A 288,358-nucleotide genomic window follows, 5' to 3' on the forward strand; every position below is an offset into this window, starting at 1 on the left:
CACACTAAAGTAGCGTTAAAAGCTACTAGTGTATTTATTTATTTGTTTTTGAAAAGAAATCACCTACAGTATAACAAGTTACAGACGCCAGTTTGAAATGATGAAATGTATTAACGAGAGCTTAACAAGAGCTTAGATAATCACATTACTAATACTAATTACTTTTTTACTAATTATTGGATCCATTGGAAGACAAGTTCTTTTTTCCATTTCCTGAAAAGTAACGGTTTTGGATATACAAGGTTTCCGCCTGACAGCAACGATATTGAAGTCTTAATAACAATGCTGAAGAACATCATCTTACCAACACTACCCATGACCAAACTAACTAATTTACGAACTTAAGAATGTACTGTAAATAACCCCATAACAAGGCAATACACAGGCCATATTTCATTTTAAAATGCTTTTAATTTTTTTCTTCATGGTAAAATTTTACAGGTTATACATATTCACATATCCCTTACAAAAATGCTGAGACCATCACATATTTAAATCTTTATAAATATAATATTACATTTAAGAATATAAGCCTTAAAACATAAGATGTAACATTGTGTGGGTTGTGTGGGGTTTTCTGATTGAAAAACAAAAAAACACTTGGACATTGTTATGATATTAAGAAAACAATCCTTGATTTGATAAATCAATAGTGCATTTTGTTTTGCATTGGTTATGTATGGCATGGGTTTAATTAACTTGGCTCAAACCAGTTATGGTGCTAATTGGCTTAACAGGAAAATAATTGCAATGCATAACAACATTCCAGTTATGCTAAAACATTTTCAAATCAGCAAATACTTGCAGAGCAACATACAATGCATCTCTGCAAGAAATTGGAAAACCAAGCCTAATACGGAAAAAGTAGAATTTCGTAAGACAAAACGACTTTGTTTTGGATGCCTTGGAAAAGGCCATACAAGTAAGAACTGTGAAAAACACATGATTTGTCAAACATGCCAACAGAAACACCCCAACGACGTCCTACACATCAATGCTAAGAAGTTCACCCAAACATCTGGAGATGCCCCGGCAGGGGGAGCCGAGTAAGCCAGTATGTTGGCTATTGTACAAGTTAAAAATGGTTAAAGGAAGTAAAACTGTGAACACTTATGCGTTCTTGGACCTGGGTAGCTCTGCTACTTTTTGCACAGAAGCATTAATGGAAGAACTTAAAGCATAAGAATACAAAACAGAAATACTTCTGACAACCTTGGGACAGAAAAGGCCGGTTTACAGTTACTTCAGAAAGACTGTACATGTCTTTGGGGCTGTCTCTTCCAGCTGTGCAAGCTTTGCACTAAAACAGACAGCCAAGGACAACCAGTAGAAGTATCCTGACAAAGTCACCGGCACAGTAAACAATAACTTGTATGTGGCTGACCATCTTAAATCTGTAGTGTAGAGCAGGCAATCGGTCTGTATAAAGACCTCAAGGACCTCTATGCAAGGAGAGGATTTGGCTTCACAAAAATGTATCAGCAACAGAAGGTCTGTTCTTGCTTCCATCCCAGTGGAGGAAAGGGCCATGGGGGCTGAAAGAGTTGGATTTGGATAGAGGACATCTGCCTGTCAAAACAGCTCTTGGTGCTCCGTGGAGCACTGAGGAAGACATTTTCACCTTGGGGTGAAGGTTCAGCTGAAGAAGTCAGCAGTGAAAGAGCCCATAAAACCTGAGGGCTTTGATTTGCACATTGAGAACATGCTCCCGAGTAGTCAAGACGTCACGCGGCCCTCAAGTATTAAGAAAACATCATCCTTGATTTGACAAATCAATAGCACAATATTTTGGCATCAGGTATTTATAGGTTTAATTAACTTCACTCAAACCAGTTAAGGTGCTAATTGGCTTAACAGGAAAACAATTACAATGCATAACAACATTCCAGTTATGGTAAAACATTTTCATATCAGCAATTAAAGTTGATATTAATGGACTTCAAAGCAACGTATGCAGATAATGCTCTGAAGACATTGTGGTCTGATGTTACATTCCACCAAGTGCTCATTCAGACGAATCAAGAATAAAGATCATGCCATCATTGTAGAGCCCGACCGATATATCAGCCATTATTTGACTTTTTTGACAAAATCGGTATCGGCAATTATTCTGCCGATGTCTCCCAATTTTTAACAAAATTCTAAATATTTCAAAAACAGCCAATCTATAAGCTCACAATGTGTTGTGAGCTTGTAGATCGACAATTTCTGATTCTTTTTTAATCGGGCTTATGTGGTGAAATAAAATAAAGTTTGCTATATTACAGTATAGCATAACTGGATCATATATGATATACTCAGTACAGTATATATAGTTCAAACAAGTATATTTATTTGTTTGCTTGTCATTGTATTATCAAATTAAATTAAATGTTCTTTTCATATATTTAAGTTTATGATATCATTAATGAAACATTTTATCTATCAAAACGTTATTTGTGTTTATTTCTTATTTGTTTGCTTAAGTTAAAAGTAATCAAATAAAGGTTTTTCAAATTGATTAGAAAATGTTGCACTTAAAACATCGCTAATCGGTGGTCTATGTCTCTCCAAAATCAGGATCAACATGGGACCCAAAAATACAGGCATCGGTCAGGCTCTCCATGATTGACATGAAAACAATATTACCACTAATATCAGAAATGCTTGCCTGCAAGAGATACTGATCAATAAATACTGACACGTTCAGATTCTACATTCAAAATATTTTCCACGAGCACTTTCATTCATCCCAGATTCCCAGCATTAAATAAAATTGAGAACAGCATTCGTACATCGCTGTAAGTAATATAAAACATACAGTACTACAGTGACCCAACACACAGTAAGACACCTTGTGTGAAATACTTATATTAATATAACTAATAAAATAGTCAATCTTTGAATATAACAATAAAGAATAATGTACTAAAAGCACCCTAATATATTTTTCTTTCTTTAAGACAACAGTGACAAGTGCTTGTCGGTTCTTCTACACAAAAAAACGATGCGACCTGATTGTCAGGACCAAGTACCGGTACCCTTGTTGTCGGACGGGAAGTTCCGATTCTCTGCAAGACAAAGTGTTTTCAGTGCTTTACCCCCCCATTATGGGGGGGCATTTGTCACCTGATTTTCAGTTCATGGACTTATACGTACCATACGTATCAAAATATAACTGTGTTTAGCGTTAGACGGATTGTTCTTTCCCTGGAGAACATTTAGCAAAACAGTTTTGACATTAAGTTGCAATGTCTTTGTAAACAAATACAGATCGACGTAATGCTCAGCTGTCCTCCTCGGGGACACCTATATACTGCACTGAATGTCACCAAGCTTATCGTCCCTATGGCGGGGTCTTAACATCCAGGTCTTCATTTCTGGAGTGATATAAGTCATTGAAAATGGAGTGGTAATGATGTATTGGAGCAGTGGGTCCTCCACGGACCCTCTGGGTTCTTTGAGATTGTTCCAAATGGACACTAACAGGTCCGTAACTCTGAGAGTGTACAAATGGAACCTTCCATTTGTACACCCCCAGAGGTATGGGGGTTAGAGGGATATCATCTCCGTGCAGCATCCTGCTCAATAGACCTGATGCTGTGCTCTAACCTCTTGGTAAACAGGTGGCTGGCTCTCCCACAGTAGGTATGGGCCGTGTCCCGCAGCCTTGCTTCCAGCGGCAGAAGCAGGGAATTCATCATGTCCTCGCCAAATGGGTGCTGTGATAAGAAAATAAAATGGAAAGAAATCACACGAAAACCACAAACCGTTACCACAGCGACATTTGTCATTGTCAGCCTCAGCACAATATCATTGTGCTGTGTTTGATTCGGATCAGTCGAGTTCTGGGTGTGTTCGGATAATGAATATCAATTACACATCAAAAGCGGAGAATGGGCTTAATACGGCGTGATGGCTTTGCTGAAAAACTACAGCTGAAGCGTCGGAGATATGCTTGACGATGGCATGATTTGTTATGTAAATGTCACCCAAGTCAATGGCGAGGAATGAAAGCCAACACTGATGCTTAATGTTACAGACAGCGGCACTTTAGACAAGTTCATGAATAAAGCAGCAAGCTTTTATTATTATTATTATTATTATTATTTTTACTTTCTAAGGCTGCACCCCTACTTTTACTGCCCTCATAGTAAATGGGAGCAAATCACTGTTTTACGACGTCTCCTTTAATTCCAGTTTGGCCGAGCATTAGGTCACCCAAAGCACACTTTCTTTATTATGTTCCATACACAACAGCGGGGCAATAAAGCACCATTAACCGTCTCCCATCGATTTTTATGTGGATGCTGGTGGTGCGTTGTCCGCAACGCCATGGCGTCTCAACATAGCATCAGCACTAAACATTTTACAACTCTGCTGTGGGCTTGGCTGGGTAATGATGGGAACCTTTATTGCGAGCTCCTCTGCTTGCTGGGATAGCCGGTCCAGAGAGACTGACCGGCTAAGGAGCTCTTAGTATAGGCGAGAAATTAGAGTTTCTCGTAATATTGCTTATTGCTCTAGGTTTCACGACCGCTGTCCTCAAAGGACTGATATGGGATATATGGGATTCACTCGTACTTCATACAGCAGGCCCACCGAGAGTGAAGCGAGAGCAAAATGGCTGCTGTGTGGATATGGTGTAATATCTGTTTATCACAGTGGTTCTCAAAGTTGGGTACGGTAAACATCAAAATCAGTTTTCTTTAACCCTATTTTACACTTTGGCTATACGAAAAGAGACGATCTACAAGCTCACAAAACGCGTTGCGATGCCATTTCTTAAAAATTAAGAATCATTTTGAAAACTTTAACAGCACAAATCTTCCCTGGCACAAAACCTTTTCCGATGGGGCTCTGTGGCCAGATACACGAAACATGAAAATGTTTGAGAACCACTGGTTTATTAAAGGCAGCAACAAACGGCGCTTTCACCTTGATTAGCCATGAATCTTGATGAAAGATTCGGAGAGAGTGGACCGTTATGTATGGACCGCTTTGGACAGCGTACGTACGTGGGACTGTTTATCCTGTCTGAGAGACGGATGGCGGTGGGTGGGCCCAGGCCCCCATAATGAAGGCTGCTCGTTTACTTAATGGCAGAGAACATTGCCTGTGCTGATAGTGGCCAGTCTGGGGGCCCTGTGGCGGTAATGGATGGAGATCAGCTAATGAACCTCACTCCCTCCCTTTCCCTCTCTCCCTCTCTCTCGCCAACATGCCGACCGGAGTTCTGAAATCAACAGTGAGCGGATCGAAGGTGGGCCGCCAGACAGTCCAGCAGTGCAGTCAGTGAGGGTGTTTCCCACCGTCCTCCTACTAGCCTCACGTTGATGGATAGGAGGCGTGGGGTAGAAGAGTAATGCTTTAACCCATTAAGACCGGGAACGCATCTGTGTCATTTTTAGATTGCTTGTGCCGCGCTATGAGCTTGTATGTCTGCTATTTTTTTTTCAATCGAGAACATTTGTGCAAATCTTTGAATATATATATTTTTTAAAGTGAACATTTGTAACTCAAATCTTTGCTTCTGGGGGGTCCCTGGAATAAAACATTTTGAGATGGGGGTCCGCGGCCAAATACATATCATTTTGGGGGTCCTTGACATGAAAAGGTTTGAGAACCACTGATTATAGCGACAATAGTTTTTCAGAAAACTGTTAGGATTTAGAAGACATTTTGTGGAATCGGCCTCAGGTCTTAATGGGTTAAACATCACACACCGTCTGGACTCAGTACACTGGACAGAGTAGAGCGAGAGAGAGAGGCTTACAATCGACTTAAGGGGCGAGCCGAGGCAGAACGACAGGAAAGTTAACTGGACTATCGATTAAGCATTTTCAGTCAGGTGAGCTCCATAATATTGAAGCAGCGGCCTGGAGTGCCCCTGATGATGTAATTGAGTCCCACGGTTCGGTCTAATGCCGCGAGGGTATTGCAAGTGGGCCCCCAAATAATTGGAAAAACGCTACAATTTCAATGATGATATAACATCAATATGTAGAAATGGTATTTTTCCTTAAAACCTTTAAAAAGTGAGTTTTCATCGTGATGCCAATAAATGAGAACTTAACGCATATACTACGTTAGTTCCATTGATCCAAGTCGGAACACAATCGAGTCATTGATCATTGAAATATAAACATGCACTTTTTTGTTGTTGCTTTTAATACGTTTCAGGAGTTCTCACTGTATGGTGTGTGTGATATGAAATGTGAGCTTTCTATAATCACAGTAATCGTTAATCATATTCCATCATATTCAAGGGCTTTTGCTGAGAAAAGAGACAGACCCCAGTCACGTTCAAATTAGAGCAGGTGTGTGTGTCTGTGTCCAGCTGACACTCGTTGACGCTCGTTAATGTTATAGGCATAAAAGCAATTATGCTTCTGCACTGTCAAATAGGCCAACATCTAATCTAAGATTAGTGGGACTCACCATATATATTTTTTTTAGATATTATGTTGATATTATAGCTATTTTATTTGATTAGATACTGTATGTGATGTTGCTGACAATTATTTGACTTTAGGTGAAAAAGCCCGCATATATCGGTATCGGTTGATATCGGTATCGGAAATTAGGAGTTGGACAATATCGGAATATCGGATATCGGGAAAAAAGTGGGGTGGGTCTATGATGGACCCGCCACGCACAATAGTGGTGGTCCCCAGGTTGCTCTTAGTCAGGATGGTGGTCCCTGGGTCTAAATCAGTTGAAAACCCCTGGTCTAATTCACAGCCTTATCTAAACAATCTACAGGAGGACACAGAAGAGGTAGATCCGCTCCCTCCACATTTTGTTTGTTTGATGAACCCATTCAATCCGGGAACGCATCTGTGTCATTTTAGCTATAGCCATTATTTTATACTTTGGCTAAATCATGATTTTTTTTGCAAATCTTTATATAGCGAACATTTGTAACTCAAATCTTTGCTTCTGGGGGGGTCCCTGTAACAAAGTATTTTGAGATGGGGGTCCGCGACCAAATACATATAATTTTGGGGGTCCTTGACATGAAAAAGTTTGAGAACCACTGATATAGCAGCAACATACGGTTTTCAGAAAACTTGTTAGGATTTAGAAGACATTTGACGATGCGTTCCGGGATTGAATGGATTAATGTATTTTTGAAGCATACCCGTGAAAATACATAGAACAGGAGTACAGGGATTAAAGCAAAAACAAATCTCACAACTTAAATTTGTTTGTTAGGCCAAGTCCTAATCTGTGCTTTGTGAAACAGCGTGAAAGCAGTCCTTCACACTAGCGCTGTGTTTCCTAAATAATTATCACAATATGTAGAATTATGTCCCTGCTGTTCTACATACAGCCAACCAGTTGAAGAAATGACAGATTGGGGCTTTAACATTTGCCTTTATGAAATGCCCAAGACCATTAGGGTTTCATGGAAGATGCTCTGAACATCAATTTACAAGTTAATTAATAGAGTATGTATTCTATTGCTAGTTTGACCCATTATGATACTCTAATCTCATAAAAATGGACTGAAAACTTGAATCCATGGGGGTAAATTGAGTTCCTGCCCGCCACCGTGAAGACTAGGGTTTGAATTATCTATGGTGCATCTGGCCTGGCCGGACGCTCCAACCAACACAACTGGTCATGTTCATAGCTGCATTATTAACCCATTAACTGCCAGAGGTATTTTCATATTTTTTTTGCCAGTGCCAGAGATTTTTCATTGAAAAAAAAAAGTACTCAGGAGCCGAGATATAGAATTTTTAAGTTTTAAGTTAACAAGGAAGTGGATAGGAGTCTAGATCTTCGAAAAATCATATCTCCTTGGTTCAAATTGGAAAAAATATATAAAAAAATATATATATATATATACATATATATTTTTTTTAGTTCACGTAGATCTACACGACTGGCACGTGGCGGCTTTAAATAGGTTCGCGTATATCTACGTGATTGGCAGTGAATCAGTTAAAATAATACAAAAGAAGAAAAAAAAAATCTTGCACTTCGCACGTCTCCAAAGCCTTTAAATACGTCTGAATCTGGTCTTTTGCCACAGCACTCACTGGATCCAGGTTTGACACAAGCCACACAATTTGGACAGGTGTGATGTCACCGGCCGGCCACCAATCAGAGCCTCACTAAAGACATGCATTGGTCAAATTCTGGGGGAGGGGAAGGTCAAATGAGTAGCGATGATGATTATTATTAATAATTACATGAATGGGATTGCGGGGGCATGCCACATTAGCATATTTATAGACCCTTGCATACTAAACTGGGGCAAAGACAGAGGTCCTCTAAGCTCTTGTAGGGATTTTTTTTGGGGGGGGGGGGGACACTTGAATAATTGAACAGAGATTGTTTATTGTTTATTTGCGTCTGAAGCTTGTTCATTAGCTATTTTCACTATTTTTGAAAAAATAAAATAACTTTTTTTTCGCGCTATGACATCTCCAAAATAGGGTTGGATTATTTCAATAAATGATCAATGTATTGTTTTAATAATCGATTAAATTGATTAGTTCGATTAACTGTTGCACACCCTATACCTTTTGAATGGCCTCGTAGACGGCTCGGAACGCTGGCTGCTTGTCGTCATGGTAAACACCTCTGTTACCGTGCAGAATGAACACGCCTTCTTGCTCCGCTTGGTGACAGTTGCTGCCATAGATGCAGTGGTCAGGACGGTAGTTCCACTGACAGGGGAACACATATAGGCTCTCTGCATGACAACGACAAGACAGGGAGGGTGGTTGAATGTTTATTTTAAAAAGAAACACAAAAAAACACATCAGCAAGCATGTGTCAGCCAACACAACCCGTTATAGACTGGGACATTTTGACGAGTGAATGTACAACAACAAAAAAAACAGTGCAGTACTGGATTCTAAACGATTGAAATAAAACCTCATTAAAGGGCTGCCAACACTGAAGGAGCTTAGGCGGCCTAACCTGAATCCTATTATTCTATTGTGAGGAGGACATTTGAAAATGTGACATAAAACTTCCCCTATGGGTTCTGTGTCTCCAAAAGACAAAAACTCTGCTAGCCTATATAAAGACACGAATGCTTTCTGCCAGATAACACCTTTCACATACTGTAGGCTGGCAGAGGTTTTTTTTTCTTTTTCTTGAAGCACTGAACACATTGGGAAGATTTATGTCACCCTGTCGAATGTCCTCCTCACAAAAGAAACATAGGATTCAAGTGCAAATGCACAAATCAGCGAACTGAGCCTTTAACCCATTAAGACCGGGAACGCATCTGTGTCATTTTAAGATTTCTTTGGCTATAATTAAAAAATAGCAGATCTACAAGCTCATAGCGCGGCACCGAGTGCCGCACTATGAGCTTGTAGATCTGATATTTATTTATTTTTATCGTGAAAATTTGTGCAAATCTTTGAATATAATATATTTTAACTCAAATCTTTGCTTCTGGGGGTCCCTGGACCCCAAAAATACTGTTAGGTATTAGAAGACATTTGTAGAATCCCCCAGAAGCAAAGATTTGAGTTAAAAATGTTCGCTTTGAAAAATATATATATTCAAAGATTTGCACACATTTTCACGATTTTTCAAAAAGAAATAGCAGATCTACAAGCTCATCACTCTGCTATTTTTGAATAGCCAAAGAAATCTAAAAATGACACGGATGCGTTCCCGTTCTTAATGGGTTAACATCAACCATCCACAATAACAAGGGTGTCCAGGTAATACATACCCGGGTTATGGTGGAATATGATGTTGAGCAGGTCCTGGTCACCCCAGGTGATGTTGAGTTTATACTTCTGGAGCAGGGGCATCAGCATCTCCTCCCACCGGAGTGGAACTGATGTCATGTCATTCTGAGAAGACCAGTAATAAGCAGAGAGAGAGCATTTGTTATCTCAGGTTTTTTGTTTCTTTGTTTGTTTTGTAAATGTTCAGCCGGAGCTCGAAGCAGCCACATCATTGAGAGGACAGACACTTTTTTCACCCATTAAAACAATTGGCTTTTTGCTGTCAAAATAAGAACAGTCGTTCACAGTATTCATAAAGGAATGACAACAGTGACCTCCATTGGTCAATGCCGGTGGTACAGGTAGTGAACAGATCCTTAACTGTTCAGTACTCAACCATATTGAATTGTAGGTTAGCCAGCATGAAACACTACAATATAAACATTATCATTAAGGTCTAGTGCTACATTAAAAGGTAGGGTAAGTGATATTCTTTTGTTAAAAAGGTTAAAGGACTATATTCTGATAGTAATCATTGCTACAGAGCGTTTGTTCGGTCACAGTGGTCTCTCCAGCTCTTTAGTAAACAGAATATACGTACATTTTCAGGTAGGTGACAAAATGTGAGACAATCAGGAGAGAGCACTGAAAATGCATTTTCTGTTTAATAAAGCGCTGGAGACATGGAGAATCCTTTTACTGAACAAACACTCTATAGCAATGAGTACTATCAGAATATAGAGCTATTTAACATTTATTTTAACCAAAGTAAATCACTTATTCTACCTTTAACATTTGCACAAACTCAGTTTTTATTTTATTTTATTGCACACAAAATAACTACAATAACTACATAAGCCTCTCACTACACTTCCTGTTACCTTAAAATGTTTATCCCTGATACGCGTCATGTTCATCAGCATGACCCCTGAGTTGACGCCTGTCTTGCCATAGTAGGGGTGACGGGCGAAGCGGTTGTACCAGGCAATGCGTGGCTCCTCGTGTTCAGGAGCCATGGCGGCCAAGTGGGTGGAATTGAAGTGGTCGAGGAAGGCCCACATTCTGTCCAGAGGCTGCAGGAAAAGAATGTCCGTGTCCACATACAGCAAAGAATCCACATCCTTCAGGATCAGCTGGGAATCAGAGATAACATACAGTACTTAAAGAAGTAGTTTATCACGTGTATGAAGACTAAAGTGCTTCAGCAGGCATAGGATGTAGAAATGAATCACTTGGGGGTGTTAAGACTAATTTATGCTTTGGCGGAAAAGTGTAGTGCTACAAAGTCGCTTGACAATAATGATCCATTTATTGTGGTGACACTTTTTAAGTTGAAAATATGTTGTGACACTGATCGCATGATACTATTCTGCCGAAGCATAAATTTAACCTAACAGCATACCTGGGTGAATGGCTGTATAATGTAAACTCCCCAGTGTTCATTTATACATTTGTAACTCCGAGAGGGTTTACATTTTGTACACTCTCAGGCAGTGTGTTAAATGGACACTGAGGTCTTTACTGTGTAAGCATGGATGATGCAAACGCACACTTACCGGTAAGAAGAGTCTCTGCGAGGCACACGGTTTGAAGAGCCTCTTCCACTCCTTGGCATTGTCACTGGGGAAAGTGATGGGATAGGTTGTGAAGTTAAACCTGGGATGGACAAATGTTGGCCAGGAGACGAGCTTAAAGAAATGACAAACAAAAGGTTAGGTTTTAGTAACATAAAGTAAGTGTGTGTGTGTGCTGTATATATAATTTCATTCTTTAAAATGGACTGCTTGTTTCTTTGCCTGTGGGTGCCCCCAACAGGCAATCATAAATCACTGTGACAAATGCCTGCAATTCTGGAAAACAAATCGCCACACATAACATTACGTCCACACACTCACAGCATCCCTGAAGCCGGCATGCAGATGGTCCTCTGCAAAGATATGGAAGTGCAGTGGCTTTATGCTGAAAAGAACCGCAGACTTCAGCATGGTGAGGGTCTCCTCCAGCCTGGACCCACAGGCAACCACAGCCAGGTGCATGGTCTTATCTCTACTGGCCTCGACAGCAGAGACCAGGCTCTTTCTAAAGAGACAGCAAGAGACACATTATTCATTAGACTGTCTCAGTAACCCAATGCCTAGATTCTGTCAAGAGATGAATGAAGCAACCCAATGCCTAGATTCTGTCAAGAGATGAATGAAGACGAGTCAAGTTATGACGAATGTGTCAGCCATTTCAGCTGACTGGTACTCAGTCATAAGTAAGGCTGGAGTAATTCACCAAAACTATATTAAAAGCCCATATATAGAACCAAAAATAATCTTGCTCATGTAGGTTCATTGAATAACCGAGAAGCAGGGTTAATTTTAGATATATTTTTTTGATGTATTTTATATTAACGAATCGACATGAGAACATTCTAAGAAATTGTTTTTATAATAGACTAAATGGATTAGTCTGATTAACCACAATTTACAACACCTCTGGGACTGGGTTCATTTTAACATCTACGTTGGCTTTTGTGTGCACCCAAGACAAGTTGCTTGATTCAATATTTAGATATTTGATATTCATTTTATCAGACACACACCGCTCCTATATGAACCCATTGAACTTCATTTTAACCATGTTTGACTCATTGAAAATACACACTTCTGGTGACTGATATTGTCCTTCTAATGTGTGAGGGGTAATTATTTTTTAAATGGTAAAATAAAATAAATGAAAAGAGTAATTGAAAAACACAGCCCCCCTCACACTGTCACACATCAGGACAATATCAGTCACAAGAAGCAGGGGTGTGTGTTGTCACTTTTCAATGAGTCTAACATGCTTAAAATGGAGTTTGAAGTTCAATGGATTTACATAGGAAGTTTATATGGGAAGCGTGTCAATATCAAATATTTAAATACTGAATGAAGTAACTTAAAAACGGTCTGGGGTGCACCCGGTGCACACAAAAGCCTGAGTAGATGTTAAATAATTACTCCAGAAGTGAATTAAAGTGAAATACCATTTTAACCCTGTATCCGTGTAGCAAGCTCAGTTGGTAGAGCACTCGCCACAAGGTCATGGGTTTGATCCTGGGCACTGCCAACTCAGCGTTATGTGCAGCATGTCATACGGTAACTACTGGGAGCTGATGGGAGGTGTTGCGCTCCACCTCAGCAATCCATCTCCCAGCGGTGTAGTGCATTGTAATGGGGATAGACTGCCACGTTCTTGGCTGACAGTGACAATAAGCCTCTACAACCCTACACCGTCACTTACTGTATTATTATTATTACAAAATACAAAAATGTCCAATCTACACACTCACAACACGTGAGTTTGTAGATCTAGAATTGATTCGACTTGTAGATATTGATTTGAAGTCGTAAGTCGTAAGTCAGAAGTGCCATTAGGCATTATATAACGATGTAATACCGGTATAATGCAGACAAAATGCTGTGTAATGTTGTTATATGTTGAGTAACGCTTTATGACAGATCATAGTACTACTCTACTATCTGGACTGAACATAGGAAATAGGTGAGAGGTGTAATAGGCTTGTTGACTGTTATAAAATAATTAGTAGATAGTAGAGGCCATTGGAACCATTAATCAATCATACCTAAGAGATGATTCCAATAAGCAGTTCACTCCACAAACATCAGCAGGCAGTCTGAGTCTCCAATAGGGATTCCAGTAAGATACTGACACTGACTTACACCTGACAGGATGAGAGCATATGATCAGTGTGCCATGTCCGCTTAAGCAACTATGGGCTTGTTTTTCTGCAAAGTTGCTTGTAAATATTGGTGGTTGCGTTTTCTTGGGCTTCTTTCAAGTGCAGTTGCTTATTTGGGCTTTTTTTTGCGGTTTAATGTTTAAATCGGTGGTTCTCAAACATTTTCATGTCGAGGACCCCCAAATTAATATGTATTTGTTCGTGGCCCCTTATCTGAAAATATTTTGTGCCAGAGATCCCATATAAGATTTGTGTAAAATGTTCCAAAATATTTCACTTTTTTTCTCCAAGATAAAAAAGAAGAAGAAAGATAATAGGTTTAAAGTGCTTGGTCTATGTCGCTTCTTTTGGGCTTGTTTTCATAAACCCAGGTTGCTCATTTCTCTGTCAAAACCTGGCAACACTGCATATGATCTGCATAGCCATGCATCAGAAACTGCTTTGATGTTTTAAGTTCTGTCTCTTGATGTTAATAACAGTTAACAGATGGTGGTGCATCTTAATCCAGGGCAGGCATGAGGCTAATCTAGCCGAGAAGTTAGTATGATTACCGGTGTAACCAATTAGTTAACAACTGATTATCGCCACTTAAAATCACATTGACTAACCAAAATAGTGAGCATTTTGTCAGTGACAGATGAGATAGCAACCAAATACTGCATCAATTATAGCGTTAGTTTGCCTTGTTAGCTAACATAGCTATGGCATAAAGTAACTGATCCTTATCCCTGTCGTATTAGCCATGGATCACACGACGGTGGTCTGTCACGACAGTCATGGATGAACTTCAACGTTGTGTTTGCACTTTCTCCATTAACGGCCCGTACATCTACTTAACGTAGATATATACAATATAAAATGCTTACCCCATGGCCACGGATGTTACCATTATGTACGGGCCCTCAGAAGTACCTATATGTTCCGTATTGTTCAATAAAAAGTATTTTAATCCGATCGGTGGCCATTTTCTCATAGTTATAATGTCTCAGAGTGCAATAGACCATATTCACACGGCGGCCATATTGGAATTTAACATTGAAAGTGCCGCCACCCGGGGTGGCTACTTTCATTGACTTCATAGAAACATGGCCGCCGTGTGAATATGGTCTATACACCTCCCAACCGATAGTGTCGCGTAGTTGAAATTCTATGGCAAAAATAAGGAGAAAATGGCCACCGATCGGATTAAATTTTCAAATTTATTGAACAATAAGGAAGGTACAGGTACTTCTCAGGACCCGTACATAATTGTAACATCCGTGGCCATGGGGTAAGCACTTTATATTTGAAATCTGAACGTTCATGTAGATGTACGGACCGTAAATGGAGAAAAAGCAAACACCAGGTTGAAGTTCATCCATGACTGTCATATGACTGAGTCTGTCATGATAGTTTCAGGGCTAATAAGTAACTGATGCTTAGCCCTGTCGTGGATTAGACCTAACAGCAGGGGTGCACAAGTGCAGTAGTAATTACTGAAAATATCAACGTTTCAATCTAAACAAATTGCGAACGAACCAGAACTATAATCATCATGTTACCCTGTCTGTTGGTCCCCAACCCGGCCTGCCACAGCCACTCCACCGGCCTGTTTCCTGAGCTGGTGGCCGGCGCCAGGGTCGCTCCTCCTGGGTGTCCATTCCTCGGTTCCCTCCAAGCTGGAGGCCAGCTGACTGAACACATACAGCAGGGAGAAGAACGCGAGGACCATGCACAGCAGAAAGGCATGGAGGTAGCATCGCATTTTGCGTTAAACGCTTATGGAGCTAAACTTCAACATGTTTTGACACTTAGCTGTCACAGTCTAGCTTTCCTGAGTTTTCTCCCAAGCTCAGCTGCTGTGTTTACAATCCTCAGCCCCGCCCACTGTGTGGTTACTACTACAGTTGCGCGGTGTCGCGCAACGGGTAGAGTTGCAAGCTGGTTGCAAGACAAGAGGAGGTGGGTGCACTTGTTCAACCCGTTCGCAGAATGGATACAGCCTAGGATAGGTGGGCACTAGGGATATCTGGGCACCTCGATGCAAAATTGGCTATTTTGTCCAAAATTATTTATATTTGAAAAATTGTCGAATGTTTATTAAGCATGTTCTCATCGTGTATACTTTACTTACTAAAACATTTTCCAAATATTTGATTTTTTTACATTTTGGAAAAAATAGCCAATTTAACACAAGGTGCCCACCCATCCTGTAGTTAGTTACCCGCAGGATTGTCTTGCGGGGCCAGACTGTTGCCTCCCACAAATTTCAAATGTTTCCTGTCATAGATTGTGGCGAGACTATCCGCAGAATAATGTAATGTAAAGCAGTGGTTCTTGAAAGAATGCTCATAGTTTTCACTCTCTCAATTGTTAAGTAGCCTACCATTTTCATAATAATTCTGTACCCAAATGTAATCAAACTAAAATCCTCACTTTTGGGGGTCCCTGGCACAGAATCTGGGTCCTTGACATGACATTTAAGAACCATTTTGTCATGTGAAACTCAGCAAGGTATCATTGAATTGCTGATTATTAACCACTTAAGCCCTATATATACTTATGACAAATGGCTAAAATAGCTGATGCACAAGCTCACAACGCATAATATTGCAACATGGTGTGAGCTTTTAGATCTGCTATTTTCACTATTTGTAAAAACATTTGTTAATTTTTAACAATCACCTATGACATGCCCAAAATATGGATGCCAGGCTTTAAGTATGTCCTTTAACCAGATTTTCAATAAAGCATCAAATTTGATACAATTGCAACACTATTTACAATGAACAGCAAGATGAAATCATATCTGTATCCATAGCTTGGTTTTTATTTCATATCATCTCTACATCTTACATTATAAACCACTATTGATCAAGTCATGCTTAACTCTACAAAGTGGAGAAGCATACAATAATTCTTCCATAAATTTTACTCATGTTAGGCGGTAAAACACAATAATTGAGATGCCCCAGTGGCATAAAATTAAAGGGCTGGATATGAGCCATAAAAGCAACATAATTCAGTAAAAGGATTGCAAGAGTGGAAATAATGCACATAATAATAATAATTCAATCATTCATTAGGACACCGTAAGGTCCAACAAGTGCAAATGTTAACAAAACCCAAAAGGAAACCTACAATTTCTAAGATGGGTGCTTCTTCACATTTTCTTTCATAATGCTTTATCTGAAATTCATTCTTTAGTAGACAACATTGTGAGTGACCTCGACAGTCCACAGTGGGAAAGACTGAAAACAAGAGCTATGAGTTGTGACATCAACATGACACTGACTGAGGTGTTATGACACATGCCACCATCCACAACATATGGACCCTTCCTCCGCTTGCACGTCCACGATTCACCGCTACTGTGACTTTTTTCAGTTCACTCATTGTGACAGCTCTGGCTGCAAAAGGTTTGTCGACTGAATGGAGGGTTCGTTCTCTCAACAGTCCCAACTCCTGAATCCTTGCTCATCGTGGGGAAGGCAGATTAGAATCCATCCCCACTAGAGCTGAATGTTATTACATCAGCAGGCATAGGATGTCGAAATTAATCACTTTGGGGTGTTGAGGGTGCAACAAGCCTATAGCTGAGTCGCTGGGGTTTGGCGGTTTGTTAGTTGAGTCTCTCCGTTGATCGAAGAAGCTTCCCCGCGCGGCGATGAAGACCTGGAGACCACTCGTTCGGTGTTGTCGGAACTCGAGCCACTTTGACTGTGCTGGTCCACGGAGGCAGCGCTTGCTGGCGTGGTGGGTGTGGGCTTGACTTTCTCCTTAAAGTCTGTTATTATAACGGTCAAGTCGCCAACGGTGACTTCTAGATGCTGGGCACTGCTCCTGTCCACATTTTTTAATCTGGGCCTAATGAAAGAGGTGGGCAGAAACAGGGGTGGTATTTACATAATGCTTGGGGAAATCCTGAATAGGAACCATAATAATAACAATAAGTGCTTTTCTAGGTACTCAAAGATGCTTTCCAAAACAAATAACTTAAAAAAAGTTAAGTAAAAGCAAAACAATTAAGTAAAACATAATTAAAAGAAATAGGGAATACAAAATAAGACTATCAACAGTTAAAAATAGAAGGGTTTTGAGCCAAAACGTGGCAATGAAATCAGACGGCGGAATATTGTAAGCAAGGATTACTGGATTGACTTTATTACCTAGTCTTTTTATGGCTGTTCTTCTTAAGTGTTGTGTCTTTGTCACCCTTGTCTTTCTCTGGCTTTTCTCGCTTCTCTTTTTTGGGTAGTGTGGGAGGTGCAAACTGCTGATTCACTTGCTGTGCCAGCTGTGAAACAGGCCGAGGTTTTCTGAAAGAGAGAAATAGACATCAGTGGATTCATGGTCAAATTTGCATTCATGACCCCGTCATTAAAATGGCTATGTGGGTTGCACTGACGTGGGTTGAACCGAGTACCCACTAAGTGCCACGAGGTAAACACTCCGTAGGAAGACAATAAGAGGGCACTTTGTAGGGTATATCCCCAAAGTGTGAGAGCCCTTTTTGTTTTAGCTTTCATCAATTCTGGAGATGTTCATGAATAATGAAGATGGATATTTAATTTTTCTCTTACTCTTACCTGTACCTATCCTGTGTTTCATTCTTACTGCTGATGCTGCGATAATACCTGAATTTCCCCACAGGGGATCAATCTCCATCGATCGATCAATCTCCATTGATCTATCCAACCATCCATCTTTTAGAAGAGAAATTAAGGGAATGTCCTGAGGTCTTGTATGTCTATATTCTGTACCACATACATAATTTGTCATATTGTGACTTTATATGGGCTGGACCCATTGCAAACGCGTACTTCCAGAGCTGTCACAGCCATTGTTTCTTCAACCTTACATCTCAGTCTCTGCTTTATCTACAGTGTATCTGTCTCTGATTGTATAGTGTCTCTTGTTCTGCACCAGGCAGGATGTTTGTATACTATAGGGTGTATACATCTGTATACTTTATTGATATTTTTTTGAAGGAGTATTTATTGTAATATTATTTTTCTGTACCTGTATTGTATTTCTTTATCCTTATCTGTAGCTTTTACTGCTGAACTGTATCCGGCGCCTGATCCCTCTGCGGGATCAATAAAAGGTATCTATCTATCCATTCTATCTATCTAAGTTTACGAATTTCGTTTATTATGAATATTGCTTTTTTGATTGGTTTTACAGTCGTGGGCTACAAGAAAATTTCTCATGAGAGACATACATGTAGAATACTGTCCCTGCTATGACTACAGAATGTTTCACATAAGGAATGTCCCTCCCCCAGTCTCTTGGCTTCAACCAGCCTGTCAACATCAGGAACTAGTTTCCGAGAAGTTATTTTCATAATGTAATTTAGATGTCTATGTGTCACCTGCAAGAGATTAGATTTATTAACGTTAAATTACAGAGCAAGCCTGCTCACAGAGATATGTTGTCCCTGACATTTTGATCATCATGAGACTCCCGACTTTAGATAAACGAGGATTGCTGTTTTTTCAGCACTGCTCGTAAACTTTTGTGTTCTGTATCCTTCTATGAAGTTGTCATATATTTTTCTCTGTGTGACACTCATGCGTGGTGTAGTTTTATGTTGTATTCCTCTGCAACAGCCACTTGTTTTGAGCATGAGAGACAGAATTTTGCAGCAAACAGTATCAGCTTAGCTACAGGTGATAGATACTTACTACTCTGTGTGTGTATACTGTGTCTGATGGCGTAGCTTATACGAAGTGAAAGGTAACGGCCCTATTCTTATGCTGTTTACACAACAAGCTCGCCTGTGAGCACGGTGTTGGGAGACAGGTACAGACAGCGGGAGCGGCGAGGTAATTGCGCTCTATTGTTATGCTAAACACAACAAGCTCAACAAGCGAGGACGAGACAGTTACACGGGAGCGGCAAGTGGCAAGGGCGACAGAGCGACTACATAAGTAAATGGCCGTTTTGGGTCGAAGGAAGCTGAAGATGGAGCTGCCAGGCAAGAGGAGAAGAGGAAGGCCTAAGAGGAGGTTTATGGAGAGAGAGGAGATGAGCTTCTACATGTTCTATCTATATTAAGCTGATTGTGATGCTAAAAGAATCGCCTCTCTCTCAGGCATCATAATAAATACCAAAGCAGTTAAGAAAATGAAATGCTTCCCAAGGGAGCGCCTTCCCACAAGCCCAGCAGTGCCCTTTTATCCACTTGGGTCTGCACCGGTAAATGTACTAATGTCATGACGTTATTAGGTTTAAGGATTAAACATTTAATAGCATACTAAAGAAGCTCTTGGCGCAGGAAGTAATGCGTGTTTACAATATTCACACCGACTGAGGAAGTAAGTTATCCGTGAAACTAGGTAAAGGCAGTTAAAGAGCGAAAGGTTGGCTTGAGAAACATACTACTTTGCTGACAGCCACAGGAGTTAATTAACTCTGGGAATGTACAAATTGTAAATTGCACACTCTCATGAGTTAAATTAAAGATGCAATCCAGAAGTTCTTTACTTTAACCAATCTGTAATGCAGAGTATTATGTATAATACAATATAACTATAGCATGCCATATCTGCAATGGTTGGAGGTGGTCTCTCCCTACACTTCCACTGAGAAATGTTTAGACCCTCAGGTGTCAGGAAGGACACCCCGTCCCCCGCTTGTACTGCCTGAAGCTCATAAGCTTAACATCTCCCCTGCATGGGTGACTGGGGAAGCCTTGCGTGAGTGGTAAAACTTTGGTCCATCGTGCACCATGCGGGCAGAGAGGCCTGGGTTCGAAATGATAAAAGTTATAGCCTGGGATCCAGCCTGCTTCGCTACGTTCGGCGGACTTTTTTTTCTCTCTTCGCTTATCAGTCTGGAAAGCCTCCCATTGGGAGGTTTTGCAGAACTACACTGGAACTACATATGTTACGTTGGGCAACGTCGTTGCTGATTGGATGTTGTTCAAATGAATGACGAATCACAACGATCACACAGTTTTTTTGGTCCCGCCCCGCACCACAGACCAATCAGAAGCCCCAGGTTCGATTCGAAGCTTGTGGCATGTCCCGCCTCCCTTGGAGATAGGAGGCTTTCCAGACTGATAAGCGAAGAGAGAAAAAAAAGTCCGCCGAACGTAGCGAAGCAGGCTGGATCCCAGGCTATAAAAGTTATGCATTGCACCTTTTTAACACTTTCTACACAGTTGCATTCAATCCCTTCCGTCCTTACCGGGTGGAGGTCCCCTTCCTGACGTCGCACATCATGCACTTGAACGCCTCTGCGCTGTTCCTGAAGGTGCACACGCTGCAGTCCCAGTACCCATCATCAGAGGACGGCTTCGGCTGTCGCTTTGGCCTTCACACACACACACACACACACACACACACACACACACACACACACACACACACACACACACACACACACACACACACACACACACACACACACACACACACACACACACACACACACACACACACACACACACACACACACACACACACACACACACACACACACACACACACACACACACACACACACACACACACACACGTCCACATAAAGGAGAGACATACAGGGACACAAATATTATAGGTGCAGTAAGGTTACATTCACAAAATCATGGCATATGTCTCCATGATACAATAAGCATATCATTCAGTACTCTATGGGAATAAGTAACAGCGTCTCCGCCATATGAGGCGGCTGCCAGTTATAGCAGAGACAGCACAATACTTTGCCAGCCTTTTTGCCTCCTTTTTGGGCATCCCATGTTGTTGAAGCCCTCTAACAACCAGTCTGTGGGCATTAGTGGGATAGCTTAACAAGATAATCGAAACGAAGCGGATAAAAGCGCCACATTTTTTATGAGGCTTCTTTAGGACCTACTGATGGATTCTAGCCTTGGGTACCAAACTTTATTTTGAAAAGTATCCATACAATTATCCATATCAATATCCATAAAAAAAAACAGGCCGATTCTTTTATATATATATTATATATACTTTTTGCCCTATAACTCTTGAGACTTGAACCGTAGGTCATAGCATCAAAAGTATTTTTTTCCTGGACTCCTTGGATCATGACGCAACTTCCCATATAGGTCCTGCCCCTTTTCCGATTTCAAGATTTTACGCCATTTTGCGTTATCTTCAAAACACATATTTTTCTATTACTCTTATAATTTAAATCCAAAATTCACACAAATCGGCACACACTGTGTCTTTGGTCATGTGACGTAGATGTATCAGTCCGATTTCTCATATTCCCCTCAGATTGGCTACGATTGGCTTCTAAAATTTGTGGGAGGGTCCGTTTGGCAAAAAATTGCACAAATCATGAACACGCCGTCCTATCTGCCCAAATTCGTATCATTGATGAATAAACTAATAAACACAGAGCCAATGCTATTTCACTTCCACCCATAGGGGGCGCAACAAATTCTACAAACATTGCAATTTCCAAATTTTATTTGCACATTTGCAGGTGGAACAGTCCCCTTTACAAGAGCATTTGATCAGCTCTCTGCATGCTCTTCAGACTTCTGGAATTGTCATCCAAACTGGCACCCATGCCTCCGATTCCTTGGTCCATCCATTGGACCAAGGAATCAAACTTGTTCTGTTTGTAGGCTGGTCGCCCAGATGCCTGCTTGATAAACTGCCCGCTTAACATGCTGAAGTAGTGCATCTTGGGTGGGTGGCAGTTTCTCCATCGACCTTTTCCCATGACAGAAGAGATCTTTTCTAGTCTGGTTGATGGAGATCAAAGGACTGGATTTGTCATACAGGATAATTGTCAGTCTCTCAAGCTTCTGGAACTGCTGACTGTCAACATTCAGCAGCTGGAAGGGATGTTTGGCCAGACTGACAAGTATCTCTGTGACATCATCATAGGCTTGCCAGGCATGCCAAGCTGACTTTTTGCCCTGACTGTGGAAAGCAGATGTTGTGTCACAACCTGACAATAAATGGAACATAGGCAGAGCACGAGATTTTGGCTCCCCCAGAGATTTACACATGATGTTGATGTGGTAAAATCTGTATTTTGTTGCCCATACCAAAAGCTACCCAGATGTCAGCCAAAGATTGAATCGAAACTAAATCATGGAACAAGCCTGCAAGGATCACTATGACATCAGTGTCCACAGTACGCACTAGGATCGTTTTTGCTCCTTGCTCCAGTGCATGCCGTACATGAACTAGAATCCTGGTGTCTGCCTCTTCATGATTGCAACAGGTCATGGTACTACTGGAACCAAAAGACGACACAGCTTGCCCTGATGTGACATACACAGCTTTGGATGGTGGCCAGTTGAACTTTTCAGTTCTGGAAGTCAAAAAGGCAAACAGCTCCCTCTTATTTGCTGGGTCACGAAGAAAATCCATCCAATTGCCTGGTAGCTTTGTCTGACCTGACACTTTCCTGCGAACACCTTGTCCTCTCTTTTCGTGGGTGGACTCCTTCAAACTATCTGGGATGTATGTGTCCCATGCAACATCCAACCGCTTGGTTTCCTGCAGCTGCTTCAGCAGATATAAGGCATGAAAACGTCATCTGCATACTCATCAAATGCTTTTTCTTTGAAGCCAATTACAGGAAAACAGTATGGAATATCAAAAGCCTGTTGCACGGTCATTGTCACATGACTCACAAGACCATTTGTACTTAAGTTGGTGCAAAAACAGTGACATTTGTAGAATTTGTTGCGCCCCCCTATGGGTGGAAGTGAAATCGCATTGGCTCTGCGTTTATTAGTGGCCCCTCAATGATCAACATTTGGGACAGATAAGATGCTGTGTTCATGATTTGTGCCATTTTTGCCAAACGGACCCTCCCACAAATTGCAGAAGCCAATCGTAGCCAATCCGAAGGGAATATGAAAAATCTGACTAATAAATCTTGATCACATGACCAAAGACAAAGAGTGTGTGCCGATTTGTGTGAGTTTTGGACCAAATTTGTAGGACTAATAGCAAAATATGTGTTTTGAAGATAACGCAAAATGGCGGAAAATCTTGAAATCGGAAATGGGCGGGACCGATATGGGAAGTTGCGTCATGATCCAAGGAGTCCGGGGAAAAAGACTTTTGATGCTATGACCTACGGTTCAAGAGTTATAGGCCAAAAAGTGAATCGGCCTGTTTTTTTTATGGATATTGATATGGATAATTGTATGGATACTTTTCAAAATAAAGTTTGGTACCCAAGGCTAGAATCCATCAGTAGGTCCTAAAGAAGCCTCATAAAAAAATTGGCGCTTTTATCCGCTTCGTTTCAATAATGTAAAAAAATGGGGTTAAGCTTCTACACTACATGTCCTAGGCTGCCAAACATAAAAACAAATAGTCTGCACCTACAGCCCAGCTCTGAGATGGTATGTAGGAGTGGTTGGTATTTAATGACCTTGGTCATAAAGGCACACACACACACACACACACACACACACACACACACACACACACACACACACACACACACACAGAGGATGCAACTCTTTTTAAAATGAGACCAACACTCAAACTTGCACGTTTAAAAACGTCTAAAAGCATGCATAAAGAAAGCAGCATCAACTTAAAAGAGTCACTTCAGGAGGAATAGGGGGTACGGGGGGCTGGTTGACTTGAGAGACACACACACACACACGTTTAAAAACGTCTAAAAGAATGCATAAAGAAAGAAGCATCAACTTAAAGAGTCACTTCATGAGGATTAAAGGGGTCAGGAGGGGGGGCTGGTTGACACACAGACCCCATTAAACCACCACTTTCAACCTGGCGTTGAGCTGCATGACCATTTGGCATTTAGAAAGGGGCGAAAATGCTCAAAAAGCTCCAGAAATGTTCACAATTCTCCCAGAAAAGGCGAGATAATAGCAGACCTACAAGCTCACAAACGCGTCGCATCGCGACGCGTTGTGAGCTTGTAGATCTGCCATTTTCGCTGTTTGACTTGATACGAAGTATATGAGGGCTATTAAAGCAGCCAAACCGTAGCCTACTAGCCGCCATGAACACTTCACTAGACGAGAGGGTAGAGATCCATTCTCTTAGCAAGATTTGCATCCGGGCCTAGAACGGATACGGAAATGGTTTGTGTGTGCACATAAATGTGAGAGTGTAAATGACCGGATACAGTAGGCGGGCCTTTAGACCGGATCAGCGCACTGAGCAGTAAATAGAAACCAAGGCTTTCCACAGGTACTGCGGAAAGCCTGGCGATGCGAGGTTAGAGATTATGAGTTCTGTGTGTAAACGACCCCCCAAGAGCCTGTCCTCTGGTGAAATATTAATAAATTAAATGTATTTTTTACCTCGTGGGACTCTTCTTGTCTCCCATGTTTCATAAAGCCCTCCTCATGTGTCGTTAAGGTTGTATTTTTTAACGGACTAATATTAAAAGAAGAGAAGACGCTCGAGAGTCTCTCTCTCTCTCTCTCTCTCTCTCTCTCTCTCTCTCTCTCTCTCTCTCTCTCTCTCTCTCTCTCTCTCTCTCTCTCTCTCTCTCTCTCTCTCTCTCTCTCTCTCTCTCTCTCTCTCTCTCAGCTGTCGTGGAAACTCCACCACTCTTCCGAAGCTCGAGACACGTGGGGTTGGGGTTTATCCAATCACAACCGAGGGAAATTGCTACTATATATATGAAAAAAGTAAAAGTACAATATTTGCTAAAAAATTGTTTAGAAAAAACAAAACAAAAAACAGTGAAAAGAAAATGAAGTGAAAAATATAATTTATATTTATTGATTTTTACAATAATGCCTAGCCATGGATCACATGACGGTCGTCTTTCACGACCGTCATGGATGAACTTCAATTTTGTGTTTGCAATTTTCCCTTTTTAGCCCGTACATCTACATAAACGTTTTGATTTCAAATATAAAGTAATTATCCAATGTATTAAGGATGTTAGAATTATGTATGGACTATTGGAAGTACCTGTATTTCCCATATTATTCAATAAAAAGTATTTTAATCCGATTGGTGGCCATTTCTTTCTGGTTTCACTACTTGCTTTAAACTAGGCAATCCTATCGGTTGGAAGGTGTATTGCACTCTGATACATTATAATTCTCTTAAAAAATTACCACTAATCATAATAAAATGCTTTTTATTGAACAATACTGAAAATACGGGTACTTCTGAAGACCCGTACATAATATTGACATCCTTGGGCATTGCATAAAAACTTTACATTTGAAATTTGAACGTTTATGTAGATGTACGGATCAAAAAGGGGAAAGGTGCAAACACTATTTTGAAGATCATCCAAGACGGTCATGAAAGATGACGGTCTTGTGATTCAAGGCTAGGGTGACCAGACGGTGGCAGCACACGTGTTGGTCACCTGCCTTTTCCAGTGAAGAAGAAGTAAAAAGAAAACGAGGGAGGATATGATGGTGGTTTGTTTATATTGTTTGTTTACAGATATTAACAGTAATGTGACATTATGTAAACATGTGTAAACATGTGTAACGTGGCGTAAGACGAGGAACATCCAGAGCTCCCTCCGTTGCTTTGTTTTGGTACGTTTCTTTTTTCAAATTTGACTGAAGTTGTGTTATTGTATATTATCTACAATGTTATATTAGTGTTACAACAAACCTCGTGGTCCAGGCGCTCGTGCTAGTACGTTATAACGTTCATTCATAACATTTATAATGAACATTTATTCAACCATCTAAACTTGTGCAGTTTGAACCTTCAGAGCCAAAAAGTGACGTTATTATCTTTACACGATGGCTTTAAAGGTAGCATAGCTCCAATCGGAAGCCTACCTTAGGCAGGGTACGTGATTTTCCTTGGTTAGAATTATTGTTAAACAGCTCTATATTCTGATTGACTCATTGCTATAGAGAGGTGTGTTCAGTAACAGGGGGTCTTCCTGTTGTTGTCTTGTTTAATATTGTATGTCTTTAAATGCAGTGGTGGAAAGTAACTAAGTACATTTACTCAAGTACTGTACTGAAGTACAATGTTGAGGTATTTTTAACGTTACTGGAGTATTTCAAACGTTCAGTACTTTTACTTCTACTCCACTACATCTCAAAGGCAAATATTGTACTTTTACTCCACTACAATTATTTGAAAACTTTAGTTACTAGTTACTTTGTAGATTTTAAACGATTCTGCTATTTTCAAAATATTTTTATACATTTGAAAACTGAAAATGGGACGTTCTGCATAATGAATACTTTTACTTTTAGTACTTTAAGTATATTTTGATACCAATACTTTTGTACTTTTACTCGAGTAAATTTTGAATTCTGGACTTTTACTTGTAACAGAGTATTTGTAACATTGCAGTATTGATACTTTTACTTAAGTAAAGCATTTTAAGCTGAATTTCAAATTTTTTATTTAGATTTTTATTAACGCGAGAACAAAGGCTTCTATTATTGCATTGCAACTTTCCAGGAATAGAAAGCCTGCAGTTTCTATTAGCTTGGATTCCCCATCGATGATGTCACTGGTAGACGGCATGTCTGAACTGTCCACAGCCCTCCTCTGAGACACAGACTGAATAGATAAAGAAATTATCATTTTATCATGAGCATTAGTGAGGACCAAATATATGAAGTTAGGTTGAAAATGGGTGAAGTCATCCTTTAATGAATTGAGTACACAGGACCACAATGGAAACAACAAGCCCTTATAGGGCTTTTTCTGTTATCCCTTTAACACTCGTTGTAAACCGTACCTCTGTACAATCTGCAAGCTGTTAACAAAGTATTCAATCAATAAATCAATCAACCTGTCTCTCCAGCTCTTTATTAAACAGAAAATGCATTTTCAGGTCAGGATACCAATTTTATCCAATCAGGTTAGAGAACCCAGACAGGAATCAGGAAAAACAAGTTAAACAAGTGAAAATGAGCAGACAAAAAGGGAACTGGAACACTATATCCACCTGTTTCCCCGGGAATTTACTGGGGCACAGGCCCTATGCAGAGGCCTGGTGGGGGACATGCATATGTACCGTATAGCCGACAACCGGAACTGACGCCCACCCTCCGCTGGAAACTTGTGGATAAATGAAGCTGATAAATGCGTATACTCTCTCCTGATTGGCTGAAATGTTGTCACCTACCTGAAAATGTATTTTCTGTTTCTTAAAGATCTGGAGAGACAGGGAGACCTCTGTGACTGAACAAACACTATATAAACCGCAATTAGAAGTTCAGAGTGGACTAATGTTGGTCCATTGAGCTCAGTAGCAACGTTATCCATGCCACTGATGTCTCTAAATTAAAAGATCAATACTTGGTGCTCTTCATTTCAATGGGGTTGGGGCCATTAACGGTCCCACCCACGACTAGACTGTCTTTAGATTTAAATCGAAGTATGCCGTTAAGTTGCCCGCAGGGGTCATCATCGCCATGCTGGCTTGTGGTAGACATTATTGTCAAAAAACATACAAATGCGTGGACAATAATATGACCAGAAACACATAAAGAGCTATAGCCGTAAATTACCTTTACAGGTCTGTAACTCTGAGAGTGCACAAATCCTAATTTGCCATAGTATCATACGTATTCTGAAGAAAACCTGGAGACTGACTATCAGTAATTGGGTCTTATGATCAAAATAAGAACATTATAATATGTAAAAATCTAATATTTGCCACGGACAAGGTCAAGTCTTGCCACGGACACATTTGTCCATGTACGGTCGGACACATTGATGACCCCTGGTTGCCCGCCATAGTGGTGAAGAATCATTTGAAGAATAGATAACGTTACACAAGACTAATATTTATTCCTCCTCTTTGTAGGTACATCAACCCTGTCTGAAACATCTTGGAACGTACAAAAGAAGAGAAAGAGAACCAATTCCCCTCTAACAGTAAGTGTATTGCCAAATGCTCTATTTCCGCCCCATACTTCATGTTTTCTTCTAACAACCATCTGCCACTGTCTTATAAACTGTCACAGAGGAGAGACAATGTTTTGTGTTGAATACTTAAAACATGTTGGGAAAAAAAACATGGAAAAAAACAGAAGATCCGAGCACTCAGAACGTTAAGAGGAGAACGGGCTGGTCATTCTGCTTTTATCGACTTAAAACATGTTGTCATTTCACAGCTCACCAAATGTGCTGAAGTTAATTGAAGTTAATTGGGCAGTGTGGAAAAAGACAACTTGTCCTCCTTTTGTTTTGTTCTCTTTCATAGGGACCTCAACAGAAGCTACAATTGCAAGCATGTACACTATTCCCAAGCCACGTTAGCTGCTAGGTTAGCGTAGCCCCAGTCCAGGCTAGCGCTGTTTAGCTTAGCGCCTAGCTAGCCTCGTTAAAAACAACACCGGCTTTGTTAGCCTCCTCACCATGAGTAGCAAGCGAACCGTCTCCACGTTCGGTGGCCCTCTGCCACCGCGACGGTGTGGACTCCTGGACTGCAAGGCCATGATCTCCGGTGACGACCCCCACACCGTCTGCATCTCCTGCCTCGGGGTAGCGCATGCTTTCAAGGCGCTGAAGTACCCCGACGGCCCAGACCACTGCGACACATGCGCTCACTATTCTGAGAGGTTTCTCAGATCCCGCTACGAAGCGGCCAGAGCCTTTGCAGGCCTTTCTCCCGAGCCACACCGTGGAGACGTCGGGGCCTACGAAGCTAGCGGCGCTATCGGTAGGCCTGTCACAATTATTACATAATCGTCTAATCGCAATTATTTTATATAATCGCAATACTTTTTGCATAATCGTCATAATTCCATGTTAAAAAATGACATATATTTTCAAAGAATATCAAAAATAGTGTAAATAGCAGATCTATAAGCTCAAAACGCTTCACGATGCGACGACTTTTGAGCTTATAGATCGGCTATTTCCACTATTAATTTTTTAAGGATAAAGTAATTAAATGTGTTATTTGTCATATCTGCCCTGTGCAACTGTTGTTCCCGAAAGCTAAAAGCCAAACAGAAATGTAATTTTTATTCATAGTGTTCTATTAATTTTCAACGACAGAAACACAATTAAATCGTTAATCGCAATTATTTGAGTAATGATTAATCGTCAACTTAAATTTGTAATAGTGACCGCCCTAGCTAGCGGTTCTCGCTCAGCATTCCCGACCCCCATCTTCGGCCTCAGCAGCGCCTCACTATGGCCCCACCATTGACCACAGCCTCTCTGGGTGGCGGACCTAGCCACTCACAGCGCCACCACGGTAACTTCTAGTTCACGTGATAATCAACCTTTGACGTCAACGCGCAAGTATTAAAAATGTATTCAAAGTCATGAATTTGTTGTAAAACCTTGCGCATATTCAAGACGTTGTGTGAATCAAACGCGAGCGCCCCCCCCCCCCCCCCCCACCCAAAAATTAAAAAAATAAACATTGGCTTGGGAAAAGTGGCTGTTAGTGAGCGACAAACTTCTTCCAATATATTGAGCTGACCTTGCAGCAGTGATCATTCCAAAACGTCTTCTCGCTTCACACAGAAGCCTGAAATAACTATACAAGAAGAAGCAACTGCTAACTTGCCCATAGAATTGAGCACATACTTGGTATTATACAGTTACGCTAGTCAAAAGTAGCATTTTTTTTAAAATCACATCTAGAAAACATAAAAATGCTTATCCACGAAGTAACAGTACTTTTATTTTCAGCTAAAACGAGATTGCAAAGTTGTTGTTCACTCATTCAGCTTAGCTAGCCAATAGCCATGGCTATGGCTAATAGAAAAATAAAAATGGCCAAAGAGGATGAACCCCAGCAGAAACTCTGCCCCTGTGGCAATATAGTGTTCGGTAGGGACCCTCACCCGGTGTGTACGCATTGTCTGGGTCTGATGCGCAAGAGAAGACGAAAGGCCAATCAATGTAGAAGAAGAGAGAAGAGAGAAAAATGTCTTCCTATTCAGACCTGGCAACCTTGTTGAAAATGGCCGATCCACAAGCTCATAACGCATCACGTTTTGATGCATTGTGAGCTTGTAGATCAGCAATTTTCAACAAAGATATTTTGGTGAAGAGTGAAAAAATGTCTGCAGTCAAGTCAAAGTATGTAGGGTTTGAATGGTTAATGATACGGGAAGAGCCTGGAGAAAGTGGAAGGAGTTTGATTGCTAACGACTGATGAGCTGGCTGTGGTGGGAGCAGCAAAACCATGTTTATGATGTAGTAGTGAGAACCAGCCTGTTGAAATGGCCCGCTTAGTTGTTCAGCTGATTTGGCTGCACTGTGATTGGATGGTATATGGACATGTGACCATTCTCACATGTCCGACTTCCTGAACTATTGTGATACTTCATTTGTGTTTTGAAATCATTATACATAATTGGTACCATATGATCGGTATCTTGATTGTCTTGCAGTGGCATATCGACGAGACCGAAGACCAATCCGGGAGGCGTTTGATGACCACCCTTCCGCACAAAGAGAAGTAAGAAGGAACATGTTTTTAAATAGCCTGAGGCTCTCATTGTTCACCTTTCTTTGAGCCCATGCATTTGTTTTGTGATGCTAGTGTCCAAAGACCATGTGAGCAGTAATACATTTATATGTATTCTCTGTTCTATATTTGTATTCACTCCATGTCTCGCTATGGGAGAGCGCCCCCTGGCGTTCTCATAGAAGCATTACTTGATACACTCCAGACGATCCTATTGGCTGGACTCTGATCGCTCCCTGACAGGAGGTCCCACCCTCCTCGTATATTAGTCAGGGGCGTATCCATAACTCCAATTTGCTTTTTCTTCTCGTTCCACGTAGAAGTACTTGATCCCTTCGTCCACCTAAAAGAGTCGAGCATGCTGAGAAGGTCTCACCAGGACAGTATAATATTCTGGACCGCGAGGCGCTGTCGACCGTAGGTAATAAGACGATTACAACAAAACCGCTAAGTAACAGATTACACGGTCTTCCGAGAGCAACTTCGTAAATTCTCTCCGACTAGCTTACAAGGCTACCACCAGCATAGTCTGCTACCAGTTAGCCTAGCCAGGGGCTGCTGATTAGCTTAGTACGCTATCGCTAGCTCCACGCTTCCGCCGACTGTGGTTAGCCACAAGCTACATATCGGACAAACACACCTGCATAGTCTGCTCAACGTGTGGTTTTGTCTCCGGTACAAACTTCATAAGTTTCCACGCATCTCAGCGGGCCATCGCCATATCACGCTTTGTAAGCACGGTATGAGCATGGCACCCGCACCTTCAAGACGCTGGACCAGGAAGGCCCCAGTCCCACAGAAGGATTATGAGAACTGTGGCAACAGCTTCTGTTTACCATGCCTGGGAAGGAGGCATGCACTCCACGGACTGGAGGAGGGGTCAGCATTCTGCTGGGCATGCGGAATGACCGAACCCAAGTTCCTCAAGGAACGGGTGAGGAAGTTCGACAGAACACCCGCGGTCGTACCGAACCCACCCGCGAGAGAGCCCACAGCGGTCGCTCCAGCGGAGGACGAGCCTGGGGATTTGCAACCCTCCAGGCCAGAGGCTGACGAGATATAGTTTGTCACACCACAGGGTTACAGTTACACAACATGTGTACGCAATGTTTTGTGAGCTTGTAGATCGGCTATTTTTGCCACGCTTCACCGTAATGTAGTACGAATTGAATTGTCATTGCAATACATTTGCCAATATCCAGGTTATTCCCTGTCAGCGTCCTGTGTGAACGGCACGTTATTTAAGCCAAGGGCAGAGCTGAAATGGTTGGATGACAGCACTGCCGTTATGTCATCAAGTCATAACTCATAACTCAGATATAGTGGAAAAATCACACCCTGTGTGAAGTGGGCGGTGTCTTGCTAGCTAATCACAATACTGAATGGAGTCGATCAATCATGTACAAAGGATAAATACATTTATTGAAACACTCTTTATGATGGACAAAACCATAACTTGAAAAAAACCAAATTTTGGTTTTTTTCAAGTTATGGTTTTGTCCATCATTCAGGACTGTGATTGGCCAGTGTCACATGACACATGTGCATAGCCCTATATAAGCAACCATAACTTGAAAAAAACCAAATTGAAACTTGAAAAAAACCAAATTTTGGTTTTTTTCAAGTTATGGTTGCTTATATAGGGCTATGCACATGTGTCATGTGACACTGGCCAATCACAGTCCTGAATAGGCTGTGATTGGCCAATCACAGCGCTGGATAATTCTACTAATTTCCTGGGCCCAGATCACAGCGCAGGAAAATGTACATTTTTCCAAATCTCACTTATAGGGGCGGTTTCACCGCCCAAAAAACTGTTAAAGTGGCCTAACTCCAATTTCGTAAAACATATATTTTATATATTTACATGTTTTCAGCCATGACTTCTATAATGAGACATAATTGTATAATGTAATGTGTTTAGAAAATCATAACATTACCTTTACAGGTTCTTTAAAGGGGTATTTCACTTTCAAAAAAACTTTTGGTCATTTTATCGTCTACTCAGGCTTTTGTGAGCCCCCCAGACAGTTTTTAAGTTGCTCGATTCAGTATTTATATATTTGATATTCATTTTATCAGACACGCCCCCTTCCTGTACAAACCCATTGTAACTTCAAACTCCATTTTAACCATGTTAGATTCATCAAAAACACCCGTCCTTGGTTCTGGTGACTCACCCTGCCCTCCTAATGCGTGAGGGGCCGTGTTTTTCTGATTATTTTTTTCATTTATTTTATTTTATTTTTTCATTGTATTTTATTTTTTCAATTTTCAAAAAGAAATATTTAAAATAAATGAAAAAAGTAATTGAAAAAACACAGCCCCCTCGCGTATTAGGGGGGCGGTATGAGTCACCAGAACCAAGGACGGGTGTTTTTGATGAATCTAACATGGTTAAAATGGAGTTTGAAGTTACAATGGGTTTGTATAGGAAGGGGGCGTGTCTGATCAAATGAATATCAAATGTCTAAATACTGAATCGAGCAACTTAAAAACTGTCAGGGGGGCTCACAAAGGCCTGAGTAGATGATACAATGACCAAAAGTTTTTTTTAAAGTGAAATATCCCTTTAAGTATAGCATCTTGAAGTTCAGGCTTAATCAATGTAAATGTAAAAAAAAAAGTAAAACAATCGATAGGTTAATAATGATCTAATTGTAATAGATCCCTATTTTGGGCATGTCATAGGCGAAAAGCTTCGAAACATTTTAAAAAACAATGATAGGTGAAATAGCATACCTGCTATTTTAACTGTTTTTGCATGACACCGTTAAATAAAAATAAAATAACGCTTAAGTGGTTCATCGATTCGTCGATATAGAAAATGTTTCAAAAACTAAATAAAACGCTTCTCCACTAATTGATTAATCTAGAAAGTAATCAGTAGAATAATCGCTAATAGAAAGTTGCAGCCCTACAATATAACAATAAAAATGGAATGATCAATAAACCAAAAAAAATTAATTTTCATAAACACCAATTAAATATGACATTGCAAATGAGTAGTAAGAAGGGTACACTTATATTTATTATTATTTCTCACCTACACATCATCAAATTATACTCATACTGTATATACATGTATATCTTATCTCAATGTAGGCTTAATTATCCAGTGAAATGGTGATAGTATATTGAGAAATATTCCTCCTATTCTTGATTGCACAGTTGGGTAGGCATTTGTTGTTCCTAATAATGTACATAACGATGAAATATCAGATATTGCCGGCTTGTTTCAGTTTCACTTTATGGTAAAATGGTGTCCTTTCAGGTGACTTACCAGCGAGTTGTCAATGTTGTTGAGCGGAGGACGACCACGAATCGCTCAGAAGTGTCATACGATAGAGGCTATGATGATGATGACCAACGGTACTACAGCTCTCGAAATGCACCAGACCAAAGAGGCTACCGTGGAGAAAACACGTACCCATCCGATGACCGTAGCTACATGGACGAACACCTCAAGCAATACCCCAGTGCACGCCCCATACCACAGTTGGTAAGATGGAGCTGTTCAGTGACTTTGTTAACTATTCTCTGCAGTGGTGTCATTTAAGCACATGTGAAGTTAATGTTATTTTATCATTTTTACCGCCAATTTGGGAACGATGCAAGTTGGGATTGCATGCCCCACCCGGTTACGCAATACCTGTTTGTACCCATTGTCAGCGTACCTGTTGTACCTGTTTGTCTGTCTGTGTCCCTTTTATGCCCATATATATTTTCTTTTAAGATCCCTCCTGAGGTTCCTTCCATTTGTTTTCCTTTTTTGATTGATTGTCCAAGCTTTTTGTGTTCCTTTGTTAAATGTGGGCCTATAAAGCCCTTTGGGACTGTAACCGTGATTAAGGGCTATACAAATAAACTTGACATGCGGTGCCCCGGTGGATCACTGAGTAAGAGCGCATACCATATAATTAAGGCTATAGTCCGTCCCACAGCTGACCCCGGTTTGAATCCGACCCAAGGCTCTTTACTGAATGTTATCAGATTTGGTATATGGTTACAGTACATTAAGGGACGGTGGTGTCTGCCAGAAGTAGGAGTAAATCGAATCGGTGTCTCAAATACAGCCAGCCATATTAACCACATGAACCCTAGCGTCCCTATTCTGACTTCTGTGCATGACATAATAGGCGTACATTCAGCGAAAATACGTGAACATTCTGTGTATACAAGCTCACAACTTGGAACTCACTTATTGCGAGAGCTTTGGCGAAGAGGGAAAAATGGAGTGGACCAAGTACAGACCCCTGGGGGAACCCTGTCAGCAAAGTATGGTTAAATTACTTAAAACGGTGCACTGTTGTGGCAAAACATACCACACAACTACAACCCTAATATCTTTGCTGTTTTCATCCATCTCACCAAGACACTCTTGTCAGGTTACTGTACAGGTTACTTGAAAGTGAGGAAATAGCCAGCACACAATGAATGTCCTTTTCACATGGTTTTATTTACCTCTCATGGATGGAACAACGGACGCGTTTCAACCAATTGTATATGATGCAATCAAGTCCAAATGAATACAGGTGCCAACTGTTATCACCTTGAAAGCTAGCAATGAAGACTCGATATTATTCAAATGGTACCAGGAAAGGACAGATGCCATGGGAAATACTAGTGTCTAATAGGAATAGTAATAAAGTACATATACAATTCATAAGATCACACAGAGCCCACTCTGTAAACATAATACAGGCCACTACAGGGCGTACTAGGTGCCTGAAAGGTTAGTCAACCTGACAAACAAGTGACTCGTGAGATTCAACAGTACATACTATGACGGAATCAAAAATGATTTTTTTGGACTTGATTGTATCATATCCTATTTATAGCTCACTTCCTGTTGTCTTGGCACAACTATGAGGAAGACCTGTTTGGTTGAAACGTGTTCGTTGTTGAAAAGGAGATTCATTGTGTGCTGGCTATTTCCTCACTTTCATGACATTGAGCCGTGCACCGTAAGACTACACAGGCCTTCTGCTTTGCAGTCATTTCTCTCAGGTCACTGTACTTGACAATTAAATCAATTGTAATTTTAATATTCTTTCCAGGAGGAACCCCCCTATGGTTCACCCAGAGAGGATTTTCTTATAAGGCGACAAGTGGAGATAAGTTCTGGGAGGTAAGAATGGTGTCTTCCTGTGATGTTTCCACAGTTTACCAACTTGATATACTGAGGTGTGTATTATCAGCTTTTTTTCTGGGGTCATTGTAAGGTTGCCAAATTGAGAACTTTGTCAGGTGTTGCGCTATTTCTGTGTGGCTGCAACAAAAGTGGAAAAGTGCAATGCAAATGCAATGTTTGAAACGACCACTTGGAGGCAGCATATGCTCTATTTTACAAGCATTATAATGAGTTCGAAAATGGTTTGTCTGATACAATGTGTATTTCTTTTGTTGTATGACTGTTCTCTAGTAAAGTAGTAGTTTGTGTCAAGGTCAGATAATGTCATTCTGCTCCAGTAAAGTTTTGATTAGCTTTGTTAATTTCTGTCTCAGTATTTCAAGGCAACTTCTGCATGAAGACTATGGTCAAGTGGCTGTAAATTAGGTCTGGGACGATATGGACAAAATCAATTATCACAATACTTTTGATACAAAACCGCTATCAATATTGTGAGTATTGTGATAATTTAATATAATTGATAATTTTCAAAACATTTGTGAAAAAGAATTGTGAACAAAAATAGTGATAAAAAAATTGCTATAAAACGAGGCTTAAAGTGATAAAAATCAAGAAAAGACAACTTACGCCATATCACGATATTATGATATCCAATCTAGTCTCCTATCACAATCATATCACAAGCCCAACCCTACTGTAAATGTTAGAAATGGTTGCCTTGGGAAAAAAAAATCTGAGGTTCATTCATGTGCTTTTGCTCCGCTCTACTAGAGGTTGTTTGCTGCAGGAAGCTCGGCAACACACACAACACGGCTAAATCCAGGGGTCTGTCCCATAAAATAAATGCCCAGAAAGCTGTCTTGCCCTAGCCATTACAGCATGCCAACAGCTCCTGCAGGCCAAGGCCCCCCCCCCCCTCCCCTCCTCCCCAGGAGTCACACAAGGCTAGAGATGGGGGGGGGGGGGGGGGGACAAAGGGCACCAGTGTCTACTCCCTGAGCCAAGGAGCCAAACCCCCGCACCAATACCAGCTGGGCCACTCCCTCTCAAATACCTACACACACCTCTTAGACTTAGACACCCTGAACTATCTATGCCCTCCTCTGTCTGTCTTTATTGACCAATTTACTGTATATCAGGGGTCTTCAACAGGGGGTCCTCAGAGGTACTACAGGGGGTCCGACAAAATCTTTGTGCGATGGGGAACATTAGCCGAAAATAGCAGATCTAGAAGCTCACAACGCCTGCGAGGCGTTGTGAGCTTGTAGATCTGCTATCTTCGGAGAGCTGGTGTAGAGGGAAAAAATACAGAGCCAACGGTCAAGTTGACTAAATCTTGAGGGTTTAAAAGGTTAACTATCTGAAAAAGTTTAATCTGCAACGCAATTTTATACAATATGTAGGGTCCCTGCTTCATCTCTCTCTCAGCCTGAAAAATGTTGAAGACCCCTGCTGTATATATATCATGGTGTGAAATTGGCCCTATGACGATCGTTGCAGATGTTCAGCATTGTACTGCAATGCAAGGTCTTTGGCATGGAAGTCTTACACCAGTGCCTAAGAGAAAGCATTCTGCAGAGAGATTTGTATCCGAATGTCAAAGTTGCTGTTGGACAGACGGGACACTCATGATGATACATGTGTGTGAACATGACCGTTACTGTGTCTGTGCATCAGGAATAGCAACTTGTTAACATCGCTGGAGCCCAAAGGAGGCCCCATCATGCTTTAGTTTGGGGAAGTCTTATGCTCAGGTTTCAGCGCTTGCGGTCAAGACGCCGCAGACAGCCTCATCGTCGCCTTAAGTGACAGACAGGAATCATTGGGCAGGAAGTCTTTGGAGGGTGTCCTCTTGCACAAGGTGTCTGTAAGCCATGTGCAAAAGAGTCCCAACATCTTTCCGCATGCACTCAGTCGCGCCACCAGGCTTTCCACCATGGAGGAAAGTCTGGTTTTCATTCTAAGACTGGGCCGTGTGATCCGGTTTAGAAAAAAATTGATTCCTGTGGTGGGTTCCAGTTGGCAATAAAAGATGCATGTACCATCTTTACCACCTATGTCAGAGTTCATGTTGATAAAGACTAGAAGAACTTGTGTGTGTGTGTGTGGGTGTGTGTGTCAACAACAGAGGCGAGAAATGGATTGTTCAGTCTGCTCCGTTGTGGAACTATTGACCTCTGATGACAAATGCCAGATAAGATGTAAAATGGGAGCCTTATTAAGTTGGTGCTACTATTGTACAAGATAGTCACTTATTAGATGTCCCTCAAAAGTGTCTTTGCTGAACTAAGCCTTTTCTTTTTTTCTTTTGTAAACCATCTTTTTGCTCAAATGACCTCAGGCAAACTTGAAGCATGGTCACAATGTTTTGTTATTGGGGCTTTATCAACAAAAGCAAGGAAGTATGCAGTGACAGGTTTTCTGCAGTTTTCTTAGGTTTTGCTTTACTTTAGCTCCATCTGGGGCCCAGGGATAATTTTGAGCTTCAGGTGATTTTCCAAGTAATTGCTCGGGGCTTAAAGTTAATGTGCCGTTTTGTTTTTAGTGCTCAGAAGATATACTGCATAAATCTGTGCTGTATTTAGAAACTATCCCTTTGTCTTGTGGTGTTTTTTTGTGTCAGATGTTTAACCTCTAAAGTGCTTGATTTGTGCTCCCATCATGTCAACCGCCTGTATGTACAATGTATAGCAACTCCTTTTCTTTCCATAGCCGTGTGATGTTAGTTTAGCAGGGCCACTGAAGTATTACGATGGCAGTTAAGTTTATTTGGCAAAAGGCAAGCTGAGCCTTGGCTACTTCAAACAGGCCATGCGTCGTAAAAGCTGTAGGCCTTGTTAGGCCTGCTCTTTGTTTTGGATGTGACTTAAGTTCAGGACGAGGTCAGGACAACCAGGTGTCCATTCATTTATACCTCTGCTTGGCACTAAAGCATGTTGTTCAGGCTCAGGCATTCAGTCAACAAACAAACAATTACCTTGCTAAATACTGTACTTGAGATTACAATTAAAACAGCGTATCATCGCTGTCGGGCAGAAACTTTGTATCTACAGCTTTTTATATCGTTTTTTAGTTTTTTCATAATGCTAATGGTCATCTTTTAACCACTTTAGCCATCTTTTATACTTCGTAGTACATTTTTTGAAAGCTTTTTCTATAATGCTATGCCCAAACTAGGGATTCAGTCTGTCTGTGGGTTTTTATAAATACTTAACCAATGAAAAGTTTTAACAAGAGCTTGTCACTAAATAACGATTGGAACAATTTATTTCCCGAAAAGTAAATACGTTTTGAGATACAAGGGTTTCCGACCGACAGTGACAATACATAGGCCAGGATTTGAGTTGACACAATGACAAGTGAGTGTTATATGCACTGGCGTCGTAAAGACTAAGGTTTAGCCCAGGCTCTAGATTAAGTATTTTCATAACAAGACTGAATACACTAAGCTAGGCCAACCCTTTGACAGCAAGGCTAAGTGAAATGAACGATGGTGCGGAGTGCAGTTACCTTTTTTGCTCCCCCATATATCACAACTTTTTAATATTTATAGCAGGCCTTTCACAAAAATAGCATTACATGATGCCAAGGGTACATGTCACTAAGAGATAAAGTGTGGCTTTCATGAATATGACTTACATTTAGTTGAGTGGCTTTTGGACTAAATATACAGTTTGCTGCTGCTGCTGTCGGATAAAAAAACTAATGTATCATTGCTTTTCTTTATTTACTCAAAATGAACGCTTTTCGTTGTCTGCAGAGCAAAAGCCCATTCAGAAACCATTTTATAATTGTTGGGGAAAAGATAATAGTACAAATTTATATTTATTTATTTATACTCTTATTATGTGAGCATAATGGGCCAATAAAGAGATTATGATTCTGAAAGCGCTCAAATCGTCATGCAGTTGAGACATTAAATTGTGGTATTAACATTATTGTTATCATGGTTATAATTGCAAGGTAATGAAAATCATCGACCCGACAGACAGTGAATTTTTTTCTCAGTCTCTGTGTTATTTCCATGATGTTTGGCAGGGACAGAGCTGCTCCGTATGTCAGCAGCAGAGGTCAAGGGTTAAGCCCTCTCATGACAGTGACACGCATGTCAGACAGAGGAGACAACAAGCTGATGTCATCACATTCACACGCAGCCCGGGGGTATGTATGCTTTTCTGTTACGTTGGCCGATCAAACTAATTGATTAAAAAATATATATATTGATAATCTTCATTAATCAATTAATAATAAATCCCTATTTTGGGTATGTCATTATAGGCTATCACATTATAGGCTATCGCTTTTATATCACTATACAAGCTCACAATGCATCGCGATGTGACACTTTCTGAGCTTGTAGATGGGCTATTTCCACTATTTGCATGAAACTGATGTTAATGTTGGTCCGTCAGTACGTCCCATCCAACATTTAGCTCGCAGTGAGCTATGAGCTTGTATATCTGCTATTTTTGAATAGCCAGCGTATAAAATATGGATGAAATGGTTAAAATTATTGTGCTGCTGTTTTAACAAATTTAGCTGGGGACCCCCCTGGTTTTAAGAACCGCTGGGCTATAGCAGTAGCAGATCTACAAGCTCACAACGTGTCAACCTTGAACCTTCAGTCTTGAACGTTGCACACAAAGTTTATCTCATAAATAATAGCCAGATCCAGATTGCGTGATGAACTCGTTTTGTTGGCAACATAAGAGAGAGAGAGTCTTCTGTCTTTTTTTGGTCTTTTTTCTTTTTACCAACTACACAGAATTGTCACCCGAATTTTGTTCTTGCAATGTATACAGTATATGAGCCAGTGAAACAAAAATAAATATACGTGTAATGCAAGTGTAAAAAAAGGAATCGCACATTGGAACTGGATATCTATAGGAGTAGGTAGGCATACGGTACACACACTTTTTTGACAAATTATGCATCACCTGAATTCATTTTCAGTGATGGCAGTGATACTGACAACCACAGCAAGGCATTCATTATATTTCATGGGAAATGTAAGATACAAGCTGTACTATAATAGTACAAATTGTTTGTTTTGCTAGTAGGATATTCTCAGCTGGCAATTTGACCAGTATGTCAATTCCATCAGCATTATTTTGCACAAGGCAATTTTTACAGTCACGTTTTTATTTTCCCATTGTTCACAAGCTTTCATCACAGATGGAGCGTAGGGAGCCGGGAACTAAATACCGTGGCCAGGACTGGATTTGATTATAGGCCTGTCACAATTATTACATAATTATTTGAGATCCTCACAACATTTTTTGCATAATCGTCATAATCATTTCCATGTTAAAAAAGTTGAAAAATTGTGAAAACTTGTGCAAATCTTTGAATATATATACTTTTTCAAAGCGAACATCTGTAACTCTGTGCTTCTGGGGGGGGGGGGGTCCCTGGAACACAATATTTTGAGATGAGGGCGGTCCCCGGCCAAATACATATAATTTTGGGGGTCCTTGACATGAAAAAGTTTGAGAACCACTGATTATACAAACATATTTTTTTCAGAAAACTGTTAGGATTTAGAAGACATTTTGTAGAATCGACCTCAGTTCTAAATGGGTTATTAATTCTTGCGTGTTTGTGTTCCCCAGGGACGACTATGACGACTACCCGCCATGGAGAGAGTCCTCGTTAAATACGTCGCGCGATCGCTCTCCTCCTCGCGATCGGTCTCCTCCTCCTCCCAGGAGGGAAGTCCAGACGTGTGTGGTACCCAGTGCCCAGGGTTCGGGGTCCAGCAGTAGGAGCTACACCCCTGAGAGGGACACGGGCTACACCTACCAGCAGCTCCAGCAAAGGCGTAAGAGCTCATCATCTTCATCTAAGCGAGACGCGTCGCATTATCAGCCCGTAGATCAGTGGTTCCCAAACTGGCAGTGGTGGAAAAAGTACTCAAATGTTGTTTTACTTAAGTAGAAGTGTCAATACTGCAATGTAGAAATACCCTGTTACAAGTAAAAGTATGGAATTCAAAATTTACTTGAGTAAAAGTACAAAAGTGTTGGTATCAAAATGTACTCAAAGTGCCAAAAGTAGAAAGTAGTCATTATGCAGAATGTCCCATTTCAAGTGTTCAAATGTATAAAAAATCTTTTGAAATTAGCAGATCTACAAGCTCACAATGCGTCGCGAGACTCGCGACGCATTGTGAGCTTGTAGATCGGCTATTTTCAAATGGCTAAAATGTATATAGGGCTGAAGTGGTTACTGTATGTTTTGTAATAATAATCAAAATCTTCAAAGTAACTACCGGTAGTAATTAAAGTTTTCAAATAATTGTAGTGGAGTAAAAAGTACAATATTTGCTCCAGTAAAGTAAAAATACTCAAAATTGTACTTAAGTACAGTGCTTGAGTAAATGTACTTAGTCCCCAAATATATCTTTTTTGCACATAAAGCTCATTATAGCTTTATGTGCAATAAAACAACATACAGTGTATACAGGGTATCTGCACATTTCTAAAGTGACAATTTAATGACGTCTAAGACCTTTTTAATACCAAATTGGCCAAATTGTAAAATATTACGTAGGAAAGAGGAAAACGTGAAAATAGCTACAAGCTCACAGCGCCTCGCAGTTTTCACCATATTTATCTGTGGAACTGAGTCAAACTAAATGTAATGCCTGAAATTCCAAGTGCTTGTCAGGGTGGGTGGTCCCCAGTTTCACGCAAAAATAACTAAATTAGCTCATCAATAACCTCATAACACAAAGTGATGTGATCACCCATTTTTGCTATTTTCACTATTTTTGTCATTTTTGAAAATGTTGATTATTTTATATAAATCGATCTGTCTTTTTATAATCGATTTATTAAATTGATTAGTTTGATTAACTGTTGTACTCCTTAAGAGATTTTCACCTCGCGATAAGCATCGCATGTTAGCCTGGAAACCAAACGAATCTGCTATTGCAAAAAAAGAATTGCCCTCTGCAGATATGGTCTGGCACCGCCAGGGTTGCGTTGGTCACGGGACGGGCTAACAACGCCGTGCAACCACTATGTTGAGCTGGAGCACGCGCAAGCAGTGGCATAGATTTAAAACAACCTTAAATTCACACCTCAACAAAGTTTAACAAAGGCTGCCGACTGGCGGTTGTCACAGCAGCATGAATTAACATAGGATTAACATATGAATGAGCCTAGATGCATATCAATTGTCCATTGTGCGACCTGTAGTGTAGGTGTTAAGCGGCGTGCGCGTGACGTCATTAAAATAGAGTGCAACCACTTTCCAAATCACCCATGCAACCCTGGGCACCGCTCAGTTGTGATTGGATTTCACTCCCTTCGAAGTAGTGAGGGACCAATCAGGGTTTATCACCAGAGGCGTTTTTTGAATTTGCCCCTTAGAAACGCAGGTTCCACACAGAGATTCCAGACTAATATCGCATGTAGCTTTTGTCGCATGAATAAATGGCGTATAAATTAGGCTTTACGAGTTTAAAAAAACGAATCATAAATTATTTTGTATGTATTAGCTGTCATTTGTTTTGATTAGTATTGATTATTGAGTATTGACTATTATATATTTATTTATCTTCCAGGTTATGAAGATCCTTTAGGCCATAAAATAGACCGGGGTAAGTTTATAAACTCAGGAACTATCCCTTGGCTTTCAGGTTAGCCAATTGGTCCCCTTCTCCTTGTATAATTAGATAATTGAATTACTAATATTATTATTATTTTAAGTATAACATAATTGCACTATTTTCCAGTAGAAAACTACGCATGCCTTTTTAACACACTAAGAAATGTCATCATGAGACAAATGGATTTCCAATTCCAAATCCATTGTTTTCATGCTGGATTTTCCATCCTTTCTCAAATTTTAACAATACTCGCAATGGTCCTGGCCATTTGATCTTTTCCCACGGTAGATAGCGTGTCCCTGAACTCTGTGACTCCCTGTGATTGGCTGCGACCCGCGAGAAAGCTGAGAAAGCATGTCTAAGTGTGGAATTGCTACAGTAGCACTATGCATTTCATCTGGTCTAAGCAGAAAATGGCATCAGTGAAGGGGGGTATACATGAATGTGTACGCATTATGCAGAATAGGAGGAAGAAGGGAGACAATAGGCAGCCATATTGGAAAGAAAGTTGGCCTCTTCCTTACTTCCTTCACAGGTGTTGCCAATGATGCTAATTAAGGCTCTGTTCCATTCTGGCCCAACAGAGTCAGGGTGCTGATATTGTGCATTGTTGGCTTGGCTCACTGGAATGACTCTGCTACACCAGACGTGGGTCTCAAGTGTGGTCCAGGGACCCTCGTGGTTCCTTGAGGGGGTTCCAAATGGCCCCTTCACGGGTGTGTAACTCTGAGAGTGGCCCAGTTCAGGTCCTCAACTGTCTCAGAGCTTGTGCCAAAACAATGCCAAACAGTCATCAGTTTTCCCTTTCTTACTAAAGGGTGACTTAGTTGCACAATGAAAATAACACTGTTGTGAGCTTGTACATCGGATATTTCCCGTACGTGAAACCAGTGTGCAACTTAAAGGGATAGTTCACCCCCAAAATGACTATCGACTATCGATTAGTCACCCCATGGAGACTTGAATTAATGGATATTTTTTGTCGCATTCCTAAGCCAATAATTTGATGACCGGCAGCAGTTCCAGTAGGAGACACAAAGAGGCTCCTTTGCATCTCCTACCGGAGCCGCTGCCTACCGGTCCGCTAGTCATCAAATTATTGGCTTAGGAATGCGACACGAATTCAAGTCTCCATGGGGTGACTAATCACTAGGATTTTATTTTATTATTTATTATGCAGTAAGTATGCCTCAGAGTCTGAAAGACAATGTCAGTAAAGTTTCAAAGAATCCGACAGGGACCCGTCCTTTTTAAGCAAAGCATCTGCTGTGAGACTTGTGCACCGTGAGAGCCCAGGATGTGCTGGAACATGTTAAGATGCTAATTACACTCAAGCAGCACACTTGCTGGGAAAACGATAGCCTTGGTTTTTTATTGTGGTGCTTTGGCTTTGGATTCAAGGTCTGACCTTTCCTTGGTGTGAAAGTAGCGTGCACAACTGACGGAACAGATGTCTTCACAATCACACCACGCCAGTCCAGTTCTGTAAGTCTTCAGATGTTCTATCTTAGAGCAGGGGTTCACAAAGTTTGCCATGCCAAGGACCCCCAAATAGCCATATCCTCTGGCTATGACCCCCTCCAAAAAAAAACTAAGACTGTGTGTGTACTAAAACAAAAGAAGCACAGTAAAATTATAAATTAGATTTTAATTGAAATTATTATTACCCTGTTCTAATCTAGACCAGTGGTTCACAACATCTAACATTTTCAAAATAATTGAAAATAGCCGATCTACAACCTCACAACGCCTCGTAACTGAGCTTGTAGATCGGCAATTTTCACAATATTTATCTGTGGAACCGAGTCAAACTAAATGTAATGCCTGAACTCCTACATTCCAGCTTCTCAGGGTTTGGTGGGGGGGGGGTCCCCAGTTCAAATATGATTATTTTGGGGGGTCACGGCCTGAAAAGGTTGAAAATCTTGAATTTTTTTTTTTTTATTGAAAAAAAAAAAACTGTTAGGATTTAGAAAAAAAATTAAGAATCGCCTCAGGTCTTAATGGGTTAACTCTCTCAGTGCCAAGCCCCGAGTTATCCCGAGTTTTTTCTGAATGCCCTCAGTGCCAGAACGAAAAATGTTTTTTAATGTTCAGAACCCAAGATATCATTATCTGAAGATGTGCAGCTCCATTCACTCTTTGTTTAACTTATGACTGAAAAAGGCTGTATCTCGCTTCCTAAGCACTTTTTTTTTACTTTGAAAAAAAAGAAATTGCTAGCAGTTTAGAGAACATATTTTTTTATTTAATTGGCACTGAGAGAGTTAATAGGTTGAATTGTACATGTTGTGACATGTTTCTATGTTAAAGTGCCTTAATTTCTAAGTTGCATAAACATGTTTATGTTTCGTAAACTTCCTCCCTGTGAAGACGCAATTAAATGTTGAGAAAGCGGAGTCCCGCTACTCCATCTGGGACATGAATTAGTCCAACACAAACTACACAGAACTGGTAATGATGATGATAAAGAATACACAATACACTTACACATGGGAGTGCCCCCCCCCCCCCCCAGAATGTTTATAACAATACATGTACATTATCTTATCTAAAAACCTAGATGTACTATTAACAACATGAACCAAACCGTCCCTATTCTGGCCATGTCATAATAGGTGAAAATAGCAGATCAACAGGCTTGCGACGCATTGTGAGCTTGTAGATCGGCTATTTTCTGCAAAGAGATGTGTCTTTAGCCTTATGCCTAAACTTTTTTGACATTTTTTACTATTTTGAAAAACATTTTAAAATAGTTCAAATAGCCGATGTACATCGGCTATTTGAACTATTAAAAAAAGTAAAAAATGCCCCAAAAAAGTTTAGGCATAGGGGTAAGGCAAGATAGGGCCTGTGGTGTAGAGGGAAAAAAGGAGGTAAATATAGACCCCTGAGGGGTCTCCGGTGAACAACGTATAATAGGGTTTGGATAGTACATGGGTTTTTCAACAGGATGAAATGTTATCCAATTAATAATCGTTCATGGCTGCCATAGGTCCGTCTGTTAAGAAACCTGACAATTGTGGAAGTACAGGAGGCATTTGGAGCAGTCCATCCGTCATGGCTCAGTTGCAAGCAGACTGGCAGCACAGCATGCCCTGTGTGCCCGATAAGAAAAGAATGCAGACTGTGTTTGTCCTATTGAACAGCTGTCTGTTTGCAGTTCTACCTCAGATTGACTAGCCTCAGATGTGTGTGTGTGTGTGTGTGTGTGTGTGTGTGTGTGTGTGTGTGTGTGTGTGTGACTAGCCTCAGATGTGTGTGTGACTGTGTGCGTGTGTGAGTGTGTGTGCGTGCGTGCAAGCATGTTGCCAATGCCAACTTGCCCACATGCTGTATTATGTGTTAGGAAGCACTTGAATCGTAAAATATTCGTTTAATAGAACAAAGCCATAAACTAAAATAGACAATTGTCTTCTTTAGCTATCAGCAGTCAGGCAGATCTCCATTTTTCTAGCTTCATTACACATTGGGTTTTAATATGGACCCCTGTATCGCATGAGCTATAAATGTCTGTTCGTTATAATCTTTCATGGGTTTTCACGGTTCTCTGCTCATCATTGATTTGCAATTCATGACCATCTGCTGCAGCAAATTTTCCATTAATCATTTGAATTACGCTTCTTGGTAATTCGCCACAGATTCGGTGCGTGGCAGCCTGGCAAGCATTGTAGTGAATATACTGTGCATGTATATTTGATCAGATATTCTTTACCAGGCAAACAAACAGGCTTGTTCTTCATGTTAATAATAAGAGAAAAGTTTTGCGCTCTTGACTCGAGGCCTGTCCATGAGCAGTGGTGGAAAAAGTACTCAAATGTTTTACTTAAGTAAAAGTATCAGTGTAGAAGTACTCTGTTACAAGTAAAATCCCGGAATTCAAAAATGACTTGAGTAAAAATACAAAATTACTTCAAGTACAAAAAGTAAAAGTACTAAAATGTTTGAAAATAGTAGTTAATAATAGTTGTGAGCTTGTAGACCTAGGTATAAAATAGGGCTAAAGTGGTTAATGTATGTTTTATTATGTAATCATTTATATCTGCAAAGTAACTAGTAACCTCAAAATTTTACTTAAGTACAGTACTTGAGTAAATGTACTCAGTTACTTTACACCACTGCCAGTGAGTGGGCCAGGTGTGAGGTGCCAAGTGTTCACGATGTTCAAGTTGATGTCTTCATCTGGCCTAGATTTGAATTATGTTTTTTAATCTAAGATTGTATACAATTGTACTGCACAGTTTGGCTGTGGAAAGTTCCACTGGGGTGTCTCTCACAACCTGACAGCACTATTATTGGTTAAAAAACAAAATCACAACTCCACAAGTGTTTTTAATTTCACCTTGGCTCAGTGTAGGCTCATCACCATGGGAGATCCCCTTTAACTAAAAACAAACATCTGCAGCCTTGCAATATTTGTTTTTTTTTATAGACATATCGGAGCCAGCAGAGTACAGTACTTCAATTTAGTCACAGCTGAACGTCTCGACCACCATTGTGCGGTAGGGTAGACTCCAGTGAACGAGTAAACTTTTTAAAAAAAAGAAGCAATTTATACTCTTCAACAACAGCCTCGTATAGCATCTCGTCCTCTTCCATTGTTCACTGTACAAGCGGGCAAGTAAATAATTGCTTGGTGGCTCCCAGCAGATAATAACTGATTGTTCCTTAATGTGTTTTTCCTATAGGACACACTCAAATAAAACAATGCCGTGGGCGAGCGGCACTGATGTGTTCTTTATTAGGATTGCACTCTCTTTAACCCATTAAAACCGGGAAAGCGTCTGGTGTCATTTTAGATTTTAGCTATGTATATAGCAACATAAGTTCGTTTTCCAGAAATCTCTTAGGATTTAGAACAGTGGTTTAGAACAGGGGTCTTCAACGTTTTTCAGGCCAAGGATATATTGTCTATACTTTATATTGTATAAAATTGTGTTTCAGATTAAACTTTTTTATGCTGTTTTTTCCCTCTACACCTATACCTCTTTGCCAAAAATAGCTGATCTACAAGCTCACAACGCCTCACAGTGCAAGGCGTTGTGAGCTTGTAGATTGGCTATTTTTGGCTAAAGTTCTCCACAGAAAGGGATGTTAGGGTTCAAGTGGTTAATGTCACACAAAGATTTGGCGACCCCCCTGTAGTAACTCTGAGGACCCCCTAGGGGTCCTGGACCCCCTGTTGAAGACCCCTGGTTTAGAACAGTGGTTCTCAAAAATAACAGATCTACCAGCTCACAGCGCGCCACTTCGTGCCGCGCCGCGAGCTTGTACATCCGCTATTTTTGAACATTTCGGAAATATCTTGAAAGTGTTTGAATAGTTTTGAATTGTTTAACGCAAATCTTCTCCTCTGGGGGGGGGTCCCTCCCTCCCTAGCACAAAACATTTTCAGATGGGGGGGGGGGGGTCCGCTGGCTAATATGTATCCATTTTGGGGGTCCTCCTTGGCACGAAAAAGTTTGAGAACCACTGATTTATAAGGGTATTTATTTGTAGAATCGGCCTCAGGTCTTACTGGGTTAAAAAAAACAAAAAAAAAGTTTCCCCTTGTTCAAAATGCCTCTGTTCACCATAAACATCTGTGAGTGATTGTTCTGTTGGTTTTACTAAATGTTGTGTGTGACTCTCTCTCTCTCTCTCTCTCTCTCTGTACAGAAAACCCCAGAGTGCCAGCTAGTCATACTCCTCCTCCCAGTGGTTCAGCAGCCGGGTCTCCTCCTCGCAGCTCAATGGCCGTTCAGGTGAGAACCAGGTTCTTCTTTCTGAACCCATTCAATCCGGCGGGAACACATCTGTATCATTTTAAGATTTGGCTTTGGCTATTCATAATTAGCAGATATAGCAGAAACTCCCCGTCCCTGTCGGGTGATAAGAAGCGGGCCTGCTCACTCCTCATGCATTGAAGGACGCATGAGCTCAGTTCGGGACTCTCCCCAGGCTGGCAGAGGGAGAGTAGGGCCCAGGATTACAGCTTAAGCATTGGCAATGAGTGAAAAAATGGGTTACAAAATTTGTGAAAACAAAAAACAAGCTCATAGAGTGCCGCACTATGAGTTTGTAGATCTGACATAACATTTTATGCAAATCTTTGAATATATATATATTTTTTTAAAGCAAACATTTGTAACTCAAATCTTTGCTTCTTGGGGGGTGTCCCTGGAACAAAACATTTTGAGACCACCCAAAATGTACTTGGCCGTGGACCCCCATCTCAAAATATGTTGTTCCAGGGACCTCCCAGAAGCACAGATTGGAGTTCGCTTTAAAACATATATATATATATATATTCAAAGATTTGCACACATTTTCCACAATGAAAAAAAAATAGCACATCTACAAGCTCATAGCGCGGCACTCGGTGCCGCACTATGAGCTTCTATATCTACTATTTTTGAATAGCCAAAGAAATCTTAAAATGACACAGATGCATTCCCGGTCTTAATGGTAGCGAAAATAGCTGATCTACAAGCTCACAACACATTGGATTGCGGCGTGTTGTGAGCTTGTACAGTAGTAGATCGGCTGTTTCCGCTTAGTATTGCAACTGTGAGTTCATAAAAGCAACCCTTACTGATTATGACGTATTTCCTAGACATGGCAAATGGAATTCATCATAAATAATTGTTTATGATTTTATTGCCTAGAAAGAAATAGAGCCCACACACTATACCTCCTATTAGTACTGTAGGGGCCAAAATGTATATTTTGCTTGTTATCTTATTTTTGTTAGTTTTTTCCCACGCTTTGGTTTGATGTCCCACTTCCCACAGTAATCGACTGATTAGCTCCTGCTGTGTGTCTGTTCATTACCTTTTAGTTTATTTCAGGTGTGTGTCTCAGGCTGCTGGGTTTTCAGTGAGAGAATGGGGGTGAGCTAGGCTCAATATTTTCTGTTGACCGTTTTGCTTTATACGTTTAGGGCGTTTAGCCTACATTTCATTAATCTAATTTTCAGTAACATTTTTTGGACCATATTATTTTGTATGAATAAATCACCTTTAACTGCAATAAGTTTTCTGGTTTTGCTTGGAAACGCGTCACACAGTTCCTGCCGAAGCTCAGCCTCATAGCACCACTTCTAAATGGTTTTTGAATAGCGGGAAGAAGTAGTTGCTACAATATTGTCAACAGAAAATAACCCGCACCACGACTCATCTATGGACCAGGATTCAAATGGATTGGAAATGAAATGAATGGACATTTGATCGTGGTGTTTTGGGGTTAAATGGAAAATGGATCAAGTTCTGAAATGAATGAATTTGGATCGAAACATTGGAACATGATGGAAATGGACATCGCAACATTTGGACTTTATGTTGCCCCTCTGTGACTCTGAATGAAGCCACATTGACCGCGGCTGCGGTGGAAATGTTTGTGTGACAGCAGCAGCGCATCACAGCCTTGAGCCTTCAGAAGCGGTGAGAAATATATTCGCATTGCAGGTTCCTTCTGTGTATTTGTTGTTCATTGTTTGAACACAGTTGGAAGTGCTGCCGCTTGTCCATTGGGGACTGTTGTTGTTGGTTGTGGCTGTTGTTGTGCGCGCTGGCTGGCAGCGAGGATTGCGTGAGAGTCGGACTGGGTTTGGCTGCTGCGCTCCATATATGGGCGCTCCTTATAAGGCGCCGCTGCGCTCGTTCCACTGTGTGCTGCTCTGTTGGATTGGAAATCGCCTTGCCAAAGTTGCCAAGGTGAATGTGCATTATCTGGGGTGATGTTCAATTGTTGCTGTGTATTCTGGATGAATTGTACATGTTGGAAATGTCAAAATGAGTGATATAAACGTCACAAAGAGCGACAAAAAGGAAATGGATCTGGAACAAATGGAGGAGGAGTCACGGAGGACGGTCAAGCTCACGGCCAAAGCGCTGGCTAATAAAATTGAAAAGGTGCAGAAAGACCGCCACTCATGTGTGAAACAACTTCAAGTGCTCACAAATGAAATGAAAGGGCAAATGAAAAATGATGAAAATGCAAAGGATGTGCAAAGCACAATGAAGGATCTGAAAAATGTATATGAAAATGCAAAAGCAGCACATGATTCACTCATTGTATTGATTCCACAGGAGGAATTGGAAACTCAAAATCTATGGTTTGCACGTGTTACAAAACACAATACAGATTTCATAACTGATGTGATGCTATGGCTTGTTGGTCTTGAAATGTCAATTCAGCAAATAAGTACTGCTGATGAATCCATTCCTGCAAAGGCAGATACTGAAGCTATTGCAACTGAAGAGGAAGGCTTAACTGTTGGGCAGCAGGAGGAAAGTGAAGCGCTACCTGTTGAGCAGCAGGATGAAATACCACACACTAATGCTCAACAGCACCCTTCTAAGTCACATAAGGCAACATCTGCAATATTTGACCTACAGGAAACAATTCAACCTGAGGACAGTGCGTCAAATATAAGCAAGAAAACAAAGGGATCTAAAGTTTCGAGTACAGCATCAGCACGTTTGAAAGCTGAGGCAGAAATGGCTGCTCTCCTTGTTCAGCAAAAAATGATCCAGGAGAGACATGACCTGGAGGTACAAATGGAGCAGCTAAGAAGACAAAATGAGCAACTAAGAAGGCAAAAGGAGCAGCTGGAGCTGGATACAAGCATGGCTGCTAATGTAGCAAAAATGAAGGTGCTAGGTTCAAGGAGATCTGGTGTTTCTATTAAGTCTAAAGTGACAGATGGAATGATGTCATATTTTGAGAGGGGACAGCAGGCAGCTGTTTCCACACCACATTCACAACCCACACTGGGACAGGTCTCCTCACAACCCAGTGTTGCCAGGCAGGCACCAGCACCAACTGTAACAACCACAGGTGGCGCTGTGGCTCCGGTCCATTCACTGACAGCCAACACAACAACAATGGCTGTTGGGGCATCAGTGCCAGTGGTCACTGCCACCGGGGGAGATGTGGCTCCGCCCGTCCGGTCTCGCACTGCAGCACCCTTGGCAAGCCAGATGGGCACCACAGGTCCAATTGAACAAGACAACAATAATATATATTCTGTCATGGAGAAACAAAACGAAATCACAGCTTTACTCGTACAACAACAGAGTCTGTCTTCTATGCCCAAGAAGGAAGTTTACATTTTTGATGGTGACCCACTTCAATATCACACTTTCTTAAAATCATTCGAACATAGCATTGAAACCAAGAACTCAAATCCCACAGATTGTCTCTATTATCTGGAACAGTACACCCGAGGACAACCAAGGGAACTTGTGAGGAGTTGCCTACACATGATGTCGGATAGAGGTTACAGGAAGGCTAAGTCTCTACTGAAAGAGCATTTTGGCAATGAGCATAAAATCGCTACAGCCTTCATTGAGAAAGCTCTTTCATGGCCGTCAATTAAACCTGATGACACTAAAGCTCTGCAAGCATATACTCTCTTCCTACGGGGATGTTGTAATTCCATGGAGGATGACAACTACATGCATGAGCTTGATATGCCTTCTAATTTGTTGATAATCATTAAGAAGGTGCCCTACCGACTAAGAGATAAATGGAGGACTGTGGTATGTGATTTCCAGGAAAAACACGACCGAAGAGCAAGCTTCAAGGACATTGTCGTTTTTCTTGAAAAACAAGTCAAGATCATAACGGATCCCATTTTTGGTGACATCAAAGACACTCCAGTGAGTAAGGACACAAGAAAGTTCAGGTCACAACCGCTTCCCAGAACAAAAGGAAGTACCTTTGCAACCACTGTGATGGCTGCAAAAGAAAAAGGAACGAAGGAAAGTCAGTTTACTGTGAAGAGCTGTTTATTCTGTGACGGTGGACATGCTCTTGAACTGTGTCCACAATTGGAAAGGAGGACACACAATGAGAAATGCACTTTTCTAAAAGAAAATGGAATATGTTTTGGCTGTTTGTGCAAAGGACACATCAGTAAAGACTGCAAAAGGAGACTCAGTTGCAGCGTTTGTAGTTTGAAGCATCCCAGAATGCTACATATCTACCAAAGAACCAAGGAATTTAATAAAGACCCAGCTGAAGGGAAGGAAACCACCAAAGACAGAGCCATGGCTTCCGTGCTGACAAGTGGTCTTACTGGGGCCGGTGAAGACAACTGCAAGCTTGCAATAGTGCCGGTTCAGGTAAAGGCCAGGAAAGGGAACACAACAGTGCATACATATGCATTCCTTGACCCAGGTAGCACGGCATCGTTCTGTACAGTGGGGCTAATGGCTAAACTCAACCTTCAAGGAAGAAGATCGAATATCTTGTTGAGAACTATGGGTCAGAGGAAGGTTATTGAAACACACATTGTTTCAGGCCTAGAAGTGGCTGGACTGAACAGCAGCGACTTTTGTAATCTTCCAGGCATATATACGCAGAGGACTATGCCTGTGAACAAAGGAAACATCCCACAGCAAAATGACATCGATCAGTGGCCTCATTTAAGGAATGTTCACTTACCTGAACTTGACTCTGAGGTAGAGCTGCTGATTGGCTCAGACGTACCAAAAGCACTGGAGCCAATAGATGTCATCCGGAGTGTGGGAGATGGACCGTACGCTGTAAAAACCATACTTGGTTGGACAGTTAATGGGCCATTAGATGGAAAGAGTGATGATGCTCAGGAGCAGTCAGTGATAAATGCCAACCGGATATCAGTTGTGAAACTTGATCAACTGTGGGAACAGCAGTTCAAGATTGACTTTCCTGAGTGCATCAGAGATGACCAAGAACATTCAAGAGAAGACCAACAGTTCTTGAATTTAGTCTCAACATCTGCTAAACTTGTCGATGGCCATTATTGTATTGGACTACCTTTAAAGCAAAGGGAGATATGCATGCCTGACAACAGAAGTGTTGCCGAACAACGCACACTGAACTTGAAGAAAAGATTCAATAGAGATCCTTCTTTTCATTCTGAATACACCAAGTTCGTGTCTGACATGATATCTAAAGGTTACGCTGAGAAGGTACCGGACGATGTCTTGGAACGCAGTGACGGAGGAAAGTGGTATCTACCACACCACGGGGTTTTTCATCCACAAAAGAAAAAACTCAGAGTGGTGTTCGACTGTGGAGCGACGTTTCGAGGGGTTTCACTGAACTCTCAGCTCTTACAGGGGCCAGACCTGACCAGTTCTTTGATTGGAGTCTTGGCCAGATTCCGTAAGGAACCGGTTGTCATCGCTGCTGACATAGAAGCAATGTTTCACCAGGTGAAAGTACCAACTGAAGATCGTGACTTGTTACGATTCCTCTGGTGGCCAGATGGAGACTACTGTCGGAACATGGTGGAATACAGAATGACCGTACACCTATTTGGAGCAACTTCCTCGCCCAGCTGCGCAAACTTTTCCGTTAGGAAATGTGCTGAGGACAACGTCAACCAGTTCACTGCTCAGGCCATAAATACCATCATGAACAACTTTTACGTTGATGACTGCCTGACGTCAGCAGCTACAGAGGAAGATGCAATAGCACTGTATCATGAACTACGAGCAATCTGTTTCAAGGGAGGCTTTCTACTTACCAAGTGGATGAGTAACAGTCGTCAAGTCTTGGCTGTCATACCTGAAACGGAGAGAGCAAAGGAAGTGAAGAACCTTGATTTAGATCATGACGATCTGCCTGTGGAAAGAGTGTTAGGAGTACAATGGTGCGTACAATCGGACGTCTTCAAGTTTAAAATCCTCTTGAAAAACCGACCTCTCACAAGAAGGGGAATTCTTTCTGCAGTCAGTTCAGTGTATGACCCCCTAGGAATGTTGGCACCGGTAGTCTTGACTGCAAAGAAGATCCTGCAAAATTTGTGTAGGAAAAAGATTGGTTGGGATGATGCAATTCCAGATTCCATTGCACAGGAATGGATGAGTTGGATTCAAGATCTTCATATGTTGGAAGATTTCCAGGTTGACCGATGCTTCAAACCCACCAGCTTTGGAACAGTAACATCAGCTCAACTGCATCATTTCGCTGATGCTTGTGAAGACGGTTATGGGACTGTTACTTACCTTGTACTGCATGACAACCATGGTCAGGTACACTGTGCTTTTGTGATGGGGAAAGCAAGAGTGGCTCCGTTAAAACCAGCTACTATCCCTAGAATGGAGTTGACTGCTGCTACCATGGCAAGCAGAATGGACACACTATTGAGAAAAGAGCTGCAGATGGAACTAGCAGACTCTGTATTTTGGACCGACAGCACATCTGTGCTCAAATACATCAACAACAAGACTGCAAGATTTCGAACGTTTGTGGCAAACAGAGTTGCTGCAATCGTCAAAGTCTCACATGCACCACAGTGGAGATATGTGAACTCTGTTAACAACCCAGCAGACATGGCTTCACGAGGCTTGACAGTGAAATCCTTTCTGAAGAAAACCATATGGGTGTCAGGTCCTCAGTTTCTTCTTCGTCCCAAGGAAGAATGGCCTCAGAATCCTGACTGCTTGGAAGAAATCTCAGCCAAGGACTCTGAAGTCAGGAGCATAACTGTAAATGCTGCTCAGATAACATCTGAAGAAGTGGATGCAACAACTCGCTTCATCCATTACTTCTCATCCTGGACTTGTTTGAAGAAGGCCGCAGCTTGGATGCTCAGACTTAAAGGACTGCTTCTCAACCGTAGCAGAAAGAAGAAACAAGCAAGCAATGTCACTGCTCAGCTTCAGAAAGATAACATCCATCAGAGAACTCTGAGATCTGCACAGAAGGAGACAAGAAATCTTGAGACCTACCATGGTCTCACTGTTGAAGAACTGGCTACCGCTGAGATGGAGATAATCTGCTTTTGCCAGAAGAAGAGATTTGCAGATGAAATCTCAAGTTTGAAAAATGGAATGAATGTCAAGAGGACTAGTCACATTCATAAACTCAATCCCATTCTGGACAATGATGTATTGAGAGTGGGCGGCCGACTTAGCAGGGCTGCAATGCCAGAAGAAACGAAACATCCTGTCATATTGGCCAAAGAGTTTCACGTTTCAGAACTAATTCTTCGGCATATCCATGAACAGGTGGGACATGGTGGTCGCAACCACATGTTATCCAAACTACGCCAGAAATATTGGATTCCTGGTGCTACTGTTGCGATCAGAGGAATCATGTCAAAATGTGTTGTTTGCCGCCGCACAAATGCTATACCTGGACAACAGCAGATGGCAGACCTGCCTCTGGACAGAATCTCTCCTGATGAACCTCCATTCACGTATGTTGGAGTCGATTATTTTGGACCCTTTGGAGTGAAACGTGGCAGGAGTATTGTGAAACGCTATGGTGTCATATTCACATGTTTGGCTATAAGAGCGATTCACATTGAAGTGGCATCATCACTTGAAACAGACTCGTTCATCAATGCCCTTCGCCGTTTTACAGCCAGACGTGGTCAAGTGAAAGAACTGAGATCTGATAATGGGACCAATTTTGTGGGAGCTCAACGTGAGTTGAAGGAGGCGATTCAAAGTTGGAATCAAGCCCAAATTCACAATGCAATGCTCCAGAAAGGAATCAATTGGATCTTCAGTCCCCCTGCTGGCTCACACCATGGAGGTGTTTGGGAAAGACTGATTCGATCGGTGAGAAAGGTGCTCAATTCCACACTTAATGTGCAAAATCTTGATGAGGAAAGTCTGCACACCATTCTATGTGAAGTTGAAGCTATCCTCAATAGCCGACCGATCACCAAGGCTTCTACAGATCCCAATGACCTTGAAGCACTTACCCCGAACCACCTTCTGCTTCTGAAGACTGCACCTTCCATGCCACCAGGACAGTTTCAGAAGGAAGACATATATGCTCGCCGCAGGTGGAGGCAAGTTCAATATATGTCGGATTTATTTTGGAAAAGATGGGTCAAAGAATATCTTCCCCAGTTACAGGAAAGACAAAAATGGTCTAACATCAGACGCAACTTCACACCAGGAGACCTCGTGATCATAGTGGATGACTCAGCGCCTCGGAACTCCTGGCTAACTGGGAAAATTGTGGAGACCATTCTGGACAGAAGAGGACTCGTACGTCAAGTTCGAATTAAGACGAAGACCGGCTTTTTGAACAGACCCATCACCAAAATCTGCTTGCTACAGGAGACGGAAGATAATTGAAAATTGACTTTGAAATTCACCTTTTTACCCCTTGCCCTTGACACTGACCTTTGCCCCTTTTTTGCCCCTTGAAACACTATACTGATTCACTACACTCACTACACTATACACTGTTCTTGAAGAAAGAAGAAAGAAGACTTTGCGTAAAAAAAATCGCTTTCGTATTGCTTTGAATGCCACTTACGATTGTGTAATTATCATTTGTTGCATAATAATTAGGGGCCGGTATTGTAGGGGCCAAAATGTATATTTTGCTTGTTATCTTATTTTTGTTAGTTTTTTCCCACGCTTTGGTTTGATGTCCCACTTCCCACAGTAATCGACTGATTAGCTCCTGCTGTGTGTCTGTTCATTACCTTTTAGTTTATTTCAGGTGTGTGTCTCAGGCTGCTGGGTTTTCAGTGAGAGAATGGGGGTGAGCTAGGCTCAATATTTTCTGTTGACCGTTTTGCTTTATACGTTTAGGGCGTTTAGCCTACATTTCATTAATCTAATTTTCAGTAACATTTTTTGGACCATATTATTTTGTATGAATAAATCACCTTTAACTGCAATAAGTTTTCTGGTTTTGCTTGGAAACGCGTCACACAGTTCCTGCCGAAGCTCAGCCTCATAGCACCACTTCTAAATGGTTTTTGAATAGCGGGAAGAAGTAGTTGCTACAATAAGTACTTTAAACGGACCCCCTGTAGTAACTCTAAAGACCCCCTAAGGGTCCCGTACCCCCTGTTGAAGACCCCTGCTATACCGTATAAGCACCGGTTGTTCTCAGTCTTTTATTTTCCACCCAAAACACATACAGTATGTTTAGATCTTCATGTGCATTGACTTACTTAATCCTCTTTACTCCGTTGAGGGGCATAGGGCGTTCACCAGAGCTGTCCATCTCTGTCTCTCAAGTGGGAACGGTTACTTCTGCTTTCAGATTCTGTAATCTTTGTTCTTACGGCTGGGTGGGTGATTGGCCCAAGCAGTCGCACTTTATGTGCATTACAGCCCACTTAATTCATATTGACCAAGTGTGACTGAAATATTTGCCATATTTTACTATTTTGAAAAAAAATATTTAACTAGTTAAACTAGCCAATCTACATCGTCACGTTGTGAGCTTGTAGATCGGCTATTTGAACTATTATATATTTTTTTATTTGAACTATTTTATTGTTTTTCAAAACAGTAAAAAAATTGCAAAAATGTTTAATAATAATAATAAACTTTATTTGTATAGCACCTTTCATGACATGAAATGCAGCTCAAAGTGCTTTACAGAGCAAGAATACAATTACAGTTAGAACCAATTTAACAATAAAGCAAACAAAAATAAAATAAAATAAAATAAAAGCAAAGGCAAAAGCAAAGGCATAAAACAACATTAACACCTTTACCGCCGGGCCCGTAGTTCTACGGGCCGTTAAATCCAACGGTTAAGCGCCGAGCCCGTAGTCCTACGGGCTGCGGTCTTTTCGCGCATGCGCGGTCCGGGTGCACTTTCGGAATTTTTTTGATCCACTTCCGTTTCCGGTTTGATGACAGGAAATAGAATTATTTGGGATCCGGTTTCGACGATCACGCCCGCTCCCATTCTACAGACGAAACTGAAACTCAATTCTCTTCCTGTAGTTTTTTCTCCTCGCATTTCACTGTTTAACGTAATCCGCTCTAACTACAGTCATGGAAGTCCGTTTGACATGCGGTCTTCACTGGGAGATCTCGCGGATGTAAACAGACCGTTCACGGCTCAATCTTAAGGATTTTAACAAGATCTATGGCGACATGAAAAAAACAAAAAAACAACAAAAACACCTTGGCACTGGTGAGTACATTATGAGATTAACCTCTGGCGGTGGATGTGTTAAAATAGGGAATACAGTGAGGAATTAAAAATCAACCAAAGAATCAGCTAAAAGCAAGAGTGAAGTAATAGGTCTTGAGCTGTGCTTTAAAGCTATCGACAGAGGCTGCCTGTCTTAAAGGGATACTTCACTTTCACATAAAATAAACATAAAAAAAATATATAAAAAAAAAATGAAAGAAGTTATGGCAAAATAAAGGCCCCCTCACACATTAGTAGGACACTCTAATGCGTGAGGGGGCCGTGATTTTTCCATTACTTTTTTCATTTATTTTTAATATATTTTTAAATGTTTATTTTATGTGAAAGTGAAGTATCCCTTTAAGTGTAATGGGAGTTTATTCCACACTGTCGGTCCGTAAAAGCAGAATGCTGCTTCACCGTATTTTTTATATGTCATTGTAGGCACCTCGAGCAGGTCAGCACTTTAAGACCTGAGGGCCCGGTTTGGAACATATCTCTCTAGGCAGTCAGAGAGGTAGGAAGGTGCCAGACCATTTAGAGCTTTATAAACTATTAAAATAATTTTAAAATCAATCCTAAAAACAACCGGGAGCCAGTGTAGTGAAGCTAGAACTGGAGTGATATGTTCTCTCATCCTGGTTTTAGTTAAAATTCTGGCTGCCACATTTTGAACAAGTTGTAATCTGTCAGTTGTTTTCTTTGGCAGGCCAGAGTAGAGTGCGTTGCAGTAATCAAGCCGAGAGAAAACAAAAGCGTGGATCAGCGTTTTTGCATCGTCTAACGACAGATAGTCTCTAATTCGCGCAATATTTCTAAGATGAAAGAAAGCAATCTTGGTGACATGATTAATGTGTGTATTGAAATTCAATTCAGAATCGATAATCACCCCCAGGTTCTTTACTGTGGTGTTACTTTCTACAGCCAGGTTACCAAGTCTACTTGTTATTGATTCTCTCTGCTCACTGGAACCAATTATGAGAACTTCTGTTTTATCCTCATTTAGCTTAAGAAAGTTCTCACTCATCCAGCATTTTATACTGGACAGACAGGTCAACAATGGGTCTAGAGCGCAGGGGTCGTCTGGAGCTACTGAAAGATACAGCTGGGTATCATCAGCATAGAAATGGAAGTTCACTCCGTGATCGGCGATGAGTTCTCCCAGCGGTAGTATATACAGGGAGAACAATAAGGGACCCAGAATTGAGCCCTGTGGAATACCAGAACAGATGTTGTGTTTGTCTGAGTCAAAGTTAGCTAGACTGACAAAATAGCTTCTGCCTGTTAGGTAAGAGTGAAACCAAGACAAGGCTGTGCCTGACAAACCAATCCAGTACTCCAAACGCTGTAGTAGAATTGTGTGATCAATCGTATCAAAAGCAGCGGTTAAGTCAAGGAGTAGGAGAACAGATAAATTTTTGTCGTCAGCGGACACCCTAAGATCATTAATTAAAAAATGCTGTTTCTGTACTATGACCTTTCCTGAAGCCAGATTGGAATTTGTTATGAACCTTATTGTTCTGTAGGAACACATCCAGTTGATGAAAGATAGTTTTTTCTAAGACCTTGCCCAAAAATGGCAGATTTGAGATTGGTCTATAATGACCCAGCACCAATGGATCAAGGTTGTGTTTCTTGAGTAGCGGCCTGACTACAGCCGTTTTCAGTGAGTCTGGAAAGACGCCTGAAAGTAGAGAGCTGTTTACAATTCTTAGGATATCTCCAATAACACTGTCTAAAACCTCTTTGAGAAACGGGGTGGGTACTACATCCAGTGAGCAAGATGATGATGTCATCTGTGATATAGTTTTACGGAGTTCCTCTTCATTAATTGCGCAGAATGATATTAGGCTTCCTCTGGAGGGATCTACATTTTTGCACCATGCACCATTTGCCGCATTTGCAGTGCTAGCAGCAGCATTCATAATACCAGCTCGAATGCTAAAAAAATTGTTTTCAAAAAAGGATGCGAACTCATCACACTTAGCTTTAGAAGCAGGGAGCGACTCCTTGTAAGCCTGGGGGGGGTTTAAGAGATGTTCAATGGTAGAGAATAAGACTCTGGCATTTTGCTTGTTGTCATTGATAATGCGTGAAAAATATGCCTGCCTTGCCAAGCGCAGTGCTTTGTTATAGGCCACTGTTGACTTCTTAAAGATCTCTAGGTGGACAGTGAGTTTGTTTTTTCTCCAAATTCGCTCAGCTTTACGACATTCTTTCTTGAGTGAGCGCATGTGCTCGTCGATCCAGGGTGTTACTCTAGAGTTAAGTTTCTTTTTAGTTTTCATAGGAGCCACTATGTCGAGAGCCGACTCTAATTTGAGATTAAAATGTTGAACCATATCATTCACTGAGGGAGCATCAAGTAGGGGGGGCACCTGCACACACGTCAGATGACGAGGAAACTCGTTTGCTGCAGATGAGCTAAAAAAACGTTTTTTTATAGTATATTCTGTATTGTTTTTCCCTAGATCAGAGACAGTCATATTAAAACACAATAAATAGTGGTCTGTTAGTTCGGGCTTATCAATAATACTGACAACAGTGATATTCAAACCTTTAGTGATCACCAAGTCCAGGGTATGGCCATGTTTATGTGTTGGCCCAACAACATGTTGAATAAAGTCAGTTACAGATAAGGGGTAAGGCAGCGCGCAAGATAGGGCCCATAGTGTTTGTATTTGTTGATGACATGTTATTGTGTAATTTCTTTATGCTATGTTGATTAATTGAATACATAGGACCACAATGGAAACAAGTCCCCAGGACTTTTTTGTGTTATCCTTTTAGCCTTAATGTCCGACTAATAAAGTATTCAATCAATCAATCAATTACTCTCAAATTCAGTCGTATTTACTTAAGTACTGTACTTAGGTAAAATTTCAAGGCACTTTCGCTTTCCTGGAGTATTTCCATTTTGTTACTTTTTACATTACTCAGAGGTAAATGTACTTTTTTCTACACTACATTTAGTTGACAGCTCTTATTACTAGTTGCTTTGGACGTTTGGATTATTAATAGAAAATATGCTGAAAATACCCGATATACAAGATCACAACGTGTCGCATGATCGCGAGCTTGTAGATCAGCTATTTTGGGGGGGAAAAGGACACACTTTGAAAAGTGTTAGTACTTTTGGTACAGTAAGTATATTTTGATGCCAATACATTTGTGCTTTTACTCAAGTCAACTTTTCAATATAGGACTTTTACTTTTACTAACAGAGTACTTGTTGCACCACTGCTCAGCTTTGATGTGAAATTCAGTGGTGGAAAAAGTACTTGCATGTTTTACTTAAGTAAAAGTATCAATACTGCAATGTAGAAATTACTGTTGCAGTAAATGTCCGGAATAAAAAATTTACTTGAGAAGGGTACAAAAGTATTGGTATCAAAATATATTTAAAGTACAAAAGTAGAAAGTACTCATTATGCAGAATGTCCCATTTCACAAGTTTTCAAATTTGGCGACCCCCCTATAGTAACTCTGAGGACCCCCTGTTGAAGACCCCTGGTTTAGAACAGTGGTTCTCTAAATTAACCAGCTCGTTAATTTAACCAGCTCGATCTACAAGCTCACAACGCGTCGCATCACGAAGCATTGTGAGCTTGTAGATCGGCTATTTTCAAATGGCAGAAATGTATATAGGGCTGAAGTGGTTAATGTATGTTTTGTAATAATAATCAAAAACAAAAAAGTAATTAGTAACTTAAGTTTTCAAATAATTGTAGTGGAGTAAAAGTACAATATTTGCCTCTGAGATGTAGTGGAGTAGAAGTAAAAGTATTGAAAATTGGAATACTCTTGATAAGTTCAAATAACTGAAAAAAAATACAGTACTTAAGTAAATGTACTTAGTTACTTTCCACCACTGGTGAAATGTATACAGGTCAGAGCTTTAATGTTTACTGTGTGCTGCAGACTTTGAAATCAGAGCCCAATTCTAAACCAGGTGACCTGAGCTCTCTTGACCCTTGAACTTTAACCTTTTGGCCCGTCAGGAGGAACTCCCCGCATCTGTAAAAGAACCAGAGAACGACGTGATGGTGGTGGCCAGCACGGAGCCGAAGCTGACACCCGAGGAAGACTTAAAGGCCCGTCGAGCCAAGGCCATAACAGCTAAAGCTTTTGAAATCGAGAAGGTAATTAGTTTTGCGACCGTCTTGACTGTACTCTTTTTGCAGTGAGTGTTTTTATGACTGTGCTTTGGCTTTCCTACTGTTTATCTCAATCTTTCTTTATTTTTATTTTTTTATTATTTAAAATTTTATCCCACGATTTTGCAACCCCATTTTTTTCACCCAGTGCCAATTGTCTTAAGTAATCCTGGGCGCTACATTCCCTCTGCCAGCCTAGGGAGAGCCCAGAGCCGAGGTTTTGCCTCCTTCAATGCATGAGAGCCAACTAGCCTTCTTATCACCTGACAGGAGGGAGTTACCCCGGTAGGACGTAGCGCGTGGAAGGAACACCTTATTCCAACCAGTTCCTTTCCCCTCCATCAGGCGCCCCGGCTGACCAGAGGCAGTATAGAGACCAGGATTACTGCATGTTTTTGTGAGGGGACACAGGGAGAACATGCAAACTCCACACAGAAAGGCCCTTTCGCCAACCCCACCTATGGTATGGGTACTGATGATGTGGAGGAGAGGATTTTGTATGAGAATCCCTCCTACCCTGAGCGCCACACCTTTTTTCAAAATCGCAAAAACAATGATGTCATAGTTTTGGACAACTGCGATAGCATATAGCAGTGGTTCTCAAACTTTTTCATGTCAAGGACCCCCAATTTAATGTGTATTGGACCCCCCCATCTGAAAATAGTTTGTGCCAAGGACCCCATACAAAATGTGTGGTGGTAAAAATGTCAAAAACTAATTCCAACATTTTAAAGAATGTCAAGATGTATTTGAAAATAGCTGATGGAGATAGGGCCATGGGGGTCCCCGGACCCCACTTTGAGACCCCCTGTATTCGACCACGGACCACCATAACCCTGAGAGTGTACAAATGGAACCAAATGGACCCCGTAAGGGTCCATTTGGTTCCATTTGTACACTCTCAGAGTTACAGCCCAACAAGGGTCCATTTGGTCCCCATCTATCCATCATTTGTCTGGGGACCCCCTGGAAGCCCCTTGAGGACCCCTGGTGGTCCCCGGACCCCACTTTGACCCCACATGCCTGAGAGATAGGCAAGTAGAGATTCAGCGAGTGTGAGAGAGAGAGAGTGAGAGAGAGCTACTTACACAGGCACTTAACGAATGCACATTTTCTCTTACAGTCTGGAACAGGCACATTTCAAAGCCCACCAGCATTTCTTTCATACACGGTCCAGCAAGCCATATACAGTATATACTAGGTTTAGATTCAGTCTAGTCTCTTTATTGGGTGGTGAGAAAGGAGGATGAGTCTGCAGGAAAAAAAGCCCTATAAGCACCTCAGGTCGTGATGAGCCACACGGCCGCCTAGCATTTTGGGTCCTGCCCTCCTCTTCCCTTCCCTTCCCTCCCTCCTTCACTGCAGTATGCCACAGTACCACTTATCTGTTCCCGTTAAAGCAGGGCAGGAATTGCCCTGCAGGATGCAAGGCGGCCCACCCACAGTGTGGTACGTCTCTTGGCATTAGCACACGCATGCTTACCCTGCTGCCATTCCTAACCAGATTACAGCCGCGGTTGGAGGCACCAGCCTGTAGTGTACTGCCTTTTTTTTTTACTGTAACATCTGCCCCAGGCTCGGCTAAATACGCACTGATCCATCACTGTGCAGTGGAGGAGAGGAGAGGGCCAGGCTGACAGGGGCCGAGACAGTGGGGTTGATGATGGTTGGGGCAAGGAGCTTGGCACAGGGTCTGCAATCCTACCAAGGCTGATGAGCGATGGCTCAGATCCCAATGCCGTTACTCAGCTCCATGCTGAAGGGGCAAGCCTGCCTCCCACACATTGGAACCTCGATGCACTTTCACTCCATTCTCTGCTGGATCTCACTTTAACCTATTCAATCCTTGAACGCGTCTACAAATGTTTTATCCCACGATTTTGTAACCTGTTTTTTTGCCAAAAATTCAGTGCCAATTGCCTCTGTAATCCTGGGCGCTACTCTCCCTCTGCCAGCCTAGGGAGAGCCCAGAACTGAGCTCATGCCTCCATCAATGCATGAGGAGCTAGCGAGCCACTTCTTATCACCTGACATGCCTTCTAAATCCTAACAGTTTTCTGAAAACCGTATGTTGCTATAATATCAGTGGCTCTCTAACTTTTGGGACCCCCAAAATTATATGTTTTTGGTCGCGGACCCCCACCGCTAAATATTTTGTTCCAGGCACCCCCCAGAAGCAAAGATTTGAGTGACAAATGTTCGCTTTAAAAAATATATATTCAAAGATTTGCACAACTTTTCATGATTTTTCAAAAATAGCAGATCTACAGGCTTGTATATCTGATATTTTTGAACAGCCAAAGTATAAAATAATGGCTTTAGCTAAAATTTAAAATGACACCGATGCGTTCCCGGAATGAATGGGTTAAATGAGCGTTTTACCGCTAAGACGGAGCGTCAAGGGCCAGATACACACCACTTGTTAGTTAGGATTTTGGCACTCCTCGAGTGTGTGTGGGAGTGTTTTCAACAACAGTTGAGTTCACTCTGTCACTGGGCTTGCCGTATAATGTATAATTTCTGTCTGTGTTTTCAGTGTTCTAAAAGGGAATAAGAACCAAAACAGAAATTATGCTTTGACACAGTAAATTTGGCTTACTTGACATACTGCCGTAATTGCACAACTGATGACAAACTTGGTTGGGTTTATATTCCTTCTTTGTCATCAAAATCCTCCCTCTCGTGTCTGTTTGGCGCCACATGTTTACCATTTTAACATTTGATTTGGTATAAATTTTAAGTAGGTGGAGAAATATAGAAAATGCAAACCAGTTGCACGCCGTATAATCGCGATGTCATGGGTTTGATTCCAACTCAAGATTTGTGTCGCATGTCATTCTCTCTGCCTTCTTTCCCTCTCCCTTCATTGTGTGTGTGCTATCGTAAGATCATCTTTTGATTATTCAAAAATAGCAGATCTACAAGCTCATAGCGCGGCACTCGGTGCCGCGCTATGAGCTTGTATATCTGCTATGAATAGTCAAAGTATAAAATAATGGCTATAGCTAAAATCTAAAATGACACAGATGCGTTCCCGGTCTTAACTCATTCACTGCCAGAACTTTTTTTTTTTGCGTTTGCCCACTGCCAGAAATGTTTCAATTAAAAAAAAAAGTACTCAGGAGCCAAGATACAAAATGTTTAAGTTTTAAGTTAACAAGGAAGTGGATTGGAGTCTAGATCTTCAACAAATCATATCTCCTTGGTCTTTAGGTTAAAAATTAAATAAATAAATAAGAAAAAAAAAAAAAAGAAAAAAAAGATTTTTTTTTTTTTTGAAAAAATTAAAAGTCGTTTTAGTCGTTCTTGGCAGTGGGGGCTTAAAGGACAAAAGTCGTTTTAGTCGTTCTAGGCAGTGAATGAGTTAATGGGTTAAGGCCCTCTGTGATGCTGTCTCTCCAGGGCCCGGTCCCCGTCATGTGTGGCCCTCTCTAGTATCAGGCTTTGGGATCGGACCCTCCTGCTGCTGAGAGGTGAACTTAGGCAGAACCCTTCCCACAACCTCGCCTCACAACATGCAGAGCTCGCTCAGGGTCAAATGCGTCCCTTCCTGTTTAAGTAACAAGGGAGGAGTTCTCTGAGAATAGCAGCCTGTTAGGACACACTCCTTCCTAGATTCCTTGGTATTATTATAATAAATGTGGAGTGATGCTTTTCCTCTTAAAAACATATATAAATAAACGTTGCACACATACTCCTGTGCATATACAGTACATGCGCGCCCATGATAGCTCGCAGTCTTTCAACTACAGTCGAGGGAAATCACTTAATTTGAGTTCATTGTTCGTTACGACAAGTCCTTTTTTCCTCTCTCCCTTTGAAGCTTCAAAGTGTATAAACCAGTGTATATGGGACATAATGAGGTGAAAATGTAATCAGTGTCAGCACAGCCCTGTAGCCTGGAAAAAGCTTAGACGAGGTTTTGTTTTGAAAGATGGCAAACATAATCAATTGTAAGTGATTGGAGGGGTGCTTGGGCTATGGGACATGCACCGCATACTTTTGTCTCGTTTAGAACCATGTTTCCTCTCACATCTTCAAACCTGGAACCAATTTTCCTTCCGCCACAATTATTCTCAGAGTTGGGCGAAATGTTTTCCGACGGACGGAGTTTACGCTCACAAGAAGGCATGGAGAGTCGCCCACAGCCCAATGTTAAACTGAGGCGAGAAAAACATCCAATATAGCCTTAAAAAAAAAAGACCTGACATGTTGCGTGTGCACAGCAAAATCCTGAGTGCTGGGTGTTTGAACAGCTACAGTACATCTGCCCTACACCCAACATTCAGTTGAGCAGTTTTGTGATTTCAGGACCGACTGGAGTGGAGGAAGTGCAACATAATTAAACTCAACTCCCTATCAAGGATACTTACATCATCAATACACATTTAATTTAACCATTTTACAGTAGAGAGGCTTCCTGTCACAGCATTGCAAATACCGGTATGTCTGATTTTAAATGCCAATTTACAATGTTCATTTATAGGCCAATATTGTACCATGTTCTGGCAGTACAGTGTACATCTAGCAGCTTACTCTACTGGTGATGTTCTGCTTGCTTTTAGGGTCACTTTTTAAATGATCTTATTTCCATTATCTGTTGCCCTACCTTTATCAACTTAAGCCCTTTATACTTGCCCAATGTGACGCGATGTGACACGTTGTGAGCTTGTAGACCAGCTATTTTCACAATTCTAGGGATGCCAGGTTGAAGAAAGTGGTTAATTTAACTCTTGAGAGTGTAAAGATGAACCCTTTTGTGTCCATCTTTACACTCTGGGGGGGGGTTAAATTACTCAGGTTGTTTTTGTGTGAGCACAAAAGACAGGCTGTGTTGTTGGAAGAAACTGACCCTGGGCTCACTCACACACGCACGAGTCATGAGTCTGGAGCTTCCTTGCGGTCCGTGTTGAACACTATGATTATGTGGGGCCCGTGGATTTGCTTGACATGACATCTGCAGACATTAAAGCATCGGGCTGAGTCCAAACATCTCCCACAGTCGGAGATATTTCTGTCAAGGTTCTCGTCACTCTCGCGATCGTGTTTTTCGTCTCCCTTTTCTCCCGCGTGTTGTACAGTGGGTGTTTTTGCATAATTTTTCTGCGGTGCAGTTTGTCCAGGCAGAAATATCATGCAAGTTGATCATCGTAAGTTGGAGTGAATAGTTAGATATTTAGTTGTATAGGCTCTGTGTATATACATTAACTGTAGTCCTGGCTTTCCTGAGGGTGGCATAGTACCCCGTTTCTGGTCCTGGTTCAGTTTCCCATAGCTTTGCTTGATTGGTGCGGAAGCGGATGTGCTTCCGGATTAAATCTGTTGCCGAGCCAATCGAGCGCAGCGCTGGGAAACTGACCCGGAAACAGGTATGCCACCAGGAAACCCAGGACTACAGGTATGCACAGAGCCTATTGCCAGTTTCTCATTGTAGCCCAGTATCGTCGGGCAACACATGAAGGCATTTCTTAGTGTTCTTAGTGGTCACAGGGGTAATATGATTATGTTGGGAGGTCACAGCCTGAAAAGGTTGAGAACCCCTGGTATAGAGTGCATAATGTGGGCCAGGGATGCAGGGATGAACCTGTGTACTGTGTGTGTGGTGGTAACTATCTGAACATGCTGTAGCTAGTTCAGCAAGGCTGTTGTTTGGGAAGATGGAGAAGACAAGGTTATTATAGTTTTAAATTTTATTAGTATTTCGTTTTGACATGGGCCTAATGTCATATCTTGTCATATGTGTGTCAGTTTCGGTTAGTTTTAATTACCTTTTAAAGTCGGTTTGCCAGTTTATTTTATTTTATGAAAATGCTTTGTTTTAGTTTAGTTTTTATTAGTTTTAGTGTTAACTATAATAACCCTGGTGTGAGAGAGACATGAGATAGAAAGGGAAGGTGGGCGATCTTCAGACGTCTGAGGGCTTAGAGGCACTACAGTTCTTCTAATTTACTCTTAAGTAGCAGGTAGAGCAGAAAATGGAGACCCCCTCATTTTCCCCCTCGGGGCAGGTACTGTATAGCGGAGTGTGGAGTTTCACTTCACCTTACCGATCCCAGCCCCTGTCCCAGTCACACACACCTCACGGTGCCTGATTTGATCAGATAGTACGCACAAGAACGGCCCGAAACAACCACCCGCCCATTACCCCTACTACTACTACTAATCTCACACAGACACGTATATGTGCAAACACGATCTCTGCATATAGTATACCTTCAATGCAGAGATCGATATTGACTCCCACATAAAATGTAATTAACATTGAAAGGTGCTTCATTGTAACATGCCGGACAATCAGCCTACCACCCTCATTCAGTCAGTAGGCCTATAAAGAACAAGCAGGACACGACAGCATTCATGTAATGTTTACAAAACTGTGCTGCATCTGCTGATTCCAGTCCACTATTTAGGGCAAAGGCAAGACCAATTAATTCCTTTATCTCCGCCGCATCATACTAGACCGGTGCACAGCCTGCTTTGGGACCATGTAAGTTAAGAATGCATACCTGCCCAGTTATGCGATACCCGTTGTACCTGTCTGTCTCTGTGTCCCATTTAAGCCCATATATGGAGATTTCTGTATCTGTCTGTCTGTGTCCCTTATATGCCCATATATGGAGTTCCGTGTCAGACTTGCCCAATTATGTCTAGACTATTGTCTATTGTCATATTTAGGACATCAGCATACTCCATATATGGGCAGTGTGGTTTTATTTATATTTTTGGGAGATCCGCTAAATCGGACCGACTTCCTGCTCGGTGCGTCACAGCCTCGGGTCCTCTGTGATATGCACACAGTTTGAAGTCGGTCGGTCCCATATATGGGCATACGTATCTGTCGGATCGGCGGTTCTGGGCAACCGCCTATTCGACCGACTGACGCTAGGTCGTCTGCGACGCGCACGCCAAGTTTAATGCTGGTAGGTCGGACACGGACAGTTCTCGAGATGCGCGAACTACAGACTCACACACGCACACACACACACAGATTTTGAGCATTTATAGTTGGAAGGTCAGTATATGTCTAATGACAGCAACACAGTGAAACAGCCAGGGCAATACGTTAATAAGTTATTTGAAGTTACTTTTTCATCTCCCAGTGGTGTCAAACTTTCAGGAGTCTCTGAATCGATATCTATACATTAAAATTGTGTGTGTGCGCGTGTGTGTGAGTGCATGTGTCTCAATATGCCCAAATATGGAGCTGACTGACATCATAGTACTGACATCATACAGTAGATGACTGACATCATAGACTGGCTTCTGTTCTAAGTACTCTGACAACTGGTACCGCCCTAGTCAAATTTAGAATCAGAAGAGAATAAGGTATGTGATTACACGGTGTGGGTCATGGTCCCATATCACGATCTGTTTCCACCCTTATTGTTCTAAGTTGAATGTCAAATGATTGTCCCTCTAACCTTTTCCCATTTTTCATTTGGAGTCTTGGCACCACTCCGTTGTGCTACCTCCCTGAGTTTGGCCTTACATTGCACCGTGATAGTTGTCCTGGCTAGTTTCCTGTTTCATATTAGGATACTGGGGAATAGGTTCCGTACTAAACTAGGCAGCAAAGTTACAGCTACATTACGTAAACATCCCCTTTTCTTTAAATATTGTACCAGTCTTGTGTTGTTCCTCTCCTCTCCTCTCCCTTGTCCTTTTCTGTTTCCACATTCTCAACACTCACACACTTTGCCTTAACAAATCAGATTTATTACATTATTGCAGAAACACCATTTATATGCATTAGAAAATCATCAACAAGTAGTCAATTTAAGAGTTTGGCTAAATTTTGTGGTTTCTAAAGTTGCCCATTACACTGACAGGCTGCTGGAATTTAGCCTGTTTTAGTGGTATGGTTAACCTCACATCCTGCCCCAGCCCAGACACTGATGTGAGCCGACAGGCAGCAGGGTTCTTAAGGTCTTCAAACATAGGAAAGCTGCTAACTCCTCTTGTTAATGTCCGACGGAATGAAATGGGATCATGTGCCACTTCTCTTGATTGTAGAGGAAAAGGAGCATCTCCAGCCCACATTCCTAAAGTAGCTCTGGGGTCATCATAACATGACACTATTATTACCTCTAAAGAAGCTCAGTGCAATTTGTTTAAATCACACCGTTGCAGAAGTCTCATCTCTCGCTGCTATAGTCAAATTGAAGTAAAGAGTTTGTTACTAGTCTACTCTGTACTACCTGTTATTAAAATTTGTCAAAAAGCTTTTTACGGCATGGCTCTGCAAGGAGTCTAGCCATCTATAAGCGGTTCGGTCTGTGTCTGTCTCGTCTGTCTGTGTGTATATCTGGAGCTGATCTCGCAAACTGCTCGACCGATCCATGCCAAATGTCTCGTGCACACTGCCAGTAGGCCACAGAAGTACCTAAATATCTTTTATACTTTTTCAAAAATGTAATAACATTTTATAATGGAAGTCAATGGGCCCCGGATCGGGCTGAACATTGAACATTTCCCCAAATTGGAGTCATTATGTCATAGATACTATGTCATAGTCCAGACGACTGACCTCATAGGCTGGCCACATGAAGTACGAAGCACATGAAGTCCACATTTAAGCCACGCTGTTCCCACGTGGATCCCGATTATCCACGCGATTTGATTTTTCACTTCTGGATCCCTGACTGACTGAGTTCTGTGCCGAGGCTGCTCTGGAACTCTAAAGTAGGCATGAAGTGTCCCCACATTACTTATGTACAGCATCACTGGTCTTCAAATTTATGAAATGAGTTTCTACACAATTTGGTTTAAATTGGCTGCGTTCAAATCATTGCAAATTCTGAACCCAGTGACCTACGTGCCATCATACCATCTACAGGTATAGTGTCACTGTTTAGGGGTGCAACTGTTAATCAAACTAATTAATTATAAAAAATAATCGATATGCAATTTTATGTAAAGTAATAGATTTTGGGAGGGAAACATTTAAATTGCTTTTTTTCTCCTTTATTTCTTTTTCAAAAAGTTACAAAAATGGCGACGTGTGGTGGGCTTGTAAATCGGCTATTTTTCTCTGACACCATGTATGACAAAGTATAAAATAGAGCTTAAAGGGGAAGACCACCCATTTTCAATATTTAACTATGTCATTAATATAGCATAAAGGAGTTGTGTGGAAATAAGAAATTTTTTAAATGTTAAAAATTTTAAATGTTAAACCCAAATTGATTTTGGGTTTAACATTGCAAATTACACCATGATGAGTCATCACGGTGTAATTTGCAATGTTAAACCCAAAATCAATTTGGGTTTAACATTTAAAATTTTTAACATTTAAAAATTTTCTTATTTCCACACAACTCCTTTATGCTATATTAATGACATAGTTAAATATTGAAAATGGGTGGTCTTCCCCTTTAAGTGGTTAGTCAGAATAACAGATTTAGCCGATTATACAAATACATAAGAATTGTTGATATATAGAAATTATAATAAATGTAAATACACTTCCTGATTATTCGATTCATTTCAAAAGTAATCACTAGAATGATCGCTAGTTGCAGCCCTAATAGTGTCAGGATCAAATGAACCCTGGAGAACCCTGCTGTCCCAGACTGCTCTTTGACTATATGGCCATTTGATAGGGTGGTGTGAAAGCCGGGCCAGACGACCGTGCCCTCTAGGGGGGGATCAGATCACGGGCCCACATTGGGCCTTGCTGGCCCCAGGTGATAAAGGCCTAGTGAGCTTGCACCTGGGACACTAATAAAGGGGTTAACAGCCGTTTCTGCCAAGCAGTAAAACCTAAGCGGGACCTCAGAGCTTGTTACATTACGGTGTGAAAGAACTTTGCAGTCCCTGCTAACATACTCTGACACCTTGGCTCCCTTTTTTTCTCCACTGTTCTTTTCAGACAAACGCACACTTGCATGGGCTCGCACACACACTCACACCTGTTTAATGGAAATACACCTACTTGCCAGGAGTGAGTTCGCAAAGTTCACATTTAAGTGTTGGAATGAGAGTGAGTCTTGAAGGGCGTTTGCTGCCTGTGTTTGGAAAAGAAATGATCACTTTAGTATTGTCAGTTTGACCTCTTTGGGCTCTTGATGATAACATGCTTTTTCTAGGGCTGAACAATATATTCATATTCTTATTGTGTTATGAGAGAGAGGCATAATATGTGTATTACAAAGTTTGCAATATGTACTGTAGTCGTGGTGCTGTATGGAAGCTTTTGGGGACTATATTAAAATGATGTAAATTTGAAAAGCATTATCATTTTCCACGTGTTATTTGAGTAAAGTGCAATAAAAATGCAATAATCCATTGTGTATTTTATGACCATATTCAAATTGAAATGGAAAACCTGTTTGACATTTAATTTTCAAAGCCATAACCCGTTGTACGGTGCATAATATTCAGCATATGACACATTTTAATTCAAATTTGGAATAATATTAACTCTTTCACTGCCAGAGTATATACATTTATAAACTCACCCACTGCCAGCGTTTTCATTTTTTTTAACCTTTTCAACTGGTCACAGAAAATTTAGATCCATTATGATCTATCTTTGGATGACGTTATTTCTGTATCCGTGTGAGTTAAAAGTGAAAGTGGTCACTCGGGCGATAGAGAACAGCGCGATCTTTTATAAAACTACGAAACAACAAAGTATCGTCCAAACTCGTCCGTGGGAATGTGAGCCTTTACACAGAATCTCGGACGGGAATTCCCGTCCATGGCAATGAAAGAGTTCAAATGAATTGAAAAATGAATATTTTCCCATTTATGCAAGCCACAACTCACGACACTTCAAAAAGCCTAGTCTGTGTTAAAGTTTAAGTTGTCTGTCTGCCTGTTTGTTTGTCTGAACATAATTTGCCCAAATAAAGAGATAAGCACTGACATAGTGCTGACGTCATAGATGACTGACATCACTGACTGGCCTCCAAGTACTTTGAGCTTTTCCACGTCAGTTTGTTCACCAATCCCAGATTCACATCTCAGCTGGTTGATGTATTGAATATGCTCTCACATTTTTGGATCATTTCGTGAGTTATTGAATCAACAGTGTTTGAAGCCAGTGGTTTCCATGAACTGGGATGTCTGAGAACTAATCTATCATTGTGAATTGAACTTTGTCTTTATTCACCTGTTGGTCAGCTAGTTGCTAGCTGTCAAGCTTGCTTAGCATTAGCTGCCGCCATCTTGGAAATGGTACTCGCAACATACACAGTAAGCAGGATGGTGGAAAAGAACATCTACATTGTCAAAGGTGAGATTAGTGCAGTAGTTGGTGCCATCAAGAGAAACTCTAAATGGAATACCCACACTCCATTGGATGAAGAACAGGACCCATTACTTAATAGCTTCAGGCAACTCAAAGAGACACTCAACAACATAAAAGTGTTGTCTGATGTGGAGCCCAACGTGTTCCTGAGACCCTTCCTGGAAGTGTTGCGGTCGGCGGATACCACTGGACCCATCGCAGGCCTTGCCCTCACCTCTGTCAACAAGTTTATGTCCTACGGCCTTATAGATGCCAACCATGAGGCAGCGGCAGAGGCCATTGAGAACATGGCGGACGCTGTCACACGTGCCAGATTTCATGGAACAGATTCAGCCAGCGATGAAGTAGTCCTTATGAAAATCCTACAGGTCCTCGGGACATTGCTACTGACACCAGTTGGAGCCCACCTGTCCAACGAGTCAGTTTGTGGGATCATGCAGTCTTGTTTACGCATCTGTTTTGAGATGCGTCTCAGCGGGCTCTTGAGGAAGTCCGCCGAGCACACACTGGTGGCCATGGTCCAGCTACTATTCTCCAGACTACCCCAGTTCAAAGAGGAGACCAAGAGTTTTGTGGGTGCCAACATGAAGAAGTTCCGTGCCGCTTGGATGAGTGAGTCATCCAAGGGGAAGAAGATCAGGCGCTTACTGTGGCTTCCTCAACACACAGTGAAGTACCCCTCTTATCAGATGGAGCAAACTCAACCCACATTGCTCCGCAACAACAACCTCTCTGATGGGGTCCCGTCCCCCTCCTCCACGCCCACCTGGAGACGACGCTCAGACAGCACTGGGTCCTCTATCTCCTGTCCCTCTACTACAGAGAGTGACCTGGACACATGCTCCAGGGACACCTCCAGGGAAGACCTGTTGGACCTGGTGCAGAGCAGCTCGACCGCCAGGCTGAAGGCACAGTCTAAGGGCAAGCAGGTAGAACATGTCCATTCAGCATCAGTAGAATCTATCCCAGACGTCCTGGAGGACAGAGAGTCTGTCGCAGAGCAGTCGGACGGAAGTTCTGTACATGACATGGACTACATGAATCCCAGGGAGGTTCCGTTCACACAGAGGGATGGAGCATCCCTCATCCCATACAGCTTACCGTGCCTGTGGGAGGTCTTCCGCTTCCTCATTTCACTGACTAACCCCCACGACCGCCACAACACGCCCACCATGATGGACATAAGCCTACAGCTGCTGACTGTGGCCTTGGAGTCTGCACACATCGCCAACTACCAGTCATTCCTGGGACTGGTCAAAGATAAGCTCTGCAAACACCTCTTCCAGATGCTGAGCGTGGAGCACATGAACTTGTATCCAGCCTCATTGCGCGTTTGCTTCCTGCTTTTTGAGGGCATGAGAGTACATCTAAAATTCCAGCTTGAGATGTACCTGAAGAAGCTGATGGACATCATAACATCAGAGGACATGAAGACGCCTTATGAGATGAAGGAGATGGCACTGGAGGCCCTGTTGCAGCTGTGGAGGATCCCCAACTTTGTGACGGAGCTCTACGTTAACTATGACTGTGACTTCTACTGTTCCAACCTGTTTGAGGACCTCATCAATCTGTTGTCTAAGAATGCCTTTCCGGTGTCTGGACAGCTCTATACCACGCATCTCCTCTCTCTAGATGCTCTGCTGATTGTGACTGACAGCATTGAAGCCCATTGCCAAGCCACGGTGCTCAACAGTGCCATTCTGCGGGACAAATCAGAAGTAGCACTAGCAGAATGGGAGGGTTTAACTCATAACACCAAAGATACAGCAACAGACACTGTATTGGGGTACCATGCCATCTGGCAGAATGTTACAGAAGTTGAGAGTGCTGTATTATGTCCGCAAACCAGTAGACACTTGATGGTTGAAAAGATGAGACTGGGCAGACAGGATCAGGATGAGACGGATACTGCTGGGAAGAAAGCACTGATAACACCTCAAAGATTCTCTTCATGTCTCCCAGATTCCCAAGAGTTGAACAACATTAAAATCAAGAAGAATTTGCTGATCTCTGGCATGGAGCAGTTTAACCAGAAACCCAAAATGGGGATCCAGTTTTTGCAGGAGAAAGGCCTCCTCAATAATCCCATGGACAACAACCAGGTGGCCCTGTGGCTTCGAGAGAACCTGCGACTCGACAAGAAGATGATCGGGGAGTTCATCAGTGACCGCAAGAACATTGAGCTTCTGGACAGCTTTGTCAGCACATTCGCCTTCCAAGGGCTGCGTATTGACGAGGCCCTGCGTCTCTACTTGGAAGCGTTCAGGCTGCCGGGAGAGGCTGAACTCATCCATAGGCTCCTGGAAACCTTCACTGACAACTGGCATAAAGTGAATGGTTCTCCCTTCATGACAAACGATGCTGGTTTCACCCTGGCATATGCTGTCATCATGCTGAACACTGATCAGCACAACCACAACGTCCGCAAGCAGTACATTCCCATGACTGCAGAGCAATTTAAGAACAATCTGAAAGGAGTGAATGGGAACAAGGATTTTGACCAGGACATGTTGGAAGACATCTACTATGCTATCAAGAATGAAGAGATTGTGATGCCGGATGAGCAGACCGGCCTGGTGAAGGACAACTATGTGTGGCGTGTGCTCCTCCACCGCAGTGCCACACCAGAGGGCGTCTTCCTCCATGTCCCAGTCGGCAGCTATGACCATGACCTGTTCACTGTGACCTGGGGCCCCACCATCGCTGCCCTCTACCATGTCTTTGACAAGAGCTTGGATGACACCATTATCCAGAAGTCTGTCGATGGTTTCAGGAAATGTGCCTTGATATCTGCTCACTATGGCCTCAGCGACGTGTTTGACAGTCTGCTCATCTCCCTCTGCAAATTCACTACTCTCAGCGTTGAGTCTGTGGGGAACCTACCTTCAGTGTTTGGAAGTAATGGAAAGGCCCAGGTAGCGGCGAAGACTGTGTTCCACCTGGTCCATCGCCACGGTGACGTTCTCAGGCGTGGATGGAAAAACATCATTGACTGCATGCTGCAGCTCTTCAGAGCTGATCTGCTGCCCAAAGCCATGGTTGAGGCGGAAGACTTTGTGGCACCAAATGGAAAGATTTCTCTTAAGAGAGAGGAAATGCCCTCACATCACAGTCAGTCAGCGGTGCTGAGTTTTGTCAACTGGCTGACCCTGAGTGGAGCGGAACAGTCTGGTCGGACAGGACCCTCCACAGAGGACCTGGAAGCCACGCAAGCTGCCATCCTCTGCATCAGGCAATGTGACCCGGAGACGTTGATCACAGAAAGTAAATTCCTACAGGTGGAGTCACTACAGGAACTGATGAAGGCTCTGACCTCGGTCAGCCCCGATCAACACTATGATGAAGAGGATGCTGCCTTCTGCCTGGAGATGCTGCTACGCATCGTTCTGGAGAACAGGGACCGCGTGTTTTGTGTATGGAAGACCGTGCAGGATCACCTCTGCCACCTCTGCGTCCGTGCCCACGAGAGCTGTTTCCTGGTGGAGAGGGCTGTGGTGGGACTGCTCAGACTGGCCACTTGTCTGCTACGACAAGAAGACATCAGGTCTCAGGTGCTCCTCTCACTGCGTCTCCTGCTGACGATGAAGCCCCATGTCCTGTCACGGGTGAGACGGGAGGTGGCTTATGGCCTTCACGAGCTTCTCAAGACCAATGCTGCCAGCATCCACTGTAAAGATGACTGGGACACTCTGTTCTCTCTGCTGGAGTGCATCGGAGCTGGGGTCAAACCTCTAGCCTCCTCCCAGCTGACCTCCACTACTACAGACAATTATATATGTGCTCGTTCAGATAGTGAGTTGTCATCCCACCACTCCTGTGAAGTGAGTCTGGAGACTCTGGACCGGGGCTGTACCTCTGATTCTGAAGTAAACACAGAGCACGGCAAGTCCATGATCCCTCGCTCTACTACTGACGTGGATGTCGAACGCAGTGGGTGTCTGGTTGTTTCTAAAGATGTCCTGTACGTCGCTAAGGGCCAAGGCCAAGTGGTGAGCACCAAGGCTCCTCCCATGAACCACCAACTAGTCAACCAGTACAGTCTAACACTAGGTCAGGAGCTGGGCCAGCACGACATAAAATCCTTCATGAAGTGTGTGGAGACGCTGTCCTTTATTGTCCATGATGCTGCCCACATCACCCCTGATAACTTCGAGCTTTGTGTCAAGGCTGTCCGCATGTTTGTGGAAGCCAGCCGTAATGGCGGTTATCATGACAGTGACAAGAACTCTTCCAAACCTCTCAGGAAAAAGGAAGGTTGGTGGGAGAAGGAATGTGGAGTCACGCGGTGGGGTGGCAGTCGTGCCCCCAGCCGGTGTTCTTCACGCTCTGACAGCGACGATGAGGAGCCAGCCAGCTACCACACGGTATCATTACAACTGTTAGACCTGATGCACACATTGCACACTCGTGCCGCTAGTATCTACAGCTCCTGGGCAGAGAAACATTGCCACCTTGAATCTGCAGGTAGAAGGATCGAGCCAGACTCCCAAACCTTATGGACCAGCTGCTGGTCTCCACTGCTGCAAGGCATCGTCTGTCTTTGCTGTGACTCTAGACGTCAGGTCCGTATGCAGGCTCTGAACTACCTCCAGAAAGCCCTGCTGGTGCATGATCTGCAGATGCTAGACGCTACCGAGTGGGAATCCTGCTTCAACGTGGTGCTGTTCCCCCTGCTGACTAAGCTCCTTGACAACATCAGCCCAGCGGACGTTGGCGGTATGGAGGAGACCAGAATGAGAGCGTGTACCCTCCTGTCAAAGGTGTTCCTGCAGCACCTGTCACCCTTGTTGTCCCTGCCCAACTTTGCTACCCTGTGGCTCACCATCCTGGACTTCATGGTGAAATATATGCATCCTAGTTCCAGCGACCTACTCTTAGAGTCCATTCCAGAGTCACTGAAGAACATGTTGCTGGTAATGGACACAGCAGGGATATTCCACAGTGCACCACAGGACAGACTACTCTCATAGTTGCCACTTATTATACGAAACTTTGGGCTTGTTTTTTCTGTAAGGTCAGAAGTAGTAACTATTAGTCGCCCCTCCCCGGACTGTCACTCAATGATGTGAGACATTTCAAATACAAAAGACTTAATAACAGTGTCGCTTCATGTTGGCCAGTCTATGACTAGGGGATGTGAATGACTCGGTATGTTGCTGGTCAACGTGTCAGAAGCCTTTTTAAAGACAAACCGATCTACTTTACTGTGCTTTTTTTTGTTGTTGATGAACTGCCACCATCATATTCAGACTTTTCCTAATCAATTCCTAGGCAATTCCTTCGGTAGTTATAATTAGCTGTTATAATTAATTACAGTGTTGCTGCCTGAAACAACAATGAGGGGGGATAGCACAGCTTCACTTTAATCATGTGCTGAAATCCTGCATCCTTCATGACTGCATAGGGCTACATATTGTATGTGTAGCTATTTAAACCCCTCAATACTTTAGTTATGGAGTTTGTGCTGTCTGAGCTCTGAATCTGAATGGGTGCTTTGTTTTAACTGCTGCGGGAAGAAGGATGTGTTCTCTCCTATCTGACGCTCTTCTCCTTGGCGCTGACATCAGACACACTGGGGTGATGTCTTCATAATTGGGGTCATATTGGAAGCAGTGCCGCGAGGCGCTTTCAGAATCTGTACGTGCTGCACACATTGACCATTTTATCCAACGCTTTTTTGTCGCTGTCTTAGGTAACGCTACATCCGTAAAGCTTGATTTATATGTGCCTAAAATTGCATCACATGATTTAATATCACAGACGTGGGCGTGTGTATACAAATTTTACACTGCATATTTTGTAATGCACCATTTTTTCTTTAACATCTTTTAATCTAGTTTTGTCAAAATCGTCCCACACCAGTACACTTTACTGTACTGTACCTTCCTTTTTATTTTAGAACGTTTTTGAATAAACATTTTATAATAATAATAATACACACATTGAAGAAAATAACAGTTTTTGTGTTATCCGTTAATAGACAACAAAGAAAAATATATTATACCTAAACACTAACATTCATTTCAATTAAACAATCCCCATATATAGAGTACCCTTTTGTCATTAATATGATGTCATAGTACTGGCCCTGGAGTAAAAAAAGTTATGATTTTTTCCCATTCCAAGTGGCTATGAATGCCTTCCAAAGTTTGCGGGCCCTGGGTAGACAACCCGGCCTGGCGGAGATCTGCGCTCTGAGGAGGATCGTTCTAGTTAAGGCAATCAATTCTACATGGTTCAGCCCTTCAGTAACTGTTGTCTTGCCTTCATTTGTCATACATTGCAGGCAACACACTTGTGCTCAAATACGATCGGCTTCTGCTTGGCAATTTGTAACGTGGTTCTAGAACGCTGTTTGAATATTTAAATCCAGCGTTCTCCGCCACTGAAAAGGCGAGTCGCATGTCACCCCGACTAGTGTGGAGGCTTTTGCACTACTGGTTTGCTAGTAGTAGGCGGCCGGATAAACGAAGTATGCCTTCCTCTATTAGGGTGGCTTGATTAGAAAACTTAAATGATATACTTGGTGCCATCAAAGCTAATATGAAGCTAATATGTAAGCTTATATGAGAGAACTAAAACAAATAGCCTATAACTGTACTCATTCCCAAACAGCTAAACAAAGTAAACTTGGTTGTCTGTGTTTCTGAGTAAGTTAAGGGTGACATGTACTTAGTTGTGCGCCAGTGTTAACTCTTACCCTGCCAGAGTTTTTTCAGAACAGTCTGTAGCCTCTGCCAGGGTTTTGACCGATTTTGGTACCTTTTCGCATAGCCACAAAATATTTTTCTCAAGTATGATTGATCCCCAGAAAATTTCTAATCACAGATGAGAATCAGGTGTGGTTTCACAAATGTCAACGAAGTCAATTTGACCTCGTTGTCATGTGTTGTTTGATGTTTGAAAATAGCTCAAAACCAGTAGTTTCAAACCAAAAAACATTGTGAATTGTTTGTCCGTTTCAATTTTAACATTGAAGTGGATGGAGCAGCAAATCTTTGGAAATTGTTATCTCCTTATTCGTTTGGAATATCGAAAAGGTGTCAATACTAAATAATTAGAGAATCTTTTTTTTTTTTAAACGTCTTTGGCAGGCAACAGCTAATTTCTCAAAGACGTTTATAAACGTCTTTGGCAGTTATAGAGTTAAAGGAGAATTCCGGACAAATTAAGTGTTATCTTTCATGTCTCGTTACTCACCTAGCGACGTAAAAAGTGGCGTTCTTTTTTTTCATATATTCCCCTGTCGTCATTTTTTAAACACCCTCCGTTGTTATAATGGGAGCGAGTGGGTTAGTGAAGTTCGTCTATTATAACCAACGCAATGTTATTTTTTTCTCTACTACGATTCATTGTAGAGTCTCATGATAGTCAAACATGCGCTGAAAATTCCTGCGAGCCTGCCGTTAATGGCGAACGATTTAACACTGGTTGCTTGTTTCCAGAATCTGGCAACACGAGTTGCCAGGTTCTGGAAAGAAACAAGCATCCAGTGTTAAATCGTTATAACAACGGAGGGTGTTTAAAACGGAGGGTGTTTAAAAAATGACGACAGGGGAATATATGGAAAAAAAGAACGCCACTTTTTACGTCGCTAGGTGAGTAACGAGACATGAAAGATAACACTTAATTTGTCCGGAATTCTCCTTTAACACCAAAAATACAGCCCAACGCTTGTAACGCGTTGTGAGCTTGCAGCAGTTATTAAACTGGACCTGAGTTGGCTCTGTACTTGCACAGTTTTTTTCCGTCTACACCAAATCTAAAAAAAATAGCAAATCTACAGGATTGTTAATGTGAGAGATCTGATATTTTGGGTTAAAGGAGGAGTTCACCCCAAAAAAATCTTATTTTCTATCAATTGCACACCCTATGAAGTCTTGAATCCATGGATTCTTTTTTGATTTTGTCGCATTCCTAAGCTAATAATTTGATTCCCGTCTCCTCCACCGGCTAATGCTTTGTGTCTCCTACCGGAAAGACACACGGTCATCAAATTATTGTCTTAGGAATGCCACAAAAACAAAAATAAATCCATGAAATCAAGGCTGTTAAGGCTGGTGTGTGTGAGTGACCCAAGCGCACAGCAAAGAGGAGACGTAGTTTAGGTGAAGCCCGTGGGCGTATTTATTCACAGTTTGGGTGGAAAGGTAGTGGAGTGAGTGGAGGTGGTGTGGGTTGGTAGCTCCGTGGTTAGCACAGCTCAGCTGGGGATCCGGAAGACGTAGACTGGTTAAGATCTGGCACGGAGTGAAGTGCAGACTGGGCTCTTGTAGTGGCAGCAGTTGATTGTGGGATGGAAGACAGGTGCGGCGATTGCTGAGGGAGAGCAGGTGTGCTGAGTTGAGCCATGGAGTAGTCAGTGAGGGGGAGGGGCCTTGAATGTGAAGGTGAGGAGGAGTGAGCCGTAACAGGACCCCCCCTCCGAGGGGCGCCTCCAGGCGACCGCCCGGGGGCGTCGGGGTTGGCTTGGTAGAAGTCCCGAAGGAGAGAGGGACACATGATGAGCTTCTTAGAGATCCAACTGCGTTCCTCAGGGGGGTAACCCTCCCAGTCCGCCAGGTACTGGAAACCCCGACCCTGGCGTCGCACCTTTAGCAGCCGCCGAACCGTCCACTGAGGATGTCCGTCGACCATCTGAGGAGACGGAGGAGCCGGGGCAGGGGGCATGAGAGGACTCGAGGAAACAGGTTTGACCTTGGACACATGAAACACGGGGTGCACCCGCATGGAGGCAGGGAGCTTGAGACGTACCGCCGCGGGGCTCAGGACGCGGTCAATCTCAAACGGACCGATAAACCGTGGAGCCAGCTTCCTGGAGGATACCTGGAGCGGTAGATCAGCAGAGGAGAGGTAGACCCGTTGCCCAACCTGATACACCGGAGCAGACGTGCGGCGACGGTTGGCCCCACGACAGGAGCGCTCGTTGGAGCGGAGCAAGGCGGTGCGGACCTCCTTCCACACGCGCCGACAACGACGGAAGTGGGCCTGGACAGAGGGGACAGAGGCCTCAGACTCCTGGAGGGAAAACAACGGGGGTTGGTAACCCAGCGAGGCCTCAAATGGGGACATGCCAGTGGCCGAGCAGGTCAGGGCATTGAGTGAGTACTCCACCCAGGGCAGATCCTTGCTCCAGGAGGTGGGATGGAGAGCAGAGACACAGCGGAGGGCAGACTCCAGGCTCTGGTTGGCCCGTTCAGCCTGGCCATTAGTTTGTGGGTGGTAACCCGAGGAGAGGCTAATGGTAGCGCCGATCTCCTTACAGAAGGCCCGCCAGACCTGGGACGTGAATTGGGGTCCCCGGTCCGAAACAATGTCGCAGGGAAGCCCATGGAGTCGGTAGACATGCTGGGTGAGGAGTGCAGCAGTCTCTGCCGAGGACGGGAGTTTAGGGAGCGCCACCAGGTGCACCGCCTTGGAAAACCGGTCCACCACGGTGAGGATGATGGTGTTACCATGAGAAGAGGGAAGACCGGACACGAAGTCCAAGGCGATGTGAGACCAAGGGCGGGTGGGGACAGGGAGAGGACGAAGAAGACCAGCTGGTGGCTGATGTGACGCCTTGGCACGGGAGCAGGTGGTGCAGGCAGCGACAAACTCCCGGACGTCAGTCCTCATAGACGGCCACCAAAACCTCCGGCTCAGGAAGGAGAGGGTGCGGTGGAACCCAGGATGGCAAGCGAACTGGCTTGTATGGCCCCACAGAAGCACTTGGGACCGCACTGAATCGGGTACGAAGAGCCGATTCGGTGGGAAGAGCCGGTGATGGGGAGCATTGTCTGGACCGGGTTCGGCGTGTTGGGCCCGCTCAACCTCCGCTTCGATGTCCATGGTGACCACCCCAATGATACGAGAAGCAGGAATAATGGGCTCAGGCTCGGCCGAGGACTTCTCAGGTGCATGGAGTCGGGACAAAGCATCAGCCTTGGTGTTACTGGAGCCAGGCCTGTAGGTAAGGGTATAGTTGAACCTATCCAAGAACTGAGCCCACCGTGCCTGGCGAGAGTTGAGGCGTTTAGCAGCACGGATAAAGGTTAGGTTCTTATGGTCAGACCAGACAAGTGTGGGCTCTTCAGCGCCCTCCAGCCAGTGGCGCCACTCCTCAAAGGCTGCCACCACAGCTAGCAGCTCCCTATTCCCAATGTCGTAGTTCTCCTCTGCAGAATCAAACCGGCGAGAGAGAAAGGCGCAGGGGTGTAGCTTCTGGTCCTCCACTGATCGTTGAGACAAGACAGCCCCTAGACCTATGTCAGAGGCATCTACCTCCACTATGAAAGGCCTGGAGGGGTCAGGGTGGAGAAGGATTGGGGCTGTGGTGAAGTGCTCCTTGAGGGTAGCAAAGGCGGTACAGGCAGCAGGTGTCCAGACGTAGGGACGTAAGGTGGAGGTGAGTTGAGTAAGGGGGGCCGCTATGCGGCTGTAGTTCCGAATGAAACGGCGGTAGAAATTTGCAAACCCGAGGAATCCTTGGAGCTGTCTGCGGGTGGTGGGTTGAGGCCAGTCAACGACGGCTTGGACCTTGCGGGGGTCAGGACGGATACAGCCATCCTCCACAATCAGTCCAAGGAACTCCACAGAAGACGAGTGAAAGACACACTTCTCGGCCTTAATGAAGAGCCGGTTCTCCAAGAGGCGCTGGATGACCATGCGGACATGCTGGATATGCTCCTCGAGGCCCCGGGAGAACACCAGGATGTCGTCTAGGTACAGGACCACGAATACCTCTAGCATGTCCCTGAGCACGTCGTTCATGAGAGCCTGAAAGACAGAGGGGGCGTTGGTGAGGCCGAAGGGCATGACCAGGTATTCGTAGTGTCCACGGGGGGTCTTGAAAGCGGTCTTCCATTCATCCCCCTTACGGATACGCACAAGGTGGTACGCGTTCCGGAGGTCCAACTTGGTGAAGATGGTAGCACCGACGAGGGGTTCAAAGTTAGAGCTCATGAGGGGGAGAGGGTATTTGTTCTTGACTGTGATGTTGTTGAGCTGTCTGTAGTCTATGCACGGCCTCAGATCCCCACCCTTCTTCTTGACGAAGAAGAACCCCGCAGCCACCGCGGACGTGGATGGGCGGATAAGACCCTCAGCCAGACAACCATTAATGTAACTGTCCATAGCCCCCTTCTCAGGCAGAGAGAGATTGTAGAGGCGACTGGCTGGAAGCTGAGCATCAGGATGGAGCTCAATGGCGCAGTCATAGGGTCGGTGGGGGGGCAGGGTACAAGCACGCTCCTTACTGAATGCCTCACCCAAGTCGTGGTACTCGGAGGGAACCTTGGTGAGGTCGGGGGGAGCAGGACTGGGTCGTTCCACACTGGAGGGCATCTGGGCGGACCGGAGGCAGCGGGCGTGGCATGGAATGCTCCAGCTGAGAATACGTCCCGAGCTCCAACAGACGTGAGGGGTGTGAAGCTCCAGCCAAGGTCTGCCCAAGATGAACGGCGTGTCAGGTGAGGTGATAGCGTAGGGGCGGATGCTCTCCACATGGTTTCCAGAGACCGTGAGGGTGAGAGCCTCGCACCGGTGGGTGATGGGACCCATGGGATGGCCATCCAAAGCGAAAGCTGAGAGAGACTTCTCCAGAGGCGTAATGGGAAGGCCCACCTCCCGGGCGTATCCTTGGTCCACAAAGCTCTCATCAGCCCCGGAGTCGATAAGTGCAGGTATGGTGAGAGTCTGTCCCGACCAGTTAAGAGTGACAATAAACCTGGCCTTGTTAGAGTGGGACTGGGGGTTAGATAGGCGGCTCACTCTGAACCCCCAAAAGGGTGAGCCCTGTCTTTTGGCAGTCGGGCTGAGGAGGGTTTGGAGGGCAGGAGGGGACACGGTGAGTCGACTGAGTGTGCTGAGCTGGCACAATACATGCAGAGCCCCTGTAGCCGTCGGTGCATACGTTCAGCAGAGGTTAGGCGGGCTCGGCCCAACTGCATAGGCTCCTCACCAGCAGAAGTTGAGAAAGCAGGGAAAGCTTGGACAGGCCGGTTAAGGCTGACTGGAGGAGGTGGAGATGGCCTAGCGGCAGCATGACACTGGTGAGCCCTCTCACGCTTACGCTCCCGGTGACGTTCGTCAAGAGAAATAGAGAGGGAGATGAGCAGATTCAGGTTGGGAGGCCTCTCCCTACCAGACAAGGCATCCTTCACGGGCTCTGCCAAACCCCGCCGGAAAGCACTGAACAATGCGGCCTCGTTCCACTGGCAACGGGCTGCGAGAATACGAAACTCTGTGGCATACTCCGCCACAGAGCCAGAACCCTGCTGGAGGGTGGAAAGAGCTGAGTCTGCATCCTGTCCGTGGACATCATGATCGAAAACAGTCCTGAACTCATCAGTAAATGCTATGTAGTCTTGCATGTAAGGTGCAGAGCCCTCACGACTAGCCATAACCCACCGGCGAGCCTGCCCTGTGGTCAGATTAGCTATGTAGGCTATGCGGGCGGTGGCAGTGGAGTACATACTAGGTTGCAGATCGAAAATGTACTCACACTGCATAAGGAACTCCCGACAGAGAGTGAAGGACCCGTCAAAGAGAGCCGGGGCCACAAGATGGGGCTCCCGAGTGGGAGGTATGTCTGGTACAGGGACTGCGTTCGGCACAGGAGCTGGTTGGACAGGAGCGGGGGCCGGATGGCCCGGAGGTGGAGTGAGTCGAGCGCAGAGCGCGGCGACCTGGTTAGAGAGATCCTGGACCAAAGTAGTGAGTTGATTTATCTGGGCTTGCTGCTGAGTGGCCTGGGACTGCTGCAGAGTTGAAATCCCCTGGAGCTCCTGTTGCACATTAGACACGACAGCAGATGCTTCCTGTAGTAGGCGGGAGTGCTGTGCTAAGACCTGTCCCTGGGCCTGAAGCGGACTGAATGCCGGTGGTTTTCCTTCCATGCTGGCTGGGTCCAGATGGCCAGATCTTACTGTTAAGGCTGGTGTGTGTGAGTGACCCAAGCGCACAGCAAAGAGGAGACGTAGTTTAGGTGAAGCCCGTGGGCGTATTTATTCACAGTTTGGGTGGAAAGGTAGTGGAGTGAGTGGAGGTGGTGTGGGTTGGTAGCTCCGTGGTTAGCACAGCTCAGCTGGGGATCCGGAAGACGTAGACTGGTTAAGATCTGGCACGGAGTGAAGTGCAGACTGGGCTCTTGTAGTGGCAGCAGTTGATTGTGGGATGGAAGACAGGTGCGGCGATTGCTGAGGGAGAGCAGGTGTGCTGAGTTGAGCCATGGAGTAGTCAGTGAGGGGGAGGGGCCTTGAATGTGAAGGTGAGGAGGAGTGAGCCGTAACAAAGGCTTCATGGGGTGTGTAATTCATAGAAAATAAGTCATTTTTTGGGTGAACTCCTCCTTTAAAGTTGGTTAACAAAAAGTGTCTTACCCATATCCAGATCGGCTACTTTAGCTATTTTGTAAGAAAAATATTGGATACTGACAAAGACTAAAACAAATGTTTTAGTTTTTCAATTCTAGTTTTCATTATTTTGTTAGTTTTAGTTTACTACAATAACCTGCTCTGAAAGAGTCCAGCCGATTGTGTCCAGATTTGGACAATCCGAAACCCACTGATTTGTGAATAGAAATTAGTGGGCTACTACGTTAGCCTTGTGACAGTGTGCAGTGAGATTAGCTCTAGACAGACACACAGACACACACACAGAAGACCCTCTTACAGACGGTTACCTCTTTCAAAAGCCATGCTGTAAAAAGAAAATTACATTTATTTTCATATTTTTTCGTGTGATACGTGTGCTTCATTTTATCTCGATAAATGTTCTTACGAATTCTGGGGTAACCTTGTATTTATTTATTTTCCTTTTGCATTGCAGCTGTACAGGCAGGACTGCGAGACGTTTGGCACGGTGGTGAAGATGTTGGCAGACAAGGAGCCGGCGTTGGAGCAGATGCTGAAGGCCCCGCTGACGGAGAACCTGCTGGAGATAAAGCAGCGATGTCTAGATGACCTCAGTCACTTCATCAAGGAGCTGGACCAGGCTATGGAGCTTGACCAGGCCATACAGCCGTCTGAGGTCATCTCTGTGTAAAGAAGCAGAGACTGGACCAGGCCACACAACCATCTGAGATCATCTCGGTATAAAGCAGAGACTGGCTCAGGCCATACAGCCGGGAATAAAAGCCTAGTTTACTATACCATCTTGTTGAAAAGATCTGTTCTCTCAGTGATTATTACCGTCGTACGATGGAGTATAAATTAAGGCAGAGACTGCGATGCCAAAAAGAATAAGGACATTCTTGCTGTACTGTTTGAGTTACAGCAGTAACGGCATTTAGTGTTGAAACTTCTTCCTTTTTAAGAAATAGAACAATGTCTAAAGGGCTGTTCACACAAAGCATTATAACTATAACGGTAAGTATGTCAGCGTCCAAACTGATGAGCGATAACGTTCTGTAAACAGTGGCACCTGATTGCATCCCAGATGTCCAAACATGGGAAACATCCAAACAATGACATACGTATAGTTACCGTCATACTGTAGTAGTTATTGTGCTTGGTTTGAACAGCCCTTTAGGGTTGAGATGATTTCACTCGTTTTCCAATATCATATTTAAGGAATTCTCTTGTAAACAACAGACATTTCGCATGTCTTTTTACTTTATTTCCCCTGAATTAATTGATTTATTGATTCGAGTTCAATGATATTACAGTGTTTTGGGAGGAGAGTTACAAGAACTACTGAATTAAATAAGCTCAGACATTTCAACAGCTCAAATGTAAAGCTGTAAGCTACATTTTTGACAATGGCATGATATTGCTAAATGTGTGTTGTTTTTTGTTTTTATCATTCTAACGTCACAGAAGGAAATTGAAAGATTCAACCGTTATCACATTAGGAAGTCAAAAGATGGTTAGTCTCATATAGCCACATGATCAGGGATGGTTTGAGAAGCATGGTGGTACAAAGAGAAGAGAACTCAGTTAAAAGGTAGAAGGGTGCTCAACAGGGACAACTTGAAAGAGAGACTACCCAATTAAAATATTGGAGCACTATACTGGTCTGCACGTATCTATAATTTTGCAGTGGTGAATAATAAATGCGTGCCCCTGCAAAATAATAAATACGTGCAGACCGGTCGAGTGCTCCAGTATTTTATTTGGGTAGTCTCTCCTGAAGTGCCCAGGTATTATTCTTTCTTATTCGGTTTGAGAATCATGTTGGTGATGAGACTCTGTGGTAGGTTAACCCATTTACCAGATATCGTTTAAAAAAAAGAGGATAAAATAAAAATAGACGTTCTTTATGGCAATATCACGATATCACGATATTGCCCAAGCCTTGACTTCATGTCTGTTAACGTTGCAATGTTTCACCCATAACTGGGTTTGAACTATTAATTGTTGAATTATTCTAATCCTTGCCAATTTAGGGACAGATCTATAGGAAACGGAGGACTTTCAGTTGTAGTTATGGTGAATGGTACTGTACCTCCAGTATCCAAGGACCAGGCTTTAGACCTAGTACAGTATCTGTATAATTATGTATCTTATAAGCACCAGTGATACCGTCTCTAACACAAGGGTTTTGAATGCTACCGGTTATGTCTATTTTATATATAAATGTTTGTTGGTTTTATTTTTGTCGGTTTAAATGTTCTTACTATTTTGTTGCAAATAAAAAAACGATTTATTGAAATAAGTGAAATTCCTTAAAGTACTTCAGAAAGAAACAGACGTCAAATCATTATATATTTTTTATTACAATTATCAATCTGAGCCTTATATTCCAGTTTGTACATTTATACAGATTACAATGATTAGTTTACAATAAAACATGACCTATATAAATAGCCCGCTCAACCAGGTGCTGTAATAATGCTTAATTTATACTCCGCCGTACACCGACGGCGTGACAAACGTAAAACGGATCTATAAGCTCACAACTGTGACATGTTGTGAATTTGTAGATTTGCTGTTCTCGGTCAGCAACACTGTAGTTACGACGGAAGTATTAATGGGGCTTAATGCATACACTTTTCCTCTTCTGTTAGGACTGCAGAAACCTTTACCAAAGAAACACATAAAAAGCCCAGGTCAAACTATATCATCTCAATTTTAGCACCCTGGTGGAATTAAAGGTTATGTAAACAACTCGCCGACAGTTTCGTGTCCTCGGGAGGGGTATAAAAATAACCATTTGGTTTTTTTGAACTCTACAATATATACAGTAATATCTGCAAATGTTAAATAACTATCTAAAGTATGCTTTATAAATATGTTTTACTCTGAATTATGGTATTTGCTACTACAGTACATTGGCATTTTGTGACATTACAGAAGCACATACATTATGCAGAATCGGAAAAGGCATTTTGCTTCTCCTGACAATGAGTTGTTAACCACTTAAGCCCCTGTATACTTCACCGAAAATAGCGTATCTACAAGCTATTGTGAAGCTTGTGGATGTTCTATTTTCAGCTATTTTTTGAAAACTTTGAACATTTTTGAAAACATTTCTACAATTTTCAAAAAGAATTATAGTCTATAATGACATGCCCAAAATAGGGAGGCACAGGGTTTATGTGGTTAAATTGAGTGCTGTGTTGACATGTACACTACAGTACTTCCAACTGGCAGGAGTTGATGCATTTATTAGCAAGCGGGGTGTTTTGGTAATACAAACGGTGGCTTCGAGAATCGGAGAAGATGTCCCAGAGCATTATACAAAACTGATTTAAGCTTAATTCATACTCGTGTGCCGAAAAGAACCGATCTTCCGAGCTAGCAAACTTGTCGGATCAGTTCTTTTTCGGTAAGTGTCACCGTCGTATACGACGGAGTATAAATTATTAAGGCTTTAAAAAAGAAAGGGCTCGAGTCTTTATGAAATGATGCAGTTCTTCCCCTTGTGACCTTTCTTCTTTTTGGATTTAGTCCGTACATGCGGGCCGGCGTAGCAGGCAGAGGGGAGTCCTGCCACGGGGCTGGGCAGGTCATCTGCATAGTAGTGTCTGTGGGACCTGGGCTGGGGGATGGGCTGACCCAGGAAGAAGCCTTCCTCCTCTGAGTCGGAAGAGGAGGAGGAACAAGTGGAGCACCAGTCATCGTCGTCATCACACAGCTCAAGAAACCTGTCCATGGCCGGGCCCTGCTGGAGACCGTAGCCTGCGGCTGTGCGGGAGTTGGGGTTGGGGGGAGGATGGGGGAGCGGTTGGCCGTAGAAGGCCTGCTGCTGCTGCGGTCCCTTGGCACCAAGGGCAGCAGGGCCGGGGTGGCCTCTGTGGTGGTCCTCTCTGTGGTACGCGCGGGCCGCCCTCTCTTTGGGCACGAGGTGAAGAGCGTTGTCCGAGCGAGACTTGCGGCTGCGGCGCCTCCGGTGGTGGTGGTGGTCGTGGTGGTGTTGGCGTCCGGAGTTAACGTCCTGCTCTTGGTCGTCAAAATGATACACCCTCCGCCGAGTCCGTTCGCTCATCGGGGGCTGGCGCACCGGCAGATCGCCATAACCACCGCCACTACTGTTGTCCACCACGTCGTCAGAGAACTTGACCTGCTGTGGCCTGGACTGCGAGCGGGTCCTCCTGAGCGCTGGGAGATGAGGGGGTTTGGCTCTCTCCTCGGGGAGAGGAACCTCTTCCTCCTCTGGAACATTCTCCTCCGCTTCCTCTTCCTGCTCAGATATGAGGCTCTTCAGGGAGTTGGCACTTCTGTGTAGCATGGAGGAGTTGAGGGTTCCCATGTTGCTGGTCTTCTCACAGTCCTCCGTCTCCAGCTCCTGGAGGTTTTGCATGGAGTACATGAACGGCCGGTCTCTGCTGTCCCCGTCGACCGAGGCCCCTGAGAAAATAATGACAATGACGGAAAGTTAGCACAACGACTTCTATGAAAAATATATCATAGCTCTATAGTAGATCTCTAATTGAAATAAGTATGTGTTGTGTGTTAATAAAGCGTTTAATGGCTGGAGCATTTTTTTTTTTTTTTAAGATTTATTGTTGGGCTTTTATGCCTTTATTGACATGACAGTGGGCTGACAGGAAATGGGGAGAGAGAGATGGGGAGTGACATGCAGCAAAGGCCGTCGGGATCGGGACTCGAACCCGCGACATACTGTCAGACTACACTGAACTGGACCACTACGCCAGCGGTCCAGGCCATCTATAACTTTTTTGCCTCCTGAAATCACTTCTTTCTGATGTCATTGTTTGTTACCCACCGGTGATATTGGAGAGAGCCAGGGAATCCATGGAATCTCGGACGCTCTGGTCCGTCTTCTTGAGCTCGCCTGCGATGCACTCCAGGGAGTCGCTGTACCACTGCTGCTCCTTCCCCTGGAAGCCCACTCCCCCCGCCCCGTGCTCCAGCTCCAGCTCCTGGATCTTCCTGCTGCTGGCGGGCCCCGGGTGGCTGCCGTACGCCGAGTCCCCGAGCCCGTCCTGGGACTGAGCCCAGTACATGTCCGCCTGGTACTTCTTACTGGCCAGACTCTGGCTGCCCCTCCCTTGTCCTTGTCCTTGTCCTCGTCCTCCACCTCCTCCACTCCCACCGCTACCCCCAGCCTTGGAAGAATCCTGCTTCATCTTGACGTCCGTCTCGGATATCCACAGGTCGGCGGGCCGGGTGTCGTCGGCCTGCTGGAAGACGCCGTGCTCGCCGAACTTGAGCAGGAGCTGGGTCATGTAGTCCTCGTGCTCGGCCCACTCCTCCTCGCGGTCCTCGGGGGCCTCCGTCTCCTCGCCGCGGCCCTCCCTCCAGAAGCGCTCGTCGGACAGGCCCATGTGGGCCAGCTTGTTGGTCAGAGTGTCGTCGGCGTTGCCGCCGCTGAAGCCGAGGGACTTGTAGTTGACGGAGGGCGAGAAGAGCAGCGACTGGCGGCACTGGTCGGCCGAGCGGCTGCTCTTGCCCATGCGCACGCTGCGGCGGGACTCGCGGGAGCGCGCCGACTGGAAGGCGGAGTCGGACGAGTCGGAGGCGACGTGGACGTCCTCGCCCAGGCTGCAGGTCTTGGAGCAGTAGATGCGGCCCTGGCGCGGCAGGAAGGGACAGCCCAGCAGGGAGGCCTTGCACTGGGCACAGCTGAAGCAGCCCTCTGTGGCGTGCCAGTGGAGGCCGTCGTAGGTCATCTGGGCGTGGTCCACACCTGAAGCGAAACACACAGGAGGAAATATGGTGTAAATACATAGTAAATAACAACAACGACAAATTGACAATGATCTAATTGGCGAGAAAATTATAAAAACGTTTTAAAGCTACAATCCAGGACATAATCTAATTTATACAATGTTATTTAAACCTATTTGTATGGTAGAGTATGTTAACACAATATAAGGTCAATACAGAAATTTGAAGCAGATTGGACACTAGATGAGACAATGGACATAAAACTTATAAAAAACTAAAAATAGCCAATCTTCAAGCTCACAGCGCATCGCGTTGTGAACTTGTAGATGTGGCTAATAATGTCAATTTGGGAGGTCCTTAACATGGAAAAAGGTTGAGAGCCACTGGTCTTTACCTATGTGTTCTCCACAGGCCTCACAGTACTCTGCGTAGAGCGACTCGAAGCAGCCGCAGCAGTACGGCCGGCCGTCCTTCATGATGTACCGCTGGCCCCCCAGGATGGTCTCGCACTCGAAACAGGCAAAGTGCTTCATGTGCCAGTGACGCCCCTCGGCCTCCGTGCACTCATCAGCAAAGATGATCTGCAAACAATTACACACACTCATTTAGATGCTTTCATCTATCTGTATCTAATTATGGTCGTTCTTATCAGGGAGTAACATTCAAGTACGTTCACAGCTGTGGTTTTCAACCTTTTTATGAGCTCTGGACCACACACTGATGATAGGTTCTTGGTTTACCTATGATCCTAGATTACTATTTCTATGCATTTGATTTATTACCTTGTCCTTGCTTACTGTAAATCGCTCTGGAAGAGCGTAGACCTGCTAAATGCCTAAATTGTAAATTGCAATCTTACTAGCATATCGTTGCTGTCAGGCAGAAACCTCATCTCCAAATCTCCAATGCAATGAAATATATCAAGCCCTTAGTCAATATTTGATTTAAAGCTTTTTTCCCGCACTATATGCCTATTGGTTCAACATTTTAACTTATGAAACCAAATCATTAAATGTGTGTGTGTGTGTGTGTGTGTGTGTGTGTGTGTGTGTGTGTGTGTGTGTGTGTGTTTTTTTTTACATTTACATTTTTTCCCCCATGGACAGCCTGTGATTATGTCACGGACCACTAGGGGTCCCATACAGTAGCTAGTTACGTTCTCACCTCATCGCAGGCGGAGCAGCGTGGCTTGAGGAGCTCGGCGTGGTGTCTTCCACAGTGGATCTTCCCCTCCTGGAAGAAGTAGATCAGATCCACCAGGAGCTCACTGCAGGTGGAGCAGGCGAAGCACGCCGGGTGCCAGCAGAGCCTGCTGGCGCCGGCCCTGGATGCAAACACCGCCATTTCTCCCCCGTTGATGTTCTCGCCGCACTGCAATATGCAAATGTGACATGGCCACAGGTGATGAGAACGTAGCGCGCAGAATTTGCATAAAAGATACAACATACCATGAAAGTAAAAGGTCAATCGACTGCTAAGACGCTTATCCCTATAATCCTTATTTGTGATCAGGCCCATATACAGCTGTGTGGACAGCATCGGTATGTGGTAGATAGAGTATGTGGCATCTGTTCCCGAGGGGAATTATGGTCAACATCCAGCCATCAACCACGGTCCTCAATCTGGCCAATGTGTTATGCTTTATTGTCCATTTAACTTAACCACTTTCAACCTGGCCTCCCTCCCTATTTTGGGCATGTCATTCCACGTGAAAATCTTTCCCCCCAAAAAAATCTGAACTTTTCAAATATTTTCCAAGATAGCTAAATATAGTGGCGCATTATGAGCTTCGTGGATTGCCTATTTTCGCCATCGACACCATCGTACGACTTAGTATTAAATTGCGGCTTAAATTATTAAAGCTGTCCATTCACAGAGAGAGGAACAAAAAACAGCTTTATCCGCTGGACAGAGACGATGGAGGCGTAGTGGAGAGCTGCAGATGTGCAGCTATGTTTTGAGAAGGTTTAATGATCACTCCTGTGGCTGCTGAATGATAATATTGTAATCATAATATTAAACGGGAACAGAGGCACTGTCCCAAGCCACTCTAAACGACAGTAAGAGAGGGAGAGAGGTCTGCCTGCATGCATGCATGCATTGGCTGCAAGTCTGTTTTATTTGCATGGCTGATACTGAAATCTGTAGTAGAGTATATGTTTTACATGTTTTATCTGTAGTACAGTGGATGTTTTACATACTGTGTAAGCTGACCTCTGGCCTCTGAATTCAGCTTAATTCATACCTCATTGTACTTTAGTGACTACGTTAGTGACAACTAAAACTTTACTGATTCTTGGACAGTAACTAAGTACTTTTACTTGAGTACTATACTTATGTTTTGAGTATCTGTACCTTACTTGTGTATTTGAATTTTTTGGATACTTGTGACTTTCACTCCACTTACATTTCTGGGAAGGGAAAACGTACATTATGAATTAACCTCTTTTTCAAATAGCTAAGATTTCTGGAAGTCTATACTTTATCCGTACTTTGACTCAAGTTCTGGGGTTGAGTACTTTGTCCACCACTGGTCGTACTAAGGAGTCTAAATAAAGCCTAATACGTTCTGTGTTGCTGTGTAATGATAGGTAAAGACCGGGGTCTTACATGCTCGCAGACGCTGTGGAGGAGATTGCGGGGCAGCAGTTTGAGCGTTCCCCTCCCCAGGGCCTCCTTCTTCCTCTGGACGCTGAACATGTGCAGCTCTTTCTTCTCCTCCTCGCTGAGGGACTGGCAGTAACGCACCTAAGGTACGGAGAGAAGTACAGAAGGGTTAGTCACGAAAAGGTCACTTTAATTCACACACCAATAAATGAGAGCTTCTCGTGTTTTAAAAGGGGGCCTTACGGCTGACACAGATGTTTTTTTTTATGGCCGTTGTCCATTGAAGATGACATTTTGGTTTGGAATATCCCTTTGACTTTTACCCTAATGCAAATATCAGGCAGTGGATCTAATAGCCATGACTGTCACTCATCAAAAGAGGTTATAAAGTGAGTTAAGTATGGGAGAGGGCAGAGTGCATACCAGAACATTTTGGAACAAAGGTAACATGTTTGACCCCCGCGTGGCCTTCCTACCCCCTGCCTCCACACCCCCGCCCACAGTCTCTAGATTGAGAACCTCATCTTTTACAACGGCCCTTTTTTTTCTCTCCTGACGTCTCCCAAAACCCTTAACAAGGAGGAAAGCAGACGTTTACACAAACAAGGCCTTGTGTTTGGAGTGAAATCAAGGGGACGGGGCATACAAAGGAAGCTGAGGCATGCGGCTTTCGGTACCACCGCGGTGGTGGTGGTGGCATCACATAAAGACCCTTTCAACCTGCGTCCCTCTCTCCCGCGGAGCTGTCCCCCATAAAAACCACCGCTATGACAGGAATCCTGCTGGTGGGCGCCCCCCCCCAGCAAACATCATAAAATCATCAAGTCAAAAGTCACATTGTAGCCCCCGCGCTACAAGGCTGCAAAATTGCCCGAACAAAAATCCCCTGTTGTGACGTCAACGTGAATGCCAAGTGCTCACGAGGGTGCGATGGATGGCGGCCGGGGCGAAATGTATGGCGAGGTTGTTTAACAACTCTGTGGGCTTTTAGCAGGCAGAGGACGGACACAGCTACTCAAACAACATGAAGGAGGGAGGGAGCCGCAGGGGTCGTGGTGGGAAAATGGGCACTGGCCGGTGGGATGCTTTGCTCTAACGATGGCTTTAATTAGACGGCCCGCTGGGTGGAATTTTATGATACTCAGACGTTGCATTACACGCACAAACATAAATACAGCAATAATTACGCAGGCGTACACACACACACACACACACACATGCACGGCCATGCACTTATAATATTAATGCATGGACACGCATTTATTTTTAGATCATGTGAAGGCAGAAACTGTGAAACACACTCAAATGCAATGACGTACGTACCTCATTATCATGCGGCGGCAGTTGATAAAGAAGCTGTTTGATTCTGTACTTCTCTCCTGGACTGTTGACGTAGGGAACCTTGTCCTCAGGCAGACACGAGAAATATAACTGGACCTGGAGGAAGCACAAGATGGAGCAAAAAATAACATTAGGCGTCGGAACAGAGATCTAAATGATAAGCTTGAGTTTGGGTGTGTTTCTTAAGCCTGTCGACAAAATCATATGGCTGCTGATGATACATAAACTGGAGTTTTAGTGATGCTTTTGTTTGTTTACTGTCTACTGTAGGTATGTTTCATGTTTCACGACCCTATACGCTCTGGGGTCTACAGTCAAAACAGTTGTCATGGGCCCTAGGCCATAAAGGCCATAAAGTTTCACTGTTTATAAATTCCTCTAAAGTTTTGTTTTGAGAAACAAGGTTTGCTTGTGGCAACAGCAGTATTATTCTTATGATAGTCAGCAATCCAACCAGGATTTGTGAACCTGTCTTTCCCAGGAGAGGAGGGTGATGAAGCCCACAATGTACAGTGAGAACTAGATCGACTAGTGGAATCGAGTTATACGTTTGTTTGAGCTTTTAACCCCCAATGAGCTTTGTTTCATGGTGAAATTATTGCTACCAGAAATGTACACATATCCCCAGAAAATCCCCCGGATATACTGCGGTAGATACCCGTTCTCTTTTTATTAAATCTAGATTGATCCATCCAAAATGAGTATGTGAATACCATCAGTATACTTATTATAGGTCAGAATGGGATATGTGGGATGTGTCATATTCTACGGACCAGACAAAGCTGGGTGTCTTGAAGTATCTCTGTGGCACTTTGACCCCTGAGGGCTAACCGAAATTTGAGGGCTCACTTTACGAGGGAGGGGTCATTACAGTGTAGCTGGATAAGAGTGGTGGGATGTGCTTCTTCTGTATAAGGGAAGACTTCCTGCTGCTCAGGCCTGTTTTGGGGTCTTGGGGGTGGGGGAGGGGGGGACAACCTCAATTTACCCTGACAATCAAACTAACTTTTGTCACCACCGTAAATTATGCACATTTCCATGTCGCTATTGCCCCCTCATCCAGCTTCCCTGGGGGGCTGGGGGTTGGGGGGTGGGGGGACAGTCAGCTCTCACCCACAGCCCTGAGTGTTTCTCCACTGTAATGATCACCCATAATGCATTGCCCATTCAGGGCAACGGCTGCAGTAAAAAGCACTACAGTTTACCCACACCTTTTCACACAAAAGGGCACCACGTATGTGGGGACTTTTTAGGGCTCTCTGTTGCTGGGACCCCCTTCTTGTACCCATCACCCACTCATTGCTTCCATGTGTTAAAAAAAAGTTGTTGGACCATGGTAAAGAGAGAGAGAGAGAGAGATAGAGGGGGCGGAGAGAAAGAGTCAGGGACGGAGAGATAAGGAGTGAAAACTGAAGGGCAGAATGAGAGAGAGAGAAGAATACTAAAGAGAGAGAAAGTGATGCACAACAACATGTCCTTGCGAGGTGCAGACCCAGGAGAAACAACAGGAAAACAAAAAATATGCAAAGTTCCAGATGCAATTTTTATTGGACTCACGTTTCAGTCCGAGCCTTCGCCGGGGTCTCGAGGGTTTTTAAGACCCTGCCGAAGGCTACGGTAAAAATGTTGTCAACTCTTCCTTCTCGTTTTCAGATAAAGAGGGGGGGGGTGCATGAGAGGACCTGTTAACCCTGTCGTTTCTATTTTGGGCATGTCCATAATAGGCAGAAATAGGTGACAATTCAGAGAAAACTCGTGATTATTAAGTGAAAATAGCCGATCTGCAAGCTCACAACTCTTTGCATCGCGGTGCGTACTATTTTTGTCGCTATTTGTCACACTTCAGTGGTTCAAAACTCTGCGTCCTATCCTGCCGGCAACAGCAGGCTCCATCCACTGAGAGATCTCATCTGGCATCTGCCAGGTTTCTGATAATCACAAACAGACTTCACCACACCGCAGTGTGTAAATAAAAGATACACACATCCTGCCTTTAAGTGGCTGTTGGAGAAAGCCCGACAAATCTGCCCTCAAAAGAAAAATAAAAGAAAAAAGAGCTAGACTCATGAAGTACGCTGGCCACCTCCGCCATACGTTCTACTATCCAGAGGCTTGTAGTTCGGGATGTTATTCATGAACGTGCTAAATAGCCTTTATCTGGGCCAGGGAAGTGGGGAGTTAGAACCAGGTCATGGCTGTTTTTATCCTCAATCAGGAGTAGTATACACCACAGCTTCATTGTAGTTCATCCAATTAATTGCAGCAATATGTGGTTGTTTTAAAAAAGACAATATCGACGAGTCTAATTACAGTGGTTCTCAATCTCAACCTTTTGTGGAGATTGAGAACCGAGATTGAGAACCGAGTGCCGTGCTATGAGCTTGTAGATCTGCTATTTTTGAAAAAATCATGAACATTTTTCCCAAATCTTTGAATATATATTTTTAATGCGAACATTTGTAAAATATTTTGCTCCAGGGACCTCCAGAAGCAAAGAGTTACAAATGTTCGCTTTAAAAATATATATATTCAAATATTTGCAAAAATAATCACGGTTTTTCAAAATATTGGCAAATAATGGTTAAATAATGGTTATAGCTAAAAAATCTAATGCTTTCCCGGATTGAATGGGTTAAGTTCTTATTTATTGGCATCACTTTTTAATATTCATATAAAATGCAAACATAACAAAACTGAGCTTGCCTGCTCGACACTACACAAAGAGTTGTCAAAGTTTGCCTGGAAAACACCTAGACCCAAAAGAGACATTCTGGTGTCTCTCCAGAACCCAACCGTACAAAAATACATCATGAATTAACCACTTGAGCCCTATTTCAATTCAAAAAATAGTGAAAATAGCAGATCTACAAATTCACACATGTTGCACTGCCATGTGTTGAGCGCTTGTAGATGAGCTATTTTCACAATTTCAAAAAATGTTTTAAAACACTTTTGATTTAGATTGCTTTGTACTTTTCAGAAAATTCTCATAAACGTTTGTTAGAGAAACTGGATATTTACTCGTACCCCATAAAAAACTGGTTCTGCGACTCAAAACGGGGTCACGCCCCCATGTCCGGGAAACGCTGACCTAGATCATAGGACTGTGTCACGTGTCGTCTGACTCACCTGTTCAGGTCTGAGTCCAGGTGGGACCCAGGCGTACTCCTCCAGGGCGCAGCCCGAGTCATCGTCGGAGGTGGAGCTGCGCTGGAAACCAAAGGTCAGCTTGCTGACTTTCTGCTCCATCGCCACGTCACGCTGGCGCGCCCCACCTTGGTAACCTGCTGCTGCCACGGTCACACCCTCCAGGCTCATCAGATGCTCCTTTTACTGGAGAGAGAGGGAGACAGAGGGGGAAAGGAGAATGAACAAATGCATCATGGTGAGGGGAGATAGGGCAATTATGCGATGGGAAGGCAGGGCGAGAATTAATGGACAGAGACCGGAGGAGTAGTCGAGGAGGAATAGCATACAGGGAAGGGAGGGAAAAAGAGCTAACGAATGATTACACAAGACTAATCTCTCGCACAGTGCTATCGTCACGCTGTCTCATGCATTTCTACTGGCTGCCTTCCCATCACCACCAGCTGAATCACACCACAAGCTCTGCCCCATATTTCATGTGGGCAGAACCCCCCCCCTGTGTGCCCGTCCCGTTACGGTATCTGAGCAAGCCTCTCTGGGGTCCCCAGTGATGACTCTGCCATTTAAAGACACTCATAATGGGAACTGTAACCCTTTCCCTGCCGCTGTGGCGAGATGTCACCCATCTGTCCCTTTTCAAGTGGCTTTCCTGAGGGGTTTTAAGGGCCATTAGGAAATTCCAGAAGCTTTCTCGAGGTGAAGTCTGGACTTGTTTTAGTGACAAATAACAAGCAGCTTACCACTCATGATTATACAGTAAATGCAGAAACGCACAGATTTATGTGCAACGTCTCGGGCTATGATGGAATAGACGCCGCATTCTTTCCGCATGCTGTAATTTGGTTTCCCCCCCCGACACGAGAGAGTGCAACGCCAGACGTTGGCCAGTCATCGTTTCAAGGTTTCACCTTTTCTGCGCAGCACATGTCCCGGTGAGCAATCTTTTTTTTTATTCCACCGAGGCGCAATGCAAGGGGTCTCCCTGGAGGGACTTGGAACACGTGGGAAATGATGATGACGGCTTGATCATCGAAGCCGGAGATCTGTGTAAACATGGGCCAGGCCGTTAGGGAAAACATACACCCTGTGGATAAGACGCCGACGGCCATATGGGGAATGTCCACAAGCCTGCTCCCTCCCTTCATCTCCCTTCTCTTCTCCTCTTTCCCTTGGAGCTGTTTGTTTTCCAACCTGCCGCGGCCGAATGTCTGATCATCCTTTCATCTTCTGGACAGATAGACCAATGCCAAACAGGTGAAAGGAGGGAGGGAGGGAGGGAGGGATGGATTGAGGGATGAACGGAACGGGTGGACGGATGGGGTCGACCCACACTCTGCTGGACACTGACAGCAGAATGGGGGGATGAAAATACGGCAGAGAGAGATCAAAGCCCGGCGGTCTGGCACAGCGCTGACCTACGTTAGATCGGAGCCCACACACCACCAACAGCATGTTTTTGTGCAACATTCACACACTGACTGAAGATTACAGGGAGCAATTAGGCTGTGCAAAATGAAAAGGCAGTGTGACATGCCTGGCTGTCACATCATCAGATCACCATCCAAGAGCTATTAGGACACATACAGTAGGTTTGGGCACACCATCTCATTTTAATTTACTGTATGTGTAACCTCGTCTGCAACGTGGCTTCACTGGCTTGGGCACAACTAAAAAGGGACGCAATTAGTTGAGTTCAGGTGCTTGTGTAATCTGAAATAAAGTTCTATCCCTGAGGGACAGTCATCCAAAAACACTCCTGACTGTGTTTTCTATAAGCCTCTTGCCATTCAAATATAGGTGGCAAGTGTTTGGTTCAAAAAGTCACGATGAATGTGTGTCCAGTTGTGGTCATCTCTCATGGACCAGGGGCTCTGACTGAGATCAAATGGGAGCCCGGGCTAGTGACCGACCAGGAGCCTGGCCTTTGCACCCTACCCCCACCCCCGCAATGGCCAGTGAGGGCGCACGGGGCTGCGGGGAGACAGCTGAGAAAACCCACCACACTTGACTGCAAGCCTTTGAAGAACGCAAGACAGTAGAGGCTCCTGAAAAGCTGCGCTCTCCCCTGGAATGTCATATATGCACGGCTCCCCGGGAAGCGTACGACTCCCATGCGCGCATAAAGACGGAATGTGCGCATTTACACTGAAGGACACATGGACGCGCATAATATGCATGCAAGCACACACTATTGCGCGAACAACGCGATACTGTGGGGCTACATTTATATACGTAGCTAAAACTATGCATACCCAATTACCCATTCATACATACATATAGGCCCCCAAACTGTTGGCTACATTTAACCACTTAAACTCTAGAAAGTATAGACTTCATTGAAGAAAAACCTATATACTTAGTTGGCCGGAGCCACCCAGGGGTCTATACTAGCTTGGCCCCCTCCTTTTATCAATCTACACTGCATTTCTCCACCAAAAATAGCCAAACAACAAGTAGATCTGCCTTTGTCGCTGAATGTTCACCTATTTTCGGTGGTTAAATGGCTTCAGTTACCCAGGGATCTCTACTTGGTCCCCTCCTTTTTTAATTCCTGAAAATAGCTGATCTACAAGCTCAAAAAGTGTTGTATCGCATTGCAACGTATTGGGAGCTTGTAGATCGGCTATTTTCGTCGAATGTCCGCCTATTTCCGCAGAACGTTCGCCGTATTATGACATGCCCGGAATAGGGACACTACGGCTCAATAAATACACTAAGGAGTACACACACACAGTGTGGGGTGTCAGCTGTACGTTTCTGCACCCTGTTCCTCATTAAGCGACAACTCTTTCCCAGACACTGTAGTGTAGTAGCTAGCAGCATGCCAGTGCACCCTGTGGAATGATTAACTACCCCACACACACAACGTGGCATGGCAGGCCAGCCACCAGCTATTCATACCAACTCATATCCCTCAAGGACGAGGCAGGCTGCACACCCCCGGCACCATATCTCATGACAACAACTGGTCAAGCGGAGCCTGCCAACTCTCTGAGTTCCTCGTGGACGACCAGCGTGATGGATAGCGGCGGAGGCAAATCTCGGGGGCCGCTCAGTTGACTCATGAATGCGTCGTTGCCCACAAAGCGTTAAGTCAGGCGCGTTGGCTTATGACACCTCCCATTAAAAGGCCTGTGATGCCCCGAAACAAAGGCACCTTTGTGTGTGAATCAACTGAGGGCTTGTTCCATCAGGAGCCTGTTTATCTCTCTCTCTCTGGGTCTTCTTCCTCCTTGAAGATGCGGTCTGTTATCTCCCACATTCATGACACTTAAAAAGCCCGCAAAGCCAGATAACCTGTCTTCAGATGAGCGAGAGGGGCGAGAAATAAGACACCGTTCTATTCACATCCATTGACTTGCAAATGGGGAAACCGAAATAACCCAAGCAAAAATGTGGCCTTGTTTTGAGGGCGGTTTCACAGGGGAGAGATAGCTAAAGATAACTATAGGCAGGTTCAGTCTGGAGGAGCCAAGAGAGTCTCTCCTCTGACTTCTCCATCTAACAGTATTATCAGGCCAGGTACACACACACACACACACATGCTGCACTTGTGCGCTACATTTGCTATAAAGATGTTCACTTTCACGTGTCGGCCAAGTCTCCTCGATGATGTCACAAACCTGACACAGAGGAATGTCTTGGCTTGATTTGGAGCCAAATCTACAAAGTGGAATACAGGATGTACACCACTACTCAACGTCTCTCTCTCTCTCTCTCTCTCTCTCTCTCTCTCTCTCTCTCTCTCTCTCTCTCTCTCTCTCTCTCTCTCTCTCTCTCTCTCTCTCTCTCTCTCTCTCTCTCTCTCTCTCTCTCTCTCTCTCTCTCTCTCTCTCTCTCACATACAACCACATCTGCTAGTATGCTAATTTCCCCCCTCCACCGGGTCATTTCCTCAAAGTCAACTTCCTTAACCTCCTGGGTGCCAGAACCATTCACACAACTAACTTAACCAATGGAATGTATTGACTCACCGACCACACTGTGACTCGTCACGTTTGTGCTTCTTTTTTTTGTGTTGCTCTGGCCTTTTAAAAAGTTCTGCTTCTGCAACAAGGGACCAATGTTTTAGTTTAGCGTTTTAACTGCCTCTGTCGCATAACCCCCCCCCCCCCTCCCCCCTGCCCTCCTCCACCCACACTGGCCTAACCCCTGCGGTACTGAATGTTTAACAACCCCTCTCTCTTTTGTAAAGGTGCTTGTTAACATGGCTTTGGGAGCTCTCTGTAGCTTGCATATCTGACTGATCTGCCCACAGACAGCCAGAGGGATGGGGGGGGGTGGGGGGAGAGGGGGGGAGGGGGGGGGGCAGAGAGTTTAAGAGGAGTGGAGCAGCAGAGATGATGGGGGTTGATATCAGATCAAGACCATAATAATGAGATAACTGGCGTGCATGAAAATGTTCATATGGCTCTACAAAAGAGAGGAAATTGTACGTCAAGTATCGATGGATCAAAGATCCACAAGGCAGCATGTGGATCTGCTTTAAAAAGAAAGACCTGTATACTTAGTTGGCCAGAGCCACCCAGGGGTCTGTACTAGCCCAGGCCCCCTCCTGTTATCAATCTACACTACATTTCTCCACCCCAAAATAGCCAAACTACAAGTAGATCTGCTTTTGTTGCTGAATGTTCTGTTCACCTATTTTCGGTGGTTAAATGGCTTCATGTTAGATGGACTGATATCAATTGATTCACCAGTTTATATGTGCAACATGAAGAGGCCATGTATTTTTCCTAAATAAATAGTAAACATATAGTTCGGAAAGACATGCTCAAATTATTGTCCTTAAACAAGCTTGTTAAGGATGGGAATAGTATGTTTTGTCTGTCTGTCTGTCTGTCTGTCTGTCTATCTATCTATATAATGTATATCTTAGTATCTATTTTGTAGTGTTTGTTTCTGTTGTAAAAGAAAAATGGGTAACTGTGGTTTAATTCTTGAGAGTCTTGTCTCTGTTGCCCTGTATTTTAAAAAGGTAATATGTAAACAAGCTTGTTACCCACTTAAGCCCTATTTTATACTTGTTTAGAAATAGCCAATGAGCTTGTAGATAGTTTAGCTCTGCTTGAAACGAATGAACAAAACCATTTTGCATTTATTGTCAATAAAATGATGATGTTTACTGATTTCTTCCTGCCTGTCAGGTCGTTCAACACCGTGCCAGGCCTCATACTGGGCCTCGCATTCAGACAAGAAAATACAGTGACATTTTTAAAGAGTATTTGACCAGACTTATAACCAGAGGCCTCTTACAAATCCAGACATTGGAGCCATGGATTAACAGCCCTTGAGAAGTGAACAGGAAAAATAAGCAGCTCCTGGTCTGAATTACTGTCTCTATTCCACTAGGAAATGGTTGATGGACATGCACGCAGGCCAACACAGTGCTCTCTGTCAGTCCGGACCAACCCAACATGTTTTGCTTGGCTCACACTGGCCTAGCCGTGTAGGATAGGCTCTACTTGAAGAGAAAACAAGATATTCTGTTCAAAGTCTGCACTTTTCAGAGCTTTTCAGAGCTCTGTCGAGTCTGTTTTTCACCCCAAAAATTAGATATTTCTCAGCTTAAGGAATAAACGGTACATTTAAACTCATAGTCAACCAACTCATTTGTACTTAATACTATGTTTATACCGCGTGCGAATAATTATCCTAGAGTGCATTCTAGATACGTCATCATGTGACAAAGCAGATTAGATCTGAACGACACTTGTGTGACTAAACTGCCTCACGTGACGTAACCACAGTAAATCAGTATTTATTACACCTTGAACTTGTTATTGATTTAATCCAGAAGCCTGGCGAAATGTGATATCCTAAAACTATAAACAGAACATTTTCCACATTCATTCATGGTATTCCTTTCCATGACAAATGGTTTGACAGCATGATGACAACAATGCCAGTGCAATTTAACACGGCTGACAACAGAAACATACGAGAGCTTATGCAGTGTTGAGGTGCTATATGGGGAGGGTGTTTATCCAAGACCAAATGGATGGGAGAGTGACACTGAGAGAGAGAGAGAGAGAGAGAGAGAGAGAGAGAGATTTCCTATGGATGTATAACTATTTTTGACAGAAAATTCAATTTTTATAGTTAAGATATAGTCTTCCCTCAAAGTTGCAATGTAACACAGCTCTGTTTACACTTTTAATTTATTCCCATTTATATTCAATATTAATTTGTACATACATTGTTTTGTTTTGATTGTTTTGTTTCACTTTTGCTTTGGCAATGTTTTCTCATGCCAATAAAGCACCTTTTAATTTAATCAGAGAGAGAGAGAGAGAGAGAGAGAGAGAGAGAGAGAGAGAGAGAGAGAGAGAGAGAGAGAGAGAGAGAGAGAGAGAGAGAGAGAGAGAGAGAGAGAGAGAGAGAGAGAGAGAGAGAGAGAGAGAGAGAGAGAGAGAGAGAGAGAGAGAGAGAGAGAGAGAGAGAGAGAGAGAGAGAGAGAGAGAGAGAGAGAGAGTCCACCTCCATGCACTCACTGTCCTAACCTGTACCCCGACACATGTTGCCGGCCTGTCACATAGCTGACATCAAATAGTATATGTATCCCACCACATTCAAAGCACACACACACACACACACACACAGCACATCTGTGGTCAGGCTGTAGAGTAGAGGTGATCTTAAATCAGCTCGTTTGTAGTTAGTGGCACCCTTCAGACCATCTCAGACATGGCTACAAGAAAAAGCTTTTGAAGAGCTGGGTTTGAGCCAAGCCTGGTTCAGAAGCTGAACTGCAGTGGCAGAGTTCCATCTAATGCCTTACTTTAATGAAATGGCAGGCTCAGCATCATGGGTCTTTACTTGAATCACGCAACAACTCCTGATGAATATTACTACGTGTACCCCTGTTAGAAACCTCTAGACGTGGGGCAAACTACATTATAAAAGATTTATTTAAAAAACACAAAAAAAAACGAATCTACATTAGACATGCTAATTAATTTAGTGTCAAAGGACAGTTCACTGTCAGTTAATTGACAACACATCCACATCTCAAGTGACATTCCACTGTAAACCAGACTACAGTACATTTCCCTTATAAGTTGCCCTCAGCAGATCGCTCGGTGGTCTTACCTCCGTGCAGGGGGGGGGAGAGATCTCCTGAGGCGATCTGGAAAACGGGGTCTTATCACCACGATAGCCAGTCCTAGATTCTGTTCCAGGCTCCTTGCTCCATGTCTCTCTCTCAGCCTTGCCTTATCCTTTTCTCTAAGTCCAGAATGGCAGCAGCACACAGGCTCCTCTAGCAGATCTCTCGGCACAGCTACAACCCATATCAAAGCTCAGACTGTAACAACCTAAGGAGGTGTGTGTGTCAGTCTGAGTGCGTGGGAGAGTGTCTGAGAGGGTGTGTGTGTGTGAGTGTGTGGACTGTGGAGGAGCCCGCAACCAGATGGCTGGTTATTCCACCCCTCTCTCTCTCACCCTCCCACCCCCCACCCCCACCCCAAACTCCCAGTCCAGCCCATTAACCTCAGCCCAGCCAGTCAGGGCAGGGCATGGCAAGGGCAAGGCGTCTCCTCTCTCTGGAGATCCTCCCTCTTCGTACTTCAAACACAATCCCAAAATGAGAACCATCAGTAAAGACTGCGAGCATGCAGGAACTGCGCTTTAAGTGCTTTAAGGACCACATGAGCGATGCCACATCTTGCTTTACCACATCGACCACCTCTGTATCCACAACAGCCTTCGTATGACATTCCTCTCTTTCCCTACCTATCCGCTGCTCAACGATGTGACCGACAACTTTGGCTGTGAGTGTGCAAATTAGTGTTTGTTCCTATCATACTGTGAACAGCTCTCAACAGTCTCAAAACAGCCCCCAGGTCTGTTCCAACGACACCGGCGGGGCTATCTGTGCAATCTACAGGCCCGGTTTGCATACAGGAATCAAACAACATCTCTATGCAAAGCAGTCACTTCCACTACTAGGAAACGGTGTCGGTAGCTGCCTGACAGAATGACGGGTAAAAGCTTTGAACTCTGATCTCAATTCCAAGTGCCTCTGACACGGTGCATGTATAGCGTCCAACCACTTGCAAATAATAGCCTGAACATCTGTGCAAATGTCTTGGAAACATGGAACAACATCCTACAATACATAATAATCGCTGACACGCCAGAATACCACCACTACCATTAGGGTTAATTTGACTCTGGGTTAAATGAACACTCTGGATTTCACAGTGTAGTCACCCCAACCGGTGGTCGGGTGAGTTGACCTTTCCCTCTCCTTCACCTCCAGAGGAATGTCAGAAGGTGAGGCCCTGCTTGTTGCCTCAGAAAACAAAAACGCGACCACGTTCGGGTCAAACTCTGGACAGGCCTTTTAGCTTGTTTTGTGGTGGGGCTAGTTACAATGTCAAAGTGTTACTTTCTCCCCGTTAGTCCCCAAGGGACCTGTTTATGGGGTACGGTGACCAGACGTCCCGGCTTTGGCCCGGAAATGCCTCAGTTTCAAGCCGGGTGTCTCAAGTCCCGACAAATATCTGTAAAACACTAAAATGTCCCGGTTTTCAACATTCACTGCCAAACTGTCCCGGTTTTGACCACAATTAAACTAATAACACTTATTTTGAGTGCTTACAGAAAATAGTTTATTATTGTATGACTATGTTCTGTTGAAAGGTGCAGTCAGAATCGAGCCAGCCTGGAAGCAAATTCAAGGCTGATCAGCGCGGTTCAGTGCGGTTAAGTTCGGTTCACAACCGAACCGGGCTGGGGCGGAAACACCAGCAGAACAGCACAGAATCGAACCGTATCGTGCTCAAAATGGAATGGAAAGGCCCTATTGGTGTGATAAGTGCTAAATTGTCCCTCATCCTAATGAAAACACCAGGAGAAAATTAAAAAAGTAAAAAGCAGCAAAAATAGCTGATCTACAAGCTCACATGTCGCATCGCGACTCGTGATTATGGGTCCAGGTTGGGTGCTTGAAAATATGGTCGCCCTAAGTTTGGGTCAAAGTCTGGACAGTTTAGCAGCTTTAGCTTTTTTTGTGGTGGGCTATAGTTACAATGTCAAAGTGTTACTTTCTCCCCATCCCCAAGGGACCTGCTTATAGAGTCCCTGTAGAATGTGTCTCGGAGAAAAGTCAAGCTTGACCTTTTTCAGTTCTAAGTTTGGCTGCGTAGTCGAGGGTTTATGCACATCACGTCTGTTGAGGAAAGTACAACATTTTACTAGGAAACCAGGAATCTATTAAATGGTTAGAACGGCTTCCTTTATTAACACTTCAGCAGATGTTTAATTTAGTGGAAATGACCTCAGTGGGTTCTATGATCCATGTGCTTGTGCGTGCGTGCGTTTGCGTGGACAAAGACTGTGTAGCAACCAAGGCCAGAGCAGGAAAGGCCCATTCACAACAGATCCCAGCACAAACCACAGGCCTTTTGTGCTGGTCCAAAAGACTGAGTGCCCCCCACTTCATTAGCAAGTCTTAAAGGGGTGGGACAACTGGGCATCCTGCCTGGGGGGCATACAACAAATATAATGTGACAATGAAAAATGTACTTACTATCAAAAAGTTGGATAGCCAATCTGGCAAAGCCAGCATGACTGTAGCCAACCGGTACCCATAATGATGCCTTGTTGTGTCCCTGCTTAATTCGGACACATTTGTAGCTCCCAATTGAATTGGGACTGAATGGAAGGGAAATTGAATTCACCCTCCATTCACAGTTAAGTTGACTGGATAAGAGTTGACTAGCAGGTTGTGTGAGTTCAAAGAGACAATATGCATTGTGACCAAAGAACTTTTGAATAACCAGCGGTCACACAGGAAACGTTCATGTTCCAAACGGAATCAACAACTTCCACCTCCATCTGTGAAAGCCACAGACAGACAAATCCACATCTGAGGCAGCCTTTGGCAAGGGCCTATTGTTTGCTAAACTTCAACTACATGAATGAAAACATTCTTGCGTCACCCAAGCATCCAACCATTTACTTAGTCTTGGCATAATTTGCTCTAGCTACACCCAGAAAGAACACAAGAATGTCCATATGGAGAGAACAATGACTAACATCCTGTAACTCTTCTTTTGACACTGTACCACTCTATTGTTAGTAGCCGGGGAGCCTCTCTGGTTTCACAGTTCAAGGTGCGCCTCAGATAGTTGGGAAATATAAAGTTGGACGAGCCGTGCATCCCTGACCCCTTGGCCCTAGAGAGCACCAGATGAGCCATAAATATCTGGCCCTTACGGAGCTTTATGGCCCATTCCCCCTGTCATAGCTACAACGACCTGAACAGCACCTCACACCTGGTCTACACCTTCTCTCCGCTATAAAAAAAAAAACACCCAGCAGCAGCGCGCTCGCCGCTAGGTACTCTGTGGGCCAGCGTGCCCTGACAATGACAGGACAGGGATGGTCCTCATCTGAGCAAACAGCAGACGATCAAGCTGCATTCCTCTCTGGTTCAAACTCGTCCTTGAAAGCGTAAACGAAACCATGACCAAGCAAGCCATGATATTGCATGGTCAGCAGGTCAGGAAATACTCTGCTGTGCAGATTACTGGCATGAATACATGAGGATTGATTATTTATTTTTAGAAATAGCCTATATACAAGCTCACACGTCGCATTGCAACATGTGAGCTTGTAGAGTGGCTATTTCTTTGTCATTTTTGACATTTTGAAAAGTTTCGAAGATTCATTTTTAAAAACTCTTTAAAATACAAAATTAAAAACTCTTAATGACATGCCCAAAATAGGGGTGCAAAAGTGGAAGTGGTTAATGAACCTCTGCATGCATCAGTCAAATCTTGGCCCTGAGACATGCTGTAAATAGTGGCAGCAAAGGGCGCTCGGGGAAGGTCAGCCTCTCCTAAACAGCCCCTGCAGTCTGTAGCAATTTACTGTCATTGAGGGCCATTGTTGAGAATATAGCACCCACTGGTGTGTGAGCTACCTTATCATAAAAAGGAGGCCTGTCTCAAGGCTTAAATGACCTGACAGCGGGTATTAGCAGAACACAGGCCAAACAAAAGCCCCAGTTATAATGGCCAATAAAAGCCTATCACTCTACTGTAATAACAATCCCTTTTACGCCTTTGAAAGAAGGAGTAAAAGGTCAACTGGTGGAGCAGTCAGTGCATTGATATTGACTTAGCTAGATTGGCGCTGAAAAAAACCTCCAGGTCAGACCATGGGCTTGTTAGCCTTATAACCCTCACATAACCCCCCTTTTACTGTTTCACACTGACACACCGGAGACAGCTGAGGGCAGAGCGCAGACCCATGCCCAGTTTCTGACAAAACACATTCAACCGTGTTTTGTCAGAAACTATGAAAATTAAGGGGAACTTATTTACACTTGGCGCTAGACCTCGCTTGAAGATTACATGTTTCTCCAAGCCCTGTAAAATTCATATGGACTGATTCAATTATTTTCATCATATTGAATGGTTAACCACTTAAACTCTATATTATACTTCATTGGCCGGGGTCCCCCAGGGGTCTGTCCTTGGCCGCCCTCCTTTTCCCCCCCGCTACGTCAAATCTCTTTGGTGAAAATAGCCGATCTACCAAGCTCACAACGCGTTGCGGCAACACGCGTGTGAGCTTGTACATTATGATTTTTCATCGAATATTTGCCTGTTTTCACTGAATGTTCACGTTCGCTGGATGTCCACCAGAATAGGGACGCTAGGGTTTGTACGGTAAACTGGATTTTGGCTCCATCAGAACTTTTCAACCGAGACCGCTTCCTACACAATGGCAGCAACATAACGGAATACTTCCAAAACAAACTTTATAACACACATATAGGGTCATTCAAAAGTATCTCGCCACGGGTCATTCAAAGTGCAAACAATTATCTAATTCTCTGGGCTTTACTATTGGATTACAACCTCTAATTGTGTTATGTTATACAAATAAATAGGACTTTGTTCGGAAGGTGACGTCAGCACGGGAATTCCCAATCGTGCGGAATCGAGATGTGAAAAGAGTCTACTCTACTTACTGTTCTACCACTCTTATGCGATCGGCTCTATTTGACTTGATTGGAGTCCATTGTGTCCTGTGTAATGTAATTTAAGACACATGCGTCAGTTTCCAAGCAAGCGGCTGCCCACCGGCCGTAACACATTGCATAAATCAGTCATACATAACGCATCTCAGTTAAACAAAGACAAAGTGTCAGCAAGCCCACTGGATGTTTCTTCAGTATACAGACAAACACAAGAAGAAGCACTGCTTCCCTCAAACGTGGCTGAGATGTCGGATGGGGGGACAGGTCATCGTATTTCACCCTCAATTTGACACCCTCTCACCCACTTGTAAAAGCAGGGACCTCATTGGGGAACAATGGGAAGTGGAGTGACACAGCTCCTGGGGCTGTTACAGGGAGGAAGCCCCTTTATTTGAGGACACTATAACTCCCACAAAAGCCTTGTGGCAGTCTACACACAGACTGGACCCAGGATGGATGTGCTGCCTCATTACACTACACACTCGCACTCTGCAGTGGTGTAAAGTAACTAAGTACATTTACTCAAGTACTGTACTTAACTACAGTTTTGAGGTATTTATTTTAGCTTTATTGGAGTATTTCCAATTTTCAGTACTTTTACTCTACTCCACTACATCTCAGAGGCAAATATTGTACTTTTACTCCACTTTTTCCACCACTGCTCACACTGACCAAATAAGTGCTTGGATTGACAAACGTGTGGTCTCCTTTTCTACAAACTGGGAAGGCTCAAGATAGATTAGACACGTTCTAAAGTTACATTACTAACCCTTTTAATGATTAAAATGATATTTTAACTAGTCTGTATGTTAAGAGTTTGTTAATACAATATAACTAGCACATGATGTGCAGTCAGTGGTTGGAGGTGCGGTCTCTCTACTCTTCCACTGAGACATTTAGACCCTGGTGTTGGGCAGGACACCTACTGGGTTGATGACGTCCATAAAGTTATTTGAAGCAGACCGCGCACCAGATTGGATACGAGATGCAGTTCGGACATCGTTGCTATTACAAAAGGACATAAAACGTTTGGCTTGTAAACGTAATTGCAGTTGCATAAGAAGCCCTTACTAACAACCCGACAAACATGCTGCTTTCTCTGTAACGTATTATAGCATTTTGACCTTTTTTCTTTTCTTTCAGAATTGCATCTGGATGCTAAGTGATGTTTCATAAGACCAAGAAAACTGGATGAACATCAATGAAGAAATGTTGATTAAAACACCAATGGTTCTCAAAGTGAGGTTCCAAATGCACCCTCAGGTCTGTAATTCTGAGAGTGTACAAATGGGACCAAATGGACCTTTAAGTTCCATTTGTACACTATCAGAGTTATGGGGGTCCTTGGAATGGAAAAAAGTGTGAGAACCGGCCCAGACCGCTGGGGTAGCGGTCGGGCACTATAGGCTCCAAAGTAGCCTGACAGTGCATTGCGGGTTCGAGTCCCGATCCCGACGGCCTTGGCTACATGTCACTCCCCATCTCTCTCCCCATTTCCTGTCAACCTACTATCCTATCAATAGGCATATAAAAGCCCAAAAATAAATATTAAAAAAAAGGGGGGAAAAGTGTGAGAACCGCTGGATTGGAGCATGTGCCTGTTGCGCTCCTGTTGAAACACCACATTGCCACAGCATCCCAGTTCACAAGGTGAAGCATCCTCAACGCCAATAACCTTTGACACCCATGCCGAACTTCAGTTGAGGGTATGACCTCCGCTTCGCAAAAAGTCTGACACGCCAAACCCCTTCGCAACCCCACACATCTGCGCCTTCCTCTGAAAGTTTCCTTCGAGTTCAACAGTTTAGCCCCCTCTCAGAATGGTTTTCCTGTGCATTTCTATAGCCCCGAGCAAAAAAAAACGAGGCATGGAGCGGCGGGACCGCCCCCCATTTTGCAACGCGGGCGCTGTGCTCGGGCGTGAGTGCTCGGAGGCATAGTCGTTGCAGAAGAAGAGGAGGATGCAGTAAAACAAAAAGAGTGAGAGAGAGAGAGACTGGCCACACATGGAAGTGTTTTGCTCAAGTTGAGGGGCTTCAAAAGGCAAACCGTGGAATCTGACAATACTCTTGGAACAGTTATGGAGCTGCTCAGTCAGGATCCCACTAATGATTAACATTCCTGGAGAAGCACTTCGTTACAGTTCTTCTTTAGAGCGCTCTAATTAAGCACATGCTCCAGCGCCGCCGCACAGAGCGAACCCTGGCGACCGTGGAAGTGGGGATGCTTCTTTCCAGCCTTGTTTAATTAGACACAATTTAGCCTTGGTCATTAAGGTGGCAGTAAAACGAAACCGTAGAAAGAAAAGCAATTGAAAAAGAGACCCAAGCACGGTCCTGGCAGCTACCAAAGATACGGTGACCAGACCACGTCCCGGGCTTGGCCGGGATTGTCCCGGTTTCAAGCAAGAGTCCTGACAAATATCTCTAAAAAACAATGTCCCAGTTTTCAACCTTCCCTACTTATCCCTAATTATCCTGGTTTTCACCACAGTTGGTTTGAGTGCTTTACATAGATGAATCATTAATCATGTTCTGTTCTGGTGAAAGGTGCAGTCACTGGGTATATTAAGTGCTCAAATAATTGTCCCCCAATCCTGATGGAAAATAAAGAAAATTGTCAAAAGTAGCAAAAATAGGCCCGGGCCATGGCGGTCCGGGTACCCTAGGCCGCAGTGCCAGCCTGACAGCGTGTCGCGGGTTCGAATCCCGAAAGCAGATATACAAGCTCACAATGCGTTGCAATTCAATGCTATTTTTGGAATTAGATTTAACTGATTAAGGATCCCTGTTTGGGTTTTTGAAAACATGGTCCCCCTAACCAAAGACAAAGAGTTCCCTTTAACTCGGATGCAGTTGACCCTTTCACCTCTTCACATGGTTAGCAGGCAGGCACAGAACAGTGAGGTCTACAACACTACAGGGCAGGAGGAACAACTATAGAAGTCACTGCCTTCCTTTTATTTAACCCAGGGCTGACTGAGACCTCTTACACTGGACACTTAGTGCTGGCTGGCTGAGCAGAGCTGGACACTTGTTTGACCGTGGCCGTGGGGCTGGGGTTCACTCTCTCTCTTGTTACCCCGGAGACTATACACCAAACTGGGAGGCCCATTGTAATGTGGACAACGTTAAAGGGACTACTGGCTACTGTTGACAGAGAGAGAGAGAGAGAGAGAGAGAGAGAGAGAGAGAGAGAGAGAGAGAGAGAGAGAGAGAGAGAGAGAGAGAGAGAGAGAGAGAGAGAGACAGGTCTATTGTGTGCATATGAGTGTTGTTGACAGTATCTACACTGGTAAAGCAACAGCAGTGCTTGAACATACTACTAGGGCAACCATTTTTCTTCGAAATTCAACTTATATTTTTTTAAGATAACATAATACAACAAGATGAGTTTTATGAATGACAACCCTGAAGTTCACGTCAATTGAAAGAGGCACGGCACCAAACGGGCAATGGTGGATTTCTAACTCAGGCCTGTGGTGGGGGAGATATTTTCGTGTGTGTGTGTGTGTGTGTGTGTGTGTGTGTGTGTGTGTGTGTGTGTGTGTGTGTGTGTGTGTGTGTGTGTGTGTGTGTGTGTGTGTGTGTGTGTGTGTGTGTGCGTGTGCGTGTGTGTGTGTGTGCTCAGGTCTGGTTGTTGGGGCCTGGTTAGATTCCACTGAAGCGCATGGAGGCGTCAGCCAGGATACGAGACCCAGGCGCACACACAGACCAGGCTTGCCTCATTAGTACCCTGGGATCTACGTGTGTGCTGAGTGTGGTGTGTGTGTGGTGTGTGTGTGTGTGCTGTGAGTGTGCTGTGCGTGCGTGTGCGTGTGTGTGCGTGCGTGCGTGTGTGTGAGAGAGTGTGTGTAGGCACACGTATGTGTGGAATGGAAAGCAGAACACCCCTCGTTGTCTTATCACCCTGCAGATTAAGGAAACAAATGCCCAGAACAAGGTTTATTCTTAGCAGCCAGACCAGACCCTCTAATGTGTCCACCTCAGTCAGCATCTCTGTTGGTGCTAATGACAGCTAAATGATTTCATCTGACTTCCTGAGCTGGCATGGAATGGGAGAGAGCATGTGACAAAAAGCTGGGATACAAGCTGTGTGTGTGTGTGTGTGTGTGTGTGTGTGTGTGTGTGTGTGTGTGTGTGTGTGTGTGTGTGTGTGTGTGTGTGTGTAAGAGTTTTAATCCTTTCCATGACTCCTTTTAAATGGAAAATAGTTGCATTTCCTTCCATCTGGTACGGCTGTCCTGTTTCATTCCCCACATCATGAAACATCTGCAGATCTCCCTGATTGGCCGAGGTTGTGTTTGCCTGCGGACGGGTGTACAGACAAACACAAACACCGATCACACATGCACACAGACACATACATACAGTGTATATACACACATCTGGTGGGCCTGCCTTCTCTTGTTTTCCTTTGGAACCCAGTTCCTAACAGGAAGAGGAGCGCGAGCACAGCAAACAAAAAGTGTGCCTCCCCTTGAACTGTCCCTCTCGCTAGGAGCCGCCGTGGAGGTCGTCCTGGCCAAACGGTCCCCTTTGTCAGCTCAGCGGGGGGTGCCATCATCGCGGGGCCTGGGCCGTGGCTGGCTGCTCTACTAGAGCTTGTCCTTAGTTAACCTCTGTCAATATTGACCCACCTGCAGCGTACCTTCATTCACTCTCATGTACATGCAGTCACTTCCAATGATCAATGACGCAGCGTATATCCTGTGCACGGGGAGGCGCACCAGATGGAAAAACATTGTAGGGAACTCTAAACACAAGTCTGCCGGTATCTCGTGCTGTTATCTCCCCAGCCCCAGGCAGGGAAGGTGAGCAGCATGGACAGATGGTCTGTTTCATTGATGACAGAAAACACGGGATATTTTGAGTGAAGTTAACCATGTGATTTTAACAAATTTAGGCAAAAAGGCTGACTTAACTTTTCAACGATTGGAAGGCTTAAACTAGGCATGGAGAGCAGAGGAAACCTGATGTGACAGCTAGAAGAGGCATGCGAATTCCAGATTTAATCACAGAGGGAGGTAAAGATGGGGAGAGAGAGAGAGAGAGAGAGAGAGAGAGAGAGAGAGAGAGAGAGAGAGAGAGAGAGAGAGAGAGAGAGAGAGAGAGAGAGAGAGAGAGAGAGAGAGAGAGAGAGAGAGAGAGAGAGAGAGAGAGAGAGAGAGAGAGAGAGAGAGAGAATGCAGATCCCACTGGCCAAACATACAGCATCATCTGAAATCCAGTTCACCTCAGTTCACCATACTGAGTCTCTCCTCTCCTGCACTCTTCATCTCCCTGGTCCTTGTGGACCAAACGTTATAATGAACCATGTAATGAGGAGTCGGTTAGCGGCACCTGAACACCACCAGAGCAAATCAGACTTTGCTCTTGTATTTAAGTATAACCAGTGGTGCCTGGAATGCTGTGATGAAAAATCAACTGAAGAATGTGTCTTTTATCTTCCCAACAGAAACAGGACAGAACAGAACAGGAAGAACAGTTTTCCAGACCTCTGCCAGCAGAGGTAGAAGTGATTCTACCAGCAGAGGTAGAATCACTATTTTAGTTCTATTTTAATGACTTTCAACCTGGTGTTCTTATTTGGGCATATCATTAAATTTTACGTTACAAATGTTCCTCTATTAAATAAAGGAAATATTTTTGCAAAGTATATAGGGCTTAAGTAGGCTGTTAAGTTACTTTTAGATTCCTTATAATGACGTAGGTACAGTAGCCTGCACTTTCAAACAGGATTTTGAGAAAACTTGAAGTGTGATTGGATCAAAGAAGACATATGAAGACAAGTTCTAGCAGCAGACATTCAACAGCAGCAGGCCCTCGCCCCCGGTGACCTTGTTGTCAGTGCAAAACCCTGTGTCCAGCAGCAGAGGCCATTTTTAAATCCCTCTGACCCTTTTTTCACATCATCCATTTTGGCTGACTCCACTCCTCTGACAATGCCATGGTGGCTCGGGGAACAAGAACCACAGGAAGGGTTTGGGTGCGGGTGGGGTGGGTTTGGGGTGGAGGAGGGGTGTTTTGCATACTTCCAGCCGGGGGTCCGGAAAGCTCTAACCGAATCCCCTGTTGTGGGCCGGGGAAATGAGCTGCGCTCTTTAATGACTATCTGGGGGTAATGTGTTTTCTTTTGCTCGTCGCTCCGGTGATGCTGTGATTGCTTTTAGGTGGATCCCTGTGTAGCTGCGGTGGGGGGGGGGGGACACACGGTGAAAAACAGACCTGCTCGCCGTCGACACGCCTGTCTGTGTCAGGCTGGGTCAGAACAACTTTCCAGAACACTCCATCACCCAAGGTTGACCACATTAACCCTAGCGTCTGTCCCTATGTTGGTGTTTCAACATTTTTCAAATAGAACAAAAAAGAAAATAGTGGAAATAGGCAAATAGCAGATCTACAAGCTCACAAAGTGTTGAGGTGTGACGTGTTATTATGAGCTTGTAGATCGGCTACGTTCGCTACTCGTTGTACGCCGAAGTATACCAGGGACTAAGTGGTTAACACATGGCACGTTCATATCTGTTATACCCTTCTATCAAAGGCAGGCATGTTGATAATGACCGGTTTCACAGCTCTGCACCGTGGTTGTTATTATACAGTATTCCTTGAGAGAGCTGATTCTCACTGGAGTGATAATGAAACATGTGCGCTGCATGAATATGACTTTTATCATCGTGGAGGTCTTGATGGTGGTGATGTGTGGTTAGCAGAGATTCTGCTGCGGAATTCAAACTCCGGGCTCGTGTGCCAAGTCTTGTTTTTTCCTCCTCTAACATCATCCTGCAACTCCTAATAAACAGAGTTGTGCCTGGAAGCGCTAAATCACTAACTACCTTTAATCACTTTAGAATAATGCTTAGCATGTGGATTCAATGTGCGCTCGAGGCAGAGCCCCACTGACTTGCAGGCATTGCAGTTTGGAAGTTACAGAGGAAGATGTTGGGGGGGTGGGGGGTGGGTATATTCTTTTACTGCACAGCAAACATAAAGTTATGCTCTCTACCACATAGGCTACAGTACGTCAGCGGCGGCCACGCTTCTCCCACTCTCGACAAACCGCAAAACGTATAGTCAGTCACCTAAAAATGACCGAGGCAGGCCACCGTCCATTTACACAGGGCCCGAATGACCACGGAACGCGAGGACCACCGGCGTTTAAACAAGCCACATTTCATACAACCGGCCTGCCAACCTACCACAAACAGTTTACAGTCAAATGGGTTCTGCTCTCTGGAGTTTGTCTATGGCAGGCCTTACTCCATGCCACATCTCCCCCGTCCAGAGCCATGAAAGACTGGTTTATCCTGACAGCTCCTTACAACACAGGGCCCTGTCCCGCGCCGCTTTTAGCCCTGCTGCGGCTAGGCTGGACCACGTCTGGTGGATAAAAGGCTGCCAGAGTGTTTGGCTTGCAGGCGATTTACGCGGACGCGAGGGTGATTCATTCTGGGCCCTGCACAAACACGGCCTCTGTGGGACATTTCGCCGGGACAGGCAGGAAACATATACACACACACACACACACACACACTGGGCACTATAGGACTTATATTCTACTCATTTACACTCTGTGGTAGACACACACGCACACACACACACACACACACACACACACACACACACACACACACACACACACACACACACACACACACACACACACACACACACACACACACACACACACACACACACACACACACACACACACACACACACACACACACACACACGCATGCGCGCACGCACACACATAAACACACACACTATGACATGTCCTACTGTTAAAAGTGTGAGACTGCATGGCTTCATGTCTGGGATTTGTCTCCAGATCCAGGTCTTGCTGTGTAGGGGACCCTCTAATGCACTAATGTTTCCCAAACAGTGGGTCGGGACCAACTTTTATGGGTCGGGCCAACACAATTCTCTACTTTTCATAAGTTAAAAACAAATTCAAATAATTCCATTAATTAGAGGGAAAAACACACACACACACACACACGCACGCACGCACGCACGCACGCACGCACGCACGCACGCACGCACGCACGCACGCACGCACGCACACGCACACGCACACGCGCACACACACACACACAAACGGGTGCTAATGTTATTATGAGGGGGTTGTCACTCGAGCTGGGCAGTACATTATGAGGTGCTCATAAGAATAAGCAGACACATCTGCCACTCAGCCCCAAATCCTACCGAGACTCTAACAATGCGCTTTGGTACTATAATAAACCATCAACATTCTTCTTATTTATTGAACTGGCACCGGTTAAAGAAGCCTTACGGGTTCACTTTTACACCCTTAGATCTTTATGTACATTGGCCAAAGAGCAAACATTATATATTATTTCCAGGGCTGTGTCCAAGGGAATGGTTTTGTTTCCTTCTTGGACCCATATAAGACTGTAACAAAATATATATGAAAAGCTTTGGATCATTCTATTCATTGCAACGTTTGATTTGCTGTAATGCTTTTGGACACAAGACAGAAGGCACAAACACTGTGTGACATTTGGCGCTGCTCCAGAAGACTTCTTTGGGCCAGTTGTAAATCATTTCGTCTATAAATAACTTAATATTCACAACAGGGGGATTTACCCTCTCTCACAGCAGAGCATTGAACGTAAGCCCAGCTCGTATCTCCCCCCACAGCATGCCTCGCCTTCTAGATCATCCAAAAAACATTTAAATAAGCACAGATGTTGAATATGTTTTTGGAGGAAATGTTACATACAATAACACGTTCAATGAAAGCCACATTTGCTATTATTCAAACACATATGAGATAAGAGATCAGACCCAAGAAATGACTTCATTCAGCCTACTCGTGTTGATACAGCAGCCCTTTTGAACGGAAAAGTGCTTACGCTGTGCTATTACTGTCCTTGGCCAAGCCTATCACATGGAATCTGTGGAGTGTAGCTTACATTGTTTTTGGATGAACATTTAGTACAAGTCAATCATTGTTGCAGCCAAATGCCACCATTGAGTCCTCAGCTGTAGCAGTTTTCCACTCCAACCACTAGGGGACACCAACTCCTTGATTTCTGCACCCTCCCCTTCCTCTCGCTCTCATTATTTACCCTAAAAAAAACACACTCACGCCGAAGCAGAGTTCAACACATTTCTCCTGGCATGGAAATATACAACTTGCATCAACAAAAAGAGTATCAAAAGTTGTAGCTCTAACCGTGGAAACCTGTACTAAACCGCCGGTAACTCGTCATCACCCCAGGTTTGTAAATGTCCTCACTAGACTATTTTAAATTAGAGTTGTTGATTGGGGGGGGGGGAATTAGCTAGTCGTGCAATTTAGGAAACCCTTGCAATTCCCCAGGAACTGATTTTATTTGGATTAATTAGGCAAAAATATGTTTGATTTGACTTCCACACGCTGGCACCTTCACTCAGCTGCCAATCATTAGATGCTTATGTCCAAATTAAGCCCCCATTAGGATGATAACAAACCCCTGATAATAAACCCCTCCAACCAAGAGTAAGACTGTTCTCACTGTTAAACCCGTCAGTGGTTCTAAAATCTTTTAAACCTTACCCCCCCCCCCCCGTAACTCTCAGAGTGTGTGCAAATGGAACCAATTAATGATTCCATTTGGTTCCTTTTGTGCACTCTCAGAGTTACAGACCTGTAGCCATGGGGTTCATTGATTGAGAGGGACCCCGGGTCCATTTGGAAGCTCCTAAAATCAATGAACCCTGAGGGTCCCGGCCTGGACCCCTGCACTGAGGACCCCTACCCCTCCCTCCCCGCCGTGCTGACTGATAGAGTTAAGGGCTGAACTGGGATCAGCCCCCCAGCTGTGGCTACAGTGACACATTTCAAGCCCAGGCTGACTGTGTGCCATATATTGCTCTCTGCTAATGCCAAGTGTCTACTCTATACTCTGACACACTTTAAAGCACACCAAAAAGAGTTTGCTGTCCTGTGTTGGGGGGAAATATTGTCCAACGTTATTTATTTAATACGCCAAAAAGTGCAAAGCGCTGCGTCAGAACGAATACCAAAAAGACTCGCCCCAAAACACAGTCGCCCCGGGGCAGGTCGCCACCTGGTATTCCTAACCGTAACCACAGTAAAACTATGCCTAAATCTAACTTTATTCCTAAACGTAACCTCAGTCAAACTATGCTTAACCCTAACCTTAATCTTAGCCTCAGTAAAATGGTGCCCTAAACGTATTTCTAACCTTATCCTCAGTAAAAACAAATACAAGAACCGCTGGGGGCGACCGTGTTTTAGGGCGAGTGTTCCGATTACCGTCCGAACAAACAGTGTGACTGAAGCACAGCAGTCAGTCCACCCCGCACAATAATATTATCCATCCATCACGGATAAACCCTGGAGAAAGTGTGAAACTGCACATGGATGGACTGACTTCTCACACATTCTTTGCTTGCTCAATGCTCACTCAACGCGACTCTTGTGTGTCTCTCCTCGCCCCTGAGTGAGACAGACAGACAGAATGGGATGGTGTGGACACAGACAGACAGAGCGCCGACCAGTTGTCACCAAAGTGACAGGCGACAGCTGAGTCCATACATCTGTGAGCCCAGGGGGCTCCACACTCACTAACACACGTCCCACCACGTCTCAGGCAGACAGACCACGTTGCTTCAAACACTTTAAAATCGTTATTTTTTTGTGTGTGGCTGTTTCAGCAACGAAAGTGAAAGTTTCAGCTGTCTATATGGATAATGTTCTCTTGCGTAAAAGCGCAGTGAGCGCTTTATAGATATAAACGGGTCACCTAGTTGAGGACATTGCGCAGCATAACGCCACTTTCATAGCCTATAATGGAAACAGGGTTGGGACCCATTTGTAGGTCGCGGACCCATTTTCGTGGGTTGCGAGTGAATATCCCCTTATTTTTTCAAAAATAATTTCATGAATAAGATACAAAATCCAAAAGAAATTCCCTAAATTAGAAAATAAATGTTTTCGAAGTAGTGAAAATAGCTGATCTACAAGCTTGTAGATCTACTATTTTGTGATCTGATTTATCTTTTGGGTCTCTTGAGCTAAAAACTTTGGAAACCAGTGCAACGAACTCCCAACAGCTCCTCCGCCATAAAAATCCAACATCAAATCATGCGGCTGGCACTTATTTGGTAACTTGGAAGCTGTCACAGACACAGTCCCAACATAAACTTAATGCCATAAAAAAGAAAGAAAGCCATTAAACGAGCACTTGAAAACCACATAATGACATTTAAACAAATACAATAAAATAAACATGACGACGTTATAATAAACTCACCCTAAAAGTATTCAGGCGTGGTGCTGCTGCAATGCACGGGATTATCCAGATTCTCCAGACCCAATATTCCTGAACTGAGGGGAACGGTTGACGCTGCGTCTCATTGGCGTATGAGAGGAAAAAGTCCAACACAAACAGAATGTGCGCGTGTATTATTATAAATAATAATACACAGATTGCCTTAAAAGCGTCGGTTTTGGCCGCATTTGGAGATGGACGCCCCCCCCTGAACACACTATAGTTTGAGTCAGTTCACCTACTAATGTCACAGAATAACTGCAGCAGCATCTCAGAGTAATTCTTCATGGGCGCCCTGTCCTGTGCGCAATAGAGGCTCCACTCGCCTCGCCACAGTGAAATGACATTAGCGCTGCTCCCTGCCCATTGGCTTAAACTTAAGGGTCTTCAAAGTGGGGGTCGGGATCCCCAGGGGGGTCCCCAACTGATTTTGGGGGGTCTCCAGATGATTAGCAACATTGTTTTCTCACTCAACAGTAAACAAACCAACATGCATCATGATTTGAGTGCACAGGGATCTAATTTTAAATAAGCCAAGTGCTTTTATGAGTGATCCAGTTTAGAGGACCTTGTATTGTGAATTGTACTTCCATGTACTTTTACCATGTCTTTCTAAATAAAGTATTCAATCAATCAATCAATACAGTATAGCGTATACTGTATATTGGTATACTTGTACTGTATAAGTGTTACACAGTATATCTGCACATTTCTAAAGTGACAATTTAATGACTTTTAAGACCTTTTTTCATACCAAATTGGCCAAATATTACCTCCCAAACATTGTCAATAGAGCCAATCTACAAGCTCACAACACGTTGTGAGCTTGTAGATCGGCTATTTTCACAATATCTTCTCTGGAACCGAGTCAAACTAAATGTAATGCCTACAATTCCAAGTGCTTGTCAGGGTGGGGGGGTCCCCAGTTCAAATATGATTATTTTGGGGGGTCGCGGCTTGAAAAGTTTGGGAACCCTTGGCTTAAACAACCAACCCCCACCACCCCCAGTCGAGTCTCCAAAACATTGGAGAAAATGCTGTCTTTAACTCTTGTTTTTCAGAGGGGACAAGGGGGTGTAATGTCACCACTTATGTCAGTGAATAATAGGCCTTAACACAAATCAACAGGAATCTCCCCACATAACCCCAGCAAGAGAGGGTGCATTTTAACCAAATTTCAACCTGGCATATCCCTATTTTGGGCATGTCAAAAGATTACAATGTTTATAATTTATTTCTTTTTTTTCCTTCTTGTAACAGATCTACAAGTGCACATGGCGCCGCACATTTTGATGCACGTAGCTTGATTTCCCCTGTCCCTTTATATCCCCCAGCTGCAATTTGTCACTAGCTATAGAAACATGATCAGTCTTTTTACAGCCTTACTTGTCCCCCTTACAGCCAAGGTGAAATTGTGACAATATGCTTTATGTTCCCTCATACAGGCGCTGTAACCGTACTCCTATTTACAGTGGGCCATGAAAGGTAAGTCTATACACTCACACTGAAAAGGAGGCTATTGCTCCGCTATCTATTGGTGAAGACAAATATAGTGGGGATGACTGAAGGTTTTAGAAAGAATGGCAACAACCACCACACATCAGTATTATCTTAACATCATACAGTATAATACAAAGGGTAAAAGGAAGTCAAACTGGTCTGTGGTGCGTTTCTCTTTAGAAGTCAGCCTTTAAAGCTGCAATCCGGGAACTTATTTGAATGAATTTTTAAGAGGGAGTGTGTACTACAATAACTAGTACATCTGCAGTGGTTGGAAGTGGTCTCCCTACTCTTCCATGGAGAAATGTAGATCCTGGTGAAGATTCATGATGGAGAAAACACTGTATAAATGCACCAACAAGCTCATATATGCAGTATCTGGCCCCTGGCCAGGTGGGCTGGGATTCCTTCTCGAAAGAGCGGAAGAAGTTTGATCTCTCATGCATGAGACCGCGGTTCGAATCCCAGGTAGGACATGAAGCTTTACAGATTGAAGCTTAAAATTTGATCTTGACACATTTAACTTTGTTTGCGGTTTGGATATACCGTGCAATAGTATCTACAGTAATGTGATATTTGTTTTGGCCCTTATAGTGACAACTTGAATTCATTACAATTTGTTTTGGGGTGCATATTAACCTCTGAAATGGGCATCAAAGCTGGGTTCCAACTTGGATACAAGATAATCTTTCAGTCATTGCAGAGCCTTTTGAAAAACGTTTTGAGCTGTTGTGACCCGGTGACACACTTTCATGACATCATGACATCAAGTGTGGGTCTGACGCCATGCCCCAAAACAACTCAATCAACCTTGAAACTTTAATTTTTTATTTTTATAAAGTTAAAATCATTAAAGGGTCTTTGAAATTCCATAGCCTTTTCTCAAAATGTGACATCATAGAATCAAAAAACACGCCACGTAAATGTGACAAATGTGTCAGTTTAATTGCACGACCTCTGACCCATATCCCTCGGCCCTCGATGGAACAGACACTACATATCTGGCTGACCCGGGTTACGACCCAGTGACCATCGCATAGATCTGTCAATGTGAATGCATCTTAAGTGGAACCAGGCTTAACGGGCGAGGGCCTGTCAATCAGTGTCTGCGTAGTCATATAGAGTTCAGCAGGGGAACGCGCTCCTCTTGCACATTTCATATGGACCAGATGGATGTGAGCTTTTCCTTGGCATCGCACTTCAATGAAACCACTTACTGTTTCTATTTCTATCAGACGTTGGCTAAGTAGCGTTCGCAAATAATTCGTACGGTTTCTTTTTTGGCGTCCCCTATTTTGGGCATGTGATGTCATTAGAGGCAAAATCTTATCAAAAAGTCAAAAATAGCAGATCTGCAAGCTCAAAACATGTTGCTTTGCGATGTGTTGGGAGCTTGTAGATTGGCTATTTTGGCTATTCGTTGTGCGAAGAAGTATATTGGGCGTAAGTGGTTAAACTGCATTGAGTATTAGATGATGAGTGAAGTTTATTACATCAGGGGCAATATAGATTTATGTCACAGAATAGTACAATAATTTAACTTTAAAATACTTTTCTGTTTTTCATACTTTATTTAACCTGGTTTATATGTCAAATAGATACAGTACTGTACATGTAGATAGATGGAAATGGGCCGAAAAGGCACTCTGTCAATGTTATCTCTAGTTTGCTCAGTGCACTACACAACATCTGAGAAGAGGAGTGTTTTACAGTTGAATGGAGTGGAGTGTTTTCTGGGCTTCAACTTGGTCAGATATAATGCTCAAACGGATAGATATCATGTCGAGTTGGACCAGAGATTATTTACTGGGACCACAATGCTTTACAGCAGGCTCAACCAGAATGTTAAACTGTTATCTTGTGTCTCTCTAATGCTTATCTCCGGCTTATCTAATGGGATATTTATGACGGCGTTGTAAAAAAGCTTTCACCGGCATCACTTACATTGCTCTGGACCATAAAGATGCTCGGCATACTTTCCAGCTTTCCAGAGTAACTTTGCCTCATCCCATGTGGTGTGTAATTTTTCCACGATTAAAAGTCCTGTGACTTAATTCTGACCACTAACTACATATCCAATGTAATCTCAATCAATTGAAACTGCTGGGTGCTCGGTATGAGGCCATGGGTCGGTCAGTAAACGGGTCTCATTTGCATTCATTCATGTCGTTCCCCATGGTGCTGCGCTGTGCTCGTCGGTTATTGTGGCAGAGCGGCGGTGAATGTGTTGGTTAAATCTTTAATCCCTCTAACCAGACTGGGAAGCTTAGGGCGACCCCCGCAGTGGGAGCTCTTTAGAAAATCTTCTCTAATTATTGGAGGAAGATTGCACTTTGTAAGTCTCTGTGGATAAGACCATCTGCTAAATGCCTGAATTGTAATTTGTAAGACGTTTTTGTCTTTCCTAATGTTTACGACTGAATAGGGCCCATGTACAGGACACTACAGTACCCGGTGTAGGTACTGTATAGGGCCTGCTAAGTACTGATGACACTGAAACCAAGTCTGTCTTCAACCTTCCCGAAGCCGAATTTATACCTTGTTGTATGCTTGATGAAAACTGATTAAGAATTGGTCCCCTGACTCTTTCATTCCATTTCCCTGCCAGCTTATCCCCCAAATAGAAATTGCATTAATTATTACTTGAGAACTTATCTTCATTAGATGAAAATTCAAGGAATGCATGGATCATATGTGTCATGCCTAAGAAGTTAAGCTAAATTTAAGCCAGGGCTTTACAAACTTGTTCATGTCATGAATCCCCTAACTGACTTTCATTGGATTATACCCTGATTCTGTCTTATGTAGAAACCCTGATATAAAAAATATCAAATATGTGTGCTTTAAATTAAATGAAATATTTTTTATTTTACAGAAGAAATAGATTCATAGTGGAAATATTGAAATCTATTATAATAATCACATTAATCGGTGAATTGAATTACAGCGAAATTGAACAACTCTTAATTTGGCTGGGGACCCCTTGGGACCCCCTCAAGGACCCCTGGGGGATGGTCCTGGACCCCACTTTGAGACCCACTGGTATAAGCTACTGGTCTACTCTGGTCAGGACAGGAGTGTCAGCTAAATGACCAAATTGTAATGTGAACATTCTCCCTTTTTCTCTATATGTCATCACCAGGCAGGCTCTGCCTTTTGAGTGAAGCTCTTGAGCTGTCTCAGTATTTGTATTATTAATAAAGGTCTGGTGGTGTGTGCCTATTCAGCTGTGTGGATCCAATTTATGAGCGCCCTCCAAATGCAATGCTTCTGACTCATATAGACCCAGTTTTAAGACCTAATGGGAATTCTGTCCTCGGCAGAAGTGAGTGCCCTACTGCTGCACCTACTAATACTTCATAGTGTACATTTCAGCTGAGCAGAGAACACTGGTAAAGTGTTGATTGAATTAAGCCTTGTGGTATTATGGTAACTTGATCAGGAGGCGGTGGGTGTGAATAGTTGGTGTCTATATGAATGGCACCATTTGTTGAAGAGTCATTTGGCCCTGGTCCTATACATCGGATTGACCAATATTTCGAGCAGATATTTGCATTCTGTACCATATCGGGATGGGTGGATCATATTTTTATGCCGTGGTTCCTATCCACAAGTTTCCTAGGGCATTATGGGCATCACTTCCTGTCGATTTGATCAGGTATCAATTATCAAATTGACAGGAAGTGATGCCCATAATGGCCTAGGAAACTTGTGGATAGGCGGTAAGCTGTCTAGAATAGGGTCTGTCTGCCTGGCTGGCTGTCTGGGTGTCTGGGGCTAATCTCGCAAACCACTTGACCAATCGGCGCCAAATTTCTTGCCAACAGGCCAAGAAAGTAAATACCTGAATATTTTTCAAATATTGTCAAGGGTCTCAACCTCAGATCCATGCATTCCTTGAAGTTCTGGCCTTCTTGTTGTCCAAATGATCGGAGTCAGTGCCTTGAGAAACCCATATCGGACGGGCTCTAATTAAGCCATCAACATGGATATAGTTATGGAGTGAGAATTGGGTGAGAATAATAGCTGTTAGCATGTTCATTAACACAGCCTTCTCTGCCTCCAAGTATTGTGTTTGCTCAGCTTTTTACATGTGGCTGTATGTTTGCTTTGGTCCATGAATGAACACGAGGTTGCAGAGCCAATGTAAACACATGTTGTTCAAATGCTCTTAGCTTATTTGTATTATTGTAGTACATATGATATGCTAGTCTAAACCACTTGGGGATATGTTCATATGGAAGGTAGAAGCTTAGATTTGTACTTGTCTCTGGGGAAATTGTTGTTTTTCAGCAATTAAGACCTCAACCTCTTCTTAAACGCATAATGACCGGCAATTCTACTGGCCTACAGTTCCATTTGGGGACGCTGTAAACAGCTGTGTTCATGGTACACTGCTCACCTGCAAAACAAAACACGGAAGAGAGAAAGAGAGAAAATAAATCCATGTTGAGACACATTCAAACATAATTGAGAGGGATTCTTTTACCACACAGAGGATCTCATTGCGTTGAGTGTGCACAGGAAATCTCTAGTCCAAACAGAGGCAGGAAGACAAACAAACAACAGACTAGCTGAAGGCAGAGGCGGGGATACATCGCAACCGAGCATTTGGGCCTCTCTCCGCTCTCCATACTCAAACACTGGCCACCAATTAGAGCCTGCTGACTGGGCTTGAGCCCCACAAGGGCCTGAGCCATTCAGCCCAGTTGACTCATTTTGTTCTCGTCACAGACAGAATGACAAATGGGATCGCATTACTAAAACAAACAAGCTAATGCAACAGGCGAGATACAGTGAGCCAGTTTAGTTCCCAATTGTTGGTTCTCTCCACTGTTGCTGTAGAATCCCACATGGCAAGGCACTGAGGCTATGTTCAGACCAAAATGATTTCTGATTCCTGTCCAGATTGGAATCATTAGTATTATTATTATTTATTTTTTGTATTAAGTCTGAACTGCAAAAAAAAAAACACATAGAAACAGGTTTTTGTGAATCAGATTCACATTCCTAGTTGATTTGAAATGTGATTCTCAAATCTGATTTCATCTGACACTGCTCGCGAGTGTCTGAGTACCCCCCCCCCCCCCCCAAAGCAAATTAGCAGCCTTCTGGGGAAATTACACTTGAATGTTGTTATTACAATCACAAAATCCCACAAAAGCAGGTGTGCTTATGAAAAAGGAAATGTGAAACTTACGGACAGCAGCTTTAACATCATAGTCTAGGCTGAGAAAACACCTATTGCCTATTGTGTAAGATTATGTACAGATTCTAGATAATCTACAGATTATCTACAGATTATCTACAGAGGCTAAATATGTAGCCTCCTCCTGCAGTGTAGATCGACCTGGCCTTTGTCACCAAACAGATGTTTAGCAACAACATCAACAACAACAACAACATGTTTTGAATCTGTAGAATCAACCCCCCACCCAATTCGGCGCCCTCCAGCACAGCATCGGCGCCCTAGGCGAAGTCCTAGGTTGCCTATGCCTAGATACACGCCCTGAGTCGCTCACTTGCCGGTGTTGCTCGCGGAAACACGCCGCATCGTGATGCATTGCGATGCATTGCGATCGCCTTACGGCAATCTTTTGGACTGACTGTCCGCACTCTTATTCTTTAAGTGATCAGATCAGATTTGTGAATTCGCACATCACATTGGTTGTTTTGATAACGACGTAATGCATAGGCGTGAGTAATGATTTTATACTAAAGTGTCCAACTAGTGTCCACTGAGACACATCTTTAGAAATCAGATTCAAATCACATTTCAAACCACCTAGGAATGGGGTTCAATCTGATTCACAAAAATCATTTTATTTTATTTATTTATTTTTCATACTTGATGATACATAATCTGATTCCAATCTTGATAGGCCAAAGACAGGATATGGGCATTAATGGGCTGGCAGTTTGAACATAGAAGGCTAATAGACCCCCAGAGTTTGGATGAACCGCGACCATAACAATTGGTTATTGGTATTCTGTTTGGCTTGTTGGTTCAGCATGCTGTGAATACCAGGCCATTATAATTGATACTGTAGCAGTTTGGCCTTTTGTTGTCTGTAATTGGACCTTGGGTCTAGCGTCGCCCCCCCAAAAATAACTTCAGACGGCTACTAGAACAACAGAAGGCTTGTTTCCTCACAGCATGCTAATTATGGGATCATTTTAGGAGGCTATACTATTGTAGCTGTATCAAAGTCAGAGGTATAGTGTCCATTCTGTGTTTCTGTCCAACTGTTTGTGGTCAAGTCACGATGTTTGGTTTGTCTCCATTCCCGTCCCATTACTCCCTTTTTTTCCAGGGTTTCTATTGTTATTTCCATTTGCTTATATGACTTCTGGACATATTGTACTATATAGCTTTGGATCTGAGCCAGCAGTGAGGCAGCAGGATCCAGTTGACATAATCCATTTGATGAAAACGGTTGTCAAAAGCGCTGTTGTAAGTTTTTGAAAGCACAATATAGATCTTATTTTTGATGTACTTAACCACAACTCCCCAAAATATTCAAAAAATATTCTCCTATTGGTTTTTGGTACCCTATTTTAAAAAAATCTTGGTTGTTTCTCTCTCTCTTTTCTTCTTTGTTTCATACTGCGGTACTGCCTTGAAAACTGAATGTAGGATCAATAAAGGTCTGTCTTTCTAAATATATAAAAAAAACAAAATTTCGAAAACACCTTATCGCAGAGTGTTTTGAGCTTGTAGAGCTGCTATTTTTGCTATTCTTCATACAATGAAGTATATTGGGCTTAAAGTGGTTAAATTGCTCATTTCCAAATAACACAGATTGGCTCCCAGTAGATCATATCTAAGTCCATAATGAATACATCAGACCGCCAAAATGAGCTTATAGGCACTTTACCTCTCCATTATGTTTTTATCTAAAGTGTGCTACAGCAGCATGAGTGCATGGAATCTTTTTTTTTTTTGTCTGGGTAGCCCCAATGGGAGTTGAACCCCTAACCCTGCCTGTGTTAGCGCTCTACCTGCTGAATACGCCTGCAGTACATTTCACACTGGTTCCTGTCTTCTCTTCTTGTCTCTCATGCGTTCACATAAGTAGTTTCTTTCAACAGTCCGAATATAATGACTATTCCTGGTATCCTACTATAACTGCTGCCTGCAGTCACACTTCAACAGCGCTCCCCAAAACACATTTAAATACGAGAGCTGCACTCTCGAAGTATGAGTTGAAATATTTTAAAGTAGAAGTGTTCATTTTTGATTATTTTAATGGAACCTTGAGGGAATGATGCATATTCAATGATTAGTTAGCACCCTGAAGCATAATGTCAGTTAATTCTGTGCTTTTGCCAAGTAAAGTATAGAACATTATGTCCAAATTATGAAATAACATAAACCCTACCCTTGTGTCCCTATTCTGGGGGCAAAAATAGCAGATCTACAAGCTTACTGTGAGCTTGTAGATCAGCTGTTTTCGGCGAAGAGATTTTAGGTAGAGGGGAAAAAGTATGGGGGGGGGGTTATGGGTGACGTAAGCAAATCTATTTGATAGACAAATGTTTTTTGTTTTGTTTCGTTGCATGGTTTTACTAGCTTGCAATTCTTACTCCACTGTCCTCTGTACAGCGTGAGAAATCAGGTCAATCAATCCGCACACCAGTATTGCTGCTCCCAAATGCAAGTTTACTTCGGTAACGTCTCGAGCCACCAGGCTCTTCCTCAGACCTGTTTATCAGCATCTCTCTCAACTTAGTTAATAAGTCAACCATCCATCCCATTCCCTGTTAACCACTTAAGACCTACTGTATACTAATAGCTACAAGCTTGTAGATCTGCTATTATATATTGTTTTCCTGAAATTCCATTCTAATAAAAAAAAATCACACCCTGTGTGAAGTGGGCGGTGTCTTCCTAGCTAACCACAATACTGAATGGAGTCAACCAATATATATGCTTTGATCTGAAAGAGCCACTTAACATCTTGACATCAATGGTAGTTATTCCTGCCTGAGATGGAGTTCTCGGAAGAGTGTGCAGAGTGTTCATTACATCATTGTCTTCTATGGGAATATTAATAAGTCTGTCTCGTGTAGCTGGCATTAATGAAGTGGGAAGTCTAAATATCTTTTGAAACAAAATATTTTTGGCAATAACATTGTTTGCATTCTTGATAGCATTTATGGATTATGTTGGTAACTGTGTTCTTAGAAATCTTAGGTTTGCCTGAAATTCTTCTGTAACCTTGGACAGATCTATGCTTTGTCACAATTCCATCTTTAACCTTTTCTGATATATGCTTTGATCTTAAAGAGCCACTTCTAGGAAGACTTTCTATTTCTATTTTCTTCTCAATATCGGTTTTCCCTTTTCTCATTTCAGCCATAGTGATCTTTGTACTGTTCTTTGTACTGTTCTCACGAAATGGACAGTATCTAAGTAATATACTAGTGTTACATCACAGTGGTTTTAGATTAGTTTCGTCATATGTATCACTAGCCAATCACAGCATGTGTCTTGCTAGCTATTCAATTCAATACTGAATGGAGTCGATCAATCATGTACAAAAGATAAATACATTTATTGAAACACTCTTTATGATGGACAAAACCATAACTTAAAAAAAACAATATAATTGTTTTTTTTAAGTTATGGTTGCTTATATAGGGCTATGCACATGTGTCATGTGACACTGGCCAATCACAGTCCTGAATAGATTGTGATTGGCCAATCACAGCGCAGGATAATTGTACAAATTACCAAACCTCACTTTTAGGGGCGGTTTCACTGCCCAAGATATTTTTACATTTTTCCAAATCTCACTTATAGGGGCGGTTTCACCGCCCAAAAATTGACCTGCCCAAAATAGGGATGCCTTGTTGGAAGTGATAAAACAAAACTTTTTGCATGCGTTTGCTTGGCACAACTTTGATCTTTGACCAATTTGTGAGTCTTTCAGCTGGTGATTTCTGGCTGGGTATATGTGTGTGTACGTGTGGTGGGGGTCTGAGGGAGCATTGCCCACACAATGCTCTCCCTATCCCAGGCAGGCACCCTCAAAGGGGGGTGGGCTGGAAGGCCTCCGGGGCAGGGAATCCAGGGAGCCTGGGGGAAAGATAAATATGTAGCCTCCTCCTGCAGTGCAGATCGACCTGGCCTTTGTCACCAAACAGATGTTTAGCAACAACATCAACAACAACAACATGCTTTGACTTCTTCACTAGCTGGTGGTGTCATGTTCATTCGTGCATGGACCGGCTTCCCTGCTGAATTTTTCGCACCCCCTAACAAGGTTTTACCATAGACCATTGGTTCTCAAAGTGGGTTCAGGGGACCCCCAGGGGTCCTTGAGGGAATTCCAGGGGGTCCCCGGCTAAATGATAGATAGTTAGGAACCAAATGGACCCTTATGGGTCTGTAACTCAGATTGATTGAACCAAATGATTGTACAAATGGAACCAATTGTACAAATGGAAGATTGTACAAATGGAACCAAATGGACCCGTTAGGGCCATTTGTACACTCTCAGAGTTAAATTAACGTTGATTTTACAATATAAATTGGGCTCCCAGAGATAAAAATGCCATTAAGAGTGCCAGGGTTTTTTAAAAACAGGGTACAGTCAGTGCCTGGATTTTGAACAATTTTTTAACCTTTTTCAAGTAGTCACAAAATATTTTCAGTGATCACCGTCCTCACGGTGATCCCCTCATTACACACATAGAGGTCTCGGACAATCGGGGGAAAAAAATTCAAAACATTTGGTAATCCGTTCCATAGTTGCAGCCAGTTGAAAATAGTCAAAAATAGTCAAAAATAGTCAAAAAAAAAAGTACACAGGAGCCGAGATACAGGCTTTTGAAGTCATAAGTTAACCAGGAAGTGGATAAGTCTAAATCTTCGAAAAATGATATCTCCTGGTGCTGTGAAGGGAAAAAAAAATGTATTTTTCCAAAAACGGTTATAACCGTTTTTGGCACACCTCGTTTGGATTATGAAAAACGGCCCGGACCGTTTTTGGCACTCAATGTGTTAAATGGGGGTCCGTAGCCTAATGCATGTCAAATCCTGGGGGTCCTTGAAATTAAAATGGTTGAAAATCACGGCTAGAGCCGTAAAAATATTCTCTTATGGGGGTCCTGGGCATATCTTTTCAAATGGGGGTCCGCGGGCTAATAAGTGTCAATTTGGGGGTCCTTGACATGAAAGGGTTTGAGAACCACTGCCTTAGACATAAACCGTCAGAGGATAGGGAGTCAGTTTGCTGGTCACAGTTTTTATTTTTCCATTTTCGTGTCTCTGCCTGTCATGGCTCCCTCAACACTGACTGGAGTGGAGCTCCTTTATGCCCAGTGCATCCCTTCCTTTGCCTGGCCTTCTGTTGCCTGTGGATAGATAGCACAGAGCACACAGCCCCACACCGCTATTAAAAGATTCCTCATGCTACCCAGATGAGGGACTTGAACCGACACCTCCTTGAAGGATTTCTCTCTCAGTGGTCATCCTCTTGTAAAGACTACCTGGAAGGAGACTGACGTTCATCTGTAGTGCCGTGTGTCACACATAAGTATACTGCTGGGATATCCTTATTACCCCAGCCACAAATCCAGAGAGATGGCAGAACAACAGCCTCATCCTCCTCCTCCACCTCTCTCTCCTGGTGGATCTGGGAAAGAAATAAAGTCTACCAAAGTTTTTTTGGAAGCAGTTTTGAAGGACATTCCATCCTTGGATTTGCAATCCATCTGCAGTTATATCCTCTCTTTATTTTACACACACACACACACACACACACACACACACACACACACACACACACACACATATACCGTATATATATATATATGTGTGTCTTTTGTGGCAGATGACCAACATGCTGTCTGTTTCCCTCATAATAGTGGCTGCTGAACATCTTCAGACTCAATCTCTGTGCAGCTTTCAGCGGCACTAGGCTGTAATTTAATGTGCGCCTGTGGAATTCAGCGCCCGGTCACATTGCTTCAGTAAAATACCATCAACAGCTTTGTTCCGCCACAGAAAATACATTAACGAAATGAGGTCACCACCAGCACTTTCTGGTCGTCACCTAAAGCGCGTCGCACGTTACTTTTTTAACGGACTTGCAAAGGGTTAGGGGGGGGGAAATAAAAAAGAAAAGCAGAATAACTAGATTTATGGCCCAGCATGAGCCTTTTTCTTGTATCAGCGAGGAGGGATGTTTCCCTGTTTGACTGGAAGCGGCTGCTCCGCGGTTGTGGAATTTGCTCCAGTGGAAGGTGCATGCAAGGGCCTTGTTGTCCTTCTGTACATCAGTATCCCGGGGATCATCCGCCTTGGCTTGGGCCAGGAAAGCTCCGTCTGCACCTTAGCGATACAGGCTGCTGGGTTGTGTGTTTGTGTGTACCTCCGTGTGTGTGTGTGTGTGTGTGTGTGTGTGTGTGTGTGTGTGTGTGTGTGTGTGTGTGTTTTGCAGAGGGGTTAGGGTGGGGGTTGGATCCAAGGCAGTCTGGAGGAGGTAATAGCTCTTCAGAGGAATCTCCCCCATTCCCTGCATTCTTGGCCAGGCGACCTGCGTTGCAGGGTGTTTTCGATCGGAGGGAGCTCGTTGGTCACTTCCCAGCGTGAGCTCCGGTGCATTTTGGAAAACTTGGGGCCCCGGAGTCTGCATACCCCCCTCCCAGCAACCTTGAAACCAACCCCCCTTCCAAACCCCACACTTGTACTCTCTCTCTCTCACTCTCTCCCCCACCACTCCCCCCTCCCCTCCTTCAACTCGTGGCCTGTGGAAATGCAGCATTAACAGATCTTTATCAGCGGACCCATCCGTGCTCAGACTCGCCGTTCGCCTTTTGTTTTATTTCACCGACCAAGCGCTGAGCCGGGACGGGGGATTTGTCTGACATGGCAGTCCTAATGTGAACCTGGTGTACTGTAGCTGTGGTCCTCGTGTTCTTTTTTCCTCTCTTTTTTTTCTCCACTCTCTCTCTACGCATGTTTGTCTCAAATGATAATAACACGGGACCGCTGCCATCCTACGGAGGACGGCACAGTGCGGTCAGGATGAAGCCGCAGATTGTCATACCCGGGGAGAGGCACACGTAAACAGTGGAAATGTCAAAACAGCAGTGGTGGACAAAAAACATATCAATAGTAAAAATAGCGTGAAACATGTGAGCTGTTGTGAGTTGTGAGCTGTTGTGAGTACTTTACTTAAGTACAGTACTCAAGTAAATGTACTTTGTTACTGTCCCCCAATGCAAAACAGGCCCTTAGAAAGGAGAAAGGGTATGGAAAGTGAAGGAGTGATGAGAAGACTTTTGGTTAAAAGTTTTGGTTCTTTTCCACCGCATGGTACCGGCTCAATCTACTTTGTTTTAAACTGCAGAGAGTAACCCTTCAATGTAGCTGGTTGTCATAGCGACATCCAACCCCCTGCCAAGTATAGAGTGCTAAAAAACAGTGGAGACTTGTCTGGAAACAATCAATCTCGTCTAGTGACTAGTCCAACAAAAACTGTTTCTGATAACACTTTAGGCCAGAAATAGGACACGCAGCTGCTATATATTTATTAATTAATTTCACATTTTGCAACCTAGTTTAACCACTTAAACCCTCTAGACTTGGTAAACTGGACCTGAGTTGCCTCTGTAAAAATTGCTGATCTACAAGCTCACAACGCATTGCAATGCGTTATGTTATGAGCTTGTAGATCTGCTATTTTTGACTAATATTCCCCCCAGAATATGGATAATGTATTCGGGAGCCTCCATGAGTGTGTTGTTGTGATTCAATGACACTAGTGACGATTCTCTCTGGCCGATCAATATTCTGCAGTGGTTTGACATCATCTTTTGGTATATCGCCTCCGTTCACTTGGAACCGCGACAGACGCGATACCAAAAGAAGGTTCTAGGTACCACTTTTGACCAAAAGAAACCCCCAAAAAGCGAGTAGAGTCGAGTTGAGCCGTTAATCCAACCCAGTCTCTAGGCCGAAATGTTGATGTCTAACGTTTCTGCAAACAAGCCAAACGTTAGTCCTGAACATATTTTCGGGTAACTACGTTGGTGGTGGTGAACGTTTAGGTCTATATCCTGTCTGTACCAATGGTTTTAACCACTTGTGGCGCTGTTTTTCATTGAGGGAATCATATAAATAACAATTAAGCTTAAAATGTTTAACATCAACGTTTCGATCTGGAGACTGGATTGGTTAAAAATGCAGTGGAAAAGCGCCATTTGAGTCGGGGCGGGTGGACATCAAAGCCAGAAATGTAAAGGAGAAAATGAAGACAGTTTAGAACAGCTTGTTCTCAGAGGGCGGCCTTGTCCTACTGACTGTCCGTGTCCCACTGTCCCCGTACTACTGTCCTTGATGCTGCTGCCTGCCACGCGGGGCGATGGCTGAATGGAAAGTATGTCAGCAGTATATAAAACACTGGGCCTGGGAGTTCCTGTGGGCGAGGAGTGTCACCTTTCACTTCTTACGAGGGAGGACAGACAGGCGGCTGAGTCTCTGGAGAGGACCCATTCATCTCCTTTTCCTTTCAGGGCAAGGTTAGAACTCCCAAAAAATGTTGGCGCGCGGCGGGAGAAGCCCAGGGCTGTAGAAGCGGACCCCGCTCAGCACTGGGAGGATGAGTGTTAATCCGTCTCAGCTCACCTCACTGACTGACTGACTGCCCTATAGCTACTGTGGAAAAGCACATGACACCCCTACATAAATTGCAAGTAGTAACAGTGGTCCGTTGCTTAATTTATACTCAGCAAGAATGTTGTTAACTTGAGGGCAATGAACTGATCTTCAAGCTGACGGCGAGTCGCATCAGTTCTTGTCTGTAAGTGAGATAGACTGTCATTGATGGAGTGTAAATTGATCTCATGTAATAGTTTTGGTGGTAAAAGGAGTTGTAGCAGTAGTAGCGTGTGGACGAGTGTGTAGAAGTATGGTGGGAAAGTACGTTCTTGATGGTCGAAACATTCGACACATCAAATTGTCAGCGTGTCACTTCTGGACTGGAGCCAAACATCTACATCAGCCTCTAGTGTGCAGATACTCAGTTCATGTACTGTAGATAACATTCCCATGCATATTTGATATCGTTGATGTCGGGCAGAAGCCTCTTATCTCCATATTTTAACTTTTTATGTTTTGGGTGATTTAATTCCCTACTTCGTCATACTACAGTCACACAGAAGTAGCAACAATAGCCGATCTACAAGCTCAAAACGCGATGCATGCATCGCGTTTTAGCTTATAGATTGGCTATTTTTGCTATATTTGGGGATTTGAATCCTGAAAACAAAACAGTTTTGGACATATGAGGTTTCCACCCGACAGCAACGATATGTTATTAGGATTGGGAGGGGCGAACTGTCAAGAAGAGCGTTCCTGTGTCCGTCCATCCGTCCGTCTGTCTGCATGTCTGTCTGTCTGTCTGTCTGTGTTACGCCCCGGCCTAGGGGAACCGAGACGCAACATATGGTGTGGAAAACCGTCCTTCCCAGCTCCCAAGAACCGCCTTCCAAACTGTTTACTTTTTCAATCTTTTCTTTTATTCTCGTCAGGGGTTTACAAAAAAACTAGAAACAATAACCTCTTACCTACACACGAAAGAAAACAAAATACAAAGAGAATACATTTATGGGCTCTTCATAACCTTCATAATCTTAACAGTCTGTCTGTCTGTCTGACTGTATGTCTGTCTCTCTGTCTGTCTCTCTCTCTCTCTCTCTCTCTCTGTGTGTGTGTGTGTGTGTGTGTGTGTGTGTGTGTGTGTGTGTGTGTCCACGGCTGATCTTGCAAACCAATTGTTATTGAACAAACACTCTATAGCAATTATTACTATCAGAATATAGAGCTATAACCTTTTAACAAAAAAACTTTTGTTTTAGCCAAAGAATATCACTTGCCCTACCTTTTAAATATTTTGAAGCCAGTACTTTTCTACTTTTACTGAAGTAAAAATTTGAATACAGGACAGAGTATTTTTAAATTGTGATGTTGCTTTTACTTAAGTAACCAAATCTGATTACTTATTCCTTACTTACAGATATGGTCTAGTTTTCATGTGTAAGGAACCCCTTCCCTTGATTTGGGAACCCATTCGTTGGTGTTTTTTTCCGCAGAATCTGTTTTGAGAGATTAGTCTCTCACTAATGTCTGAGTGCCTTTTTCATATTTGAGGTATGGTGAACACACTATACCCCTTACCTTAGATGCAATTTTGCCAGGACTGATGGCCAGAGCCCAATGACACTTCCCTTTGCACCTTCTGTCAGTGTGTGTGTGTGTGTCTCTCTCTTTGTCCCCCCCCCCCACACACACACACATGATTGGGATGTGTTTTTGAGACAGCTTGCATGTCACTCATGGAGTTCCTTGTTAGACGCGTAGTACATTGTACATCTGTGACCTTTTGCTATCAAAGCCATTCATTCCTGTCACTTTGCATACAGTTAATGAGTCAATGGACCATGTGCATAAAGTCTGGACTCTGCTTAATGATCAGCCTACTGCTATTGTTACTGTACATCATTACCATTTGATTCCTATTGTACTTTATGCTCGTTATTAAGCACCACCAAAGTGTATTCACTCCTCTGCTTTGATGGAAGCCAACTTGTGGCCTTTGAAGCCGTGGGGGCCTGTCTAATTAGCCGACCTGAACACCCTCCCTTGAGATCTGCCTCTCAAAACACCCACTTAACCCTTTGAGATTCACAGCGCAACCCAGCACCTGCGCCAGGGAATTAGTTGAATCTAATATGCCCCGGATAACAATCATTCCCTTTTGATCCAGGTGGGGGGGGGGGGGGGGGGGGGGGGGGGGTGTGTGTGTGTGTGTGTGTGTGTGTGTGTGTGTGTGTGTGTGTGTGTGTGTGTGTGTGTGTGTGTGCGCGCATAATTGTGTATTTTTACAAGGTCCCTATGAGGCTTGTAGTACTGCGGCTGACTAGTCTTATTGTCCTTATACAAGCACACGCACACGCGCACACGCACACACACACAGCAAACATACAAAGAAGAGAGAGAGAGACACACACACACACACACACACACACACACACACACACACACACACACACACACACACACACACACACACACAAAGCAGGGGTCACACTGGCTCATTACAAAGCAGTGTTGTGTGACGTCCACAGACAAACACTATTATCATATTTATGACTCATTCATAAAGCCTGCCATGTGAGGGGAAATTAAACTAATGTTTTGGGGAAATCAGATGTGGGTGGAGGGCAGGGATGGAGGAAATAGTCATGTTTATAGTCTGATGAAATGCATCCCCCAGCCTAGACTATGGTGCTGTGATAGAGAATGAAGGCTCTGTCACTACTGGGCGAGTGCCAGCTTTGTAGGCCTGCAACTATCGATGATCTTCTTGGCGTCTATCAAATACTTTTTCAAATAATCGAGAAGCACATTATTTTATATTTTATAATAAAATGTATATATTTAATCAACGTGAAAATAATAATAATAATAATCGACTACATCAATTATTCTGCTTAATGACTCAAGCAGTATGTTCTACTTAGTCATACATCTGGGTCACGCAAAAAAATTGCTGATCTACAAGCTCACAACACATCGCAAAGCATTGTGAGCTATTCCCTGCTATTTTCTGTATTAAAAAAAAAAGATTTTATTAAAATTGTTTTCATAATCGATTAAATCAATCAGTTCGATTAGCTGTTGCACCTCTACAGATTTTATCTACATTTTTCTGTAGAGAGAATCATAAGTGAACTGACAGCTTAGCCACGCCACAAAAACCTCAGCTGCTGGAACCATCAGCCATTCATCACAAATGAATGACCTTGGAGCTTTTTTCACCGGGGCCAGGGACGCAGTCACTTGGAGATCAGTTATTGTGGATGTTTGAGTAGTAGTCAAGCCTAATACTCCGTAGTTCAAAGTGTTGCTTGTCGACAATAACAGATCTGTTCTTGTTGTTAATGACACCAATCACACTGTGTGGCTGAAACAGTCGCTTCCCATTCACTTTCCATTCTGTGCAAATGAAGGGCTGGAGCTTCCTTGTTGAACGTTTTTGTGTTTGATACCTCTGTATGTGTATTGGCCACTCCCGTGCCATCATGCATGTGTAACCGTACCCTTAACCACTTCGTCGCTGTCCGGCAGAAGCCTTGTTTTGGACATATGAGGTTTCCACCCGACATCGACGACTGGTAACCTGGCGTCCCTGTTTTATTTTGGGTATGTCATTATAGGTCAATATTTTCATTTTTTCCCCTAAAAAAAAGCACACAAAAAAAGCCACGCGACACCATCGTTTGACGGGGTTTTAAAAACAGTGCTTAAGTGGTTAAGCTTCAGAGGAAACCAAACGTAGTGTAGCGTAACGTCTGTGCGTACGTCGCTGTCAGCCTGATGTCTTTGTGCAGTTCAAGTGTCCATCCATCAGGTTGAACACAAACAGCCTTTTAATGTCTCCAGCAGAGTCAGGGCAGTGCAGAGTGATCCCAGGGCCAGGAGGGAGTACTGTACCCCTGCCTCATTCTCCCCCTCCAGACACTTAACATACTTAGCTATGGATCATGTACTGTACTACTGTGTGTATATCATTACACAACACACACAAGCAGGCATAGGAGGTGTCATTCACAGCAGCCGTTTTTTCCTTTTTTTGTCTCCTGTGTACATAATAGTGTTTTGATGACATGTATATTGTGTTATTCTTTTATGCTGTATATGTTGATGAATTGAATGCATAGGAACACAATGGAAACAAGTCCCCATGACTTTTTTGTGTTATCCTTTTAGCCTTAATGTTTGATACTACATTTCTGACTAGTAAAGTGTTCAATCAATCAATGTACGATGCACCAGCTTGAACGCATTCAAGTCCGTGCGTGCGCGTGCACACACAGACACACACACGCGCTCGCACACATGCATGCACGTGCATGCAAGTTTTTCTATCTCTCATCCGCGCGTGCGTGCGTGCGCGCGTGCGTGCGTGCGTGCGTGCGTGCGTGCGTGCGTGCGTGCGTGCGTGCGTGCGTGCGTGCGTGCGTGCGTGCGTGCGTGCGTGCGTGCGTGCGTGCGTGCGTGCGTGCGTGCGTGCGTGCGTGCGTGCGTGCGTGCGTGCGTGCGTGCGTGCGTGCGTGCGTGCGTGCGTGCGTGCGTGCGTGCGCGCGCGCACGCACGCACGCACAAAGAGGGCAGCGAGGTGGTGGAGGGGTGTTAGAGCTGTGTCCACCACTAGTAGTAGGGATATATGGGGATTTAAGAGTACGCCCGCAAGAGAGAAAAACAAGAGTGAGGCTTGTTCACGGACATAAGAGTCCACATTCTCTGTGATGAAGTCAAATTCCTTTGTGATGAAGTCAAATTCCCTCCTCAAGTCCGCCATTGAAGTGGCAATAGGCTCTTTGCACATGCAGCCATATTGGAAAGAAACTGGGCCTCTTCCTTACTTCCTTCACAGGTCTTACCAATTATACTAATTAAGGCTCGGGTTCCATTTTTTTTTATTTCAAGGACCTCCATAACCCTCAGAGTTACATTTGGAACCCCCTCAAGGAACCATGAGGGTACCTGGACCACACTTTTAGACCCACTGGTGTAACAGGAGTGTTTCCAGTGAGCCAACATGCACAATATCAGCACCCTGACTCTGTTTGACCTGAATGGAACAGAGTCTTAATGTAGTATAATTTGTAAGACCTGTGAAGCAAGTGAGGAATAGGACCAATTTCTTTATATGGCTGCTGTGCATAGAGCCTATTGAGGCTGAGAATGGGGGTGGGGTGGGGGTGGTGGGGGGGGTTGACAAAACCAGTGTGAAGGTATAAATAAATAAATACACAATAAGTTAGAAGCATAATTCAGTGTCACGGCACATACAGTACACTGGTATGGCCTGTATTTAGCCATCCTTTATTCCTGAGTGCGGTCTCAGATAGGGGTGCAGCAGTTAATCAAACTAATCAATTTGATCGATTTAAAGGGATATTTCACTTAAAAAAAAAATTGGGTCATTTAATCGTCTACTCAGGCTTTTGTGAACCCCCCAGACCGTTTTTAAGTTGCTTGATTCAGTATTTAGATATTTGATATTCATTTTATCAGACACGCCCCCTTCCTATACAAACCCATTATAACTTCAAACTCCATTTTTAACATGTTAGATTCATTAAAAACACCCGTCCTTGGTTCTGGTGACTCATCCTGCCCTCCTAATACACGAGGGGCCCGTGTTTATTCGATTGCTTTTTTCATTTATTTTATATATTTCTTTTATTGTATTTAATTTTTTTCATTTTCCTTTTTTTTTTTTTTATCAATGAAAAAAGTTATCAAAAAAACACGGCCCCCTCGCGTATTAGGGGGGCAGGGTGAGTTACCAGAACCAAGGACGGGTGTTTTTGATAAATCTAACATGTTAAAAAGGGAGTTTGAAGTTATAATGGGTTTGTATAGGAAGGGGGCGTGTCTGATAAAATGAATATCAAATATCTAAATACTGAGTCAAGCAACTTAAAAACTGTCTGGGGGGTTCACAAAAGCGTGAGTAGACGATAAAATGACCCAACGTTTTGTTTAAAGTGCAATATCCCTTTAATAAAAAAAAAGTTAATGAAATTACCGATGAATAATCAATCCCTATCTTGGTCATGGGAATTAAATGAAAGTAGCCGATCTACAAGCTCACACTATTTTTGCATGACACCGCTGTGCGACAAAGTATAAAATAACGCTTATGTATTCATTGATATAAAACATTTATTACATTTGTTAGAGAAAAAAGCTTTATAATCCAATGAATTGAAAAAGTAATCGCTAGAACGATCGCAAAGAAAATATTGGATAGTTTACTATTTACATTTTAGGCATTTAGCTCTTAATCCAGAGCGATTTACAGTAAGCAAGGTAAACACAAAGTTATACATCAAATGCATCGAGACAGTGTAGTTCCTCCGTAATCTATGATCATATGTAAACCAAGAACCTATCATCAGTCTCATAATATAACATCATAATATCAAGAATTGAATAACATGTACGTTGAAACTATACAAACTATAGGATGCCAGGTCAACAAATGAACCTGGTATCTGTCTAAAAACATGCTATCACAATTACGTTCTAACCTTTGCATAAGACTGCATGGTCGTCAAGGCTAGGGCAAGTGCTATAGCAAGTGCAGGCCGACATAGATTGTTTTGGCCTATATTTAGCCGCGCTTTATTCTTGAGATGCGGGTCTGAGACCAATAGGAGGAGAAAGGAAGAGCAAGGTTTTCAGCTTGGCTTCTTCAGGTAATCAGGCTGCTAAAGTTGGACGCTTCCAGCATGCAGGGCAGGGGAGAGGCCCAGTTAGCTGCATCGCACTCAAACGCAAATCAGGTCAAGACATATTTGCTCCATATACAATAACTGCAGCTCAATGGACATTATATTATAGAGGCTATTATAGGTTACGCAGGCAGGAAAGGCAGAGTTGCAGGGTTGTAAAAGCTCATGGCGACCTAGATAAGTGAAGTTCTTTAAGCATTAGAAACACATGGATATTAATAGTAACTAGAAAGTACTGTTCCTGAAGAAACAGTGTGGGATCGCTAAGGATGAATGTTGATAGTATCACACTAGAAAGTACTGTTCCTGATTAATTCTGTCTTACCTATTTATATTACATATTGTGATGTCACGTGAAGCTTGACCAATCCAAAAACGGGCGGAATAATAATAACTAGTGAAGATAACATTAGTGTGATCGCTAAAGCGATCCCACAATAATAATAATAAATCAATCCTATAAATGACTGTGTGAGATCTCTGCGTGCTTGCGTAGATGTCATGCGTGTGCGCATCTGTCCTTCGCATATCTCAAGAACGGACCGCAAGGGTCTGAAGGAGTGATGTGCTTGGCGTCAAGTCAGTCTAATAGGTGATAGCTGATAGGTTCAGAACAGCCCGATCGACGGGCCAAACCGCCCAGTATATGTCCATGCCCATATATGGCCATGCTGGGCATATACTGATGACATCAGGGATCTCCATTTATGGGCATAAAAGGAACAATGGGTACTCTGACAAAGGGTACAACGGGCAGGCCCGGCATCACGGGGGGGCGTGAGGGTACACAGGCTAACAGTCTTTGTTTTTCATGGAGATCCTCATCTTGTAAAGTTCTGCAGATGGTTGATATGAAATCTTTCTCTATCTGGTGTTTGGGTCAGGATATTCATTGTTGCCTAATAATCATGTATAGGTTGTGAAGACTCCAGCCACGTCTGTCTTCTCAGAATTGCAATGGATTTCATTGAAATGAAAGGACTAGGGAAAGAGGAGAGATGCTAATATATACCTAATATAGTTATACAAATGAACGCTCTTATGTGGAGTTATCCGACCTATATCCAACGTAAATTCCATATATGGAGATAGCTTACATCAGTGAGATGTCACGAGCAGCCAGCCAAGCACTATATAAATGGTGAACTTATTCAAACCTAATAATTTGGTAACTAAGTAATTCACTCTTCGACTATCTCTAATAGGACTTCTAAAGACTATTCGCCCTCAAGCTCGGACAGAGATCCAGGATGGTCATCGCACCGCCATTGGCTCGCCCTCGAACTAGCTGGTTAGCACCTGACAAAAGATGGGCCTTTTGTCTAAAAACCGCCACGGTGATTGCACTGGACTGTCTTCGCTACAACAAACCTAGTCCCCTCCGTTAAGATGGCTGCAGGACGGGAGTTGTTTGTCAGGCAGGCGCCAAACTCAAAACGCTGGCAGGACATCGGAGCCAGCAGGTTCAAAATCTGAGTCTAAAGCCTTCATGTCCGCCGACGAGGGCGACTTCTACTACCCCGCGGGCGCGTACGTAGGGGAGCCGGAGGCCGTCCGTCACATGCTGTCGACGTGCAGCGACAACTTTGAGCTGGACGCCCAGCGGGGCATCGAGGCAGAGTGGCAGGAATAGAGTCATATGAACTTCTACCTTTGGCGCCACAAACCCACCAAGGTTCTGTCTCCAGAGTATCAGTGGTATGACCTAAACGCCAGAAAGCCACCAGAGATCAAAATAATCAGATTCTCTGCAATCATTAAGGACTACCGTAAGGTATGCCCAGGATGGACCGGCGGCGCGAATTGGAATGGTTGGAAGAGAGTCATCAGCAGGGCCGGCGCGTCCATACAGGCGACCTAGGCGACCGCCTAGAGGCTAGAGCGGCAGTCTGCACTGGCCCTGGTCAGAACAGAGACCCAGCCTGTTCCCACAGATGTTTGTGTGGGTCCACCACTGGCTTATGCTCTCCAGGATCCTGAAAGACAGTCAGTGACATGGGTCTGTACTTAACACATTGAGTGCCATAAACGGTCCGGACCGTTTTTGAGAATCCAGGCGTCGTGTGCCATAAACGGTCCGTACCGTTTTTGGCCCTTTTTGACTATGCACTTCAAAAAAACTATTTTTTTTAAGTGAGCTTCCATCACTGTGATGACCACTGTGATGACCACACCGCCCACTTCACACTGGGTGTGATTTTTTTTTTAAGTGAGCTTCCATCACTGTGATGACACTGCTCACTTCACACTGGGTGTGATTTTTTTTTAAATTATACGTGGGGCCCACGTGGGGTGCTCTAACGAAACTTTGGGATCATCCAAGGAGTCTCTGAGAAGGAGAGGCCGGATGTGGATCCATGTCAAAAATCCTTCCGGTCGGCCGCTCCAATGTTAACTCCTTGACTAAAAGCTTAATATCTCCATTTCTTTTTAACGTGGGGGCGACGCCCCCCTCAAACGGACCATCTTTCCCCCTCAGACTGCCAGTTAAAAAAACTAATCGTACCAGGAGGCACCGTTAGACAGACAGACATGACAAGGACTTCAGCTGCTGTCGGTAAAAATAAATAAGATTAGCAGCATAAATAAGATAGCAGAGAGACAGTCTGCTATCTAATAGTCAAAATAATTTGTAAAAAGAAATACTAAATATTAAGGAGATGCTGTGATAGCGTATAATGTAGCCTAATGCATGTAATTGGAGAATAAAAGTGTACCCATTATTGACCCTTATGGCACACCATACCTAATTAAAAACGGTGAAAAGCGGTGATTGTTGATGGAGACATAGACCTTTCTGTTCTCTAGGTAAGAGGAAATCCAATTTAGGGCATTTCCTGAAAATTCCGACCCGATGCCTCAGTCTATCAGTCAGTATACAGCGATCGATTGTTTCTAACGCTGCGCTCAAGTCAAGTCAGTACCACCAAACCCTATATACTTAGTTGAACAGAGTCCCCAGGGCTCTATACTTGGTCCCCTCTTCATTTACCTAGTCTACACCAAATCTCTTTGCCAAAAATAGACAATCTACAAGCTCACAGCATGTCCCGTTGCGACATGTTTGCCACAGAATAGGGACGCTAGGGTTTCATGTGGCTAATGAAGTTGTAATACATAAAAGCAACGGTAATATATATCATATCATATATATACTCCCTTTTTTCGTTGTAAAACGCTTCCCCTGGCTTACAGCAGTTTGAATGTGGTGGTGAACGTCACAATGAAGCCAGACTTCATCCTGGTGTGTTATTATGTGGATGACACTGTGAATGAGACCAGTGAGGCAGAGCACACTGATGCTCTGTTGTGACGGACGTGACAGACGTGAGTCACTCTGTGGGCCTGCTCCCCGGCTGTCCTTCAGTCTGCAGGACTGCTCATAATACTGAAGTGTGTGTGTGTGTGTGTGTGTGTGTGTGTGTGTGTGTGTGTGTGGGTGTGGGTGGGTGGGTGGGTGGGGCACGCGTGCCTCGAAGTGTCCTTGAGCAAGACACTGAAACCCTAACTGCTTCTGATGAGCAGGTCGGAACAGGCCCTGCATGTAATGTTTTTGCTCTGTGCGTGAATATGTGTGAATGGGTGAATGTAATGCACATTGTAAAGCACTTTGTATAAGGCACTATAAAAATACACCTTTTACAGTATGTGTGCAGAGAGAGAGGAAGAGAGCAGAATAAACACAGAGTTGATTGTGCTCTGAACGTCTCTCCATGTTCAAAGTGCCATGTGTAAAATTGTCCTAACGACGGCTGCAGACACTTAAATAAACAGAGGTAAATGAGACTACCAGCTCAGTGCTATATGTAACTTTGTAAGGGGGGGAAAATAAGACAAACCGGGCTCAATGTTTAGTCTTCTCAATCACACAAATGACAAGGAAAGCAGCACCTGCACGTTAGCCTATTTGAGATGACTTACGGCGTGCTCACGAGAAATTAATGAGCCATCAATGGCTTGGCTTTATAATTAATCTGAGATCACCCTGCCCTGCTGTTCTGGTCCAACCAGTGTGTCTCCGTTTTTTCATACTGAAATAACATATAACAGATATATCATGAGAGCTATATTGGAAACACAATAAGGCCTGACAGAGCATTCAGATTTATGTGGGGTTCATGCCCGGAGGATTTACACTCTTGTGCCTGAGCATAAACCGCAGCTGAAAAAACCTTACATGGTCCAAACCCCCAAGCAGTCAGTACCTCGTGGACTGGTGCATGAAAGCGACATGAATTATCTGGAAAGTGTTTTGTTTTGTTTTTGTTTATGTGCTTATGGTGTGGAGAAGACAACATATGGCAGTTATTGTCCTTGATTTATTTATTTTTTATGTAAAAAAAAAAAGAGTTGGACCTAAACCAAATAATGTTAAACTTGTGTAACACTATATGGTATATACATATACTGAGAGTAATGTATAGAGAGTAATGAATACGATCTTTGTTCTTGAATCGCTATAAATCATGTCAATTAATAGCCTCCACCTAATCCGAATCCCATTCATGCTCATCAGTCAGAGATGCTGGACTAGATAATGACGTTTATCGCTTGAAAGAAAAACGATAAACCTATTTTCTTAACTGTCTGTCTTCTGTTTGTTGTCCCGACACTTTAACATGATGCTCCCATGACCCTTCTACGGTTTTACTTTTTTCTAAGTTTTTAATAGGAGCATCAGCTAAATCCCTAAAAACTGGCCAAAGATCTGAGCAGGGCTGCTCTTTAACGGGGTCCAGTGTGTGTGCGCCTGCCAGCTGTGTCTGCAGCCAACGCCCTCTACAGCCTGCGTCTGGGGGCCTCGTTGAAGAGTGGGAGGGAAAGGTCAGCTGGGGTGTACCGAGACCCATGTCCACGCTACAGTAACCTTCCTCCTTGATACGTGCGAGGAGGCCCTCGGCCCAATCCATCCTTCCTCTCGTACGGGGAGAGGAGAGCATGGACAGTTTGGGTTTTGATGTTGACCTTTTGTGATACTAAAGTAGGCAATGTTTTGATCTGGTCATATTGTGATTTTCTTTGCAGAGTTTTATTCGTTTTCTTGCAGTTGGCCTACAGCCCAAAACATTTAATCTGTAATCGAAGACATTCGCGTGGAGGTTTTTGGCAAGATCTGTTTGCTGTCACAGAGATACATCTCACAGTCATCACCTCAATAGCAGCCATGGGGGGAGAATGCAATAATACAAAAATAAGAGATGTTGGTGTGCAGATGGTATGTTTTAATAGATGTGCACTCAGCGAGCTGTGATAAGGGACCATGTCTACTTTGAGCAGGGAGAACAAGCAGAATCCCGCTCAGGGCAGCATCTGGATGGGGCCGGAGCCAGACATTAATAGATGACAAGGAATTCTATGTTGACAAATTGAATGCCACCGATGAATAATGGCTAGAGACCGTTTTAAAAAAGAGATTGTCACAGGGACCGATGGACTCAATTGTTCCCAAATGCTCTGGGGCGTGTGGACCCAAGGAATTGTCTAAATGCAAAACGTGGCTCCTTTACACAGTGAAGTCAACTTCATCCGTCTCTCTTACTTGAAGAAGGGTGTGCCGTTTTGTTGCTGCACGGAGATGAAAATCCTAATCCATCAGCAATCAGCCAATGTCTGAATCATTTCAGATTTTCATTGCTTTAAACTCAATGTTTTCCAAACGGTGTGCCGAGACACACCAGTGTCTCAGCACTTCGGATTTCGTGACAACCACACATTATTATTCTAACATCGTTGCTGTCGGGTGGAAGCCTTGTATGTCCAAAATCTGTCCGTTACCTTTCAGAAAATGGAAAAATAATAACCTGTGACCCAATGGATCCAATGTAGTTATTGAGTCAAAAGCTCTTAATTATTAGTTAGTAATAATCTTCATTTGTTAATTATTTATAAAAACCCACAGACCGCCTTAACCACTTTCAGCCTAGCATTCCTATTTTGGTCACATCATTATAGGCATAATAAATTATGCCAAATTCTAACAGAGAATAGCAAGTCATTGCTCACATGAGCTTGTAAATTGCCTATTTCCGCAATGAAAACAGGTGTGCCGTGACATTTTGACTTGCCCATTGGTGGGCCGTGGGTGCAAAAAAGTTTGAAAAGCACTGCTTTAGCTGCCTGCCCTGCACCCGCACCTCACTGGGCTCATTGTAAATCTACATCTTGTAAAATAATCCCAATATAATGGGGGAAACATCCCTACCAGCATAGCCTTTTCCCAGACAAGTGGACACGCAAATGCCTTCAGACTGTCGTCAGACATTTTAAGTTTGCATGGAACCATGTAGTACAGACTCTCCCCCGGTCATGCAATAGCTGAACTTACATGGTGGCTTCGCCTCTCTACAGCGTTTGACAGTAATCTGTCAACGTCCTTGCAAAATATGTAAACACAACTAGCCCGCGGCTGTGAGCTGGCAAAACGTGCTCTGAATCCAATCTATCCTCGCGCCGGGGTCTGGGAATATCGCTCTAAGAGCCGGGGGAAGAGAAAAGGGCCGGTGCCTGTGTGCTGGCTCAAATGTGTGAAGATCATAATAAACCCACCGTGGACTCCATGCTGAGAGCCCTGTGTTCCACCTAAAACACCTCTTCCCCTCTTACTGCTGATGTTGGAGCCGAACACATAGCATGGGATTGAGTCATATGGTTTCACTTTGAGGAATATACTTTTCCTACTATGCACTCTGTAAAGCTCATGTTTCCATTCTCGTAGGTGTGGTCTTCTATTTGGGTCACAACAGAACTCGGTGGAGAGAGGAATTCCATAGTGTGTCTGTGTGAGAGAGTGCTTTTTTTGTCGTCGTAATGAACTGCTCAGTGATTGAAATGGGAGCTAGACGTGAAGCCTCATTGTTTACTGCTACAATGTGAGGACAAGGGAGAGGAGAGGGTTGTCAGGAGATAGACTTAATACTTCCATCCGTGTCGGGGCATTAAGAAAGAGGAGGTCATTCACATTTTATATCTTCAGTGAAGTGAGGAACAACCAAAACTCTGTGTTAAACAGATTTGTGTGATCTCTGTGTTATGTGAGAACAAACCCCACATTCTCGACAGTTCTAGCATCCCCATTCTGGGCTGGGGCGGTATTGACCGCCGGGGGACTCGGTCATAACTAAGTATATCGGGTTTAAGTGGTTAAGTAATGCAGAGTCTGAAGGACAATGTGTCACTTAAGCATTACTTCATGGAAGGACTGTGTGTTATGACAAAAGCGACATACTGTATTTTCCACTGAAGAAAAGTGTGGACACATTTTTTGACTGAGAATACGCAGTTTTCTGCCCATACTACGCGGCCGTTCCACAAAGTCTAAACTTGGCCTCTCTCAGGGTGAGCGAGTTGTGCCAGTATAGGCCAAGAGGCACAGTTCCCTGTGGTGGTACGGTACCCCTGGGCTGCATCATCATCACTGATGTGTATAAAGACGATGCTTTATAGCCTCTCCGGTCCTGTCGGATCTCGGAACAAGCCACGTTACCGCAGGGCTGTAGCTTATCCCAGACAGCCAGGCTGCTATTGTCAAAAGAGAGACGATTTGAACGGCCCACAGAGAGGATAGTGGTCTCATTAAAAACAGAAAGGCTGGTTTGTGAGCAACGGAGGGACACAGAGCCGGTTACATACCGCACGTCATCTCGCTCATGCGTCTGGGGAGTCGAACAGTAGTTCTGCTGCAGTACAGTACAGCTCTCGTCCCGCTCTGCAATTTTCCGAGGCTACGGAGTAGGAAACGAGGCGAGGGAGAGAGACAGACAGAGAGAGAGCTCTGGAACACGTTCATGACTTCATCCTGAAGAAACGAATCGGGATGTTCCAGTTATTTGTGTGTCATCATCCCAACATCACCTTGCTGGAACGCTCTGCAAACCACTTAACTATCACCAGATGTTCTCTCAGCACAGCGATGGGAACGCACTGCAGTTTGAAACAGATCTTTTGTCATTGCAAAAAAATTTTGCTTTGCTTGCTCACTTGACGTTAAGTGTGTAACGAACAAGATATGTGCAGTGTGTAATGATTGAACATGCCCGCTATACCCGGATCACGGAATCATCCAATTAACTTGAAAAGCTCTGGTGTGTGACATTTTGTACCTGCACGGTGCCATTTTAATAGCTTTGCTGAGGAAATGTGGTTTGTCTTTGTGTTTTGTCTTTGTATTTGTGTAACTGTTTGTGTGTCTGTGTGTCTGTGTGTGCGTGTGCGTCTGCACGTGTGTGTGTGTGTGTGTGTGCACGTATGCATGCGTGTGTGTCTGTGCGTGCGCGTGTGTCTCAGTGAAAGTGGATTGGGCCTGGTCTCTGGCTCTCGTCAGCAAATGCTGGACGCTCTGCTCTGAGGCCCTACATTCATTCCATGATGTTTTCATTCCCCCACCTTTCGCTAGGTGCACACAAAAAAAATGTTTTCTCAAGCCTCTGCATTCCATAAAAAAAAAAAAGTGCTAACGTTTACTTACACACACCTGGATCGTGGCAGTTCATTCGATACCCGACCTTTTTTTTTGCATTTATGCAGCGTGGCCCAAAAAAATATGCACCCATTTCTCCTGCATATAGGATGAACTCCTGAATTCGATATGGCAAACACATTGAAACTTCTTTAAACACACGCTTCCTAATCCCTTTACTTTGCAGAGAAATCCCTGCTTGTCCTCGGACTGTAGCGACAGTTTGTCCCGTATGTTTGATATAAGCACACCGGCCAGATTTTACAAAACACAGAGGGTCTCTTTATCACACTGTTCACACTTTAAACTAGGCCAGGAAATATCAAAGCCTGTAATTATAGTCAGACACTGCAGAAGGCATGAAGGAAGTCAGAGAAAATTCCTGATCAGAGGGCAGTTTGGGGGAAGACACATGCAGGACTTCCTGCAGTACACGTTTATTTATTGGCTTTTCATTAGGCCACTCACCCTGTTTGATCCTTCTACAAATAAAGCTACACATTCTAATAAACGAAAAGGCAGAGAATTAACCACCAAGTCACAACTGACCATTGTATACAAACGCACGGACGCACGCACGCACGCACGCACACATAGGTAATCGCCAAGCTTGGCATTACCTTGTTTTTATACTAATCTAGATGACATTCTCTGACATTTCTGTGACTGGGCAGCCTATAGGGAACAACAGCTGGCAAGTACTGCTGGCACCTCCCAAGTCTGGCCTGCAGTGCTCCAGATGGTTCAGCTGAGCATGATGTGTCATCGCACAGCTCTCTTTTACAGGAACCATAACTGAACACCCCCCCCCCCCCTGCACACAGAATACCATAGGAGTGTAATGTTGTAGTCATCCGGATTGTCTTTGTATTTGTCACGAAGTCCTTACTCCCTTTGTTAGCACCATGTGTTAGCTGACATCGAGAGAACTGCCTGTTTCACACAGACGATGGTCTCTCTACTCTTAAGCCCGATTTATACTTCGTCATACGACAGTGTCTCGCACCAAAAAATTGCAGATCTACAAGCTCACACGTGGTGCATTTGAATAAATGATGCATAAATATTGATCCTCGTCACTTTCATCCCAAACAAGACACTGTATCTCCAAAACTACTGGCTGGGTTGTCTTGGTCATAGCTGAGTACAGTCATGCTCCTCAAAGGACCGTGTTGATTTTGGTGACCCTGTGGCCTTTTCTCTATCACCACCCTTTGGCCAAAATTGTCCAAGCACTTGCACACAAGATATCACATACCGTAACTGCATGGACAGAATCATGTGAGTGACCCTATGGCCTTCTTCCAGTGCCACGCTCAGGCCTAAACTTTTCCTTTTGTCAATATTATCCCCACCGTTGCAAGCGTTGGGCTTGGATTTGATCCAGTTTGGTGTAAGTAAGTGTAACACCCTGAATTCGAACCCTGGTCTCCCGCGTGGAAAGCCAACATCTTAACCACTAGCCTAAAGGGGTATTCCTCCTTGACCGGGGGAGACATTAGGTTTTTGGTCATCAGGCAGAGGCTCTGAAACACTACTGCTACACTCACCCCTTTTTCTGACCTCTCCCCAACGGGAAACCCGATCCGGGTCACGGCATACGCCCGGGATTCAAACCCAGGTCTCCCACTTGGAAAGCCAACATCTTAACCACTAGCCCCTAAGGGAATTCCCCCCTTGGCTGGAGGAGATATTAGGCTTTTGGTCATCAGGCAGAGGCTCTGAGCCACTACTGCTATAAGCAGCACAGCCTCTAGTCTAGGGGCACCAGTGGAGCTTTTGAACAGCCCCATATTATAGCACTTTTTAGTGATTTTTGGATCATTGCAGTGTATCAATTAATCACATACGGTATATTACACTTAACATATCTCCATTTGTTTTTGGTATTTGGTATTTTATTATTTCTTTCTGCTCCTCTAAATCACAGGCTGTTTTCATTTGTAACTTTAGTTGAATGCTGATTAGCTGAGTGCAAGAACACCTGGGTGCGAGGTTAAACCACAACCCATAATGCCTAGAAATGAACACTGAATCTGATGTGAGCTAAATAGCTTATAGTACATGTGATACCTTAGACACACACCTCATTGCCACGGAAAATACAGCTCTCACTGTACACACACACGCGCAAATAATTCCTTGGCAGGCAATATCTTTAGTGCTCCAGGTTGAGAAATCGTCAATGGATAATTTCTTTCTTTATTCTGGTACAGTCTACAGGAAGGAATCTTTTTTTATGTGTGGGTAAATTAAATGTTTAATTACATTAAATAAATTAATGAATTGTTCCATCCAATTTCTCTTTATCTATTCATGACACTTTTTTCATAAAGAGGTTAGTCTTACAAACTATCTTACTTTTTGGTTAAAAGATAAAATCTAATCAAACGCAGTACAGTAAGTACAGTACATCTCTCACCAGAACTGTGGGAAAATCCATAAATCAAGGCAATGTGGTCATGTGTTTGTGTGGTACCAGCATGGTGGAGGAAATGACATGCACTATCGCCAATGGCAGGCTGAGAGGATAAGATGCTAGACTCCTTTCTCTATCTCTTAAACAGGGTCGTGCGTGTGCATGTCTGCCATGCTGCAGGGGTGGCCCCTATGACACCAGGGATCACACAGACAACATCATACATCATACCAGAGAGATGTGCTGTAATGACGTGGGCCCGAGACTCGGGCGCCACACTTTTCAACCTCGACTTGGGCCCGGTTTCAAAACAACTCTCCCTTGCCCTGCTCCCTCTTCTCCTCCTCTCCTGATGGTGGGGTTCACCGTGGAGGAGTAGTGGCTCTTTCACCTACGAAGGGTAAGCCAGAACCTTCCATAACCTGAAACTTTCCACACATGTTTTTTTTCCCATTAATACCTGAACCACCCCTGAAGGGAGGAGGAGGAAGTACAGTATGTCATAAAAACAACAACTCCATTATCAGTTTTTCAGTTTGTTTCCAAACATTTTCCGAAAAAATAAATTATAATAAATTAAATCAGGAAGTACACTCGCGTCGTAAGTAGATTTAACCATTTATTGCAACAAATGTTAGCATACAGTTAAACTTGGCATTAATGGCTCCGCTCTTAAGATGTTTCCTAAATTTTGCTAAGCAGCATGCTAAGCAAAAAACGGGATTCCATACAAAACCCCATATATTATTATTTACAAGACATAGCAAGACATTTAATCAGATTAACTTCAGTCATGCAAAATTGTAACCTCACTCCGTCAAATGGAAGAAGCTTGCGACACACATTTTGTTTCACAGCGTACTTGCATCTGAGACTCCGGGCGCAGAATCGATGACAGACGGAGTTTAATTTTTTTCAAGCTACTAGGCAGGTGATTGGATGATCCCGCCCCTAGCAGCCGCTGATTGGTTCGTATGCGCAGTGGTTCGGGCAGCTTTACTCTGTGAGCAATCCCAGACCCTCCTTCCTGAAACCAAATGCAAATGAGATTTCCGGAGGGAGGGGGGTTTACCAGGCTAGCAAAATTGTAGTTTAACAATAAAGCCATAGAACATTGAATTCAGTTTAACTTTAGAGCCATGCAAACATTGAATTTCAGGTTACTTTATAACCATGCACACATGAATTTCAGTTTAACATTCAGTTTAAACGTTTGAGTCATGCAAGACTCTGAACTATAAGGTGGAGGCTGGGGTGGTGGAGGCAAGCTTTGCCAGCAGCATCAGTGTGTGGCAGCAATTGAAAAGCAGAGATCCAGTGTAGGAGGGAGTGAGGTGTGATTGGTGTGTAGAAAAGCGTGTGGCTGACAGCTTGATTACAGCTGAGGTGTGTATGACTCCCGTGCCCGGCATGAACTAATGCGATGCTTCATTGGTGACATTAGCAGATCGACACGCTTACAATTTCACAAAAGCTATTTTTGAAAATATTTGTTTCCTGTGTCGTCACCTCAACTTGACCAGTCCAGAGCAACACCACCGCTTAATTGCTCCTCCCATGGGTTCACACAGAACTCACGGTTAGTATCACCTCCTGAGCAGGGCCCAAATTAGGTTCTGAGCACCCATTTCGGATGCTGTCAATGCACTGAATGGGACACGGTTAATCAGACTATTGATTGGTCTAAGTAGGTCAGATACTGACCTACCGACAGGGCTCAGTAGGTGTTTTATAATGTATAGTTTTGGACCTCGACAGAGGCGCGCCGTCTCGTCTTGAGCCGACTCAGCGCCGTCCGAGTTATGTACCGATAGGCACAGAATCGTAAATCATGTTTTGGGGTGAGCGTTTGCGGCAACTTTCATCAACCCACAGAATAATGACAAAACCCCTACTGAGCCCCGTCGGTAGGTCAGTATCTCACATACTTAACACAACGGGTGCCAGCGTTTTATTAAAACAGATTACTTTGAGTGCCAGAGATCTCACCGTTTGTAACGCTGTGCTGTTTATAGCTGTGGACTCCACGGCAAGCACCCACACGCAAACAATGGATGCGTGCACGACGATCGATGGTCCTGGCTAACGCCTGGAACAATAACATCTCTCACGCGAGTCGCCATTACGGAGTAATCGCCCAACGAAAATGACTAGTTTTCCCCCCAATGTAAAAAGTTTCGGAGCTGCAGAGGTTTTCATCAAGGAGATGGAACGGGAGCGGACAGGGAGCCATGTTTTTTGGCACGGTGAAAAAAAAAAAAAAAGACTGATAACACGTTTTTTACTGTGTTCGGCACCTATGCGCTACTCTCTGAAAACACGTTTTTTACCGTGTTTGGCACACGATGTGTTAAACAATCAATAGTCTGATTAAACGTGATAATGTCCCATTCAGTGCATTGACAGCATCCGAAGCTGGTGTTTTGAGAAACTTATGTAAACCCAAGCCGTAGCGTAATGGAAACTCACCTAACCCCTGCTCATTATGCTAGGGTGGGATGACTCAGGGTAGAAAACAGAGTACAGCAACTTGCAGTGGGCCTGGTTTTCAAGATGCTCAAGGGACCAGCGCCTACTATGTACCTGTCAAACTACTTCAAAAGAGTGAGAAACGCCCATGGGCACAACACCAGTGTGAGCTCCACTGATCTCATTCGGCACAAACATGGGGATGAATTCATTCTACTGTTATGCCACCAAAATGTGGAATGCCCTGCCACCAGCCAACAAAAAGTGTGACTACCCTACCCTCCTTCAAAACCACCATAAAAAGAGCACCTGTCTGCAATCTCCAACTGGACCTAGACAAGTCTGCTAGCTTGTCAAAAGAAATGTCTCCCTGTCCCCACTGTTTTTCTGTAGTGTAAATATACTTTTATTGCTCCTAGTATTGATAATTTCTTGTATAGTATTGTATGTCTTGATGAATTGAATACATAGGACCACAATGGAAACAAGCCCTCAGGGCTTTTTTGTGTTCTCCTTTTAGCATTATTGTATAACTCTACCTCTGTACGTTTTGCAAACTGTTAATAAATTATTCAATCAATCAATCAATCAATCAAAACAGAACCTGTGAAATACGTAACACGAGCACAACACGGTTCGCTTTGTTGTAGTCAAAAAGAGCCATAGAAGTATTGCTTCTCTTTTCTTTTTCTGGGGGCTTTTTCTGCCTTTTATTGAATAGTATTAGTGAAGAGAGACAGGAAACGGGGAGAGAGACACATGGAATGACATGCAGCAAAGGCCATCGACACGCTGTCAGGCTACATTGAGCCTAAGTGCCCGGACCTCTAGGCCAGCGGTCCGGGCCAGAGCCATAGAAGTCTGCTGAATGAGCAGCAGGTTAGCGGAGGCCACGGTTCCATGAAACTTTTACAGTAATTCTGAGTAAAAACGTTACTCTGTTGAACCTCGCTCTGTTTTTGATAATCTCTTCCAAAGCCTCTGCCCATTCACATGAACGTTGAGCCCCGTATATGGCCCCGTATGGAAAGCTGAAATCCATTACATTCCCTCTTCACGGAATCTTGATATCATTCACAGCTCTGTTTCCAGCGGATGTGCGCTGGTGTGTGTGTGTGTTTTTTTTAGTTTTTTTGCCCGAGTATTGGCCTGATAGCAGGAGGTCCTGGCCAGCTTTGTTGTGGTGGGAAGCAGCGACTGCTATCCCAACAGAGATCTCTGTCGCATTGGTTTTGGAACCGTGCTGAAAAAGCCAACAAGAGGGGGCTTTCACAACAAATCCCCAGAACTGGTTAGCTACTGTCCCATGCACACTTCCCCTATACCTTCGTCCCCCCCGGCGGAAACCGATCCTATCTCTCCTCATCTCCGGGGTACTTCTGATCTCATCAGCTGATGGTTCGCGGAGAGCAAACAGTGAGTCAGATTATGACATCATATGGACGGATAGAGAGAGAAATGCATAAGATCACAACTTCTTTCAACAGAGAGTAGCTCCTCAGGGCGGACACTACAAACTGGGATAATGCGCTTGCAACCGCAACACATGGGTGCCATTAAGATACCATCCAAAAGCTTTGTAAGTTCTGTACAATGCCAAATGGAAAATACCCACGCTATACGCTTCAACATTCTTACTTTTTCTTTTTTTTAAGTTTGCAAGTCTTTTCTTTAACCAAAACACATTTAAAACATTTTCCGGGATCCCTGAGTTGGAGGAGTTGCTGAAAACAAACCGACGGAGAGCATCCAATTCAGAGCAAGGCGGGGAAATGATTACGACCACACAGACTTTGGTTTGGACGCAGCGAGCTGTCTACTGCCAAGAACAGCAAACCGAGTCGAGGAAACAAGATCATTCTGACACTCTCTGAATAGGTCCTCGTGCTGTCGCGGAACACCCCATTCACTGACCGAATTTGATTGAAAATAAATTGATTATGAATTTAAAAGGCTGTAGCTCTCGCGTGGATATTGGGGCACACACACACATCACTGGCCGAGAGGTGTTCTCAAATTGTGTTTCAACTCCCAAAGGATGTTCCCCTATATATTACACGAATGTGAGCAACCCCTCAGCTTTGTCTGAGACCAGTATATACTGGTCTGTGACCAGCAGTTGTGTAAAGTAATTTAGTACATTTACTCAAGTACTGTGCATAAGTATAATTTTTAGGTATTTTTACTTTACTGGAGTATTTCCAATTTGCAATACTTTTACTTCTACTCCACTACATCTCAAAGGCAAATATTGCACTTTTTTATATTGCATTACTGATACTTTTACTTAAGTAAAAGGTTTGAGTACTTTTTCCACCACTGGTGACCAGTATATACTCTCGACAAGATCAGTCTAAAGCACAGAGAAGAGTTTAGGGACCTACTGTATGTTAGAGAGGGTTGAATTAGTAATAGTAATGGTAATAACTACATTATTAAAGCGCTTTTGAAAAACAATATAAAACCATGAGACAGTCACAGGGGAAAAAAGCAATAAAACAAAGCATACAAATAAAACTCACTTGACACTGTGAGTGACGCCATCACTGCCATCAACCTACAATAAAACCCATCCAATATATTGACCAAAAGCAGAGATCAAGAAGTGAGTTTTTAAAAGTGATTTAAAAGAAGACAGGGACCAATAAGCTATCTCAGCCCATATGAGGCTCATATTGGTCTATGATATATTGGGGAGCAATATTTGTATGTCGTTTCGTATATTAACGCCTGTCTTGATCACACTACAGCGTCACACAAAAGCATCAAAAGCAGCAGATCTTTAAGCTCGAAAGCTTTTGAGCTTGTAGATCTGCTACTTTTGCCGTTTTTGAATTTGAATCCTGATGAGGTTTCCACCGGACAGAGACGGTATGATGGTTTGAAGGTGACAAGTCAACAATCCTGAACGTAACAGGCTGCCAATGGAGTATAAGATGGGTGTAATATATAAGACTGTAAGTATTCTGTATATAGAATAACGTAACCTGAATTGTGAAGCTTTTACACACACATTACACTTCTTAGTCGCCATGTGTGCCTCTTTAGTAAACAATCAAATGTAGCTGGTAGCCAATGGAGCATAAGATGGGGTGTAATATACTGTATAACAGTGGTGTGTTCTACCGTGTTACGCTATATACGTAGTGTGACCTGCAGAAACTTTTCGTAGCCAAGCGTAGCCATCCAAAAACCCTCCGAGGGGCTGGGGGCAGTAAGAATTTAAACTTCAGTTCAAATAGCCTTTTTCATGTGATAATGTGGCGTCTTGAGGTGCCAGGCTTATGTGTGACTATTGTCTTGAGGTGATAATGACCGCTGGCTGTTGGAGTTTTGAAGTAATTCACACATTAACTACTTAACAATAGAGCGGTTATTTCATTCGACGCGCGAGCGTATAGTACATACGCGCGCAAGTGTGCGTGCACGTGCTGTGCGTGTGGGAGGGAATAATTATAGTATGCCCTCCTCTGCTGTATAAGACTATATGCAGCATATTGTATATAGAATAACATACCTGAATTGTGGAGCTTTTACACACATAATTACTCCATAGTTTCCACAGTGTCCCTCTTTTGCAAGGCTTGTCCTTACCATTACCCTAAGGTGTGTGTGTGCATGCGTGCGTGTGTGTGTGTGCGCGTGCCTGCGTGCGTGTGTGCGTGCGTGCGCGCCTGCGGTTAAACCGACTCATGGCTCAGTCACATAGAGATATAAGGTAATGTCTCCCTTTGGCCCTTCAGGCGTCTTTGCCTTGAGTTCCCAGCCCGTCAGGGAGGGCCATGCCCTCTGAGCCTCCAGGTTCACCACTCAGTGAACCCAGTGCCTAGAGGTCAAGGGGTCAAGAGCCCAGGGCCAATCCACAGACAGAGCAGTAACAGTTATGCCTACAGATCATACTGCGCCGGCTGATTTGTGAGGTTTACACAGTGCACGGGGTATAGGACCTTCAAACAGAGCCCGTTTATGGCCTCAGTGTTTACCTGTGTCCTACCCCCTTGAACGTAATTTACTGCCTATTATTCCACAAGTAAAAGAGCTCAGGATATTGACTTGGAGTAGCCGTAGCAGATGACTTGCAGTGACTCACTCATTAAGCAATACCCAAAGGAACAATGTATTCCCTTTTTGTCTAAAAACACGACACCCTCGTGTACATTCAGCGGTAACCATAGCATCTGCAAGCTGTAAAGGGAATACATACCTGTATCGCTAACGTTTTCAGTGGGACTTTAGTGAAAGGGCTAATTAGCTTTTAAAAGAGGGACAACAAAAACAAAGTGGGCCCATTGCAAATCTTGTCCGAGGCTTTTTTTTTTTGTGGAGTGTTCTCATAACGCCTATTGACCCCAGGGTAGAGTAAACATTCCATTTGGCCTTCATGACATGCCAGTAATTACCCAGACTGCCCCAGGGCCCTGCCTCGCTGCCTGGCTGGACCGGCTAAGAGACGTACAAAGGGACAAGCTTGCATTTCCTAATCACAACGCCACCCACCATTAAGGCAGTGAGGGGCTTGTAAAATCCATTGGTACATAAAATGTCAGTAAAACGATTCTTCACGGCCTAATGGATATCAAACCGTACATTACATAGTTCAGTGGTTCTCAAAGTGGGGTCCGGGGACCCTCAGGGGTCCTTAACCCATTCAGACCTGAGGCCGACTCTAAAATTTTTTTCTAAGTCCTAAAAGTTTTTTTTTTAAATATCTCAAAATATTTTATTCCAGGGACCCCCAGAAGCAAAGATTTGAGTTACAAATGTTCGCTTTAAAAATATATGTATTCAAAGGTTTGCACACATTTTCAAGATTTTTCAAAAATAGCAGATCTACAAGCTCGAGTGCCACGCGATGAGCTTGTATATCTGCTATTTTTGAATAGCCAAAGAAATCTAAAATGACACGGATGCGTTCCCGGTCTTAATGGGTTAAATGGGTTCCAGGGGGTCCCTAGCTAAATGATTGATAGTTAAGGAACCAAGTGGACCCTTACGGGCTTTGTAACTCTTGAGAGTGTGCAAATGGAACATTTCCATTTGTACGCTTTCTCAGAGTAATGGGGGTCTGTGTAGCCTAATGCATACAAACTGGGGGTCCTCGAAAAATAAAAATAAAACGTTTCAGAACCACTGTCTTAGATTATTAGTTGCAAACTCTTCTGGGACTGGAGACGGTCTTTGTCTCAGTGGGTTTTGAAACCGCAGCGCATTGGAACCTGCATTCCTCCCTTGTTACATTACATCCAATTCCGGCCAATTTTCTGCTAATCACGTCAGGAATCTGACCCAGTTGAATCAATATGAATCTTCAACATGAATATAATCTCATTTTGGAGGGGGATCATACTGGATGTAATCAGATTGTCTCTTGGTGCCTGCACAATTTTGTCCTCCCTGTGCGCATTCTTTGAGGTGTGTGTTGACTGAAAGAACGTTGTCTGGTTGCAGTATAGTCAGCCGTTTACTGTCTGCCAGCCCTGGACTGGCTGACGCACAAGCGATGACGTTATCTGCTAACGCTTGTCTCGACACATGCACACAGATGCATACTGTATATACACACAATCGCACTGTATGTGTGTATACTGCGCACGTGTGAACACACATTTTTACAAACTTTTGGTGGTGTTGCATTGATTTATTCGTGTCGAAATCGCCAAGTGTTGTTAGCTTGTACTGTAGATCATTTTCTCTTTTAGCAAGCGACAGCATCACACACACCACGCAGTATGAATTAGGCTTAACCCCAAACCCAGCCCCGCACTGGCTTGTCTCTTGTCCGTCTCCCTCTCCCTCATTATCTGTGTAAGTGCATGTCTGAGACCTTTAGCTCGGTGGGCCAATACACAACACAGACAAACATCCCAGGCACTGTAATTCACCTCAGGGACATGAATACACTGAGTTCCCAGATAACGGCGGCGGGCCATAAATGCATCATTGTTGTTTATAACCACTTTCAACCTGACGTCCCTAGTTTTGGGCATGTCATCGTATAAGTGGAAAATCTTCAAGATTTAACTGGAGGGAAAAAAAATGTTTTGGAAAAAAGAATTTAGATAACAGTTAAATTTAACATTATAATATTTTTTTTAATATTTGCGCAGCTACAGTGTGGCTTTGCTCTAATCTATGGCATGACATTTATTTATTTATTTATGTTCCCAATGAATGCAGTGAGTAGCTTCGTTCAGATCTTATTGTTGAAAGTAACATTGTCATCTCTTTGACAGATTGAGTGAATTTAACATATATCTCTCTCTACGGTATATATTTATTTAAAGGAGTGTGCTGTTCGTTCCGCTTCATATAATTTGATTGAGACAAATAGGAAAACAGAAGGGTTGGGGGGGGGGGGCCACACACGGAACACTGCGGTGGGATTTGATCATGGACCCACTGGGGTGTGCACACACACACACACACACACACACACACACACACACACACACACACACACACACACACACACACACACACACACACGTGCTGCGTTCACACTGGAAGCTACAAAGATACATCCAACGTTTGTAGCTGCCACAAAAGCTACAACAGCTACAAAAGAAAAGTTGAGCTGGTTTCAGCTTCAGCTACAAAGATACAAAGCTACAAATATGCTGTGTATCTTTGTATCTGCCAGTGTGAACGCCACACACACACACACACACACACACACACACACACACACACACACACACACACACACACACACACACACACACACACACACACACACAGACGTTTGGAAAATCACTCCCTTGCCCCCCTCGTCATGTCTGTACAGTATGTGTGAGATTGTGTTTGATCCTGAGCAGATGATTCATGCTGGTGGATAGAAACAAAAAGCTGAATAAACATTGAGTGACAGGAGGACCTAACAGGGAACTGGGTGGCCCAAAGGATTCACCTTTGGGCCATGTAGTGCACTGTGGAGTTTTGTACAATCCGTCGCTGTATGGACTATGTCCAAAATCTACTCACTGTGAGCTTGTAGATCGGCAATTGTTTTGCAGTTTTCTTTTAAGTGAAAGTGAAATTGGTTAAGGGTGTCTAAATAATAACTACATTGGATCCATTGGAACACAGGTTGTTTTTTTCCACTTCCTTAAAAGTGCCTGTTTTGGACAAACAAGGTTTTAAATTAACGATATGAATAAACAATACAAAAGAAACTGGGCAAAAGTTCTGTATGAGTATTGCAGAACCATAATGGAAGCCTTAAAGAACCTGGTAATTAACAAGACACCGACTTAACCTAACATAACAATAACACAATCCCTCGGCTCTCACATACAAGTCCTTCAAATCCAAGTTGTCCTCAGCAACGCGGTCAAGTCAACCAATTAGACTCACCTGATCTTTAGCGTTGTGTCAAGTGCTAAATGGGCTGGCTGTCAGCTTGATGGATGTGCGCTTCCTGAGAGCCGGCACTTGTTTCAACATAAAACCATACATCATTTTTAATTGACTGGAGCTAGGCTGGAACTGGGCGATAATTAAAGTTTAAAAGGCAGGCAAAATGAGGGACTACAGAGGCAGCGGCCTGACAAACCCGTTACCTTAAGTTCCATTAGTGTTTTGCTAATTAACTAAGCATGTTTTAAGCCTTCGAGCATATTTGCCAGCAGTATCTCCACTGTGGAGTGGACTTTGAAGAAATGTCTGGCCAATAAACGAGGCAGAACCATAAGAATTCACAAGCAGTTCAGAAAAACAAAATTCCAGTCCTAAATAGTGTGTCTATCTATACATTTCCTTGTTTGTGGATACACCAGAGCAAAGTTTATCCAAAAACACCCCCACCTCCAATATTAGATCAGTGAATCTCCCAGAGGACCCCCAAAATGTGTTTGGCTGTGGACCCCATCTTACAATATGTTGTTCCAGGGACCCTTATAAGAGAAGATAATGTGTTATTAAAAATGTTCAAAATTCAATAAATAAATAAATCGCTACACATTGTCTGCTTTAAAATCAGTTATTTCCGAATAGCCAAATGATAAAATAAAGTCAACATGGTTAGACAGATTTTTATGCTATATTAACACATTTTGGGGCTTATACCTGGAACCCACTCCAGGACCCCCTGGGGATCCCCGGACCCCACTTTGAGAACCCAGTATCTTAGATAGTAAGGCCATGTTCTCTCAAAACTGTTGGCGAGCAGTTTAAAGGGACCAGGAGCTGAATGCAAGTACTGTTCACACAAGGCTCTCTCTGAATACATGTTTACTTAACCAGTCACATGTCCCCATCTCAGCAGGAAGAAAAAAAAAGAGAAGTCATATTACCTTCTTTTTTTTTTACCAGACAGATTAACCCTAGGATTCAGGTTAACAGCCCCTCTCCAGCACAGGAAATTTCACCGTTTCACGTGCTGTGAAGGACACTGCCGTTTTTTTGGACGGCCCCACGTTGAATGAATTCTGATCCGCCTGTGTAATGACGTCTGTAAATACAATCGTAAATCTAAGGGATATGAAGTGAGATCAGTCATTCGTGGGTTGTGTAAATGGTACACGCTGGGCCCGACTTTCCACGGGCGCTTCTTGGCACCGGCAGCAGCAAAGTTAACATTTCATATACAGTGCAAGTGTACAGACGGAGGAGCCCCCACGCATACACATTTTTAAGCAAACGTCAGTGATTTTTTTTTAATTGATTTCCGCTTCAACCTTTCGCTCGCTTTTGAAAACATAACACCGTGTAAATCATCTTTGACTAGATCCGCTTTTGGTTCAAAAAAGAAATCCACAGAAAGGGCACACAAATAATAATATGACAAATGCCTGAGATTGGTGTGATAGCCTGTGACACGGCTGAGCTTCTCCCATCAATAAAGATATTCCTGTAGCTCCATCAAGCGAGTCTGATAGGGGTATTTTTTTCCTACGCTTGTGTGCACCCAGAGAGTCTTATGTAAATAAAGGGAAGGGGGTTCGCCGGGCTCTGGTAAGGGCTTATGTCTCTCTGCTGCTCAGGGCCTTATAAGGAGGCTGGCTGATCATCGGCAGTGTGGTGGTGGTCGCTCGCTGGGACATTTGATCCATGCAGACAAATGGGAGAGCACTGGGAACAGTGGGCAGCCTTACAGGGAGACGGGGGGGAGGCTATCTTGTCAGCCAAGCTACTGAAAATATCGGCTTATGATTGAAAACGTGCTTCCCAGTGAACCTGTCATACAAGTAGTTTGTATGTGTGGGGGTCTAACGGGGGGGTCTACGGGGTGGGCCTAGATGGGGCCCAGGCCCACCCAGATTGACACTGTATGTATGTGATCCATGAAAACGTTGGATTCCACGAGGCCAGGTATAATGTCGTGTTCTCCAGCCAATGTGGCTGATCGTATAGTTTTGCTTGCTGAAAACAACCAAATAGACAGTGAGAAAAAATTGTAATAATCCATCAGTCGTTATAATATCTCAGAAAAAAGAAAAAAAGAAAACGTACATATTATAAGTTCCAGGCCTAGTCATTATTAGACACACTCTGTATCCGTCTAACTGTACGCTTGTTTCACTGGATGGCATTGTTTTGCGGTTTTGTTCGGAATCTTCTCTCTGTCGTTATTGTCTCTGTCTCTGGTGGAAACCTCATATGTCCAAAACTGTTACTTTTCACAATTAAAATTAAAAAAATGCAAAAATAGCAGATCTACAAGCTCAAAACGTGTCGCTTCACACCGCGTTTTGAGCTTGCGGATCTGCTACTTTTGATGCTTTGGTGTGATTTGTTGTGATCAAGTAGGGCGTTAATTAACGGAAAAAAACACAAAAAGTTAGAATATGGAGATAAGAAGTTTCTGCTCCGACAGTGACGATATGCAAAGCTCAGCAGAAAGTTCATCGCTGCATGCTGCATCAACCCCACCAACCCCCCCCCCCCCCTGAAACTCATCTAAAACAATGTCTCCATTCTAAGATAAGTTGAACATGTGCATGATCAGCAAACCGCAGCTCACTCACTCAGTCACTGCCTTAACGGAGGTGTCAGGGAGATGCTGCTGGTGCTGGTGGTGGTGGAGGTGGGGGGGGAGGGGGAGGCGTGACATATCGCCCGTCCTCCCGAGACTCGTCACCCTCGAGATGAAAGGGAACAATCTGTCCGCTCCCATGAGCTGTTGACAGCAGGACTAACTTCCAGGTCAGGATGGGTGAGTTTTCCGTGAGTTAACCGATGGGAAAACAGGTGGTCCCCGCAGGCCCCATACTCCCTCCCTCCCTCCTCAGTGGTGGGAGAAGTGCTCAGATTTGTAATACCACAATATGAAAATACAGTACAGTAATACTGCACAATACTGCAAAAGTGCACTTAAATATAAGTAATGTTGACATCAAAATATACAGTACTTCAAGTACCAAAGCAAAAGCACTCCATTTCCCCCCCCCCAAAAAATGTCAAAATAGCTGAAGTATAGTGGTTAATGGATGTTTTGTAATAATAATCTAAATCAAAGTAAGTAACTAAAGTTTTCAAATAACTGTAGTGGAGTAAAAAGTACGATATTTGCCTCTGATTTGTGGAATTATTTTCAGGAAAGATGTTGATAATACTTTTCATTGGTAAAATATATATAAAACCCATAGACAGACTTAACCACTTTCAACCTGATGTCCCCGTTCTGGGCCGAGGCGAACAATTTCAAACGTTTTCCCTCAATCTTTCAAAAATAGCCGATCTACAAGCTCACAGCCGCGTCACATCGGGAAGAGTTGTGAGCTTGTACATCAGCTATTTCTGCTACTTTTGAAGTATAAAATAGGACTTTCATTTATTAAAAAGCATATCTATGAAATATGGACAGACAATGTTTCTGCCTGACAGCGACAATATGTTACCCTTTTATTAATCATAATTCATTTTCTGGCAACCGTCCATGTGCTAAGAGGGAGATGGAAACACACACACACACACACACACACACACACACGCACACGTGCACACACACACACACACACACAGGCTGGATGCCTGTGCTATCTGGTGGTACACCTGCACTTGTTTTATGAGGGACTGCGAGGGGAGGCTCTTCGACAGAGCGTCCTCTCCTCGAACACACAGCTGGGACCGTAGGTGGTCTTATGGTCGCCACACCTGCCTCTGGTGGTGGGGTTCCTGGACCTGCCTGCCTGCCAGGCAGCTGCACTGCATAACGACCACCGCCACGGCCCTGTCACTCACTTAACACCGTGTCTTAACAGCATCCCCCCTGCATGCGTGACAGGTATTCTCTTCCCCCCAACCAACATCTGGTCCCCCCTCAGGGCTGACATCATCTGGAACCAGGCCTGGCTCTATAGTAGTGAGTGATCAGTGATCAAAACACACGGCCCGGCTCACCGATAAGGGTTGCTGCTGTTCAATTGGTTATTTTGCCACCCCCCGAGGGCTGATCAGTGATCCTGTTGGGATAGTGACTCATATGTTTTGCTTTGTTACTTTTTGCACTTTTTTTTCCAAATCATCCCCCCCTATATTCTCCCTCAGTTTCTCAATCCTCTTCAGTTCCATCTGGGATCCCGCATGGGCCTGCATGATCAGACCGTGCACTGTCACTCACGGGTTCAACGCAAAGTCGTGCAAATCCCACCAACGTCGCGGAAAAATCTTAGGTTTCTCTGCACAAACAGGTGTCCTCCTGAGAAAAATCCTTATGACTTGTTGTTGCCTTTGCTTTGGCTGTCACCTCACAGTCATCTGCAGCCGTGAAAGCAATGCATTGATGGGATAACAGTACACTGTCAGCGGCGCTGGTTAGTAATAATGACAGAGTCAGTTTCATGTTAGTTGTTAGTTGACTCAGCTCCCGGATGAGTGAGGGAGGGAGGAGCAGTGGTTTAAAGTACAAGTCTTGTGAGTCATGTGACATTGGCTCTGTCAAACAGGGTTTTGATACTCCATTATGTTTGCCTGTAATTGGCCTCACAAATCTGTGGGCGGATTCCTATATTTCTTACACCATACTGTATAACGAACACAACGTCCAATCATACCCAAATTGGAATCGCATGTTGGAGGGCCTCTATAGAGCGCACCTCCAAAACTGCTTCACTTCTGCCCATAGGGGGTACAGTACGTGTCACAAAAACAAACCGTTGCACCTGTCATACAAACAATTTCCCCTGCAGCTTCCTCGTGTCCTGATGGCTGCACCCCACGACTGACACAGCCCTGGGTAAGCAATCCGGCCCTGCTCTCTGAGGAGCGAACAAAAGAGAAAAAGACACTTTCACTGGTATATTTTTCACAATAATCATTCTGCATAAATGTGTTTTTTTGGACAACTTCTAGAAACACTGCTCTTAGTCGCTAGTGTCTGCCCCCAAACACTCGCACCTAAATATGCAGGCATCTGAGATACAGGACATGTTTTTCTTTCGGACCGAATTCTGAGAATTGCAGTATCGACAGACAACAGAGCTGTCAGAAGTGTCACCAGAAAATAAATACAAAAATGCATGTTACACAGTGGGACTTTATTGCAAACAGTAGGTAAAAAATATATAAAAATAGCCTGGACTATATATATATATAAAATATATATATATATATTTTAAATAAATAAGGGTTAGTGAAAGAAGACTAGTGCTATAGTATTTATATCTGAATATATCCATGTATGAAACCTTTTATGCAGCATTTATGCTCAACAAAACAAGCTCTTATATCCTAGAGGAGCCGACACTTAACACAGTAACAGTGACTCATTCTGCCATTTAAGGCTTAGACTAATTGGCCCCTCATTTAGCGATGTGAAAGTCATTTGGTGGTTTTAATGCGACGTACTGCCTGGAGTCATACGATTCCCCCCCCCCACAGCGAGGGGGGCCCCTCAGTAAACAGAGGGAGCAGACGCACCTCTGAATGGGTCCGTGTTCATCTCCTCGTCCCCAGGACACTGACAGCTGGCCTCCGTAACGGGGACAAAGGAGGCCAGGAGGAGCCCCATGCAGAGGCGTGCTGAGCACGGGGCACTTCTCTAGCTGCAGCCCGGTATGGAACCGTCTTCTCTAAGAAGAGACCCATCCTCTGGGAGCCCGACGGGTTAAAGTCTTAATCCCCTCATCTCCACTATTCTCTTGTGGCACTGGGATTATCCAGACTAAGGCTACCCCTCCACACCTTGGGGTTAGCGAGGAGGAAGAGAGTTAGGAATCCCCTTTTCTCTCTCTAATGCCATGCGCTCAGCGTGTCAACACCATATGACCCTCTGTGCCCTCATTGGCTGGAGCCTGTACAAAGGGGGCTGTTCTTGTCCAATAGGGTGATCGGCACTTACATCAAAGGACTTGTAATCAAACACGTTGTTCGACGTGGACCACAATGCATTTAATGCTCGTGCATTTTCTCTCCACTTGACCCTTAAACTGTCATGCTAAACATCACGCAAACATTGTGATGTGTTAACCAGTGGTTCTCAAAGTGGGATCTGGGGGACCCCCAGGGGTCCTTGAGGAGGTTTCAGGGGGTCCCCAGAAAAACAAGTTAATGTAGCATCAACATCAGTTTAATCACTGTAAACCTATTATACATCAGATATTTGAAAAGAACGATCTACATAATCTCACCGTCTTACTTGTGAGATTGTACATCTGCTATCTAAACAAAAATAATTGAATATATTTTAACAACATATGGGGTAATTGTATGGGGTTCCCTGGCACAAACTCTCTTCAGATGGGGGTCCGCTGCCAAATACATGTTAATTTGGGGGTCCATTGACATGAAAAAGTTTTGAGAACCACTGCCTTGGCTTAAGCTATCATGCACAACATCACGCAAACATTGTAAGTGATTAACAATAAGCAGCAGATTCACAGCTTGCAACCACAGACCCTCAGAAGGAAAGGCCTTTTGTTTGCCGCTTCTCAGTCAGTATATATAAATATTTAACCCATTCAATCCGTGAACTGAACGTGAATCTGTGTCATTTTAGATTTTTAGCTATAACCATTATTTTATACTTTGGCTATTCAAAAAATAGCAGATATACAAGCTCATAGTGCTCTGCTCATAGATCTGCTATTTTTGAAAAATCTTGAACATTTGTGCAAATCTTTTAATACATATATTTTTTTTAAACAACATTTTTAACAAATCTTTGCTTCTGGGGGGGGGGGGGGGTCAAAACATATTTTGATGGGGATCGGCGGCCAAAATCATAATTTTGGGCGTCCTTGACAAGAAACAGTTTGAGCACCACTGACATAGCAACAATAGTTTTTCAGATGTGTTATGATTTAGAAGACATTTGTCAAATGTTTGACAAATGTTTTGTCAAACATTGTTTGACAAATCTACTACTTTTGAATAGCCCAAAGAAATGTAAAAAGTGTCACTAGATGCGTTCCCGGATTGAATGGGTTAATTGGCCTGTTAGCCACGGCCACTGCTAATCCCCGGGTATCGCCCTCTGCCAAGTCGGAGCATATTTGCGGGCAGCTGGATAATAAATCATTAAAAAAAAGTCAAACGCTGAAATAGACCAGGGTGCTCCTCCGCTGTTTTTAGGCCCTTTTGTTCTGGAGTGATGACGGCTGTGACAGGGGACTCGTGAGACGGGCCTAAACCCACCAGAACCTCAGTGGTCCATATGGACCGTCGTGCCGCTCGGAGCCAAAGCATGAAGATGAAAGGGAAGCCCCACTCATCGTGGCACTAGTGGAAGCATTTACTGCTAGGCATGGGCCCCGGGTTTTTTTTGTATGGCGAAGTAAAAAACAGCCATGTTTTCGCTGATGTGAGGCTATATATGCTCCCATGTGGTTGCCATTTGCTGGGGTAATCCTTGAAATAGTCTGTTTTTTCAATTTCTCTGATTATTTTTTCATGCCGTCCGATACAGTTTCTGATTTTGCTTTATGAAAGTGTCATGGAAAAGTCAAACTTGAAATAGGTGGCTGGCTATTTCTGGAGGATGTGATCCAGCTGCAGTCCACACAGCTTTCATATCCTATACCCATGGATTCGAACCCTAGTTTCTGAGATATCTAATTTCTTCCTCTCAGTCAAGAGGCAATCCCCGCCTATAGCCAGGAGAGATATAGTGATTATGAGCTTCAGGCAGTACTACTTGTCAGTGCTGTAAAGTAACTAAGTACATTTACTCAAGTACTGTACTTAAGTACAATTTTGAGGTATTTATACTTTACTGGACTGGAGTATTACTATTAGTATTACTTTTACTTCTACTCCACTACATCTCAGAGGCAAATATTGTACTTGAACTCCACTACAATTATTTGAAAACTTTAGTCACTAGTTACTTTGTAGATTTTGATTGTTATTACAAAACATACATTACTCACTGAAGCCCTACTGTATATACATTTTGGCCATTTGAAAATAGCAGATCTACAAGCTCACAATGCGACGCATTGTGAGCTTGTAGGTCGGCTATTTTCAAATGATTTTTATACATTTGAAAACTTGTGAATTGGGACATTCTGCACAATGACTCAAAGAGTACTTTCTACTTTTTGTACTTTAAGAACATTTTGATACGAATACTTTTGTACATTTACTCTACTACTTGTCAACCTGTAGTATCCTGCCAAACACCCAAGTCTAAATGTCTCAATGGAAGAGTAAGGCAGACCACCTCCAACCACGGCAGATGTATATAGTCATCCCTACAGATTGGTTAAAATAATGTTTTAATCATTCAAATAAGTTCCAGATTGCAGCTTTAATTGAACTCTCATTTGGTTACACACTCTCAGAGTTGGATAAATTAACACAGAGTATAGTTAGTATATAATATCCATATGTTTCCATATTAAATGTAGATTTGGCCTTTGTGATGATAATAATTCAACCAGCCCCAGACTGCAGTGCAAATGTAAACATGTGAGGAAATCCTTAAATCACACACAGTGCACATTGAGAGTGGAAGCATTTCATCGCTGTCGGATGGAAACCTTGTATGTCCAAAACTGTTCCTTTTCCGGAAGTAGAAAAAAGAACCTGTGCTCCAATTGGATCCAATGTAGCCATTGTTTAGTCAGAAGCTATTGTTAACCCCTTGCATTGGTTCAATATTTAGAAAACCCACAGACAGACTTAACCACTTAAACCCCATATGGGTAACCGGAGTCGCTCAGGGCTCAATAATAGTATCTTTTCTGTTATTGTGGGGAAAGCTTTCGCTGAAAATAGCCGATTGACAAGCTCACTACAATGCGACACAACGCATTGTGAGCTTGACGATCTGCTTTTTTCAGCGAACGCTTTCCCCACAATACCGATGCTGGGGTTTAAGTGGTTAATCAGTTAATTTTTTTTCAGAAATAGAGAAAATAGCCGATCTAGAAGCCCACAACGCGTTGCATCGCGACATGTTGTGAGCTTGTAGATCACTTGTTTTGGCTAACGTTTGCGCAACACTCTTGTACGACAAAGTAGGGCATTAATTTGCGAAAAATAAAAGATAAAAATTAAGTATGGAGATACAAGGTTTCTGCCTCACAGCAGTGATTTGCTATTTCCTACACCATCACATCTCAACAGAAGTCAAGTTGCTGTAAAAAAAAAAAAAAAAAGCTTCACATTTGCACTTTCCACCATAACCGCCTTCACCAGAAGAGTGGAAAATTATTAACATTCTTCAACATAAGAGGGAAAATTGCGAGCTGATTGCTGCTACTTTTACGTTTTACAGTACCGTATTTCATCTGACACGGAGTGTTTATTGGCTTAAGTAAGTGGATTCTGGTATGTTGTGTAAGTGGAAACAGGTGTCCTGTGTGCTGAAGCCCGGTATGAAGACGTACTGTATATACATTGACTACAGTGAGTCCATCTGTATCTATACGGATATGCAGGGCTTGGGAAGTAGTAAAGTACATTTACTCGAGTACAGTGGTGGAAGAAGTTATTTTTTACGTAAGTAAAGTAGCAGTACCATTTCACAAGTTTTATTTTTTTCAAAATGAGTCAAAATATTTAGAAGGAAAAAAAACTACAAGCTCTCTGCGTTTGTAGATCGGCTATTTACGAATAGATGAAGTATAGGGCTTAATTGGTTAAAGATGGAGTGCCATGATATTTTTCAACCCTAAAACCTGATCATAAGGTATTATTATTATGTAAGGATTTTTTTCAACAAAAAAAAAGTGTACAGTAAGTGTTAAAATGTTGTTTTTATGTAGACACACCCACCAGTGCATTAAGTATACCTGGTTCTCACCTTAGCACCTCCTCCACCACCTTAGCACCACCCACCTGTCCTAGTCCCTCCTCCTCCTCATGCCCACACCTGTTGTGTTATGATAATGAGGGGGAGGGTGTGGGCTTTGTGATGTCACTAAAGCGCTGTTTCTCTATTGGCACATTTGACCCTCAAGGTTTCAGCCTCCAGGAAAAAACTCCAAATAGTCAGAGAAGACATAAAACACCATAAAAACACCACCGGGGGGCTTAATGAAGTTCTATCAACCTCATAGACACATGAAAAACAGAAAAAGTGCAAAAACATGGCACCACCTCTTTAATATATGTTTTGTGATATAATCTAAATCTACAAAGTAACTTTTCAAAAACGATTTGTCTTTGAGATGTAGTGGAAACTGGAAAGTAATTAAGTACATTTACTCAAGTAGAGCATTGATGTACTCTTTTACTTCCCTATATACATGTTTCGATACTGTATACTTATACAGTTACTCACTACATCTCAGAGGCAAATACTTTTCACGCCATAACAATTATTGTTTTATTACTGGTTACTTTGCCGATTTTGATGATTATTACAACATTAGCTAATACATTGTGATGTACACATATAGTTAAGCTACCCAGGACCCAGGAGCACATCAAGTAATTCCTCTACCAGCTGCAACAGCAGTGGCTCTCAAACATTTGAATGTCATATTGATATGTATTTGGCTGCGGAGCCCCATCTGAAAAGATGTTGTGCCACAGACCCCCAGAAGAGAAGAGTTGTGTTAAACTTTTTCTACATTATTCCAAAATGTTCGAGATTTTCCTAAATCTTTCGAAAATAGCCTATTTATTAGCTCCCAACATGTCTCACGGCAACGCTTTGTGAGCTTGTAAATACTATCTTCAAATAGCCTAAGTATAAAATAGGGTTAAAGGAGTAGTTCGGGGCGCCCGCTGGCCTAGCGGTCCAGGCGCATACCACATACGCTAGTAATCTAGCTTGTCGCAGGTTAGACTCCCGATCCCGACGACCTTTGCCACGTGTCACCCCCCCATCTCTCTCCCCATTTCCTATCAGCCTACTATCCTATCATCAACAAAGGCAGAAAAAGACCCCACAAATATTAAAAAAAGAAAAGGAAAAAAAAGTAGTTCACCCAAAATATTACTGATTGTCTATCAATTACACACCCCGTGCAGCCTTTAATTCATGGTGATTTTTTTGTTTTTGTCGCATTCCTGATCCAATAATTTGATGACCGGCGGAGTCGCCGGTAGTATACTCTTTGAGTCTCCTACCGGTAAGATAGAAAATACGTAATCTTTTGGGTGAACTACTCCTTTAAAGTGGTTAAAACTTATTTTGATCATATAAGCAACAACATGGTATATTGGAACCCTCTGGAACTGAACTACAGTGTATATTATGTGGTATTCCATCACAGGTGGCGTATCCAGAAAGTCGTGTTGTTCACTATCGCAACATTTCATGGTATTTTTTGGTGCAGCTTGATAAAGTGAGACCGCATGTGCCACAGTGGGACACTGTGGTGACACTCAGAATGTCAACGCATATTTCTGTGACATTCGCCATTTCTCTGGAGGAGGTCGTTAAATTGATGCCTGCGCTCACACCACCACTGTCAATCATCACACCGCCTCGGTGGGTGGGTGGGTGGGTGGGTGTGTGTGTGTGTGTGTGTGTGTGTGTGTGTGTGTGTGTGTGTGTGTGTGTGTGTGTGTGTGTGTGTGTGTGTGTGTGTGTGTGTGTGTGTGTGTGTGTGTGTGTGTGTGTGTGTGTGTGTGTGTGTGTGTGTGTGTGTGTGTGTGTGTGTGTGTGTGTGTGTGTGTGTGTGTGTGTGTGTGTGTGTGTGTGCGTGCGTGCGTGCGTGCGTTACTATACTTGTGGGCAGTGTTGATTTCGTCGACTAAAACTATGAAGAAAAATGTTCGTCGACTACCTTTTTTCACTGACGAAAACTAAGCTATGATGACTAAAACTATGACTAAATATATTGACAATTTTGTCAACAAATAAAAACTAGACTGAAATGTTTGGGAGTGACTAGTGGAGAAGAGATTCAGTAGAACTAAGACAAGTCATCATGGGTGCACGTGGGTGTCACAGACCGAAAATAGTTGATCTACAAGCTCACAACGCGTCGCGCTGTGAGCTTGTAGATCGGCTATTTTCAGCATACAACCAAGTGTAAAATCAGCCATTAGGAAGCCACCAAGGGCTGCTATAATACATTTTAGCCGAATAAGTCAACTGTAAATTTAGTCGACAAAAATCTTATGATATTTAGTCAACTAAAACTAGACTGAAAGTAACAGGTGACTAAAATATGGCTAAAACGTAACCGAATGTTATTCAAAAGACTGACTAAAACTAAATAAAAATGTGCTGTCAAAATCCACACCACTTGTGTGGACCAAATGTCCCCTCAATATAGTAGAACTTGAGACAATGTTCCTGATCCTCACAAGAGAAATGGTTGTTTTCTGGTTAAAACCAGATTTGGTTAGTTAGGCTTACAGTTTGGAGATTCAGGTTAGGAGTAGACATTTAGAGGTTAGGTTTAGTGGTTGGGGTTTAGAGTTATGCCCGATTTATACTTAGTTGTGTGCTGGTTTTATGCAGCGACTATAGCAGATCTGCAAGCTCATATAAAGTGCGATGCGTCTTGAGCTTGTAGATCGGCTATTTTCGGCTTCAGGGTAATTAGGGTAAAAAAATATATACAAACGTGTGTGTGTGTGTGTGTGTGTGTGTGTGTGTGTGTGTGTGTGTGTGTGTGTGTGTGTGTGTGTGTGTGTGTGTGTGTGTGTGTGTGTGTGTGTGTGTGTGTGTGTGCGTGTGCGCTCGCACTGTCTGACACGATATTATTTACCCCCAGTGACAAGAAAATATGTTTGACACGTTTGTATAAAAAAAAAATACAAACGTACGTGTGTGTGTGTAATAGCACTGTCTGACACGATATTATTTACCCCCTGTGACAAGAAAATATGTTTGACACGTTCAGATAACTTACATTTCTGTTAAATTGATGGATTTATTATGTAGTTGGTATTTTTTTTAATTATTTTGATCAGACTTAATGAGTAACGAAACAGTTTGAACATTTTGCTTATCCATGGATGGGTTGAGTTTCCATCCTTCAACACACACTTACAGTACATGCTACTGTAAAGTTCTCATCTTAGAAGCCGGTGTATACAGTTAGAGCTGCAGACTCTCTTCTTCGATGAATTGAGCACAAAGGACCCCAATGGAAACAAGCCATAGTGCTTTCTTGGGTTTAAAATCCTCTTAACAGACCTTGTATTGAACTGTACTTCCCTGTGCTTGTCTTTGCAAACTGTTAATAAAGTATTCAATCAATCAATTCAGACTCCACCTTAGCCCGTAGCGCTTGCTCTAGCCTCGACGACCTTGCAGGCTTATGCAAAGGCTAAAATGTCATTTAGAAAGCATGTTATGTAGACAGATGCCAGGTTCATTTGTAGACCTCGCATCCTATAGTTTGTATAGTTTCAATGTACAGATTAAGAGATTTTTCTTGATATTATAATATTCAGACTGAGGATAGGTTCTTGGTTTACCTATGATCCTAGATTACTATTTCTATGCATTTGATGTATTACCTCATGTTTTCCTTACTTACTCTAAATCACTCTGGATTAAGAGCGTCTACTAAATGCCTAAATTGTAAACTATATATCGTTGCTGTCGGGCAGAAACCTCTTATCTCCATATTATTTTATTTTTCGTAAATTATTGCCACTACTTGTTCATACTACAGCGTAGGCCTGTCCCCGACTAAGGATTTGTTTAGTCGACTCTAATTGGCGACTAATTGCCAATAGTCGACTGACCGTCGACTAATAAAAAAATAAAAAAAAGCTTTTTTTTTTTTTTTTTGGCCAAAATACATTTTATTTCAAAGGGCCAAGTCTACACAGTTTGTTTTGTCTCCAGCAGAGTTTCTAGTGTCTCTATCTCTCTCTGGAAGAGGTTGCACATGAACTCTGCAGCCGCACTGAGGCGCTCCAACACAAACAATACCAATACAAAGACGAGGAATAAGAAGAATAAAGTGGAAGTTACGTGTGGTTGCAGGTGTAGACTTGGCCAAAAAACATTTTTGGCCCTTAGGTCAGGCCTACTACAGCGTCACACAAAAGCATCAAAAGTAGCAGAGCCACAAGCTCGAAGCGTTTTGAGCTTGTAGATCTGCTACTTTTGCTATTTTTGAATTTCAATCCTTAAAAGTAACAGTTTTGGACATGAGTTTCCACCCGACAGAGACGATATCTATGTACAGTAATAAATATGAACTTGTCTGTCTGTCTGTATGTACAGGTGTGTGTCGTGTATATGCACGCCCACACACCCAGTAATGGAAGAAGTACTCTGGTTCTTTTAAGTAAAAGTAGCAATACCCACAATGTAGAAATACTCTGTTAAAAGTTTAAGTACTTTATTTAAAATGTTACAAGTAAAAGTACAAAATATTGGCATCAAAATATACTGACGGTACCACAGTAAAAGTACGGTGTGACGGCACACATTGTGAGCTTGTAGATTAGCTGTTTTTGAATCAGACAAAGTGTAAAATAGCTATTAATTGGTTGAGGTATGTTTTATAATGATAATCTAAATCTACAAAGTAACTTGTAACTAAAGTTGTCAAATAGCCTAGTAGTGGACTGAAAAGTAAAAATTTGTACTTGAGTAAATGTGTTACTGTCCACTGAGTAGTGGCTATAGAAGGGGAGCTGGTACTGTATATAAAGTACAGTATATCTATATACGGTAATAAAGTTGAACTTTGTGTACACAGGTGTGTGTATTTTATGCACGCCCAGGTCAGGGTTGGGCTGAAACCTTTTTGAATAGTATGTTATTATCTGGCCCGGGAAGGTTAAAGGGGTAGGTCAAAACCCAAAATATTTAACTTTTTAAAACTTTTAATTTTGTACTGGATTAAAGGAAAGACATATATCGTTGCTGTCGGGTGGAAACCTTCTAAGTTCAAAACCGTTCCTTTTTATTATTATTTCAAAAACTATTTAGAATAGTGAAAATGGCCCATCTTCAAACTCGAAATCGCGAGTCGTTGTGAGCTTGTAGATCTGCTATTTTCACTACTTTTGTGAGACACTCTTGTATGATGAAGTAGGGAGTTAATTTAGGAAAACAACAAGGTTTCTGCCTGACAGCAACGACATGGAGCCCTGTGGAACTCCATGTTTGGACGTCAAGAAAAAAGAAAAAAACCTGCATTCTGCACATCATTGTTACTTGCACTAATAATAATAATTATACAGAGATAAGCATACTTGACATACAGATGTATACCGTCTATACATCTGTATAAACCTTGTATAAAGTGCCTTGATGTATAGAGATGTACGGCACATACCTTCTACAAATCGGATACTCAATCACCACCCTCCCCTTTTTTTTTGCACATACATTACAGTACCTCATTGCTGCTAAGCTTCTCTAAGGAATGTTAGAATGTGTGTCCTGTGTGTACTTTTGAATGTTTTTTTAATCTTACTTTATCTAATAATGTTAGAGGTGTTGTCTCGCATTGTGAGCTTGTCGATCGGTACTAGTATTGAGCCCTGAGCGACATGGGTTACCCATATTGGGTTTAACCCATTAAGACCTGGGACGCATCTGTGTCATTTTTTTATTTGAGCTAAAAAGCATTATTTTACACTTTAGCTATTCAATGAACTTGTAGATCTGCTATTTTTGAAAGCGAACATTTGTAACTCAAATCTTTGCTTCTGGGGGTCCCTGGAACAAAATATTTTGAGATGGGGGTCGGCTGCCAAATACATATCATTTTGGGGGTCCTTGACATGAAAAGGTTTGGGAACCACTGATATAGAAACATACGTTTTTCAGAAAACTGTTTTAGGATTTAGAAGACATACAGTAAGTAAGAATCGGCCTCAGGTCTATGAAAGGGTTAATGGGTTAAGCGGTTAAAAATAATAATGGTTCATTAAAAGTTCGAAATAATGGTGGTATTGATTTGAAGTCGTATCGCCCCGGGCCTAACTGTTACCTCACAGTGTGCAGAATGTCACCACACATGCTTTCCCTGTATGGTTCATCCACAGTTCAGTTGGCCTGCATGGCAATCTCCTCTCGACAGGCTGGGGAGTCAAAAATTATGACTAGGCAGCAGCTGAGTGGAGCTGAGTGGCAGGCAGTAACTTCCACTAAAAGTGGTCTCTGAAATATGACATTGCGCTTTTTTTTCACCCGCGTAACACCAGGTACTCTGCTAGCTGTAGATAAGATACACGTTTGCAGTTTATCGCTTCTGTGAATCATTCTCGAGGTAGAAGTTTTATTTCGTTGCTGTCGGGGGGAGAAACCTCCTATCTCCATATTCTAACTTTTTGTGTTTTTTTCCGTCCAGAAATGCCCTACTTATCATACTACAGCGTCACACAAAAGCATCAAAAGTATCAGATCCACAAGCTTGAAACGTGCGTTTTGAGCTTGTAGATCTGCTGCTTTTGATATTTTTGAATTTGAATACTGAAAAGTAACAGTTTTGGACATACAGTATGAGGTTTCCCCCCCGACAGAGATGATTTATTTATTCTGTGGTTCCGTGCAGCTATACTAGAAGCCCTCAAATTTGCAGTTTGCTCATGCTTGCCGTTCGACTGCAGTAACGGTATGAGACGGCGGTTCTCAACCTTTTCTGACTCTGGGCCCACTTGAAAATCTTGACGGTGTTGGCGGCCCACCCATCCGACCACTTAACACTTTGAAGTGGACAGATGGGTGGGCCGCGTGCATTTTCAGAGTGTATTTCAATAATCAATCAATCGATTGTGTTCCGGCTTGGATCAATGGAACTAACGTAGTATACTTTAAGTTCCTATTTATCTGTATCACAATTAATGAACTTTTCAAGGTTTTACGATTTTTTGTTTGTTTGTATTAATTATATGCTTACTGCCATTATATTCTCATTCAAATCTTAGTGTTTTGCCAATTATTTGGGGGCCCGCTTTCAATATCCTCACGGCCCACCAGAGGGCCAAAGACCAGATCATCACAAGTTCACAACTTTGTCTGTTGTTGACTCAGGGTTTCCACTGGTCCTCATACTTTGCCCGAGAATGAATGAGAAATCATAAACTCCCTCGCATTTGTTTTGTATGAAAAAAGGGAATTTTTGGTTACCTTAAACACAGTGGAAAACCTGAAGTCATGGAACGACGGTCCAAAAGACAGCTTTTCCACTGGGAGTACTACTTTGCTGTCTACATCTGCATGCCATATCGCTCAAGGTATCAGAGGAATCTATGGAATGACTAAGTGGCTTGTAAGATTGCTCCAAGTGAGATAGATCTATCTTTAAACACTCAGATAAGATATCTCAGTGGTTTTCAAAGTAGTGGGGGCCGGGCCCATAGGGGGTGCCAGGAGGGGCCAATTGGAAAGGAGAGGGGGAAAAAAGTTTATAAAGTATCACATTTAAGTAATTTTTTCTGGCCTTTATTGATAGTCTACAGTGTAGAGAGACGGGAAACAGGGAGAGAGAGAGTCAAGAGTCAGGGAGGGACATGCAGTAATTTGGTCTGCTAGGCCCCGGGAATTGAACCCGGGACTCCCTGTCAGGCATCAGAGATTATGTGGTACGTGCCTTAACCACTCGACTGTCGGCGCCCTCGTAAAATTAAATTTACGGTAAATTGAAATTCAATTGAAAGTTTAACCACTTTGAACCTGGTGTCCCTATTTTGGACATGCCATTATTGTAAAAAAATTGAATAAATTATAAATAAACCTTTTTAAAGCCATTTCACTATAGGGTGGCCGCAGCAAGAGGCTATGGCTAATTGAGGGTCCTTAGCATGGAAAAGATTGGGGACCCCTGATATATCTTACTTATTATTATTCTCAGTTGATATAAGGAGGAGCTTTATTTATCCTGTGAATGACAAGCATTTTGTCTGAAATGGAGACAAATATGCCCAATGTATCCTTCAGTAGTCATTAATCCATTCAATCGGGGAACGCATCTCTGTCATTTTAGGCATCTTTGGCTTTTCAAAAATTGCAGATCTACAAGCTCATAGCACAGCAATAGCAGATATACAAGCTCATAGTGCGGCACTCGGTGCCGCACTATGAGCTTGTATATCTGCTATTTTTGAATAGCCCAAAGAAATCTAAAATGACACAGATGCGTTCCCGGATTGAATGGGTTAAGACATGAGTGGGATGCTGGCTGGCACTGACAGAGTTCAGATCTCAGCAAGTAGATCTACATTCTACAAGTCAGGCCCACGTAAAGGTAATCCTCAATGTCAAAGTTCCGTCTGACTACAATCCCAGCGCGGGGCGGGTATCAATAAAGCGAGCCAAAAGCTTTTTTGGAGGGACCCCTTTAATCCACAGTGAAACCAGAGCGGCCTCTGTCACCGACCCCGTGTTTATTACTGAGAGGATTAAGGTATTGCTAGGTTAAGAACAACTTTGATCATGACGGCTGGCTCCTGGAACGCACAAAGGGCCCGGGCGCGAGCCAAGGCAACAATTACCTAGGCCGACGGCGGGTCATTAGACAGAGGGAGAGCTGCCCACACTCCAGACACCCCCCCATCGCCCCCCCCGCCAGCCCGGGACCTTTGATAAGATCAAACCTGCGTTCAACCCCCACCCCCCTCCACCCCATCATCCTCTGCTACAGAAACGCCAGGCGTAGAAGTGTAGTCTTTTCTCTCAGTTCCCTTGCCCTTACACCAGCGGGGGGGGGGGGGGGTCAAAAATGTTATGCATGTTGCACAAAAGCATAACTTCAGTCCAACTGGTCGCATAGAAAGCGTTTTTTCAAAAGTTTTCAAAAAGTAAAACAAAATAAAAAAATTGTCGATCTACACACTCGACGCGTTGTGAGCGCGTAGATCGGCTATTTTCACTATTCATTGTACGAGAAGTATATAGGGCATATTATATAGGGCATAATATATAGGGTAAGTTTATTAACCTGCATGGCTGAAAAACCCAAGTGTGTGCATGCGACGTGCGTGCACACATGCAGGTGTGGCGGGGTTTGTCTTTGCTTTTGTCAGATGTAAGAAGGGTGGCTTGCTCCAAGGACAAAAATATTGGCGAACCACAGCCTTATACCACCACCGTCCATGTCCCACTGCTCTGGGCCCAAGCAGAGAGAGAGAGAGGAGTTGCCCAACAGGAAGTGTCCAGGCCAGGGTGGGCCCACGTGGGAGGCTGGGCCTGCCTGCCTGCCTGTGACTCAGCTGGGTGGCTGGACCATGGAGAGCTGCTCAGATGTAGCCTGGATGTGATGCTATCTCAAAGGGCTTGGCCAGCTCTCTACTTCACCACTTTGCTCTGTTCTCTGTTCTCTTGATTCATCCCTCCCCCCGGGGCGACTTTCTGCCCTTATTATTGTGTTACTCTAAAGTGCACATTTCATTACCTAAAATGGGTTGAGGCTGACTTGGTTTGAACGTTGTCCAGTTACATTGTTTGAATGCCATGTTGACAGTGCATCTTAAACTCTTAAACACGCTGTCATGGCACATGTGCAGGTGAAACATGAAAAAGAGGAAGGACATGCACGTCCCAATCCCAAAGTTGGGCAGGTGAGCAAAAAACTGTACAAAATTAAATTGGAGCCCTACAGTGAGCGAGCTTCTCTTTTGTTTCACATGTACAGGTGAGCCCTTTGATTGCTTGTACTGTAAGTGTCAAGAGAGTACAGTAAGTCATGAACTTCTGACAGGGCACAACCTGATTCTGTTAGAATTGGCCGTAATAATAGCATGATTGTTACCATAATACAAGTAATATGTTTAATCCTGAGATTTATCCGAAATGACGGCCATGTCCGGCAGCTGCATTCATCATTTAAGAAGTTTATATATATAGGCCCGATGCCCGTTGGGAACCATGCTTATTGGGAATGCATGCCCCTCCGGTTATGCAATCCCATTGTACCCATTGTCGGAGTAACCATTGTACGCGTTGTCAGAGTTTAGTGCAGTACCCTTTCCATGTCAGTCATGCCCAAATATGGACTCCAGGCCATACTATGACATCAGTATTATGCAAGTGATAATTGACGGGTCGCCGGTCATTATTGATAAATAAATCCCGGATAAATCCGTCAATTATCCCGCTTATTACACGCCGACTTATTAAATAAATGAATACATTGACCCAAAAGTAACAACAAAACAAAGTATTTCCTTGCTTACAGCAATGAAAGTATTTCAAATGTTGAACTGGGCGGTCGCCTCGGAAAACAGAAATAGAAATAGAATCAATATTCGGTTACTGCATCATCTATTTCTCGCTTCAAATGTTTTCAAAAACATTCTTGAGAGCAATGTTTAGGTGTAAATGACATTGTGTGTTTGTTTACATGGCTGTCATGTGGGATACGGCGAAAAATCAAGCAGCGCAGGTTGATATGAGCCAGGTGCCTTTGATTAGACAGAGGTCTGTTATAGAGCTCATCGGTCATTATCCAGAAATAGCACACCGCTGAATGGGTATACATTTATGGGTATTTGCGGAATTATCAATATTTCTCGAGAACCGTAGATCCCGACTGACTTCACACTGGGCACTGCAGTCCCTCTGGTCCTCTGTGATACTCACGGCAAGTTTGAAGTCGATTGTTTGGACGGTTCTCGAGATAAGCAAAGGACAGATACACACACACTCAAGAGACTTTTTGCATTTATATAAGGATTGATGCTAATCATCATAAATAATAAATAAGTTTGACTTGAGTTGTGCTTATTGCAAAAGATTACAACAGCGTTCTGCTTTTGCTCTCACTTGAAGCTTGATCTTACTGAATGTTCCAGACCTTGAATCTCTCTGAAATGTACAGAATAAATATACTCTCCATTTCCCCTCCCTTCATTCCTGCAAGATTTACCCACATGTATTTAATCTCGAACACTCTTTAGATGGACAGTAAATTCACAGTCCTCTGCCCACACCCTCACATATTCTCAATGTCTAGATCAGTGGTTTTCAACCTTTTTCATGCCAAGGACCCCTCAATTGATATACATTTGGCCGCGGACCCCCATCTGAAATGTTTTTTTTGCCAGGGACCCCCAGAAGCAAAGATTTGAGTAAAATTTTTTAGATTTTTCAAAAATAGCAGATCTACAAGCCCATAGCACAGCACTCGGTGCCGTGCTATGAGCTTGTATATCTGCTAATAGCCAAAGCTAAGTGGTTAAAAAGTGGTCCATTCATTCCTATGGGAACGTCCGTGATCTCCGATCAAATCTGACTCGACTCCATCCTGACAAATGTGAACTTTTGTGATGAATTTGGGAGAGACTGTATGCACTGTGCCAGGAAAATTCAGTTGCTTGATTATGTTAACAATAATACTAATAATACTATTACACAGTTCATTATAAAGCACTTTTCACATTACTCAAACACACAAATAATAAATGATCATAGAAAAAAATACTTTATTTCCTTTTTATTCTACTGCTGTGATTTTCCTCCATTATATTGCCATTTATTCCATGATAAATTGGCGAAATGTACATCCATCAGCTTTATGTATTATAATTATTTTGCATATTTTGCTCGTTTATAAAACACAGTGCTAGTGTGAAGGGGGGGACGACGACGACTCCTTTCACGCTGTTTCACAAATTGCAGATTACTTGACCTAACAAAATGTTTCAGTCGAGATTTTATTTTGCTCCATGCACACGTGTTGCACGTACACACACACAAACACACACACACACACACACACACACACACACACACACACACACACACACACACACACACACACACACACACACACACACACACACACACACTCAGCTCTATCAATTTGGGGGTCCTTGACACGAAAAAGTTTGAGAACCACTGCTTTAAAGGGCCAGATGCTCCCCACCCTCCCCCCCCTCTTGTGATCTTTAGCGCCCCGCCAACAGGGTCGGACCTCGAACCCCTGGTTGGGAAACGGTGGTGATGTCAGGGTCACAGACGGTCCATTGAGTTGTTCAGCCCTTGTTAGAGGAGAATGAAGGCCGGCAAAACAGCGCTCAGAGTTTACTATCAGGCTGTCTCCAGTTGTAATCTGTGCGTGACAATCTAAATTAGAGCATGAAATCAACAGGCCGCCCTTTGACCCCTTTGACGAGTTCCTCGATGCACTCTTCACCCTGAGACCCTTCACTCCTCACCCAAACATCCCCAGGGGTCAGCCTGGAGTCAATGCACTTGAATCCCAGTGGTGGACCAAGTATATATACTCAATTAAAATACTCAAGTATTCAAAAGAATAGTAATAGTTGAGAATAGTACGTTAATAGTACAAATTTTTCATTTTCAGATTTTTTTTAAAGAAGATATATATATTGTGATCTATACAAGCTTGTCGATCGGCTATTTTCATATTTGAAATAGGGCTTAAATGGTTAATTCATAATAATCCATTTTTGTATCCAATAGTCCCTTCCTAGAGTCAAAAGTACAATATTTCTATTTGAAATGTAGCGGAGTGAAAGTCATCAGCTTGCAAAAAAAAATCAAAAAAATCCTCAAACTAAATGTACTTAACCACTTAAAACCCAGCATCCGTATTGTGGGGAAAGCTTTTGCAGAAAATAGCAGATCTACAAGCTCACAATGCGTCGCGTTGTGAGACAGAAAATACACTAGTATAAAGCCCTGAGGGACTCCGGTCAACCATATAGGGTTTAAGTGCAGTACTCGAGTACTTACTGTCCACCACTGCAGTGAGAGGCTTGCAGGGCTGAGCTTCTGTTGATTGCGTGATGATGTTTGTTTTTTAAGATAAGACCTTCATTGTTTTCCGCCGGGGAAATCCAGAGCAGTAAGGGTCAGGTGAGGTCACTGTTACGCTTGAGTTGAGCCTGATCTACAAGCCCACAATATGTAACGCTGCGACATGTTGTGAGCTTATAGATCTGCTTTTTTTTGCGTGACACCTGCGCACAACCAATTACTGTATAACTCAGGGCTTTAACACTGGCTCTCAGTCTCGACTATGCCACTAATATGGAAGAGTAGCAGTTTCACTGTATTTAAAGGGATAGTTTTTGTCACATTCCTAAGCCTATAATGTGATGACCAGCGGACCGGTAGGCAGCGGTTCCGGTAGGAGACACAAAGGAGACTCTTTTTGTCTCCTACCGGAACCGCTGCCGGTCATCAAATTATTGGCTTCGGAATGAGACCAAAAAAATAATAATATCCATGAAGTCTCCATGGGGTGACTAAAAGTCTTTTTGGGGGTGAACTATCCCTTTAATAACAATTCAAACTTAGCTTTCTAGAAGTTATAGAACAGCTTGGACCTCTGCCACAACCGGCTGTTTTGAGTTCACACTATTCTCCCCCAATTTTGCCAACAAATCAAATTTTGTTAAAGAACACGTCTCGCACATGACGTGCTGTTGAGCAACTCGTGTCACATAAATCTTCGGTGTGCCTCGCGAAAAGTCTCAACTCAGCATTGTTTGCAGGGGAATAAACACCCTCCACATAATCAACAGCATCCCCATTGTAGTTAAATACGCCACGTAATTATTCAGTCCCCCGACCTCGTTTTTTTTTCCCCGCCCCGCTCGCTCCGCTCCGCTCCACTCTACAATTATTGCCTTCAGCTTTGCTGCCCAGCTGCCATTCATCGTCAGCATACACATTTATATTGTGTATATCAACAGGAAACTAATCCACAGCGAAAACAGGGCCCACAAGTGTTTTGGACCGTGAGTTCGACTTGACAGGAAATATGAAAATAATAGCTCTATTTTTACCACACTTCTGCCGCAGAAGCCACGAGAGCTGACAGTGTCTGACTAAATGGAAGGTAAATAAAGAGAGTGTCTTGTGACAGCATGCAGCCCCATACTGAGCCCGTTGGATGCAGTAGAGCAAAACACTGGTGCTCGCCAGAGCTGTCATGCTCTGAGGGGCTGGATGGAGGAGAGGATTGGAACTGATACTGTATATCGTTGTTGTCGGGCAGAAACCTCTTATCTCCATATTCCATATTCTAACTTTTTGTGTTTTTTTCGTAAATTAATGCCCTACTTCAGTGGTTTTCAACCCTTTTCATATCAAGGTCCATTTATTTTTTCGCCATTTGAGCCACGAACCACCATTTGATGAGATTTAGACTCTCAGACCCTAGACTTTTTAAGATTTTGTTATCGTTGGATACGATTTTGTCCACAATTCCATGCTGTATTGATGTGGTATACCATAGGAGAGATGACAGGCAAACGTTGAACAAAAATAACAATTATTTAATTAAGTAATGTCGATGTTTAACAATAATTTAACTCTTGAGAGCGTGAAATTAAAACAAATGGACCCGTAAGGGTTCATTTGGTTTAATTTTACACTCAAGAGTTAAAGATCTATAAGGGTCCATTTGGTTACCAACTCTCGATCATTGAGCTGGGGACCACCTGGAACCCCCTCAAGGACCACTGGTGGTCCCCGGACCACTGGTTTAGAACCACTGCCATACTTGATCATTCTACAGCATCACACAAAAGCATCACATCAAAAGTATCACATCTGCAAGCTCAAAACGCGTTTCGAGCTTGTAGATCTGCTACCTCGGCTAGTTTTGAATTTGAATCCTGAAAAGTAACGGTTTTGGACATATGAGGTTTCCACCCGACAGAGACGATGTATTATAGTGTACTGTATGTACAGTATAGTGATACAGTCATACATTAGAAACACTGTATGCTTCATCATTTGTAGCAGCGTCGTTGGCACAGACAGATTGGCAGTCGGCATAGTGTGGCAGCACCGCAGTAAGCATGAAACACAGATACAGGTAAGAGTGAAGAGATACAGAAGAAGTAGGTAACACTAATTAAAATAAAGAAATAAAATATATTAACAAATGTATACAATTAAACTCTTTAGTAGCAGAGGAAACTGGATACAAGCAACACTTCGTTTTTCATCCATTTACGGAACAGGGCCGGAATTGTGACGAGAGATGAGGGGAGTGGAAATGGCGAAACAAAAACATGTTTGATTGGCGCTTCACTGCGTCATTGGAGCGCTGAAAAAAGTTGAAGCCAGCTCAACTTTTGTTTTTGTAGCGCGTCATGCAGCGAAATGTCAGGCTGACGCTGGATTCCAGCATCAGATATCGTTGCACACTTGTGCCATACCATTATACTAGTATAGTAATCTCTTGCACTGTACTGTTTTAATTGGATGTTTCATACCATGATTAACACTACAGGCTCTGCAGATTTCACAGGCTTCATACCTGGATGAACACATTAGAATATTATGTAAGCAACTATAGTGAATAAACAAAAAGGTTATAATCGATTCAACATGTGTTCCAAAATTAGTGCACAGCTAGGGACAAACAACATATTTTCAGACACACGTTGCTGAAATATGAAGGGGTTTTTACCATGACATAAATATTCCCCCCGCTTGGCATGTGCATTATTTATACTGGCTATTGGATTTTGGCCACCCTAGAATATGAATGACTTTTACTCGGCCACAGTCAATTGGTTTAGTCACGGCTGCCTTTTCTGATAAAGCAATTGAATAATGAGTTGCCACAGCCTAATGTAAATATCCGTTGCGAATGCAGTTGTTTTGCGGCCCTGGGCTGTGGCACGGTACTGTAGAGCGTGTGTGTGTGTGTGTGTGTGTGTGTGTGTGTGTTTTGTAATTAGAGACGGTGGCGACCCAGACAAACATGGGCTGAGGTGAAATTAAATTATTTCAATAAATCTTCTCCGGAGGAGTGAAAGAGCCCTTGTACGGAAAGCCACACAAGCACTACAGCAGTCCTTCACATTTTAACAAGCAATAACAGGGTCTCCAGCCAAGCCCAGTAATAATATGCAACCCATTTGGGTAGGTGCTTTCCATCCAACAAACCTCCACGTGACACATAGCTTCGGCTAATCTGACTTTGCCCACAGTTTGGTGCATCTGAAGAATTGCACGTAATTATAAATTAGTTATGTGTTGTACGTGTTAGAACTTAATTCTATTTGAAAAGTGGCAAAAATTCCCCCCGCGCGCGAAAAATGCTCTCATTGCTCTCATTGCTCAAGATAATATATTGGTTCATGTTATTTTTGTGCTGTAAATCACATTAATTAACAACAATTTGCCAAAGAAATGAATTCCCAAGCACTTTTATCATTCCACAGAGTGAACTTTCTGTAAACCCCCCAAAGCATTGCCAGTAAATGAGAGTCATTGTTCAGTTAACAGTTAGAAATACCCTTGTCATTCTATAATTCATGGCATCACCAGCTCCCCAAAGTGCCATTATAATAAGACTGGCTTGAACTGCACGAGAATGAGTTCATTTCACACCCCACACGTATAATTTTGTGCAATTAGCAGCGATGCGCAGTCTTTCCATAACTCTCAGCACCTTCAAAGAGCGCCCGGACCAAGGGGAACACCTGTTTCTCCTAGTTTCACCATCATTACACTCTTTTTCTAACCCCGGGGGGGAAGATTGATGTAGAATGTCAGCTATTCAGAAGGGGCGTACTTGACAGCTGTACACAATGAATTTCTAGTTACAAATGTCGTAAAGATTGTATCGTCAGGAATCTTGTCCCCGCTGGCTCACAAATGGGTATGTGTGTTTGTGGGTCAATGTACGCATGCATTGTACTTGGCTTTTACTGTAAGTGTGTGTGTGTGTGTGTGCGTGCGTGCGTCCATGCGTGCGTGTACAGACTTGTTTGTCTATATAAATGTAGTCGTGATTGTACATTTGATTGTACGTTTGTATGTTCATTTATATGGGCGTGTGCGTGCGTGCGGCATACGTTCAGATAGGAACTGGGGCGCAGGAGTGCAGCTGAGGTTGAGTGCACACGGCATAGTCTCATGTTTTATAGCAGAGACCAGCTTCATCCGTTTGATCACTGCTTGCACTCTGCTACAAAGACACAGCAGGACACCTGGACAGCGATGAGAGTGCTCGCTACAAAGTACTCGACTCCCAGTTGTATTTGAGTCAAAGTATATACTCCTGATCAAATATTATGCCACTACAAGTGAAAGTTGCTCAGTCGAAATTGGACTTGATTTAAAGTGCTGGAGTACTTTATAAATACATAAGTATTCAAAAGTATAAAATACTTATTACATTGCTGTACTAAAGTATCTAAAGTGTCCACAAATTCAAGTACTCAAGTAAAGTACAGATACTCAAAAAAATCAGTTTAGTTCAGTAGGCCTACGTAAACGTAGCTTGTTGCTGTCTGGAGGCAGAGCTTCATGAAGCAGCTTTGTACTGATACACTCCTGCAGTGTTCAGGAGTGCCCACTCAGTGCCTCCCGGCAGCCACAGAACGGTTCATCAAATAAAAACGCCCCATCAATGGCTTCATAGTAAATGCCATTATATAATGATCCATCTGGACTCCATTAATTCATTTGCGGGTCCCGTGCCTCGATCAGAAAACAAAACAAACATCTTTTCACTGATGAATTACTGGCCGTTAACGAGAAAAGTGTTCAATGGCGGAGGGAGGGGAAAAAAAGACAAAGTCCATGTTTTGGAGAGCTGATTGCCGCTGCCGCTTTGTGAGCAGCTATAGTATAGTGTATATAATGTACTAGGTGTAAAATAAATAAAGCACGGTAGACAGCCGAAGACAGAAGCAATCAAGCAGCCCTGAGTCTTGGCACATCACTTTAATAGTACCACTCCAGTCTCCACCAACGCAGCCTTTGTTCTGGCTAATTGCAGTCGATGAGAGCTTAATCATCCGTAATGTTTGACGTAGGGGCCACCTTGTTGGGTCTTTTTCAATGTCTTGGTACTTCTTCTAAACTGCTGAAAAGCATCTAGTGGAAAGCCGCCTCGAACCACTCACATTCTCCAAATCATTCAGTTTAGCACTTCCATTCTTTGGAAACTTTACGGAAAAAAACGAGAAGGCTGCAGGGAGAGACGGTTAAAATGTATGATTATGACCCAGGGCTCTCTTTTAGTGGGTTTTACCTACCTTGTACTTAATAATGACTACAACCTCCGTCAAGGACAATGGGCCTGGCCCGAAGCCACTATGATATCATGCAAAGTAACTGCACTCAGCAGCATCACATCACGTCAAGCAAACCCCCGAGTCCCCTTTAGCCATCTCTTTTGATCCCCTTCTGTATTCTGCCCTCTTAACCCATTAAGATCGGGAACGCATTTTTTAAATTTATTTTGGCTATTCAAAAATAGCAAATATACAAGCTCATAGTGTGGCACCGAGTGCCGCGCTATGAGCTTGTAGATCTGCTATTCTTTGAAAATGTTTGTGCAAATCTTTTAATATAATTTTTTTAAAGCCAACATTTGTAACTCAAATCTTTGCTTCTGGGGATTCTACAATTTTTTTTTTTTTTTTAACTTTTTTTTTACTTCTACTTCTTTCAGTGGGTTTCACTGTTTCATGTCAAGGACCACCCAAAAATGGATTTGGCCGTGGACCCCCATCCCCATCTCAAAACGTTTTGTTCCAGGGACCTCCCCAGAAGCAAAGATTTGAGTTTAAAATGTTCGCTTTAAAGAAAGATTTGCGCAAATGTTAACGATTTTTCTAAAAATAGCAGATCTACAAGCTATTATATCTGTTATTTTTAGCCCAAAGAAATCTAAAAAAAAAAATACACAAATGCGTTCCCGGTCTGAGTGGGTTAATTGGCTACAAAGAAAGGTCTGAATGGACGAGGCGTTGTGGGTTAATTGGCCTCAATCCCTGGTCCCCCTCCAGCTTTGCAGGCAGGGTGCCCTTCTGTTTAGCTGATGTTTAATTCAGGGCCCCAGATGGAGGCCAAGCATGGGCCATGCAGCCAGTGGGGAGAGTCTAATCCCTGATTCACACTGTCACCATGTCCTGTTGGGTAGATCTGCGTATGGGACTTATAGCGGGGGCAGGACCCTCCTCCTTTTTACTGACCCCCCCCCCACAGTGGTGGAAAGTAACTACTGTAAGTACATTTACTCAAGTACTGTACTTAATTTTTTTTACTTTACTGGAGTATTTCCAAATTTCTATACTTTTACTTCTACTACACTGCATCTCAGAGACACATATTGTACTTTTACTCCACTACAATTATTTGAATTATAATTACAAAACATACATTAACCACTTCAGCCCTATGTAAACTAGCTTGTAGATCTGCTATTTTCAAAAGCCTTTTACACATTTTAGATGGGACATTCTGCATAATTAGTACTTTTACTTTTGGTACTTTAAGTACATTTTGATGCTTTTGTACTTTTACCTGAGTAAATTTTGAATTCCGGACTTTTACTTGTAACGGAGCATTTCTACATTGCAGTATTGATACTTTTACTCAAGTAAACAATTTGAGTACCTTTTCCACCACTGACTGTACTTTGGGGGAAGATGATGTCACCCGTTGCCAGGCGCTGGTCCCCTTGAATTGGGGGGGGGTAAGCGGAAGCCCTGTTAACACCCTCCCCTCACAGCAGAATCAACACTTCACCATGGCCCCCGTCCGTCCTCTCTCTGGGCTCAGGCCCCTCTCAATGTCGGATCCGGCCCTGCAGTCCTGCAGACTAGCCTCTTTTGTCTGCCTGCATTGTCGATTCAGAAAGAGCGTGGTTCCTCCCCTGTCTGGGTGATGATGACGGCTGAGAATGTGTTGAAACAAAGGACGTGTCAGTCACTCATCCCGAAAGTGGCAGTCCATGACCTCATGACTGCAGCGTGCATCTGGTAGGTCCGCGTGACCGCAGCGCATAACAAAAAAAAAAGTCAAACGTTTCATTTGAGAAGCACTGGTTCTCCCCGTCAGGTTGTCCCGGGACCACCAGGGGTCCAAATTTACAACTGGACCTAGACAAGTCTTCTGGCTTGCCAAAAGAAATGACCCCCTACTGTTTTCTGTAAATATACTTTTACTGCTCCTAGTATTGTTGATTTCTTGTATAACTGTACCTCTGCACTTTTTACAAACTGTTGTATATAAAGTATTCAATCAATCAAAACAGGTCTGTAACTCTTAGAGTGTACAAACAGAACAAAATGGACCTTTACAGGTCCAGGTTCCGTTTGTACACTCTTAGAGTTAAATTAAGACTGAGGGCAGTATAGATTACGGGTCCATTTGGTTCAGTTCGTACACTCTCAGAGTTAAGACAGATAGGGGGTTAACAGAGATAATTAAAACAAGGGAACCAGGAGACCTGGTACTGCCAGACCCCTAGTGGTTGAAATCTGAATGGCCGGACTTCGCATGACGTGTGTGCAGAGGAAAAGAGGGACAGGATAGGAAAAGAGGGACAGACCGACCGACCGACAAAGCCTCATGTAGGCCGACCCCTTGGGTCTGGCAAAAAAAACATTTTATCAAATGGGTGTCCGTGACATTAAAAAGGCTCTAGCTCCAGACACAGGTCAAATGTAATTGAGCCAGCCGTTTATACCAACCAAAGAGTATTAAAGATATCCGCCATTCAACACCCAGAGTAATCCCACCAGCCTACAGTAAGCACACACCATAATCACATTAGTCCCCCTCATTTACATAATGCTGAATGAATAATCCCTCACAATGCCTATATCCAGTTAACCTTGCAACTTTGCTTTGGGATTATGTGAGAGCAACCCCTTTATACATTACAAAGTTGATTTGATTTCCCCTGAAATACTCACCCCTGTGTGTGAAACACAGAGATTGTGTTCAGAAACAAGGTAAGACAGGGAAAGAGGGAAACGGGTAAAGTCAGCTAAAAGTCATGTCTTTTGCATCTCGTGTAAATGCATTTTGCAGCGAGTCTTCATCAATTTTTCCTTCCAAATTTTTTTAATCTGGGATAACTTGTTGCTCTTCTTGGTAGTCATGTCTGCCAGTTCCCACCTGATGTCGTGTGGGAGTTCAGACTGCTCCAGATCGTGCTGAATAACTGCTAGCTTGGATAACGTCTTCAGACTAGGACTTAAAGGGGAAATCCACCCATTTTCAATATTTAACTATGTCATTAATATAGCATAAAGGAGTTGTGTGGAAATAAGAAAAAATTTAAAAAAAAATTAACATTGCAAAAAAATTTAACATTGCAAAAAAATTAACATTGCAAATTACACTGTGATGACTCATCACAGTGTAATTTGCAATGTTAATTTTTTTGCAATGTTAAATTTTTTTGCAATGTTAATTTTTTTTTTTTTTTTTTCTTATTTCCACACAACTCCTTTATGCTATATTAATGACATAGTTAAATATTGAAAATGGGTGGATTTCCCCTTTAAGTCTAAGATGATCATGTCATAAGAGACTCTTGCGTCAGGTTTGAATCCCCCACAGAGGATGATACGATCTCCCACCATGCAACAGCCCATCATATACATTGGACCCGGTCCTTTCCCCTTGGTCTCAATCTTCTTCCAGGAGAAGGTCTCTGCATTGAATTTCCACAGATCACTGATGGTCCGGGACATCTTATATTTGTTGCCACCAAATATGTACAGCTCTCCATTGTAGCTAAAGGCTGAATGACTGAAGCGTCCTTCTGGAAGAAGCCATGCAGAAAAAGCCATGCAGAAGAAGCCTGGAAGAAGCCATGCAGAAGATGTGTTCAGCCAGCTGTTGGTGTCTGTGTCAAACACTCTGATGATGTTGTAAACCCTTGTGTGCCCTAGACCCCCAAATACAAACATCTTTGTCCCGATGATGGTGGCAGAGTGAGCTGATGTACTCGGTGGAGGAGTTCCTCTGGTGTTAATTAAAGCCCAGACCATTGTGGTGGTGTCCAACTTGTAGATGTCATTAGTGGGCTTATGATGCTGGTTGTCTCCTCCATGGATAAACATGACCTTCCCCAAGACACAGGCTGAGTGGTTCCTCCTCCCCCTTGGAACAGTTCCTGACACCTCTGGTTTGAACCATCTGTGGGCGACGACATCAAATGCATAAAGCACGTTGCAGTAAGGAAAACCTCCCCAGAGGTAGATGATAGATTCTATCAGTACAGCTGTGTAGCCCTTACGTCCTGAGGGAACATCAGGGTGACGTTCTCCTCTTCCAGTTGTCACTGGAGGCAACTTCCTCCAGCATAAAGACACTGTGTTGAAAACGTTGACACCAATCTGAGCTGTGTTATAGTTCCCTACAAAGAAGTACACCTTCTGCTCCACTCCAACAGCATAATGACCGTATTGCTTTGGTCCTCCACTCGGATGCAGCGTCCAGCAGAACATTTCTCACACCGCAGTTTAACTCTTGCTCTGTAACAGTGTCCTGGTGTGTGAGCTATCGCTTATTATTGGTTCAGTGGCACGAGTGTCACACAAAGTTTGACAAATCCACAAAGTCGAGGAGTTGGGTTTGGCCAATCAAGCAAGCCGGTGGCTGTTGACAGTGAATTGATCTCCAGTCCAGGCGGGTTGTGATAATCCTCCGTCCTTCACAGCAGACAGTGTGTTCAGTAGTGATTGATTGATTGATTGATTGATTGTATGTATTATTAGGCAAAAAATGTAAAACAGCACAGTTACATTTAAAATACTTTGTCTAAAAGGTCCGTTCAAAAAAGTCCTTGCGGTCTTGTTTCCAATAAGGCCCTTGGTAGTGTTGACAACTACGGTGTAAAGGTTCCTACAGGCATGCAGCTTCGTTGGTAAAGTTGCTGAATGACATTTAGTTTAGTTAACATTTCATTTTAAAGGACATGGTTGTGATGATGACATTGTGATGTTGTTGGTTGATGATGTCATCACGTAGAATAGCCAATGACGTTTATCCAACTGACTGCCATCTGTAGGATGTCAATTAGAATAGCCAATGACGTTTATCCAACTGACTGCCATCTGTAGGATGTCAATAGAACATCAACACATTAAACCTTGACCTCCCTGTTTTGGTCAAATTGGGGAAAAAAATCAAAAAGGTAATGTAATACAAATTGTCAAAACGATCAGGTGAGGTCACAATGATGTGTTGTTAGCTTGTAGATCGGCTATTTCTGCTACTTTTTGAAGCAATGTTGAAAGTATAAAACAGCCTTCTTTGAGAAACAAAGCAACTTGATATTTAATCTCAGATACATACAATCTGCACACCACACCTGTTGTGACGGAAAGATGATTTGTGTGTGTGTGTGTGTGTGTGTGTGTGTGTGTCTGTGTCTGTGTGAAATGCTTTATAATGTTAATGTGTGATCCTTTTCCACAAATACTTTATAGAGCATAGCAGGCGGCCATTTTACTCCATAAATTGTAAAGCCCATTCATTCAGCCAATAGAGATTTCCGAAAATGAATCATCATGTACATATGGAGATACAAGATTTCTACCTGACAGCAACGATTATGAAACCCTGGCCAACGCTCTAAGCATCCTAGAAATGCCTCCTTCCCTTACTACAGTCTGACCAGCGCTCTAAGTGTCCTACAAATGCCTCCTTCCCTAACTACAGTCTGACCAGCGCTCTAAGCGTCCTAGAAATGTCTCCTTCCCTAACTAGTCTGACCAACACTCTAAGTGTCCTAGAAATGCCTCCTTCCCTAACTACAGTCTGACCAACGCTCTAAGTGTCCTAGAAATGTCTCCTTCCCTAACTACAGTCTGACCAACGCTCTAAGCAAAAAACTTGCTCTCCCAGTTTTCTTCTGCAGTCTGAAAACTACACCTTGTTAAGACTCTACCTCGCCACCTAGACTCTACCTCGCCACCGTGGTCCACAGTGCTAGCGGGGTTCTCATTAACGCTATGCGAGAACCCCGAGTACTGTCCACTTTTGGTACTTTAAGTACATTTTTACACCTATACCTTTGTACTTTTTTCATTTTTAATTCCGGACTTTTACTTTCAACAGAGTATTTCTACATTGTGGTTTTGATACTTTTACTTAAGTAAAAAATATGAGTACTTTTTCCACCACTGCTTGTGGTACAACGGTGTCACTCACATTGCTACTACTGGAAACTCATGTCATGTGTATCAATCGATTTGACTCACATTGCGTTGTCAGCTTGAAAATCAGTTGCATCTGTGGCAGCACAGTATTCAGTGGTGTGCTTGATATTCTTTTTTGGCAAGAATGCATTCAGAAAGGGCTTGTGTTTTGCAAAATGTTTGAGGGAGGGAATATTTGAGTTCATAAAGGGATAGTTCACCCCAAAAAAATTGTATTTTCTATCGATTACTCACTCCATGGAGACTTGAATTAATGGATATGCTTTGGTTTTTGTCACATTCCTAAGCCAAAAATGTGATGACGAGCAGTGGGTTCCGGTAGGAGACACAAAGGAGACTCTTTAGTGTCTCCTACCGGAACCCACTGCTCGTCATCAAATGATTGGCTTCAAGTCTCCATGGGGTGAGTAGATAGAAAAAAAGTCATTTTGGGGGTGAACTATCCCTTTAAAACTGCTGTGAGCTTGATGAGTTTAAATAGGGCTTGATAACGTTAATGTGAGTTTTGTCAAATCTACAAAGTAACTAGTAACTAAAGTTTTCGAATAATTGTGGTGCCCCGTACAATAAAAGTAGAAGTAAAATAATTGAAAATTGGACATTTCAACCTCAAAATATTACTTAAGTACAGTACTTGAGTACATGAGTACATGTACTTAGTTACTTTATACCACTACATTAAACTTATGGATTGCAGCTTTAAGTTTGCATTTATTGGATATACATTATTGCATAATACTGCACACGTCTATGCATAAATGTATGTATGTTTAATGAATAGGGTTGAGGTTGTTTTGTTTACCAAAAAACACTGATCTGTTTTCCTTAGTTCCTTGTAAGCAGAGGAAGTGCATATAGGGTTGCTTATTAATGTGATATTTCACTGAACAATGACACTGCGGGGGGTGTGGGGGTGGGCTGTCATTACGGATGATTCACTCTAGGTCTCCTAATCTTCCAGATGCACCACAAGAAGGAAATAATATGTCACCCTTTCAACTCCCTGAATATTTTCACATGTCTGTCAGTTTTAATGCATAATCATATCCTGTTCAAACCCATCATATTTTTCTCCTCACTCTCCCTTAGCTAATAATGCAGCACTGTATGAAATGCTTCACAGCAATCCCCCCCCATACCATCGTTGCCATGTCCGCTGATTATAAGCGACTTTGGGCTTGTTTTTCTGTAAAGTCGCTTGTAAATATTGGTAGTTGCGGGTTGCGTTTTTTTAACCTGACTCTGCCAGATGGAAGAAGCTTGCGTCACATTTCTTTCCACCCTAATCTGGCGAAGTCAGGTTAGTGTTTTTTGGGCTTGTTTCTAAAGTGTAGTTCCTTATTTGGTCTTGTTTCCTAAATATTTTGTGCCAGGGACCCCATACAAGATTTGTGTTGTTAAAATGTTTCAAACAATATTTCGCATTTCTTTCTGGAATTTTAGAGAATAGCAGATCTACGAGCTCACAAGCTTGTGAGCTTGTTTAATTGATTGATTTAATACTTTATTAGTCAGAAAATGTAAACAGCACGTGGTACAGTGAGACATTAAGGCTAAAAGGATAACACAAAAAAAGTCTTGTTTCCATTGTGGTCTTTCCTTAGCCTCGCGTGGCCAGACAATATCACACGACACACTGCGTGGATATTAGTCTGGTCCCTATCAACGATAGATTTTTTTCCAAGGGGCGGTTACAAAAAGATCCAAACGGACTCTATTGGTTAGACCTAAACCAATCAGAGCAGTGCTTCCTTGTACGAACCAATCAGAGCAGTGCTTCCTTGTACGTCATTGCTCCAAATAAGGTGATAAGCCCGCCCACATTTGGATACTGGGCCCTGATTGGTCCCTCACGACTTCGGAGGGAGAGAAATGAAATCTCTATTGAGGGGGGCCAGACCTAATCTGCCGAGGGCTAAAGTGCGATGCAATTTTGCAAAGGCAGATTCGTCTGGAACCAGGCTAGTCTTTCCTATGTATTCAATTCATCAACACAAAATTAACACAAAAATACATGTCATCAACAAATACAAGCACTATATGTACAAAAGAGATGGGAAATTTACATTTACCTCTCTTGGTCTCCTGATATGTTTTTTTCAGGCAAATTTTTAAAGAAACCAGTGATAAACATCCTTTAATGGATGGTGTCAGGGAATTCAACATTTTGGTGCCAGAGCAGTAGAAAGAGAATTTTCCCATGTTTGTTCTAAATTTGGGTGTTACGGTACCAGATCCTAGTCGCTCCCTCTAGTGTTGTGGCTGTGGGTGTCACTCACTTTGGAGAAGTAGTTTGACAGGTATGATGGTATGTCTGTCTGTCTGTCTTCTACCCTAAGCCATATCCAAAACTAGCAAAGTGTGTTGGAATTAGGTGGGTCATGGGCTTAAGGCCGAGAAGTAGTCGTATCAGTTTGTTTCGGGAGGTCTGAAGCTTAGTTTTAGTGACATTGAGATGTTGGAGAACCAAGAGGTGCAAGCATAATCAAAATGGCATTGAATGAGGCCTCCAGCTAGAGCTTTGACAGCACTTTTGTTGACAAAAGAAGAAATCCTGCCCAAAAATCTTGTTCTTTGATTGACTTTCTTTATCACTTTTGATTAAAAAATGTTTTTGTCAAGATTACAGTCCAAATGGCTATATTCAAATAACGTATAGGGTTAAAGTGGTTCAACTGATTTTGATTTTATATTAAGTCATTTTGCTGGGGAGACTTGTGTGTGTGTGTGTGTGTGTGTGTGTGTGTGTGTGTGTGTGTGTGTGTGTGTGTGTGTGTGTGTGTGTGTGTGTGTGTGTGATCAATCATGCGACCTAGTCTCTTCTTTTGGGCTTGTTTTGCTTGTTTATCTCGCAAAATCTGGCAACACTGCCCCATCCATACAAGTCAAAGTCACTCCCACCACTAACACTACCCTAAAAAATGGTTAGTGGAGACACAACCCAGGCCCTTTTTTCCCCCCGACAGGGTTCAAGAGATCACGGTTTATATTTCCTCTTGCATTACAAGGGATTCTAAATTGTCTGGTTTCGGTGGTAGCGATGGTATGGTGGGGGATGCAGTGCTTCAAACACAATTTTGGGCCGAGAGACTTATCATAGTTGACTGCTCTGGTGCCGCCAGCACAGCGCCGAGGACGCTGCTTATATCATCTTTTGTTTTGCTCAGACTCCAGCTGTTTCTGCTCACTGTGGGCTTAACCGACTATCTAGTGGTGGAAAGTACATTTACTCGAGTACTGTACTTAACCCATTAATAAAACCTGACTGCCTTCTAAACCAGTAGTTCTCAAACTTTTTCGTCCGAAGGACCCCCAAATTGATCTATATTTGGCTGCAGACCCCCCATCTGGAAATGTTTTGCCAGGGACCCCCAGAAGATTTGGGTTAAAGAATTCAAGATTATTCAAAAGTTTTCAAACACTTTCAAGATTTTTCAAAAATAGCAGCGCACGACTGTGAGCTTTTATATCTGCTATTTTTGAATAGCCAAGGCTAAAATCTAAAAGGACACGGATGCTTTACCGGTTTTAATTGGTTAAGTACAGTTTTGAGGTACTTTAGTTGTCCATTTTTCAATACATTGCTCCACTACATCTCAGAGGCAAATATTGTACTTTTTTACTCCACTACAATTATTCGAGAGCTTTAGTTACTTTGTAGATTAAGATTACTATTACTAAACATACATTAACCAATTAAGCCCTATTTTATATGCTTCGGTTATTCGAAAATAGTCAATCTACAACCTCACAATGCGTTGCAATGCGACACGTTGTGAGCTTGTAGATTGACAGTTTTTGAAAGATTTTGACTTCTTTCAAAAAAACTCGTGAAAACGTGTGAAGGGACATTATGCAAAATCAGTACTTTTTAAGTATATTCCGAAAAAGCTCAGAATGTGTCGCGCTGCGACACGTTGTGAGCTTGTAGATCTGCTATTTTCAAAAGATTTTAATGCATTTTATGATACCTTATGAAACGACACATTCTGCATAATGAGTACTTTTACTTTTTGTACTTTTAAGTAAACTTGTATTTGTAAGTACAAAGTAAGTTTCTATATTTATGGTGGTATTTTGTACTTTCACTTAAGTAAATAATCAGGGTTCTTCTTCCCCAGCTGTTTCTGCTCAGTGGGTTAACCAGCTATCTGCTGATGAGGCTGATGTCTCTTTGATGTGCATGGAGGAGAGGCGCTGCTGCAGCGCAGTTTGAATCACTCTAGCATCGGTGACCCCCAAAACCCTCCTATCTCCCATCAGCCTGTTGCATGGAGTTCAAGTTGAAACACAACAAATGGGAACTGGAAAGGGTTGGTTGTTTTTCCACCCCCCCACCTTCATTGTAGCTGTTGTGTTGCTAGGCATCTGTTCCCCGTTGGCCTCCCTTTTCACATCTGTTTTGACTAGCTAATAAAAACTAAAGGAACACATTAAAGGAAGATGTTTTGTGGCTGACGATGATGAGTTGATAATGCCTCGGCAGTGAATTAAGTGTTAGTGGTGTACAATATATATGACTGGGCGGAAGGAGCTAGGGTTCCATTTGTAAAGAGAAAACAGAGGGGGAGCATTTTCTAACCCACTTAAGCCCTATATAGCCTACTTTGTTGTATGGCAACTAGTGAAAATAGCCGCTCTACAAGCATTGCATCGCAATGTGCTGTGAGCTTGCCAAAAAAAAAGAATCTATTGAGACATTTTGAGAAATGTCCCATCATTTGGACACCAGGGTTAATGTGGTTAACACACATTTTTTATTGTTAAATTGAAATATTATAAAAAGAAAATGACTATCAAACATATCCTAAAAGGATATGCAGATGTTTAATTAAGTCTGACCAGAAGCAGGGATGAAATATATGAATTGACCAGAGGCAGGGGAGATATCAAAAGCAGAGGCACGGATTTCCCCCATCTCCCCCCCAGAAACCTTGTATGTCCATATTTCAACTTTTTATTTCGAATGTCCTACTTCGTCATACTATTAGTGTCATAAGAAAGTAGTGTAAAAACAGCAGATCTACAAGCTCACAACGCGTCGTGAGGTTGTAGATGTTGTGTAAAAAATAAATGAAAAAGCAACCGTTTTGGAGATGCAAGGTTTCCAACCCCGACGACAATGACATCGAATAAAGCGCTCAGTGGTGTATGATGACTGGGGCGGAAGGAAGGAAGGAGTCTAGGAGAGTACATGTAAAGTCAAGTTTACAGCAAAAGCCAAAACCTCAACAATCATTGTGACGTGCTTCTTGGAGGAGGAGATCAAAGCAAAACATCTCTGTGTCCATCAGCGCCACAGAGGTTCTGGCGGAGCTCTGTGAGAATGATCCAAACACTTGTTTCTGAGACTTCAACCAAGTGATGAGGTCATTGTCCCTCGCCTGAAGGTTATCCTGCGGTTTCTGACTTAATGAACACGTAATCGTCCCCAGATGAAGCTCGTTTCATTTCTCTTTTGTTTCTCGGGCCTAAACAATGGTGCCAAACTTCACAATGACAAAGAATGACTATTTTTCTAGTTGAGGGATGTGACAGGGTCAAACCGCTGTTATGTTGGCTTCACCCGTTTTCTTATTTTGCTCATGGGATCGTGGCCATTTATATTGTCGCTGTCGGGCAGAAATCTTCTATCTCCGTAATTGATCTATTAGTTTCTTTCCCCCATAAATGAATGTTTTATTTTATACTTCGTCATATGACGGTGTCAATCAAAAGTAGCATAAATAGCCGATCTACAAGCTCACAACACGTTCCACCGTAACGCAATATACTGTAGATCTGCTATTCTTGCTTTTTTTCTCCACCTATAGCCTAATGATATGTCAAAATAGAGACGCCAAGTTGAAAATAGTCAAGTCTGTGTGGGTTTTATAAATATTCAACCACTGAAAAGTATTAACAAGTGCTAGTGATTAAATATCTACATTCGATCCATTTTCTCGAAAGTAACGGTTTCGGACGTACATGGTTTTCGAACCGACAACGTCAATATAATCATACATTTTCGTTATTGTGGGCCAGCTTAAACTGTGTGTTGTGAGATGTGTGTCCCCCCCCCTCCCTTGTGAATGAGGGATGGGAAAACACGTCTGCATGAGGAAACAAGAGCGTTGTCAGTGCTTTTGAATGGTGAGAGATGTGGTTTTACCGAGGTGACAGGGGGTGACGGGGGGTCACGCCGGCAAGCCTGTGATTTAACACAATGTTTGTCTGCCGGACGGGACTCTGTTCAACACACTCCAGTACACTGTATGACAGACTGGTCAAAACAGGCACACACTGTAAAAGGCCATAAATCACCGCCACAGCTGGAGGTGAGAAATACTGTAGCTCTCTGACTAAACGGCACACGGTGATGAATGGGTGACTTTATGGTGTCGACAACGTACATGAACACAAACGTCATTTACAATTCAGGTTGATTGTACTCCAGCGCTAGCTGCTGCTACAGTACTCTCTCCAGAAGAGATTCTTTTGCCACTTAAACCCTCTATTCTTTAGTCCAGTGGTTCTCAAACTTTTTCATGTCAAGGACGGCCAAAATGATATGTATTTGGTCGCGGACCAGGGACCCCCAGAAGCAAAGCTTTAAGTTACAAATGTTCACTTTGAATCTTTGAATATAATATTCAAAGATTTGCACACATTTTCAAGATTACTCCAAAATAGCAGATCTACAAGCTCATAGCACGGCACTCGGTGCCGCGCTATGAGCTTGTATATCTGCTATTTTTGAATAGCCCAAAGTATAAAATATGGAAAGGGGTTAAAATTATTGTGACGCATTATTAACTAATTTAGCTGGGGACCCCCTGGTAACCCCCCAAGGACCCCTGGGGGTCCCCGGACCCCACTTTGAGAACCTATGCTTTAGTCAAACGGACCCGAGTTACAACTGCACTTTGCACAAACCGCTTTTGTCTACTCCAAAAATAGCTGATCTACAAGCTCACAACGCATCACAGCGCACCATGTTGTGAGCTTGTAGATCTGCCATTTTTTGGTGAATGTCCCCCCCCCCCCCCCCCCCCCACCCCCAGAACAGGCATGCTGGGGTTTCAGTGGTTAAGAACCCTATTAGGCCCCTATCTGGGGCGAACCGTATAGGTGATGAAGAGATTTGGAGAGGGAGATACTAGTGGGGCCTAATACAGAGCCCTGTGGGACCCTGGTTAACTGAGAATATACACGGTTTAAGTGGTTAACAGCACTTAAGACAATTCCAATTCCCGCCATGATTAAACCATGGAGCATTGTATACAATTTATAACCTTGTGTTTAATTTATGGATAAACTACATCATTGGAAGACATGTCTATCATAAACAATACAGTACCAGGCTCTGGTACTTTCTTAAATGGAAACATAGTTAATAGTCACAATGATTTAAGCAGGCACACGTTTACAGAACCACAGCAGGCTAAAACCCATTCCTTTACCCAGGTTGTCATCGCCAATATAAATCTTCTCGTGTTCTTTGGTAGCCTTAGGGGTGTTATATCCCTCTGACTTTCCCTTTCCTCCTTTCGCTGATGCTTTTAGCATTAGCTGATGCTCAACAAATGGTTTATTGAACAAGGGGTCTTCAACTTTTTTCAGGCCAATTTGACCCCCTTAGCTGAGAGAGAGATGAAGCAGGGACCCCCCCACTACAGACATTATATTGTATAGAATTGTTTTACAGATTCAACTTTTTCATAGATTTCATAGATTGCTTGGTTTGCTTTTGTTTGTTGTATGAATGTTGGATTCATGTTAATGTGGGTTTTCCTATCACACAATTTAGCGACCCCTCTGTAGTATCTCTGAGGACCCCCTAGGGGTCCGGGACCCCCTGTTGAAGACCCCATTGTCTTGCAGATTAGTACTGCACTGAATATTGTAGCCTAAACTATGGCCGGTCTTCACTGTGATCTTCTTTTTTTCTATTGGCTTAGCTGAAATGGAGCAAATAATTAACTCTATGTCAAATATTATTATATTAGAATCGTACAGTATCACAGGTATTGAGTGATCAGCTGCAACATTTTGTTTACAAAAAATGCTACAGGTTGAAAATAGGACTTAGGACCCTTATGGGTACATTTCTTACAGAGTTAAGAGTTAAATTAAAAGCATTTTGCTGTGTATGATATATATATGATATGTGAGACCTACATTTTGGTTGGATCTGTGCGTCATTTCTGCCACGATTTTCCTCCTTATATTATAGGCTACAGACTCAAACACTTAATTATCCTCTAGTCTGTTTGGTGACAGAATCCATTCTAGGACTGCTTTCCAATATTCACAAAGTCAGGCTGTGAATAAATCCTTTGACTTTCCGGGACCATTAGTGTAGCGCCCGAGGTATAGAAGCCAAATAATTTTCCCCGTTTTTGCAGCGGACGTTGTATTTGTGCATAAATACACATGAGAAAAATGTCCCGAGTTGAACCGGTTTGCTGTTGCTTGATATAAACCACATGCAGGATAACCTTTTTCTGTTGATCAATCTTTGTGATTTGTTTAACCGGATCACACGGAAAATGAACAAACTAATATTAAACCTGGCACTTTTCTCATAGCTGCTGCCATCCATTTTTGTCTGAGCAAAGTCAGAATAAGATAAAGCCTGGATCTTTGCCCCCGCGCTTCCAGCCAAGTGTGCTGCTGGCAGCTGGCTTGTGAGGGCTTGGATGGGTGCTTGGATCAGATACAAGCTTAATCTCTGGAGGACTGGGGGCCTCCATCCATCCCTGCTTGTCCTGGCACTGAGGTCATGAACAGACAAGAGGCTAAAAAGACTTCAAAGCAACTGGGAGGAGAACAATCACCTCCAGAATTACCGGTTTCCTTTTGGCTTATCCCGTTCTTGGCTTTGGAATGTCTTGTATGTAAATAGCTGTTTGCGTGCGGATTTGATCAGTTCGGACCACACCCGAAATATCGTGTCTGTCTGTCTGTCTGTCTGTCTGTCTGTCTGTCCTTGATCCTTTACTGTTCTGATACCCCTGGGACCAGTGATGTAAAGTAACTACATGTACTCAAGTACTGTACTTCAGTACAATCATGAGGTCTTTTACTTTCCTGGAGTATTTCCAATTTTCAGTACTTTTACTTCTACTCCACTACATCCCAGAGGCAAATATTGTACTTTTACTGTACTACAATTATTTGAAAACTTTAGTTACTTTGCAATTATCAATTATTATATTATGAAACTTAGCTTTTAAAAACTTAACCACTTTAGCCCTATTTTATACATAGGCTATTTGAAAATAGCCAATCTACAAGCTCACAACGTGTCGCATCGCGACGAGTTGTAAGCTTGTAGATCTGCTATTTTCAAACATTTTAGAACTTTTACTTTTGGTACTTTAAGTCTATTTTGATGCCAATACTTTTGTACTTTTACTCAAGTAAATTCTGATTACCGGACTTTTACTTGTAACATAGTATGTCTACACTGCAGTATTGATAATTTTACTTAAGTAAAAGATGTGAGTACTTTTTCCACCACTGCTGATACCCCCTGGGACTGAATTGCTCATCTGAAAAGGCTGAAGAACGTTGTCTTTGCGTTGATCGCGTATCGCTCCTCCGTTCAGATTCAGTTCGGTCGACAACATGACAGACGTGACTAAGCGTTTGTATATCTGCCGAACGTGACTAAGACATTTCTGATCTCTTCATCGTTCCTCGCACTTGAATCCACATCAAAGGCCTTTTTTTTTGGGATGGTATGCTCGGAGGGTGGTGGGCGGGGGGGGGGACCACGGCATCCTGTCCTCCTGCAGCGCTTAATCCAAGCCAGGAGGAAGTGGAGGAGAGAGAAAGGAGAAGTGATGGATGATGTGCATGTGTAGATGGAGCCTCTTCATTGTCTGCTGAGGTTCTACTGCTGCTTGCCAACTAAACACAGCCAACAGCTTACAGCAGTGGTTCCCAACATTTTATTTTATTTCCCCCCTTGGAGCCCCCCCCTTCTTACACATGTGTTTTTCAGACAGGTTAACCACTTGATATACTTCTTGTACTACAAATGCAAAAAACAATAGCAGATCTACAAGCTGTGTGAGCTTGTAAATCTGCTATTTTTTGCTATTTTCCTTTCCCCCCCTTTTTTTCTCAATTTTTTTCTTCTTATTTTAAACTATTTCTTACAATATAATGACCCAAAAGTTACCATATTTGGCGCCCCACAAGGGGGGCCCGACCCCAGGTTGGGAACCACTGGCTTACAGCATCTCCTGCACAGCTGCACACACCCAGAACATTAAGGTTATGTTCACACTGTCACATCAGATCCCACTTTTTAGGCCTACAGTATCTATCCAGATTGGAATCAGATTGGTTGTAATCAAGTTTGAAACAGCAGATGAAACACACACAAAAAATGCATGGAAACTGATTTTTGTGAACCAGATTTGAACGTGGTTTGAAAGGCCGAAAATCAGATATATTGCACATCAAAGCAATGCAGATAGAATGACTAAGTCTGAACACACACATCCAATCTGATCACAGCAAAATAACGGTGTGGACAGTCAGTCATAAAGGTAATATTTGAGAAACAAATTCAAAACAATTAACCATTCAAGCCCTATTTTATACTTTGGTTATTAAAAAAATAACTGTCAGCTTGTAGATCTGCGAACATTTTCTGTTTTTTTTCAGGGTTTGTTACTTTTTTTGTTTTGTTACTTTAATTCAGTTATTACTCCATGAAGTGTATATGTCGGAGGTTTTTTCTTTTTCTTTTGTCTTCATCCCAAAAGTGGGATGTTAAATCAACCCCCCCCCTTGTGTGTGTGTGTGTGTGTGTGTGTGTGAGTGTGAGTGTGAGAGAGTGAGTGAGTGTGTGTCAGTATTTTCAAACAAACTACATCTAGTGGTGTATTAGAAACAGTTATTATTCTGGAGTATCCATTGAGTAGGCTACTATTGCTCCGTGTTAGCCTGACACTCAGCCTGAATTTTCATTTAGTTTCACTCCATTATTCAGTCTGAAAGCCCTCTCAATGCAGCCGATTTCTGAGATGGGGGCGTGGCCAAAGTTTTTTTTTCAAAGACTCTTTTGCGATTGGTTAATACTGGATTATCCCGATCCCGATTCGTCGTACAGATTTTCAACCGAGAAACACCCGCCTTCGACAGCGTCACCAGACCCTGAATGCGAGGCAAACGATTCAGGGGGTGGAGCCAGGCTAGCTCCGTGTATGACAACATAAAAACATTTATTTATTTCTCCCTGGAGCCACAGTACAACCAGTCATCTATAAGAAAATGAACTTTGATTTATTGTCTTATGATAACATACAGTATGTGTGTGTGTGCGTGCGTCTGTGTGTGTGTGTGTGTGTGTGAGATTCCTGTTATCAGAAGAAAATGAATCAAAGTCCATTTCCTTGTAAAGTCGCTCAGCCTTTTTGTGAGACGGAGAGTCACTCGTCAGACTGAGACTGCGACACGAAAAACAAACTTAGACAACAATATCGATCAATCAATAAATACATAAATTAATAGACGGACGGATCATTTGAACAACCTGGCAGACCAACAGACTGTTATGTTCTACAATCTCCACTGAGGTAAGAACAGGAAGATTATAAACAAGTGATAAAACTATTACTGTTACTATGAATACTACAACCGCTACAAACACTACTACTACTAATATAACTACCACTACTACTATAACTAAAACTACTAATACTATTGATACTCATAATGTTTGTTGTTTTGTCTTCTAGTATTCCTCTGGTGTAACAGTCTAGACTAGAGAACATTCCAGATCAGGTGTTTGACCGGCAGACAAAATGGCTTCCCTTTTTACTGTTCAGGCAGAGGAGCTGACCTGTCCCGTGTGTCATGACATCTTTAAACATCCCGTTGGGCTGTCCTGTGGCCACAGCTTCTGCAAAGACTGTCTGCACGAATGGTGGACCGAAAGACCAACAAAAGAATGTCCTGTTTGTCAGAGAAGATCCTCTTATAAACTTTGTGCTGAAGAACCTGTGTGAGAACCTCTTGAAGGAGAAAGGCCGGAGCTCCTCGTCGGTGAGCTCTGAGGTCCTCTGCACCGCACACGGTGAGAAGCTCAAGCTCTTCTGTTTGGAAGACGAACAGCCGGTGTGTGTCGTGATTCAAAAAAACACGCCGGACACAAGTTCTTAGCCGTGGACGAATCGTCGGGACTTTGCAAAGAGAAGGTCCAGGAATCACTGAAGCCTTTAAAGGAGAAACTGAAGGTCTTGGATGAAGTTAAAACAGACTACGACAAAACAGAAAATCACATCAAGGTTCGGGCCAGGAACACAGAGACGCAGATTAAGGAACAGTTTCAGAGTCTTCGTCGGTTCCTACAGGAGGAAGAGGAGGCCAGGATTGCTGCTCTGCGGGAGGAAGAGGCTCAGAAGAGTCAGGAGATGAAGGAGAGGATTGAGGGTCTGAGCAGAGAAATGGAAACCCTCTCCAATGCAATCCAAGCTGCTGAGGACCAGCTTAGAGCCGACGACCACGTCTCATTCCTGCAGAACTACAAGACCACGATGGAGGGAGTCCAGCTCACCCTGCAGGACCCACCGCCGGTCTCAGGAGCGCTGATAGACGAGGCCAAACACCTGAAGAACCTGACCTTCAGAGTCTGGGACAAGATGAAGGACATTGTCTCATACACTCCTGTCATCCTAGACCCCAACACTGCTCATCCAGTACTCATGCTGTCTGATGATCTGACCAGCGTGAGACGTGTAGAGAAGCAGCAGCTTCCTGACAACCCAGAGAGGTTTGACAGCTGGCTGTCCTGGTCCTGGAGTCCTGGGTTCTGAGGGCTTTAACTCAGGGTCTCACAGCTGGGATGTTGAGGTTGGAGACAATAAAAGCTGGCAAGTAGGTGTGTGTGTGGAGTCTTTCCAGAGGAAGGGAAGCACAGAAAGTGGATTCTGGTTGATGGACTTCTATGAGGGTAGAAGAGCAGAATACCAATCAGAATACAAATCAAGAATACAAATCAAGGAGAAGACTGATCTCTCGGTGAATCAGAAACCCCGGAGGATCAGAGTCCAGCTGAAATGGGACAGAGGACAGCTGTCCTTCTCTGATCCTGATTCTAACACACACCTACACACCTTCACATTCACACACACTTTCACTGAAAGACTCTTCCCATTAATTTATAATGGTAATTATGATGGTCCGTCTCTGAAGATGTTACCAGGGAGGATCTGTGTCACTCTGGAAAACCACAGTTAGAACGTCTGGCATCCAATAAAAAGCCTACAGAATATATTGATCTGGTATTGATTAGGAGATCTCCATGGTAATCAGAACATGTTTTATATTGTAGTGTTTGTCATTATGGATCAGGCAGGTTTGAATCATATAGATTCTATGTGACAGTGATGATGTCTGTTGATGTATTTTATCTTATTAAAGATGATGAGAGTAAAGTGAGTCAGACGTGTGTTTGTAACAGTCAGCATTCAGCAGATCATACTCATACACTAGATATTCACACTGCTTAGCATGAATGTATTGTGAATGTAATCTGCTATTTTCGTTTGAAAGGGTTATTTCAATATTAATCCAATGAAAAGTATTAACATAAGATCGTGACAAAAAAATAACTACATTGGATCCATTGGAACACATTCTTTTTTTCCCCATTTCCTGAAAACTCATTATGCAGAATGTTCCATTTCACACGTTTTCAAATGTATGAAAGTCTTTTGAAAATAGCAGATCTACAAGCTCGCAATGTGTCGCGTAATTATAATCAAAATCTACAAAGTAACTAGTAACTAAAGTTTTCAAATAATTGTTGTGGAGTAAAAGTACAATATTTGCCTCTGAGATGTAGTGGAGTAGAAGTAAAAGTACTGAAAACTGGCAATACTCCATTAAAGTAAAAATACCTCAAAATTGTACTATACTTAGTAAACTTGAGTAAATGTACTTAGTTACTTTACAACACTGCCGAACAGTGACGATTATGATAACCAGCAGGCAGCAGCAGGCTCAGGTATGATGACCCTGACTCTGGCAGTGGAGAGACTGCATGGCCTCCAGACTCAAAGGGAGTGAGGATGGAAGAGGGACTTAAGGATGAAGGCCATTCTCTCAGGTCCTAGTAATCCTCTTGCTCGTGGGCAGTAATCAGGCTTGTGGCTTTCCACCTCACCCGACATTCCCTGAATACCAGACCCTTCTGTGCTTGTATAGGTGGAGGGTAAAGTCAGAACATTGAGAAAGAGAAAGATAGCCTGGTACTAGTAGTACAGTAAAGTAAAGGACAAAACCCAATTAATTAAACTGGACCGGTACAAATCTACTCGGGAAAGAAGTTGCATGGAATGGAATGCCCCACCTGGTTATGTAAACCCACTGTACCCATTGTCAGAGTGCTTGTTGTACCCATCTGTATGTCTGTCTGTGTCCCAGACAGATACAGGAGATCTCTATCCTTTGTATGCCTATGTATGGATATGCCTGATTTAATCAGTATATGGGTGGGATCGGTGATTCTAGATCGGTCTCCATAAATGCCTATATAGTCATATTGGTCGGATCCAATCCGAGCGACTTCACACTGGGCACGACACTTCCTTGGGTACACGCCGATACGCACGAAGTCGATCGGTTGGGCAGTTCTCGAGATAAGCTAGGGAAAGACACAGAGATTTCACACATTTATAGCAGGATTAATCAATGATGAGTATAGACAATTCTCTAAAATGTTTTACAATGCCGGGATGGTTTGTTAACTCTGCCTATATAACGTCAACATTACAGAGGGGCGAGGAGGTTATGATTCTGCCCTGGTTTCTCTGTGAACATAATGATATATCAGTGACAATGATACTGTAAGATTTGTGTGTATTATTTAAGAGATGAAAACATGTCACAGCTTTTCTAAATAAAATCAAACTTGTGTGTGTGTGTGTGTGTGTGTGTGTGTGTGCAAGCGCGTGTGTATATTATTTATATATATAAATAAATAATTCTATATACTTAGTTGACCAGGGCCCCCCAGGGCTCTTGCTCTGCTCCTTTTATCACTCTGAGCTTGTATAGATCCGCAACTTTTGCAGAATGTTCGCCCCCAGAATAGGAACGAATGCTATGCTAGGGGTTGATGTGGTTAAAAAACACAGCTGTGTTTGCGGTGATGAGGTTTAACGCAAATGACTCGTTGTCAAATGAAATGTGCTCAGGAAGACGACATGTTGGTCACATTACTCCAATGAGGCAGATCAGACCTGAAGGGGGGATAATGATGATGACATGAATGTTCCAGTTGTTTGTGCTCAGAAAACAGTAGGAAGTCAGCAGTGGTGATGTCACCGCAGAAAACCGGTCATCTTCTTCTGTAATTGAATTCATGAGCCTGTTGTGTTGACTCATCACATCACGCTTTGCTATGTTGCAGGATCCTTCATCATCCACGCTCTGGGGCAAAATGGCGCTCCATGCGCAAGCAGCAAAAACATTCATCATGTCTGATAAGATTCTCAATCTCAACCTTTTTCATTTCATGGACCCCCAGTTTGACCCAATCTACACTGTAAAAGCCTCACTGTTAATTTAACTCTGAGAGAGTGTACAAATGGAACCAATTGGACCCGCAAGTGTCCATTTTGTTCCATTTGTTAGACCTGTAAGGGTCCCCCTGGTGGTCCCCAGACCCGATGTTGAGAAACAGTGTGATAGCACATTTACAGTAGAAGCTCTGACCCAGCTCTGATGATGGTAGCACTGGGTCTATCATGGAAAGTAGTGATTCACAGAACTGTGCACTAAATGACCTGGTGACCTATGATGACACATCAATGTTGCTGTCAGTTACTGGGAAGTCGGAGGTCAAGAAATTCCACCGAAAAGGCAGTTAGAATCTCAAAAAGGAAGTGTGCCTGATTGAGTCATCATTGTTAGTGAATGTGCCCATATAATCGCATGTGTCTGCTCACTCATACATACAAATCAGTATATCAGTTTCAGTTAACATGTGTTAAGGTTGGATGAAGTAAGAGAATGGAATAAGGGTAACCGTGGGATAGATGGATCAGTGGTTCTAACCTTTTTTTGAGATCTGGACCACTCGCTTATTTCAGTTAAATAATAGTCTGGGGTGCTCACTAAAGCCCGAGTACCCCAAACAAACATGTTTGAAAGTGAAATATCACTTTAAATCAAGCCCTTAACTGTCATTATTTAATTTCAAGCTTTTTCTCACGCACCATGCCTATTCATTCAAATATCTTCTTACATTTGATGGACTTAGGAAATATTATTTAAACATATTTTAACACATTTTATTCATTTATTTACATTTTTTGTGCCATGGACCACTAGTAGTCTCGTGAACCATTGGTTGAGAATCAGTAGGATGCATAGACATGGGATGCAGAGCAAGTGTTACCGAAGCACTAAGCCCATATCCCCACCCAACCCAACAGTGGTCCCCAGGTTGAATCTTAGTCAGGGTTGTGGTCCCTGGTTCACAATCGGTTGAAAACCCCTGGTCTACATTATATCATAAAGCACATCTTTACAACAATACATGACTAAGGCTTTGTCAATCAATCCACTCCTGCTCAAACTGTCTGACTTCTAAGGATGATACTTAGTTTATATTGGTTTAAATGAGACCAGTACAGGGGGAGCTGAAACTTCCCTGGCTTTGGTCGGAGTAGAGTTGTTCAGAGCCACATAGAGGGATGAATTATGCACCAGAACCAGATGTTAGACCCCTTCAGGCTTAGAACAGAACGCTATTGGGTGCATGCTCAGCTATTGTTTTTTACATGAATGCAATCCATAACCTTTTTCGTGAATAAAACATAATTCTGACCAATCTGTATGGTAGAGAATAAAAGCACTGTAACTAGAACAACTGTGGTGGTTGTAATTGGTCTCCCTGCTCTTCTATTGAGAAATGTAGACTCTGGTGTCAGGTTACCGTAGGACCACTACGGGTTGACAAGAGGCATTGCATGAAGCTCACAACGCGTCGTAAGCTTGTAGATCTGCTATTTCCGCAGTGTATTGTTCTCTAGAATAGGGACGCTGGGGTTCATGTAGATAAAGTCTCCCTGAACTAGAACCCTACTAGATTCGGAGACGGGCGCAGAGATGAACTGGGAGAATCTAGAAAAGGTTCTCTGTGTTTTTGGGGGTGATGATAAATCAGAGCAAGAACTATAGGCTGCCTGGAGAGAAGCTGTTACAGTCAGATATTCAAATGATGAAACTAGAGAGATGACACTCTTTTAGCTATAGTGACGTCATGCCCTATAAGTGAGAATAGGGGAAGGGAATCAATGTCAACTTGAGTGTGTTGGAAGTGCAAGCAAGTGCTTCTTGTATGGATTCTTCTTTCTTTTTGTGGCTCGGGAGCTTGAAAAATGAATATTCGGACGTCCCCGTCTTAATTTTTCACTTGAGGTTGTTGTCAGTGGTTGTTATGTCGCTACTGCACTAGGACAGAAGATGATATCATTGTGTATGATCTGTCTCACAAACTCAATTCTGACACCATGTGTTATTTGCACCTCCAAGACAATTAGCCATGCCCCCAAATACCTGTATGTGTGTGTGTGAAGGCTACGTTTGAAGAATTAATTATTGCCTATGTCTTTTGCCAGCCTTGTTTCACAAAGCGTCGCGGATGCACGGATGAGCTTGTAGATCTGCTATTTTTAGCCTGTGACACATTCTCCTCAGCACTTAACAGTAATAGTGAGGACAATAATAGTGAGGGAATGCAACAGTGAACACCAGCTATATTCTAAAATGTCTCTTTCAACCTGCTGCAGGGAGGAAGAGGCAGGAGGAGATAAACATAATTTCTCTGTGGGTTGTACCTACAAATCACAGATAATGACTGCATTAGTAAATCTTGCACAAGGGGAGGAAGGGAGGGAGGTGGAGAGAGAGAAGAGAGAGTTGAAATATGTGTCTTCCACTGCCCTGGTGTGGAATGCAGCGTTGTCTCTGATAAGAGCGAGGACTCTGAAAAAAGCCTGAACATGCCGTGGAGGCAGAGACCTTGCAACCATTGCTGATCTAATGATACGCTACTCTCTTACTTTATAGTCTGCTAAAACTGAGAGAGGGGGGGGGGGGACAATAAACACATGAGAAAGAGAAATCCCCCATGTGGAAAGCGAGACACCAGTTCTTGGACATAAAGGAAGTGTTTATCCTTTGAAAGAGCTTAACACCCAATATCGGTGTTAAAAATTTACGACTTGAACCCTTGCGTCCCTATTCTATAGGCACGCTCTAGAAGCTCACAACGCAGAAGGCTCCCGGTTCGATCCCTATATTTTGACTGTACTTCCTGTACTGTAAATAATCTTGTTAATAAAGTATTCAATCAATCAAATAAAACCCTGGCTGGCTGCATGTCGGAAGTGTCCTTGAGCAAGACACTTAAACCCTAGCTGAGCAGGTTGATGCCTGAAATATTTTGTAAAGCGCTTTGGAGAAAGGCGATAAATAAAGGCAGTCCATTTACCATTTTACTAGAGGATCTAGTAGGGAGCCCTGGGGGTCTCCGGTCAACTAATTAGGCCTGTATAGGGTTTAAGTGGTTAATCAAAGAAAATAGAATTATTGAATTATTATTGCATTTCCTGCTCTGGGTCAGCTCACATGAGCACTTTTTCCATACCGTGCAATAAATATCGGATCATTTTAGCTAATGTGGCACAATAATGGAATATGGGTCAGTAAAATCTGACATATGCCAGGACCTTTGCGGGGGGGCAAACACAGTTTACTAACCATGGTAGAGCTCAGGATTTATGTGGGGATGGTGGAGGCCTTACATGCTCCCAGTCTGCCATGTTTGTGAAAACATTCCCCAAAGGCCAAGCAAAAAATACAGCCCACGCTTCCAAAACCACCACAGAGTGAATGAGAGCAGATTGGTGTTTTCTTTTTAGTTTCTTTATTTATTTACTTTTACAGAGAGACAAACATGGAGAGGAAAGAGAGTTTATGTATTGAGTAATTTGTTCTTTTTCCCCCCTCTCATTTAGGGTATTGTGTGTGCGCGTGTGCGTGTATGTGTACCGTGTGTGTGTGTGTGTGTGCGTACAAGATCACTAGAAAGACAGAGGGATCTGTGCGCATCCTGTTTCTCCGCAGTGTCTTGAGACGATTCTAGCTGACAGCTTATAGGCTATTAACCCAATTGCAGTTGCTCTTGACTCTCCTTTTAAATTGCTTATTTATCTCTCTCTCCTATTGTGTTTGCCTGAATAGTGCTGTCAGCGCAACTCTCTGCCCACAACAGAACTCAGCCTGAACCCTTCCACGAAACCACTAGTGTATGATCTATGAGCGTTGCGCCAGCTTTTGTTTATATCACATGAAATGACTGTCAACGTCAATTATCTCACCTCATACCATATGTGAAGAAGTTGGTTTCCATGTTACAATAATGCGACAGGCTTTATTTCTAGGCTACGTTTACGAACGTCATCACTGTCTGGGGAAGTTAGCTTAACCTTAACTTGTGGCAGTTTGGATTCTATGGAGGATGATTCACAGATTCTTTTTTTCTAGGTCAGCTGTGTGTGAGCAATACACTTTGGCTTATGTTCACACTGCAGGCAAATCTGAATTGTTTCTCAAAGGCGATATTTAGGACTGACCGTCCACACTGTTATTTGCGTGATCAGTGATCAGATTTCTGTGTTGGTTGCTGTGGTAACGACGTAACAACAGTGATTAATGATTAGTTTATAGTCTGTGGTTGTGTCTTGGGCAGAAAATAGAAGATCTGTGAGCTTGTAGATCGGCTATTGTCTGCGAGCGACACCGACCGGCATACAACAAAGTAAATATCAGGCTTCAGTGTCTGACTGTCCAGACTTAGACACAACTTTAGAATGTTTTGGGCCTATTGATCTGCCTTTATTGATAGTACACAGAGACGCGAGTGACACCCAGCAAAGGTCGTCAGGCTCTGGAATCGAACCCGTGATTTGGTGTCAGGCTAATTTAGAGTGTGGTATGCGCCTTAAGTTAACAGCTAGGCCAGCAGCGCCCCCAGAACATCACTTTTTAAACCACTAGGAGGAACGAGTTTCCATTTTCTTTCTTATTTTTTTTCTGATACTAATTTGGATAGATTATATTCACACTGGCACCCCAAATCAGATGTTTGCCAGTGTGAACACAGCCATTAAGCTTGGTCAATCAATAACTGACTATTATTTCCTTGCTGAAGATGGTGCGTGTCATGTGACATGCTATACGGCAAGCTGACCATCAAGACAAAAATGATTACATTCATCCGCATTCCAGTTTTTTCTTCAGGGCTAAATATACAGTATATGGTTTTGTGTTTCCATCCGACACCGGCGATATGATGAAATGGTTATATAAATAGATCAATTCTTGCATGCATGCATTTTATGAAGTTCTTGAAACACAGTATGGCATTACATATCTACAAATGGCTCATGCTAACCTGGTCAGTCCAATTGCAGACAGCCAGGCCAGTCTTTAAAGGGGTATATCACTCTAAGACACTTCTGGGGTCATTTTCATATCTACCCAGCCTTTTGTGTGCACCCAAGACGAGTTGCTTGAGTCAATATTTAGATATTTGATATTTATTTGATCAGACATGTCCCCCATATAAGCCCATTCAACTTTAAACTCACATTAACCATGTTAAACTTAAAATTGAAAACACACATCCCTGGTCCTGGTGACTGATATTCTTCTAATGCATGAGCAGATCGTAATTTTTCATTTCGGCATTTCATGCAATTCATGCATGAATTTAATGGATTTCATGCATGGCAACATTAGGCTACATTACAGAAAATATGAACATAATGAAATAACCAATCAAAAAATGACATCCTCCTCATACAATAGAAGTACAATATCAGTCACCAGAACCAGGGATGTGTGTTTTCAATGAGTATAACGTGGTTAACGTGGAGTTTGAAGTTGAATGGCCTTATATTGGAGGGGGAGGGGGGGGGGCGTGTCTGATCAAAATAATATCGAATATCTAAATATTGAACCAAGCAACCTAAAAGCTGTCTGGGGTGCACAGAAATGGCAGAGTAGACGTGAAACGGAACTCCAGAAGTGTCTTAAAGTGATGTACTGTACACCTATAAATCTACTTATACGTCCATTCTACTAGTGATATGATATGCATGATACTTATGCCTGTATTTATATCTACTAATGGTTCATACATTATACAAACCCAGCCAGACCATAGTGCAGATGGCCAATGCTAGACTTTAACCCTACCCTTTTTTATTTATGCAGTGTTGCTTGGCAACACTTCAACGGCGAATAGGCAGCAATGTGGCCATGATAGGTCGTTTTGTAGCTTTTGTCACTGCCAGGGTGTGAACGCAGCATGAAATGGCACCAGCAGCATTATGGTTTGATGCTCCTCTAGTGGTTTACACACTTAAGCCCTATATACTTTAGTGGTACGATGAACAGCGGAAATAGCCAATTTACAATTTATAAATTTTTACCTATCATGACATGCCCTAAATAGGGACAACCAGGTTTGAAAGTGTTTAATCACAATCATTACAATATGGGTTTGCTGGTGGTTGTATGAACCAACTACAGTAAATCAGTGATTTCAAAACAATGGGTGGGGACCGGGCCTGTAATTGAATTTTTTTAGAGGCAAGGCCACTTGGCCTTTGGTCTTGTAAATGTGTTGAGGGCACAAAGGCCAAAGGCCAGGACAGCAAGGCCATCAAATAAAATAAAATGAAGTTCACTGAAATAATTTCTTGAATTCAAGGGTTAAGAATGAATTTGTATTAAATATGTAGTATAGCTATCAGTGAAATAAAGAAATTATTGGTATTCACAAATTACCAATTTTTGTACACAAACTCCTGAAAAGGAGTTCAAACATTCATACTCAGAGTCACTGGACTGGTGTGAAGATGGGGATGGGGACTAAGGAGGAGTTAAGAATCCAGAATCTGGACAGTGAAATAGATTTAACTGTAATGCTGTACTCTGTCTGATGACCTTTTGTCCTGTAACTGTTGGCCCAAACAGTGTGTGCAATCTGTGCATGATTAGTGCATGTGAGTGTATGTGTTCTGTTCGTCACGTACGTGGTGTCTCAGAAGCAGTAGTGTAAAGTAACAATTAAGTAAAATGTTGAGGTATTTTTTACTTTACTGGAGTATTTCCAGTTTTCAGTACTTTTACTTCTACTCCACTGCATCTCAGATGCAAATATTGTACTTTTACTCCACTACAATTATTTGAAAACTTTAGTTACTAGATTTAGATTATTTACCCACTTCAGCCCTATATGCATTTCGGCCATTTGAAAATAGCCGATCTACAAGCTCACAATGCGTCGCGATGGGACGCATTGTGAGCTCGTAGATCTGCTATTTTCAAAATATTTTTATACACATTAGCCTCCTCGGAGCATAATTAATTGCGGCCAGCACAAACTCACAACATTACGGGTCGACCATGTTATTCCCTAGCGTCAGCACCGACCACCGCCGAGCGCAACCGAAACACCGCGAGCCGGACAACATTACGGGTACACCATTTTGTTCCCTTTAGCGTGAGCACCGACCACCGCCGAACGAAACCGAAAGCAACACCACGCAGTCGCTATTGAAATCTCCCCACAACAACAACACACGCGACGTGACCACTTCGCTTCAACCCCCGCCGTTGCTTTCACTTTGCTCATGTCTCTCTATCACACCACACTCACGCTAATATGTCATGCACATCCCACACAAAACATTAAAACACGCCAGTGTCTCAACGCAGCCGCTCGGCAGTCTCGGTTGCCACGTTGGGGGCAGACAAGCAGACAGGTCAGTGTTGCCAGATGTGTGCCAGAAACAAGCAACCACCTTCATGGAAAAACAGCCGAAGGGGTCCGCGATGTTTCACGGGGTCCGCGATGTTTCGCGGGGGTCCCAAGACTCCCAGGGGGTCCCCCATGTATTTAAAAAAAAAAATTAAATTCGTTTTTTAAACTTTTTGGGGGGACATTTTTATCCCACGATTTTGGTACCCCAAAATAAGCGAGCCCTCGCTAGAGCCCCGTACGCGGCGCGCCCGGACCTCTAGTTTCATACATTTGAAAACTTGTGAAATGGGACATTCTGTACTTTTACTTTTGGTACTTTAAGTACATTTTGATACCAATACTTTTGTACTTAATACTTATACTCAAGTAAATGTTGAATTCCGGACTTTTACTTGTAACGGAGTATTTCTACATTGCAGTATTGATACTTTTACTTAAGTAAAAAATATGAGTACTTTTTCCACCACTGCTCAGAAGTCACATGGACTGTCTGAGTTTCCTTTGCACCTGGCAGAGGACCTTATCTATAGATGTAGCTATTTTTGATCATCCTTTTTCTCACCTTTTCGTCAATCTACGCTCTTGTAAGGGCCTAGTTCAGCTCTATGCGTCCTTCCCTGACCGCAAGCGCTTCACGTCCTGTTCTTCAGAAGCAGGATGGTACATTTTCTGTGAAGACTACAGGAAAGAGACAGAGGAGAAAACAGTGTAATAAGCTGTATGGGGGCAGCATAGACGGGGCATCAAGGCCACTGTGGACTCAGGGCATATAACTTTTTGAGGGGCAGAAAGGCATATTTGCCTCTGAGATATAGTGGAGTGCAAGTAAAAGTACAAACATTTGGAAATACTCCAGTAAAGTAAAAAAATACCTCAAAATTGTACTTGAGTAAATGTACTTAGTTACTTTACACCACTGGAATTCATAATGTATTTTTGTAAGTTTGGGTCCTGGGGAGATGGATCTTTTGGGTCTCAAGCTGAGCAGTTTGGGAGCCCCTTCAGTCAAATTTGTTGCCAAATTTAGACCAATATTGTGAAATGAGATGACATGTGACAGGATATTGAACTGAAGAACTGAAAGCAGACTCTTGACAAGCACAGTTCTCTTCTGAGGGTTCACTTCCCCATCATGTTCCCTTTTTAGTTAGGCATTTACTGTATGCTGCTGTTTGTTCTCTGTTACAACCTGATACCAGGAATCCGCTCTTGATTTGGAAGTATCCCCAACGGAACCTTTTTTTACTTATACTCGTTCAAAGGACAAAATAATCACATTCTTCAAGAGAAGCAAAGTGAAACTTGAAGAAGTGTGACAAAACGTGACAATTTGAAGGATCTTTTACGGACTACAAGGATACACTAAACCACTCGGAGGACATATCATGGCGTGCTTCTCTACCGCCCTGGGAGTCCTTATCCTGTCTGGATTTATCACCTTGTCTGCTAACAAGGAAACCTGTGACCCTGCTGCTGCAGTCGGTCAGAAGACGCTGACGCTGTCTTTTGACAAAAAGGCTCTGTCAGCCACGGATACATTGAAATGGACCCACAATGGCACCATCATTTTCCACAGACAGTCTGGCAAGGTGTCCATAGGCAAGCCTGCGGATGTCACTGCGACCGGAGATCTACAGCTGTCCAACTTAAAGCTCTCAGATGCGGGGGACTACAAAGCCGATGTGCACGATCAGAATGGGACATTAGTTAAAGGGAAGACCATTAGTCTGTGTGTGATGGAGAAGGTACGAAAGCCTGCGGTGACGTTCGCTTGTGACTCGAAGGCCGGTGTGGTCACCTTAACCTGCAATCTACCCCAAGCTCAAGACTTGATCTTTGCATGGACTCTAGATGAAAAGCCCGTACACCATGAAACCAAGCAAATACTGAAGTTATCGTTGACACAGCAGAAAGGGGTGAACAACATCTATGCCTGTAGTGCAGAAAACAAAGTCGGTAAGGAAACCAGTATCAGCATCCGACATCCGACATGTCCGCCTGTACCTCCAACACGTAAGCCTGACCCTCCAACATGTAAGCCTGAACCTCCAACCTTGTTATGTTTTAAACCCAAGACGGTGTTGGTGACCCTAGCGGGAACAGCAAGTGCCATTCTGCTGCTCATCATCATCATTACCGTACTTTGTCATCAGCGTAAGCGCCGCATGGCCGTACTGAGCCAAAGAGACAGAGGGCATGCGCTCAGAATGTCCCCGCTGACTCCTGCACCTGACCCTCTCAGCCACGAGTACGAGTCCATGCACCCCACGGAGAGCTCGCCTCCCCCTAGCCCCAAAGCTTCACCCAGGGCCTATACCCTGGCTGTTCCTCAGCCTGGAGCCCAGGCTTCTTCAGAGAAGTCTCCACAGGCATCCACAGCTGCCGAAGGTCAGAAACAATCGCCCGTACCCAAGCCCAGGACCAAGGCTCCCCAGACCACAGGGAACTAAATCGGCGCTCCTATCATGTTGATGTTACGTAAAATGTTTAACTTTGTTCTCAGAAAATAATATAATGATTTCAATTAAAAACAATTGCTTGTGAGATAACACATATTTTAGTCTGGTTTTAATGGCTCTGGTACTGTATGGAGATAATCTTTTTTTGTATAGCTACACTGGTTTTACATCTAGGCTTTATGCCCCCATGTTTTAAATGTTTTGTTTCAGTTTCAGTTTTTTTTTAATGGTGTGATGATTATTTTTTTTACGCAATTGCCTATTGTAGCACTTTGAGATTTTCACAAATGTAAAGTGCATTATAAATAAAATCCATTATATTATTATTATTATGATTTGAGTGGTTTCAACAACTGTTGCTTGTTCTGTAATGTTGTTAGAAGGGAAGTGGAATATGGTGCATGATTGCACAAAATATGACCAAAATGTTTTTCTGTTGGCCGACATGGTTGATCAACAAACTTTAACCACTTAAAGCCTAGGCTCTATAATAGGACCGCTAGTATTTCACAAAATATATTATATATTAAATATTATGATATTATTATATCATAATTATTTGAAATGAACCTACTGCATTACTCAAACAGTTCTCTTCTAACAATGCTGTACTGGCTGACTGGCAGCAATCCATCTTCTGGCTAATTCCCCACATAAGCATACTTCTCTCTTGCCTGTGAGCCTCTCTTTTAAGGCAGATACGGTACTTGCCAGATTTATATTTGCTTCAAGAGTGATGCATTATAACTTCTGAATTATGATCCATCAATGCTATGTTTGTACAATGTTCCACAGCACAACCTCAACCAAGAATTTAATAAAAAGGATGTAACAGTGAAGTCCCATGAGTCAATGTTTAAATACATTTCTCCAACATAAATAGCAATTTTTCTTCTTGAACTGTCAGCGTTGTAAAATCAAGCCTGACACTGGATGTTTTATATAAAGAGAACAGAGCGACCAAAAATAGTAGCCTGCTTGGCTTGGCTTCATGTTTAAATAAAGGCTTTTTGAACTTGATAATCGAGTTGTCAAAATACGATATATCTCAGATACGTCTAGCCTATAGAAAAAATACATTAAGCAGCTTATCTGTGTCAAACACAAGCCATTGTTCCAGCCTCTTGGATGTCAGCATTCTTGCTCTTATTAGAATTTGCTTGCTTGCAAGAAGTTATTAAAGGGGAGGGGGTAGAAATCAACAGAGGCATGGCTTAGCTAAGGCAAATATCTATTATCTCCGCGCGGGTAAACGGTAATCCCACACATGAAAGTGTTTGCTGTCTCGCCTAACACTGTGTGACAGCCACATAATGGAATCCCCCTGAGCGTCATCAACTAAAACTTACAAGCCAATGTCATCTTTTGTGGAGGGCCCTAGCTCCGCTCTATAGCTGCTCCTCTATATACACGGGACTGAAATTTCAGTCCGGCCAGCAAGGGATTTAGGAAAGCAGAGCTGGGGATCTACCCGCTGGAACAATGCCACTCATCTTTTCTTGTAAGTCTGGAGATTCGGCTGGCGGCGTGCCACGTCACTTCCCCCCCTCGCCAGGCCTCGATCCTCCCAATGTGCGCGCACGCCACACCGAGGCAGGGGGGGGCGAACAGATAATGTGTGTGTGTGTTTGCACGGCACGCATATAGCTTGGCCTCCGAAAACACACAGTTAGGCTACACATTGGCGGATAATTATGTGTTCATGTAGATGCACACATATTATGCATTGCATACTATACATGCAGTGGTGTAAAGTAACTAAGTACATTTACTCAATCTCAGAGGAAAATATTGTACTTTTACTCCACTACAATTATATGAAAACTTTAGTTATTAGTTACTTTTTAGATATTGATTATTATTACAAAACACACTAACCACTAACAGCCCTGTATATATTTTGGCCATTTGAAAATGTTTTTTTTTTTTTTTTTTACATTTTTTAACTTGTGAAATGGGACATTCTGCACAATGAGTACTTTAACTTTTGGTACTTTATGTATATTTTGATGATGATACTTTTGTACTTTTACTCGTGTACATTTTGAATACGGGACTTCTACTTGTAACGGAGTATATGTACATTGCAGTATTGATACTTTTACTTAAAGTAAGACATGTGAGTACTTCTTCCATCACTGGACTGCACGCATAGAGCGGCCTCCGAAAATACACAGAAAACAGTAGGCTACACATAATATGCGTTCATGTAGACGCTCGCATACATGTACATTCTTGATGTTTTGCTACTTAATGAAACACGTCTCGTATGGCTCCGCCAGATCTGCCCCTGGAAGTAGAAGGGAAATACTTCTGAAATGTGTTTAATCAGTGGCTCTTGGAGTCTAGAGGATACCACCCGTTTGATGTTGGAGTGTGTGTGTGTCCAGGAAAGGGGTCAATTACCCATGGAAAACTATTTATACACACACACATCGTTGGATCATTCCTATTACGGTTCTCTCGTTGCCACAGACTGCGCCAAGTCCGAGATAAGTACGGAGCAAATCAGAAAATCAAGACGCCAGGCAAAGAAAGTGGCCCGTTTTCATCAGATTTGCTGAACTTCTGAAAACGTATGAGAGCTGATTATGACCTATTAGCATACCTTGGGAAAGATTATGCACTGCTTGACCTCAGGGCCTTTCTCTGTCCAATACTTATCCACTCGAACTCCCAGCATCCCTATTCTGGGGGGAATACTCGCCCCAAGAATTTGCTGATTGTGACACTTTGTGAGCTTGTAGATCTTCCTTTTTTGGCAAAGAGACTTGATGTAAGAGGGACAAAAGAGTGCACCAAATACAGTGCAACTCAGGTCCATTTGACTTTTGGTTGGTACAACCTTGGTCCATTTGAGTATATAGGCTGAGGGTCTAAGTGGTTAAAGCAGTGGTTCTCAAGCTTTTCTGGATCAGGACCCACTTGACCCATCTGACCACTTAACACGGCGCATCTTTATTTTATTGATCAATGAATCGACTGTGTTCTGGATTGGGTCAATGGAACTAACGTAGGATACTAAGTTCCTATTTATCAGTATTACAAAAAAGTAGTTTTTTCAAGGTTAAAAATAAATACCATGAAATGTTTTTTAAAGCACTTTATTTATTTTATGTTATATTATCATTAAAAATAGTTTTGCTAGTTATTTGAGGGGCCCACTTCCTCCACTTCCCACTTCCTATATCCTCACGGCCCACCAGTGGGCCCCAGCCCATAGGTTGAGAACCACTGGGTTAAAGGGCATGCAGTTGTTGTTAGTTAAAGATGTAGTTGTCATAGTAAGTCAGCCAGTTTGTGGGAAGAGCAGTGAATGTAACTCAAACAGTGATGTGATGGTCTTGATTATGGCGTCATTGAAAGGAAGGGGGGTGGGGCTGCATCAGCGCTCGGCGGGACATTTCTTGCTCAGGGTGACTTCGACACGGACGGGCGGGGAATCGAACCGGTGACCTTCTGATTACCCGACGGCATCGCTACTACCACTAAGCTACGGCCGCCCCTAAACAACCCACGACTTGAACTGTTTTGGATGAAATTGTGCCGTTAGCTCAGATTGTGGTCTTGTTGTTGGAACACATGGCTGGATTTTTTACAAGAAGCTGATTAATCGCTATTGACCAAAACATCCAGAACCAAAAGCCACAGTATCTGTCAACACTCGGGCCTAACAGTATGTCTTCTCTTGTTCCTGCACCTCCCACTTTGTTTATTATGTCCTCTGCATTCTGCTCTGTCTGCGGTTGACTCACACACACACCAAATCAATTTCAAACAAATTTGCTGAGGAAACGGGCCGCATTGATTTTTTAATGACGGCAGAATACTTTCCAGACCTCAGCAAAGAATTAGCACCTCAACAACGCTGTAGTCTCGCCTTGCCAGACCATCAGAGATCTCCACCCACTGATACGTCTGGTGACGTCTAAATCAGCGCCCACTGGTGGCCTGTGAGGATATTGCATGTGAGCCCCCAAATAGTTGGCAAAAAATACTAAGATTTTAATGATGGCCCGGACCGCTGGCCTAGTGGTCCGGGCCCTTAGACTCTAATGTAGCTTGACAGCGCATCGCGGGTTCGAGTCCCGTTCTCGACGATCTTTGCTGCAGCCTGCATGTCTCTCCTCATCTCTCTCTCCCTGTTTCCTGTCCATCTCCACTATACACTATAAATAAAGGCAGAAAAAGTGTTTTTTGTTTAAAGTTTAAAGCACGATATTCTGATAGTAATTTTTTTTTGTTTGTTTAGTAACAGACTAAACTGTTACTAAAGAAAAAGAGGAGTCTCCCTGTCTCTCCCGCTCTTTGATAAACAGAAAATACATTTTCCGGTGGATTGCAAACTTCCAGCCAATCAGGAGAGGGTACGCATTTATCAGCTTCCCTTTTTATATTGTTCCAGTTCCAATGTTGTCTGCTCATTTCTTTGTTTCATCGCTTCCCATTTAATCTGTTTAATATGTATCCTGTGTGAGTTCTCCATCCTGATTGGATAAAATTGGTATCCCGACCTGAATATGCATATTCTGTTTAATAAAGAGCTGGAGAGACATGGAGACTCTTGTTACTGAACACACACTCTATAGCAATGATTACTATCAGAATATAGAGCTATTTAACACTTATTTTAACCAAAAAATATCACTTACTATACCTTTTAATATAAAAAAGTCATGATATTTGAAAAGGGCGTTTTCTGTGTAGCATCTCTGGAGTTGGCATACATTTAAATCTTGCTAACAAGATTAAAGCTGACAAAAAAAAAATCATTACTGTAATGTTGCACACATGATTTTTCTCCACAAGCCAAGTATGCCTCAGGACACCAGTTAATCACTCAACATTTATTACGGAGTAAATTGCATACCTAAAAAGCTTGCATGACAACCCCAGGTAAAGTTTGTGTGTTGTGTGTATGTGTTTATTATGACAGTGTTGTGTGTGTGTATCTTTGTCATGGTTACCAGAATGCTGGCTCATCCAAGCCCTCTTTATTATAATAGGATTCGCTTTCTCTGATTCCCCTCCCCGAACACAAGGGTGTCTTCAGTCTCTCTGCTCCAGCGCTTGCCAAGTACTGTGTCTTCTGTCAGCTCGGACACGGTGGAGAGGAGTATCCTATGGGGTGTCTAAGGTTTCATGAGAACCCCCCCCTTGACTAAAGGGCTTCCACTTCTGCTGTGATGTGTGCAGGCGCACAGTTTTATCATTTTGGTCATGGATGACTGAAAGGCAGGCGAAAAGACGAAGACTTTTTGATTAAACACATAATGCAAACAATAATGTTGATCTTGAGACGATGCATCCTGAATCTTTGCGGTCTCCTGCTGAAAATGAAGAGTGGCTTACATGCGGACGAGGCTGCGTTGATGGGTCGTCTGAGGTCACGTCGAAGAATATGAACCACTTAAAGCCTATGTACTTAGTTGACTGGGGTCCCCCAGGGCTCTGATACCTCGAGTCTACACCAAATCTCTTCGCTAGTAAAAACTACAGTTTTTGTTGAGTTCACCCCATAATAGGGACTGGGCAGTGGTTCTCAAACTTTTTAAAGGCAAGGACCCCCAAATTGCAATATATATTTTTACCCCCAAATTGCCACGGACCCCCATCTGAAAATGTTTTGTGCCAGGCAGGTACCCCCAGAACAAGAGAAGATTTATTTGAACGAAATTCAAAATTATTCAAAATTTGTTTTTAAAAAAATCTCAAAAGTAGCAGATTTACAAGCTCGCAGCGCGGCACGAAGTGACGCCCTGTGAGCTTGTAGATCTGCTGTTTTTTGAATAGCCAACATAAATGGATAAAGTGGTTAAAATGATTGTGATGCTACATTAACTACTTTTGCTGGGGACCCCCTGGAAGCCCCCCCCCACCCCAAGGACCCCACTTTGAGAACCCCTGCCCTAGGGAGGATTCACCTGGTTAAAAACTCAAATTTGGGCATGACACTGTTTGTGCAGTGCAACTGTTCGAAGCTAGCATCAGCCGTATCGCCGTAAAAAAAAACCCCGACTTCTCCGAAGGTCTAACTCGTGTGGCGGGGCTCTTAAAATTTGGCATTGGCTGTGGGGTAGGAATGCATGCATAACGCACTTTGATACCGTATCGTGTGTCCAGGAAATGAGAATCAGAGGGTCTCGTACAGGAAAGAAGGGATGGACAGAATCAATGGTCGGACCATATCGACTGATGGAGCGCTAGAGCAAATATTCCCATAATTTGGTTCTAATGCCTCGGCAGCTGCTGCTCCGGGCCAAAAGGGCTAGCTGGCGTGTGAAGAGAGAACACAGGCTGGGAAAACAACAGCCCTTTGTCAGACACACAAGACCATAAGACACGAGCGCTATAGCTGCCATTTGTAGCCTGGAGAAGGAATGTGATGACACCGAGGCCTCCTAGACTCATCTGATACAGAACATCACTTCTCCATGTAGACAGTCGGTGAGAGCTCTGAGTCTGAGGCCTGTAGGGTTGGCAACCGTCCTTTGAAATACGGATTTGTCCCTTATTTGGAAACTAAAAGACGTGTCTCTTCTTGAACTGATCAATGACACACACATATTACAAGTTCAAACAGCTCATATACATAATAGTTATAATACAGGTTGTAACCACTTAAAGGAGTAGTTCACCCCAAAAAGATGTATTTTGTTTTTGTTGCATTCCTGAGATAGAATAATTTGAATCGATTACCGGTGGAAAGATGCTAATGTATCCGGTAGGAGACTCAAAGGACACTCCTTTGAGACCACCGGTCATCAAATGATTGGCTTAGGAATGCGACAAAAAATCTCCATGAATTCAATGCTTCATGGGGTATGTAATTGATAGAAAATTAGTAATTTTTGGGGTGAACTACTCCTTTAAACCCTAACCTGGACCTGAGTGGTCTCTGTTGGACAGCTTTTTTCTGTTTACACCAAATCTCTACAAGCTCTGTTATTTGTGGCTTATGTTCCCCTCAGAATATGGATGTGGGGTATTCAAGTGGTTAATATAATTTACAAAAACTGTACATATACAGAGAGATTTGATATTTTTCTGGTTATCCCTTATTTTTTCATAGAATAATTATAGAGAAGCCACCTGAAACTTCTTCAGCTTCTTCTTGATTTTCTCTCCTTCCCCCTCCTCGTGCCTGTTGTATACCTATGAGCTGGACGATCCTCTCCAGAGTGCTCAGTTTGTCACATCACTATAATATCTTTGGCCGACTAGAAGGGCAGAAAGCACTTAACGCGCAGCAGGAAATCTCCTGCACACGGGCAGGAAGAAAATGTCCAGAAAACCCTGGAGCTATTTGTACATGCAACCAAGGAGTCCGGTTTAATGCCGCTGTATTATTCCAATTTCATACATGTGCTCACACTCAGACATCAGGGTTATTGTTGACATGAGTGTGAACTCTGTAGACCGCCTGACTGTCGCCTGTTGACTCAATGCTGCCATTAAGAACTCCTCTGTAACGATGCAAATTGGAAATTTGCATCAGCTGTAAAAGACCCCTTGTACCCGTTGTCAGAGTACCCGTCTGTCTGTCTGTCTGTCTGTCTGAAGTTGATCGGTCGAGATACGCTGCTGACACACACTATAGATAGATTTCAGAGCATGATTTTCAATCTCATTGCATTTGCAAATGAGGCCTAATAATGATAATAATGGCGATGTATGCAGTTATATTTCTATCTACAGCCTTGAAAGAATAGCACGGTATGTGAATACCAGTTGGACGTCGAAGTCTACTGTCTTCCTCCCAGGTTGTCCGATCGCATCAACCTAACATGTTGTTTTCAAAGCCAGCATGCTTGTTGTGCAACACTACATGTCTGTGATTTCAAGATGCCGCCAAGCAAGCCCCACTTGGGGGAATGTGGGGGATTTTTGAAGCACCGAATGAACCAGTGGCCAAATCTGGTATTGCAGGCTTAGTGCATTAGGGACACTACTGTGCATGCTCCTGATGGCCTGAAACCCGAGTGCGCCCGCTCTAATTGGCACCAATGTTGGCACCAATGTTGGTTCCAAAAGGACAGTGCTTCCGGGGTAGTGTGTGTTGGATGAGCAGCTCTCATTGAAATGAATGGCTCGGGACTTTCCGTCCGTCGTTTAGTTTTTATATACCGTAGCTCTATGGATGCCGCTATATTAGGCCATATTTGTTTTGGTGCAAGCTTTACTAAGCATCGGCACTCTAGGTTAACGACATAACGTCGGTTTGTACCGGTGGACTCGGAGTGGTTAAGTTCCTCCCCCCCCACCGTGGAGGTTGTGGGTTCGAATCCTCCGTGGTGCATCCGGCTTTGTCGAGCATTTACACATTTGGCCCGTGTTCGGGGGAGGGAAGCCGGGCGGAGAGGGCGATAATTGTCACCGCACGTAATCCTACAGGCTGGGGGGCGGGAGGAGTAGGACCTGAGTTTGAATCTGATACCCATATGTCTTGCCTACCTCCCGTTTGTGTTATTTAAAACGTTTGATTTTGCGATTTTCATATGTTTCTCACTGATTGCTAGTGGGGTAGATTTATTTACGATCTTTACTTTGGCATCACATGTATTCCTCTGTAGGTGTGTGTGCACTGTGTGGGTAGATATACAGTACATATAATAGCTGTGTATGTTCACTTAAGTGCTCACCTTTTGATTGTACTCCATTTTATGAACAAACGCAGCCTTTAATAATGATAGAAATAAACAACAGTACCTGGTCTCTTCCACGGTGCTTTTGTGCTCCATCCTCTGAAGCCTCTGGCCCTCATAATCACTGCAGCTGTCATCTCTGCTCAGTTGCAAAAGGTTCTTATTTATTGCAGGATTATCCTCCAAGCCCCCTTGTGTCATTTTTGCAGACATAAATCGAGGAAAGTTAATGGTTCCCTACTGTAGTTCTCACTGCCATATCAGCAAGATTAGAATTATGGCTTGCAGAGAAGCGTTAGTCTCTGGGTAATGATTGAATAACACACTGCAAAGTGAACGGATCAGCGTTAGATCCAAGTATTGTTATCCAATTCTTGGTGGTCATAGGAGCTGACTCAACACTGATGAATTTGAATTGTTTTTTTTACTGGTGCTAGAGAGATTTATTTTATGATGTTTTGATCGTATAAAATCTATAATTGTGACTTAATAACAGTGGTGTAAAGTAGCTAAGTACATGTACTCAAATACTGTACTTAAGTAAGAATTTGAGGTATTTTTACTTTAGTGGAGTATTGCCAATTTACAATACTTTTACTTCTACTCCACTACATCTCTGAGGAAAATATTGTACTTTTACTCCACTACAATTATTTGAAAACTTTTGTTACTTACATACAATAACCACTTAAGCCCTATTTTATACCTTGGCTATTTGAAAATAGCCGATCTACAAGCTCACAACGTGTCGCATCACGACGCGTTGTAGATCTGCTATTTTCAAAAATTTTAGTACTTTTACTTTTGGTACTTTAAGTATGCCAATACTTTTGTACTTTTACTCAAGTAACATTTTGAACACAGGCCTTTTACTTGTAACAGAGTATTTCTACATTGCGGTATTGATACTTTTACTCAAGTAAAAAATGTGAGTACTTTTTCAACCACTGCTTAATAAACTAGATGAAAACTAAGTGGTACGTTTATCACCATATTGATGAAAATGTCCTGAAGAAAGAGGGCTTATAAAGTGGTTAACTGTAGCTTTATCCCTGTTTCAAACTTCCAGGTGATTTTCCCGTCCCGTGCAAAGACTGAGTCTAAGCAAACATTCCAGCCCAATCGTCTGGAGACAAAAGAAAGAGGGGTAAACTCCAGTCCGCAAATACAGTAAGCACTAAGCAAGGCCTATCATTTCCACCAACACCTCAGCTCTGTAATAAAAATGCTTGTATCAGCTAAATATTACCTCAGCCATACCTCATGCACCTGATATACAGTAAATCAGAAGAAAGAAAGAAAAAAAACCACCTCCCTCTGTAATAAGCATCCTCTGCACTCAAGTCTCCACATTTTTTTATACACAGATCAAACTCCACAAGCATTCTTGGGAGATATTTTTGCGTGTGTGCCAACAGAAAATTACAACCTGGTTTAAAAATAAATGACACGCACACGCAAACGTTGTTGTTGTTTTTTTTCGCGCTCACATTTTTGCTTTGACATTCCTGGAAGAAAGCATTTAAGATGATTTCCCACAGATAGCTATAATGCCTTCTAAGAAACAGCGAGTTAAGAGATAATTTGGATAGTTTAAAAGCCCTTTTGTCCTGGTCTATGGGCCCATCTCTTGTGAGAGAAAAGGACCCCCCTAGTTCTCATTGTGTTTGTGGATCCATGCGGGGATAAGAGCCATGTCAGTAAAGGGTTCCATACAACAATAGTCCAAGATTGAGAAAGGTGTAAAGGTGAGACGGTGGGACCACAACAGAACGCTTTGCTTTGGCTATGTCACGCTTATCTGGCACGAAAACATCAACACACACCGCTCAAATATGGCTCTCTGGGTGGGCTCCCATTACCCCTCACTCTGCTTTACATAATGGGCTCATATACTGGACAATAACCTTGAACATAGAACATTATCACAGGAACAGATCAAGGAACTTTTTACAGGTTTTTGTGGGCTGTTTACTGGTCGTCATAGAGACAGGTTGGTAGAATCCATATTTCCCCGAAAACTCAAAAACGAAAAGCAGTGGTGGAAAAAGTAAATATATTTGATATATATATATATATATATATATATATATATATATATATATATATATAGTATACATATATATCAAATATTATACTTGAGTAAAAGTATCAATACTGCAATGTAGAAATAGAAGTAAAAGTCCGGAATTCAAAATTTACTTGAGTAAAAGTGCAAAAGTATTGGTATCAAAATGTACTTAAAGTACCAAAAGTAAAAGTACTCATTATGCAGAACGTCCCATTTCAAGTTTTCAAATGTATAAACATCTTTTGAAAATAGCCGATCTACAAGCTCACAATGCGTTGCGATGTAGATGTACTTATTATTAGTTATTTTACATCTGTGTTTACTGGTTGTCACGGAGACAGGTTGCTAGGATCCATATTGCACTGAAAACTCCCAAAAACTAAAGTAAACACACAAACAAAGGATGATGGCTTTACAATGTAAAACCACTATCTTACATTAAATAGATAAAGCCTTCACGTACAATACCTCTAAATGAGTCCTAAAGTATAACCATTGTTGTCGTGTGTAGGACATAAAATATGCCAGTCTGATGTCTGACGTCTTTGTTGTGACTTTCATCTTGGCTATTCAGACCCCGTCCTTTTGATGTCCTGAAGATGGGATGTTCAGACCGCACTGTCTCACACACACAAACACAGGAGTGATTCTCGCAGCGAGGCAGAAATCTCATCGTCAGCTTAAAGGTGTTTACGGTCTTAGAGGAACAAAGGACGACTCTCATACAGCAAACAATCTTTAAAGCAATATGTTTAGCCATCTGTATATACATGAGAAGAGTTCAGACTAGGCGAGAAATCGGTGCAACGCCACGACAAAGCAATGCAAATGGAGCAAAAATGGAGCCATTAATAAAACAGCATTTTTTTTGGTCCTCACCACACCACACCACCAAATACACACTCATATGTGTATTTTGGAAGAATTTATTTCAAGAGCACTCGGGTTAACATTGCACAGAGGATGCATCTCTCGTCGCTGTCGGGTGGAAACCTGTCCAAAAATGTTACTTTTCAGGATTCAAATTCAAAAATAGCAGCAAAAAAAAGCTGCTGTACAAGCTCAAAACGATGCGCCACATTTTCAGCTTGTAGATATCAGCTATTTTTGCTGTTCTTGTGGGACACTGTAGGATGACGAACTAGGGCAATAATTGACGGGGAAAAAAAGAAAAGTTGAACCATTCAATCTGGGAACACATCTGTGTCATTTTAGATTTGAGCTATAACTATTATTTTATACTTTGGCTATTCAAAAATAGCAGATCTACAAGCTCATAACGCGGCACCGAGTGCCGCACTACGAGCTTGTAGATCTGCATCTTTTTAAACTGGAACTCAAATCTTTGCTTCTGGGGGGTCCCTGGAACAACATATTTTGATGGGGATCGGTTTGATGGGGAGAAAAAGTTTGAGCACCACTGACATTGCAACAATAGTTTTTCAGAAAACTGTTAGGATTTAGAAGACATTTGTAGAATGTCTGACAAATAAACATTTGACAAATGACAAATGTTCGCTTTAAAAAATAAATATTCAAAGATTTTCACCCATTTTCACAATTTTTTCAAAAATAGCAGATATACAAGCTCATAGCACGGCACTCATGCCGCGCTATGAGCTTGTATATCTGCTATTTTTTAATAGCCAAAGAAATCTAAAATGACAGATGCGTTCCCGGATTGAATGGGTTAAAATATGGAGATAAGAGGTTTCTCCCCAACACATTTTTTTCATGTGTCTAGCAGGTCATATGGACCAATTAAGTTGAGTCAAATAATCCTCTCCTTATGGTAAGTGACAGACAGTTTGGTGAAAGTGGTCGCTGTGGTGCCAGTACATGTGTCCCTGGCAGCTGGGGACTGAAGCTCCTTCAGTTGTGGAACCATATGGAGTGTGAAAATCTAATGGAAATCCTGCTGCCATGAAAGCACATGCACAGCAAAATCCTCACTGTGCATCTTTTTCAAACCTGAGAGTGTAAAGAACTGACCAAAATGAACATAAGGGGTCTTGGATTTGAATATGACCTATTGAGCAGTGGTGGAAAGTAACTAAGTACCATTACTCAAGTACTGTACTGTAAGTAATATTTTTGGGCATTTTACTTTACTTGAGTATGTCAAATTTTCAATAATTTATAATTCTACTCCACTACATCATAGGCAAATATTCATAGGCAAAGAACATTTACGCCACTACAGTTATTTGAAAACTTTAGTTACAAGTTATACTTTGTAGATTTAGATTATTATTACATACAGTAACATATATTTTCCAATTATGCCCTATTTTATACAAGCAATCTACAATACAACTACAACCTCACAACGAAAGATTTTGACACATTTTGAAAACCTTTGGGGAAAAAATTGTGAAATGGAACATTCTGCATAATGAGGACTTTTACTTTTGGTACTTTAAGTATATTACGATGCCAATATGCTTTTGTACTCACGTAAAACATTTTGAATACAGGACTTTCTCTATTAAGGGCGCGCTCCCACCGCACTTTTATTTTACCTCTGGGGCGGAATCTGCCAATGCTTTGTCAATGCAAATGCGTGGATTCATGGTCTTGCGCATTTTTTCCAAGAATCCACGCATTTGCGTTGACAAAGCATTGGCAGATTCCGCCCCAGAGGTAAAATAAAAGTGCGGTGGGAGCGTGCCCAGAGTATATGTCTACATTGTGGTATTCCTGCTTTTACGTAAAACAACTTCTTCCACTACCACTGAGGATTTTACTGTGTGAGAAGCCCATGAATCTTTCCTACAGTGCACAGTGATGTGAGAAGCTTCATCCGACAGTGCCTGCATACATTCTGTACTGAGTACGAAAAGGGGAACAATGGTTTGTTTTAAAGTCATAAGGCTCTAGTTTGAGGTTGCCCTTGAAAACAATGCAATGCTTCTTCTGGGTAGAAGGTGGCTACATGGTTCATTTTTAGAGTGCCAGCCAAAAGATTGATTTACAGCGTTCCGAAAGGGAAGCTAGGATGGTAACGGGGGGTTATTTTGGACATTTCAGAGCAGCCACCAGTATTTGGTTTAGATTGCGTTGCCAGAACATACAATTTCTCGATCATTATTTACAGACAGCCTCTGGTCTCGAGATGCATATATGATATATTCCAGTCCAGAACAGGCATTTGGAATCCATTCCCCCCACTGGTTAAAGATGATATTTGAAAATTTTCCCAAACAAAGGTTCACACATCTTCAATAATGCAGTCCTTACGTTGGGAGCGTACATACTGTATGTTCTCTCAGCTCAGCTGTGTTCCGAGACGGTAGTGCCTCGGTAAACTATCACAGGTAAGCCAGGAACCTATAGCATCAGTCTAGACAATATACTAACAATACACTGTACATTGAAACTATAGGATACCAGGTGAACGACAAACCTAACATCTGTTTAAATAACATGCCATCTAAATGACAATTTAACAAAAACAAGCCCAAGTAACAAAAACATGAAAACAAATGTCTGCATGGTCATATCGTCTCTGTCGGGTGGAAACCTCATATGTCCAAAACTGTTACTTTTCAGGATTCAAATTCAGAAGTAGCAAAAGTAGCAGATCTACAAGCTCAAAACGCGCCGCTTTGCGCCGCGTTTCGAGCTAGTGGATCTGCTACTTTTGATGCTTTCGTGTGACACTGTAGTATGATCAAGTATAGGGTATTAATTTACGAAAAAACACAAAAAGTTAGAAAATGGAGATACTGTAGGAGGTTTCAGCCCGACGGCAACGATATCTAGGTCAGTCGCCAGCATCAAATAGCCTTCATACCCCACCCATGCATAGCACACAATTTCCCCCCCTAAACAGTATCTTCATATATAATTCCACCCAAACTATAGACAATGACTGAGGGGGATAGACAGACATACTTGAAATTAATGTAGGCGATAAACCACGTTTCTTTGTTAAAATGACAGTACTTAAAGCACACTCTGTCGTATTTGACCAATATGAGAGGCTATCTGGAGGTAAATGGTGGCTCTAGTGCTCTGTGTGAGGCTGCTGAATGATAAGAGGCTGTCATTGTCATTGTACCGTGGTCTGCTGAAGTGGTTTTGTCTGCACTGGAGTGGGGGCTACCGTCTGACAGACAGACGAAAGAGGACCTTACACACACACACACACACACACACACACACACACACACACACACACACACACACACACACACACACACGGAAGGAAGGGAACATGCAATTCCACCATCAGGGCTGTGTGTCTGTGTAATCAAGTCCATACAGAGGGGTGGAGATGACGATGACATGTTTTTTTTTTGGGGGGTTGTTTGAAGGAGGAACATCTGAACGTTAGGAGAGCATGTGTGGGGTGAAGGTAGGGTTGGTGTATTTGGCATGGTCCAATAGAGTGTAATTATCCCAAGTACTATGGAGGACAAAGTTTTTTGTATTTTTTTACCACATGGACGCTAGCAATAGCATCACTATTTTGGACATGTCGCAATAGCCGAAAATAAGTGATCTACAAGCTCAGAGCGTGTTGCGACGCAGTGAGCTTGTAGATCGGCAAATTTATTTGGTGTGTGTGGGCGGGGGGGAGGGGCATTACTAGTGATCTTTATAATCTTTACCAATTATAACAAAACATGGGCAATGTTGGTGTAATTAAGAGATGATATGAAAATATATATATTTATTACATGCATAGATTGTCAACCATAATTTTTGCATTGAGCCTTGGCTTGTGTGATTGCCTGCGATTGGCTAGTACTGGTAACTCCCATGAGCTGGAGGGACAGGAGCGTGGCAATTGACTATAGTTAGTTGTGTAGATCCCATAAGCCAGATGGACAGGTGCTTGATTAGCTAGTTCTAATCCATAGTCTTACAGCACCCATATCCCTGGATAGCCTGGAGGGACGATTGCTCTATGATGTGATGATTGATTCACAAAAATGACATAGTTGTCATTGACCAATTTTAATAATATGGAATTGAGGTCCTTGGCCTTCTGGCAGTGTGCACAAGGAATATGACGCTGAACAGCCTAGTAGTTTGAGAAATTAGCTGCAGACAGACTCTTTGGCATTGTTGACAAGGAAATCGACCTGAACTCGTTATTGGCCTTGTGGTTAGCTTAGCTGGAGGCTACTGCAGACAAGGAGCTGAGCGAGGCTATAGACCAAATCAGAATGTTTGTAAACAAACGTGTAGAGTGGCATTTCCAGGTAGAAAGGATATCTATATAATATAAAATAAAGTGTCCAGAACATTAGCTATGTCTAGTTTGTCAACCTGTGGATATTTAGAACAACATAATATATGTCTAATAGTCAGTAACATTATCGTAAGTGTCCTGTTCTTCCAGAAATAATACTGCTCTAATGCAACGCTGCCAGCGTTATACCCAGAAATACATTTTTGGTTGTGGTGATGTCATGATGATTTTGGTCTAATTAACCTACCCAATCGCCATGGCAGAAAGATCGCATCTCCAGAAAACTAGAGTGTGATTTGGAAAGTCCTTTGGTTTCTGGACTGGACTTTTAATAAGACTACTGAAAACATAGACACAGTAGCCTGTCTAAGTAGCGTTAGTTACAGTAGTTAGTTAGTTAGTACATTCCATTGCCATGGGATTGCTGAATGCAACCCAAAGGGGATTCCTATTAACATAGCTAATTAGTACTTTTTTGAGAAACATACTCTGCTAATTGTTTTCAAAATACGGGAATTGGTCTTTATATTTGCCATAAACTTGCATAGCCTACTGGTTTGGTCGCCTGAAGAAGTTCGGAGTGGGCCCCCGCATATCGTAGTATCAAGGGCAAGATTTCAGATTTCTGAACATTTTCCTCCGGACTACTATCAGACTGCTGAACAAGGAACAAGGTTTCATCACCGCCTGGCTGGCCTGTCAACTGAACACTTTTCCTCCTTTCCAGTGGATATGTTGCTCTTTGCTGACTTTACTTTCAAAGATCTCAGCTCTCTCTGCCCCCCCCCCCCCCCCAACCCTACTTTTTCTTCCTTTCGGTTTCTGGAAAAAACAATTAATTGATGGAGCTTAAGCAAAAACGACTTTCACCTACTTCTTTACATCTGTAAACCAGTGATGTGACAATAAAGTTAATTCTTGATTCATCAGTTGGTATGCAGCCATTCTGTGAACTGTTGAAGGTCGCTGTTTTCCACTGTGTTTTGGTTTCTTTAAGGCCTGGATAAACTCCGGTGTCTCCATCTGCAGAAAACATCTTCTGTCAGTGAGGTCAAATCTGGTGGACAAAATTCATCCCGGTTTGACACCGTAAGTTTCTTAAGCAGTGAGGTAACTCATGGTGCCCGTTCACCGTGGGCTGAACGCTGAATTGTCAGCGCAAGTTTATTACCCTTGTGTTCCTTTTAATCGCTCTAATGCACTCACCCATGGCAAACATGTGGTAAACATATTTATTCTCTTTTTTTGTGAGGCACATTGAGTGTACTCTGTATATGCTTTATAAGTAATAAAAGATTACTTGACTTGACCCCTACAACGAAACCAAACTTGGATGTTAGTGGTAAGATTGGTGCCATATGAGTTATCTTATGTTGTTCACTCACAATAAAATAATGAATAATAATAATAATAATAATAATACTAATCTTAGTGAATTCCAGTGAGATTGTACAAAACCATACGTCAACTAACAATACCACATTATTTATCTTGTCGCCTCTGAGTTTGTATCTCTACCTTTGACAGTGGCTAGTCCACGATGTCTCGCAGTGTTTAGAACATTGGTTCTCAAAGTGGGGTCCGGGAACCCCCAGGGGTCCTTAAGGGAGTTCCAGGGGGTCCCAAGCTAAATGTGTTAATACATTTTAAGCCCTTTTATCCATATTCTATGTGTTGGCTATTAAAAAATAGCAGATGTACAAGCTCACAGTGGGTCACTTCGTGCCGCGCTGCAAGCTTGTACATCTGCTATTTTTTAACAAGTTTTTGAAGAATTTTGAAGAATTTTGCATTTTTTAACACATCTTCTATTCAGGGGGTCCCTGGCACAGAACATTCACAAATGGGGGTCCTTGTTACCAAAAAGTGTGAGAACCACTGGTTTAGAAAACAGAACCTGTCTTTGAGTTAAAGTGTGGAGAAGGAATGGGTGCTTGGAGCAGAGCACCCTTCAGAGCAGTGATTGATGGGAGTTAACCTTGTCAAAGGCAGGGTTATGGATCAGCGCAAAGGGTAACGTAAATCATTCCCAAATGCTCTTTACCTACAGAGCTCTAACTTCTCTCAGATCGGCCTGATACACCTTTTTCCCTTTCCTCTGGTGCTCTCATGTTTTGGCCATAATGTCTCTCTGTTCCAGTTTCTCCTCTCTGGGATACATACACATTGAGAGGCTTTAAGCTGATGCAGAAAATCCTGTGGCACACTTAATACTGAGGACAACAGTGCCCTCCGTAGTCCATGCAAAGCTATCCCGGTCCATTTTGCCACGAATAACAGCCACACTGGCAAAAATCTTCCATTCTATGTGAACCTGACAAAGCGTTGATACCTTATGTCAGGGGTCTTCAATGTCTCTCCGGCCAAGGACCCCTTAGCTGAGAGAGAGATGAAGCAGGGACCCCCCACTACATTGCATACAATTGTGTTGCAGATTAAACGTTTTCATATATTTCATACATAGCTTCTTTGACTATCATCAGTGTTGTGTAAATTTATGTTTTTTTGTTTATTTCAGACATTTAACCACTTAACCACGTAACTCTGAGGACCCCTTAGGGGTCCCGGAACCCTGTTGAAGACCCATGCCTTATGTCCAATCTCATGTAAAAATGCCTACCTGTCAACCTTACATACCTGCTAATGTAGACCTACCCAAGTGTCAGGACCTCTCACCTTATGTCTAACCTGCTGTACATACTGTACATGCACGTTTATGCTATTATATGTAGATTTCTTTGTTGATATCTTGTTGTTATTCTTTACTGTTTGATTTTTCTACTTGCCCCCCCCTCTTCTTTCATCTCTTCTCTCGGAAAACAACAGAAACAATGGAGCTTGCACACAAACACATTTCACCCGCTTCTTTACACCTGTAAACTTATTCGGTGACAATAAAGTTGATTCCGAGTATCTTAGTAATTTCCCAACGCAGATCTAAAAAAAAAATATGGCAGTGGTCTGCAGTGCACTGGGTCTAATGCAATCCTCTGTGATTGATCATTCTGTAACGCATCAGTCTACTCTACAAGATTAAAAAACCCATGTTAACAAATATCTCTCTCTCTCTCTCTCTCTCTCTCTCTCTCTACACAGGGTAGTGAAGAACAAATGGATCCAAAATACATCTGTCTTCTGAAGTCTTGTTTGAAAGGTTCCCTATAACGTAGGAAGCTTCTGTCAGTTGTGGCAGGTAAGAAGAGTTGCTCTTGGAAAATGCACACACACTCACTTCTAGCTTGGGCCACCTTGACAGAACCCCCCCCCCCTCCCCCTCCCCTGCTGTGACAGCTAACTTCTACACAAGCATTGCCAACTTTTCTGCTGATCAATGTGTACTGTGTATACTGTAGATGAAACGCCCTGTAGCTTCGCTTCCCAACACATCAGTGAATAGCAAAATGTTGTTGGAAAGTAACTATAAGTACATTTACTCAAGCACTGTACTTAAGTACAATTTTTACTTACTCAAAAGTGAGGTAGCCTACTTCATTTCCTCTTTTTGATACTTTATACTTATACTCCATTACATCTCAGATATTGTACTTTTTACTGTATTGTACGTTTTAATTACTAGTTACTTTGCAGATTCAGGTTATTATTACGAAACATACACACATGCGTGTGCGTGCGTGTAGTATATGTTTGCTTCGTAATAGTCAGATTGTTGTAGCTATTTACTCTAAACCCCATTTGAGTTTTTAGCGCCTTTACCTAATGCACATATTTGGCAATTGTATATTTAGAACTTTCAATCTTAATTTACTGAATATTTCAAATTTCCTATGCCTATTTATTAATTAATTTATTTATTTATTGTGTTTTTGTAACTAGATTTTCAGGCCGCGTAACCTAGTCCTATGTTGCGCTGATAAGAGCAATGGTCACCAAGTAAGGCCATTTGAAGTGTTAAACACTGCTATAACACTGCTGGTGAGCAGTGATGCACTTGCAGCACCCAGGACCACTGTCATACCTGTGCGACCTTGTGTCTTTAGGGCTGTTTGGAGTTGGCATAGCCATTTCCATGAATATACCACTCACCTGGTCTGAGAAAAGGGAGGTGGTCGAATACAGTCCGCCTCCTTTCATTTCTGTTTTCGGAGTCAGTGAGGTCAAATAGTGCTGGCATCGTGTCTTTGGGGCTGTTTGGAGTTGGCATGGCCATTTTTATTAATTTACTACCCACCTGGAAATAGACCAGCTTTGCAAGGCTTGTAAAAAAGGGAGAGGGATGGGACTTGAGGCACTGTACGGCTTTTGTCATCACGTTGGGTCACGTTGGGTCATTGTGTGTGTGTGTGTGTGTGTGCGTGCGTGCGTGTGTGTGTGTGTTATTAACTAGGTAGCACAGACTATATACCCTGCAGGCCTCTTGTTAGTCTATACCTGGTGCAGAACAAAAGCCTCATTGACATGAGGCTACAACGGTGTTTAAGCCTTCCCATTGCTCACTTGACCGTGGTGTTAAGCCGTTAAAAATAATGAGCCCCCCCCCCCTCTCTCTATGCTGTTATTATTATGTATCTTGTATATGTGCGGATTGGTCACAGGTATATCTGCCTCATTTGTTCCAACTGTGAAGGCAGGGTACAGGCGAACATTTTCCAGGCTGCTTAACAGCCTCACTCGTTTTACAATGGGAAAGTATTTTCCACAACTGACATGACTCTGTGTCGGGGTTAGATTTGTTAAAAAGAAACAGTTGAGGGGGAGGTGTAATTTCCTATACTTTGTCCTATGACAAGTAGCAGAAACAGATGATCTACAATCCCGTTGTGAGCTTGTAGACTTTTTATCAAAAAGAATGGTTGAAAATGTATGTTTTTTTTTGTTTTACTTAGCCTAAAATAGGGATGCCAATGTTAATGTGGTTTACATGCATTTTTAATTAAATTGTTTAACTGTAATATTATATAAATATCAAACATATTTCATAAAAGGAAATAGGGATAAAACATGTCCCCACCGATGATACAAAAGAATGACCACAGCAAATCCAACCTTGCCCTGTGTGGTCATAAGATTGCATTCATGAATATTCTGCTTTGTTCCTTCTGAAAACAGCACTTGTTTTTTTCCTGCCAAGAATTAAAGTGCCTAATAAAATGTTTCCAGAGTTGGTGTCATAGTTAAGACACTTTCTCTGGACAAAGTCTGAAATGCCATCAATGCATACTTGGCTCTGTATCAGTTTACTTACAGTGGGTTCTGTCTCAATAAAAGACAGTCTACTGTCCTCATGAAAAAAAACGGGGGAAAAAACACGGTGCTCATGAAATACGGCCCAATAGTTACTCGAGTTTCTCCAACCCAAGCCATGGAGTCTGGAGTTGTGAAACTTAAAATCTCTGCAGCAAATGTGAAAATCCCCCCCCCCCCCCCCCCCCTTATGTCATCTGCTCCGCTTAACGCGTGAATCGCACCCCAGTTGCATGTTCATGGATCAGACACCATCCATCAATTTTACAACAGAAGACTGGTCTACAGCGGTGCTTCTCTAAGTGGGGTCCTTGAGGGGGCTCCAAGGGGTCCCCACAGCTAAATCATTACAGTAAATAAAGCAGAATCACTTAATAGCCGCTTTAACCCTATTATATATGACAATAGCAGATCTTACAAGCTCACAGCGCGTTAATGGCTTGTAGATTGTCTTTTTCCGAAAGATTTTGGAAAAATCTTGAAACGTGGAAATGTTTTGAATAATTATGAAAATTGTAAGCACACATTATTAACACAATTCTTCTGTTATGGGGGATCCCTGCCTCAAAATCTCATCAGATGGGGGGTCCACGGTGGTCCTTGTCATGAAAATGATTTAGAACCACTGGGGCCTACTGCAGTCTATTGGCACATGCTGCATACTGCTGCACCCCAGGGGGTTTGACACCCCCCCCCCCCCCCCTCTCACACACACACACACACACACACACACACACACACACACACCGCTCCACCTATGTTGGACCATGTCCATTCCATTGGACCATGGTCCCCCACACATCGCATGCAGCTGCTACAGGACGGACACTCCGGGCACATGTAACACAATCCCCCAAAATGACCTCATTCAGTCTCACCCAGTTACAGTCAGAGTTGACAGTAGTCAGTTCAAAAACATTGGCAGCATTGTTGACAGGGCGGTATATAAGGCCCTCGTGGGGGAGGCGCCAATTGGTTTAAATCCCCCCCCCCCCCCCCCCCCCAAATACTGATAACCCAGCTGGCACTGGAGATAATCGTGTGTGGTTCTCATGGATTGTGAGGTGGTCACGGTGGATGAGAAGTTGAAATGTATACTGTTAAAGGCCAACTGTTCAGTGGTTCCCAAACTGTGGGTCGGGACCGAAATTATTTTGTGGCGTCCCCAGATGATTAGCTTAATGTGCAACTTTGTTTTCTCACTCAACAGTAAACAAACCAACACACAGTATAAGTGTGTACACAGGGTATCTGCACATTTCAAAAGTTACAATTTAATGAATTTTAAGGCCTTTTTAAAACCAAATTGGCCAACTTGGTCAAATATTACGTAAGAAAGAGGCAAACATTGTGAAAATAGCCGATCTACAAGCTCACAACGCTGTTCTCACAACATTTATCTGTGGAACCAAGTCAAACTAAATGTAATGCCTACAATTCCAAGTGCTTGTCAGGGTGGGGGGTCCCTTGTTAAAATATGATTATTTTGGGGGGTCACGCCCTGAAAAGTTTTGGAACGTGTGTGTGTGTGTGTGTGTGTGTGTGTGTGTGTGTGTGTGTGTGTGTGTGTGTGTGTGTGTGTGTGTGTGTGTGTGTGTGTGTGTGTGTGTGTGTGTGTGTGTGTGTGTGTGTGTGTGTGTGTGTGTGTGTGTGTGTGTGTGTGTGTGTGTGTGGGGGGGGGGGGGGGGAGCTTTAGGCAACCTTCTCTTGACAGCATGATCATTTTTAAGTGTTGAATTCCCCCCCATATTTTTGAAGAAGGGTAGAAATTGTTTGTAGAGAATCTGAGATGATGTTCACCTCAAATGACCTGTTATGTCCTCAAACCAAGGCAGATCATAGAAATGCTTTATTTAAAATCAAAAGTATTTTATTCACCAAGTGCACAAGAATTTATCTAGTTGGTGTTGTACATCGACTAAACTGATACCGTGACAGACAGTATAGGCTACATCCAGTTAGCCTGGCATGGCCAGACTAATATCTCTGTTTTTTTGTTTGTTGCACTGGCAGATTTGTCTGGTTTCCAGGCTAACATCCAGTCACTCTTGAGTCTGATTTATTCTTCATCGTACGTCATACCAGCGTAAATCAGGCAGTACAGTAGCCACAGTGCAAAGGGAACAGTGTCAATGTGTGCAAGAAAGATTTACAGTACATGGACAAACGATATAGTTATGAATAGTGTGTGTGCAAAAACGTTTATGAAGGGGGTATCTACGTAGCCTACTGTACAACAGTGGGTCTCAAAGTAGGGCCTGGGGGTACTTGAGGGGGTTCTAGGGGGTCCCTAGCAAAATGAGTAAATCTAGCCTCAAAATCTGTTTAACAACTTCAATCCTATTTTATAGGGCTCACAACGTGTCACAGTGTGACACGTTGTGAGCTTATAGATCTGCTATTTATGAAAATTGTGAATACAAAATTGTGAATTATATTGATTTTTTTTTAACACAAAAAGAACCCTAATGGGGGTTCACAGTCTAATACATATCAATATAAGGGTCCTTGACATGCAACTGTTTGAGAACCACTGCTCTACAGCAATAAAATCTGCCCAACAAGATCATTTAGCTCTTTTTCCACATTCATTGAGTCAGGTAATAAGACTTATGTGATTCTCCACCGCCATCTAGTGGTGTGCAATAAAGATGCATCATAATGTATTTTAGGAAAAGCCTCACACACCAGATAAAAGTCCCTCATTTACCATTATAACAAAAACAACAAGAGGACAGAGTAATTTTGGTTTAGTGTTTTGTTTTATTATGCTATTTTGGTTCTAGTGTCACAATCAGTGATGGAAGAAGTACTCACATGTTTTACTTAAGTAAAAGTATCAATACTGCAATGTAGATATACTCTGTTACAAGTAGAAGTCCCGTATTCAAAATGTACTTGAATAAAAGTACAAAAGTCTCTGCATCAAAATATGGCCTACTTAAAGTACCAAAAGTAAAAGTACTCATTGTGCAGAATGTCCCATTTCACAAGTTAAAAATGTATAAACAATATTTTTTAAATAGATCTACAAGCTGACAATGCGTTGCATCGTATGAGCTTGTAGATCTGCTATTTTCAAATGGCCAAAATATATAGGGCTTAAGTGGTTAGTGTGTTTTTTAATAATGATCAAAATCTACAACAAAGTAACTAGTTACTAAAGTTTTCAAATAATTGTAGTGGAGTAAAAGTACAACATTTGCCTCTGAGATGAGTAGAAGTAAAAGTATTGAAAATACTCCAGAAAGTAAAACTACCTCAAAATTGTAAGTACTTAAGTACAGTACTTGAGTAAATATACTTAGTTACTTTACGCCACTGGATTTATGGTTGCACCAGAGGGCGCTGTTTACTCAATCAGTCCAGGAAAATGGGTTTCATAGTTCATAGTAACAGTAAATGTTTCATATAATTATGCAACATCAAAAATAGTTGTCCACCTTATAACTGACACATCATAACATCAACGAAAATTTGCTTCAGATAAATGCTGTCAGTATGAACGTAATATAATCGTTACTAGTTATGAAGTAAAACATTCCAAACACATGGAGACCAGTGGTGGAAAAGTAACTAAGTACATGTACTTAAGTACAATGTTGAGGTATTTGTACTTTACTTGAGTATTTCAAATTTCCAATACTTTTACTTCTCCACCACATCTCACATCTCAGGTAAACATTGTACTTTTACTCCACTACAATTATTTGAAAACTTTAGTCACTAGTTACTTTTCAGATATAAATTATGAAACATACATTAACCACTTTAGCCCTATTTTATACCTAGGCTATTTGAAAATAGCCAATCTACAAGCTCACAACGGGTCGCATCGCGACGCGTTGTGAGCTTGTAGATTGGCTATTTTCAAACAGTTTAGTACTTTTACTTTTGGTACTTTAAGTACATTTTGATGCCAATACTTTAGTACTTTTTCTCAAGTAAATTTTTAATTCCGCACTTTTACTTGTAACAGAGTACGTCTACATTGCATAATTGATACTTTTACTTAAGTAAAACATTTGAGTACTTTTTCCACCACTGTTCCAAACACTTTTTTCTCAAAGGTATAAAGCTGCTGTGAGAGGATGCAATTTCTCTGAAGGATTTGCTTAACCCTGACCCTCAGCAGATGTAAATTACACCAAATTGCAGACGTAAGAGCACAAATGTAAGCCAGTGTATATCATTTAAAAAATGTGTGTCTGTCTTCTGAACCCATTCACCTATGGACTTGAGTCAGGATAGTATGTGCAGTTTGTGGAACATCAGGCATTACTGGAGACTGGTGGAATGCCAAGGCTGTGCAGAGACTGCACTTCATGGTAAACATCAATCATTAGTGTGTGTGTTTTTTATGGGGATTTTGTGAGCAGGTTTGAATGTTCAAACTCAGTGATTAAAGATGTCTGGATTCTCTTCACAACAAACAGGCCTACGAGGCCTTTTCCCCCACGATTTCTCCATAGCCTTGGGACTCAGGGAGGACCTGAAGAACACAGTTTGGATTCATGTCTTGTTTTTAGGGGGGAGCTTTTCTTTTGCTATGCTTCAAGACTCTACCGAATTCTTATAGTCTAGGTATTAGAAACCGAGGAAGGAGTCTGGCATGGAATCAAAGTAGTTCTTCAGGGACCGTACGGTATCTGGTTTCCAGTGGTGGAAAAAGTACTTAAATGTTTTACTTAAGTAAAAGTAGCAATACCACAATGTAGAAATACTCTGTTACAAGTAAAAGGCCTGTGTTCAAAATGTTACTTGAGGAAAAGTACAAAGGTATTGGCATCAAAATATACTTAAAGTACCAAAAGTAAAAGTACTAAAATGGTTTGAAAATAGCAGATCTAGAAGCTCACATCGCGACGCGTTGTGAGCTTGTAGATCGGCTATTTTCAAATAGCCTATGTATAAAATAGGGCTAAAGTGGTTAATGTATGTTTTATAATGTATTGATTTCTATCTGCAAAGTAACTAATAACAAAAGTTTTCAAATAATTGTAGTGGAGTAAAAGTACAATATTTGGTCCCGAGATGTAGTGGAGTAGAAGTAAAGTATTGGAAATTGGAAATACTCAAGTAAAGTACAAAAACCTCAAAATTGTACTTAAGTACAGTACTTAAGTAAATGTACTTAGTTACTTTCCACCACTGCTGGTTTCATTTAGTGTGCAGTTATCACTGTGCAATGAGCCCTGCAAAAAGCAGCTTGTACATAAACAGTGTGCCTCTAACAAATGTACCCGTGCCATCATTTTCAAGTGACATAACTATTCAACAATGAGCATTCTTAGTGAGGGTTTTCAAAGCCGGCTTGGAAACTTACATCATTCCTTGATTTTGACATAACAATTTGGTGACTCATTGGGATGGTTGACAGCTACAGCTGTGGATACCAGAACCCAAAGTGTAGTACGTGTGTGCTTTAGTGAGGAACGAGCCAAAAGCATTCGCTCTGTTAATGTGCGTCTCGGTGGAACTGAGCTCTAGTAAGTTCTGTTGTGGAAATGCAACCTGCACCACTAAATGAATCCACATGGATGCCACAAGCTGGCTTGGAGAAAAAAAAACTGCATGACCCACTGCCATTCTTTATTAATCAACAGACCGCCCTGAGTTAGTGCGCGAGGAGGAACCATCATGTGGTAACTATATGCACATGGAGCATGATGGATCGAGACACGTTTTACTTGCAAAACTCACTCTTTTGGCTTCATTTTATTGACTTATGTTTTTGTTTGTTTGTAAATTAAGATTTTAATGTTGTGGCAACAGCAGATCAGTAAGTACAGTATGCTTGCCAGGCTAGTATTCGGTAAAGTAGGCCATTTCTTTCAGACAGTAGGCTATATCATCATTTGTTTTAAAGACATATCTGCATGGCTTATTCTTTACTATTTGACAAATAGTAAATGGTGCATTTATATTGCGCCTTTATCCAAGGCGCTTCATAATGATTGTGCATTACATTCATTCATTCAAACACACATTCATACACCGATGGCAGAGGAAACCATGCAATGCACCGACCTGCTCATCGGGAGCAATTATAGGGGTTCAGCGTCTTGCTCAAGGACACTTAGTAGTGATGTGCGGGTCAGGTTTTCATGACCCGCCCCGCCCCAACCCGCGACGGAACCCAACCCGCCTCAACCCGCGACCCCATATAAATCTATGGCTCAACCCGCCCCGCGACCCGCGGTGGGAATATGAATATATATTATATAGCGCTCTTTTAAGTACCCAAAGTCCCTTTAAATGTCTACAGTAGCACAACATTGTCATGGGCTGAATAAACAAGCATGTTGTTCAAAATAGGGTTCTGTTTTTTTTTTTGCGTGTGAGAGCGGCTGACCCGCTCACCCGTAGCCCGCATAATTTCCTCTGAAATCCTGACTCGACCCACCCGCGCCGCGGGTTGACCCGCGGGTCCCGCGGGTTACGGGTCGACCCGCTCATCACTAACACTTAGACACTAACTCTGGGGGAGCCCGGGATCGAACTGCCGTGGCTTGCTTAGCCAGATGATCAGAGATCTCTGCCTAACGATATGTGTACGCAACTCTAAATTCAATATGCATTGATTGTACCAAGAACAGTTAAGCTATAAACCCCCCAAACATTTTACCTATGGCAGTGCTAAACCTGATTCGATATGTTTTAGGCCACTGTCGGTCTGTGGCGCTGTACGTGGCTCCTCCATATCATTTACCGTTGCGTTTGAAGTAGTTAATTCTTACATTTGTCTATACAACCTGTAAATATATTAATTGTTTTAACTGTTTGTCCTCTGACTCTTTGCAGAATATATATCCGTCCGCTATATAGCCGTCCGAAGCATCCTCCCAGGCGTCCAAGGTCAAGAAGCCCGGAGTGGCGAGCGAGGAGGCAAAGGCTTGTGTCCTCCACGTCGGAGGAGGAGACCCCCCAGTGCCGCCGGCTGGTCCTCAGTGAGAGTTACAGTTCTGTAAGTACTAGGGTCAAACATTTAGGTAGCTAATGAGCCATGATGCAGGCTAGGCGTGTGGAACCCCCTCAAGGAGGGGTCCGCTCATAATTCTGACATCCCATTATTCGACCATTAGGTTAGTGTGAGGTTAGGGTTAGGGATTGGGTTGGTTATAATGGGGCCAGTTGGAACAACGGGACATCGGAATAATGGTCCGTCGGAATAATGGTCCGTCGGAATAATGACATGGCACCCTCAAGGACCCGGGACCAGGATGGTCAGATTGCAGGCATATGTGTTGGCACATGCACATGCACACACACCTACACACCACATACACTTAATGATAAGACCATTCTATAGAATTTTTAACTGTGCTTGTTGCACTATTTATCAGCCATCAATTGATAATATCAAATGGAAATAAGCTGATGTCAGTGGGGATAACAGAACGTGAGTGGGGTCACTATCTGGAGGTGCACAGCTTAAAGGGATAGTTCACCCCAAAAAATACTTATTTTCTATCAATTACACATTAATTGATTAATTGAATTGACAGGCTTCTTGATGACCAGCGGAAAGATGCTAATGTCTCTGGTAGGAGACTCAAAGTTGACACTTTGAGTCTCCTACCGGAGCCGCTGCCAGTCATCAAATTATTGGCTTAGGAATGCGACAAAAACTAAAACGTCTCCATTAATTCAAGGCTTCATGGGGTGTGTAATTGATAGAAAATAAATCATTTTGGGGGTGAACTTCCACCATGTCATTAATTGGCAGCTTATAATGCTCTCCCAAGAGAGCCTGTTCCCCTGTCTTCAGCCTCCAGCGCAGATAGTTTTTTATTTTCTCCGCCAGGCCGGAACGGCCGGGGGTGGGAGATTATGTGTGTGTGTGTTTGTTTTTTGTCTGTCTGTGTGTGTTTGTGTATGGCTAATCTTGGATACTGCTTGACCGATCGGCGTGAAACTTTGCACGCGTCCTCCCGGTAGGCCTCATGATCCTGCCATTACAGGCCACTTCCATGAGATTTGATTTTTGCTTTAAACCATGTATCTCCGTTTCTCAACACTAAGCTTTAGAAATGAAACACGCTCACAAGGAACAGATGAGACCGAGCCACACAGGTGAAACATTTGTATGGGTGTCATTATTCCGATTCCCATTATGCAGCCCATTGGTCCGACTGGCACCATTATAACTAACCCTAACCTCACACTAACCTAATGGTCGGAATAATGGGATGTCGGAATTAATCAATAAACAGCTTAAATTTGGGTAAAGTAAAACATTGGCCCCATCACTGTCTTCATAATGCAATGGCCAATCAATGCCTGTGTGCAAGTTCAGATCAGTTGGTCAACCCACTGAGGAGAAAACGTGGTTCCAGACAGACAGAGGTTTTTTAATTTTATAGTAGGATTATAGTAAGATTGTAGGGTAGGATAGCGATAGTAGGACGTAGGGAGGTAGGTGTGCGGGCGGAGCAGGTGAGGGGAATGAGCTGCAATCAGGAGGGACCGGAAGAATGCCAGGAAGGAAGACACACACACACACACACACACACACACACACACACACACACACACACACACACACACACACACACACACACACACACACACACAGAAAGAAATTGAGACCCCACATTTGTAAACAAAATGCAATTAAGTCATTCTGCATAGAGCAGCATAATTAGAGCCATTACTGTAATTGCGGTGTCCAAAAAGTGTGTCCTCCTCTCCTCATGGCTGAAGGCTGATACAGGCTCTCACCACCAGCTCAAAAGTCAGTATTTTATGAGCATACGACTGTGTGCAATTGTGTTGTTGTGTGTAATTGCATGACTATGTGTGCAAGCAGCTGAGTGTAATTGTGCGTGTGCGTGTGCGTGTGTGTGTGTGTAAATACGAGTCCAAGGTTGTAAAAATATTGCATGGCACCATGAGGAGCGAAACAGTTGACGGGGCATGCAACTGACAAGCTGCTCAACCGTTGAGCAGCACACGCTGTGTGTGTGTGTGTGTGTGTGTGTGTGTGTGTGTGTGTGTGTGTGTGTGTGTGTGTGTGTGTGTGTGTGTATTACTATACTTGTAAGGACCAACCAAAGGTCACCAAAAGTAGAATTTGAGAAATAGACGTTTTGAGGACCTTTTTTTTATAGATGCGATTAGAAAAAGATTCAGCAGGTTGGGGTTTAGTGTCAGGATTAGAGTTTAGATTTAGGTGTTGAAATTAGAGTAAAACATGATTTATCAGCTTGTAGATCTGCTATTTTTTGGCTTACAGTTAAAAATAATTAATGGCATTCATAAAATCCCCATCGTAAAATGTTGATGTCCTCACGAGTATAATACAAACGTGCGTGTGTGTGTGCGTGCACGCGTGCATACATTGCATACATTGGTGTGCGATAGGTCTCACACCTGCACATAGGGGTCTCTTTGAAGTATCTAATTGTCTCCTGTCTGGCTCCCAGAGCCAGGGTGGAAGAAGAAGGCACTCGCACGGTTCACACGCACAGACGGGGAGCGAGGCCAGGTTCCTCCTGTGGTGTGTGCAGAGATATGCAGTGAACTAATGAAGGAGAAGAGGAAAGAGAGAGGGAGAGAGAGAGAGAACGCACAACATCACCAAATATCTTAAGCCAGGACATTGGCACAGGTCACTTTATAGCAGTCGTTCTCAAAGTTTTTCATGTCAAGGACCCCCAAATGAATACTCTTTTGGCCCCGGGACCCCCCTATCAGAAAATGTTTTGTGCCGTGGACCCCCTCCCATACAAGATCTGTGTTGTTTAAAATATTTTCAAACTATTCCTAGTAGCTATTTCTTGCTAGCCTGGGATCCAGACTGATTGCTACGTTCGGTGGTTTTTTTTTTTCTCACTTCGCTTCACAAGTGAGAAAAAGGTGAACGTATAGCTGATCAGTCTGGATTCCAGGCTAATTTCTTGCTACTTTTGCGTGACACTGTAGTATGACAAAGTAGGGTGTTAATTTAGGAACATTTGGAGATAGGCCTACGAGGTTTATGCCCGACAGTGTCGATATGTCTTTTAGCAACTCTGAGGGAAACGTGAGGTGAGCTGGAGGCAGACAGGGAGCCCCCTGCCATGGGGGAAGGGGGGGAGGGCTGCTTAACGTTGCTTAAATCATTGGAGGGGCATCTCAGCAGGTGGAGGAAGTGGTCCGAGGAAGTCATGTGATGGCAGGGGTGGGATGGAGGTCACGAACATGCAAAAAGAGAGCGACACGGAGGAGAGCCATTGTTGCTTAAAACTGATCCGACTACTTCTCGGACTGGGGCCCATGACCCACCTCTCTCCCACTCACTTTGCCAGCCTAGGCTGGCTCAGGGTGGAAGACAGGGTTAAACAACAAAAAATGGGTCTGGTCTTCAAAATTGTAAATGCAGATTTGCCCGAAATGCCCCCTATACCCGCATATCTGTATAAATACCTCGAAAAAGTTAGTGACACCCACAGCCACGAAACTAGAGGGAGCGTAAACAACAATCTGGTACCACCCACCCATAAAACAAACATGGGCAAATTCTCCTTCTATAGCACAGCCACCAAGGAATGGAATAGTCTAACCCCATCCCTCAAAAAATGCAGTTCGCTGGGCTCATTCAAAACAGCCCTAAAAACTCATCTTTCTGGAGGCCGAAAGAGGAGATAGTACCAGTTTCCCTGTAGACAGACGACCCCCCCCCCTCCTCTTTTTTGTACATATTTTGTATTTCCTCATGCATTTTTTGTATATAATCGTTATTTTTCCATGCTTCACCCCCCCCCCTTTTTTTGTACATTTATTTATATATATTTTTTTTTTCATGCTCCTTTTTTTTGGTACATAGTTGTATTTTTTCTGTATTATCTGTATCTTCATGTTGATTTTTGAACTGTTTGGTTGCTACTATATATGTCTATGAAATTAATTCAAGGACCCCAACGGAAACAAGTCCGCAAGGACTTTTTTGGCCGGACCTTTTAGACAAAAGCATTATAAATGTAACTGTGTTGTTTTACATTCTTTTGCCTAATAAAAATTTCAATCAATCAATCAATCAATCAATCAATGCCCTTACTTTAGAATGCAACTGGTGGCCTGCTGCATCATGTGATGTCACATACTATATTATGAAGAACGTCATGTCATTTATTTATACGTTGACATTTGTGAAAACTTTGAGTATTATTATTATTTGCCTATGAAGACATGAACGACCGGTTTAACCACTTAAAGGGATATTTCACTTTCAAAAAAACTTTTTGTCATTTTATCGTCTACTCAGGCCTTTGTGAGCCCCCCAGACAGTTTTTAAGTTGCTCGATTCAGTATTTAGACATTTGATATTCATTTTATCAGACACGCCCCCTTCCTATACAAACCCATTGTAACTTCAAACTCCATTTTAACCATGTTAGATTCATCAAAAACACCCGTCCTTGGTTCTGGTGACTCATACCGCCCCCCTAATACGCGAGGGGGCCGCGTTTTTTCAATTACTTTTTTCATTTATTTTAAATATATTTTTTTGAAATTTGAAAAAATAAAATACAATAAAAATAAAAAAAATAAAAAATGAAAAAAGAATTCTGAAAAACACGGCCCCCTCACGCATTAGGAGGGCAGGGTGAGTCACCAGAACCAAGGACGGGTGTTTTCGACAAATCTAACATGGTTAAAATGGAGTTTGAAGTTACAATGGGTTTGTATAGGAAGGGGGCGTGTCTGATAAAATGAATATCAAATATATAAATACTGAATCGAGCAACTTAAAAACTGTCTGGGGGGCTCACAAAGGCTGAGTAGATGATAAAATGACCAAAAGTTTTTTTGAAAGTGAAATATCCCTTTAAACCCTCTAATCTTAGCAAAACAAACCTAAGTTGCAACTGTACTTGGCTTGCCTTTTTTCCATCTACACCAAATCTCGCCAAAAACAGCCGATATACAAGCTCACTGTGTGTTGCGTTGCAACGTGTTGTGGGGCTTGTCGGTCGGCAAATTTTGGGCGAATGTTCCCCTCAGAATACGATGCTGGGGTTCAGTGGTTAAGAAAAATATGCTTCAACCACTTGACCACACCATACAGGCGTCAGAAACACTATTGCAACCAGTGTTCATTTTGACAGCAAATTCTTATTTTGTTTTAGTAATTTTCAGTTTTACAACTAAATCTGCAGTTGATTTAGTCGACTAAAATATATTTTGGCAGGCCTTGATGGCATCATAATGCCTAATTTATATAGCCGAAATTACTTTCGGAGTGTGACACACACGCACAACCAAGCATAATATGCCTGGTCTTAGTTCTACTGGATCTCTTCTCCTCTATAATCCCTCCATAACATTTTAGTCTAGTTTTTAATTTGTTGACCAAATTGTCAACATATTTAGTTTGACAAAATTGCAACACGGGCCAATGTATAAATGAGGTTCGCTATTCAGTTCCAGACAGTGGTGTAAAGTAACTAGGTATATGTAGAGTATATGTGGAGTGTTTCCAATTTTCAGTACTTTTACTAAGTACTGATCTACTCCACTATATCTCAAATATAAGGCAAATATTATACTTTTTACACCACTACAATTATTTGCAAACTTTAGTTACTAGAGTTACTTTGTAGATTTTGATTATTATTACAAAACACACTAACCACCTCAGCCCTATATATATTTCGGCCATTTGATAATAGCAGATCTACAAGCTCACAATGCGTTGCGATGCGACGCACTGTGAGCTTGTAGATGGGCTATTTTCAAAAGATTTTTTAAATACATTTTGAACCTGCACAATGAGTACTTTTACTTTTAGTACTTTAAGTACATTTTGATACAGATACTTCAGTACTTTTACTCAATTACATTTTGAATACGGGACTTGTAACATCGTATACATTGCGGTATTGATACTTTTACTTGTGAGTACTTTTTCCACCCCTGGTTCCAGAGATGCACTGCGTGTGTGTGTGTGTACAGTGCTTGGTGATGAATTAGCAGTCCTGTCAGGCAGTGTAACAGTTCACCAGGCTGATCAGAGGTCCCCCGCGTTGGAATTCAAATGAGCCACATGAATGAGAGGACCCACTAGAAAGCAACAGGGGGTTATAGAGGGCAAAGCAAAGGGCCTAGTATGCCCGCTGTCTGCCCATACAAGGCCCTTGGCACTGTGGCACTGATGGATATTAAAGCCTCCACCGCAGGGGATCCCCTCTTCAAACTAAGAAACAATGTGTTGGCCACAGGAATGTAGTTCCTTCATGGAAAAAACTCACACCACCTCAGTTGTGGTGGTTATATAATTATGTTTTTTATTTTTTTTATGATATGGGGTTGTTTTTTTCATCCCCTATTGCTACGGTTTCAAAATGTTTATTAGCATTTCCCAGCATCAGCAGAGGAAGATTGACAAGTGTTAGTGGGTTGCAGTTGCTGTCAGAGGACATAGAGGGCAGTAATAGCCTGTGTGAAGGAGCAATGTATGGCCAACTGCATGGCCAATAAGGACAACATTATTAACTCCCAACCAAGCATCAATATTCAATGAACTGTATAGCAGAGGTTCTCAAACATTTTCATGTCAAGGACCCCCAAATTGACACACACATTAGCCCGCGGACCCCCATTTGAAAAAATACCCCAGGGACCCCCATTAGAGAATACTTTTACAACCACAGTATAGCAGTGATTCTGAACTATTTTAATTTCAAGGACCCCCAGTTTGATATGCATCTGGTCACCGACCCCCATTTGATGACATTTTGATCTCTGCACTGTAGTGTCATCAGTGTTAATTTAACTCAGAAAGTGAGATAAATTAACTATGAATAATTTAGCTGGGAACCCCCTCAAGGACCCCTGGGGGTCCCCGGACCCGACTTTGAGAACCACTGCTGTATAGTTAAAACATGGAATGAGCCCACCCAGATAAAAAAGCACCAAAGACTATGACAAATGTTTTGATAATATCGACTTACGGTTAATGCAGACATGATTGATGACAGGGGTCTACTCAATGTGAGATAGTTTAACTGTGTATAGACCACTGGTTCTCAACCTTTTCAGGCCGTGACCCCCCAAAATAATCATAATTGAACTGGAGACCCCCCACCCTGAGTTGAGGCATTACATTTAGTTTGACTCGATTCCACAGATAGATATTGTGAAAATAGTTGATCTGCAAGCTCACAACGCCTCGCAACGTGAAGCATTGTGAGCTTGTAGATCAACTATTTTCCAAAATGTTTGCCTCTTTCTAATATTTGACAATTTGGCCAATGTTTGACTAGTTTTTATAGTATAGTTTGTTGAATACTTTTGATGCAGTAATGGTCTCTTTTCATTTCATTTATTTTTCTTGGTTCTTTTTTTTAGAAGTCCATTAATTGTCATTTTACTGTCACCTGGGGACCCCCCCAAAATCATGTGGGGACCCCTCTGGGGGTCCCAACTCACAGGTTGAGAACCACTGGTGTAGACCAATGGTTCTCAATATGGAGTCCCCCAGGGGTCCTTGAGGGGGTTCCAGTGGGTCCCCAACCAAATGGACCCTTATGGGTCTGTAACTCAATAGTGTACTACCAACGGAATGAAATGGACCTTTATGCCTAATTTATGCTCCCTTCGCACAATAGTGTTACTCACCGAAAATAGCTATTTTTGGCGTGTGATGCCTTCGTGCTACGAATTATAAATTGGGCTTTACGGGTCCATTTGGTTCCTATAGGTTCCAAAGTCACAAGGTGCAGTAAGTGATATTGCTTTGTTAAAAGTGTTAAATAGCTCTATGTTCTTATAATAATCATTGCTATAGAGTGTTTTTTCAGTAACAGGGGTCTCCCTGTCTCCCCAACCCTTTAAACAGTGTTCAGGTAAGGATAACAATTGTATCCAATCAGGAGAGAGAACAGTACGGGATAAACAAGTGAAATTTGAAGTGAGAAATTAGCAGACAGGAAGCTAAGCTGATGAATGGGCACTCTCTCCTGATTGGCTGAAATTGGCAACCCACCTGAAAAATGTATTGCCTGTTAAATAAAGAGCTGGAGAGAGACGTGGAGACACCTGTTACTGAACAAACACCCTATAGCAACTATCACAACATAGAGCTTTAACTTTTTTACAAACAATATCACTTACCTTACCTTTAAATCAACACTGAGGATTTTACAGTGAGATCCTGCAGATAAAATAATCGCAACGCGTTGTGAGCTTGAAGATCAGCTATTTTTTTTCTTTGTAATTCGTACTTTTTTTAAATACTTGAATACTTACTTTTAAAAGCATGCACTTTGGAATACTTTTTTTTAAAGGAAGTACCCCAGTATACTTTAACTCAAGTACAAATTTGACTTAGCAACTTTTACTTATAGTTGTTGAGTAATATTTGACCGGGAGTATCTATACTTTGACTCAAGTACTGGGTTGAGTACAGTACTTTGTCCACCACTGCCCAGGAATGACCTGGCAGCACAGCAGCATCTTGTGGAGTGGCAGCCCATTGTACTGGAGTGGTCAGTGACACTGGCTGATTGCAGGATAGCTTGGCCTCTCATATTTCCTCAGAAATCTTTGGCCACAATCCCAAATTATCTGTCCAGCCGAGCGTACCGACATGAAAAAAGAAACAGCCCTCCTCCCTGGCATCTGGGCTGCTTAAAGGCTATTGTTTTCTACGGTGTAGTTGCTTATTTGGGCTTGCTTCCTAATGTTGGTTAACTCAGTGGTTCTCAAACCTTTTTCATGTCAAGAACCCCCAAATTTATAGCCTATGTATTTGGCCGGGGACCCCCATCTGAAAATATTTTGTGCCCCCCATACAAGATTTGTGTTGTTAAAAGGTTTCAAAAACATTCAACATTTTCAAATTTTTTCAACATTTTTACTGAAAATAGCCGGTTTAAAGTGGTTAAACTGAACTAAATGTTGATGCTATATTAATTGTGTGTGTGTGTGTGTGTGTGTGTGTGTGTGTGTGTGTGTGTGTGTGTGTGTGTGTGTGTGTGTGTGTGTGTGTGTGTGTGTGTGTGTGTGTGTGTGTGTGTGTGTGTGTGTGTGTGTGTGCGTGCGTGCGTGCGTGCGTGCGTGCGTTCTAGTCGCTCCTTTTGGGCTTGTTTTCGTAAGACCTGGTTCGGTTGCTTGTTTCTCTCGTAAAATCTGGCAACACTGCTTGTTACACACTGGTGTAGTCTAGGATATCTGGCAGAATGCCCATGGGCTGATAAATGCACACTGGCCCCCTGCATTCAACAACAACATGTGACCGTGTTAGGTCTAATTTACACTTTGTCAGGCGACACTGTCGCTTTCCCAAAATAACACGTTTTCATCTAACAGGAGGACGGGGGTCTAATAGTGACATGGGGGGCTCCCATGTGGATCTTTGGACGTCATGGGGCCTGTGATGTCAGTCATCTATAACGGTGGTTCCCAAACTTTTCAGGCCGTGACCCCCAAAATAATCATATTTGAACTGGGGACCCCCCACCCTGACAAGCACTTGGAATTGTAGGAATTGAGGCATTACATTTAGTTTGACTCTGTTCCACAGATAAATATTATGAAAATAGCCGATTGCGAGGCGTTTTCATTGTGAGCTTGTAGATCAGCTTTTTTCAGAATGCTTGCCTCTTTCTTATATTATTTGACTATTTGGCCAACGTTCGAACAGTTTTTATAGTATAGTTTGTTGATTACTTTTGCTGCAGTAATGGTAGTTTTTCTTTTCTTTCTTTCTTTCTTTTTTGAGGTATGAAAAAGGTCTTAAAAGTCTTTAGATTGTCACTTTACTGTCATCCCCAAATCGTGTGGGGACCCCCCTGGGGGTCCCGACCCACAGGTTGAGAACCACTGATCTATGACATAATATCTATGACATGGGATTCCCTCTGGGCAAGGTTTCTGTCTGATTTGACCCCCATTGACTTCCATTATACAATCTAGGTCAGCGCTACTCAACACGCGGCCCGCGGGCCGCATGCGGCCCGCACGCCGCGTCTTGGCGGCCCGATGGTCAAACCCCCCAAAAAAAAAAAAAAAAAAAAAAAAAACTTTTTTTTTTTTTTTTTTTTTAAATAAAAATATACATTTTAAAAATATACATTTCCGTTCAAATGTATGGGTTGCTAAAACATTTTTCAAAAACAAACAGACAGACATACATACAGGTGCGTCAATTGTTACAGGTATAATGCATAGTTTTCTATGCATTTGGGGTTTTTGGGGGGGTTTGACCCCCACATTTTCCCGCCCAGGATAGGTGTCCCTTATTTCAATCTCTGGGAGTTGGCAACCCTAACCTTGCCATACCTTAGCTTTTGCTGAACTGATGCCACTGGACATACACACAAAATAAACTGGTACAGTGAAAAGAATATGATCAGGGGTGCACATAACTGGTGCGCAGGTGCGCATGCGCACCCAAAATAAATAATGAGCACCACATCAGACGACGCGAGGCGCTTTTGCGTACCAACAGCTGGGACCGGAATTTCCAAGCTTTTATTTTTTAGCAAAACTAAAAAATAAAAGCCTGGAGATTTACTTCCTGAAGCCACACTCACACACTCACGCTAAAGCACGTGTCGGCCCCATGTACAGCCATAGGCGCAGGGGGACGCATGCTGTGATTGTGTGAGCCTCGCATCCTGACACACAGACAGGCTGCGACTCGCAGCCCGCTGCACGCAGCGGCTGTTAGAGGCACTCGTCAGTCACCGATGATGAACGTACCGTAATGGTGCAAAAATATGCCGTGAACGTCCCAAATTTGGCGGATAAAAGCAGCGCAGCACAGGGCACCAACCTTGGGGGGTTCACCAAACAGCGTGAGTGAAAAAAAAACGGCGAAATTTTTTCTCGCGCAGCTTATGTTATTATCTCAAGTAAAAAACTAAAAAGGCCTCATTCCTTTTTTCTTTTTTTTCTTACCGCAACATATGTGAGTCTGCTTCATGATGACAGTTTCTTTTGTACGGTTCACAATGCAGCACTTTCCCAAAGGGGCGGAGCTCCAGAGAGATGCATTGTGGTCCATGTTGAGTCTATAACTTCCATTGTTTGGAATCAAATTTCTTTGGGGGGTCCTTTGGTGGGCTCACCAAGATATAACTGGGGCGTACTTCATGGGAATGGGGGGGCGGGGGTTGCAGGTCAATAGTGACCCCGGAGCATTGAAAAGGTTCCTTCTGATCTTCTTTAGGCAGAAATCATTGATGGTTAGGTTAGGTACCCCCCCCACCCCCGGCACCCCCCACCCCTCCTCCGCCACTGATGCTTTTCTCTGCCGAGGGCAGAGGTGAGAGGAGCCTGCGTGGCCCTTTGACATCTCAGCAGGGACCCTGTAATCCAACGCTCGTCAGTGCTAATCCACGGCTTCGACGGCCCACAAAGAAACCCACAACACATGTGCTGCTGCGATTGCCCGACATTTCCCCCCGGACGTCGGCCATAGAGAGCTATGTAACAGGAACCTCATCACAACTGAGTGGGAGGAGGAGGAGACACAGACTCGGACCTTGGGATTGTCGGTTAATTTGTCGTTTTGAATGGAGGGGTTCGAGGAGAAGAAATGTTTCTGCTCTCACCCTATTGACCGAGGTTGACTCTGATTGGCTGGCTATGGTCTAGGGAGAAGTCAGGGGTCAAGTCGCTGACATTTGTATTGCTCTCTCTCTCTCTCTCTCTCTCTCTTTATCTCTCTCTCTCTCTTTATCTCTCTCTCTCTCACTCTATCTACTCATTGTCATTCATTGGACCATGCAGGTTTTCATGAGGTTCTGGAATCCAGTTCCTAAGACACTTGAAAGACACATTTCTTTGAGAGGAAGTTCCAGGGCTTAAGAGGGGCTTCAGCTCCAGATGGGTTGGGGCGTTAAACTGCCGCAATTACTGGGCCACAAAAGCCTCGACAGTTCACTAATTCATAATTTGTATAATGCCGCCTAATCTTTATTTTTCTTTGCGCTTCCTTCGCAAGGCCATGCCTGACATTGTCATCCCGTAATACTAAGGATACCTTTTCTATGGGTTGGATAAATAACCCAAGGTGAATTGGAGAGGTTCCACTATGACAGTATAGAGCCTCTCTCAGACTTCAAAGCGGGTCTGAAAGAACGAGCTCGGTAAAAAAAAAGATTTTCGTTGCGGTCGGGCAGAAACCTTGTATGTCCACATTTCAACTTTTTTATGTTTCTCCATAAATGAATGCCCTACTTCAGTGGTCCTCAAACTTTTTAATGTCAAGGAGGACCCCCAAATTGATATGCCAAGATTTTTACGGCTCTAGCAGTGATTCTCTACCAGTTTAATTTCAAGGACCCCCAGTTTGACATGGATTAGGCTACGGACCTCCATTTAATGGCATTTCTATCTGGGACCCCAATTCATTGTAAAATCAATGTTAATTTAACTCTGAGTGTACAAATGGAACCAAATGGACCCGTTAGGGTCCATTTGGTTCCATTTGTACACTCTCTGAGTTACAGACCCATAAGGGTTCATTTGGTTCCTAACTATCATTTATCTGGGGACCCCCTGGAACTCCCTCAAGGACCCCTCGGGGTCCCCGGACCCCACTTTGAGAACCACTTCCCTACTTCATCATACAAGAGTGTCGCACCAAAACAGTGAAAACAGCAGATCTACAAGTTCACAACGCGTCGCATATGTGAGCTTGTAGATCGGCTATTTTTTACTATTTTAAACGCTTTTAAAGTAATAATAAAAAAGCTTGGGATATATGAGGTTTCCATCCGTCAGCGACGACATGCTTCGCTCATAAATGGCAAAAGTCGAGCACAGGTGGTTTATTCTCCAAACTATAAAACAATGCTCCGCCTTATTTGTTCCTCAATTTTCCTCGGCAACCTGTTCGGACTCGCCGACGGATTAGGGCTATACAAAGGGATGGGTAAAGTAGACTTAAACTGCCTGACACAACGTAATGCTCTGGAACTTATTTTTGGTAATGTTCTCTCACTTATTATTTTTGCGGTTGAAGTCATGTCTGAGTGAAAATGTCTTTGGCATGAGACAAAGCGTAGCATGTGATACATTCTTTTGATGAGGTTTTGATTTTTAAATGGCATATTCGTTCTCTCTGGTGAAGTTAAGTAAGCCAAAAAAATGTTGGGAGATAATTACGCTACCGACGTCTGTTTAAGGCACTTGACGCTTTACAATGCAGAACTTTAGACTTGCACGGACAAGGTTTTTCTCACCAAGTGATATGGGGCCTATAGTCTTATATTGTGCAGACACTTGATGATGTAATATAATATTAAATATCGGATTTGTAGGGGAAGATTGGCTGTTTGATGACATAAGCGCCATTGCACTGAAAGCAGGAAGTGGCGAGGGAAACCGCAAATCCCACGAATGGCAGATCTCCCCCAAGCCAAGCTACGCCCCCCCCCCGTAAGCGTGCCTTTCATGTGACAATGGTGGATTGTTTTGGTCCCTACTCCCTAGGGCCTACACACCCTAAAGATTGGCAGAAGAACTGAGAACATATGGGGAATCATCTTCAAGAGCCTGAACACTAGGGGCAGTACACCATGGATCTCAATCATTGACAGACCCACAGATGCTGTCATCGGCGGGCAGCAGGAATTTCAGGGAGGCCACGAAGGCCATGGCCGTCGTTGCCCCTCAGTTTGGCCTTGTGCCCCTCAAATAAATGCCATGCCCTGAGGCCACAGTGGCCTTAATGCACCAGCTGAACTGTACCACTTTATTTTTTGTCAATATGTAGACACCAGTGTCTCTCTTTCTCGTCATGTAGACACTAGTGTCTTTTGTTGAGATTCTTAATTCTTAACTCCCCTGAGTCCCCATCTTTAAACCAATCCAGTGACTTTAATTGGTGCAGGGCTGATCATGGATTAGATTGTAAATACCATAATTTATTTATTTCACTGCAGATAGTCTTTCCTTGCACGTATAGGCCTACGTGAAATGTGTCCTCTGCATTTACCCATTATGGCTAAATGCCATTAGGAGCAGTGAGCGCTATACAGTGCCTGAGGGCAGTTAGAGTAAGTGACTTGCTCAGGGACACTTTGACACATCTCTCTCACGTCGCGTCATCATCGTCATCATGACACATGGTTTTTTAGACTTTGTATACTTGACCCTCACAATGTGGTGTGGACCGTGACTTTATGCTCCCCTCAGAGAAGCTTAAAGTATGACGTTTATAGTCCTGTGTTTCTCACGCGATTCATCCTCCCCAATCCCCAACACCAAAGCCTTTTTCTTTTTGTATCGCTAACACTTAGCATTAACACCATGGAAAAGCTCCTATAAAGACGCTCAAATGCTGAGTCATCCTAATCCCCATAGATTTATCCTACATATATAGGGGAAATCGTGCTGGTGGCGATGTGTGGTGGACTAAAAAGCCTGATTTAGCCACTTAAACCCCAGCATCCATGTTCTGGGGGAAAACCTTCACAGAAAATAGTTGTGAGCTTTGTCGGATCAGCTATTTATAGAGTCAAAACAGAAAAGTCACTTGCACAGAGCCCTGAGGGACTTTGTGCACCACTCTGTGGTGTATTTACTATTTTTTGTGTAATTGATTCAATTCCAGGGAACGGGGACGGGACTCGAACCCGCGACACGCTGTCAGGCTACATTGTAGCCTATAGGTGCCCAGACCGCTACACCAGCGGTCCGGCCCGATTTCCGCGCTGTTTATTGATTTTCCCCCCGAAAATAGTTGATTTAAAGCTCACAACGACGCGTTGTGAGCTTGTAGATCGGCTATTTTCGGCATGCAGCTACGTGAAAATCATTTCGATGCCATCACGGCCCGGTCGACTAAATCTACAGTTGATTTAGTCGACTAAAATCTTATGATATTTAGTCGACTAAAACTAGACTTAAGCCCCTTACACACCGGGGGCGAATTTTTCATGCGAATAATACGTTTTTTTTTTAAACCATATAAAGTCAATGCAAGCTTCCATGGAGCGAAAAAGCGAAGCGAAAAAGCGTCTTTTAATTATTCGGAACAAGTCCGAATTTTGCGTATATTCGCATAATCGCTGGTGTGTAATGACCTTAACAGTAAAACATTTCAGGTGACTAAAATATGACTACAACCAAACAGAATTTTATTCAAAAGACTAAAACTAAATCAAAATTAGCTGTCAAAATCAACACTGGTTCGTCGCACAACAAAGTATAAGGTCATGTTTTGATTATTTGTATCTGTGCTGTCCTTTATGTATGTGGGTTTGTATGTGGGGAGGAGGGAGGGATGTGGGGGGTTGTATGTATGTATGTATACTTTGTGAAAAATTAAAATGAAAAATAAAATATTAAAAAAAAAAAAAAAAAAAAAAAAAAGTATAAGGTCACAACAACTCACAACTCAACTCAGCTGCGACTAGCTCACAGCGTCACACCCTTACCACATTGTGAGCTTTTACATCCGCTATTTCCAGTGCGTGATGCCATGCTACAACGGAGCATAGATTTGGCATGTATATACGAATGGGTGAGAAGACTGGTATTTTTGCATGTCATGGAGGATTAAGTCTACGGATTGTTAATGACAATAGTGGATGGCGATGTGTGTCTAAAGGCACGTTCAAAGTGCACGTAGACAGGTTTTCACGTGCGTCGGGGGTGAGAAACTGCGTACGTTTTTTACTCCTCCTAGTATATTGATACGTTTCTTATGTTTTAATCAGGGCCAAGAGGTCTATATGCCTATTCATCCGCTAGAGGGCAGTTGCGAGAGTATGTCAGCCCACGGTTCTTACGGACAGTATGTATTTCACTTAAGTCAGTGGGTCTTTGAGGGGGTTCCAAATTGGCCTCTCAAAGTTGCGGGGGTCCCTGAAATAAAAAATGAGAACCATTGTTCTAAGCAGCGGTGGAATGAGTACTCAGATGTCTAACTTAAGTTAAAGTATCAATACTGCAATTTAGAAATACATTTTCTATATACACAGTTACAAGTATAAGTCCGGAATAAAACATTTACTTGAGTAAAAGTACAAAAGTATTGGCACCAAAATTTACTTAAAATACCAAAAATAGAAAGTATTAATTATAAAGAATGTCCCGTTTCACAAGTTTTCAAATGTATAAAATTCATAAAAATCTTTTGAAAATAAACTAAAGTTTTCAAATAATTGTAGTGGAGTAAAAGGACAATATTTACCTCTGAGAAGTAGTGGAGTGCCTCTGTAAGTGTGAGATGACGCCCCCCTCCCCATCCTCCAGTGTGTCCAGGTGGGGATTGTGTTCACGTTGATTGTTGGGTCAAAACAGAACAGTTAATGCTACTCGTCCTGGCCACCTGTGAGCCCAACATCAACTCCACATCTCCCTGAGCTCACCCATTCTCTCTCACACTTCACTGTTTGACATGGGGAATCCTCGGTCGATCAACATCAACGTTATTTATTCATTCTTTTGCGCAGTGATCTCTCAAACCTGCAAATCCGGTTACTTTTTTTTCTTCTCCCCCCTGTCTGTACATTAAAGAACCAGGTACAGTTCCATCCAGAAAAGAAGGTCAGAGTCTTTCAATAGCTTTCAAGTCAGTCATACGCCTCAACCTTTGCAACCTCTGGAAAAGCTTGCACATAAAGGGAGGCTTGTGGATGTTCCAAACAGGGGGCCCCATTTTCCAGTACCTACCTGTCATGCATATCCAAGGGTGTCATCGTGAGGCAACACATAAAGGCTATTTTATACTTCATTGCATGACCCTTTCGGCAAAATGTCTCTCAACAAAAACAATGTTTTCAACACAATGGTGTCCCTCGACAAAAATATTTTCCATTGACAAAGGTGTTGTGCAATTAAGCATCAATTAGCTTTAACCATATTAACCAAAAATATTATTATCTAAAAAACAGCAAAAATAGCACATATACAAGGCAAGCTCACTAAATCTACAAGTGTGTGAGCTTGTAGATCGGCGTGTGTGCATTGGCTGTTTTCGCTATTTGTCCTACGATGAAATATATATGGCTTAAGTGGTTAGAGTGACACAATGTGTTTGTTTGCAGACTTTGCCCTGTTTGCTCTCTATCTCAGTGAGTGAGTACGTTTAGGATATTGTCCAGCACTTCCTCAATCTTTGAAAAAGCAGATAAAATTGTTTCCCACAGAAGGCCCAACAGGTCCTGCCCTCTTGACCCTAACCTCTCCTTTCTTCTCCAGGGTCATTACTGATGACCTTCTCCCTTTGCTGACAGCCATCATCAACTGAAATGTGCTTGTGTTCCGTCTGCCTTCAAATGAGTCAGACTTACTCCTCTCCTCAAGAAATCCACTCTTGCCCCCCCTATTGTCAGAAACCACAAGAATCATGATTTGAGGAATCCATAAAACATAGTTAAAAGTACAGGTAAGAACAGCAGGTATTACAAAAAAAACTTATGGCAGGTATGATAAAAAGGAGTAGTTCACCCAAAAAAGTACTTATTTTCTATTAATTACACACCCCATGAACGCTTGAATTCATGGAGATTTATTTGTTTATGTCACATTCCTAAGCCAATAATTTGATGATTATAATAAAGATGCTTATGTATCCGGTAGGAAAGACAAAGGAGACTCTTTGTGTCTCCTACCAGAGAGACTGCCGGTCACCAAAAAAAATCCATGAATTTAATGCTTCATGGGGTGTGTAATTGATAGGAAATAAGTCATTTTTGGGGTGAACTACTCCTTTAAACAACAATGGAAGAATAAGTGGGGGACAATAGAATCGCAATTTATCGAATGTGCAGGCTCTTTGTTGTCCTCCAAAATCTCTTTTTAGCTCCTGCTAAAATACCTCCCCCAGTCTCTACTGTATGATCACAAGAAAATTGCTGGATCACTATTAGATCTGACCTTCTTTTGGTATCTGGTAATGTAGGTCATGGACAGATTGAAACATGTTGATCTACCAACCATGGATCCAGACCGACTCATACACAGTGAGTCAGTCTGGGTTAAGATGTCAAATATAAATGTACACATGAACGATTAAAGCTGGCATTCAATATCCACAAATAAAGTAATAGTCCCGTGCCATTTTCTAGACTTTTAATGCACAAATAGTCAATGCTGTCCAGACCCCAAATTCTTTCAAGTATAGCTAACTATGATGGCTGCAGCTCGTCCCCTAAATTATCGGTGTGAATCCTTTTAACTTCAATCACCATCTTTGGGGATGTGGAGATGATTGCTACATGGTGTAATTGAAGAGTAGATCAAAAGCCAAAGGCAGCAGCAGAAGTTGTCTGTCGCTCTCAAACAGACAGCTCCAAGCACAGACTCTCTAAATCCTGAGTTATACTTTAGTTGAGTGAGGGTGCTGCGCGTCCCCCCCCAAAACAGCCGATCTACAAGCTCACAACGCGTCACGGCGTGACGCGTTGTGAGCTTGTAGATCGGCTGTTTTCGGGGGTTGCGCGACACCGGCGCGCGGCTGAGCGTAAATCAGGCCCATAATGCTGTTGGGAAACGTAGTCCCACAGATTATAGGCTTGGGGATCATCCTCATGACGGTCGCTGAATGAAGAGCGAAGGCTGCTTCAGCGATGAGCAAACAGATGAGTTGAACAATAATGCATGAAGTGGGAACTAATAATGATCTTGGTATTATGAGAAATGTGGTGACAATGCAATTACATTTCACAGTATAAGCCTATAACTGAGATCCGGTAGCAGCCTGAAAGTAGAATCATGCACCATGGTTATAGATTAAAAACATAGAAATAACTTCTCATACTAATAACTGATAAAATCTACCTTTTCTCCCCATGAGATTTAGCAGACGCTAATCAGGCTATATGTCTGGCAGGGACTGAAAATAAAAAGATAATTGCATTCCGGGACTATTGACCAGAAGTCCATTTTAACTATGTGTCCTAAAACACACTATTATGCACTGATGATAAGATCATAAAAAAACAACGACATGGGGATTTGGAGGTGTTTCAACTTGTGCTCATGAACTTCTCGGAAAGCGTCAGGGGTCCCATTCACAAAGATTCCACAGAAGTAGGTGAGCTAAGGCTATGGACGTATAATTCCAATACACTCCTCACAGATCACCTCGAGCACATACTGTAATACAAACACACATACCACACACACACACACACACACACACACACTCACACTCACACACACACAGAGTATAGTTTGTATACTTGTGAGGACATCAACAATTTACGATGGTAGTCTTATAAATCTAAGTCTTTTTACATGTTCCTTTGTCATGTTTAACTCAGTTATGCTCAGTGGTGGAAAGTAACTAAGTACAGTACTTGTACTCAAGTACTGTACTTAAGTACAATTTTGGGGTATTTTTACTTTACTGGAGTATTTCGTATTTTCTGTACTTTTACTTCTACTCCACTACATCTCAGAGGCAAATATTGTAGCCTACTTTTACTCCACTAGAATTATTGAAAACTTTAGTTACTAGTTACTTTGTAGATTTTGATTATTATTACAAAACATACATTAACTACTTCAATCCTATACATAATGTGTACTTTCCACTGTTGGTACTTTAAATACATTTTGATACCAATAATTCTGTTCTTTTCCTCAAGTACATTTTGAATCCCAGACTTTTCCGGACTCGCATCACGACGCATTGTGAGCTTGTATATCGGCTATTTTCAAATGGCCGAAATGTATATAGGGCTGAAGTGGTTAATGTGTGTTTTGTAATAATAATCAAAATCTACAAAGTTCTCGTAACTAAAGTTTTCAAATAAGTATAGAGGAGTAGAAGTACAGAAAATTGGAAATACTCAAGTAAAGTCAAATTACCTCAGAATTGTACTTAAGTACAGTACTTGAGTACATGTACTTTACACCACTGCACACACATACATCTCACACACAGACACCCCAAACGCCAACATTTGGTCACACCCTGTCTGTCATTGATAGCATGCAGATGTTATGGGTGATGCATGCCACCCAGTTCACGGAGCAGCAGGCTGGATGGATGACCTGCAGATGTAGGGTGTTTGCTGTCTCCAGTGCACTAGAAACCATGCATGCTCCTACAGCAGCACGGCGCGCGTGAGCTGGGAACGTGAGACGTGAGGCATGGTGTGAGAGAGATTCCATGCAGCCTTAAATCAGTGATTTGCATGTCAAGGACCTCCTAAATTGATATGTATTTGGCCATGGACCCCCCCCCCCCTTCTGAAAGGATATTGTGCCAGGGACAGCCATAAGAGGTTGGTTATGCGGTTTAACCATAATACCAAAGGCCCCCAGAACCAAGGAAGACAACTTGAGGTGTTGCAGAAAATATACTTTCAGCACCGACTTAAAAGCATTAAAAAAAATTTTGGACCAAACACAAGTGTGGTGGTTGTAGTTGGTAGCTCCCGGCTCTTGTATAAAGAAATATACTCCTGTGTTCAAGATACGACCACTACTGGTTGACAAGCCGTATTGAATGAAGCTCAAAACGCCATAATATGAAAACTCAAGGCATTTATGGGCTTTCTGCATTAGCTCAGCAGTTGAACGCAGGTTTGGATTAGGTTTGGATCCCCGGAAAAGGACCAGAAAGTTAAGGATTAAGGTCCTTACACACCGGCGAATATGCGAATATACGCACAATTCGGACTCGTTCCGAATAATTAAAAGACGCTTTTTCGGACACTTGCATTGACTTTATAAGGTTTAAAAAAAAAACGTATTTATTCGCATGAAGAATTCGCCCCGGTGTGTAAGGACCTTTAGCCTTGAACTGGTGAGAGAGAGGTTCTTACCAGGGCATTTATGGGTCATATATTTTGAGTAGGATGAGGAGGAGGAGGAGGAGGAGGAGGGGGGTCACAATGTTTGCTCACGGTGCTTCTGTAGGTGGGACTGACGGGAAGGACTCCGAACATCATATGGTTTGGTATGTGAAGGGTAATGTCTGTGGGTAACAGAGCACTGGTCTTCTCTTGTGATGTCTGAAGAGGTGTTATTAGGCCATTACCTCTGATGTCCTTTCAGACCGTAAGGACGGGGCCAAAGGGCACGGAGTACACTTTGTTGCCCCCCCCCCCCACCCCCATCCCTCCTGACACAGACAGGGGGGATATAGACAGATCTACTGCCAGAGGAGAAGAAAGATAGCTGGCAGACAGGGGGAAGACAGACACGGTCTGGACAGAGGATGACAGAACACTGTGTGTGTCTGAGAGACTAGAGAGAGATAAATAGAGAGAGAGACTGACAACGTGAAGGAAAGTAAAAGCCTGGAGATCGAGGCTAGCCAGAGTTGTTCAAGAAATACCCTTTCTTTCATTTGAATCACAACAGTATTTACCCTATACTTTGTTGACCGCGGTCCCCCAGGGCTCTGTCTGTACTTGGCCCTTCCTTTTTTCCCCCTCTACACCAGATTTTCTCAGCCGAAAATATAGATCTGCTATTATCACTGTATGTTCACCCAGTTCCGCCGAATGTTTTGCCTATCATGACAATGCAAAGGATGCTAGGGTTCATGTGGTTAATGCATGTGTATAACCACACTGAGTCGAGTGAGGTGACGGGCTGCAGCCTGGGATATTCATACCAATGCAAAGGTGAATGCTGACAGCACTAAAAGATGGAAATTGAGAACTCTATATCTTTCTTAAAAAAATTGGCTTAAGGGAGGACTGGACAGTGGGACGGCGGACCACAACGTCACGCTCATGTCACTATGAGTCAGACATAACCATATAAGGAGCTCCCAATACAGCTACGCCCAAATATCGTGTGAACCTCAATGTGTCGTCCTGGCATCGGGCGCAAACAAATCAGTCAGCTCCATATATGGGCGCATTTACGCTACACTGAAGACAGCACTAGTCGGACTAGGCACTGAACGTCTGTTCTGCGCTGCACGTTCACGTCTGGCGTTTTTATCTGCTCTTATCAGTTTATCTGGTTTATCAGTGCCTTGTTTTCAGCTGGGAAATAATGCTTTGGTGGACACATGGCCTTAAGATGCTCTCTGAATTAGCCAATGGAGAGCGGCAGTGGCTCAGGTGGAAGAGCGGCTGCTTGGGAATCGGAAGGTTACATTGACATGTATTGTTCATTAATATGCAGTGTACTTAAACAAATTAAGTAAGTAAAGGTTCCAGGTTCCCCCTTGTCCTTGAGCAAGGCACTGAACCAAGCCCCCAGAACCACGGTAGAACAGTGAAGCGGCCAAGCCTGGTGGTCAAATCTGAGAATGCACTTAAAATGCTACTGCGCGTGCATCTCCCGTTTGTGCGCATGCTCATAACTCTATGGCTGCTCTATGGCCGCTCTAATCGACTCAATATCGACCCAATATGTATACTTCCGGCAGACTTCCGGGTGCTTCAAAACGCCACTGAGCACTTTCATAGAAATGAATAGCTGGGGGCGGGGCAATCCGCCCTCTAGATATATTATAACTCTATGCACTGAACCCCTAACTACTCCTGATGAGCAGGTATGGTGCCTTGCATGCATGGTTTCCTATGCCGTTGGTGTGTGAATGTGTGCGTGAATGGGTGAATTTATCGCAATTTCAGATTTTCAAAAATGCTGACATTTTTGAAAACTTTAACTTACATACCCAACGTACATAATCATTATTGTATAAAATTGTGTTACAGATGAAACTTTTTCATGCATTTCATAGATAGCTGCATAGACTTGTTTGACAGCACTGTTTACTTTGCCTGCGCTTTTTCCGCCCTCTACACAAAACCCCTTAGCTGAAAAAAAGCAGAATTTCAAGCTCACAATGTGTCGCAGCGTGACGCGTTGTGAGCTTATAGATCTGCTATTTTCAGCGAATGTCCCCCCCCCTGAACAGGGACTCAATGGTCTAAGTGCTTAATGTAAGAGAAAAATCACACCCTGTGTGAAGTGGGCGGTGTCTTGCTAGCTAATCACAATACTGAATGGAGTCGATCAATCATGTACAAAGGATAAATACATTTATTGAAACACTCTTTATGATGGACAAAACCATAACTTGAAAAAAACCAAATTTTTTTTCAAGTTATGGTTGCTTATATAGGGCTATGCACATGTGTCATGTGACACTGGCCAATCACAGTCCTGAATAGGCTGTGATTGGCCAATCACAGCGCAGGATAATTCTACTAATTTCCTGGGCCCAGATCACAGCGCAGGAAAATGTACATTTTTCCAAATCTCACTTATAGGGGCGGTTTCACCGCCCAAAAAAAAGCTCCTATCACACAAAGATTTGGTAGACGCCTTGTAGTGACTCTGAGAAGCCCCTAGGGGTCCTGGCGGACCCCCCTGTTGAAGACCCCTGTTTTAAATGACCAATATCTGCTGGGTCATGATGACATGGTTGCTGTGTTCCATTCTGCCTGTAGATTCCTGCAGTAATTAGAGAACAGAGTAGAGTAGAGGTTATGGAACAAGTTGAGTCACACTGGCTTTGGTCTGAGGAGGAAGGAAAGCCCTGCAGGACCAAGCCAAGCACAGTGTTGCCAAGTCTGCTTAATATAAGCGACTTTTGGCTTGTTTTTCTGTAAAGTCGGTTGTAAATATTGGTGGTTGCAGGGGGGTTCTATTAAGGTGTATAGTTGCTTCTTTGGGCTTGCTTCTTCATGTTGTTTAAACCAGTGGTTCTCAAACATTTCCATGTCAAGGACTCCCCCATACAAGATTTGTGTTTCACATTTTTTCAAGATTTCTTTTTCTAAATAGGTGTGTGTGTGTGTGTGTGTGTGTGTGTGTGTGTGTGTGTGTGTGTGTGTGTGTGTGTGTGTGTGTGTGTGTGTGTGTGTGTGTGTGTGTGTGTGTGTGTGTGTGTGTGTGTGTGTGTGTGTGTGTGTGTGTGCGCGTGTGTGTGTGTCAAACTGGTTGCTTGTTTCTCTTGCAAAGTCTGGCAACACTGAGCCAAGCACAGCTGACGCAATCATTCAGGGATTCTCTTTGGTTGGTTCAAACTTTGATGCTTTATGTTTAACCACTTTCATCCTGGCATCCCTATTTTGGATATGTCATTATAGACACAATAAGATAAAGACATTTCTGAAAGTTAAAAAATGAAGAAAGGAAACGTTTTAGTTTTTTCAAATATAGCTAAAATAGCCAATCTACAAGCTCACAACTCATTGCATCGCAATGCTTTCTGAGCTTGTAGATCACTACTTTTTAAAAGAAAAGGCAAACATTCTTTGAAAATAAATAGCAGATCTACAAGCTCACAACAATGCATTGCGTTGCGACCCCCCCCCCCCCTGGTCAATGAAGCATAATAGGGTTTAAGTGGTTAAGTGGTACAAAATCTGACAAATTACCGGATGACATTCTTCCTGTTTCGCAGCAGAACACATAGTAGATAGTAGAGACCCCCTCAGGGTAGTGGTACTGTACAGGTTGTACAGAAGAAGGCTGTACTGTTACTGTACCAACATGCACTTTTTCCATTGTTCCCCCTTTCCCTGTGCGATCATCACAGCCATGATGTAATGCTAGCATGCATGCGGCCCCGGCCTCCTTCGGGCTATAGGGGAGAAACTCCTTCTTATACTACTGGTGGAGGTGGAAACGGAACACACTCTGCTGTTGTGTTTGTTTTTGCCTGACATCGGACGGAATTCCCCAACCTTATCTAAATCCAATAATTACTTAAACCTGGATGTCAAAACACTTTCCATTATTCTTCAACCCCCCCCCCCCCATCATCCTCATCCCCTGGCTTCCATTCTGTTGTCTTTGATGCTTGCTTGTTATAGTGCAAAGAAAACACAGTCCCGAGGCTGTATAGTTCGCTCAGCCCGACTTGTCGGGATCCATAACCAACAGCTGTTAACAGCGTAGATTTATACTTTAGTTGCGTGTCGGTGTCGTGCATCGAAAATAGCCGATCGACAAGCTCACGACGCGACGCGTTGTGAGCTTGTCGATCGGCTATTTTTAGCGCACAACACTGGCATGCAACCGAGTATACAAATCAGGTGTAAGTCCATCCCAGGGGACGAGGCCCGGTGTCTCTGATCTTGCGGTATACTGCTGACTTGGCAGGATTAAGGTAACCAAATATGTATAAGTTTTAAGTCATAATCGTGTTCATAATCGCGCTCATTCAGAGGCTCATTCTGCGTTGCTTACAGCAAAACAAACCACAGTGTTGTGCCACATTGGAGGCTTTTCACGTCAACATAAGCGGTTATGAGTATTGACTTGATAATTGTGGATTACAGTTTTTTTCTTCTTCCTTCCCCCTGTTCAAACACACAGAGGATAAAGTCGATGCTGAAACTCGATGCGATGAATGAACCAAACCTGCTTGGATTGCGATTCCTCGACTATATCCCACAGGAAAGATTTATTTTTCTTGTGCTCTTCCGTAAACGGGAACGTGGTTTTTTTTAACACTGGTTTTGTAATAACAACACTGCATTGTTTCCTGTGTGTTTATTGTACAGTAACTGTCATTGTAAAGTGGTGGAAAATCCCTTTAAGCAACTTTTAAGCCCTTTGCTGTCTACTGTGCCTCTCATAAATGCAGCTACTGGGGCATACAGATGATAATAGCACTTACAAATGAGGCGCACACTTAAACACTATACTTAGCTGACCGGGGTACCCCAGGGGTCTGTACTTGGGCCCCCTCCTTTCTACCCCTCTATAACAGTGATTCTTCGACCTTTGGAATTTCAAGGACCCCCAGTTTGATGTGCATTAGGCCATGAACCCCCCATTTGATACCATGTTTTAATATCTGGGACTGGGACCCTAATCTACAATGTAGGATCCTCCAGTGTTAATTTAACTCTGAGAGTGTATAAATGGGACCAAATCCATTTGCTTTCATTTGTACACTCTCAGAGTTACAGACCCGTAAGGGTCCATTTGGACCCCTGGTGGTCTCCGGACCCCGACGTTGTTGAGAACCAGTGCTCTATACCAAATCTCTTTGCTGAAAATAGCTAGATCTATAAGGCTCACAAGGTGTTGCCTTATACGTGCGACTCATTGCGAGCTTGTACTGTGTAGATCTGCTATTCCCGTGGACACGTTCCTCACCCGAGAATAGGGGACGCTTATTAAACATTCTAAAGTGAAGCTACTTAATTTACACCGGCGGTCTCAAATCATTTCCCACCGGTAACTGGATTTCCACCGAAAGTGACGGCTTGTTTGGTACTCCTGAGCGTAATCCTTCTCCTTTCACTGATTCTTTGTTGTTGAAGTTTCGTGTGCGTGCGTGCGTGCGTGCACGCGGTGTGAGCCGACGCTGATTGGGTTCTCCGAGGGATTGTTCTTTCACCAGAGAGCACATCTTTGGTGCATTTGCCACATTACCTCACTTTTTGTGCTTGTGCATTCTTTTGTCCCCCCCTCCTCAGCACCCTTGTTGATGTAAGGGGCGTGGGGGTGGTTGGGGGGGGGGGGTGTTTTGGGGTAATTAAAAGCGGGTTTAGGCAAGGCTAAAAAGCACCAACTAAGACCCAAAGCACAGGGTTAAAGGGCACCGGTGGGCCCGCTCAGGAGGCTTTTGCAGATTCCACGGGGTTCTGCTGACGGGAACCTTTCCGTGGGTGAACTGATAGTTTTAACCACTTAAGCCCTATACTGCTAAGCCGATCTACAAGCTCACAACGGGTTGCAGTGCAACAGGTTGTGAGCTTGTAGATCGTCTATTTCTGCTATTTTCGAGAAGAAAAAAAATATCTAAAAATTAGGGATGCAAGGTTGAAAGTGACAGAAAGACATTATAGTTTTTCTCATACCTTTTGAACCTCTCATATCACAGTTTCCCACTATAATGCCAGACCCAGGCCTGCACTTTGTCTGAGTCATCCTCGGTTTCTCGCAAAGATCCCCCCAAAATCCCATGCACTTGTTTGTAGAGATAATAATGAGCCCCCATTAATCCTCCTATAAGATTCTTTATGGTGCGCTCACAGAGCTTGTACAGTAATACAGTGTATTTTTTCTCACAGCTCTAAAGGTGAACCAGATGGGGCCATAGGGAGGGAGGGGGAGAAGGGGGGGGTGGATTATGCAGGCAGATCTCACCCAATGCTTACAGTATCTACCTCCAGGGCTTTTGCCCTACATGTCTCCTGCCCTTTTCGGTGCTGTAAATAGCTTCACTAAAGTCATTACTTGCTTTAATTGGACCAATTCAACATGTTTTCCCAAGGTCTTAAGTACTTTACGATTCAGAGACGCACGAAACCAAAGGGCTGTCATTTTCCCCCTATGCTATCCGCCCTCGGGGACATGTAGTGGGCCTGGTCTGCATGCCATGTGAGGGAGAAGAACTGGAGCACACACACACCTGTGTCACATTTCCCATGATCCGCTTGGGGTTCGGGAGATGGCAGCACGTCTCCGTCGATGTGCCCGAAAACATTGGTTCTCAAAGTGGGGTCCTTGAGAGAGTTCCAGGGGGTCCCCAACTAAATTATGGATAGTTACAAACCAAATGGACCCTTATGGGTCTAACTCTGAGAGTGTACAAATGTACTCAAATTTGGACACTCTGAGTTAAATTAACATTGATTTTACTATTTAAATTGGGGTCCCAGAGATAGAAATGCCATTAAATGGGGGTCCGTAGCCTAATGCATGCCAAACTGAGGGTCCTTGAAATTAAAATGGTCTCTTATGGGGGCATATCTTTTCAAATGGGGGTCCGCGGGCTAATAAGTTTCGATTTGGGTGTCCTTGACATGAAAAAGTTTGAGAACCACTGGCCTAAAAGTTCAGCCATCTCATTGTTGCTCATGCAGGGGCCCCCCATCTCTTGAGTTATCGGGTAATGGACAGCCATGCTCTTTATTGAGGCCCCTTGGCATTGGTTCTCAAAGTGGGGTCCTCCGGGGACGTCCTTGAGGGGGTTCCAGGGGGTCCCCAGCTAAATGTGTTAATACAGCATCACAATCATTATTAAGCCCTTTCATCCACTTATATGTTGGCTATTCAAAAATAGCAGATATACAAGCTCACAGCGCCTCACTTTTTGCCGTACATCTGCTATTTTTGAAAAATTTTCAAAGATCTTGAAAGTGTTTGAAAATGTTCAAATAATTTGTATTTAGCTTTTAACACAAATCTTCTATTCTGGGGGAGGGGGAGGGGGTCCCTGGCACAAAACATTTTCAAATGGGGGTCTGCTGCCAAACACAATTTGGGGGTCCTTGACACGAAAAAGTTTGAGAACCACTGCTCTAAAAGGCTGCTTGTGGAGTTAAGCGGGGGAAGATTGTGATGATAATTAGATGGCGTACCTAGCGGGATACCGTGTTCACACTCACAAACGCCCTCTCTCTCTCGCCGCTATTCCTATACCGTCGGCGTGATTTTAAATGCATCTGAATGAAGGTCTGAAAGCAGCTTGGGGGTGCCTGCACCTCAATGGCCCTCTCCGCCGAGCCGAGCATGATATTTGCTGTAGATCGTCGCACGATGTTTTGCAGGAGTTGAAGGGTGTTGTTGGAGGTGCTGTTGTGCGGAGTGAAAAGCAAGGAGAGGAGGGCCTGGCCGGGGGGTTCCATTCTTTTCATTTACCACGACAAGGAATTCCATGTAAGCAGAATGAAAAGCATTCACTCATATAAATGCAATCCAATCCCCTTATACTTTCCCCTGACAAAGATGAATGGGCTGGCCATAGAGGACTTTTTAATCAAGCCTTTGAAATACAGAGTGCATCGCATTGGTGCTGCCAACAGAGCACTCCTGAATATTAACATCAGTTTGTTACTGGAAAGAAGGGGGGGGGGGGGGGGGGAAGAAGAAAAGAAAAAAGGAAAAAGAAATTACATCACTTTGTTTCGGGGGGTGAGGCGAGGACATTCGAGAGAGGATTCTCTTACACACCCAACCAGCTTTTCCTTCCATCACGTCACTGTGGCACATCCAACTCTTTTCATTCCAACTGAATGACAAACAAAACAAAGGTAGACTCTCATCACCCCATCCTCACATCCCATAGCAACTCTTGAGTGTCTGAGTGACTGATTTGAATCAGAATGGAACCGAGCTCTCCCCCTGAACCTGAACCGCCCACGGAACCTGGTGCAGTCCAGTCCTCCTGCAGCCGCGGCATCTGGACTCAGGGTTTTCTGATCCCATATATGAGCGAAGGAGCAGGATGAGGAGGAGGAACCGATGGAGGCGAGAGCATGAGTGCCGTTGGAGGGCCGCGGCGGCGACTGCAGAGACCCCTTCGTGCCTCTCCCTCTCTCTCTCCTTTCTTCTACCCATGCGGACCAGGAGACCGACCGGGCCCGCTTGCATGCAGGGGGCCGGCCCCCTCTGACATCAGCCGGGCCCCCGCAGCCCTGGGAAGTTGAGCATGTGAGCTTCCCCAGGTCATTAGGGAGAGGCTTGAAAAGACTGTCACCAGGAAGGAGATAAGCCGCGAGGGGCGCAGTAATAAGGCCCCCGAATAATAGCCCTTCTGTGGAGAGCCACCGAGGACACAGACCCAGGGATTAAAGGGAAGCCTGAAAAGGAGAAAGTCAATGGACCTCCACAAAAATATGAACCGGAGTGCCAGTTGAATGGCGGGGTAGACTTATCAGCATTCTGCTGGGGGCTTCTTATACCCCAGGGCCGTCAAGCTCAAGGAGCAGGGAGGGAGTGGGGGGTTTCTCTCAGGGTGAGACGGACTCTTTTTAAAGAGGGAATTTTGTTTTTTTTGCTGCGCTGGCATATAGTGTCCCCTAAGCTTAAGAGATGATGCCACATGGGACCCAAATTCACATGCCCTCGGTGACCCTGCGGTGAATGAATGAAGTCATGTTTGACATGTCCAAGTAAACCAGACAGTATGCCTTTTAGGTATTGCAGATATTTCCTCTTTTCTTCCCTTTCCGTTAATCAGGCAAAGTGATCTGCATGCATGCTGTCAAGTGTGTGTGTGTGTGTGTGTGTGTGTGTGTGTGTGTGTGTGTGTGTGTGTGTGTGTGTGTGTGTGTGTGTGTGTGTGTGTGTGTGTGTGTGTGTGTGTGTGTGTGTGTGTGTGTGTGTGTGTGTGTGTGTGTGTGTGTGTGTGTGTGTGTGTGTGTGTGCACAAGTTAACCTGCATGCGTGTATATGTACGTGTGCATGTTTGGGTGTGCACACACATATCTATGTATGTGTGCTCAGTCTAATGGTAAATGTTGACGCTGCAGGACAAGGCTTTGTTCCTTCCTGTTGGTCATACCTGATAAGATCTGGGTCACCCTCTCTTCACCCTTGGGTCTGACTCCTTCCACATCCAAGGGAAAGGAGAGCATTTTCTTCCAACCACACAACCCTGATACATTAATGCAGCTTATCCCTCAGTGCTTTGATTAAAGCTATGACAAGAAAAGAACCAACAGCTTATACTGTCAGTGTGCTCTCAACATGAACTTCACCTGTATATTTACCTTGGCCCATGTGGTCATATTGTATACAGTATATCACTGTTGACACAGTTTCCCAAACACTGGGTTGAGACCCTTTTGTGGGTGGCAGAAAATATTGTATGGGTCTTGAGTATATATCGCTTTTTTTCTGTTTCTTACATTTTGTTTTTATTATTATTTCAAAAGATTTGTAAAAATGTCCAAAACAATTTCTACATGTTTTTTTTTTTTTCCATAAATTAATAAAAACACAAGAAATTCCATTAAATAAATAAGTACAAAAGTTTAAGAAGTTGTGAAAATAGCAGATCTACAAGCTTGTAGATCAGCTATTTTCCAGTAGTTTGAGTCCTGGGGAGATTTCTCTTTTAGTTCTCGAGCGAAAACTTTTGGGAACCACTGAATAGTATATTCCCATTAAGCATGCACAACTACATTAACCACTTACTGTAAACCCCATATGGGTAACTGGAGTCCCTCAGGGCTCAATACTAGTGTACTTTCTGTTTTCTGTTATTATGGGGAAAGCTTTCGCTGAAAATAGCCGATCGACAAGCACAACGCGATGTGATATGTCTTCTTTCATATTCCTGAACCGATTATATGACAAAGGTTGCAATCGTTCAAAAATAGTGTTTGTTCATGAGCTGGTCCAGCCGGCCATTCACTGCAATGTATTTCATCAAACTTCCGGTGCGAGGTTTGCCACCCATGAGTGTCATGGCGCATCCCCGGCGTCCAGCACATCCCTTCCTTTCATCAGCTTCCTTGGACCCAGGGGATGAACGAGTGACGTCAGGACTTCGGTACTCCATAGTGTAACACAGTCTAACCCAAAACATCTAGGCCAAGAGGGAATCCCCCCTTGGCCCAGGGCAGATATTAGGCTTTTGGGCCTGAGGCTGAGCCACTCTGCTACACTAACGTCTCTATTCTGGGGGGCGAACATTCGCCAAGAATAGCCAAGCTTTTACATCAGCGATTCTCAGTGAAGAGATTTGGTGTAGAGGGAAACAATAGAGAATCTAGTACAGGTGGCCTGGGGGACGCCCAGGCCAGCTAATTATAAAGGGTGTAAGTGGTTAATATATATGAACGGTTACCGATGCAAATTTCGGCCATGTATTTTAAATAACATTAGCTCAATGTAAAAATGTTTATGTGTTGCATGCTTGCCCTCTCAGCCAATCAGGACACAGGGATATCCATCAATGGTTTTGTATAAGTGGCAGCAGTAGAAAGTTTGACCGAAAGACAGACAGACCAACAGACAGACAGACAGACAGCTAGCTTATGCTAGCTGCTTGGTAGCAACTAAAACATCTTTCTGTAAGACTCAATTACGACCCATGTTGAAGCGGTTCCAAGCTATGCGTGCAGAGTGTTTCCCAGTCTGCCCTCCGAACAGGACCGTCATTGTTACAGCTGGAGAGCATGTCTAAATTAATCCATACTCTTAATAATACTGTGTGTCCTTATAAGCCGAAAATCATTTTCCTATAAACTCCTTTGTTCTCGGTGCAGAATCGATCATCAGAGTTGTGAGCTGTGGAATGACTTTGAGTGACAGTTTGGACGGCTTCACCCTGGGTTATACTGACACTATATGGGACACTATGGGACCATCTGGCTTCGTGTCAGCTATTGTAGGGGAATTCATTTCACCAAGGCCTCCACTCCACTCTGTCAAAGACGTTTTGATTCTTTCGTTTTTTAGGACACCCCATAAAATGTAATAAAACAAGTTTGGGGGTGGGGTGGGGTTCAACAGATGAATAATTAGGTCAATCCCTTCAATACACACTCTCTGAATCAATTTCCGATCTGGCCGCGGTGCAAGCTTCCTATAATGTGAGCCACATTGTCCGATGCAGGGGGAGAAAGGTAATGTGAAGCAGACATGTGACGCTCCACTCAGGTGGGCCCGGTTCCATCTGCATGGGGCCAACAAGGGTTCTGTTATAGGGCCGTTTCACCATGAGTCCACCATCACTCCTATGCGTGTTTGTCGCTGTCGGTGGAAACCTTGTATGTCCAAAACCGTTACTTTTCAGGAAATTGAATGAAAATGGCCGGGCGCTCAAAGTTAAAAGAGGGAACAGCCTTTATTTAATACAACGCCAACATGTTTCGACCTGAAGCGGCCTTCATCAGGACTAAATTGTGAAAATAGCCTTGAGCTTGAGATGAGCTTGTAGATTGGCTATTTTCACAACTTTTGCTCGACACTCTTATATGATTTTAAAGGGAATTAAATGACGAACAAAACATAAAATGTTTGGAGACACAAGGTTTCTGCCTCGTGTCTCCATGTGTTACATGGCAGTGATATAGCCAACTCAGCCATTTATTATTCACACCTAGCTGATTAATACTCAGTAGCATTAATCACGCTACGCCAAAGCAGAATGACACCATACAAACACAGCTTGAACCCAACACACGCACCGGAGCCCCTGAATCCCCTGGATCCCCCCCACACACCCCCACCCCCCAAAACCATCACCCCACTCTCAAACACACAAATGAAGCCTGGCCCTTTTCAACAGCAAGCTTGCATTCAACAAGAGAACGCTATGAGCACAAGCCTCCCTGAAAACTCAACCCCTCTTCTTCTCACCCCACTGTCACCTCCCACACAGCTGCCCGCCGTCCAAATTGTCCCCCCATCACTGTCAATGTCACTGTCACCACCATGCGGCTCCCGTACACATGCAGACCCACCCCGCTGTTCACTTCTCTTTCTTACGCCAAAGGGCCCAGCAACCCGGGGTCCTTATTAAACTGTGGATTGTCCTGCAGAACCGAGAGGCGAGAGCCAAGTCCCTTGCTCTTGAATTCTGTCTCGGCGGGAGGCCACCTCAACGCTGGCCTGCTTTAGCCCCGATCAGGAGGCAGCCCACAGTGACCGGAGCTCAGTCGCCAGACCTCGCCATGCAGGCCTTAAGGAACGCCCTGCGTGTCGCTTTCTCTTACCCCCTTACCCCCAACCCACCCCCCCCCCAGCTCAGCTTTGGCCAGAGCGAGAGAGAGCAGCAACCATGAGAAGACAGGCAGGTCCGTGAATAGGCTATACGAGGCTCTGAATGGCCATTTCCTCTGGGAAGGCTGATGGGTGGTCCAGGCAGACTGCACGGAATGTCACCACGAACAATAATTGGTGAAAACGTCGCAGAGTTTCGGGCTTCCCGGAAAAGACATTTACATGGCCCTATTTCTTTTTATCGTGAGAAGGGATTTTTGGAGGCAGCTCTCGCTGTGCGGGGAAGCTGTCTTAAACCCGACCCACCCCCTCCCTCTCCCCAACCCCCCTTCCCCTGCGTTCCCCCCCTCTCTCGCTCTCTTTCTCTCTCGTCTCTCTTTCTTATGCGCTCTCTCTGCTCCCTTTCTGTTTGCTCAAGAGGTGTCAAGAATAATGGTTTCCTCAAACCCATAAAAGCCCCTCCCTCCACCTGAGGATTTGTACGCCACTCACATGACACTTTTTTCTAGTTACTGTAGTTGAAACCATGTAATTTGCACATTCACCGCTCTATAGAACTGTTAGCGAGGTTCCTTTTCAAACGTCAACACGAGGCTCTCTGCCTCTCTCTGCGTGTGTTTGCGCGGCGCGGTGGTGGTCCTGACCGCACCGCGGTCCTCTTCCACACGGCTGTATGGTGTCGTGCAAAGACGCAGGTGAGCGATTCTTCCCTGGCTTTTATTGTGCAAACAGAGGCTCTATGGGGATGCAGAGCGGGGCCCCATGAGAGCCACAATGGACATGTCCCTGTCTGTCAACTCATTGCGACACACACACACACACACACACACACACACACACACACACACACACACACACACACACACACACACACACACACACACACACACACACACACAGACGTGCATGTGCGCACACACGCTTGCATGCATGTCCATAGACATGTGCGGTGCACACACATTTGCCTTCAATACACACACACGCACGCATGCACGCACGCACGCACACACACACAGACGTGCATGTGTGC

The 288,358-nt window shown here is 43.0% G+C and overlaps 6 protein-coding genes across 10 annotated transcripts; 3 read left to right on the forward strand and 3 right to left on the reverse strand.

The window, feature by feature from the left end:
- Window positions 1-1,106: 1,106 nt before the first annotated feature.
- On the reverse strand, window positions 1,107-15,245 carry gxylt1a (glucoside xylosyltransferase 1a). 2 transcript variants are annotated; one of them, XM_080437783.1, is made up of 8 exons: window positions 14,958-15,245; window positions 13,300-13,398; window positions 11,585-11,768; window positions 11,246-11,377; window positions 10,571-10,822; window positions 9,692-9,815; window positions 8,517-8,689; window positions 1,107-3,701 (listed from the first exon to the last, which is right to left on the reverse strand). In XM_080437783.1, the coding sequence occupies exons 1-8, from the start codon at window positions 15,158-15,160 to the stop codon at window positions 3,543-3,545; spliced, it is 1,326 nt and encodes a 441-aa protein (XP_080293909.1). In that variant the 5' UTR covers window positions 15,161-15,245; the 3' UTR covers window positions 1,107-3,542. The 2 variants fall into 2 exon arrangements, with proteins under 2 accessions (XP_080293909.1, XP_080293910.1); XM_080437784.1 differs by lacking the exon at window positions 13,300-13,398.
- Window positions 15,246-16,203: 958 nt separating this feature from the next.
- LOC308092671 (YY1-associated factor 2-like) lies at window positions 16,204-24,816 on the reverse strand. Its single transcript, XM_080438738.1, has 4 exons — window positions 24,680-24,816; window positions 20,590-20,715; window positions 17,565-17,714; window positions 16,204-17,262 (listed from the first exon to the last, which is right to left on the reverse strand). Exons 1-4 carry the CDS (start codon window positions 24,703-24,705, stop codon window positions 16,986-16,988), a joined length of 579 nt encoding a protein of 192 aa, XP_080294864.1. The 5' UTR covers window positions 24,706-24,816; the 3' UTR covers window positions 16,204-16,985.
- Window positions 24,817-25,744: 928 nt separating this feature from the next.
- Window positions 25,745-90,437, forward strand: LOC308092576 (periphilin-1). Of its 3 annotated transcripts, XM_080438558.1 has the most exons (12): window positions 25,745-25,888; window positions 28,138-28,208; window positions 28,537-28,995; window positions 30,689-30,756; window positions 34,040-34,267; window positions 35,826-35,896; window positions 39,938-40,060; window positions 41,512-41,720; window positions 43,470-43,505; window positions 49,173-49,258; window positions 63,401-63,541; window positions 88,620-90,437. In XM_080438558.1, exons 3-12 carry the CDS (start codon window positions 28,692-28,694, stop codon window positions 88,833-88,835), a joined length of 1,482 nt encoding a protein of 493 aa, XP_080294684.1. In that variant the 5' UTR covers window positions 25,745-25,888; window positions 28,138-28,208; window positions 28,537-28,691; the 3' UTR covers window positions 88,836-90,437. The 3 variants fall into 3 exon arrangements, with proteins under 3 accessions (XP_080294684.1, XP_080294685.1, XP_080294686.1); XM_080438559.1 differs by lacking the exon at window positions 43,470-43,505; XM_080438560.1 differs by lacking the exon at window positions 28,537-28,995.
- LOC308091567 (Golgi-specific brefeldin A-resistance guanine nucleotide exchange factor 1-like) lies at window positions 74,765-79,823 on the forward strand (the record flags this gene model as incomplete). Its single annotated transcript, XM_080437231.1, is given in 2 exon segments — window positions 74,765-79,755; window positions 79,757-79,823. Coding segments are annotated over 2 exon segments (5,058 nt in total).
- An 82-nt stretch (window positions 90,438-90,519) lies between the features above and the next one.
- Window positions 90,520-124,563, reverse strand: prickle1a (prickle homolog 1a). Of its 2 annotated transcripts, none has more exons than XM_080438335.1 (8): window positions 124,252-124,563; window positions 100,943-101,146; window positions 97,796-97,909; window positions 96,476-96,613; window positions 95,030-95,236; window positions 94,260-94,446; window positions 92,961-93,884; window positions 90,520-92,581 (listed from the first exon to the last, which is right to left on the reverse strand). In XM_080438335.1, exons 2-8 carry the CDS (start codon window positions 101,129-101,131, stop codon window positions 91,629-91,631), a joined length of 2,712 nt encoding a protein of 903 aa, XP_080294461.1. In that variant the 5' UTR covers window positions 101,132-101,146; window positions 124,252-124,563; the 3' UTR covers window positions 90,520-91,628. The 2 variants fall into 2 exon arrangements, with proteins under 2 accessions (XP_080294461.1, XP_080294462.1); XM_080438336.1 differs by lacking the exon at window positions 124,252-124,563 and adding an exon at window positions 108,053-108,215.
- Window positions 124,564-224,614: 100,051 nt separating this feature from the next.
- LOC308091688 (T-lymphocyte surface antigen Ly-9-like) lies at window positions 224,615-226,735 on the forward strand. Its single transcript, XM_080437369.1, has one exon. It carries the CDS (start codon window positions 224,841-224,843, stop codon window positions 225,903-225,905), a length of 1,065 nt encoding a protein of 354 aa, XP_080293495.1. The 5' UTR covers window positions 224,615-224,840; the 3' UTR covers window positions 225,906-226,735.
- Window positions 226,736-288,358: the final 61,623 nt, after the last annotated feature.

Source organism: Gymnoscopelus braueri (genome assembly GCF_963280865.1).
Source record: "Gymnoscopelus braueri genome assembly, chromosome: 9".
In the NCBI taxonomy this organism is placed as follows: Eukaryota; Metazoa; Chordata; class Actinopteri; order Myctophiformes; family Myctophidae; genus Gymnoscopelus; species Gymnoscopelus braueri.

What these genes read in the sequence shown, in the direction of transcription:
- gxylt1a (XM_080437783.1), bottom strand. Translation starts at nt 15,160, where the DNA reads ATGCGATGCTACCTCCATGCCTTTCTGCTGTGCATGGTCCTCGCGTTC. An exon ending in ATGCCGGCTTCAGGGATGCT is followed by an intron (nt 11,378 to 11,584) that starts GTGAGTGTGTGG and finishes CATTTCTTTAAG; the next exon opens with CTCGTCTCCTGGCCAACATT. An exon ending in CGCAGAGACTCTTCTTACCG is followed by an intron (nt 10,823 to 11,245) that starts GTAAGTGTGCGT and finishes TCTGATTCCCAG; the next exon opens with CTGATCCTGAAGGATGTGGA.
- LOC308092671 (XM_080438738.1), bottom strand. Translation starts at nt 24,705, where the DNA reads ATGGGAGACAAGAAGAGTCCCACGAG. An exon ending in AGGAAGGGGACCTCCACCCG is followed by an intron (nt 17,715 to 20,589) that starts GTAAGGACGGAA and finishes TCTCTCTTTCAG; the next exon opens with AAAACCTCGGCCTGTTTCAC. An exon ending in AACAGCCATAAAAAGACTAG is followed by an intron (nt 17,263 to 17,564) that starts GTAATAAAGTCA and finishes CTCTTTCATTAG; the next exon opens with GCCCAGATTAAAAAATGTGG.
- LOC308092576 (XM_080438558.1), top strand. Translation starts at nt 28,692, where the DNA reads ATGAGTAGCAAGCGAACCGTCTCCACGTTCGGTGGCCCTCTGCCACCG. An exon ending in ACCCTTCCGCACAAAGAGAA is followed by an intron (nt 30,757 to 34,039) that starts GTAAGAAGGAAC and finishes GTGTCCTTTCAG; the next exon opens with GTGACTTACCAGCGAGTTGT. An exon ending in GTGGAGATAAGTTCTGGGAG is followed by an intron (nt 35,897 to 39,937) that starts GTAAGAATGGTG and finishes GATGTTTGGCAG; the next exon opens with GGACAGAGCTGCTCCGTATG.
- prickle1a (XM_080438335.1), bottom strand. Translation starts at nt 101,131, where the DNA reads ATGAGCCTGGAGGGTGTGACCGTGGCAGCAGCAGGTTACCAAGGTGGG. An exon ending in CTGGACTCAGACCTGAACAG is followed by an intron (nt 97,910 to 100,942) that starts GTGAGTCAGACG and finishes TGCTTCCTCCAG; the next exon opens with GTCCAGTTATATTTCTCGTG. An exon ending in TCCACAGCGTCTGCGAGCAT is followed by an intron (nt 95,237 to 96,475) that starts GTAAGACCCCGG and finishes TGCATATTGCAG; the next exon opens with TGCGGCGAGAACATCAACGG.
- LOC308091688 (XM_080437369.1), top strand. Translation starts at nt 224,841, where the DNA reads ATGGCGTGCTTCTCTACCGCCCTGGGAGTCCTTATCCTGTCTGGATTT.